The 288,358-nt window shown below is 41.7% G+C and overlaps 5 protein-coding genes and 2 long non-coding RNA genes across 21 annotated transcripts in view; 3 read left to right on the top strand and 4 right to left on the bottom strand.

Moving 5' to 3' along the window:
- LOC137468955 (uncharacterized) overlaps positions 1-262 on the top strand; it is a 5,679-nt gene extending 5,417 nt beyond the window's left edge. Inside the window, exon 2 of the long non-coding RNA XR_010996277.1 lies at positions 1-262. This exon is cut by the window's left edge and continues 2,523 nt beyond it. This is a non-coding gene — a long non-coding RNA (uncharacterized lncRNA).
- A 12,740-nt stretch (positions 263-13,002) lies between these two features.
- Positions 13,003-16,828, top strand: PDX1 (pancreatic and duodenal homeobox 1). Its single transcript, XM_068178231.1, has 2 exons — positions 13,003-13,485; positions 16,263-16,828. The coding sequence occupies exons 1-2, from the start codon at positions 13,089-13,091 to the stop codon at positions 16,649-16,651; spliced, it is 786 nt and encodes a 261-aa protein (XP_068034332.1). The 5' UTR covers positions 13,003-13,088; the 3' UTR covers positions 16,652-16,828.
- Positions 16,829-34,583: 17,755 nt separating this feature from the next.
- On the bottom strand, positions 34,584-38,709 carry CDX2 (caudal type homeobox 2). Its single transcript, XM_068181210.1, has 3 exons — positions 37,840-38,709; positions 35,517-35,662; positions 34,584-35,339 (listed from the first exon to the last, which is right to left on the bottom strand). The coding sequence occupies exons 1-3, from the start codon at positions 38,339-38,341 to the stop codon at positions 35,172-35,174; spliced, it is 816 nt and encodes a 271-aa protein (XP_068037311.1). The 5' UTR covers positions 38,342-38,709; the 3' UTR covers positions 34,584-35,171.
- Positions 38,710-48,316: 9,607 nt separating this feature from the next.
- Positions 48,317-90,581, bottom strand: FLT3 (fms related receptor tyrosine kinase 3). 3 transcript variants are annotated; one of them, XM_068181207.1, is made up of 24 exons: positions 89,678-90,581; positions 77,005-77,129; positions 75,287-75,489; positions 74,394-74,509; positions 72,049-72,166; positions 70,508-70,644; positions 69,771-69,910; positions 69,536-69,689; positions 65,893-66,058; positions 62,827-62,933; positions 61,491-61,602; positions 59,760-59,938; positions 57,379-57,491; positions 57,144-57,276; positions 56,950-57,054; positions 55,223-55,333; positions 53,212-53,365; positions 52,736-52,866; positions 52,237-52,361; positions 51,781-51,903; positions 51,007-51,118; positions 50,824-50,923; positions 49,384-49,489; positions 48,317-48,708 (listed from the first exon to the last, which is right to left on the bottom strand). In XM_068181207.1, exons 1-24 carry the CDS (start codon positions 89,802-89,804, stop codon positions 48,574-48,576), a joined length of 3,132 nt encoding a protein of 1,043 aa, XP_068037308.1. In that variant the 5' UTR covers positions 89,805-90,581; the 3' UTR covers positions 48,317-48,573. The 3 variants fall into 3 exon arrangements, with proteins under 3 accessions (XP_068037308.1, XP_068037310.1, XP_068037309.1); XM_068181209.1 differs by lacking the exon at positions 89,678-90,581 and adding an exon at positions 88,569-88,687; XM_068181208.1 differs by lacking the exon at positions 89,678-90,581 and adding an exon at positions 81,896-82,031.
- A 3,085-nt stretch (positions 90,582-93,666) lies between these two features.
- On the bottom strand, positions 93,667-97,312 carry LOC137468951 (uncharacterized). The gene is made up of 2 exons (XR_010996276.1): positions 96,356-97,312; positions 93,667-94,584 (listed from the first exon to the last, which is right to left on the bottom strand). It is a non-coding gene; the product is annotated as an uncharacterized lncRNA (long non-coding RNA).
- Positions 97,313-97,361: 49 nt separating this feature from the next.
- Positions 97,362-211,369, top strand: PAN3 (poly(A) specific ribonuclease subunit PAN3). 13 transcript variants are annotated; one of them, XR_010996273.1, is made up of 21 exons: positions 97,363-98,019; positions 110,629-110,750; positions 119,671-119,737; positions 121,803-121,873; positions 123,941-124,003; positions 132,274-132,435; positions 140,551-140,701; positions 148,572-148,819; positions 149,396-149,500; positions 150,139-150,196; positions 151,276-151,437; positions 151,599-151,715; positions 151,826-151,927; positions 159,670-159,835; positions 160,250-160,337; positions 166,269-166,408; positions 167,165-167,294; positions 170,150-170,214; positions 170,922-171,060; positions 172,185-172,322; positions 174,069-174,268. XR_010996273.1 is itself a non-coding variant. In XM_068181196.1 (20 exons), exons 1-20 carry the CDS (start codon positions 97,605-97,607, stop codon positions 211,221-211,223), a joined length of 2,658 nt encoding a protein of 885 aa, XP_068037297.1. In that variant the 5' UTR covers positions 97,363-97,604; the 3' UTR covers positions 211,224-211,369. The 13 variants fall into 13 exon arrangements, 11 of the variants coding, with proteins under 11 accessions (XP_068037297.1, XP_068037300.1, XP_068037299.1 ...); XM_068181196.1 differs by lacking the exons at positions 172,185-172,322; positions 174,069-174,268 and adding an exon at positions 211,137-211,369; XM_068181199.1 differs by lacking the exons at positions 172,185-172,322; positions 174,069-174,268 and adding an exon at positions 205,244-205,300.
- FLT1 (fms related receptor tyrosine kinase 1) lies at positions 178,384-285,006 on the bottom strand. The gene is made up of 30 exons (XM_068181193.1): positions 284,653-285,006; positions 269,423-269,519; positions 268,904-269,124; positions 259,941-260,065; positions 254,186-254,348; positions 253,962-254,098; positions 252,243-252,417; positions 250,346-250,463; positions 248,271-248,440; positions 247,706-247,865; positions 233,678-233,792; positions 224,854-224,962; positions 217,385-217,675; positions 212,426-212,572; positions 210,431-210,562; positions 205,346-205,452; positions 201,961-202,099; positions 197,651-197,755; positions 195,055-195,168; positions 194,171-194,259; positions 192,223-192,382; positions 191,708-191,805; positions 191,039-191,161; positions 189,861-189,972; positions 188,174-188,273; positions 186,738-186,843; positions 186,514-186,644; positions 186,030-186,114; positions 185,095-185,186; positions 178,384-180,358 (listed from the first exon to the last, which is right to left on the bottom strand). Exons 1-30 carry the CDS (start codon positions 284,708-284,710, stop codon positions 180,154-180,156), a joined length of 3,984 nt encoding a protein of 1,327 aa, XP_068037294.1. The 5' UTR covers positions 284,711-285,006; the 3' UTR covers positions 178,384-180,153.
- Positions 285,007-288,358: the final 3,352 nt, after the last annotated feature.

The raw sequence follows: 288,358 nt of genomic DNA, 5'->3' as shown, positions 1-288,358 counted from the left end.
ATTCACAGTACCCAAGGACAGGATCAATCACTATGACCAGCCCACAAGGTCTTGCAATTGTTTTTCAATTAAAAATGGGGTTCTGATTAAATCAATTTTTGAGAAGCTGTTTGCCTCTATTTCAGAGAATGCAATTCCTCTTCCAGTATGTGGTTTCATTTTTTTTTTCTGTAAAAATCAGAATCTTGATCCAAATGCTTCTTGATTGAAGTTCTGGCAGGTTAAAGGTTATATTTTGATTAGATTGAATAATTTTTTTTTTAATAATAACCATCTTCAAATTTTGTGTTTAGGGCTACTGACTGATTTTATCACCTTGCCAGGCAGTTGTGAATTCAAAATCCTGATTTATACCTTGTTTTTCAAGCATGTGGTATCTGCAGAAATGTACCTGGAAAGACTCTCACACCTGAAATGAAGCGATCCAGGACTTCAACTTTTTTGGAGATGTTTCCATTGTAACAACTTGTGTACCTCCACCTGTTGAAATGGCTCTCCTTGAATGTCTTTAACTGAAAAATTGCAGACAGTACATAATTTTCTTGTCAGCATCTGGCAATATAAGCAGTGTTAATAAGCCAATAAGCATTTTTGTTCTTCACAGCTGTTTTGGTTAATATTAAGCCATTCTGGATCATGATTGCATAGAGAAAGCCTCAAGGCTCCAGCTCCCTAAACTGAAATTATGGTTAGAATTTTCCAGACTGACAGATGGGAAAGAAAGGGTTAAAGGAGTGTGAGGAAATAACAAGGAAATATTTTGTTTCTTCTTGGAATATTCATATTTGTCATTCACCTATTTTCAAGTAGGTGTCCTAATTCATGTCTCTTCCAGGTTTATCCCCTAAGCCCCCTCCCATCCTGTGTCACTTAACCATAAAGCTGAGTTTCTCTATGTGGAGAAGAGGTGATGCCCATCTCTGAGAAAGGGTTACCAAGTGCACTTCTCAGGCCTTTGTGTGGGAAAGTGTTTGCACAACCTACTGCCTTCATGACTTCCTGGAGAGAACCTGCATCCTGTACAAGGACATGGAACTGTCTCCACCTCCAGTGTGGACCAGCCCCAAGCACTTAAATGATGCATTCTGCTTAGACTGGCAGTGGGTGGGTGGGACACAGCTATTTTATGTCCCTACTTTCATTGAATGCTTTACAGACTGTTTTCCTCTAACACCTCTGTAATGACCTTCCTGTCACCTTCAAACAGATTCTCACTTGGTCACAACTTCTGTCCCCACCAGTGATAGCTGGTCAGGCTGTCATGGAGTGCTTGTCCTAACTCCCTGAACTGAGATTTCCAATCTACTCACAAGCTGCACCCCTAACTTTCTAATATTATAAACTTCTTTTAAAAATGCCCTAGAATTTGTGCATCCAGGTGCAGTCTGCTCTTCTGTACTCAAAAACACTTTGCAAAACACTCCTGTTATTGTTGATTAGAGTTGTAGGAAACTTGCAAAACTTGTATTTCTATGTGGGGAATGAAAAACCCTTGGGAGTCTGCAAAATTAATCCTGCCAAGCCTTGTGACAAAAGCAATCAGTGTCTGAGATGGCCACAGTCTTACACAGAACACTTGCCCTCCAAGGGGGCTGCAATAACAGGTCTTCTTCCCAGCGCACAGCACCAAACCTTCAGTAGGAAAGCAGGTGGGAAAAAGGAAGTTTTGCTGGTTCTGGGAGAAGCTTGGAGATGTCAACCAGCTCTGACAGCCCAAGCTGAGGCAGCTCCTACCCTCAGCAGAGCTGTGGCTGGGGACTGCACACCAGTATGAGAGGCAGAAGGCTAGCAGCAGTGGCTCCTGCCATGCACTGGATGGCACTGGAAATCAGACCTGAGAGCACGAGAGCCTTCTGCTCACCACCTCCTGTGTGGTCACAAGGAAACCTCTGTCAGTGAGAAATAATGCTCAGACCACTCTTCAGTCCAAGTCTGTGAGCCAATAGTGCATCCCAGGGGCAACAGGAACAGGACCTAAACTGGCTGATCACAGGACACTCCTGGCTCAGGTTTTTTACTGCTTGTGAAAAAATGAAAAATCAATAAATCAGAAACAAAACCCTCTTCAGGGAAGTCCAGGAGCAAAGGCTGATGTATTAACTTCGTCCAAGAACATCTTTCCACTGGAGAATGGACTTGTCCCTGATCCTTGTGCATGCCAGACAGTGTTTTTCATATTCATGCAGAGAAACTGTAAGGGCTTCTATGGAAGGAGACTTCCTTCTCTGTGCCTACCCAGAAAGACACTGCAGGTGTCAGAGATGGGGTAAAGATGTCTGGGATGGGTGAATGTTCTTTGGGAGGAGCTCAGGTTCCTTGGTGACCTGACTGACTTTAGAAAACCAGTGAACTTCTGTGTTGTTTTCTGAGGCAAGAGGCTGCTCTGTCATTCCCAGCCCTGTCGACATCAGTTCTTCCCTCTTACCCTGAGACACTCGTAAGGTGCATGTTTCTCACACCCAGCAAAGTCACCCCCACTGCTGAAGGCATGAAAGTGATACCCTGACCACAGAGCAGCTGATAAATGCATACATGCCACTGGCAATTTGGTAGGACACGTGGCCAGTGGATACCATGAGCATGCTGTCTCCCAGTGGCAAAGAGTCACTGTCTCCCAGCCTTTGCTCCTGCTGGCTGGTTGAGCATGGTGTGACCTCTGAAAGGATCAGGCAGGAGTTTTGCTTGGTTTTCCTGAGGCTGTACTAAGTAGCTGGCATGGCTCAGGCTTCAGGCACAGTTCTGAATGTCTCTGGATGGAAAACAGGTAAGCGAGGGACATGAGAGCAGCCTGATACCCCCAAATTCACACCTCACCCAGGTGTGCAGGGCAAGAAACTGGAGAATATGCATCTTGCACTTGGTATCATGTTTGTATCAGGCTATTGATAATGGTAATGTTTAGGAATGAATTAAGGTCTTTAGGCAACTTCCCACCTCTTCCTTCTCTCCAAGCCCCAAAGTACAAGTGTCTTCACGAGCAGATAATGCCAAATGAAAACAACAAGACATGTAGGTGGGATTTCTCACACATAACTACAGAAGTCCAAGCCCAAGTTAGCTGTTACTCTTGCAGCAGTTGAAGACTCATGAGCTAAATAAATTGCATCCATCTGCCAGGTGCTCATGTTGAGTCAGTGATTAGCAGGTGCCATTTGCCTTTCCTGAGTACAGCTCAGGGGTTGTGTCTGAGGGCTTGGCTGGCTGCCTGGACCCCAAAGGGAAAAACCTTGTGGAAAAAACATGCAGCTTTGTGGTCTGCAGATAGCAGCCCCCTGAGCTCAGCCCTGCTGATCCCTGTTTTAATCCCAGGGGATTAAAACATTTGCAGCTGTACACAGGGAACAAGTCCAGCCCTTAGCAAGAAAAGAGGTGCTGGCAAGGCAGGGTCATGAAAGGAGAGGGACCTGTGCCAGGGTCTGGTTTGGGGGTGTGGCTGACTTGGGAAGCAGCACATGGACCAAATACAAGCCACTGGATGGCAGGAGGGAGAATTAGACTTTTGCTATGGTGAATTCTAATTTGGAAGCCTTTTCCCCTTTGGTTCATGGAGTGTCTAAGTCTAACACTATAAAAAAAGAAATGAGGAGGTTGGGTGAAACCCAGGGAAGGGCACAGAGAGTGTTTGTGGTGTGGCCTCACCTCCACAAGAGTGTGTTTCCTTCAGCATCCCTTCCACAGCTCCTGTTTGGCTCCTGCAAGAGCACCAGGGCTCCAGAGGATGTTGGCCCTATGTATCATGGCTCCAGATGGGAAGGAAATCATAGCATGCTTTGAGTTGGAAGAGGCCTTAAAAATCCTGTTTCCAACCCTCCTGCCATGGTCAGGTATACCTTTCACTAGAACAAATCCTTGGAGCTAATTCCACATGCCCCCAGAGCTAATGCTTCCTCTTAGAAAAAGTGTTAAATCTATCTAGGCTTTGAAAACACACTGATATAAAATCTGAATTTAAAACAATTTATACATAGACCATAATAACATTTTAATGGGGAAAAAATACACAGTCATTTCAAGCTTGAGAAGTCTAAGTACTATGGGTTTGTATAAATAGCTGATATGTTATTTGTTTATTGGGCAATCTGCTTTTTTACATTGTTTGTCAGGCTATATAATTTTAGGTGAAAGCTTTTTAGCATGCTGCACCTGCCAGAAGAACTTTCTTAATACACATGTTTCTGCTCCGGTGTGCATAGAAAATAGACCACTAATTGCCTTCTTACCTGCTCTAGCACTGGTAACCAGAAACTGGCTGCTCCGTAAATTAGGCAACCATATTAATGGTGCTGCTGCACAAATCAGCTGAGCCCTACGTAGTTGATTTCATTTGAGGTTCACAAGAAGATCATTCAGTTTAAGAGGCTGGTTTTGGCAACAATAGCACTCTTATTGAATTGTAGGTTTCCTAACCACAATGGGGAAGAGAAAGTGATCACTTCATAGGACACCAGCCAAGAATGGGAGACGTGGAGTCTTTCACTGGGCTTATTTCTTGGGATAGGTTCCTTCCTTCCCTTACGCCTTTGCCTGTGTTGGTCTGCTCTGGATCTTTGGACTGCATATTACTCCAAGAGGAGATCATCTTCTAGTTTGAGCTAGTGGTGGGACCATATGGCCCAGATGGTTGTGGGGTTTCTGAAAGCTTCTTTGCTACAAGGTGATGTCTCACTTCCTTCAGTTGCTATGATGAAATTGCTCTCACGAAGGTTTCTGCAATGCCACGTGGATTTTATTGACTGTGAAATACTGTCGTAGATGCAATATTGGAGAACTGCCTCAAATCAAAAGATCTAATGGTCATGCCTGGCTAGAAACCCAGTGGCTGGGTGTTGCTGTGTTGTAGCTCACAGAGCAGCGTTTTAAGTCTCAAACGCTCATTTGCTTCTTGGCAGTGCAGACACCAACTTTGTCAGGGGTCAGTGCAAGCCACCCAGAGCTTTTACTGAAACTGAAATGAGCTGAGAGTACCGAGCGTCTCACAATCCCTCTGCAAGCACTCAGTGCTTGCTAAGAGCCAAGTCCAGAGGTGCCCTCCCAAGGATCAAATGCCCAATGTATTTCTTACCAATAGGGAGAGACTCTGACTGTTTGACTCTCCCTTAATGTACTACAAGACCAAACAGTCTCCTAAGTCACGCTGCGTATTTTCTGACTGCTGCTTTTTAAAGCCTCCTGTTATTCCCAAAGCTTGGACCAAATACTGAGTTAATGATTATTGGGTGAAGTTTCAGTGGTTATTTTGAGGGGACAACCTTTTCCAGCCTCCTGGACACCTGAGGCAGGACATTTAATCAATGTCTTTGTCCTTGTCAGCTGATGCATTAAATCAGGTGATGTTCAAGTACATAAAATCATTTCAGGCATTGACAATGTGCTTTCCAGTGTGCAGGTAAGGAGCAATAAAACCTACATGCATCATTCAGAGAATAAAAATCAGGTCAAGTTTTCAATTAAATGTGCCAACACGTACCCACTTCATGTGTGCAGTTCATCATCCCTTCATAAAGAGATTGGGTTTTTTTCTAGTCTTCTAAGTAATTGTGGATTTAAATCACAGCTTTATGAACTTGAGCTGGACTTGAATTCTGAATCTTATACATAAAAAAATATATAAATACTGAACAGAAGTAGTATACAAAATAAGGAAACTGATATATAATTAATGGATTTGGAAATACTAGATTGAAATATAATTCAGAAGATTAGAACAGAGAAAGTGAAAGAGAAAACAAATGAAAGAAATTGGTGGAAGACATGGCGAGGGGCAAGAAAAGCAAGCAGAGGAGTTTTGCCGATCAGTGGAAATATTTGTAGCTACATGGAGCCTTAATATATCTAAATTGCACTTAAAACAGCATATTATAAATAAATAAGCAAAGCTAAGAGATATTACACTGTACAGAAAATGTTTAGATTATTTTGTATACAATGGAAAACAGTGGTCATTGCCACTGAGCAAGTGAGAAATCCATATTATTTAATTGGCTCCACTTATTTTTGTCTTGGTGAGTTATCTGTAAGAAAATTCTAGTTACTTTTCCTTCATTTTTTAAAACATGAGGGGTCCAAAAAGTTTTCAGAGGGCAGATGTCTCAATTTAGAAAATATACAATTATTTCAATATTTAGAATTGAACCTGTGTTAATGACTGAATGAGCCTGTAAGGTGTAGATGGATACACTGATCTTCACTTGTTGGATAAACATAAGATCTAGGCCCATTGCAGTGTATTACGCAGACAAGGAAATACAAGCAATGAAGCTGACTGAACAGCTTCAGTTGATACCACATCTGTGTGCTCTGTGACATGGCATTTTGTCTGCTGCCCTCCTCCTCCTCCTCCTCCCCAGGGCTCTTCTCTTATCTGCAACATGTTATAGACAAACTCAGTTAAAAGAATGGTGTGTTTGTTCTACTTTGCCTCTGCAGGTCCTCGAGTCCAAGACTTACTCACTGCTGATTTTAGAGCACCCCTGCTCAGAGGACAGAGGGATGGGTTTCTTGTGGATTTCTTCCTAGCACTTCCTACTGTACAGTTTGAAAGGTACACAGCACCTCCAGAGATTATGTAGTATCAGTTATGAAAGGAAGAATGAAATCTGATGCCATGATTTCCAAATGAATTTCAGTCATTGCATAACCATATGAAATATGAAATATGAAATATGCATAACCTTCTGAAATCCATGTTAGATCAAGCATCATAAGGCTAAAAAGTCTCCCTTAGTTCTTAGTGTCTACTTGAAGTGCTCAGAAGTGCTACTGGTGCTAAGAAAAAGCCTGTGTGGACAGCACTGGAGGGGGTCAAGACACTCCCAGAGCGCAGTACTTGTGTCATTGGGTGTTCACAGCCAGACTCCCCAAAAGCTTCTCCTTCTCTTGAAAGTACCTCAAGCTGCTGCAGAACCAGCTGCCCAGAAAAGAAAGGTGTTTGCCTTGGAAACCCATTCTGGAAAATTTTACCCAAGAGACTGGCCAAGGTTACATCATGTCCCTTTGGTCAGACCTGCTGGACCACAGCCCTGGTCCTGCTTCCCACTTGGGCAGCGGGATGGTGAGAGCACAGCCTCCCTCTCTCCTGGCCTCTAGACCCATGTTTTTCACTGTGGGCAGGGAGCAGACCTTCAAATGCTTTTCTCTGACGGGTGTTCATCTTGTGTGTCTTTTGCATAAATCACCTTCTTCCTCCATGCCCAGGGCTGGAGGATGGAGCATGAGGAATACCTCCCAACCTTTCCCTGCAGGGCTCAGTATCCCAAGTGCCACATGGTGAGCTCTCACTCAGTCCTCAGATCCAGGCCAAAGATCTGCTTACTGTTGTGAATACATAAAGAGTTTTAAGATTCTGCTGAGTTTTAAGATGTATCTGTGGAACCTGTGTGATGTGCAGCAGTTCAAAGTTTGATTAAATGTAGGCAGCTTTGCACAGAGACATTGGTCTGGAAAGACACTGATGTGGGACAACATCCCAGCAGGAATTTTGACATACTTAAATCCAGCTAAGAAACACAGCAGCTAAGAAAACAGAGCAGGAAAATTCTGTGCAGGATTGCTGTCTCCAGATGTCAGCTATTCCTCTCCTCTACTCATTTGGGATCATCCATACACCATCGCTTTTGCTTTCAGAGCCTTGCAAAGGAGGCAGTGACGCCGCACCCTCCCTAGTAGGCATGGGCAGTTACTGTGTGTCACAGTTTCCCAGCTTCACTTTCATACCAGTCCAAACAATTATAAGGAATGTTTCCCCACATGTTTGGTGAGAGGTTGAGATACAGAATGGAAAATTTCTCCTCAAATAGGTGAAGTCCAGTAAAGTTACAATAGACAAACAAGAGGGGACGACTGTGGTGAGAATTGCCAGGTGCTACTTGCCTGGCCAGGTTTGTCTGAGCCCCAAACCTCATGTGCCCCAAACAGCCTGGGGTCTAGGGGAAAAATCAAGCAGTCACGGGATGTAAGGAGTTCTTTCAGGTTGATGATTCTACCCTGGACTCCTCTAGCTGTAACTTTCTGGACAAATAAATAAATAAATAAATATGCATATTGATTTTTTTCTACTCCTATCTGGTATAATAAACATTGAGTAGAAAACAGAAAACTGTGTGGGGCACACAACACAAAACAGCTGTGTTTTCAGCAGGAGGGTTCACAGTATTCAAAAGTGATTCCTCAGCTCTTCTTACAAGACAGTGAAATTGTGCTTCCCTGGTGATAATGAAATAATTAATTTTGGGAAAGATAGAAAAAAATTAAAAGGTGTAAATTAGAAAGTGTAAAAAGAGACTACATTTATAGAAGACTCTACTATTCTCAGCTTTCCCAAGGCAAATGTCCTATATATTTCCTGGACAGGGTCTTGTTTAAAATGGTTGCGTAAACATGTCTTCCTGCAGTTCAAGCTCTCTTCTCTCACACCTGAAGTGTGAAGAAGCTGATGTGTGGTGGGAAGAGCAAACTGAACCTGCTGTGTGCCAATGCTGAATTGCTTAGAGGCCTAAAAAAGCTTCTTGCCAATAAAAAAGCTGATGAACCAGTCTTACTTTAGGGCAGGTGGAATAGTTCATGTTCTCATTTTTATCATTAGCTCTAAGAGGGAAAGACAGATTTGTTTTCACATGGTTATTGATTATTAACCAGCTTTGTGAAAGGTTACCTTTCTGCTAGATACAGCTATGGTGGGGGGTTAAAAATCAATCCCTGGGAAAGTTCTGTTTCCCAGTCACCTTCTCCCACTGAGGTCCCTTGCCATGGATAGAGTTTACACATGTTGGTTTGAGCACAGATGAGAGAGAAAAGGAGATTATTGTGAATGTGCTCCACTCACCTTCAGTACTTCTTTTCTGTCTAAATGTGGATTCCAGAAAAGGGTTTGAGCACTGAGAAATCATTAAATATTATACAGATAGAGAAAATCTAACCAGACTACTTTAGGAAGTGTGATTGAACTATACTCCTTACTATTTTACACTCTAATTGGACAGTCAGGGTGGTGGGAGGAATGACAAAACTGTCATCGTTTATAACAAGAAAGGGAGCTAATTGAGTAGGGGTTCACAAATTATTTGTGTTGAACGGCAAACAAAATGCTCCTGTCACCTTTCCTAGGGGAAAAAAAGTGATACTGCATCCAGATTTACATTTCACTGATCTAAGCAGCCTGCAGTGCTGTCTGTCAGTCTACTAGGGAAGACTTCCAAAGAACAGTGAGCCACATCAAACCCTGTATGAACCATTTGGAGGTGGGAACTTGCAAATGCCCTTGAATTTCAAGAGATATGTTGTGTATGTTGGCATACATTTTAAAACCACATAAATATGACATCAGGCAGGTGACCTTGCTTTCTGAACCTCTGGCCATTCAGAGATTTGTATTATATTGCAAAGTTTTAGGAATAACAATAATATGGAATGACTTAACTATGCAGATTGTGTATTCTCTGTCAAACACCAGGCTAGAGGAATGTGATTGGATCTTGACAAGTCCTTAAAACATACTTCAATCTAATATGCTAACTCAAGTATTGAAGTGCAGCTATTGTGTGATGGTACTGTAGGACTGCAGCAGTTGTGTACCTGAAGCATTTGTTACTCCTGCTCAAATATCTGAACTCCTCTGCTTGTGTTGAGGATAATTACAACCTGCTGTTCTACTTAACACTGCTGCTATCACCAGGATCCCTCAATTACTGGTACAGGATCATGGATTCCTTTTTGTCTAATCTTTTGGACTAGCAAGGTGACTATAAGAATTTCTGTTTATGTGTACAAATACCTTAAGGGTGAGTGTCAGAGGATGGGGTCAGACTCTTTTCAGTGGTGTCCAGCGACAAGACAAGGCACAACAGACACAAACAGAAACATGGGAAGTTACATTTGAATATGAGGAAAAACCTCCTTGCTTTGAGGTTTACAGAACACTGAATCAGGCTGCCCAGATAGGTTTTGGAGATAATAAAATCTGGAGGGTGTTCTCAGCCTGAACTACAACTGTATTGAGTTTTGGGACCGTGCATCAGACACAACACCGAGCTTTTCAGCTCCATGGACAAAGTTGGGGGATTAAGCAAACATGCCAGCCATAAATATCCCCAAGTTATGGGGGATTTCTGCAGTCCTTTAAAACTTCCTAGAGCAAGTAAAGTACAGGATCTCCAGCTGAACTGCAGCATACACCCAGATGGGGTTTAAGGTGGGAGAAATTCTACCTGATCCATTGATGATTTGTTCCTGTGTGCAACATGTCCATTACTTTTCTCTGTTTTCAATGGTTAAAACTTGACTGTACATCTATTACTGGGAATAAAGATATTTTTATCAGCCATTTTTTCTTTCCATGGTTGCCTATAGACTGAGGATGGCCAAGTTTCTTGTCAATCCAAGCCTGCCAAAACCAGACTGGGAGAGTAAAGACAGGGAAGTTCTCAGCAGAGAGAGGACAATGTATATACAGGAGAATCTGGGCTCACCATTCAAAGTCCGCAAATGAGCTAGAGTCAAGGATGCACCTTTTATTTTCTTACATTGAGCCGACATATCTCAAGGCTCTTCTAGTTGGAAGAGTAAGACTGTTTAAAGGCAGACAGCTGCAGGATCAGCAGTGTCTCACACGGCAGCACTTAAGCTGGGGAGCACTTCACTGCAAGGTGGTGGGAGGCAAAATGTTTACATAAAGTTTCAGGGGAGATTTAAAAAGTGAAAAAATCAGCTGAGGGCTACTACATTCATAGCACTCAGGAACTCCTTGGAGCAGAAAATGTTGGGAGTTTAGTAGAAGATGTTTTGGTGTCTTGTATGCACACCCTTCTGCAACTCTCTCAGGGATGCATATTGACCTCTTTTAGGAACGGGTTTGTGTCTGCAGAGCCCAGTTCTGGGGCAATGGGGCCATTGGTCATTCCCATCATTCCTATCGGCCTCCTCCATCACCCATTTTCCACATCTAGTGGATAATTTCCCGCTCTGGTGGGACCCATTCGCTGCTCAGAGGCTTCTCCTGGGAACCTTCAGCTGTGGAAGGACACAAGCCAAATATCAGTGATTGCATCCCAGGCCGAGGAGGCAGGCAGAGGTCATCCCTGGGATCTGGCTCCAGCAGGGCTCACCCACTCAAGGAACCCCGGGCTGCCGGACATCACCACCCCCAGGACGTGGCCGAGGTCCCCAGTGCCGGGATACCCAGCGGGGCCCTTTAACTGCTCTGCAGCTCACCACCTTGTTGTCAGAACGGCAAAGCGTGCCCTTATCGCCTGCTCATGCAGGCAGAATGAAAGAGAATTAGCTCTAAATTATACGAAATTCATTTGCTTTGGAGGGTGAAGTGTTTGCTCTGTTTAGAAACATTCGTTAGAGAGAGAGGACCGCATTAAGACACCGGGTAATGGTCCTCCCAGGAGATGAATCAATTTGCTCTGGGTTTTATGGCCTCGGGTTTGTTTATCCGCGCCGGTTCCCCGTGGAAAACCCGGAGCAGTAAATGCTCCAGGTAATAGATCTCTGGGGAAGGGGCTGTGGGTGCTGCACTGGGGTCGGGGGACAAGACGTCTCTGGATCAAAGGACATCCGTGACTTGCAAGAGACCTGAGTGGAGGCATCGTGGACGCGTATGGGGGAACCACCACGAAGGGAGCTACGTCCCCCCGCTCGCCTCACACCGCGAGCCCCGCCGGGCTGTGTGTCCTGCCCGGAATGCCAGGGGATGGAGGGGGCAGGTGCCGGGCACAGGGAACCTGAGCAGCAGCCATGTCTATCTGTAATTCCCGCTAATAAAATACTTTTTCACTATCCGCACTATAATTGGTTTACAGCCTTTTTTGTTTATTTATCCATAAGAGCTGCTGTTAAATGGCTTGGGAAAGCAATCGCTTAATGGCTCAATATTGAATCAAAGGCTCAGTGTGCTTTCTAAGAGATGGGGGACCCGCGTGAGTCCAGAGCGGAAACTCAGAGTGTAATGGACTGGGCAGGTTTATGATCCCATGGAACAGGGCACAGGAACGAGGGACCGGGACCCTCCTGCCTCGCCCCTCAGGGCGTGCATCACCACTGGCCGAGTCGAGCCGGGCCGGGCCAAGCCGAGCCGAGCCGGGCCTGGCCACCCGCTCCCGCCCTACACAGGGCGGAGGGAACGCACCCCGACGAAGGCGGCCGGAGCGCCGGCGTCGGGGAAGCGGAGGCGAGAGAAGGCGGGCCGGGCAGATAGGAAGCGTGCCTGCACCCGAGCAGGAGAGAGCGGCGGCTGGACCGAGCGCAGGGAGGCAGGGAAATGATCTTTGTCCCTTTCGGTAGCTCTCCGCCTCCTCATAGCCTCGTCACCAAGTCAACCGGCACCAGCTCGGAGCACATTATCTCCGAGGGTCAACACATTGCAGCCCAGGCCGCGGGGAAGGCTCCCAAATTTACCTCTTGGACAAACAATCCGCTGCCTATCGCTCGCTCTGGTGATAGCATTGTGGTCCCCCACCGGCCGGTGCTGGGCTTCGCTCAGGGCTCCGGAACACGGGTACCCCCGAGGGAGCGCCCTGCCCGCCCCTGGACACCCACATCCCTAGGGGGAGATGCCCTCACAGCCAAAAGTGCCCTGTCGCTAAACCCCACCAGGAGCCGAGTTTACCCCGGCCCTCCGAGGATTTTCATCCCCGGGGGTCACTGGGGGATGAGCAGCTTCTGGGCAAGTGCGGGGGAGAGGGAAAAGATGAGTTTAAGCACCATCCGTCCCGGAGCTCCCTGCGCATCGGCGCAATCCCCAGAGCCCCTGCCCGGCACCGCAAGCCCACCGCCGCGGGACTCCTCACCCCAAAGCAGGGAGCAGCGCCCAGCAGAAGGCTAGGGGGTCTCGGGGTCGGCCCGGCTGAGGGCAAGGAAGGGGGTTGCGGGACCAGGGCCACTCCGGGTGGCCTCCTACGGCCCGCGCCCCGCCCCGGAGGGTTGCGGGAGGGCTCACGTGGGGGAGAGGCGCCTATGGGGAGGCGGCGGGAGCCGGGCAGGGCGGTGGGGCCCGGCGGGGCCGCCAGCTGTCAAAGAGGCATCCCGGGCTCCAGCGGGAGCAGCCTTATGTATCCCTAAGCTGCGAAGCCCCCTTGGCCCCGCTCGCCATGAACACCGAGGAGCAGTATTACGCCTCGGCGCAGCTCTACAAGGAGTCGTGTGCGTTTCAGAGAGCCCAAGCGCAGGACTACAACCCCAGCCCCCCCGCCTGCCTGTACATGGGCAGGCAGCAACAGACTCCTTATTCCAGCGCCTTAGGGGCTCTCGAGCAAGGCAGCCCTCCAGACATTTCACCTTACGAGGTGCCCCCCATCACTGAGGATGCCGGGGTCTCCCACCTTCATCACCATCACCACCACCACCCTCATCTTCCTCCTCCCCACCAGGACGCGCTGCCTTTTGCAGACGGGGCGGACACGGGGGCTATAGAGGAGCCCCGAGTGCAGGTGCCTTTCGCCTGGATGAAGTCCACCAAATCGCACGCCTGGAAGGGACAGTGGACCGGTAAGCCCCGCCGCATCCCTCTGCCCACAACACCCCCCACCCCCGCCCCGCTTCTGTCCCTCGGCGCTCAGCAGCCCTCCCTTGCACCGGTCCTGCTCCCACCGCTCGGATGTGTGGAGCGGCCCTGGAGGGTCGTTTCCCCTCTGCCAGCCTCTGCAGACCCACTGCTCTAGGGCTGCTAGTGTTGGGTTGAACGCTGGGGAGAGAGCCGGCGCTCCAGTCCCCGCCGGCGGGCTCACGGCTCCCTGCGCCTCAGCAATTATTAACGAATTATTTTTCACCAATGAACTAATTATGGCCAAGCCGGGACGTCGTGACGCCTCCCGGGAGCTACTTCCTCGGGCAGCACAGTGTCCCCGCGGGCGCGGTGAGATCCGAGCAGGGGCCGGGTCGCGGAGGCACCTGCGAGGTGGAGCGGGCGGGGAAGCGGCAGGCAGGGCAGGCGGGAGGGGACAGCCGCGCTGCCCCGCGTCCCTGCGACCACCGTACGGCCGCGGAGCAGCCCTGAGCCCTCAAGGCAGCCGCCGAGACCCTCTCAGCTGCCTTTCGGCTCCCCCCGGTGCAGAGCCCATCTCCCCTCCTGGCCCCTCTATCCCGCTCCTCCTGCTCCCCGGCGGGTTTTAGCCACAAATGCACCTCTCCGAGTGAATAAAACAGGGCACGGAAAACAATGCACAAACGAAACAGAGTTGCCAGTGAGGGGAAGAAACTCTATCTAGGCAGAAAGTTCCGCTGCCCAACAATATTTCTGTCTCTGCCGGCACAATGTTATCGTGTCCTGCGCCTCCGTCACGCCTATACGGCAAATATTATATTAATGGCTTTGTTCAAATAGACAGTTGGAAAAAGGACCGGAGTATTAAAATCTCCACGAAATAGTTTGGGAATTGCATGGTGCAGGCCGAGAGGGAGGGAAGGACAGGTGGTGGTCCCTAGTCTCCCTAGAGGCGCATCCGCCCACAAAGGTAGAAGAGCGCGCTGTCCCAGCCCGCGGACACGGCGGCAGGGATGGTGTCAGGGCAGAGGTGGGGAGAGCGAGAGAGAAAATCAGATTGTTTTCCATGAGTTGAGTGAATTTCAGGAATAATAATAATAATAATAATAATAATAATAATAATCCAAACTTTTGAACAACACCTTTTTTTTTTCCTCTCTCCTGTACCCGAAGAATGACAAAACCAGCAGGAAAGTGAAACTTTCCACGTGGAAGCCTAAAATTCTTGCCTGTTGTCCCCAGCCCTCCAGGGAGGAGCAGGCAGGGGCTGTGCATGACCCGGTCAGCGTGATGTGTGTGCAGGGTTCCTGCCGGAGCACGCCGCAGGAATAGAAAGGGGCACCGCGCTGTGCCGAGTGCGACAGAGCGCTCACAGCCAAACGCCGGCATATTTTGTACCGTGTATGGGGCAAACTATATGGCCCGACGATTTATTTTTCATGGAAGCCCTTGGGATTTGGACGTCCATGGAGGCTACCGGGTTTTGTGCTGTTGCCAGCAAAAGGCGCCCAGGGAGGCCGCGGCGAGCCCGGCCCAGTGCCACACGCCGTGCCCGGCCCCGGGCTCCGCTGCTCACTCCGGGCTTATCGGCCTTGTCCCGGGGCCCGACCGACCTCGGCTCTCCGACAGACCCCGGGCGTTCCACTCCAGTTTAGTTTAAAGTAACAGAACAAGGGTTTTTTTCAGATACAAACTCATGCATGCCTAGGTTTAGATTTACCAACATTTTTATGCATATATATATTGATTTTAATATTTATTTATATAGCATATAGGTATATACACATCACTATGTAAACATAAGTGTATTTAAATATATATTTTAAATACATATGTAAGTTTTATACAGAGGTTTGCATTTACAAACACTGTATATATAAATACAAAATCATGGGAATAGGGAGATGAACTATGGGAGAATCCACGTATCTCTCTTGAAATTATTATTTCATTCTGGATGTTTAAAGCACCGTTCCCCTCAGATGATATCAACCCCAAAAAACGTTCCCAGAGGGGCGCTGGCACTGGCAAAAGCGGCCCTGAGTTTCCATGCCCACCTCTGGCACCTCTCGATGCGCCCGCCTGTGCTACCAGTGCCCCAGTGTCCACGCAGGACTGCGGCGGCCGCGCTGGGAACGGCCATCCCGCCGCTGTCACTTTTTACAGGAACAAGAAACCCAAGGTTTCATCAACGTGGTGAAATGGAGCGGCTGCGGTTCAACTCCCGGCCCGGCCCGGCCCGGCCCAGGAGGCCCACTAATTATAATAATTATTATTGCTTTCTTTTAGAGGGGCTTCTTTGGTGCGTTAGGCTTTTTTTGACGGTTTTTTGAGGGGTTAAATTTTTCCATTTTGCTTTGGTTTGTGTGTGTGGTGAAGTTTTTTTTTTTTTTTTCCTTTTCTCTCTTAAAAAAAAAAAAAAATTAATTTAATTTTAACATGAACCTTAACAATTGCGGCCCTGGATCCGGGAGCCTTTCTGAGCTTTCAGTGTCACGCCAAGAGTGGCACGTGAGTTTCTCCCTCGGCTCCAGAGACGGTGCTTCCCTGAAAACTTCATCCAAATAATTGCTAAAAAATAGTAAATTATTGTAAAATAAAATAACAGCAGCGGTGACTGCCACCAGCAGCACCACCTGACTCTGCCCAGCAGGAGAGCCCCCTGAGGCCTCCCCATCACCCCGCTTGCTTCCCCCCGCGTATCCTCCGCGCCGCGCAGGGGTCGTGGAACGCCCGAGGGGGGCGGCCGGGCTGGCCCAGGCTGACTCTCGCTTCTCTCCAGGTGGACCCTACATGGTGGAACCGGAGGAGAACAAGCGGACGAGGACGGCATACACGCGGGCGCAGCTGCTGGAACTGGAGAAGGAGTTTCTCTTCAACAAGTACATCTCCAGGCCGCGGCGGGTGGAGCTGGCTGTCATGTTGAACTTGACCGAGAGGCACATCAAGATCTGGTTCCAGAACCGGCGGATGAAGTGGAAGAAAGAAGAAGACAAAAAGCGAGGAGCGGGCAACAGCAATGACCCCGAGCAAGACTGCGTTGTGTCCTCCGGGGAGCTGCAGACCAAGGAGGATCTCCAGCCGTGCCCCGCCGGGAACCTTCCCTCGGGAGCCTCCAGGGACCTTCTCGCCCCCAGCCTGGTCCCCAGAAGGCAGCAAGACTCTCGGTGAGCCGCGAGGAGCTCCACGCCCCGGGACGAGGAAAAGGATGGGACATGGAAAAGAGCCGAGAGGCTGGCGCCAGCTTCTTTCTGCCATGCACTGCCGTGCCGTGCCGTGCCGTGCCGTGCCATGCCGACCCACTCGCACCTTCCCCCGGGTAAACGCGGTGCTTTCACTCCGAAACTCGCGTCCTCCAGAAAGTAAGTGCAAGATGCTCAGCTGTGACACGGAGAGGCTCGCTGCGGGCGCTAGTGCCGGAGGAGGTCGCCGGGAGCCGCCGGGAGCCGCCGGGAGCCGCCGGGAGCCGCCGGGATGGCGGCAAGCTGGGCCTCGCTGCCCCCGGCCGCCCGCGCCTCAGCGAACCCTACGGGATAGCTTCCCCAGGGAAAGGTGGGTGTCAGGTGGGCACCGACGGTGTGTGCCCCCCCGGGTGCACGGAGAGGTCAGGAAAAAGCGCACGTTGCGAGCACTCTGCCTTCCTTGCCGCCGGCAGCTGCTCGGCCGGAGCGCGCGTCCCGCCGCGTCCGTCGGCCCACAGGCGCGGACACGGACCCGAGTATCCCGGACCATCCACGGGCTGGCACGCCGCCGTCCCCGTCCCTTCCAATCGCCCCAGGGCATCGGCTCTACCGAGGACTCTCTCAGGACTGTTACTTACTTCTTTGGAAACTAGACCTGGTTTCTTTCGTTTTCTTTTGCTTTTGGGAAAGAAAGACGGGGGGAAAGACAAAAAAAAAAAAAAAAAAGAAAAAAAAAAAAAAGAAAAAAAAATGAATTAGAAAAGGAAAAGCCCAAGTGTCCTGCGGGCAGGATTTGTCTCCCGCGATGACCAGCTCCCTATGACCGGCATAGGTAGCCAGACCCTCCTCTGGGCTCCGCCAGCTGCTGCGGGGACCCTGCGCTACTGGCCACGGCTCCGCGCCCGTCTGGGCTCCGCGGGACTCCGCGGCTCCAGGGCTGCGCTCGCCTCTTCGAGGGGTGAATGCGAGCCCAGGGATGCAGCAGAAAAAGTCGCGGGTGTTCTCCGGGCAGCGAGCAGACAGCGCGATATATCTGGGGGGGGTAGGGCTGGTCCCAGGGACATTGTGCTTTGGGAAAAAGCTCCTGCCTCCCTTCCAACTCTTTCGCAAGCTCGGACTCTGACTTGGAGAGGAGAAACCTCTCTGCAGCCCCAGCTCCTGTCCCGGCGAGTCTCTCTGCGTGGTTTTCCTCTGCAGACTTTTCCCCCCAGCAGAGGCTGGGGGCCGGCTGCCTCCCGAGGCACTGCAGAGTATCGGGGACTTTTCCTGGGTGCTATTTTTCGAGCCGGCCCGGTGTGCGAGAGAGTTCGGCTCCTCCGGGCTGGAGCGGGGAGAGAGCCCTGCCGGGGCTTCCCTGCGGGAAGATGGGTAGCGGAGTTCGTGCCGGCCGCCCCGGGCCCAGCCTGCCTTTCCTGCTTCCAGGAACAGCCTCCCCGTCCCGACAACGGCGGGGACTCCAACTAAATGGGGAACAATTCACAGCCGAACTAGAAACAGAAAACACCGGCTGGAAGGAAGCAGGAACTGCCCGTTTTACTGTCGGTCGGGCAGATCTGCCTTCTTTCCTCGACAGGGAGGTTCCTGCCCCATACCCGGCAGCAGCAACCCCTCGAGCATCCTTCGGGGACCGCCGCAGGCTCTCCGGCGCTGCGGGCACGGAGTGCCATGGGAGGAGGAAAATGAGGACAACCTGTCGCACCCTGACCAGAGGATGTTCCCAGTCCCTCGGCTGAAAGCGACGGGGAGAGCAATTAGCTTGGCACAGCTCTTTGGGGTTTTCTAGTTTTACATGGAACTTTTAACACTAAGGTGGAAACTTGAACTCAAGGTGTATTTTGTCTATTGCTTTTCTTTCCTCTGGGGACATTTCTATCTGTGTGCAAACAGGACTATTTCTGGTAATTTTTCCTGCAAGTTGCCTGAGAAATTTATCATCTGAGCCTGCATATCCTTATTCATCAAAATGCAGTCAATGAGTGAGATCTGTTACTAATCATTATATGAGCAAAATTCAAATAAAGCTGTTCTGCTTAAGAAGCAAAACACCATATTAATTAAAGTAATATTTCTTAAACTTTTGGGGGACATGAAGCCATTTTTAAATCTCAGAACTTTTAATCGCTATTCATTAGCATTAAGCTTTCACTGGTAACATGAAGTGGAATAATTTTCATGTACCTTTTACAATATCTGCCACAGACATTACGATTCAGGAGCCACTATAGAAACAGATCCAGCTGAAGAAAGGATGTCTTTCACACAAAATACCTCGATTTTATTCTAAGATCAGTTGAGCACATTGCCCACCTGTCCTTTCTTTAGTATAGAGCATTCAGTTTTGATTTTCATTGTGCACAAAAGAAAAAAACCCATGCACAATTAATGTGAATTGCTTGACCACGGTGCCAAGGTGTTTTTATTAGTAGAAGCAGAATCAGAACTGCATGATTAACATTAACTAAATCATGACAGTTCTGGGACTTTGTAGAGCTAAAGATTCATGGCAACTTCACCTGACAGAATAGCCAGCCCTACACAGTGCTGGGGAAAGGCAAGGCTGACATGGAGAGTTATAAGGCCACTGGAGTTCTTGAGCCATGTCACCTCACCAAAAACAGTTGTCCAGATATATCCATATACCTAGGAGACACCTCCCCTTATAAAGTAGTTTATGATTTATTTGTAATCACCTTTAACCCTAGGATAGAATATCCATAAAACATTCTCAAACTGCTTTTAAAATTAGACATGAGATAATGAAGTGTGAGACATCTTTTTATTTCCTTCTTGGGCAATAGTGAAATCTTATAGGCAGGTGTGGGAGAGGTATGTCCCCAAAAATTGCATATGTTCAGTGTTAATTATTTTAAGGAAAAGCTGAGCAAGATTCAGGGCAGTTTTCCTGTCCCTGGGTGCACCTTGTCATGGCATCCACCCCATCGGGAACTATGGAGACATCAATTCTATCTATGTCTATGGAAGATAGTGAGGCTTTGAGTCTTGATTGAGCTTTGCACAGGCAACACCTTTGCTGCTCCTACTTTGCTCAGATCCATCCCCCAATGCTTCAGGGAAAGTGTTCTTGTCCTGCTTATGCACTACTGAGACTGACTGCCATCCCATGAAAGACCACGAGGCAGGACCTCTCCTTCCCCCAGGCAGGGCTGAGCACCTGAGATGAATGGCACATGGCTGGGCAAACCCTGGCAGCAGCTCGGGGCTGCTGTCACACCGGGTCAGAGTCTGCTGGCAGCCCTGCCTTACCTCCCCCCAGCAGGGCCATGTCCCACGATCCTGCAGCAATGGCCATGTGAAAAGCAGGATTGCAAGACTATACTTGTCTCCTCTAGTACAGACCTATATTTTCATCTGAAAATCTCTCCATGTATGGATAATTACACCCATAAACCAATACTGAAAGCCGTGATTTAACCTAAGGTGTGAAGGACTTTCCAGTCAGGCACTGAAGGCTGCTACCTCCTACTCTGAGATTGCTGCTGCTGCCACAAACACAGCTGAAGAGAGATGTTGCAGGCTGAGAGATGAAATATTGCTCAGAAAGGTGCTTTGAAGTGCAACCAGGAATGGGATGCCAGCCCTGCAGCCACCACCAAAGCGGGGCCTCATGGCCTGGGCAGTGCACCTCATGGTCTGTCCTCCACACAGGGCAGAGGTGGCTGAGGGATAAGTGTTTAGTTTCAACACTTGTTTTGGGAGTAGAAAGAAATGCCTTTACACATTAGCATAGGCAAGCCATGCAAACACACATGCACACACATGGCTTCCAAAAAAATGTGATTCAGAAAGGCAATACCTTTTCTGCTTTCTTTTTCCCTGGATGGGGATAAGAATGGCCAGATCTTCAAGGACATTTTTGATAGCAATCAAGAAGAAATCTAGGGAGGACCATGAAATGAAATGAAATGAAATGGAGATGAAATGAAATGAAATGAAATGAAATGAAATGAAATGATGAAATGAAATGAAATGAAATGGAGATGAAATGACAATGAAATGTGGAAACCCTGCAGTGTCTGTGTTAGTAATGAATGCTATCTACTTTCACCTACCCACTATTTACATTCATTTAACATTTATCATCACTGCTCCTGTCTCACTGGCTTCCAGCACCTTTTCCAGCAGCTTTTCCATGCACTATGCCAACACCAATGTGCCTCAGTAGTGCTTTTACTGCAAGTGCAAAAAACGGTGGAGTAAAGGGGAAAGTGTTTGGAGGCAAGGCTTCTCCTAATCTTTGCCTTTCTACATCTCCTCTCATCCCACCATTTACTGTCCTGGTATGCAGCTCCTCTGTTCCCCAGCGCTTTTGGGATCACAGTATATGCAGGAACAAATAAAATGCAGAGGAAATGAGCTGAGTGCCTCTCTCCCCAGCGTGCCTCGGTGATGAATCAGGCCTGGCCAGCCTCATTCATGGAGTAGGAAACTCAAACACGTGGTTCCCCTACTATAAGGTCTGACGCACTTGCTGCCTCATATCAGGGCTTGTTCCAGAAATCATTTGCTTCCAGCAGCAGCACCACTCCTAGGGCTAGACTTGGTAGTGGATACTGGAAGAGTTGCCTTCAGGAGCGATTGGTAGCACTCTGGTGTTTTGTTTGAGCATGGGCAATGTGTGCCATTATATATTCAGCTGTGCCTGCTTTGGACATTCCCTGCAGACCTCAAAGCACTAAGCAGAGGCAGGCAGGGATTAGTGACTGCCCTGCTGTAAGAAGAAATGAGAAACAGGGCATGGAGCTCCCCTTGGAGAGAACAGAGGGTACCCATAGCCTTTGCTGGCAGACCAAGTGTTTCAGGACCAAGGTGGAGCCAGGGGAGGTATACCAAGTCCTGGACTGTGCAGAGACTTGTGTTTGAACACCACTTCCCTGGGCCCAAACCCTTCTCCAGAGAAAAGCAAACAGTTACCTGTTGGGAGCCTCAGCTGGGTGCGGCATCGTAGGGCTCCAAGTCATGTTTTGAACCAAGCCCTCCAGGAGAGGAGGCTGCACCTCCCTGCCGCAAGCAGTAGCAAAACAGCCCCCTTGCATTCTGGCTTTTAACAACATTTCTGTGCAGCAGCTCAAGTCCCCCTGATTCAAACACACGCCTCTCACTCCCTGCCAGGATTCCAGCCAGGAGAGCTGCTCTCTCATCTGGTATGCCCTCTCTCCTTTTCCGCTGCTAAGCCCTTGGTGGTGAGTCAGTATTTGGCTAAGGGTGAGACTGCATGAGGTGACATTGCTCAAGATAAGGTGGGCAGAATAGCAAGTCCTGTTTTGGCATTATTTTTATTTTTAATCCATTCTGTAAGCTGAATTTTTATCCAAAAAATTAAAACTGCCATAAAAGGGGGATGAGGGGGAAATCCCTTTTACTTCGAAAGCATCAAATTGTTTACCCTGGAATGGATGTGATAGAACTTGTTGTTAAAGTCAGGCTGGTTCCTGGAGCTGTGATTGAAAACCTGCTCACAACTTCACCCTCTGCTGCCACATCACTGCTGGTTTGTTATATTTATCCCACATACTTTAGTGAGACAGTTTCACTTCAAACAGAGGTACATATGATGGCAGGTGTGCAAGAGAGCATTTTGAGCTGTGCATGAAATTAGGTAGAGGTAAAGGCAGAGGAAAGGGCCATAAAATGTAGAGATGCATGACCTTTTCATGACAAAGAAAGGATTCCTTAGGAGCACCCCTGAAGAAGCAAAAATAGAGCTGAAACTGGAACCACTGAGAATTCTACTCTGTTCTTCTGCCCAAAGTAAGATCACTTCAGACATGTTATTCTTTTCTGTAGACTAAGGGCTACATAACTGCAGATTTCACAATCTTCTCTGTGCCAGTGCATTATTGCTCCCACCATGAGTGCATTTTCCTAGCATCCAACCAATCTTACATATTTCAGTTATAGCCTATGGTTTCTTGCCCTAATAGCAAGGAGAGGACAGTATACTTCTCTTCAAAAGAGCCTCCCAAGAAGCCAAAGGAAACATTTTGGTGAAGAGAATTAATTTTCCAGGAAAATTCCGCCTTATTAGAGACTTTTTACAGAAATTACCAAGAGCAGATTCCCAGAACTCAAACGCAGAATCTGGGCAGGATGGGCCTACAAGGCAAGTAGAGGAATGGTACTCCAGAGAGTGATGGAAGGCAACACTGTCAGTGGGTGGACAGCCAGAAGGATGAGCTGGCACAGAAAACAGGAGAGGTCAGAAGAGAGGCAAATGAAGGCTGAAGCAGTTGGTTTGTTATGGGGAGAAGCCAGAGGGAGGCATTAATGGAGAAGGGTGAAGAAAACAGTAACTGATGTAATGCCAAGGCCTCAGCAGCTACAGGATTATGACACCAATGAAGTCATTATCTGGGAATGCCATTTGGCTTCCAGGCAAAAGTCATGATACAGAAACCAGGTGTTTTGTGTGTTTTACCTAGCTGTTAATTGCAGCTTGCACCTTCCTTGTAGAAGCTTAATTCCCCCTTGTAATGTGATGGAGTTTTCTCACTTGTCTCCACATTCCTCCTGGCCCATACACTAAAGGAGGTTGTGATTCTGGCAGAGATTTCCATTTAGTGCAGTTGCTCTGCAGAAGTGTTTATTCACTGTTACATGTAGGGTTTGTTCCAGCTGGCCCTGCTTATGACAGATCAGGTACTTAAGAGTCCTGCTTATTCAGGGCTCTAAGTCAAGATCTGTCTTGGCAAAAAATCTTACAGACCTGCTTCACAGTTCCTGTGAAAAATAATCCAAATTCATTTAGATACAGGCTCTGGAAATTGTCTGAAAATCTGCAGAGATGTGGGAGATAAAAATCCATTTAGGGAGGCAGATTTATGTCCTGCTCCAGCAAAGTTCCATTTACCCCTATGTCTCCTCTTATCCCGTCCTCTCAGCTTGGCTCTGAAGAGTGAGGTCGGCCACACAGCAGCACTGCTCATGGAAGGTCTGGAAAATCCCACCCTCACTGTGTTGTCCCAGCCTTTGGATTACAGAGAGCTAGGAGTAGTGATAGCTTGTTGGACAATCTCAGTGTCCATGCTTCTCCTCCAGATGTGGTCCCTAGATAGGTCAGGCTTCATTCTTCACTGGTTATAGCTCTAGAAACACTTGGGAGAGTGTGGGGAGGGAGGCTCAGGGGAGATAGGGATTTTACAGGTTGACATCAGGACCTTGGAAGAGACAAGCTGACCCCTGCAGGCCGTGTCCACATGGAGGTGGGGAAGGCAGATCCAGGGAGATGCAGTGCTACCTCTGCACACCTCTGCAGTGCCAGCCTGGCACCCTGCCTGCCGATGGGGCATGGAGTGGATGATGGAGATGCAGCAGAAACTAAAAAGCATACAGGGAGGGGGTAACTAAAGAGACAGTGCTTCTCCCCATGCCATAGGGAAGGAATTGTAGCTGGGAGCCAGAAGACTGGCAGAGAGGAGGAGAATAGGAACAATTTGCTTTCAAGCCTTCTCCCTACTTCAGGTATACATGGAATAAAACATGGGGCAGAAAGCCATGATAGAAATGGAGGAACCATCAGGCAAGGGCAGAACTGGAGAGCAGCAATGGATGGGCAAGAGCCAGGAAGCTGTCACACTCCAATCTGAGGGTGCACTGGCATTTAATTTCACATTAATCCGAAATACTAGCACTCCCTCTCTGCCTCCTGTTTCTGCAGCAAACAGAAGCAGCTGGATGAAACAGCTCAACTCATCAATCCAACAAAATACTCATTATTCTGCAAAAATAGAAATGAAATATCTTCCATTTTGGAAACAGCTTGCTGCATACCTGCACCTGCACTACTTTTGACATGAAGCAGGAGCTTCTGCAGCATCTGAAGGCCAAAAAGAAGCAGGCAGGGAAGCAGAGGAGAGTTATCCTTGGGGCCATGGATGCAGCATAGCTACTAGAAGAGTTTCCTTGCCTTGCTTGAGCTTCCTTTTGCAGCCTGACACATCTTGGCTGTTGGCCACCTTAATTTCCCTGCTGCCATTCCAGAAGATATCCCCCTTTACCAGGAATCTCTCCATCTTCTGCCATCTCTTAGATGGACTCTGCTGCATCCCAATATGCTTTCTGAAGCCTTCACTTACTCAGTGTAGAGAGACATCCTGAAAGAAGGGGGACTAAGGGAAATTTGATGAAAGGGAGCCTTCAAAGAGGCAGAGATTTTTCCATCTGAGGGCTTGGAAGAGGCATAAAGCCAAGAGCCAGTAAAGGAGATCTAGGCCATGGTCCAAAGCTAACTGGAGCCAATGGGACTGATTTGAATGGGCTTTGGACTAGATTCTTGAACAGCAGCTGTAAAAGAGGATATCAGGGGTGTGATGAGTGTGGAGAACTGAGGACAGAAAAGTGAGGGGGAGAAGGAAGAGGGATTTGTTCAGCCATTCAAACACAGTTTATGTAGGACATGTAAAGGCTTTCTTTAGTGCCACCAGGGCTCTCCAGATGGTGCCACAGCCATTGGCAGGTTCTGCTCCGTGAGGTCGTGTTTTACATGGCTGATGTCTTGTATTGCAGTAGCAACAACTATCAGAAGAAAGGAAAAACACTGCAGAGGGAAGAAGACGAATGGAACTGTGCTCGATGCTGCTGTGATGCCTGCTGGGAAATGGATGCTGAGCCATTTCAAAACCTTTATATCGATCCCTCACGGCACAAGGCCAGGGAGGGGAGGAAGGATGTGCCAGACTCCTCTTGTGAGGTCAGATGAAGACAGTAACACAGTTTGGAAGCGGAAGGGCATTTCGCATCGCCGGAATCCCCGCGGAGCCCGGCGGGGCCGGAGGGCGCAGAGCCATCGCTACACCTCCACCTGCTGGCCACGCCGCGACACTGCAGCCTTCCTTCCTTCCTTCCTTCCTTCCTTCCTTCCTTCCTTCCTTCCTTCCTTCCTTCCTTCCTTCCTTCCTTCCTTCCTTCCTTCCTTCCTTCCTTCCTTCCTTCCTTCCTTCCTTCCTTCCTTCCTTCCTTCCTTCCTTCCTTCCCTTCCCTTCCCTTCCCTTCCCTTCCCTTCCCTTCCCTTCCCTTCCCTTCCCTTCCCTTCCCTTCCCTTCCCTTCCCTTCCCTTCCCTTCCCTTCCCTTCCCTTCCCTTCCCTTCCCTTCCCTTCCCTTCCCTTCCCTTCCCTTCCCTTCCCTTCCCTTCCCTTCCCTTCCCTTCCCTTCCCTTCCCTTCCCTTCCCTTCCCTTCCCTTCCCTTCCCTTCCCTTCCCTTCCCTTCCCTTCCCTTCCCTTCCCTTCCCTTCCCTTCCCTTCCCTTCCCTTCCCTTCCCTTCCCTTCCCTTCCCTTCCCTTCCCTTCCCTTCCCTTCCCTTCCCTTCCCTTCCCTTCCCTTCCCTTCCCTTCCCTTCCCTTCCCTTCCCTTCCCTTCCCTTCCCTTCCCTTCCCTTCCCTTCCCTTCCCTTCCCTTCCCTTCCCTTCCCTTCCCTTCCCTTCCCTTCCCTTCCCTTCCCTTCCCTTCCCTTCCCTTCCCTTCCCTTCCCTTCCCTTCCCTTCCCTTCCCTTCCCTTCCCTTCCCTTCCCTTCCCTTCCCTTCCCTTCCCTCCTTCCCTTCTTCCCTTTTCCTTTCCTTTTCCTTTCCTGCCTCCCCACCCCCCGGGCTGGTCTCTGCTGTAGGTTGGAAGTCAGTAGCTATGGTGCTGCTTCCTGATGCAATGAGCCCGCTCCTGGGAGCGTGTCTCGACCCCATTCCAGCCCCACAACACAGAGATGCTGCAATGAGAACGATTCTGGCTGTGAGGAAGCAGGTGGCAGTTCCCTTCTGAAAGCCAAAGGCTTGGGTTGCTTTGGGTCAGCGTGCCAGCAGGTTGGCAGATGGGTGCTGGCAGATGTCATCATGCTGATGGTCAGCTCTTCTAACTGCACAGGCACAATTCTTGGCAAGAACTTCAAGAATCAGTCCTGTGAGTCCAGCACAGGTGGAGCATCTACCCCAATCCTGGTGCTTTTGCCTTCCTGCTGAAGAAGCAAACGGAAAGGAGAAGATCTCCAGGGACATTTCACTAGGAGTGTTCAAGTGTCCAGGTATCCATGTCTTCTTACTAAAAACACAAGAAGGAATGCCTTTCTGGAACTGGCTCACACGATTCAATGCCACTTAGGAATCTGAGTACACCCATAATTTGAGCATGCCTCAAGATCACTCCTCAGCGCTAAACCCAGTTCTCACCAAATAGTCACCAAATGCAGATGACTTCTGTGTTACCCTCTAGAACAGATTGGCTGTACCTAAACCACATCCAGAAAACAGTCTATTGCTTGTCCTAACTCTAAAGCTGCACCCAGAGAGAGCATCCTGCTTACATCCTGAGCAAGAAAAAGCTGGCCCAAGCCAACTGCTGGCTGTGAACCATGCCAGCCATTTAGTAACCCATGACTGAGCTGCAGTGCCCAGGAATATTTCCTGGCACTCTTCAGTTTGTTAGGACAGATGTAGGAATTCAGCCCTACCTTCACTTATCAAATGGGCAACTTGACTACAGCAAGGAAGATTTCTGTCACCCAAGCTGGTTCTGGATGACTTCAGAGAATTTCCAGGAGAGTTGATCTTGACTTTATGAGACAAGTACTCTTCTCAAGGGGTTTGATACTGCAGGACGCCAGAGCAGTGAGGATCTTGGAGCCAGGCTGAGAACCTCTGAGCCAGGACTGAATGGTTGGACTTGAAGAGAACTGCTGAGGGCATCTGAGCACATGCTGATTTGGGAGAAAGCAGTCTTGTGTCTTTCATAGAACAGCATATATAGAACATGATGTTCACATAGGAAAAGCATATTGAGTGAGGTTAAACATTTAAGTCAGATAAAAACACACTGCTGATTCCTTGAGCATGAATCATCATTTTGTGCTGACTATGCTTCTAACACTTCATACTGGCCCTTGCTTTTTCCTGGACTGTCAGGAAGGGACCAGTGAGCTGAGCAGGTTAGGTGGAGAGGGAAGGGAGTGGCACAGTGAGACATGGTGGAAAGGAAGAGACATGCCTGGAAAGGAGCAGTGGCTGCTGGGCTCTCACTCCTTCCTTCCACATTTTTTGTGCGCTCTGCCAGCTGCCATGTGCATTTACCTGTGTCCCTCTCAGCAGGCTCTCCCTTTGCTCTGGACCTCAGAGCTCATCCCAGACCACAGGAACCTCACAGGGACCTCACGGGCAGCTGCCAGGTCAGGGTGAGGGGCACTGCTGCCTGCAGTAGCTGTGCCTGGGCTCCCTCTCAGCAGGGAGGCAGCAGGTACCACTGAGGGCATCCCCTGCCTCCAGGAGCACTTGGCACTGCAGCCCCAACTCTTACCCTTACCATGGCAGAAGTAATCTCCTTATGTCTGAGACAGGAAGATTCCTTACTTTCTTTCTCATGCTACACTTCAGTTTTGCTGTCTCTTGCATAAGGTGTCAGCACCAGGGTATCTGTGTGACAGCAGCTCCCAGCCCACATAGGAGCACTTTCCTACACCAAGAGGGAAGGAGGCAGGTTTCCAAGTGTCCATGGCAGTATGCCTGAGTAGGGATGTGCATTGGAGGAGGCTGAATCCCCCCAGGCTCTGGACCACCACAGACTCTGGTGGGCTGCTGGCCCCTCACCATGCCAGCCCCATCTGCCCCTGCTTGAGCAGCTGCTTTCTGTGGGCCAGTGTTGATGTTTTCCTGCTCCAATTCAGGAACGTGTGCCCACAGGCAAAGAGATAACAAAGGGCACGTTTTACCGGCAGGAGCCGTCAGCAGAGACCAAGCCTCTGAGGATGGAAAACACCTTTGGAGCTACGACAGGAGATTGGTGAGGGAGTGACTGAGAATGAAAGAGTAGGTCCAAAGTGTTGCTCTGGCCTTGGAAGAGCAGGATGTCGTTACTGGGAACAGAAAAAGGATCATGTTTCTGGATTGAAGTCCTCGAGGAAGAAACACACTCCTGATAAGAGAAAGTCTCTTTTTCTTCTGAGTCACTACATTCCTAGAAACAGTTGCGCAAGATGTTTTCAGAGACCCCTTTTCAGATCTCCATGGTTAGCTCTATCTCCACCTCTATAGATACATAAAAGCTTCTTGATGGGGAGGAAAGAAGATCTAACAAATGAACATAATTGCCAAAAAAACAGCATAAACTTACACACTTAATATATATGAAAAACGAGTAGTTTGATTATTCTTCAAATAGCACATTTGTATTTTAAACTGGAAAAAAATTCTCTGGTATTATGGATAGGAAGGGATTCTCATTGATGTAAATTTCATCTCACCTGAAATTTTACAAATAACAAATAACAAAAAAAAAAAAAAAAACAACCTCAAGATTAGATGAGGACTGGAATTTCCCTAAAATGTAATTATCTTTAAAGATACCTCAGAAGTTAACAGTTGTACAGCTCTTTATATGACTTCCAACAATCTCCATGACAAAATTGGCTCATTTTCAAACTGTGGAAAAAGGAAGAAAAATCTTGGGTTCTTATTCCTCTTGTCTCTTGCTTGATTTAGGAGTTTCAATGCCTTTGGAGGCTCAGAAGGCCTCTTGGTGTTCATGTCTCGCCCATACTGCACTTGAGGTGCCGAAAAGCAGAATTGTGATCTTAAAAATCCTGAGACCCACCTGATAGTGGATTGCCCTGAATCACGCACCTCGTTTCTTTTTGAGTTCTCTATTAAGATGTTCTGCAAAGACTTAATTTCAAGCAAGCCTTTGTTGAAAGCCCTAACTGGTGACACTCAGGGAGGGAAGAGACCAAGCAAGTCTTGTAGCCCTAACTGATCTTCCTGTTTGCATGGTCACACCATGGCATGGAAAAAATAGACCACAAGCAATCTCAGTTTCCAGGGCTGAAAGTTTGTCTTGAATGCCAGCAGAGGAAGGGACAGAGCAGTGAGGAGCATCCCTTTCCAAAGAATGCAGGAGATAAGGCAGCTTTTCTCTCACAAAGGTCTTTGGGTCTATGCAAGTTATCTGCAGGACAGGCTGTAACTCTGTGGAAGGCAGCAAGACGTGTCAGGGGAACAGGATCTGACTCAAAAGCACAACTGCATGAGCTTGCGACAGCTGCCCAAAAATACCTGGGTGACTAAGGGAAGAAAAATGCTGAAAGCAGGGAAGTTTCATGTGTTCTGTTTGGCTTGTTCTCTCCTTTTGGAATAGCACTAAAAGCAGTGGTTTTTCCCCCAGTCCTGCCTGTTGCAGCTGGGTGCAGGGACGCTGAGGGGCAGAGGTTGCATTTGGCATCTTTCTAATTTTCTTCAGTACAGCTGAAGGGCTAGGGATCAGCATGTTGGAAATGAGCTGTCAGAAATTTAAACTAAAGGTGCCTGGATTTAGACTAGATATACAGAAGAAATGTTTACAATGAGAGTGGCGGAACACTGGAACATGTTTCCCAGAGAGGGCATGAAGAGCATGGATTGCCCAGACAGGTGGGAGATCTCCCATCCCTGGAAACATTCAAGGGCAGGTTGGACGGGGCTCTGAGCAACCTGATCCATTTGAAGATGTTCATTGCAGGGCAGAAGGACCTAGGTGAGTGTAAAAGGTCCCTTCCAGCCCACACTGTTACATGATTCTATGAAGCACACTTAAGAAAGGTAATGATGAACTTCCCTCAGTTTGAAAAATTGAATCAAAACACCTACCTGGACCAATAGGTTAGATAATACATGAAATAGATTATCTATAATACAGATTGCATTGGATATTAGCTTAGTGTTTTATTTGGAGGAAATTAGGAGCAATGAGAAAATTATTCATGTTATTTACCAGTGGTTAACTGGTCTGGAGTCCAATGAATGCCATAGATTTGTATCTAGACATCTGTGTGAGTGTGTAATGAGAATCATCCATGAGTTTTCATCCTGCATTTTTCTGTACCTACTTTGAAGCAGGCGGATGCAGTGGGTGTTATCCCAAAATAGGTGATACCTCAATTTAGAAATACAGGGCTTGAAAGGGATTCCTAAGTCTCTAATTCCAATCTCCTGGCAACAAACTGTTTGTTTTTGCGAATAGCTCAAATTTTTCCTGTTTCTTTGCAAGTGACTCTCTGTTGCCCTCTTTGAATGAGGGCAAGTTTGACTTCCGAAAGTGTCAAAAACTGCAAATGGAACTGGGGGCATTGCAGGAGCTGAGACTTTAATTAGGAGAAACTGTCTGTGTTCACCTGAGTCACAGCGTGTCAGAACATGCAGGTGAGAAGGAAGCAGCCTTCCTCATCAGCGAGGAGAACAGGAACATCCTGCTCCGTCAAAGAGCTATTCTGGAGCAAAGCCCAGAAGGCTGCTAAGGCTTCTGGGAGAGTTTGTTCCCATCTGTCCCCAGACGTTTCTGACTCTTCCCTGCCATGGCTTTCTGACAGTTACCAGAGCTGTTTTGCTAGGGAGATTCCAAGCATGCACCTCCTTGGCACTGTACTCTGCTGCATCAGGCCACCCATCCCATGGCCTCTCACTCCAAGGTGGCCTGGTTCTGTTGCTGATCTACCCCTGCAGCTGGACTGCCCTCAACAGACTTGTGTCCTGCTGGCTTTTGTTAACATTTACAAGCTGTTTGCTTCCTGGAAGGCCTCCAGTGCTGCTTCTCTGGCATCAATTCAAGGTTTGCTTTCAGCTCTAGCTGCTCTAAACTTCAGCACACAGTTCCATTACTTGTGTGGAACCGAAGGAAAGTATTTGGTCATGAATTTTGGCTATGACACAGCAGAGCTGTGTCAACAGAATTGTAAGCTCCATGATTGCCTTTTCCATGCCAGCTGCTAATGGAATAGCAAGGAGAAACCTATGGCCTCACACAGTCCTCTGCAGCCATGATTTCTGTTAGCTATAGCACCCCCCTCAGTTTCTGAAGGATGGGCTCTGCCCTCTGTTAGATAGCTGGGATATGTGCTTCTAACCCCTGCTTCATCCACAGATGGAAACAGCGTGGGCAGAGATCACCTGTGTGGGAAAAATGCTGGATGGACAATATGTCTCAAGTTGTTGCTTACTCCTAGTGTAAGATCTTTATTCTTTTTCTTTTTATAAAATGTTCCTGTCTTCATTCTGCAGATCCAGAGTGCTCAGCCATCAGACTGAGAACACATAAAGTGCCCCTAAAAGATACTTCAGATCAGAGCAAGAGACATTTGCTCTAGATACCATCTAAGGCCTCTAAGGACCTTACTCTTCTTCCTAGGATGGGCTATGATACATGTTGTTGTTCCTTGCCCCAGACTCAAAGAGCTTTCTTGAGAAACTGGTATTTGCATAAGAGTTAATCCAAGAGAAGGAATACCAATTGGTTTGTTATTGTACAGTGATAGGAGCAGGAAAATCTGACAAGAGAGGGAGAGCAGGGGACTTCCATCTTGTAACTTCGGGGTCAAACCTTCTGATTTCCTGGATTTTTCTTTTCATGGACTCCTGCTCCAGCCCCTGTCAGGCAAGCAAGGTGCAGCAGCTCTGACCTGTTGAGCCCCACCAGTGTGGGTTGGCTTGCTGCTGCAGAACTGCATGGAGCTCTGTGAGAATTGAAAACACTCATGGGTTTCTCGGGGGGTCACCACAATCAGCTCACCTCTGACAAACAGAGCTTCTCATTCAATGTCATAGTTTAGCTGTGGACTGATCCGGGTGCCTGTAAATATCCACTCAAACAAACCAGATACCCAGTTTATTCCTTTTTGCACTCCTTTATGGTGCATAAGGAATATAAAGAATGGAAGCTTGATGGTTTGCTTTCTTGGGGATGGGAGAGGGAACATATTTGAAATTGGAGTGGATAAGATTTGCTTGGTTACTTGCTTCTTAGACATCTGAGTTCTGTGTTGCCAAAGTAAAGAATTTGAAGAGAGCTCAGAAAATGAATGCTTGCTAATAGAGATCAAGAGATCTGGAATGGGGATGTTTAAAATGTGTCAGGTTTGTTGATGTATCTCTAATGAGATTTTTGGAGAAAAAAACTTCTGTGGACTTCCTCAATGAGGGCAACTGTCTTTCTCAAAATTCCTACAGGCAAGAAAGGAATTTTCACACTTTCAGCATTAAAAAACCTCAACCCACAAAGCACATGACTGAGAGATTACAGGGCAACATTACAAATGTTGCCATGCCTGGGCTGGTCTAGAGGCAACTGTGTGCCACCACTGCAGTAAGGAGTCCTGGATTCTGCCCGTCCTGTCTCACCTCAGCTCCATGGGCATGGGTAAATGCCAGCAAAACAACAACAAGCAGCATCTCTTAAACCCTCAGACCCTTTGTGATTAATTTACTTATTGATGGTCCTTCATAACTCTGTGGTCATCTTTTTTCCCCCTGCCATTAATTATTCCTGGAAGCAAATAAAAGGGCCCACCGATATCTCTCCGCCCCACTCAGCCCAACCAGCTTTTCCTTAGGGAGAAAAAACTTGTGCTCATTTGCAGTGGGACAATGCCGACTTTTGAACCTCTAACCACTAAACAAACAAACCTTGTGCTCTGCTCCACAATCCAAACAGGGTTTATTGACAGGCGTATCGCAGCAACGCGCAGCAGCTCCGGCAGCAGTGGGCTGGGATCAATGCTGCGGGGGTGGCCCTGGGCGCCAGAGGACATCCTCGAAGGGGCGGCCCCGCCCGGAGCTGCTGCCACCCGAGAGCCCTCGTGCCCGGGGACAGCACAGAGGGAGGAGTGGGACATGGTGCCTGCAAAGCCCTTCTAGCTCAGAGAGCCCTGGTGCAACTGCTCTGCACTGGTTTAGGTCTGGTGCTGCAGAGCCAAGACCCTCAGTTTGGATGCTGCTCAGCTTTGGTTGTCCCCAACAGCTCCTCCAGAATGATCCAAGGACCCTTTAGAGTCACAGAAGGATGAATCTGGCTCCTGCCTCCCTCTGATCAGGAGCAAACCATGGACATTGGACCCAGCAGGACGTGCTCTGTGTCAAGCCCGTGTGCAATGAGCTTTACTGCTTTGGGACTGCACCCATGTTTCCTGGCCAGGCCCACTTCAGAGACGACGTATGCAGCAGAAAATCAAGCAGGTTCCCTGCACTGGAGCTGCTGCCTCCCACCATGGTCTTCTCCCAGGCACAGGAGCCCTGGATCATGTTTTCATGTCCACATGTCCGCTCTTGGACTGCCAGCCCCTGGCCCTGCAAGGCACGGAGCTACATGCAGACAAAATGCAGTGCAGAGGCTCTGGGGCTGGTGCTTTCTATTTCCCCAAGTTCCCTTAGGGAGAGAGAGCTGCCTTGTCAGTAGGGTCAGTCCCTGACCTGACCATTCTCCCCAGGCAGTTCTGTAGATGCTGCTAGCATTTGGCTTTGGCTTTTAGCAAAAAGGTAAGAAGAGCTTCAACAAGGAAGAAACCAAAAGAAGGCAAATGGCATAACTTAAATAAATTTGATGACCTAAACTGAACGGCATGGAGCTAAATCCTAGAGAAGTCAATAGTCCACATAGCGCGTTTGGGGCTGGACAGTGCTCCCATCATCCCTGCTGGGCCCAGGCCCACATGAGCTGGCTCCACACCCAGCCAAGGGCACTGACTGCAGCGTGGCTGCTCCAGCCTGGCCTCACTTTGTAGTTGGACTTCTCCCATCCCTGAATAAGAAGCACGTATGGCAAACAGCCAGGGTGATTTGGCCAAATCAGCTGGACTTTTCTAATTTTCATCTCTGCCTAATTGAGTCTTTTGGCCTCTCTACTCTGATCCCCTCCTTCTAGCCAGCATGTGGAAATGGGCCACAGCCTTTGCAAATTAGGCTCTGATAGAGCACAGGGCTCTTCCTAGGATTTCTGCTTCTGATGGAGCTGTGATGAAGCCCATATAAAGTTGATAAAATCAAGGGAACGGTGGAAAATCAACTGAGACAGCCCCTCCCACCTGCCCCCAGACAGAAATTGTAAGGATGTGAGAAACAGCACACAGTTTAACCAAAGGGACATTGCACATGCAAACAAGGCTCCTCACTTCAGCATGACAGGACACCTTTTTCCGAAGAGACTAAATTCTTTCAATTTCTCTGCACTGCAGCTAATAAATCTGGATGGATGATTATCTGCACTGGATTTATGGGCTCTTTTACAAGTGCCTAACATTAAGCAATTCACTTCTGAACGTTTAAACAGTGCCTTATCTTGTCTGCTCTGACCCTCAGGGCAGAATGAACATTTTGCATATTCATGATTGCAAGAAGAAAATAAAATAAAATATAAAATAAAAAAAATGTGCTTTAATTTTTTTTTCCTGCTAAAATTTATCATTAGCCCAACAACATTGCAAAGGTCTTTTGGACCGATCCCTGAGATATACCGGGGGTTGACTGGCAGGCAGCGCCCCCACTTTATCTAACAAATTCCAGGGTAAAAAAAAGCACCCAAACATAATAATAATATTAATAAAGCGATGGACACGCTTCCCCCGGACGACGAGACACATACACTGTACACCTGTACACACGGCCGGCCCCGCGGGGCGGTGTAGTGCATCGGGGGGGCGGCCGCTCCCGCCGTGCCCCCGGCCCGGCCCGATCCGCTGCGTCCTCCAGCAGTCCCTGCGCCGCTGTCCCCGGCCGCTGTCACTGCGGGGCGGCGGGGCCCAGCCCGGCGGCGGCCGCCCCCGCCGCGGGACCCTGCAAGGAGGCGCTGGGGCTGAGGGGCTCCGCGCCGCCGGGCTGCGCCTGCTGCAGCTTCTTCTTGTTGATCTTCCTCTCCTTCGCCCGCCTATTCTGGAACCAGATTTTCACCTGCCAGGAGGTGGACAGTGGAGTGAGGGGGGACAGTCCGCCGGGGATCTATCCCCCTCCCAGGGGCTCTCACCGAGAGCGCTTCCCAACCCCACGCATTCCGCCCCCGCGCAGCCCTGCCCCCGCGCAGCCCGCCCACACGTGGGGTGCATAGGGAGCGTCACTTTCGGGACAGACCTGCCTCTCCGATAGCCCCAGGTTGGACGCCAGCTCCGCTTTTCTCCTGATGGTGATGTAGCGGCTGTAGTGAAACTCCTTCTCCAGCTCCAGCCGCTGGTGGTCGGTGTACACGACGCGGTACTTGTCTTTCGTCCTGGTTTTAACTGCGGAGCACAAAGCCAGGGTTGAGAAAGTCAAAGCCAAAGGACAGAGCTGAGCGCAGCCATTCTCTCTGCGGTGCAGAGCGATCAGGAGCAGTCCATCCCCCCATCCCGGGCTTGCTGCTCGCCTCCCCCTGCCCTGGGTTCTGCTGAGCACAGCAGAGGAGAGGAGACGTTCCACAGTTTCTTGGGGACATGAGACATCAATGCCAGTCATGCCAGCGGGCGCAGAGGCTCCCAGCCCCGGTTGCCAGCCCTGGCACGGGGACACCTTCACTGTGCACTTGTTGGCTTTTGGTTTTGTTTTGCCTTCCCTAGCGACAAGAAACTTTTTTATAGAGAAAGAGGGATAGGGAAAGAAAGAAAAGGCCCGTTCAGGGCACGGTGATTTCGTTTCTAAATGAGAAACAGCCATCTAAGGGCGGAGAATAGGAAGCGGCCGCGGGGAGCCACTCGTGAAGTGGGCAGCTCCCCCTTTTCTGTTACGGCGTAGGGGCTGAAGGGATTTCTTGGGAAACCTGGAAGTGTGACGTGCAACTTCAGAGCTAAAAAAACCCCAACGACAACAACCAACAAACAAGCAAACAAAAAACCCCAAATCAAACACGGAAAACCCAACGGAATCCGAAGGCGAAAAGCCAGCTAGCAGCCGGTGAGTGTGCATCGCCGCAGCCGCTGACCTCCTTTTTCCCGAGGGTTTCTTGTTTAACTGGTTGTGTCCCCGGCTCTCCCGTTCCCCAGGGAGCCGAGGAGGGGAGTCTCTGCCCCCAAGGTGCTTAATGGCTAGCAGGCTGACTTTGTTCAGGTAAACTCTCTGCAAACCACAACAAAAGCACCCTGTAAAGATACAAGCCTGATCAGAGAAAACTCCCCAGAGTCAGTGAATAGGGAACACAATCCCAAACAATGCAGGACAAGGAGATCTTATCAAAGAAAAACCCTTCTCAAAGCCTTAATGACAGCCACATTCTGTTTGAATTACCACTACTGAACAAATGGCGGCAGGCGCTTTCATCCCCCCAGCTCTGCACATTAACATAAACACTGGCTCCAAAGGCAGAATTTGAATGGAGACAAGGGACCGGCCACCACCGCACAAGCCCAAACTGTGGGAACACCACGGGCTGCTGTGGGAAGAGCGCTGGGCCTGTAAGAGTTCCACCGCCACCGGCGCCCGGGACGTGGCTGTGCCAGCGCTCGGCACCGGGGCTCGTAGGCTTTTTCCCCGGGGCGCGGCGGCCGCAGGCGTAGCCGGGACTCCCGCTCCGCTCCGACCGGGGTACCCCCGCCGGCCCTGCCGTCGGTCACGCAGGGCAGGGGATGAGAGGGGAATGCCATTTAAGTTATTATTCATTGCGAAAGTCGTAATCCTTTTTTTTTTTTTCCGGCCACTAAATAGAAATATTTTTAAAATTTGAAAAAAAAAAAAAAAAAAAAAAGAAAAAAAAAAGGAAAAGAGGAGATAGTAGCCGTGGAAGGCGTATATCAAAGCGCGGAACACGCCTGTCCACTGGCAGATGCACGGTGGGAATGAAAAAGAGGGTCTGCGAGGGTATTAACATCACAAGGGAGCGCGGCGCCGGCTACGGCCTGACCCGGGAGGGCACGCCCTCGCACGGCCCGGCCCGGTCCGGCTGGGGGCACGGCCCGGCTCGCAGGGATCGGGCTGGCAAGTGGCCGCCGCTGTCGCTCGGGAGGCCTGGCCGCACGGAGACCTTAATAAAGGCCAGGCGCCCAGTGACTCAGAAACAAATGCGGAGCGACACCGGCCGATGATTTATATGACTATAATTGGTTATAAAAATCTTCTAAGTGGCTATAAGCAGGAGAGCGGAGCAGGAAGAGCGAGCGTTTCCTCGGGATCCACACCATTCCATTCTCCTCCGCCGGAGCGCAGCCCCGGTCACTGAGCCCCCGGGGCCGGCAGCGGTTGCTCACCGGTCGAGCGCCGTTCCTGCCGCTGCCGTCCCGGCACTCAGCAGTGAGTGCTGACGGGCTGTCGGTAGAGCCTGGCAGCCCTGTTCACCCGAGCATCGATCCTCGGAGGGGTTTGTTTCGGGGAGCTTTCCCCGAAAAAAGGCTTTGTCGGGCTGCTGCCCGGCTTAACGGGGAGCCTGTGGCGCCCCGGGGGAGTCGTCGGCGGGGCAGCCCCCGCCCGCCTGGCCCCGGCCCGCACTTACCCTGGCTGCTGAGCGGGGGCTGCGCCGGCTTCCTCATCCACTCGCAGAGGCCGCGGCGCTGCCCACCGGGGGAGAGCGGCTCGGGGGCGGCGCTGGCGGCGGCGCTGGCGGCGTTGAGGGGCTGCATGACCCCGGCGGAGCAGTGGGGCGCGGGGCCGGCGTGGTGGTGGGCGTGCGGGTGGTGGTGGTGGTGGTGGTAGTCGGCGGGGCTGTAGGCCATGGGGGCGGCGGGGGAGCCCCCGTTGAGGCCGTGGACGGCGCCGGCGGCCGGCGGTGCCCCTTGGCCATAGGTGCCCCAGTCGTCGCGGAGCGGGGCGGCGTAGGGCGCGGGCCAGGCCGGCCCCGGGGACTGGGCGCCGTCGAGGTTCACATGGTACCCGCCGTAGTCCGCGTACTGCGGGGCACCTACGAAGTTCTGCGCCGCCAGGTTAAGCCCCCCCGAGTGCCGCACCGGGCCGGGGTACATGGGCCCGTCCTTCTCCAGGAGGTAGCTCACGTACATGCTGGCGGGGCCCCGGCGGCGGCTCTCCACATGCTGCTCGGGGCTCTCGCCGCGGCGCGCCTGCTGCTGCCTGGGGCCGGGCTGCCCGGGGCGGGGAGGGGGCAGGCGGAGGGGCCGCGGCCCCGCGCTGCGCTCCGCGCTCCTCCGCGCTCCCGGTCCGAATCCAATGGCCGGCAGTCCTTACATGATTAACGATTGTTTACAAGGCTCTATTAGTAATGGCCCAGACACACCAAAGGCAGGTGACGTGGAGAGGCGCTGGGTATATAGCTACTACCCCTAAAAGACGATTTGCATTTAAAAAGATAAGGCGAGGGCAGCGACCTGATCACAGCTAAATATTCAAGCCTTTATTGTTTAAGAGCTTCCTCCTTCCATTGCAACCTGGTGCACTTTAACCTCCAATCACAGGTTCAAAGGATGAAATCAAGAGACTTGCAAAAGACAGCGAGGGAGATCTAAGGGCGAGGGTGGGAATATGGGAGCTGTGTATCACGGCCGATCTGATCTGTAGGCAGCACTTTAGCCTGCTCTTCTCTGTGCTTTGGGATTGGGGGGGTGGGCGGGGGGGGGGGGGGAGAAGGGGCGGAAGAGGAGGGAGTTTTGATTAAAAATCCACAAAGCTATTTTGTCGTGGTTGTTTTGAGCAACAAACCCCATCGCGACGGCCTACTGCTTTTTGTAAAATGCTTCCCACCCGCTCCCGCTCCCGCTCGGTCATGGGCGATGAAGGCGAGGTAAGAGGAGAAATTCCCCCCTCCAAGGGCGCTGTCTCCTTCCTCTGCGTGTGCCCGCAGAACGTGGAGATCGGGCGCACCCAGCAGGTCCCGGAAAGGACGAGGATTGGGGGTGCCTTCGTCTAAAACACCCTCTGCCCTCAGACCCTCCGCTGGAGCGAAGCCGGGTAATCCTGCCGCCCGGGAAGGCCTTGGGACTGAGGCAGGGGATGGCTCTCCTCAAGGAGGGAACCATCAACCTCCTCCCGGAGTCTGTCACCTCATTGGGCGATTCCCTCCCTCTAGCGCGGACGAGCCCGCGGGGAAGCCGACGGCTTCTCCCTCCAGGCACACTCACTTCTTCCCTCCCCAGCTCCTTGGAAATTCTCTGGAAATGCTGGCTCTGGAAGGGCGGCTCCCAGGCAAGCGGCAGCCGGCTCCCCCAGCCCAGCCAGTCCCCTTTGAAGAGGCGACCCCCTCTCAGCTTCCCCCCGCCGCTTTTATGCTTTAACTTTTCACCCTGAATGGGGACAATGCGAGACGACGTTTGCATATTCGCATCTTTTCCCATGACACAGCGAGGAAACCTTTCACCCGCCGAGAAAAAATGGATGGGGACGGGAATGTCCCCCCATTTTCCCAGCACTTTTCGCCGGAGCAGCGCAGCACTCAGCCATTCTCACCGGCTTTCCCGGTCCCTTGGGACGGCTGAGGCTCGGTCCTACCCGGGCTCCCCAGACGGACCCCGCGCTGTCCCGGACCCTCATGTCCCGGGTATTACATATGAAGATCCACGTGGTCGTGTCCCAAGGGTGCTTTTCCTTCCACGTGGGTGGCTTGTTCTGCACACCGAGGAGTGTCACTGAGACGGGTGTCTTGCAGCTGAGGGCAGATTTCAGCTCTGCAAAGGCAGATATCCCGAACCCACTCTCTGAAAACCTCCTTCTCCTTCCCCCCATTCTATCGTTCCTTTGGTGCTGAGCGTGGGGCTGACGCGGAGCCATGCTTCAACGCCAGTGCGGGTAATTCAATGACCTCTCTCAAAATGTCCCAAGGGATCCAGAGTCAGTGGCCCTGGGAGAATGGGACGCTCAGGTAGGAAAGGATGGAGCATCTCTCCTTGGGAAGAGGCCACAGACGGCCCCCTCGGAGTCGCTGCGGATGTCTTGGATGCGAGAAATGGGGTATCCCCACCCTGCACATAGCCGGGAATGCTTGTGCCCACACCGTCACTTGTTCGCAGGCTGTCGCAGGCGGCCGCAGTTGCGACCCTACGATAACAGCAGCACAACAGCAGGGATTCAGAGATGCCTGTCGGACGCTTTCTCGGGAGGGAATTTCTCTCTCTCTTGCCTATTCCGATCGTAATACTTTCCCCCCCCTCCCCCGCCCCGACGGTGGGGTAACAAGGAGAAGGGAGCGGGGCTTGGAGCTCCCAACGCTATCTGAGCAGGAGACTGAAATATCACTCTGGAAATGAAATGCTGTGTCCCTTCAATGTAATCGCCTCCCCCGATAAGGCCGACAGAGCCGATCTATGCAGATGTGAATTTGATGATGCCATAAACGGAGAAAGGGGCCATTAAAATGACAAAACTCTGGACATATTGTAATAAAACGCACTACAACCCTGATCAACCCCGAAGCAGCCCGACTCCATCAGTGTCTGACTGGCAGCCAGGTGGCAGCTTTTTGAGGGGGTGAGACCCGACGTCAGTCCGAGCTGACAGGGCTGGGGGCCGTTGGCTGCGGGATCATGTGAGAGTCTCGGGGCTCCGGTGAAGGAACAGGCTAAGGCTCCGAGACAGCTCCGTGACCACCTAGAATGGCAGCCAGGAGCTGCTCCGCTACTTTGCCATTCTGACAGTGATCCCAGCTGTCACCCAGTACGGGGAGGACTTAGGAAGACCGGGCCCCACCAGCCGTACCCTAACTGGGGTCGGCGGCGAGGTGGGGACGAGTCCCGCTTCCCCCGCGGATAAATGCTTCAAAGCACCCTCCGCCGCGCAGCTGCTCCCCGGGCGCGACCCATGGCAGCTGCTGGGGATGGGGACACGCTGCCCCGGGCCACTCTTGTCTTAAAATAAGAGAGATCCCCATCCACTCCTAGATGCCTTTGCGGCTCTCCGGGCTTCTTTCCGTTGTGACTGGAACAGGATTTGTCCCCTCTCCGGCCCTACACAGCTATCGGGGCTTCTCAAGGAGGTTGGGGAGAGAGGATATCTCTACCGGCCGGTTTTCACCCCTTTTCTCCTCTCCGTTCTACCTGCTCCCTCTCCTCTTTCGTCTCGGGTTTTCCCGCCAGCTCCGGCCCAGAGCTGCAGATGAGGGAGAGGAGTAGGGACCCTGGGACCAGACCCCCACACGGGAGCCTGGGCGAAGGCCTGATCTCTCCCTCCTCGCTTCCTCCGTTTTTTCCCTTTTTTTCGTTAGATTCTGAGCGAGGAATTGCGACCCAAAGCCTCTCAAGCTGACAAGTGTCTGATGGGGGACACCGTTCGCAGGGAAATATCTTCCCCCTCCCCTTCACGTTGACTTCGATATTCTCCCCGTAGGGCTTTGTCACGCAGGGCTGCCTCCTGGGCAGACACTGGGCCCCCAGTCCTCCTCCTTCAGCCTCAACCTTACTTCTTGATCTGAAAAAAAATATTTCCGACTTTTTCCCGGAGGTAGCCAGGGCATCGGCATGGCTGCGGGGAGGTGCCGGGGGCAGGGCGCTGCTGCCCGCTGCCGGCTGCCGGGCCCTCGGACCCCGGGCAGGCGGTGCTCGGAACCGGGGGGGCACCGCGCTTCGGGGCACACGCTCATCGTCGCCTCGGGCTACGGGGCTGGCGCGGGCTGGGGGATTATGGGTCGAGCCGCACAGCCCGAGGACTCTCATCCCAGGTCAGAGACGTCCCCTAAGTCCCGGGAAAGGCCGAGCTCTGAGCAGCACTCGCGATCCCTCCTCCACAGACTGCTCCCACTCGACGGGACCCCTGTGGGGATGCGGGTTCACCGTCTTTATTTCTGCTTGCTTTGTGGTATAACTCCTTTTTCTGTGATTTAGGAGAATCTCAGGGTGGGGTGGGGGGAATCTTTATGTCTCCCTCCACCTTAACGACACGGAACCGGGAGCGTTGTTTACAAGGTAAAGAAAAAAAAAAAAAAAAAAAGCCCGCTTGAAAGCCCTTTGGCGGCCATGGAGAGAGAAGGGAAGGAGGAATCGTGTGTTAGTCAGTCCGACCTGTGGAATTTATGACTCCCCCTAAGCACAGACATGATAAGGACTTAGAAAACATCTTGGATCTTTTCAAGCCGGCAGCCCCCGAGGCTTTGATGTAGATTACATTGCAGAATAACCCAATACTTTTATCGTGGGTTGATACTCGTCTTGTTTAAGCACATGCCTCTAGGACGGGGTTAGATGCTGAACGCTCGCTCCCCAGCGGATTCGCGTTGCTGGGAAGAAAGCAGACGGGGAGGGAAGGTGGCACCTGGTGCCTGGCCGGGGCACAGCCGCCCCGTACCAGCACCGCCACGGGCCGGCCCTGCCTCTTTGCACAGGTGCTGCCAGGCCTGAGTTCTCATGGCTCTGCTCTCCTTCAGGAAACAGGAACGTAAACAGAGAAGAAGGAAAAAAAGTGGTATGATACACCAGAGGCCTCTGCAGCCAGAGGCTGGTGAGGGTGTTCCCAGCCTCTCAGATCCAGTGGCTGGCATACCTCTGCTAACCAAGGAAATAGTCTTGGTTGGATTTTATTCTATTAATTTGCTTTACTTGACTTTACCTTACCTTGTTATCTTTTTTAAATGCCACAGATGAAGAAGGCCGCACCAGGGCGCCCCGGCTGCCCGCAGAGCGCTTGTGCCCGGCCCCTGCTGGCATGTCCCTCCTGGGACGGCCGGGCCCGATCCGGTCACGGGAGCCGTGAGTCACCGGCAGCGCGCACCCGCAGCACGGCCCCGACGGCGCGGCCGGGCGGGGGCGGGGGCGCTCCCTCTCACGGGAGGGGAAGCCCAGGGCTCGGCTGTTGTCGCCCCTGCTCCCCGCCCACCCGCGGAGGCTTCCCGCAGCACGCAGGGCCTCTGTTATCTTCCCCGGGCCCGGCAGCGCCCGGCACGGGATGCAGCGGGAGCGCGGTGCTCCCCAGCCTCACGCTCTCGGCTTTGCGGCGAGGCACGGCCGGCACCGGAGACCCAGGCAGAGGTTGCCCCCGGTCTCCAAGACCTCGCCCAGAGCCACATCGCTCCCCGGGAAACCGTAAGTCCCAGCCCAGCTGGTGGGATGGAGCCACTAATACGAGTGTAGTCTCCCGTGCCAAGCAAAACACCGAATTTGAGCTGTAAAATGGTTTGCACACATTTGCCAGCAGTGTGCCTGCCCCTGTGCTATCTCCCTCTCCCAAGGGCAATCTGAAGGCTGACGCCCTCACTGCTTTCCTCACTGATTAATCTTCTACATTTCCCAGCTCTGAAACCTTAGCAGGGAGGTGATGCATGCCCCTTGGGTGTGTGGTCCCCATCTCCACAACACATGCTAGTCTTGCTGATTTATCTCCACCATTCCCTCTGCTCCAAGCTCTTCCATGGCAAAACACTATGGGCTGGTTGCCCCATACCACTGTCTCACTCAGCCTTGTGTCCCACGGCAAGCCCAATCCTACCAAGCCTAAACTCATTCAGTGAGCAGAGGCACAGGGTGCTGCTGACCCATGTAGACAGTTTGCTGTTTGCAAGATCATAATTGTACACATCCCTTCAGGGCCATGATGCTTTGTGGATAATATTTAGTGCTAGCAAATGTAGAAGCCCAAAGCAGAGATGTGCCAAGTACTTCTTTGGCCTGGCAGGGAGCAGGCCAAGGCTCCCACATGTGACCTTTCCTTACGATGGGCCTGTAGGAAGGCAGAAGACTCAACTTTCTCCCTCAACAAACATTTACCCTCCAACCCAAACTTTAGTCCTTCTGGCTCCAAGGAGAAATTGGTACCTCACTGTTCTCCACCATCTCACATTTGTTCCCAGCTACTTTATTCCAGTTCCTGAGAGGGAAAAGGAGTCACACTACATTTTGTTTCTGGTCTGAAAAGAAGCCCCAAAAGGATCTGAAGGTAGGGCCAGGTAGACTCAGAGCCAGCTTCCCAGCTGAGGCCCACACTCCCCTGCCCCAGGCTCTCCTCCATGACTCAGCTCCCAGGGACCAGCCCAGCCCTGCCTCAGTTTAGCTTCACAGCCCCTCACCCAGGGCAACCCTACACACCGGAGGCTTTTCCAAAGGAGAACCCAGTATGCATCACGTAGTTTCTTCTCCAAGAGAAGTATTTTGGAAACTTGAGCTATGCATCTCTTTCTTTTTATGATCTGAAGCCTCCAAGCCTCCTCTGAAGATGGGACAGTCACGACACTGGTGGGACTGGAGGGCTGTCATTAGAAGTAACTTCTGGGTTTTCTTCAGCCGGTGGATGCATAGAGCAAGGAGGGAGAGGAACCCTAGTGTACTTGGAAAGAGGCAGCCAAAATTAAGTGTCAAAGCTTAGCTGTGGTGCAAAGGATTGTGAGTAGGTGTAGGCAATACGTGGCAGCAGGAGTAGGTCACTGTCAGGCTCTCCTGTCTGTTTTCATCCCAGCTAAGCAGTATTTAAATGAACTGGATCCCACACCAGTTTTCTGTGCCTCTGTGGAGGCAACCACAGGAGCACCACCACTTTGCCACCTCTCTCCACAAACAGGTCTTCAGAATTCCTTCTCAGCTGAGATCTGAACCAGATTGTGCCCCAGGGCACCCACACATCTTCAAGGAGTGTTACTCTATAAGTTTTCTGGCACAGCCTTAAACACATAAATTTTAATCTGTCAGTGACCTATGAGGCAGGATCCCTGCCCTAAGCAGCTGCACTATTTATCTCATTACAAAGCATTTCAGGAAGCATGAATCTAGCCCAGGTCTCAGACAACGTGCCTGGAAGGACTCCTGCTGGGCCATTCCATAGTGCTAGGATGCACACCAAAAGTGAGAAGGAGCTGGGCTCAGGTTCCATTTCTTTCTGAAGCCATTTGAGGCATTCTCAACCACAGATCTGGGTGGGTCTTTTCGTGCCTTTTTTTTTTTTTTTTTTTTTTTAAGGTGTTTTTCTTGCATGGTCTAATTAATTAGCCATTGATGCAGGAGGGAAGCCTGAGCCCTGAACCACTGAGCACTTGATCTGATTCTGTGTCTGGCAGAAGGGTGCTGAGATTTGATGTATCCAGCTTTATGAGATTCACTTATCTCCAGTATACTTTGATTTTTTACCCCTGAAATAATTTCAAGCAGAAGTTCTGACTCTTAAAATAGAACCTGTCTGCAAATAGCTCTGGAGCAGCTATGACCCTGGATTTCTTAATCGCCTTTCACAGTGCCTTCCATGAATATGTGGACTGAAAGTCACTGCTAGCATGCATGACAGGGTCACTTCTGCTCTTCTCTTCTGGTTTAAGACATGGTTAGTTCCAGTTTCTCTGATAAGAACCCCACAGAGCCCATCCCAGGTATCCCAAACCCAAAAGCATGACGTGTTGGAGAAGCACCTCCGGTTTCGATCGAGACAGAGAAGAGTCTCTTAACTTTTTGGTCCCTGCTGCCTGTGGCACAGGGACATGGTTGTTTGGGAAAACGCTCTGAGGGGGGTGGGGAGCGGAGTGGTTTGTGCTGGTACTGTGTTTGTCCCATCGGTGCTACGAGGTTTTGGCTGTGGAGTCCTTTTGACCGACATCCCCATCCCTACTTTCCAGATCTCCTGTAGCCCTGGTCCAGACGCCGCGGCTGGCCCGAGTCCCTGCGCTGAGCGCCAGCCCGGCTCCCTGTGCCCCGTCCGGCGTCCCTCGGCACTGTCCGCCCCGCAGCCGCGGTCGCGGAGCTCCACCTAGTGCCGGCTGCGGCGCAGGAACGGGGCTGCGTGTGCCCGGCATCCCGCCGGGAGAGCTCCTCGGGACAGGCCTGCCGGCTCCGAGGCGCGCTCTTGCGAGTAGAGGGGAAAGAAAATTCGGGCAGAGTCCCCAGCGCCATCCTGTCTTTCAGCTTGGGCTGTCAAATTATCTTTCTTCTTATTTCCGTTACTGTTGCGAGGGAGAGCTCCAATGTCTTTTGCCCTTCAGTGCTTTTAATTGACCTCAACCCTCCTATTGCTCTTCTTCCCGGATTAATGATTACCGAATCTTTGTCAGTCTGTGCCTAATTTAAGGCATCCACCTTAGGCTAAAGGCATCTGTGCTGGAGGTCTTCAAACAAGCTTAACTCTCTCCATTCACTACAGGGGGCAATTCATCACTTTCTCTTGACAACGTGCTTCTGGAGGCACAGATTAGGGGTCTGGATCCTAATGAGAGAAATGTGGGCATTTCCCTTCAAAAATCATGAAACTGATCCCTAACCAGCACTGTCTGTGGCTCTGCACAAGCCTCAGGAATGGACCACCACTTTGCTAAGTTGTGTTGGAAGCATCCTGGAAAGAAAATATCCTAAAAGAAATTATTTTTCACTCAGTACCTCCTGTAGCTTTGTTCCATCCATCTCTCCTGTGTGGAGAAGCAGATGCACAACTTCCCACACATTCAGCCCTTACAGGAGGGTTTTTTCTCTTGATTGCTCTTCCTCATGGAGTGCTGTGTTGCCTGAGCTGCTTTTCATGCATGAATCATGAGAAGTTGTACTTGCTCCAAGGTTCTCTTTTTGCCTTTATATTCCCAAGTCTCAGCTCAGTAGTGATGCTGGGGCCAGATGAGCTATGTCCAGTTCTTTTCAAGTCTTGTGGATAAACATGTGACACAACTCCCTGGCTTGTTTTTAAGTACATGGAATTCCCATCTGCTCCTGTTTGAGCCAAGTTCACATCTGCTTAGTTTCTAGGGCCAGCCGGGCTTGGAAGCGACCAGTGCAGCAATACGTTTCTCTAAATTTGAAGGCTGAAAACTCCTGTCTTCACAAGATGCTCAGCTCCTACTGTCCAGACACTGCAGTGGCTATCAGTGTGCTATCAGTGCTGAACAGTGACATCTTGCAGAGGAACATTTTCAAACCATTATGGGGATGTTAAAAATAATATACGTTTTCCAGAGAATGTGACGTTAAAATTTATTTTTGTCTAAATGTCTCCAAATTGCTCTTCAGCGGTTTGCATCTGATTAAAAAATTGATGATTAATTGAAAATTGTTAATAACATTAACAAAAATATACAAATAATAATCACTGTATTACAACATTGTTTTCAGTGTTAGTAAAGAGCAGCTCAATTTCTGTAATAGCATATTATATGCAAGTTATTATTTTATAAGACCTGCCTCTGAAAAATCCTAACTGAACTTAGCACCTTGTAAAATGTAAAAGAGAAAAAAGCTATTAAACAATATATTCTCATCTTGATCCACTGTGATGTAGACAAATGTGTCCTATTAGCCATGATGAAAGTTGCATTTAGAAATTCCTAGACCACACAGTGAAAATAGCTGTCTTTTTAAGTATAGTGGGAATGCATCAAGCTTCTGGGTATTTTCCTGGGAGTCTGTGAGAAAAAAGAGGCATACCTTCATTTTAGTGCAGCAGTGTTCATACACCCAGGCTGAATTCTGTGGATTTGGAGTGATGATAGTAAATTCCTAAATTACAGAATGCAATTTCTTCAAAATTAAACATTTTTTTATTTGCTATTAAAACACACAAAGCCCCATGAATGGAATTAGCTGTAACTCAGCTGAAGTGAGACTTCCAACTGGAGACTGCCACCCGGATTTTCCAAACCAGGGAGGTAGAAGGTTATCTCCGAATATCACTCCTCCTGGTTACTTTTGATGCTTATTTTAGGTAGAAAGAAATCCCTCATGTGGGTGCCTATCTCTGATCAGCAGTTGCAGAATGTAGCCTGGCTGAGTAGAGGCCACATGAGTAACTAAATTGTGATAAAATGAACTCAGCTGAACTGAACATCCACCACCCATACTTCACAAGCACAGAGATGTCCAGGGTAAGACAGTTACACTCAATCAAATTAAGAGCTCCTTGTAAAACAAGACTGATGGAACTGTAAAATTTGGACATCTAAAATTGGTGATTACTGTGGCTTTTTTCCCCCAACACTCCCTGACAGCTGGAGATGAAGGTGTGAATAGCACTTCTGGAAATCATACCAGCCCTCTTTAGCTGCATAGTTGATGCTTGTAAACATTGACTAAAACAAATGTGGATTCTCTCGTGTTTGCTTGCAATGTGGCAAGAACAATATGAATTCAATACGTTGATGGTCACTATTTACATAACACCAGGAAAAGAGGTACTCAGTTGGAGAGAGGCAGCAAAAAACCCTGTCTTGCTATAGATGTCTTTCCTGAACTCAAAGAAATGAATTACACCTTCTTCTCAAAAAGTCACATAAATACTGACTGGCCTACAAGAAATACAAACAGTGCAGCAGCTGGTAACAATTTCTTTTCTTAGAGCTGATATAAAACACTTATCTTACACAGAGTGTATGATAATACTGAGACCAAATCCACAACCCAGATTATTTTTCAACTTGAGGGTCTTCATGCTGGGGCACAACTGAGGGCAGCAAAGATTCCTCATCCTTGCTTACACAAGGTTTAGCCTTGATGCTGGAATGGTGTGTAGCAAGGCTTTTCTTTGTATTATGGTAAACCTAGAATTGGGAAGAGGAAATAAAAGATATCTTCTGTTATTATTTACTGTATTTGGAAAACTGCTTTTCTCCCCATGAAGCAGGCACTGAGAAATAGTGTGTTTAGTCCAGAGTGGATACCCAAGTAGCAATTGGTAATTTGGAAATGAATTGTTTATCCTCCCTGAAGAGGAGATAATCATCTGGTATGGATAGAACAGGACTTCCTCAGATCATCTTTATTATTTTGACCTTTGAGAACAAAATACAAAATTCTGTCTGTGAGGACATGGTATGGTGATCCCTCATGAGACCCTGGCCCCTGGCACAGTCTCAGCTCCCCTCCCATGGGAGATCAGCATCACCAAAGCTGACTGCACTGGCTGCTGCATAGGGGAAGCCTATTCCCTCAGCACTGGCTGAGAGACTTCAGCTTTCCAGAGTCCCAGGGCAAGGAGTGGGAGGAACAAAATCCTCATCAGGAAGGTCAGGATTCTTTCTGATGGCAGAAAAATATGCCCCAAGCTCTTAAATGGATCCATGGGCAATGTATCCATAATAGAGTTGTGCACTTCAATAGAAAGCAGGAGGCTATCCCTCAGTTCATCGTGATCTGTGGAGCTACATATAAACCCCACAAAACCCAAACCTAAACCCAGATATTGTTCACATGTTCATCTCACTGTATTTACTTACTGCTCCTTCTGCCTCAGCCAGCTGACAGGCCAGAGAGGAAACCAGGTAAGAAAAAGAGGGTCTTTTCCTGGAGTCAAGAGCCCAACAGGACTGCATCATGCAGTAGCTGCAGAAGAAAAGACACAACACAGAAAACATGTTAGCTCTTGGACTCTCTGCAAGTGACTACATAGAATTGCAGGACTTGAATGGGGAATCATGTGAATCAGAATATTTTTATAGAAAAAGGCCAGAATTACAGTGACACATGAGAGGAAAAGAAGCAGAAAGATAATGGTAAAGGGTGAAATGATCTTCCAGTGACTTAATCAGAGTCCTTAGTAAAATCTTCATTGTTGTATGACACATAATAGCATAATATTTGTTTTCCAGCTTCCACAGAGAAAATATTAGGAAGACAATGCCTGTCTGTCATAGGGACTAAACCTGCTCCTTGTGGACAATGTAATCTTAAGTAAACTTTTCACACAGCAAGTCTTTTAATGTAATTTGACATCACAAAAATATTTCTGAAATTTAAACATCACGTTAGAAATATTGCAGATTCAGCAGGCATCAGTGCAGTGCCTGTCTGCTAAAGTCCCTTGCAAAGTTACTGGGACAATAGGCTCTCTGATATTTAACCCACCACCCCCCCCCCCCGCCCACCCCAGCAATCTTTCATGGATTAATCTGTCAGATTCCCCAGTACTTTTAATGCCATTACAGCCTTTATGTGGTGAGGATAAGAACAGTGCAGTGTCATAGCAAAGCACTAGAGTCCCTAGAGTATCTATGAAATGTCTGTCAGAAGAGCTCAGCCAACCCTTCCCTTTCCTCCATGTTCCAGACCTCATAATTCTCTGTCACCTTCTCTTCTCTTGTTCCCTGGGGCCCACCTCTAGGCAGAGTCCACCCTAGGAGGCACAGACTGAAAATTATGTGTTGAGAGCACAGAATTAGCTTCCCCCCAACTCCTCCTTAGCAGGGTGTTTATCTAAGAGGATCCCTAGCCACTTGGAATTGAAACAAACCTGGTAAAGCTCGATTAAATAATAAAGCTTAGGAAAGAACCCACCAAAAATTTAGTCAATATGGAAAACATAGCTTTTGGGGGGAAAAATAAAATGAAAGAAAAGCAAAAAGAGAAAACTAAAAGAAATAGAAAAAGGGGAAAAAAATCTGTGGTCAGAGAATAAGAAGTTCCCCGTAGAAAGAACACACAACTAAATAAATATAATAAATTAGTAATGTTAAATACACCTAATCTATAATGTTGATCACTTTTGCTTTAGAACAAAACCTGCAGGATCAGGCAGCCTTTGTTAGATTTAGAGGCATATCTCATGTTTTGCTACTAATTTTGTGTAAGATGTAGTGTATAATAAATAAAAGGTCATTCAAACAGTGACCTAGTAAGTATAAATTTTCATACTGTGCATCACTTGGAAATACACTTACACATCTTTTGTAGCATAATACGGTTGGTCCATTTTAAATCCACTTTGTATTAATTTGTAGAAATTTGTGTCTACCTGAATACCAGGGTAAGGATTTACACCTGTGGAAATTATCAGAGAATATGTGTTAATTCAGAAACTGCCAAAACCAAACACTGCTTTTTTGCCCCACTGCAAAACATACCCAAGGAGAATATTTCCCACAGCAGTATTCCATACGACCAGACATCGCTCTTCATGGTGTACGTCCTCTCGAACAAGCTTTCGGGAGCCATCCATTTGACTGGCAGTCGAGCCTGTGCAGACAGAGGGATGGAGGCCAGGTCATGCTGTGACACAGGCTGTGACACAGGCTGTGACACAGGCTTTCTAGGTGACTCACTGTGCTCCTCACTGCCAGCATGATCAATTCATGTTTACTGTGTGCAAAGCTGTGTCTCTGTCAGCAGTCCCTGAACATTCCAATTGCAGAGAGAAATAGACACTCCTAAAGAGCCAGAGAGTTCATCTCATCCATTTTAGATGACTATTTACGGAAGAGATGAGCTCAGTCCTGGAAGAGCCACCTTCCTTCCTCTGACTTCAAGCATAGAGTGGCCCAGATGGAGATGTCCACATTGTACTTCTTCATAAAGCCAGAGGATCTGGCCCATCCCCACACACATGCTGTTGTCCTACACTGTTACTGACCACAACAGTAAACAATTCCCAGTGCTTCCATCAATGGGTACTTTAAAAAGAGCATGGGTACCATCTCATTTACAGAACCAACTTGATTATTTTAATTATAATCTAAGAATTTGCTTTTGCCAAGGGCAGGAGAAACTGAGATTTCTGCACTGTCCATACAGATATGCACAAAGCTAACAAGTAATTAAAAAAAAATTTAAACTTTTCTTTTTTAGTTCCTTGTAATTCTTACAATACTGTTAAAACCAGAGAGCCCTCATGAACTTACATTGCCCCTGACGATGTAGTTGGAGTCATTCATTACATCTCTGGCAAGGCCAAAGTCACATATTTTCACCACTTTCCCATGGGTCACCAGTATGTTCCGGGCAGCGAGGTCTCTGTGGATGCACTTAGAAGGAAAGGAAGGATTAACACTCCACAGCATTTGCTAGCAGTGGTGGACAATTCCCTGTCCTCTGAGTTGGCACCTCCTTCCACTTCAGCAGTTTGGTGAATGGCCAAGCTGGACACTCCCTGGCTGCTGGTGCCGAGCAGGCAGGGCCAGAGCAGGCACAAATGTGCTGTGCTATTGCTTCTTAGGATGATGCCTAAAACTCAACCCAGTCTTCGCTGTTAAACCAGGGAAGGAGGTGTAGTTCAAGCTTGTCACTGAGTGGGTCTGCTCCTTAACCTGCCTTTTATAAACTGACCTATCTGAAAAATTTACTACTTTTCACCATACCGATTTGGACTCAAGAAATTCCATTCCTTTGGCAACTTGATAAGAGAAGCAAAGAAGGTCTTCAAAAGTGAGCACATTAAAATCCTCTTCTTCATCCATAGGTGTGCTTGCATCCTTAATTTTATCTGTAAAGAATAATCAAAACTATGAGTTTTCCATGGACTTCCTCACTCGGATTAATTCCACTGACTGTTGTTAAGGATTTTCAAGAGCAACATCACAAAGAGTATCCTTCTTTTTTTTATCCTTTACTCAGATACAAAATAAAGGTGAGTATTTTTGTATTAAAATACTATGCTTTTAGCATGAGCAGAAACGTAAGCCCTCTGATCTCAACTGTTGTTGAATCCTCCTCCACCAAAATTCCTGCCAGGACTGAAGAGAAACATATGGTAGAAAGAGGCCTCTTTTGTCATGGAGTCTAGCCAGGTCAAATCAATAATACAAAAAAATACAATAATAACAGCATTCCTGAAGATATAATCAATTAATCTCTTACCTTCCTCAGAAAACAGCACAATCCCATTTGATCCCGGTGTCACATTTATGTTTTGGCTTCTTTGCATGGTTTCAAATTCATCCTCTCTGCACAGAGCTGTGTTCACACCACACTTCAGGTGAGTCCCTGTCCTGGAGTGCACAACACATTTTCAAAGGTTTCACACAATATATCACATAATCTTCTAAACATAAACCCTTTTGCAGTGAAAAACATGAACAGTTACTACTACTAAAAATCTGGACACAGACATTACTCTTCTCAAAACCAGGAAGAGAAACAAGAGGTTGTTTGTCTTTTGCAGTCTCCATAAGGAGAACCAAATCTCAGTTCCTCCCAAGGCACTGCTAATTAAAGTATGTGAAGGCACATTCTCAAGAGTTCAATAATTTCACCAGTGTACAGCATAGGTGAGAATGCAGCTTAAAAAGCAATAGCAATTTTTAAAAGTATCAAGCTGGTACTAAATTCTTTACCTAGAGTTTTGGTCCTGATGGATATTGTGGTAAAAGCTGAAGTTTTGCTGTTTAAAAATATCTGTCAGTGTCCAGTGAAACTTTTCTCTCTTGCTCCTTAAGTAGTTCAAAAGGTCACCATAGCAACAGTATTCAAATATCAAGTAGATTGGTCCTGAAATAGTTGGAAATGTAAATGCCTGCTGCTATTTATAGCACCCTCCCCATTAAAGCCCTAATGCTGCTTAATTTTCTCCCAGGATTAATCTGTATTAAAACATCCCAAGCATCTTCCATTCCCAGGTAGATAAGCTGTACTGATAGGCACATAATGAGAATTTGTTTACTGACTATAATGTCCCTTATAGTCTGTGTGACTTTGTCCTCGTGGTGCATCTCTCAAACTGTATTGAAAACCCCTTGTAGAAACAAAAATCCCGGCCCATCCCAATGGCAATGGGGAGGACAGTACAGGCTATAAGGATGCAGCATATTTTCTAGATCGTGCAGGGTTCAAGCAAAAGATGACTCCTGCTAATTATCTGGATAGTGTGCATTTGTATCCTTTGACGTACATCCTTCCATCTATCTCTGCAACCTTCATGCCCTGGAAAGATCCTTTATATTTTTCCCCAAGAAGACCACATGAAACCCAAGAGTACTTGCTGAGAGGACCTTAATGAGGGATACCCCTTGCAAGGGGAGGTGTCTAAGTAGAGCACTGGTCAGGACACTTTCTCAAGAAAGGAAAAATACATCCAATTCCTGACCCAGGCAGGCTTGGATAAAAACCATGACCAGCCAGCAGGAGCTCAGAGTGGTCACACATCACCCTGCAAAGCCTCACACTGCCACCACCACTTCTGGCCCAGAAAGACTGACTGTGAATCTGTGGGTATTTCTGTCAGAAGGCCACTGTCAAGCAAGGTAAGGCACACTGGAAAAAGCTGTAAAGTCTCTCAGGGGATGGTTGGGAAAGTCTTGAGAACCATTCTCTGAAAATGGCACTTGGATAAGGCTGGAAGTGCTCCTGCCCTACCCTACCAGACTAAGCAGGTCTTTCTGCAGCTCTCCTGCCTACACCACCACATCCTGCCCACTGTTCCAGAAGGCAGTGGCAGTATTTTTAAATCAGCTAAAGCTACTAAGAACAACCTATTTCTCCGCTTTCCTCTTACTCCTCACGACTGTGCCTGACAGTATTGCTGCTGATGTTAACTGAGGAAACAAAAGTTAACTGTTCTGCTTGGTCTTTCTGACTAAATAAATAACCATGATGGAAAATCTGTCAAGCTTTTCAGTGTCAGGTGTTACAGTTCATGATACAGACCTACACTGGGTGAAACCCTGGCATTTCCCCAAACTGATCTGTTCTTTACCCTCTCTTCTCCCACTGGTGTTCACCATTGAACTGGCCAGATAAGCAGTTCTTTGGATAAGAATAGCTATGTAAATTACCTCAATGATGACATGAGCCATACAATAATTAATCAGTGATAATATTTCACTACTTTCATCTTAGCCCACCTTTGCTTATTTTTTCATTCTTCAGTTTTGTTTTTACATGTGGTCCTTTAAAAGGCTGCCCCTCTTTCCACTATTTACTTCTCCCATTTCTGTTTTTTATGTCCCTCCTACCCCTGTTATTTTTCAATTTCTTTTGTTTCCTATCTTTTAGATATTTTTATCCATTCATTGGTGAGCCACATGAATTTAAAAAAATAAATTCCTATGTGAACATAATCATGTGTATACAAAAGTCCCTTGCAACAGTTAAGTTTTAACTTTTCACTTAATAAACTGGCTCATACCAGTACCATCACCACCATAACAGGAAATTTTATTCTGCAGAAGGACTGTTGTATCACTTCCTGCAAGTATAGTCAGAAATGACCCTTTTCTGTACACGTGCATGGCCTTAAATTTGCTTTCAGTTCATCTTCATCTTATTTTGGGCCAGCACAAAACAGCAAAAATTAGCCCTCATTATTCTGGTGGTTTTAATTGGTACTTTTCCACAATTTCAATTTACCTGACAGAGTACAAGCTCCTAGTAGGTTCACAATATTTTCATGGCTTCCAATATGAGTCATCATTTTCAGCTCAGACATTAGAGCATCTTTTTCTGCAGCATCAGGTTTTTCTGTGAAAGTAATAACACAGATTTGGAAATCTCCGTCAAAGAAATGAAAGTTTAAATGGTTGTGATGCTTTGTCATGTGCAAGTCTTCATTTCAAATTCATTGGACCAACAGTACATTTGGGAACATCCTAAAAAAAAACCTGTCCAAAGTATAAAAAGATTCAGTCAAAGGTGGAAACTAAATTTGAGTGTGAGTGCAGATCACTTGAAAACTTGGGAAAGCAGTCATTAAATGTCAACATTTGTCATTCTTGGGCTGGCAAGGAATGACAGCAATATATTAAAATGTTCCCAAGCACAGAAAAAATGGCAGACAAGCCTTTTGCAGAGAAATGTTAAAAGAGGAGAATGGCAGCCATATGGCCCACAACCAGCTTCAATCTAGCAGCTGAGAAGGCTGCCCTGTGTTTCAGTAACAGCTTTAGTCTTGTTTTTCAGTGAGCATTTGGTGCTCACGATTTCAGTGAATTGGGTATGTGAACCAAAATGATCAAGTCAAGCTTCCACAAAGACAACCACAAAGGAGTGGACCAAGGAAGCATAAAACTGATGCTTATGTGGAAATGGGGGATGAAAACCTGAATGGCAGTGCTGGCAGGAAGGGGCTGTGTGGGCACACTGGTGGGTAGGGTGCTGGTATCAGTGTGAAGCTCATTCCAATATATATTAAAAGGTGGGTGAGATGGATACCGGTCTCTTTTCCTAGGTAACAAGTCAAAGAAGAAGCATTTCCTCTCCTTCAGTTTGTGCCAGGGGAGGATTAGATTGGATATTCAGAAAAAATGTCTTCACCAAAATGGTTGTCAAGCACTGGAGCAGGCTGCCCAGGGAAGTGGTTGAGTCACCATCCCTGAATATATGTAAAAGATGTGTCACTGAGGGACATGGTGTAGTGGTGGACTTGACAGTGATGGTTAACAGTTGGACTCCGTGGTCCTAGAGATCTTTTCAAGTGTAAAGTACTCCAACATTCTGTGAACAGGGCTGTGGTCAGCTGGGACACAGTGAGGCAGCCCTTCTCTGCTTGCTGTCAGGGAGGCTTGCTCCTGGACACTGCTTTTGTGAAGTGTCAAGACAGCTTGGAGAGAGGCCAGATCATTAGCAGGAAGGAGTATTCGAGGTTTAGTATCCTTATTCATAAGGAGGGATGGAAAGAAACTGTTTTGTGTTATCATCAAGAAAAAAGACTACAGGAAATTGTGCTGGGAGTTTTGGAAACAAGCTAGCTCAGACATAGAAGGCAAAGGGCTTGGCACAGCTAGGCAGCATTTCAAGAAAAAGAGGCCTTACACCAAAGGTCATATCATCAATATTACCAGTAGGATAATCTGCACTGGGGGTTTGCATTTATCCTCTTTAGAAGCTCCATACTTCTCCCCAAAACAGAGACCTTCTGTAGTGTGTGGGCCAAAATGCAATGGGCTGCAGGCACTTCAGCAATACCTTTCCAAACTGAAACAGGGTTTTGAAAGCACTTTGAAAGGATTTTGAAGCTAAGCATTTGTGAGGTATAACTGCTGAAAGTTTTCTGTATAAGGGGGATTTCTAATGCCTCTTCTACTTTGGAGATACTAGAATATATCACTGCTTGTGGAAGGCACCAGAGTTTATCATACCTTTTAGCATTTTGACTGCGACCTGGACTGAATCTCCTGCATTGTTAATTCCATAAGCTGTTGCAGTCACTACTTTCCCAAAGGCCCCAGAACCAAGAACCTGTCCTACGAGACACAAAATGCCAGTATTATTTGCTGCTGGTACAGCACAGACTACTGCTCCAGTATTGAGATTTACCTTATGGATTGCTCACCAAATTCGAGATTTTCCCTGGGAAATTCCCATTTGATATCATATTCAAATTCTCTGAAGTCGATGTAGATATATTCATTATCTGATGGCCCTATCATCTGTATCATTTGCCACTGGCTTTCATATTTGAATTGCTTTGGAAGAAAAACAAAAACACAGAATAAAATAAGTTTTACAGAAGAAACAGCCTGGTAGGAACAAAAGAAGGATGGTCAGGTATTTATGTTTGCTTTTACCTTTTTGTATTTAAGAAAAATGAATACAAGCACAAAAGCAATCAAGAGGAGAAAAAATCCAACGGAGACATAGAATGCAGCATTGTCCAGGGGGGAAGAAACAGCTCCTGCAACTTTAAAAGGCACATATTACTACCCACTGAAACAGAGTGTGTATGTACAGGTGAAAAAGCAAGAAGAGCCCACGGTCAGTTCTGGCAGTCTGCAGCCCTCTCATACCTGAGCCTCCTCTGCATGGAGAGTGAGATGCAGCCGTATGCAAAGCAAGATGGGCAGTAGGTATTGAGTTCTAGGTAATTCTGACATCTGTTTTCATTTAAAAAAATTAAAAGAGAAAAAAAAGGAGCTAAATCCATTAATAAACTGGAATGCATGGAGGTGTTGCTGTGGTCCTTGGGGTGAACTTAGTGAGCATAAACAGGAATAAGGTGTTGATTGGTAGATGAGCATCCAAACATGAGACCTACCTTCATATTTTGGTTGTTTCTAAAAGCATAAGTATTATGATTACTTTCTATTCTAATTTCAACATGCATGCTCAAATTCTGACAGTGGTCACAACTTCTGTCCACTGTAGTCAACACCAAACTGCTTGTTCATCACGACAAAGGAAATCCCTGTACTGCAAATACCTGGGTGTTTCAAAACAATTCCCGGTGCCACAGCATGTTTCCTCTAACTGAAATATTTTTCTTTGTGGAATACATGTGGTATTACAAGTACAAGGTGCAAATAACCATACTGAGTTTCTGGTTCAATGAGGAAACAATCTGTGATTCCCTCGACACGAAGAGAGACTACTTAACCAGGACGTAACCTTCTGTCACCTGCCTACAGCAGTCTAAGGTCTCTTTCACAGTACTCCTGCTTTCCAGACAGGGATTGACCCTTCAGTGGGTCTGTTGGCTCAGCCATGGTCTTGCTTGGGTGTGCAATGACCTCCATGGGATGAGGAGAGATCCCATGGGCATTCCTGGCGACATCACAGGGACCTACAGGAAAGCAGCAAGGGATAGCACATGCCACCAGCTACTAAAGTGCCTTTAGCTCTTGTCAAAGGTGGTTCTTCCAGATTTCATGTAGGGATGACAAAAGTAAAATAAGAAATCAGCCTCAAACATTGCCATGACTCCATCCTGCACTTCTTTTTGGTTTTTTTTTTTTTTTTTCTGTTTATTTTAATGAGGAAAGCCTCTTCTTTGGGCCTAGAGGAAAGAGAATTTTGTTTCCCATTCACCCACCATGTCTGATACTATGTACATACAGAGCTTGTGTTTTATCTGCAATGCCATCACACAGTCAGCCATTGTAGTGGTTTTGATTTGTTAATTTCAGATTTTTTAATTTTGAGATTTTTTTAACTATTGCGTTAATGAGTGTGATGGGTTTTAGTGTTGGTTAATTACTAATGTACTTATTTTTTGTTGTGAGATAGGATTAGGAGAAAGGTAAAATAGGTTTAAGACTTTAAAAGGGTATAAAGAAAATTTTATTAAAGGTAAATAAAAGAAAAAGAGGGGGGAAAACCCAAAACAAACTCTTTAGAATACTCTTTTTTCTTACATTTTTTTTTATTTTTTACTGACAATGTAAAGAAATAAAGTTTAAAATTTTTAGGCAGTTTTCTACTTCTAAATATTTTTTTTAGTTTATTTAGGGAGAGAAGTTTTGGTTTTTTTTGTTATGGTAAGGGAGACTTTTCTACAAGAGGAAAAAACAGTTTTTTTGTGGTTTTAAACTTTGTTACAAATAATAGCTGTTTGGGGAATTTTGCTATTGTGAATTTTTTGTAATTTTTATAAGCTTTTTTACAGCTTGTTGATGTGATGGGCTATGTTGACTTATGTGGTATTGTTTTAAAGATGAGTTGTTTAAAGGCAAAAGTTCTCATTATTTATTTTTAAAATTATCTTAATCTCTGGCAACAGAGAATTTTTTTTTTAATTATAGGATTACTCTTTTTTCTTCTTCTGTTTAAACTTTTTATAGGATCATAGCTATTTTAACATATGCTTACTTTAATATGGAGGTTTTTACTCGATATTGATTTGAGTACTTTTATTTTTTAATAGTTTTATGGGTTATAAGGAAAAAGAGACTTTTTTTATAGCTTATAAGAGGATTTCAGCTCTAAAAACAAGGTATCTCCTCCTTCCTCTTATCTGGGACTCAACTTTTTCTTTACTGACTTGGATGCTTTTATGTTGTTTTTTCACATGTTTGTGTTTTGTTCTTTTCTTTTACTTGAGGGAGGATTGAGGCTCTGAAAGGGTTAACATGTTAAAACTATGACAGCCATTTAGCCAAATAAAAAGTATTGTAGGTTCTACCATGGCAGCTTTAGTTGAGAAAACCCGTGCTAAAACACTGGCTTGTGGTACCTGACAGGTTAATGAAACTCCTTTCACAGGCTGAACCAGCTGAATTGTTTGCACAGCACTCCACTGAGAAGGTTGTTGCTGTCTCCTTTAAGTGTAAAGTACTGCTTGAAATCCACGACCCCAGGGATCTCCTCTCTGGCAAGAAGTTCTGAATCCCCTCTGTGATTTCCTCTGTGCAGCTGAAAAGGGAAGCAGACGAGTTTTGATTTTTAGCTCACAGTGACATTTGCCAGGGGAGAAGGTGGGAAGTTTCAAAACATGTCTTATGTCTGTGTTGGAAGAGAAGGGAAGGGGCTTGGGTTTTGTCAGCAATAGAGTGGGACTTCTGGTCACTTACCAGTCTCATTTTTGGTGATGGACATGGCAGGGTTAGCAGGGACTGAGCTACCTCCTACACTGGGCTCACTGCCACTCTCCACTGCTGCCTTGGCAGAGTATTTGCACCCCCTGAACTCTGGAACCTCCATCGATTTCACAGCTGACACAACCACCCTGCACCTCATCTCTTCCCACTGGTTTCATATTTGCCTCAAAACATTCAAACCCCTGAGCAGCTGCAAATGAGCCACTGCTAAAACTATAAATGTAATATGAACCCAGAGTAGAAGTTCTAGCACCTTTCCTTGAAGGCATGTCGCTTCACCCATGAAGTTTCTCTCACTCATATCGGAGAGCCTCCATCCATGCAGATGGAGAGCATTAATGACTTATTTAAGGCCTGATACGTAGAAAGAGGGAACTTGACACTTGAGGGAAAGGTGGTCCACATAGATAATTTTGACTTCTAGCTTTTATGTCATTCATCAACTTACTGTCTAATTTACTCTCCACATAAATAAATTAGGAGATAAGAAATAAATTTATTCAGCTCTACTCATAGCACTAGCTTCTACATTTGAAAGTTCCTCAGAAAAGATATGTCATAGCATTTTCTTCCCAGAAAGATGATTTAAGGAGTATTTTAAACCCACTCTCTGCATGGTTTATTTCCTCTTCCATTTCTGCACAGATTGATATAAGGAAGCCTTTTAAGAGGTATGGATAAGAAAATTGTCTAGGTATTTTTTTATGACTAGCTAAAATAAATACTTTAGAGCTTATTCACAATCTTACAAAGGAAAATTTGACTTAGTATTCTTCTGCACCATGGGATTATTAGTTTCTTGGCATATCTAAAATAAAAATTGCAGAGTTCACAAATCAGGTCAAAGTTGTTTCAGTATTTTTTGAATTTTTAGAGCCTGACTAATTCCCCTAAATAAATAGAGGAAATGGAGACACTCTTACTAACTTTACTGGAAATACGCTCACTGACTTCACTGGGAACACTCTTACTGACTTTAGTGGTTTTGGTAACAGGTCACCATAGCAGGTCTTTTAACCAAAACTTAATCAACTAATCAAGCCTGTATTAACCAATGCATTCCCTGAATCCCTATAACTTTGATAGGCTAAGAGAAAAACTTAGATTGGACTTTGTTACCACTTAACTGTTGATATAAACCCAGTCGGGTTTATTTTGGTGTTAAGAGCCCAAGATACACATCTTTATAGACTTCCCCTAATTTTGGTGATCTGGTTCCTCTGGAGTAGGAGGCAGTTAAACCAGTTAAATGCAAACAGTTAAGTGGGCATTTTACATTTAATTTGTTATGGGCTGGTCTTCATTTAAACAAAGATAGCTCAGCTAGTCTTTGCAATGAATAAAAAGAAAGAAAGAAAGTTGTTTACTTGGATGAGTTCAGTTCAAGACAGTTCCTCCAAACCCAGGATGAGGCAGGGTAACCTTCAGCAACACAGGAGATCTGCTTGAACAACAGCTGCATCCTTATTTCAGGCTTTCCTGCAGTAAGACAACACAAGGCTTAAGGACATGGCTTCGTGGTATATTTGGGAGTGCTGGGTTAATGGTTGGATTCTATGTTCTCAAAGATCTTTTTCAATCTAAACAATTCCGTGATTCTGTAAGACGATTTCTGTCAGCCCTTCAAGTGACAAAACCCTGTACGCTTATGTGGCAATGTTATATCTGCTGAGACCAAGGTCTGCTTCTGTTTTCAAAATAAAAAACTGCATGTCACAGTGAGAGCTGGGTGTAACTCACAGTCCTTCTCCTTCCTTGGTTTTGTGGATGGCAGTGTGGCAAGGCAAGGGGAGCAGCCACTTCTCTGTATGGGCACAGCCAGACCAAAACAATGGCAGAGCCAAAATTAGAAGTCTTGACTTCTGCTTTTCTGACTCGGACTAAGCAGCTGGCCCTAGGACTGCCCTGGCACTGAGGTTCTGGGTGGCCAGCTCGTACAAAATGTGCACAGAAGACCCTTGTATAAATTATATATCACAAATACAGGTCCCAGACCTGGAGCAAGGGAGAGATGCTGCAGTCATGTGTCAGAACTGAGATAACTGAGAGCATTGGTAAAGACTGTGCATGTGTGTGAATTGTGGGCAGGGGTGTATGAGGCACCGCAGCACAAACATTCAAGTTACACACCAGAGGGTGTCCACACCAACTACATTAACTCATAAATGCCATTAGGGAAAATATATCATAGACATGGCATAGAAAGCTAATTCCTAATGGGGATAAGGGTTTCCTCCCAACTCTGTATCTCCTGTGGTTTCTGCAGCAGTCACATATGTTCCAGCTTTTTAGAGATAGAATAGAGTTACTGTCTTTTACTGAGTTCCTAGGCTTGTAATTTTCTTAAGAAGCATTAATTTTTCTCAGTATGCAACTGATTACTCATATTCTGTTTATGGTAGACTAAAGGGAAGAAAAAAACTAATAACTTTCTCCTCCTTTTTCCGTTCTCCATCCCTAACTGACACAAGAAATACAACCCACAAGCATCCAGCGTCTTTCTCTGACCCAGTGCCTGGATTTCAGCAGTGTGATGCAGTGTGAAGAGAATCACGTTTTTGCCTTTTGATCTTCAATTTTAAACAATAAATCTATGTAAATGAAATAGGGAATACCAATGAAGAAAATCCATAATAGTTCAATTTATACCAGTGACAAAATCCCAGACTTTGCCAAATCATCAGCAATAGTTTTGTTACTTACTTCTCACATACAGAGTGAATTTTTTTGTTACAACTGTATCATCATTTTCAGCATAAAATACATATATCCCAGACTGGTGCTGATGGTTGCAGAACTTCGATGAAATGCTGCGGAACAAAGTCAAAAACGGTAAAGGACAAAATATTGACTTTAAAAATATTTCAAATGCAGTCAAGACTCACATGTAGGTTTGAAACAATTCTGCATCTTCTAATGAAGAATACAAAGAAAATTATTTTTGCTTAGAGAATATAAATCCCAGAATCAAATTCTAAACCGGGAAAACTACCCTTGAAGCCCCTGGCAATTTTGTCTTTTAACTAAGGCCACACTTTCATATAGTTATTGACTTTTGAATGTCTTCATCTGAAATGGCCTTAATAATGTCTCCGAACTCATGGATTTTTTAAAGTCAGAACCCTTTTAAGCTGCCTCAAAAAAGATACCAAAGACAGGAAAAAAAAAAAAAAAAAAAAGAACCAAACCAAATATAATTAGTTGCTTTTGAAATCGCAGGTTGGAAGCATTATATCCTAATAAAATAATCAGAAAAAAAATAACACAATATCTTCAATACCTGAAAATATAAGAGGATGTGAGCTAAGTATTATAAATTTAACAGAGGACATTGTGTGTATGAAAAGTCATTAGCTCTTAGGGGGGAAGTGAAAATCAGCAGTGTGCTGAAACAGAGAGCTCACAAAAGCAAATAGAAAATGGAAATTCTGAAGGAATGTCTGAAAATATGTTGTAAGCATAGTGGCAGGAGAGATGGATCACTGGGTTTTGAAATGAAAAGATGAAGAAAAATACAGAGTTAATTATTAAAATTTAATATGATCTTTAATCTGAAGGAATAATTTTACAAGAGACTGGCAGAAATTAAAAGAATAAAAACAGGAAATGAAAAAGGATATGAAAGGAACAAAGTAGAAGTGCTGGGATACAGGATTACACAGAAATCAACTAGAACAGGCAAAGCGAGACTCACAACGTGTTTAGATATGTGATGACCTTTTTTGTGTTGCTTTGAGACATTTTATGCCTTAAAATCACTTTGAAATTTGCAAGGCTACAGCTTGCAGAATCTCCTGATCTCCCTACCCCTTGCTGCTTCTGAGTGCTTCAAACGGAATGAAATATGTACCCCTACTCTTTGTCCTCAGGTGAGACTTGTCTATCCAATACTTGTATTCAGACAAAATTGGATCGTTGTGAGGGATGTCTGTACAAAAGAATGTACTTGTCAGATGAAATAATCAGCAAATTCAAGTGTTTTCCCTTCTATTTTATTTTTCCATGGAATAAATAGGATGCAAATAAATGCAAAGAATAACAACCCAAAATAAACATAAAAATCCTATTTGTCCAACAATACTGTCAGACAAGTGGCCGTTTTATCTGTTTGAAGAAGATAAAACGGCCATGCCCCAGCAATGCTTGGTGGCTGTGGCTTGTGCCTGTGGCTGAGCCAGCCCGGACACACGGCTCCAGGGACACAAGCTGGCCTTTCCCCCATCCGGCAGGGGGTGATCAGCACTCAGCAATTGCTGCTTTTTGCTGCGATGCCTCTGAAGTGACTCATAAATCCCAAGCCAGCAGTTGCACCTTACTGACTAATGACAGCTGCCTAAACTATTTCAAAAGTTCTCGATATAATTATTGTTGGCACAGCCTGTAGCACCTAATTCTTATCTGGATTGAATTTACACCCACTGTCAATCATCCAAGCAAAACTGAGTCCTGCTGGTACAAGCAGTGAGGAGGAGTGTGTATCAGCTGCAAGGCAAATCAACTCCGTGTTATCAGCTGGAGGGAGGTACCTTTTGGACAAGGATGAGCAAATGCTCGTGGCTGTCCCCTGAGACCTCATTTCCAAAATCAGTCTTGTCACAAGGCACAGTTCTGCCAAGCCCATGTCAGGCATTGCAGATTAGTCACCAACACCCACCCAGTGCTATCAAAGTTTGTTGACAGCCCTCACTTTATCAGCAGGGACAGAGTTCCTGTGGCCATTGCCAGGAGATGACAATTTGCTAACCTGAACTGAGCTGTCTCGGAACTTCATTGAGGTCTGACTCCAATACACAATCTGATGCAGATGAAAAGGCTACTCTGTTGCAAAGATCACGTGGCAAGCTAGTGGATAAAATCAAAGGTACCAAAATACTATGGAAAGAAATCATAAAAAGTGTAATCAAGGCTTTGACACAGCCTTATGCAGACGATGACAGAGGTTTTAAGAATATCAGAAGGAATCAGCATTAGCTCCTGCCTACAGCCTGCTCAGTTTTAATGTAAAAACTTGAAAAGAGCAGCTTGGCTTTACTTTCATTGAGGTGAGTAGAAGCTGTTACCTGCAAAGTCATGGGACTACTCTGAAAGAAACCCTGAAGGAAATTAGATAATGTTATCAAGAAATTAGAGAGCCTAGGGAATGGAGAAAACATTAGCCTTAAACAGGATTCATGCCAGAAGTCCATTGTAGGAAATAACAGAAAAGGTAGATAACCAACAGGTTTATTCAAAACATGTTTTGCTGCAGCAGCGGAAGAATCCATGACCTTGGTAACGAGCAGAACGGCATGTTTCTGTGACACAGGCACAGGCCAGCAGACCTAGCAGAGGCCTGGGAACTACAGCACCCTGGACTTGGTCAGAGCTCTTTGAAAGACACTGGGAACATCATCAACAACAGGATGAGAAAATGGGAACATGCAGAACTTGTGATCCAGAATGAAAAGTGCAACAGATCGGTAACTCGGAACTTATGTTAGAGAGAAGGGGAATGGCAAAATGCATATAAACTAAAGGGTTTCTGGGTGCCTAACTTAGCAAAGGGTTTATTATAAGAAGATAATAAAGTGATTCTACAAGTTGTCTGTGTGAACTGTTGTTCAAAGCCAAAATAACTTATGTTTGAGTGCCTTTTGTTAACAGTCTCACCATGTGGCCCATTCATTTTTTAAAAACCAAAGAGACTAAAAAACATCGACAGTAAATGGTCCAAATGAGATATAAAGAAGAAACATTATTGTATTAAATTATTATAAAATATTCAAATACCTGTGTCCATCCATACTGTAACTTTGTATACATGGAAATGTTTTATTGGAATATAGCCACATGCATCTAACTGGAGGATATGCTGTAAAGTTGACTTCAAAGCAAAACTCTTCCTCACCAACTTCAAAATCTTCTTTAGAGTCAGTTATATTTATAAATCCCTTTTCTGGAGAAAAAACAGTGAAAGAAAAGATGTCTTAAAAAGGCTGGACTTTAATGAAGACATCTTAACATCTGTATGTTTTTCATTTTGGTTATCATAAGCAAAAACCTTGTTACATCACAAAAGGTATCCTGTTAATCAAAATAAGATAATGCTTCAAAATAGTACTGAAATATTGTCACCGTGTTCAGTTGCAGAGAAATTATTTGAGCCTGATGAAGTAGCATATTTGGTCAGATCAGAGCACTTTCAAAATGGTCTGACATTTCTCTTCAGTCTAACCTACAGAGTCACCGGGCCAATAATATATTTATTTAGTTTGGTTTGGGTGTGTATTCGAGGTGTTAAGAGCTGCAATTCCTGGCTTTATTTCTACAGGAAGAAAACCAGGTGGCACCACCACCATAATCAGTAGTTCTTTCTCCTTCTTTGAAATAAGCTGAAGATTTTGTCAATGAGTCCTGTAGCCGCTCTTTTATTTCTCCATTTAAATTAAACATATTCAATGCAAGATGACAGCAACATGGGAAAATGTTTTGAAGAGGTCCATGAACCATGTGCTTGCTGATATTTGCCCTGCTTGGGTGGGATTTGTTTCACCTAGTAGAGATGTCAAAAGCTCTGTGATCCACCTAAGCTACGTGTTTGGATGTCTGATAAACTCAGTGGAATGAAAAAGGCATATTTAGATGTATCCCATCCTGAAGCAGAAGATGACAATGATATACAGCACCGCTTCTGGAAATACTGTTTCTTGGCACTGACTGATGAAGGAACCAAAGTTGTTGCTGGGGCTGCATGTCTCATGGCTTGGAATGAATCCTGCCCAAAGAGACTGAACAGCAGACATGGAGGGGGGGGAGGCTGTCCTCAAGACACCAGTGGTGCTAGGATCAACTCTGTAAAGATCACAGAACTATACACACTGGAAGAGATATGTAGTTAAACTCCTGCCCAGGGCAGCTAGATGAAGTTACTCAGAGCTGTGTCCTGTTTGGTTTGAGTATCTCCAAGGACTGTACAACCTCTGGAAAACTTGTGGTGATGTTTAATCAGCAACATGGTGAAAAACTACACCATGAAAATATTGCTGGACCTGTTTTTTTCCTTTTGAGTGTTTTCCTTCTGATTGTAACCCTATATTCTGCTTGGCATGTTTTATCTGTCTTAGCCTACTTACTGCCTAGAAACTCCCATAAAACCACAAACATTTCAGTATTTCAAAACAAGAAACTATTGTTTTCATGACTACTCTCCTATTTTTTGATATTAAAGGCTTATTGATTTTATACAGAGAGTCTTCATCTTTTGGTCCTCATCCTTCCAGGCAGAATATAATCTCTGAGTGTACTGTTAACAACACAACCAAACAAGAGTAAAGGCTTTCTCCAGAGAGCATATAAAGACCTTGGAGCAGTGTATGCCACTTCTCTGGAAAACAACTGAGAAAAAAAGTAATTTCTTTATTGGAGGAGAAAGAAAATGGCACATTACTGCTTGGTTTATTATTTTTGGCAGGCTTAAGTGTATTTTTGACTATTTACACTTAGCAATGACAAAGAGGTGAGATGAGATTCTTGAGACTGAATAAAAGTCTGTGTTCCTCATATTTCTTTACTTTTCAATTTAATATAATGTGCTGCAAATAACTTACATATTACTGAACTAAGATTGTGTAGTGCTATAAATTCTTTATGTAATACTGGTGGAAACTGAACATAAGACCTGCAGTAACAAAGAGCCTTGCAGTTGCAGCTGTTGGCATGATCTCTGTTGTACTTTGAAGTGGCTTAACCACCTTGCCTGACCTGACAGACACACAAAATGGGATAAATTGGTGAGGTATCAATTACCAAAGAGCAAATCAAAGCAGTCTGGCTGCAAGGCATTATTAGAGATTTGAAGAACACCCATCCATACAGATATGATAGCCAGGCTCCTCAGGCAATGGAGTGTGTGCCAACCAATTCAATTTTCTCTTGGATAAGTTTCACCATGGTGATTCCCAGTGAAGCTACAGGTGTTGAATCATGCACAGTAATGGTTTAAAGGTGGGATGCTGATTGTTTCAGAAACTGCTACCCTAACACATGGGCAACTGAGTGAAATCTGTATCTGTATCACTGCTGAAATGGAATCTGCATTGTTAGCATAAATTCACACCCACAGTGATTCTCATTAACACATTAGGCTAAATGATGGGATGGATCAGAAGCACAGGATATTCCTGTAGAAACTTGGAGAGAGAAGCAGAGCTGTTAGCATGGTATGACAACATCACCCACTTTAATCCACCATGTAAGTAAACAAATAGAGTTTTTCACCAGCAAAGACAATGAACCCTCAGAAGTTTTGTTGGGATAAAGGGGTATTAAGGAGGGCAGAGACAATCAATATAGGTTGGTGCATTGCAGTGAAAAAAATACCCTGCTCAGAAATACAGCCTTGCAGGGACAGCAACTCAAGTATTCTCTCTGACTGTCACCCATGCTCACACCTGATACTTCACAGATCCCAGAAGCCACTATTTCTGACCTATGCACAGCTACTGATGAAAAAGAGGATCTTGCCCGACCTCTACAGTACACCCTCACCCCTATGTTCCTGTTTACCAAGGAGACGTGCGTAGAAAAAATGCACAGGTATCATACTCAGTTATTGTAAATGATGAGAGAACTTCCCGCTCAGTGGTAGACAGAAGCTGAAAAGAGGATATTGCACCGGGAAAGTCATTTCTGAAGAGACTGGGGTAAGTATTCTCACTTCCTACCATACCTAGCCTAGGTATTGTAAATCCTGAGAGCAAATACATCTGAGGTCAAACATATGGTGACTACTTCAGAGAGCCTTGTTTTCAGGACTAGAGGTTCCAACTCCTAGCACACCAGCCATTAAATTATACCCCCATACCTACTCCAGCAGTGTGGTCCTACCTACAGCTTTCCTTTTTATGCCTTAATTCCAGACCTAGGCCTATTTGTATATTATTTCCATCTGAGGAATAAAGTTTTTAGTTGAGACTGCTCTCAACTAAATTCAACACCACCGGCTTTCAAATCAGCATGTTGCTTAAGTAGAATGAAATTTGCTTTTTAAAATTACAGCTCTGTGGCACACTGGCTGAGAGTCACCAACATGTGAGATGAATTCCAGCCTGTGTTTCTAGAAGATCCCATTGAAACAGTCATACAGACTGCATCTCTAAACAGTGCCATTTCATTTCACCTCTAAAAGCACTGTCTTTTAAAGGGAATTATTTCAAAAGCAATATAAAGAAAAGGTTAATTGTATTCAGGTACCAGAATGACTCAGTTCAGATTAATCTCTTGGCTCTCCTGGATTGTTTGTAAGTGCAAACAGCCTTTTTCCTTAGCAAGGGAACTACAAACATACACTGCATATCTGCAAGTAAAGAACAGACACATGGAAAACAAAGCAAAACAGATGAGATACAAAATTAACACCAGGGATTGGAATTACCTAGAACTGTGATCAAAGCAGTTTGACTCGGATGAGCAGTAGAAGAACATGTGTAATGTCCACTGTAATTTCTTTCTGCTGCAGAAACAAACACATACTGGATCCGAATTGCTGAGAAGTTTTCTTGATATTCTAATCCTTCAAAGTAGCAACCCTGGTTTTCAACAGAGATTCACATTTAATCAGCTGATAGTGCCTGATACAACCTTTTTTAAAATATGCCCTGTCTTTTTACCTGCTCAACTTCTCTGTTTTCAAAAGACAGTTGTATTCTGAATTTATAATTATGGTGAACAGCTCTGCATCTGATCAGCATGGGTTCACCGACCTTAAGTAGTAGTTCAGGTAAAGGTGCTGCTTGTCTTTCATTTAAATCTACAAAACCAAAACATAGACACTGAAACAACCATCACTTTGCCTGGAAAATGCTCAGTTAGATCAACATTTTTTATGCTAATGCTGTATAGATATTAATTTTTACATTGTAATGATAATTACCATAATAATGAAATTAGTAACCTTCATGGATTTAGATGTCTCAAAACAAATTTTGTCATGATTCACAAGACACCTCTAGGGCACAATGCAGCATAGAGCTTAGCTCAGGTTGGCTTTATTTAAAAAAACAGGCAAGCAAATCTGAGTGCATATATTAATTATAAATTATATATAAATATATATGTTTGAGAACACTTTGGAGAGCTTTTCCATGCACACAGTCCTAAAAGCATGAACAAAAAGTCAATACAAGTATAGCAAATATAGAAAGGCAAGAGGCTTTTTACAGACACCAGAAAGAGCTATTGGAATTAGGTTTTAAACATGTGATAGAGCAATCATATTCATTGTTAGTTTTATTCCAGTGGCTACAAACAAGTAGCTTAGACCAGAAATCATGCTTAGATGGGTAGTGCAACTAACTTCAGCAGCAGGATTGAGCTCACAAGCAAGTAAACCTTAGAGAGAAGTTACCTATTGTAAAGAGGCTGGTGCATTCTCTGCCCAGGACATTAACTGCACAGCACCATATGTAAGTTTGAAATAATTCATGTTGCACCACCTGTTTGCCATGTATTTCTCCAGTTTCTTCATGCCTTTTATAAGGGCAACTGCAATTACAAGCATAATTATTCATTGACTCATTTGGTTAACCGCAAGCAAATAAATCTGATAAATCTCTAAGCCATGAGATTATGCAAACAATAGTGGGAAAACTGGATTTCATATATTGAATAAAAAGGAACTAGGAAAGGTGAAGATAAGAAGGTAAAAATGTCACCGCCTGGCCAGAAATGTGAGCTGAAATGACCTGAATATGCTCAAACTGGCTCTTAGACAGGTAATGATGTGATTAAAATCCAGACTAGAGTAAAATCATAGAGGCTGAGCTTTCACACCACATCTCTGATTTCCTGGTGGTGGGAGGTGCTGCAAATCCAGTGACATTATGAGATCCAGACCCTGAACTGCCATGCTGCAGAGAAAAGTATTATTGCCCCTATTAATAGAATGAACTTTATATATTAATAGAATGAACTTTATATATTAATAGAATGGGAAAGATTATTTAGCTCACAAAATCATGACCCCTTGTCTTCTCAGCTCTGATACTCCTGGTGAAGCCTCCAGTGACTGAAAAAAGGGCAACATTGCATCATTTTAAAAACGGTTAGAAAGGAAGACCATGGGAATTGCCAAGCTGTCACCCTCACCACTGTGCCTGGGAAGGTCACAGAACAGAGATTCCTAGAAGCTCTGCTAAGGCACGAGATGATTTGAAACCATCAAATCATCTTGTGGAAGATGTACCTGCATATTACAGTGCACTTAGATGAGCTTTTAAGGTCCTTTCTGATCTAAAGTGTTCTATGATTGTAAGATTAAAATTTAAAAACGATGTGAAAAACTAGGGGGAAACAAGACGCCTTTGATTTGCCCTTGTGACATCAAAATATTAATCTGGAATAACATTTCTAAAGCCAAGAGCTGTCAGTTTCTAAAAGAGCACAGTAATCAAAATTTTTAGGAAAAATGTGTTGCAGCACTCCAAAAGTGGATCACATGAACACAGGTTTTCCACCAGCCCATGAGTGTGCCAAACAGCAGAGCCCATCTCCAAAACTTCTGAATCAAAGGCTCTTCTTCAGTCATCCCCCCAGCTGAGTAGGCACACTAAGCAGTGTAGAATCATAGAATCATTAAGATTGGAGAAGACCTCTAGGATTATTGAGTCCAACCATCAAATTAACTCTGCCATATTCACCACTAAACCAGGTCTCCAAGTGCCACATTACGTGTTTTTTGAACACTTCTAGGGACGGTGATTAATTGCTTATTAGGCAGCCTGTTCCAGTGCTCAGCAACCCTGTAATTGAAGAAATTTGTCCTAATATACAATCTGATACCACCCTCAGCACATCTTGAGGTCATTTCTTCTCACCCGGTCACTTTTTCTTCAGAAGATGGCAAACTTTCAGTCTAGAGATTCAACATGCATATAAACATACACATACCTCTTTTCTGGTGTTTTGCAGAATATCCATTCCACAGAGGGCTGGGGGTAGCTCTCTGATATGCACTCGATAAAATCCGATTTTTCCCTTTTCCTGAAATAGGGTTTGGCTGGTTTTTCTGATAAAAATCATGCAAATATTTAAGAAAGCTGAAATAATTTTGAAACAGTGTTTTGCTTATTTTGTAGTACATAAAGTTACAGAGCTGTGATTTGTTTCAGGATTTTTAACACTGAGGGAACAGAAAACAATTTAGCCTTAGATGGGTGGGTTGGTCTCATGAGCTTTTCAGCCTTGATTGCTAAATACACAGCTTCCCTGTACCAAAGGCCTGCCTCTATATGCCAGGGGATAATCCTGAAGCTGATGCTGAAAGGTGTTAATTTGCTGTGGTTGCTATACATTTCACTGGGCAGGAGCAACTGTGATTTTGAAATCATATCCTAAGTCCATCCTTTGGTGGAGTATCTGTTGAGACTATAAAATCTGTACACAAAATGGGGTTTGCTCAGTCAGATCAGATACATGATGGAGACAGAAGGGGTGATAATGACTTCTGATAACCAACAAACTTCTCTACCCTGCATCTGTAACCCAGAGGGAAATGATTCCTAGACAATTCCCAGTACCCTGAACCTCTCAGGCACAGACCTGGACTAGGAACAAAAAATTTAATGTATTGAAACGGCTAAAGGTTTGACTCAAAATGAAAAGCACTGTGTCCAGTTTTAAGTCATCTTTCAACGAAATTGCAGCTGCCACATGTAAAAGTGACATTTTCCTCAGTCATACTTTCATTGTGGGCAAGGTGACGCACTAAGGTGAAAGTAATACTCATGGCTTTGTAATTTCTTTCCTCATTTGTGTCTTACAGGATAAGCCTAAGAGGTTTTTTTTTTTTTTTACCTACAGAGATTCATGTCCAAGTTGAAGGATTCACATCTAGCCTGAAGGGTTTTATAAGAGATGTAATTATGACATTAAATTCACAGAAGCAAAGAGAAAGCAATCCAAGCAATTGATAGGGAAAGGACCTTTACCGACATTGTTTCAAACTATTCTTGCTTGCACATGTAATAACACTTTTTTATCTCTAAAGCCTAATTAATATAGAGATGGCAAGTCTTAATGGAAGGCTTAATACTTTGTCCCCTCAATGAAGCTGTTAAAATTATAATTGAGGCATGAAGTAAGCTTTCAAATTAAGGAGAGATTAGAGGTGACTTTTCTGAACCAGAGAGAGAAAAAAAAGTTAAATAGAAGAAGTACTTTAAAAACAACTAAAGAGAGAAAAACAAATGCTGATTAGTTACAGTTTATTAATATCAAGGCAAATAATAGCACTTGTTAAACCTGGTAGTGTTCAGTAGTCTTTTAGCTGTTTGGATTGAGGTTTTGCCTTTGAAATTTCTGTTTTAAATTTTATCTTTAAATTTGTCGCTTTCCAGACAAAATAATATAATCTTTCTATTCTGTTAAAAAAATCATGTGACTATGTGTCGTTATGGGTTTTTTGAGATGTTTTTGGACACCCCTAGTTAGAAACAGAAGCTTGCATTTTGTTGCAGCTGTTGCCTTTGCATCAGAGATGTCTCTTGTGTGAGCCTTGAGAAAACTCAATCAAATCCACTCCCACTGGGAGCCTTTCAAAAGGTTGCACCTCACAGGTGCTCTGTCATGAGCATTTAACAGCAGCTAAAACCTCAGCTTCTCAGGCACACTTGTGTTGAGCAGCTGCAGAACTGATGAGTTTTGGTTTAAAAGACAATGAACAAGTCAAAGCTGCTGCTGAGAAGAGGGACTGTTTCTTCCCCCTTTCCTCAGTGTACCTCTTGCCACCCACAGAATTGTAAAAGGAAAAGCAGTGAGAGAAATGAGAGACCCAGCAGCAGGCACAAGTGGAAAAGTGGCAGCAGGTTAAAGTGTGACCAGAATATAAAAGGGAAATCCTGATCTGGTCCAGATTACAACCCAGTTAGCAACACCAACAATTAACAGGTTAAAAAGAGAGCAAACAAATCTAGCTTACAAGCCTTAAAAGCACAAAAAAAGGCACAGTCAGTTTGTCCCTTTTGACACAGAGAGGAATTTTTCACAGGGGAGAAGAAAGCTTCTGCACATTTACATCTTTATTTGTTCATTTGCATGGTTTATTGACTAAAGAAAGCTGACTCTCACATAGTTTGTGGTTCTGACTTCAGCCTCCGAAGACAGCTCCAAGTGCTATGCTAATCTAGGAAGATGCTTGAAGTGCAGCACATGAAAGCTTCATTGCTTTGACTGAACTTGAGCCTTTGCCCTTGAACCTATTGATGGAATGACCCCTTTCATGTAGACATACTTACTTCGGATGAGAACAGGCACAACTACTGTGTAATTGCCAGATTTACTTGTGACCAAGAGGGTGTGTTTTCCAGCTTGTCCTTCTTTTATTTGGGAGAAAGCCAAAGATGTTATATATCTATAAAACAGGAAGTAAAGTTGTATTTGTCACTCTAATATGAAGAAGGTAATATGCAGCACACACAATTAAATGTTAGCTCTTTAGCGTTTGCAAGAACCCTTCAAAGGTTGTAAATAATGGTATTCATTATTTACATAGTGCCCTTCAACCTGAAATACTTCCTTCATGTGTCTTCCTACACAAGCAGCACATAGGAACTTAGAGCCACAGTACCACATGCTGAGTGCTGAGCATTGGCAAGGATGGCCTTCCTGAGCTTGAGGCAGTTCAGGAGCTCCACAGCCAAACGCTTTACCTACAGTCTCATTCTACAAGTTTTGCATGAGGAGGCAATTATGGAGTCTCAGGTTCCAGTCCAGGTTTGGCTGTGAGAGAATGCTGTTGCTGTTGTTCTTGATGTGCTCTGTGATCCTAAAAGTCACATAGCTCTCCATGCCTCTGTTTCTTTGACTATAAAATCACAATTTTTCCTCACGAGCACGGCAAAGCTCAAATCCATCAATGTCAGAGAGTGCCTGGAGACCCCCATGCAGGATGCTATACAAATTAAAATAACAAGCTTATTTTAAAATGTTCTTGGTTTTAAGATTTATATGTGTACATTGATCTAAATGACAATCAGTAATGTGTGACAGCAGTTAAGGATTAAGAGATTGAAAAAGATAATGCACACATGAAATCAAACACAGGCACAGTCAGAGAAAACATTCAATTTGCATTCTAAAAGAAAAGATCTCTTAAAGGATCTTTGATCCAGTACATCCCTTGACTTACCTATTCTCTGAGTCAAAAGAAAGTTTACAGGCTTTGCTCTTTTTAAAGAACCAGAAACATGAAATGATATTTGAAATGCTCATTGTTATTCTTAATTCAATATTTTCAAATACATTGACTTCCACATTTTTAATTGTTTGGTAGATGTTGTCTGTTCCTTTAGAATTCAAGTAACACCCAAGGTCTTCCAAAATATTAGGAACCTGCAATGCAGGAGGACAGAATGTTAGGTATTTATTAGCAGTTAGCTTGATTTGCTCTTTTTTTATTTTTAATTCAGATATTTTTAAAGGATGCTCTTTTTTGATTTCTACAATCCAACCTATTAATAAATATGTTGAATTCTACTGCATGAGGAAACTCTATAGGGTTCCTGTTGAATTAGTAAATTCTGTTCTCTAGACAAACACCACAGAACAATCTTAGCCAGAGCCATGATAATTTCTGTTAATGATATGGGTTATTCCTTACACTTGACTTTGTTTCCTTTTATTTAGAACCATAGGGAGACACAGAACTATAATAAAACCTTTCTGTTTGCAACTTGGATGCAAAGGCAGGGTCAGAATGTTGGGTTTATTTTAGCATCTCACTGCTTGTCACTACATCATCAGGCTAGACTGCTCCTCAGCTCCTTGGGGGCTTTACTGGGTAAGGAACACTTGGGCTGGATGCTGTCATATTTTTCATTTCCTCACCCCTGTGTACAACTAAAGGAGAATTGCAAACAGAAATAGAATCTTCCACAGTCATTCTGAAAGCCACTAACGGATTAATGAGTTTCTAAGATTAGCTGCAGCAAAAGGTGGCAAGTAAGTAACTCCATCAGAAGAGGAGCCCTAAATATCTCCATTGCTTTGTTGGATGAATTTTACCCAGTGTAAGTTTATGAAAGGACAGTGTTCATTGCATCCCCATTTTGCTTGTTTGGTTGGTTCTTCTCATGACTCTCTCCTTTCTCCTTTCTCTTGACCTGAGAAGTACCCAGAAGTAACAGCCGTGTTCTGCCTTGTCAGATACCGGGACAGCACAGCTTTGGCTGCTATTCCTTCATTTATTATTTGAATTACTGATTCAGTTTTTCAGGAATGAAAAAGATTTCATAAGACTTCCTTGAAACAAGAATCCTCAGGAAATGTTTTAACTGCAGGTCTCGGAGGATTTATAATTCAGTTACACATCACCTCTACCTGGTTTTATACCATTTTGAGTCAGAAGAGAAAAAAATAAAATTGTATTTGATTCATTGTCCACCTTTGGTGTCGAAGTCAAAGTTTGGACCTGGCAGGGATTTATGGGCTTTGGTGGTGGGAATAGAGGGCGGTACAGCTTTCTGTCAGTCCCAGTAACTATGGCACACACGGACCACGGCCTTGGCAGTCTCCCCTTAAGGGCATATATTTTCATATACATTTTTACACTGATACGTTGCCAACAACATCCAGCAATATTCAGGCATGCTGATATAAGATAACATCAAGATGTTAATAAAAAAGCCCGTTTTAGAGAAAACTGGTACTTAACTATTCACAGTTTCAGAGTCTGAATATTCAGATATCTATCCCTCTAACCTTCTGGAGCCATATTTGGCATAACCCTAGCGATTTTGTCTGTGATGTCCTCACATTCTAAAGGTTTAGGGTGTTGTAAGTTCTTGGGAAGGTATTCCTGGAAGAGACAGGAACATTTTATAAGCAACTTGTTCTCTGTTATATCACCTTTGGAGCTACTGATGACTGTGGTGCTTCTGAACCTTCATCCTTCTGGCTGATAAACCCACACATTATTTCAGATGTATTTTGAGTCATTGTAGAAGTGAAAGCAACTGCTGTCATAACAAAAACTGCAAAACAGAAATAGAAAACACATGCAATAAAGTCTAGATCTCTGCTATGGGATAGTAATTTTAGTTAAAATACAACAAAACTGTAGCAAGATTACATTAAAAAAAAAAAGCCAAACTGAATATGCAGACATACTGTATGAATCTGCTAACTCTGCATTTGTGTATTGAAGCTGAGTGGAAGCTCTGTTTGGAGAACCTTTCAAAAGCACAGCCACGTCATGCTTTACAAGTATCTCCCATAATACTGCAGAGAAAGTCCAAAGACAAAAGACAATATGTGTTATAGAGGCTCCTTTAGAAACAGGATTACCAAACACAGATGCTCTCTTGCACGTCCCTTTTGCATCATTGTGCTGGAAAGCACCAAAACCTGCAGCACCAAACTCTGCAGCACAGGTCAGTGTTTGTCCACTGTGAGATGGAGGATGATCATGCACCTTCCTTCCCTGAGAAGGCAAAGGCAAGAACTGGGAAAATGAAGAATCACCTGCTGTAAGAGATCAGGTTTGAAAACATCTAAGGAACCTGAAGGTGAACAAATCCATGGGACCTGATGAGATGCATCTGAGTATCCTGAGGGAACTGACAGTGGAAGTGGGTAAGCTCCTATCCATCATATTTGAGAATCTGTGTCAGTCCTGTGAAATCCCCACTGATAGGAATAGGGAAAACATAAATCCCCTTTTCAAAGGAAAGAAAAAAAAGACCTGGGGAACTACAGGACAGGAAGTCTCAATGTCTGTTGAAATTATGGAGCAGATTCCCCTAGGAACTATAAGAAGGCACATGGAAAATAAGGAGGTGACTGGTGACAGCCAACATGACTTCACTAAGGGCAAATGGCACCTGGCAAATCTGATGGCCTTCTATGATGGGGTTATAGCTTTGGTGCGTGAGGGAAGAGCGACTGACATCATTTACCTGGACTTGTGCAAAGAATTGGCCACTGTTCTATGTGAAACTTTGTGTCTAAACTGGACAGACATGAATTTGACAGAGGGATCAATCAGTGGATAAGGAATTGGCTGGATCATCAATGGCTTGATATCCAAGCAGAGAGCAGTGACAAGTGGTATTCCTGAGGGGTCAGAACTGGGACCAATATGTTTTAACATCTTTATCAGTGAGATGGACAGTGGGATCAAGTGCATCCTCAGCAAGTTTGCTGATGACAACAAGCTGTGTGCTGCAGTCAACACACTGGATAGAAGGGATGCCATCCAGAGGGACCTGGGTTGGTTTGAGGGGTGAACCTGTGAGAACCTCATGATGTTCAATAAGGCCAAGTGGATGGTGCTGCGCCTGGGTCAGGGCAATCCCAAGCACAAACACAGGCTGAATGGAACAGTATTGAGAGCAGTCCTGGGCAGAAGGGCTCAGGAATGTTGGTGGATGAGAAGCTCAACATGAGCTGGCAGTGTACACTTGCAGCACAGAGAGCCATCTTAATCCTGGGGTGCGTCAAAAGCAGCATGGGCAGCAGGTCAAGGGAGGGGATTCTGCCCCTCTGCTTTGCTCTTGTGAGACCCACCTGCAGTGCTGTGTTCAGCTCTGGGGTACAGAAGGACATGGAGTCATTGGAACATGCCCAGAGGAGGGCCACAAAGATTATCAGAGGATTATCAAAGATTATCTCCTATGGAAACAGGTTGAGAGATTTGGGGCTGTTTAGCCTGAAGAAGAGAAGGCTGCCTTTCAGCACCTTGCAGACACCTGAAGGGGGCTAGAAGAGAGCTGGAGGGGGATGTTTTACGAGGGCAAAGGGGAATGTTTCAACTCAAAGAGGACAGGTTTAGATCAAATATTAGGAAGAAATTCCTCATTAGGAAGGTGTTGAGACACTGGATGAGGTTGCCCAGAGGAACTGTGGATGCCCCAAGTAGCAAAAGTCCTTTATATGTAAAGAGCAGTTTGGGAAAGCTTCTGATGCCTCAAAGGCATTGTCTCCCCAGAATGCTTCCTATAAGCCTTTCTGCGGGACCGCAGCTTGAAAGGTCACCTTTTAGCCTTAAAGGAGCTACAGTAACCACGTACCCACCAATACACCAAACAGAAGTAAGGCTGTACAACTGGCTGGCTGAAATGTGGCTGATTTCCATTAATTCCCTAAAGCCAGCATCAACAGTACAAATAAGCAGTGAATAATAAAATAACATCTTTTTTTCTGGCAACCTAAAATATTTCTGCCCTCAGGCCTTGGTGTTTTGCTTTGTTTTCTTTTTTTTTTCTTTTCCCTCAGTTCCTGAGATGATTGCACATAAAGCTTGGTGCAGAGTTGAAAGAAGGAAAGAAGGTAAGTATATCACAAAGTACTTGAAGGATTAATATAAGTCTCTTTCTACAGGCAATGAAGGACCAAAACTGGAAGTAGGAAGAAACGAGTAAGCGTTGTTGCCATCTCTTCCTTGCCATTTGTACCTTCTGAAACTGCCTGAGCTCCGAGCTGGCAACATTTTGACAACCTCTTCTCCTTGCCAAGGTGTATTAAGGCTGAGTCTTTCTCATTCAAGCACCCTATATACACTTCATTTTGGTTGCTACCTTTCCGCAGCATGCACAGGCAATGGTCTGCTTTCACAGATGTCTGAGTGAAACCCTGCATGTTACCCCTAAGAAAGATTAACGTGATTTCTTTGCGGAGACATGTATCTCCATCCATTGACTATAAAAATAATAATGGCACTTCTTGAGAAAGGGAGTGCCAGTGGGCAGCTGAAAGGCAGGTGTGCATTAGGTATCTACACCAAGCATGGTGAATTCCTTCCATCAGTGCATCAGGTTTCTAGCTCCCTCCCTAGCCTTTCACCAAGTCCTTCTCTGCTCAGCATTCTCCACTTCTATTGGTTTGTTGGCTGATTCTTTCACCCTTTTCAAAGCAGAGACCATTCGCCTGGCTCATGGCCAGGGATTTAGCTGATGGAAACCCACCTAAGTCCTCTGATTTCTAAAACACACCAGCAGAAACCATTTGAAAATATGACCTCAAAACTCATTTGGCTTGTTGAGCATTCCCTTGCTTTATGTTTCTGATTTGTGAATAATTTTAACTTCTGATTGTACAAACTAAGCCAGTGTATCCAAACATGGCATTACTCCACTTTGCTCATGCTGCCTTGTCAGAGGGAGTCCTAAGGCCACAGCAGAAAAGGGAAGGGTGTGTTTAAACACCAACAGGGAGCAGATTTGCAGCCAAAAGTTAGACAGCTGTAGCAAACAGACTGTGAGTGAGACATGCAAACAAAAGTGTCTGATGAGCTGGAACTGCATCTGTAAAGGACAGTATATGGGACTATGCTGGAAGCAGTGAGCACCCCGATACCCGCATGTGTAAGTAAAAATGGGACCCCTTTTCATGTAAACTGCAACAGCTTGCCATTGCTGTGGTGTACCTTTATTCCTGTGAAGGTTTTTAGGGTAAGGAAGGATACTTTGAACCTGACATGATTCCAGATGCTTTACAGTGAGAAACAAATGAGTAATAAGATAGTAAGAAGTATTTACATGATATTGAATGGCTTAAATTTGTGTAGGTCTTGAAGACTTGTGTAGGACAAAATAGAAAATCAGAGCATGAATAAGCCTTTCAGAAAAAGTAAAATCAAGAAAAGAAACATTGGGGAAATGGTAATGTTCTGATTTGCCATCTTGATCTTTCAGCTTCTACGTGGCCTGTTCAAGGACTGCTGTTATGGTCGGCACATCAGTCATCCTCCTGAAAACACAAATTAAGAACTGCAGAGACTGAAAGTACTGGGTAAAGAATATCAAATATGTAGCAAGCATAATCATATTGTTTATTGCTGAACTAGAGTGAAGCTGAAATGAAAATAAATTGCTGCCTCTGAACAATGTTTGTTTATGCCTGCTTTCCATCTTCATTATCTTTTCATAGGTTATACAAAAATAGAGGCAGTAGGAGAAATCTTGTTCTCACTGCAGTCAGACAAACATCTAGCTGCTATAGACAGAGCCAAGACTTCAATCAAGATGTGTTGGCACATACTTGGGGAAATGCCTGTAAAAGGCAGAAAGGGAGCTTACAATAAAGGTCTGAATCTACTGGAGAGATACCAAACCAAGAAGCTCTGTTTAAGCTACTTCAGCTATCAGATGAATGCAACCACTTCCAAAATTTTATTTTCAAATGGGGGGGTGACAAAAGTAGCCTTTGAAAGACTGGGAAAACCACTCCAAAGCATGCTGAAAGTCTGAGTTAACTAGAAAGACAGTAGCTTGGGAACTGGAGAATTGTGGAAGATGAAAACCTTTCTCTTCATACCAAGGGATGCATCTTGTATTTGTGTTCATCAGGGTGCTTAATATTTTACATAGCAGTCAGGACTTTCTTACACATAGAACAATCTTCTACTCTGCTTTACAGCTCAGAAGATTTACATAAAGCAAACTATGATTTGGGTCTTATTTGGTTTCTGACTATGTCCTCTGGGTGTGAGTCTCTGGATTAACTTTCCAAAATTTTCTTTGTGATCATGGGAGGTAGATGGACCATTTCTTCCATGAAAACTGTTGTTATGTCTGTCATGACTTGCCAGGAAAAAAAAATCTTCAAAGTAGTGGCATGGATGAGCTTAATATTAATTAATTTACTCTTTAAAACTCCCACTTTTGCATGTGGTAGCTTTTTTCTCAAATCACCCCCAGAGTGGTGGATCCTGAAGTGAGAATTGTACTCAAAATAAATAAGCTAAAAATCAGAGGGAGGCGGGACGGGTAAAAAGGACTGATCTTAAACTAGTTCCTACCTTTAAATAATATCTCATTTCTTTCCCATCAAACTTAACTTTTGTCCCTCCTCATCTTTTTGCACAGCTTCCTTCCTCAGCATCTTCACCCTCTCAGCTTAAATAACTTCCAGTTCAGAAAAATAAGCACTTTGTGAGTTCATTCCCATGGGATGATAGGGCCAGAGGTGGTGCTCTATGTTTTGGAATAACAATGATGTTAGAACAGGGTTTAATTAGCAAGGTGGGTGACAGGATGCCTCTGCTGCAGCTCAGGCTAATTGTGACCAGCTGTTGTAACACTGCCTGGGGTATGTCTGGGTCAGGGGCAGACATTTATCTGGTCTTACCAGTTAGTTACAATAAATGTCACGTGAATTGATTTAATTATTCACAGTCGTGTTCAAGCATGATTGAGATTTGAGGTGGAAAGAAGCCTATAGAGTGTGATGGCTCTGTGCGGAGGGTTTAGAGAGAGAGGGGACACGAATCTTAGATTTCAATCACTGAGCAAGACAGCAGAGACAAAAATGGAGAAGGGGAGGTCATGTGGTTTCCAAAAATGCTCAATTTGGGTCTGTGTACGGAGTCAAAAACTAATAGTGGGGTCCAACACTGACACTATACAACTGCCTGGAATGTTACCGTCACCTACCAGTCTTGTTTGCCATGGCCTGCAGCCCTTCGCGCGGATTATTTTCCCACCTGCATCTGCCACCGCCACCACCTCCCCCTCGCCCCGAACTCCTCTCCGACTCCTGCCACCCGCGCAGGCGCTGGCACCCCGCGCTGTTTGTCCCGGGACAGCGCCCGTGCGGGGACCGCGGCCGCGGCAGCGGCGGGGCGTGCGGGCGGCAGGGGGCGCTGCGGCCCCGCGCGGCCCCGCGCATCCCGGCGCTCCTGCGGGACTGCCGCCGGGACACAGGCGCGGCGCCCACCCCTAACTCGCCCAGTTCTGGCTCCTGCGTGCGTGCAGAGGACATACCCTGCTTCTTTATATTCTTAGGGAAGGAAACGTGACACAGAAGTTCCTTGTAAATTCTTTCGCGCATTAGTTTAATCGCTGAGGACTGGTTTTATTATTTTTTTCCCATGGAAGCTCCAGCAAACATTTTCTCTTTTTTTTTTTTATTGAAAGACAGAAAGCTTAAAAATACTTCAATAAGTTAGGGAAGAGTCTGGAACACAGGTCTGATGAGCAGCGGCTGAGGGAGTTTAGCTTGGAGGAAAAAAGAAGGCTAATGGGGGACCTTATTGCTCGCTACAACTACCTCAAAGAAGGTGTGGTGAGCTAAGGATCAGCCTCTTTTCCCAAGTAAAAATTCAGAGGATGAAAGGAAACGGACTCAAATTACATCAAGGGAAGTTATATTGGATATCAGGAACAATTTCTTCGGGAAAAGTTGGTCATGCATTGGAACAGGCTGCCCAGGGAAGTGGTTGAGTCACTGTCCTTGGAGGTATTTAAAAGATGTGCAGATGTAGCACTTCGGGACATGATTTAGTAGTGGACTTGGCAGTGCTGGGTTAATGATTGGACTTGATGATCTTAGAGGGCTTTCCCAACTTGGACTTGATGATCTTAGAGGGCTTTCCCAACCTAAGTGATTCAATGATTCTCTGATTTTGAAAAAAAAAAAAAAAAAAAAGTAGAAAAAATTTTGGGTTTTCTTTGCATAAGAACTACTCATACATTAAAATCTTGATCAGAAGAACACCTTCATGTAGGTTGTGCCCCTTTTTATTAAAGTGGTCTCATAATTGTTTCTTCAGAAGAGATGTTAAACTAGAACTTGTTGTCACAGTGAGTAAACCATTTCTATGCATTCAGTGCAAGTCTCAGCAAAGGGTTCTGCTGGTTGATAACATCCATTTTATGTCAGTTTCTGTAGTGAAACCACACTGCCTCTCCTAAGAAGTTTGCTTCCCTAATTCTCCCAAATTTAATCTATGCCTTAATCAAAAAGATCTTCTTCAACATAAAAGAAATGGAGAAGTTTCCTCAGTCTGCCTCAGAAAATTACTGCCAAGACCCACCTACTCTAACAGAGCCTGACACAAGCAACAGGGAAAACTCTGTCCACAAATTCATTTTCTGTATTTCAGATTTTCATCATCTTTTCATCAACCCTCCATTTTAAGGTCACAGATGAAAACAGCTGCAAGAAATTTGCTCTTTCGTGTTTTTTTTTTTAATAAATACCTAATAACTTGGTCACCATTTTCTATTTTTCCTCTGCCTTGTTATGTCCTAAGAAATTTTGGTACAGATTTCAGCAAGCTTCATCTTTTGGATAAAATTATGCTTTTCAGTGCTAATACCTGTCTTAGAGGAGGACAGTCAGCAGCCCAGCCTATGGCTCATTGCAGACAACTTGTAAATTACATAGAGATTTTATCAAAGAATAATTGAGATGGCTGAAGTTTTCAAATAAGGTATCACACAGGGCATATATTTTACACTCCTCTGTCGGAAAACCAGACAAAAACTTACCCCAAAGAACAGGTAGCTGTGAGTTAGCAAATACTCCTGTTTTTACTGGTTACTTACAGGTATGTCAAATTCAGTGCCTTATGTAGCAAAAATAAGCCAACAATGAGAGGAAGTGCAGGAGTATTTTTCTCATTATACTATTACATATCCAGTGTTATTGATTAATTTTGCCATTGACTTTATTGCAGACTGATATCCAAACCATGCCTTGTGATAAAAATTGTGATTTCATCATTCATTAGGTCAGGAACAATAACAACCTAGTTTGACTGCTCAGGCTGGTGCTCACAGGGAGCTCACTGAAATCCCTGCTGCTTTAGCCACATTTTGGGCAATTCCAGCCACTTGTGATCCAGTTTGCAAAGAACAGCTGGGACTGCTGAGGACACCCTTTTTTAGGAAGTGGCTGAAAAGTGGCTGAAAATATAGTGAACCTCAGCTACCATGGCAACCTCTCTGAGGAAGAGCCTATGCTGCGGCTGGTTCTTCTTCTGCTTCTCGTCCACATCTTCTGTCCTCTCAAAGGAGCTTCTTCTTGGCTCTCACATTACCTTTCCACTCCCCTAAGTGTGGTGGACAATGAGCCACATTAGGAGGTGCTCTGCCAGCAGATAGAGGTCCTTTGCCTCTACCCAGCACTGTCAAGAACACACCTGGAGTTCTGGGCCAAGCTGTGGGATCCTCAGTGTAAGAGAGACATGGGCATACTGGAGAAAGTGCAGTGGAGTGCCACAAAGATGATTATGGGACAGGAACATCTTTCCTGTGAGGAAAGGCTGAGAGAACTGGGACTGTTCAGCACAGGGAAGAGAAGACTCAGATGTACAAACCCCTGAAGGGACTGTGCAAAGAAGATGGAGCCAGGTTCTTCTTGGTTGTGTCCAGTGACACAGAGGCAAAGAGCACAGACTTTTCCACCATATGGGTGACCAAACATGGACACACATTGCCCAGAGAGGTGGTGGTCTCTACCCTCAGAGGTACTGAAATGCTACCTGGACAGGATCTTAAGCAGCTGGCTCTAGATGGCTCTGCTTGAGCAGTCGGGTTGGACCAAATGACCTCCAGAGGTCCCTTCCTCAACCCTGCTGTGATTGTGTGAACAACTGCACAATTTTGTGGGCAAAGAAGCACTGGCGTGATGTCACCACAGAGGCCTCCCACAAATCAGAAAGTGGCATTGGGCTGTCCTTATCCTTGTCTCTAGAGGATGTTTGCTCATGGGAATGGTGTTTGTGCTATTAAGAAGCTGGATAGACAACCCTGAAGTAAGGTAAACAGATCCATCCCACCTAATGGCATTAGTAAGTTTGCTTTAACTATTTTCTTTTTTTTTTTTTTTTAACTGCTCTGTGTTTAAGTACTCCAGTCTCATTACCCAACACGCTGTAGCATTTCTACTGACAGTAGTGGAATTATTAACTTCTTGCAAGCAAAGGCTACTTTAACTTAAGTATCTAAGGGTAAAGATATGAGTCCTCACACATATTCAAGGAGAAAAAGTTCTGCCTGAAACAGAAATGAAAACGGAAGATGGCAGATAAAGAACTGATACTCCTTGTCATCCTAGATTGGTAAAACTTTCCTTTTAAATGAAAACAGGCTTCTATAACTGACTAGATGATATTGTCCTTACTTTCCTGCAAGAGGGAATGAGGAGGGAACACAGAGGGCCTGAGATGTATATGGAGGAAGAATGGACAGAAAGAGGGAGAGTGGGAGAGAACAATTTAGCTGCAAAATAAGAAAAGACAAAAATAAATCTAAGATATTTGAAAAAAAAAATCACTGTTGCCATTTGGAACTAAATATGGTAAAAATTAACAAAATAAATACTAGTTGTTCTTATTTGTCTCATTAGGAGGTTAGGGTTAAAAATAATTTCAACTCCAAAGCAGTTGTACAAATGTAAAATCCAACATATTCCTTATAGAGCATGTTGTAACAATAAATCACTTTTCAAACTAGCCCTTGTATCGCACACATTAGAAATCTTATCTACCACCAAAGGAACAGGGCTTACAGCAGCAACAGAGCTAAATATCCAGGCAATAAGCTAACTTTTCTGTCTGTCTGCCCTGCTCATTTTTTCAGCAGTTTTAAAGGAAGATTTTCAGAAAACTGAAATCAACCCAGTGATCTAAAGAGGCTTCTCAGCTGAAATGGGAGTTTCACGAAGTTTCAGGTATTTTGAGAGATACATTTTCAGAAGCCTGTGAACAAGAGGTGCTCCGTGCTATATGATTTTGGGGGTCATTATAGGAGGGGCTCCTGCAGCAGGACAGGATGCCCACAGCTCTGCTCTGCTGACAAACCTGCCTCTGCTGAGCAGCCACAGCAGCAGCATCCACCCAACACTGGGCAGGGATGTGGGGGCAGCCCTGGAAGTTGGGCTGCACTCTGGGCATCTTCCTGCTTCTCAGTACCTTGAAATATGGGTAACTGTGGGAATCCAGATCCCGACAGGTACCTAGTGGAATTTTCTCAAGAAAGGAAAGGGAAAAGCAAATGGCTCCAAACCTCTAAAAACACAAAACAGACATAGTTTTAAGTTGCATTTACTTCCATTGGAAAGCAACTACTTTCCTGCACAGTCCTTTCACCTTCAGGAATCTTCAGAAGTGATACATTATCTTCTGATACATTAGATATATGGTGATGGATGACCATGAATATGTGGTCTGCTGGGCACAACAGTTTCCCTGAGTGAGCAGACCATGTACTGGCCTTATCCAACATTCACAAACAGCTTGCACCCAAGTTTTTGCATGTTTTGGGAAAGAGACAAGATCAAACTTGATTCCCCCTGGGGTGCTCATTGATTTCACCTTCCTGCCAGTGGCAGGGCTCAGTGCCTGAACTTGCTCTGGAATGTTTGTCAGCTGTTTTGTTGGAGAGAAATCCAATTTGCCGTGAGTTGAACAGATCATGCAGGTGACTGGGTCCCACACATTTCTGGGTTCTCCTCCAAAAGAAACATGCTGGCCCATCTCATATTTTCCAGGATCTCTGTCATAGGAATTTAATGGATATTTATATGTTCTGTGAGGGAATTTTCAACAGTACTGGCCTATAATTTTTGTGCAGTCAGACACACCATAATCTAATCTGGACCTTGTTGGGATCTGAGTTTGTAGTCCTTGCTCATACACAATTTCCTCTCATTTGCCAGCCACAGGGAGATCTTAGGCAGCTTCTCATATCTTCATTTCTTTCAGGTCCCCTGAAACAGGGTTTCATAAACATCTCTCAGTAAGAAAGGGGTGCAATTAAAAAAAAGGGAGCAGGAGTGGTTGTCAGTGGAAAACTTTCTCTGATAAGAAAGATCACTAAAAGTTTCTTTTTACAAAATTCTCCAATTTGTAAAACACAAAATTGCGACTGTCTCAGTTCCCAGGTCCCATCTGTGCTCCTACCTTATCCACTAATGCAAGGCTAATTGTATGCTAGATAACATTCCCTTTAGCCACACACTCTTGTTTGGGATGACCAGAAGAATGTAAGATGAGAAACTGGAATAGTATTTTTAATGTATATAGCTGTATTTACACATATATTGTATTGTGTATATTGTTTTCTGAAGTTCTTTGGATTAAATTTCTTGCTGCTGGGGAGCATTTATTCACAGCAAATAACAAAGGCAAGATGATTGTTGTTTCTTGAAACTTTTGCAGTTCTGAGCCTGTAATTTTAAGACTGACCTGCTGCCTTAAGTCTAAAGATACTGTGGAGATTTTCCTCCAGGTGTTATTATTCTCTAGTTTTCCTTTGCTGGTTAAGTGCTGCCATTTCTCATGACACTGGTTCATCATACGGATGCCATCTGTTGTCTGCACAATTTATTACTCGATCTTATCTCCAGACAACAGATTCTTAAAGGGAACACAGGTATTTTTAAGAAAGTGTATATAATTCATTGAATGCCTCACATTATTTACATCAAAATTGTTTTTAAGAGTGACCTGTTAGAGACATGTGTGGAACTAGCTGTTCTCAGGATTTTTGCTGTCAAGTCTGTCTCTGATGCTTCAGATCCTAACTGTTTTGTATGTCCAATAGCATTTGCATTTTCCCCCTATAATAGCCAGCCTTATGAGAAGAAACACTGCCTCCCTGTGCACCTTGCCTTGACTAAATAATATCTCAGCAGAAAGAACAGCAGTCCTCCTAGAGGATAATCATATCTGGGGCCTCTCACACCTTTTGCCCTCTCTGCAGAACTGTCTCTTAGCCATGCTGACAGGAGCCTTTGGGCACCATCACATCACAGATGCTAGTAATTTTTATTTATTTTGTTAGGCAGCCTGCAAAATAGCAAAGATCAGTCAAAGAAGAAAACACAGAAATCCCTCTTTGACAGGGTTTGCTTAGTAGTATCAGCAGTCATGCAAAGCACGAGATCATGAAATAATAATTTTCATTTTTACTCCACCTTCTCTTCAAATAGCTCATTTAGACTTTCAGCCATAAATGAATACTATCTAACAATTTGTCTTTGAAGTAAATATTATTATCTCTGTATATGGAGCTGAAAATGGACCACAGGTTGTTAAAAAACTTTCTCAGGTATGCACTAGAACTATATCAGGAGAAAAACATGCACTCAGTACTGGATTTTGAATCAGCAAGATAATTGTAGACAGGAACAAGACATTAATTTTAGACAAAAACAATTTCAGGCATTTGAGATGGAAGCAAATGCTATTTCCTTTTTTCTTAACAGATGCTGGGCTGATTTTCAGTAGAGGAAATCAAGTTTTAAATTCCAAAACTCTTCACTCTAACAGTAAACAAAGGGTACTTTCTATATATTTATATCATGCCTTCTTCTATTTAGATCATTAAACAAAAACAACAAAACCTGATAAGGTAATGATACATCATTATATTTCACTCTACTAAGGTATCTGATTCATAGATTATTTATGTGGGAAATTGCAGGTATATTATTTAAAGTGTTCAGGTCAAACTAGCATTAAAAGCAGGAAATAAATTTACATCAGCAGGAAATAAATTTACATCATAAGAAAGAGAACAAAAAAAAAAAAAAAAAACCCAGCAATTTAAATACTTTCTGCCTTGAGAATTAAATGTGTCATATGCACTAAGAGCAAAAGCCAGGCTGGGCTGGGAGAGATTAGGGTGATGGGAGGAAGAGCATCTCCAGAGGAGAGAAGAAAGGTGAGACAGAAAATAATTCAAGAGAAGAAGAAATCAAAGGAGAAAGAAAGGAAAGATGTGAAGGGATGCAGAGTGAGAGTGGGAAATAGAGATGAAAGGGCTTGAGGAGTGTGATGAGAAGACCTCACCTGTGAGCTGAAATGGAGTGCCAGTGGAGCAGCTGTGGGGCCAACTCGCTGTCATGGCTGGTGGTGCCCTGCAGTGCCCTGGCCCCACAAGTGAAACTGAGCCTGCAGGTGGTTGCCTTAAGTGCATGTCACTGCCCAGAGTGAAACCACTTCTTCAAATGAGAGGGCTCGAGACCTGAGCCACAAGGAAACGGCTGTGGGACGTGAAGAGGGGCCTCCCTGGGGGTCGGGGAGCATCTTCCTTCTGTCAAAGGATGCCTCCACCAAGCTGAGCAGCTGCCTCCACTTCAGCTGCTCAGTCTCGAGTCCTTTGCTCACACTTACTAAGACATATTTTCTCCTGTAAATTTGTGCTGTCTCACTTCAACTCTTATTTTTGAAGCAGTTACAATTTCTGCTTTCACAAGCTGGCAGTAAGCATAATTTCTACAAGTCTTGATGAGGGGAAGAGCAAGTGTTTTGCCAAGCTGAAGAGCTCAAAAAAAAATCCAAATGAAGTTTGTGCAACACCATGGGAATACCCCACCACATCTGTTGTGGTGGGATGAGGGAGGTTTCCCATGCTTGGTGAGCACTTGCTCTGCTGGTGACAGAGGACCTGCTGCGGTCACCTCCGAGATCCTGGGGGCTGCCACCTGGGCAGGGAGTGGGCTTGTGGCATGGGGCTGTGCTTATACCAGGGGGAACAGGGAACTAGCACTGTTTGCAGGAAGGTTCAAAGGGAGCCACAGCTGTTCTGAAGCTGTTACACAGATTACTTGTCTAGGGGATGAAAACAAAGGCCTCCAGGCTGAGACGCAAGCCTGTAGAGGCAGAATCCCTCTGCCCTCAGCCTGTCCCTGCTTGCCACCTTCCTTGGAGCATAGTGCTTCAGGAGCTGCCTCCTCATCGGCTCCAGGTTGCTGGTGTGGAACCGGTCCAGGTGTAGATGAACTTGCTGGGGCCAGCAAGCCCCACTGATTTGTACCAGATCAGGACATTGCAGAGGAGCAGACAGATCTCCATGCCTTGCACAGCTGTGCATCACAGTCACCAAGCACAAATCAGACCCAGTTCTAAGGATTAAGCTTGAGCTTCCCCTCTATGATCCCCTAGGACAGACTGGGGGATTTTTATTATTTGCTTGGCTGTTGTATTTTATACATAAAGTTGTATTTTTTATTCATTCAGTTGTTATTTTTACTTGCCAAGGGTTGAGCAATGATTCTGCAATTGTTCAGAGCCTGGATAAAAAGAATTCCTAAGCAAATAAAATCAGTGTTGGTAAATTGTTCTCAGAAACATCTCAGAGATTATATTTAGATTTTTTATTGATACCTGCCTGGTATCAGTAATAAAATACCTTCTGCATTAGGGAAGTAAAAAAAAAAAAAAAAAAAAAAAAAAAAAAAAAAAAAAAAGTAGATTAATCAGAACTAGACAGACATACCATAGCTAAAAGAAGACACATAAAACATCCCAAAGGTAACTGCAGGGGCAATGGGGCACAGAGGCCAGCATTGTTCATGGATATGAATGCATGATCTCTCACAAGACTGCCTTAGACACACTGAATGAGTCAGTAGCATTGTACTGTGGTGCTCAACACAAGTTTGTGTGTTTTACAGTGCAAAGGAGGGAGCTGAAATTATATGAAAATTAGGGAGGTACATATTTGCAAGGATGCAAAAATGAGAAAAGGAGGCATAGGATTCCATAGGCTTTAAAGAAATTGATGCAAACAGGAAAATACCATGCTGGCAACAAGCCTTCTTGGCTGGCAGGTTGCCCCTTTTTTTTCCACTGCTCACACTGGTACAGACCCTGAGCATGAATGAGGTTTTAAGACACCTCTGAAGATTGCCTAGTCCAGTGCTATATTCAAAACATAATCAGCTAGCACAGGCTGCCCCAGAGCACATCCAGTACAGTTTTAAATACCAACAGGGATGGAGAGTCCACAACTTTTCCTAGCAATCTATTCAGTACTTAAACCACCTCACAGTATAAAAACGTTTCTTGATACTCAGAGTGAACTTCCCCTGTTACAGTTTGTGCACATTGCATCTGGTTCTGTCACTGAAATGAGTCTGGCTCCCCCATCAGATATTTATACACATTGATAAGGTTCCCCCCAAGCCTTCTCTTCCACAGGCTAAACAGTCCCAGACATTTCACTCCCTTACCAGATACCCCAATCCCTTATCATCTTCAGGAAAAAAAAAGACCTAAGGAACTACAGACCAGTTTAGTCAAGTTTCGGTGTCTGTCAAGATCTTGGAGCAGATTCCCCTAGAAACTATTAGAAGGCACATGGAAAAGAAGGAGGTGACTGGTGACAGCCAACATGACTTCATTAAGGGCAAATGGCACCTGGCAAATCTGGTGGCCTTCTATGATGGGGTTATAGCTTTGGTGCGTGAGGGAAGAGCGACTGACATCATTTACCTGGACTTGTGCAAAGAATTGGCCACTGTTCTATGTGAAACTTTGTGTCTAAACTGGACAGACATGAATTCGACAGAGGCACCAATTGGTGGACAAGGAATTGGATGGATGGTTACACTCAAGGAATTGTGGTCAATGGCTTCATGTCCAAGTGGAGAGCAATGACAAGTGGTGTTCCTGAGGGATTGGTTTTGGGACCAAATCAGTTCAACATCTTTACCAGTTATGTGTTTTGTACTTTCCTGTACCCCTTTCAACCCTACACATATATACAGGTTTTGCCCTCCGAAAACAGGGGTAGACAGTTTGTACTTCTGTTCTGAAAAGAACAGACATCTATCCCAGCCACTGAGTGCTCACTGTTGGTAGAGTAGCCTGACAAAGACCTGTCTAAACACTTACATATCTACCAGGCAAGTGGATTCTTGTCCTCTGATTTAAAATTGGCAAGTGACCCAAGTGCTTTGTTTTCTCTTCCACCTGATGCACTCAGCACTGGTAGCTGCTAAGATTCCATTGAAGATATTTTGCATTTTTGTGATTCTGACAAGGAGAAACTACCATTTAATAATGAAAATCTGTTGCTGGTGATTCAGCTGATCTGGTATCAGAAATCTTAATGTATATGTCAGGTTTTCAGTGTAAATGCTTCTGTGAAAGATCCAGCTGGGACAGTTCACATCTACTGGATTAAGCCAAAGTATATTTATAAGTTCTGCCATATTAACTTATTCCTAAAGATGCTGGACTGGGGTCCAAAAGGGTGAATGTATCATACACATGCATATAACACTAAAACATTCTTTGAGTAAGCAGGGCTTTTTTCCACCATGACAAAATGGTTTCTGTTACCAAGTATTTTATCCATCTTGTGTCACATCCTGGTTGGCCTTCACTGCAACGGGTAAATAAAGCCTATTGCCAGTAGGAGTAGCCATATGGTAAGAAATTCTCTAGCTGAACCGTACGATCGGATTACCAGCACAGTGAAACTAGACTTATATTTTAGTGGTCGTACTAATTTTAATTCTAGCTTAGGGCTAAGACCTCCCCTCCATACATTATTAATATAAGTGTTAGCATACATTATTAATGTAGGTGTTAGGAAGAGCACTTCAGGGTCAGCTCCTGATTTGTGACTTGATTTGAATTCAAAACTTCACCGAGTTGAAATGAATTTCTTTTTGCACATGAATAGGAGTCTGGTTGGGAGCCACACCTGGTTTCTTCCAGATACTATTAGTAGAGACAACTGCCCAGTTAGGGACCCATGGGTATTGCCACAGCAGGTCAGTGCATGCAGTCCAATATCCTGACTGCCATGTTAGTAATTCTCAAATATTTCAAAGGCAGATAATTTTGTGGAAAAATCTCCTCAAGAGTGGCAATCTCCCTCTGACTTCAGACAGTAGCTGGTGCATAAGTATTAGGCTTTGTTTGAAAAAATATGAACTATTAGCAATTATGAAAAATTCATAAATGATAAATTCTTGCCTAATATTACTGTGGACCCTGATCACATCTGTTTTTTCCTTAATAATATAACGATAAGACTTTAAAAGTTAAATCCAGATTATGTGAAACCTTTGTTTAGAAGTATTTCCTTTGATCTCTTTCAGTAATACTAAGGCCAGTTTTCCAAGTAGAGATAGTATCTTCTAATAGACCCAGCTGGTACCGTTGGAAAAAACCCAGTGTTCACACATTACTTTTTTCAACTACTTGATTAATTAAACAAGATTCCTACCTACAAAACTTGCTTATACCTTAAAAAAAAGTCAGCTACAGTAACTCTTTCCCTTAAAAAGTATTGTTATTCATTTGCATTATCTGATGCCAGCCTGCACTTAAGGATCTGTTTCCACATGATTTAATAAACATGTTAATTCTGGGTTGACACAAAGAGAAACTGTCACTCTTAATAGCAAACATGGCTTTCTCAAGAATGGTTCAAATGTTAGGGGGAGCTGCTTGGTACTTGCAAGCTGATTTGGCTGGAAAAAAAGAGCGCTTGGCAGATGTTTCCTTCCCAAGGATTCCCTCCCCCACCTCGATTTTTCATCTCATAATGTTTGGTTCTGCCTTTCTGGCACAGCTCATAACAGAGTGACACTTAGCCATGGCTGCAGGCATGCATACAGTGGTATTTCCCCCTTTCTGGGTCAAAAAGCACACCACGGTTATCACTTAACTACAAAGTGGGACAAGACCCAGGGGTATCAATCTCTTTCTCCTTCCTCTTGCTTCCTGAATTTCATGCAAAGTACAGCAACACTCTCCATACAGGTGCCAGCTGCGATGATCAGGGGAGCTAGTTTTGTGAAAGAGATAACATCATCAATCACTCCTTTGCAGGAATGCATAGTACATCTCCATGCACTACACGAAGCAGGGGAGCAAGCTGAAGCACAGAGAGAATAGTCTGTGGTCCTCCTCAGCACTCTGGCTGACCAGCAGGAACAGGCAATAAAAATTACAATCTGGAGGGGAACACATGGTTAACGAGAAGATGTCAGGCTCCCACATGGACACTCACTTCCTGCTGGTCAGTCTTCAGGCCATGTCCTTTTATAGAGTGAACAGAAATGAAGAGACAGGAGAGGTGAAAGCTTGCCAGAGTCCAAAAAGAGGCTCATGCCACCTTGAGCATCTTCCCATTGGTTCTGCTCTGCTGGCCAAGACAATGTAGAAAAAGTGAGGGACATTTCCAAGTTGGTTTGCTGTTTAGTGGCTCAGGTATAGTACTTGGTCTGACTTCAGTGGGGGAGAACCCCAACATTCTTGGCACCATACTGCACATGCCATTGCTAGCTGGGCACTCAGGCTGGCAGGATCATGCACTGGTGCCCAGTCCACTACCTCAGCTCTTTCCACATCCAGTGGGAACGTTTTGAACCTGAGCTACAGTATGTGGATAGAATAAATGTGGGTCGTGCGTACACAAGCCCGTTTGTGTCCTTGTTCCTAACCTCACCGTGTACATGTAATATTAGACATATGCAGAGATCAGCAAAAGAGCTGTGGGAAAAGCAGATTCACAGGGCTGAAAACACAGGTTAGAATACACTTCAGCGATGGGAGTGGCTATGCATCTCAAGTCTTTCCTTGGAAGGATAAACTTCATGTTCAACCAGTTTACCCAGAAAAGGTATTACCCTATGTGTATCATCAAATCTCTTGTAAGATAATTTGATACCATTAAATCCACAATACTAAACCTCCAGACAAAAGGCCCACAGATCTTGGGAAAACTCTGGGTGAAAGCTGAGATTTTTCTTCTCCCTTACTAACATTTTTGTGCCTCCCTTTCAAACCATCTCACATGTACATAGAACTTTTGTACCCAGTCTGACCTCTGGGGAGGGAAGGGATTTTTCCAAGGGACATAATTCCTGGAATAAGAGGCGATAAATAGACCACTGATAATAAGGCTTAAGCAGAGAATGATACTGTGTTCCTGTCTCCCCCTCACACGTGGCATTACCTCAACACAACACCTTCTACCTCCCATTTCCCTCTATGAACCCAAGCATCCTAAAATGCCCATCTGCCCGAGACCTCCATCTTCTGCTGGCATTCTCCCTGGGCACCAACCAGCAGGACAAAAGGAGAGAAAGCAATGCACTCCCAGACTCTCTCCTCACTGCAGCAGCTGAGGGAAGTGTCACCTGCAGGCACCTGTGTGTAGCTGCAGCAGCGCAGGGAAGCCCTTGTTTTCACTCCTCAGAGGCATAGCACTAATGCCAGGGGGCTGAGTGATACACAACCAAACAGCACGGAGGGCACCTCACCTAAAGCAGCTGGGACCGACTAAAGCAAAACCGATTTTGGTTATCTCAGAAGGTGCAAGCTGGGAGGGAAAGAAATGTTTCCCGTGGTTGAGGCATTTATGAGATTTTTCTCCCTTGTGGAATCTGCTGTGGTCTGTCTGAGCTCTGACTCCGAGATTTAAATGGAGAAACCAACAGGGTCTTTTCCACTCTGTGGCCTACTTTTCAAGCTTGGAGGAAGACAGAAGCTGTGAGCTCTCTGCTGTACTGTTGAAAGAAAGTAAAAGTTCTTCCCTATGTGAAAGAAAATGGTTAGGGGATTCAGACTTGGAGAGAGGATGCATAATTTAGTTTGCAGCTAAAAGCTCCCATATGAAGAATGCTCGTCTAAGAAAGTTAAAATAAAAATTGACCAAGTTCTGAATCTAAGGCAAACACCTTCAGAAAAATTGTTGGGGAATGAGAGAGATTATATCCTCACCCTGTCTTCTTGGTATACAGTCTAAAACTGAAGCCTGGATGGTTGTAGTCTCGTCCTTTCTCTAGTTTTCTGTCCAAAATTTTTGATCTTGAGATTTCAGCTTAAGGCACATTTATTTCTGAAGGTCTTTGAACACTCTATCTGAGGAATATTTTGATTTGTTCCACTGAGCCAAGCTCACTCATTATTTTAAAATTTCTTTTCACACAAACTGTCAAAGCATCTTCTAGGCAGGCCATGATTTTCCTTTCATTTTTAATGAGAAGGCTATGATAGACAACAAGTAATCTTAATTCTACAGTAAATGTTTCTCTTACCAAAATAATGTCAAGTGCACTTCAGCTTATATTTTCTCAACTACATATATACACACTATTTCAGCTATTTCCTCAACACAAGCTATGCCAACAACTTGACTGAGTAAAAATTGAAAAAAAATTTAAATCTTGAGTAGCATTGCAAGAGAGTCAGTCCAAATTCATGTAACGAAGTTCTCCAAGCTCCGGGGAAAAGACTTGAAGCATTTTCTTAAGAACTGCATCTCGTCACCTGGAGAGGGAGAATCCCTCGGGCCGCGTTCCCGTCGTGCCAGCAGACAAGGCACTGCCAGCAGGCTGCCGTGAGGTTTTACGGCAGGAAAGAGGCACGAAACTTTTGTGGAGGGAAAACGGTTGAGATCCTGCTGGGACAGCCGGTGCTTTGACCTCGACCCCGCGAAGCGGGAGAAGGCTCGATCTCCAGCCTGGCACAGCGCTCGAGAGCCGAGCGGCCCCGGGCCGGGGCTGGGCCGTGTGCCGGGGGTCACCTGCCGCCTGACACCTCCCGCCGGGGGCGGCTAACGCCCCTCGCCGCCCCGGCCCCGCCGGACACGGCGCTCTGCCGCCCGCGCCTCCGCGGGCCCCGCGCTCCGTCCCGCCACCCCTCCCTCCCCCGCCCGCAGCACCGGCTCCCCTCCGCCTCCGCGGCCCGACCGCCGGCGCTACCCAGGATGCTCCGCGCCGGCGCAGGCGCGGCCGCTCAGGAAGAGGAAAATGGCATAAACAACCCCGAGCGCCGGGACCGCTGAGGAGGAGGAGGCGCCGCCGCCCCGGGCCGCGCGGCCCCTTTAAGAGGCGCGGAGTCGCCCCCTCCTCCTCCTCCTCCTCCTGCCCCTTCCGGAGCCGGACCCGGGGTGACGGCGGTCCCCGCGCCCCTTCCCCCTGCCCGCCCCCTTCCCCATGGTGCCGACCCCGGCGGCGGGGCGGTTGCCATGAACAGCAGCGGCCTGCCCTGCTCGTCGCCGTCGCCGGTGGTGGGGCCGCCGCCGGGGGCGGGGGTCGGCGTGGCGGGTCCGGCGGCCGGCGGGGCGGGGGCCGGCGGCGGCGGGGCCGTGAAGCTGAAGTTCTGCCGCTACTACGCCAAGGACAAGACCTGCTTCTACGGCGAGGAGTGCCAGTTCCTGCATGAGGAGCCGGGCGCCGCCCCCGCCGGTCCGGGGCCCACCGCACCCCCCCTCGGCGGGCTCCCGCTCGGCATCCCCCCACCCGCCGCCGCCGCCGGGCCGGGCTACTCGGCTCACGGAGCCAGCTCGGGCCCGGCGGCGGCGGTGGTGGGGCCTAAGAAAGCCGAGCTGGGGGCGGGAGGAGGCGGCGGCGGCGGGGGGCTGGATGGCCCACGGCTGGCGAGTGAGTGCGGCGGGGCGGCCCGGGGTTGGGGTGGGGTGGGGTGGGGGGGTGCTGCCGGGAGGGGGCGGCGGGCGGCGCGTTGTTCCTCGTCCCCGACACGCCGCGGTGCTGCCGGAAACAAATAACAACAGCCATGGTGGTGGCCTGGGACCCCGGGCCTGGGACGGGGCTGGGCTGGGCTGGCTGCCCAGAGGAGACCCGGCCCGTACCGATGGGAAGGAGTGGGCAGGTGTTTTTGGGAGGGGGCTCCTCCTGTGTGTCTTTAAAGGGACTCCCGGGCAGCTGTCCATCCATCCCTCTAGCGCTAGGCTTGGTGCAGGTTCGCCGGTATTCCCTGCCCGAAGTCAGGGCGGGAGCAGGGTGGCAGCGCTTTCCCGAGCGGTACCCTTGGATAGGCTCTTCCGATCAGCGTATATTGACTGTCGGCTCTTGGAAGTTTGAAATGCTTCAGCTAAAATAACGTTGAAATTACGAAAAGAATTTGTAGATTGCGATTCACTTCATCATGAGAAAGAATTGCCTTATGTTGAGGGTGGCAGAGCATTGGAACAGACTGCCCAGGGGGATTATGGAGTCTCCCTGTCTAGAAACATTCAAACCCCACCTGGACGGATTTCTTTGTAACCTGCTGTAGGTGATCCTGCCTTGGCAGGGGGATTGAGCTAGACGATCCCCACATCCCTTCCAACTGTAATGTTACTATGATTCTGTGGTAGATGTCTACGTTATTTACTATTGTGAGCAGAAATTGTCTCAGAATCTTTTTTTGAGGTTTTCCAGCTCTCAGCCACCTTTTTTTTTTTTTTTTTTGCAGCCCCTTTTCAAATGGTGAGAGCTCAGATAGCTTGTATGTCATGCAGAGCTGCACTGCTGTTGTTGATCAGTGTTGCATCCCCCTGATGTGCAGGCCGGTAGTTAGATGGAGCTTGCAGTAAACTGATTTTAGTAACCATTTGTTTTGTAGGTGAAGCAGCATTTGGCAGGCTAGGAACACATGCTCCTTGAGAAAAGCCGTGCCTCTTTACATGAGTACGTTAAGCTTGGCTGCATTATTGATTTTTGACACAAACGTGGCATTTATTTACATTAAATGCTTTAGCTAATAAATGGTCAAAACCATATTTTTTTCTGAAATTAAGATGCAACCATGCTGAACATCCTGTATGTAGGTTTTTAGTGCTTGATAAATCTTTCAGGGTCCTGCAATTGTTGTTTTGCCAGGTGTGGTGAGCTTGTGCCGCTGAGTATTATCTCTGTAGCTGGTAGCTTCTCAGTGTCTTGCATTAACACAACACTGTCACGTCTTCCCTTTCAGGAGGAGCCTTTACTATACTACTGCATAAAGCTTTCTATTAAAGTCTTTCAGGTTTTTGCTGAGCTTAAGTTATTCAAGCTGAAGGCTCTCTTGCCTTCTTCTTTTTTATTTTTTTTAATTAAATAGAAATATGTTGGAGGGATTCAGCAGCAATAAGTCAATCTTTGTTAATTTTTCATTTGGACAGAGTTTGGTGTGCAACACACTTTTTCCATGTGGGAAAGAAAATGGTTAGGGGGTTCAGACTTGGGTAGAGGACGTATAACTTAGTTTGCAGGTAAAAGCTCCTATATGAAGGATACTCTTCCAAGAAACAGTTAAAAAAATTGTCTAAGCCCTGAATCTAAGGCAAAAACCTTCAGAATTTGTGTGTGCTTGGGGGTTGATACTGCTGAGCAGTTAAATTATTTGAAACACTTGCTTCTGTTGAATATGCTTGCTGCAGTTGTAGCCAGTTGAGGAGTGAGGGCACTAAGGATGGAGAAATCCACTCTGATGCTGTCAGTGGTTGCCTGAGAAGGCCACATCGCTTGTTCTAGGGGCAGAAGCTTCCACTGGTGGATATTGCGGGACACTAGCTAGGAAAAGGAGCCCAGAAACAAAGGATAGGGAAATTTAAGTTGAAAAGCCAGGAAATGGGTCTAATCTCACTTCTAAACTTTGCTTTGGGATGCATTTGTGAAAAAAACAAGGAAAATAATTCCTCAGAATCTGAAGTTGATATGTATAAGTACTGACAAGCTAATGTCTAAATTCCTTACCTTGCTGATGGCCTGTGGTGTTAACAGTATGATTTTGAAGTAGATGGAATGAAAGTTTTATTTCTGTGGATGTAGGCAGTAAGACACAAGGTCATATTAAAACAGTTTTAAGGTTAAGAATATGAAAGTGGGAGTTGCCTGTACAGTCACTGACTGTCTAATTCAGAAGTATTTGGTAGTCTTAAATGTGACTCTGGATGCCAGCTTCTCTTGCTCCTTCCTCACTGGACACCAGTGCACAGAGCAGATAATGCTCATTGACTAATTAACTGGGTAGTCCTATTTATTGTTAAAAGTGGGTCACTGCCTCATTCTAACATGCGTGTTACTCTAATCCTGCTTTGAGTACAGGATTGTTAATTTACTTACAGGTTTTCCTGTGGTAATCACAAGGGCTCCCCAAATACCAACTTATTTTCTCCACATGGGTGGTAGGAATGTTGAGTGATGAGGAGATGGTGAACAGTGAAAAGGCAAGAAATATTCCAGTGTGGAAGTATTTCACTATTAGAGCATGAAGAGGAATGAGCAGCTGACATCCTCAGAGCTAACCAGGAGGAGTTTCTCAGGTGATGTGTGATTAAGCTATTCTGTGCCCATAGGTGTTTTGAGTGCAAACATCTGACAGAATTCCAGAAGTGATGAGATACTCATGGAAGAAAACTCTGCTTGAGATTATTAAATACAAAAAACTTCCCATCTCTGGATCAGACTCATCTTCCCTTGCATATATATGGCTGAAAGCCTGCTGGGAAATCCTGCTTTATCCTTGTCTCATACTTATGCTTTTGTCCACATAGCTACTGCTCTCCAGTGCCAGAGGTGAGGTAGTGGGCTTAATATGGCTTTGGCTTGATGATGTGGATTTTTGTGTTCCTGGGGGGCAAAACTGGCCATGCCCATGAGCTCCACCCACTCTCAGAAGGCAGTACTGCTGCTTGCTGTCCCCAAGCTATTTCACATGGGGCACGTGTTCAAAGCACCATTTCTGCTTCTTCCACCAGAATTGGGTGCTCAGCCTTCTGCGTGGTTCACCTTCCAAGAGTAAGGTGGCCAGCTGACTGCATACAGAATAGAGAATGTAGTTGATATTGCCTATCTAGAATTCTATTTTAAAAAATTAATCATTTTTATATAGAACTTCTATGACAAAATAAGGGGGAAAGGAAAATAACTTTCTCCAAATTTGGTAGCTGCTTAAATTTGTGCATGGTGCTTTTCTAATAGGAGTATGTCCCACATGTCTAAAGGCTATAGAAGGAGCGCAGAGGTGGGGAAATAACTGGTACTTGCTATTTAGGGGAAAATATATGATTGATTAACAGGATTTAAATGAGTAGCCTATGGAATGAGAGCACAGTAGCATGAAGAGTTTCTCTTCTTGTATGTGCCCTCTGTTCTCTGTGGTATTTTGCAGCTTCTGTAAACAGCAGACCAGCAGCCTGCTTTGCTGTGGGCTTGTTCCTAGGCCACCATCACTTCTCAGTGCTGCCTGAGGGAAGGTCTAGAGGGAAGTGTTGTGGTATTAAAATGTATCATGCCGATACCTAGGTCAGATAATTTAAAGTTGCATGGACAACTGCCATTGTATTTGTTAGCTTTCAGGTAGTTGAACAGGTGTAATATTCTTTTGCATATAGTTCTCATATTATATATTGATAGATACAGGCTGAAGTATGGCTCCAAACATTTGCTAATTTCTGCCCCACTTTTTGCTGTGAAGTTCATAATACAAAGTACTCACCCTTTCTTCTGGCTTCTGATTCCTATAAAACACTGGGGTGCTGGGCTGAGGAGTGCCAGGTGTGCTCTGGGCCCAGTGGCAGCCAGGGAGCTGCCTGTGAGGAGCTGGCCGCAGCAGCAGTGCTGCTACTGTGTGAGTTTCCAGTGCCAGAGCCTAGCCCACCGTCTCACTGTGACATGTTTGCATGTAGTTCTCTGCTAGAAAGCCTTTTTCAAAGCCCTCCTAGGAAACCTGTAGTTGGAAAACAGGTCTGTGTTTCTGCAAGGTGGCATTTTTCTATGGCTGCTGAGACAGCCCATCTGTGAATAGACTTCATTGCCAGCCTGCGAGAAGGTGGAAAGGGACATCAAGACTTGGCATGTGTTGTGTTGGCCTAATAAAAGCATTATGTTTGTTTTCACAGCCCTAATAAAAGCATTATTTCTGTTTTCACAGCCAACCATCTGCATGTTGTGTCCAGTCAGGGCAATAGTAGCCACTGCTGTAGCAATTCCATATGCAATTGCTCTATGGTTAGTTTAGTGAGCATTACAGATTAGGTTTTGTGAAATCCCTAAATCACTAGGCTTGGAGTGGAAAGACATAGACATTTGTGAATGCTCTGGTTTTCAAAGGGTGCTTGATTCTTTACCAGTATGGTCCTTTTTAAGCAAGATGAAGCAGCTGATATAGAAAGAATGGAAAGATAGCTATTCATCAAAACTGATACTAAAGGTAATCTGTTGGATTATATTTCTTAATGCAGTGAAACTGGTCAGGGTTATTAAATTTGATTTTTTCTTATCTTTGGTAGCATTTCAGTATTTACAGGTTGAAGTGTTTAGAAACAGTTACATGAAACTTCTAAGTACAAGTATAGCTGCAGTATGTCACATACTCATCACTTTTCCTGGGGTTTGTTTCTTTTCCACTTCTGTAGAGAAAGTACCTGCTGTAGTAAAGGTGTACGGTTGAGAATTCTTTTACCAAACATGTTTGTGCTTTCTGTGAGTGATGCTGTATTAGTTGTGTACCTCACTTGGGCTCTTTTTCCTTTAGAGGTACCTCCCCCTCTAATTTTCATTCTGCCTTTTCCAGGAGTTGATGGCTCATACAATTTTTATCTTGTTTTGCTCTGAATATTTTTAAGAAATGGGAAAAAAATTCTTAGCATTTGGAGACTGATACAATGGAGAATTGAAGAGTAAAACCAATAACCTCTTAGAGACGCACAAGAGGAAATGAAAGTTACTGAGTTCACTTAATCACTTTTTGTCTCATATGTCAGCTCCAGAAATCAGGCAATTAGACATGGGTTTTCTTTTTGCTTTTATGTGTTTCACGTGGGAATAACAGAATCGCAGAATATTCTGGGTTGGAAGGGACCCACAAGGATCTGTTAAGTGAATGGCCCATAGGAGGAAAATTATTTGGGAGAGCTAAGGAAAAAGAAAATAGAAGGATGAATTTCTCAATCTACAAAGTTACTTGGGATTTTGAGGGCAGTGAAACTTAAAAAAATTACACTATTAATTTGCTTTCATTTTATGTGTTTATATACCTCATGGTTTTTTCTTATTGTATAGGAAGTCATTCAGAGTCCAGATATTTCACAAGAATTGTGGATATCTGAGGAGTATTGGTAGTTGCTTGTTTCTGGTAGAACCCACCTTGTGTTGGGTACTGAGGAATACTGTAGTACTGTTACTTTTATCATTGTTTTCTGGCTTCAAAGGCAAACATGGAAAGGAGTGTGAGTGTGGGGATAGTTACGTTATAGGAGCAAACTCTGGTATAGCTTAGTAATGGGAAGCTTGTTTTTCAAAACTGACGGCATCCCTATTTAATTTCCATCTAGCAGGTATTAGAAACTGATTTTTTTTTTTTTTTAGGTATTGCAGTAGGAGTGGGCCTTCAGGAATGATTTGAATGTCCAGAAAATAGTGACTCTGAGGATTAGCTCAGAAAGGTTTCCATATGTAAGGAACCAGCTAGAAGCAAATTTAGACTGCTGTGGGAAAAGTGGGCAAATGGTAAGTGAGGCGAGGGTGATAGACACAAGCATTTCTATAGAATCTCCATAGCAGAAAAAATAGTCTTGGTTGTGAGGCAGCTGATGAAAAGGGGTCAGTGCAAGGTTTGAGACAGTAAGCTGATGTGGCTGATGTTTTCCTGATTTGTTGCTTTCTAGTAAAGATGTAATGCTTTACGCCATCAGAAAAATGGTGTGGTGGATCACTGTGTATGTATGTACATGAGTATTGGACACGAGTTGAAATTGATCACACTCTTTTTTGTGTGTGTACGCTTCATGAGTCTTTCAGTAGTTGAAAAAGTTCCAATTGTGTGGTTGCCTTTTTTGATTCTCAAAGATATTTTGTGCTTAGAACTTACTTGTATTTTTTAATTTGCTTTTTAACAGTCTTTTACTCCTGACCTTTTTAAAATTTGAGAATAAAGCTATAGAAACAAAGCACAGATACATAAAAGTGAGAAGAGCAGAGACCTGCATTATACAAGTTGTTGTCAAATTGGTCATACAATGTGTGATTCCTGTAGTTTATGTCTAGAGTCTCTGAACTTCAGCTGGTCTACTGCTGAGACAAATGGCAGGAAGATTTTTCCTTTCTTTTGTACATTTTCCCCAGCTGCTGTGAAAAATATCCTTATGTTCTCTTCAGGTTATCTGCACATGCGTCATGCAATAATTTTTATAAAAAGTTGAGTTTTTGTTGGAGGCTATTAAAACAAAAGCTTAAATGTTTGAAAAAATTGATGCAGTTTATTGAATAGTTCAGTGCAATTTTTTAGTAATTGTAAAAGATCTTGGAGAGGGTTAGCCCTGAAAGCTATGGTATTAAGTAATTGTATCACTTTAAATTGCTATTTCTGATAACAGAATAGTTCTGATTACTCTTTTGAGAAAGTATCAACTCTAATTTGTATTATCACTGTGCTTTTGGACTTGGTCCATGAGGGGGAGTCCAGCTGCTCTCGACTCTGTAACAAGACTTTTACAGAGCAGAAGGATGGCACCTATGCTGTTTTTTTGTCTTCATCAGATGCTTCATCTTCATCAGATGCTTCTGTGCTATGTGAGGTATATAAAAAAAGACAGCCCAGCCATTTACTGTTATGCTGAAGATTGCTGTTTTCCTTTGCTTGCCCATGAATATCTCCTCGCATAGTGGGAGTGTTTGTAAATAAGACAGCATTTCTCAAACTGTTTTGCTTCCTGTCTGCCTTTCAGCCAACTTGGTTCATTTGTGCTGTCTGCCCTCCAACTGCACTCTGTCACAATATCCTAACCCAGGCGTGTGCTTTTATTTTTGCCCCTCATGCCTGGAAGCATTGTTCATTTTCTTTGTCTGGTGCCTCTATTTCAGAGATTCCTAGTCTGTCTTTCAAAAACATAGCATTAAATGAGAGAGGCATAAAAACAGCAGAGAATCCAATTTCCCTAACAAGTTCCAAGTAGGAGCACTGTAGAGAAAATAACACTGAGGTGTACAAGTGAGGTTAGCACCACTAGCACAGGACTTCCTGGTGTACAGAAATGTACATGTCAGTGCAAAAAGGAAAACGAGTGTAAGCTCCTCTGACACCTTGGTGCTTCTGGGTGACTAAAAGGATACAAATCTTAAATTACTTACTTAGATAAGTTTTATATAAATGTTTTATTGTTTTTGTCTCAATATTAGGATGGCTATCTCTGTAAATTCCTCTGGACATGGCACTGTAGTTTTTACTGCTTTATATCTAGCTGAGATAACACCTTGTCCTTAGGATGCATGTGTATGCAGCGAACCTATGATTCAGTTTACCAGCATGTGAAAAGGGTGCTGTTGCTGTGCTGAGAGTTTAAATCAAGATACTATATAAACTTTTTACCCAGCCTGAAAATAATTGTACATGTAGAAAAAAAGTACTAATAGCAAAATGAGTTATTTCAATCGACATTTTATTACCTTGCCAGAAGTCTTTAAAATATTGTTTTGAAAATTGTCAGCTAAATCTTGTTGTGGCCTTGCTTTAGCCCATTCACTTTGGGAGTAATATATCACATCATTGGAAAGGATCCTTTATTGTGGTACAAGCAGCGTCTGAGATCATCAGTACTGATACTGGGTTCATAAAAGAAGTAGTCTAGGATAATACAGTATTTTTTTACTGGTTAGTGAAATCATAGAATGAAAAATATCAGAAAGTCTTTTCATATAGTATAAGTGTTCTGATAGTGTTAGTATTAGACAAGACAAGCATTAAACTAAAATTCACTGAAACTGACCCCTTCAGTTGAAGCACGTGTGCTGTGTTCATTTTGGTACTACTCAAGCACTTAAACGGTGATAAGATACTTTGTTTCTGAAAAATGTAATTGTAATGAGTAAGGCAAAAGTAACTATCTTTTTCTTTGTTGTTTTTTCCCCTCTCTGGTGTCTGCATCTGGCAGGAAGCCTACTTTCTGCTAAAATTCTGTGGGAGAGGAATTATATAATAAGATAGTTATTTTCAATTGCAGTTGTCACATTAAGCTGCAGTGTTACTCACCAACCAAGAAAAGTATTAGATAATGTGTATAAGAAGTAGAAAATTTTGTCTTAATTTCTCAAGATGTTCTATTTTTTTTTCCAGAATTGCCCAGATGTACCTTCTGTCTTGCATATTGATGGAATTTAGAAATTTGTTCTGTTTTCACACAGCTGCTTACATAACATGTTAGCATTTTTTCCCCCCTCTGGATTCTTTGTTGTTCGCTTGCACATCTGTCTTTACTTAGACCTGCCTGGTCAGCCTTTCTGCTTTTATAAGGAAGATTTTGCTTCTGTCCAAGAAGAACCTGTTGAAAATATGTACTGCTTCAATGCATGGATAGTGATGCTGCATGGCAGAAAGGCTTATTCCTTTAACAAAAAATAGCTAATTCAGGGTTTTCCTAAAATTGCATAAACTTAATAAAGTTGTAATCAATGTCTTGAAAAAGAAAAGACAGACATCAGAAGTTCATTGGTATTTTAATAGCATGGTGTATAGAATATTTTAAAGTGTTTGCTTGCAGTTGTTCTATAGGAAAGATTTGGATGGATAAATCAAATGCAGGAACTGATGTGAATTAGTAAACACATATGAACAAAAACTTTGAGGACTAGAGGTTTTCTTTTCCAGCCTAGGCTTCTACTTCCTTAATACTACGCTGCTCGTGTGGTAAAGTGTGCCCACTTCTGCAGACCTTTTATAGATTGCTTATGATAAATAATTTTTCCCAATTACTCTGGTCTTCAAGAAGCAAGTGCGAATTTCTGATTTCCTAAATGTTTGGCAGAAGGAGGAGAAAGTTGTCTACTTCTCATAGAGAAGGCCAGGTGGCAAATACAGTAAAAATACTTTGGCTGCTCAGGTATTCGCTGGGCTATCAGCAGTGTAAAAGCTGAATGACCCTTTGAACACAAATGGAGTATGTATTAAACATGTTTTTTCACTCTATAAGTAATGCAAGAATTACTTTTTTCTTCTTTTCTTCAGGCTTAATTTTCTTGCTAATTGCTACAGGGAAGTCAGTTTAAGGAAGGTGATATTGAATATTCTTTTGAAGGCAATAGTTATACTTGCCATGTCTAGACCATTCTGTTCTAAACCTGAGCTACTACCAAGAAAACTGTCCTCTGCTCCAATGAATGTACTTTTGATGGTTTTCTTTTGATTTTGATCCTGTGGAATATGCTTTCTTGTGCTCTGGATCCCTCTGCTAGCAGTATGTTTCTAGACTGTTTGGGAGAGGACAATAAAAATCCTTGGTATTGAAAGCCATTTTGAAATTGCTCTGGTGCCAGTGGAACTTAGTGCTGTGTAGGTGGGTCAACACTGGAGTACAGCAATTTGTTGGAGTGGCACAAGGAGGCTGATTGGTATGGCCAAACCATAGTACTTCAGTACAGAGATGATCTTCCTGCAGCTGGATAAAAGGAAATGTTCTCGAGTAGCTTTTGCTGTTTGAAGTGCCCAGTTAGATATCACTGTGCCAGTAGCCTAAATTGTAGCTTTGAGCAGCTTTAAGTGTCTTGGATAGGCTTGCATAGCAAATACCAGGAGTAGAAAGGCTGCAGTGTCAAAGATAGCAGCCTCAGCCTTGCTCAGCTCTGGGGTTGCTGCCCAAAGCCTGCTCCTGCCTGTAGCTTGACCTGCCTGGCACTGAGGGTGTTTCAGCCAGAGCTGTAGCAGAGCACCTGGTGCTATATCTGTGCCCTGGCAAGGGTACTGTCACAGATTCAAGTGCTTTGTTTGGATATTGGGTGACTGAGCTGTACCACCTGTCTGGAGTTAACGCAGGAAAGCTCTGGGGTTTCTCAGTGTGGAAAAACTTGCAAGTTTTCATTTGCTTCTTCCCAGTTTGAAGGATTTTGTTCATTTAATTGTATTTGTTTAAGGGAGAACTGGAGGTACCTGGATTCTCATGATGACACTAGCATAGTGAGGAGCAGTGTGAGAAGCAGGAATAATAGTCTTTTTCTTAATTCTTTAACAGAGCTTTAAGGATTTGGAAAGCTGATGGTGTCATCTGAGGGAGTATCTTGCTAGTTTGTTAAAAATTGGATAGACTCTATAATTTCAGGCAAAAGCGTAAGATGAAGTAGCAGATATACTGCTGAAATTTAATGGAGTACCTTGAAATAACAGTTGTTCCTGGAAATAAAACAGTTTTTCTTGGTCGGTTAAGGTGTAGCATAAAAACTGGAGGAGTTTTTGATAACAGCTGCAGTATAGGCAGAGAAAGCTATATTGGAAATGTATTTTTAGAATAAATAAAAACCACAGTTATAACCAGTTACAGTCAAACTGGACTGAAATTGCATACAATTCAACATGGATTTACTATATTTTTTGTTTTCTAGTATGAATGAGTCCTAGTATTTTTCATGATGCCAGAAAATCCTGTGTAAGATGCTAACCTTCACAGTGTAAGTTAGGGACTGACTGAGGCAAGAAGGATGAGACAGTAATTGGCATTACTGCAGACATTACTGTTTTCCATAGTACAGTAATTGAACTATAAAATACTTTTCCTAGACTTCTGAATGTGACTTTGCCAAATGAAGGCAAAAGAGGAACAGTCATTTAAAAGACAAATCCAAAAAGTTTTATGTTTTTTAGGGCTGTAGCAAGAGGGCTTCTGAAGTTTTTTTGTGACTATTTACTTAAAATTATGAAGGTGGAGCTGGAGCATGGCTAGTGGAGAGTTTTATTTTCCTATTCTCTTAGGTAACTCCTAAAATATTTGTAAAAAGAAGTAGCAATTCATTAATAATTAGCATATTTAAAGTTTCTTAGGTGTTTCCTTCAAACCTATAGAATATACAAATAATGTACTAGATTTGGCAGCAAAAGTTCAAGAATCTTTTTCCCTTGCAAAACTGATGTTTATTGCCACTGAGATATTCCATTTATTTGGTCTCTCACATACAGTTCTCCATTTGAACTGGTGTTGGTGTTTCCCCCCGTGGTCTGATTCATGCAGCTCCAGTCTCAGGGGAGTGCAGCTGGACAATGTTTCCTTCTGTCTGTGGTGTGCGTGCTACTCATCATTCTCTTCCAGCCCTCCTGTGGTTATGTATGACTGTACTTTTGCTGTTTCCTGTGCCTAGCACATGGAAATGGCTCACCAGGTTATGCAGTCTGTTTTGGAGGGAAAATTCCTGTTCTGTTGAAAATTGAGGGCTTATAGTGTGCATTCCTTTAGCTGTGCCACTAAGTTGCATTTTATTTCCTTTGAGGATTAGGATCAGGAAGTTGTTTCCGGGTGTCACCACCTGGCTGCGAGTCCTCCCAGAAGTTCAAGTTGGATAGCTTGGTACAGGATGTTCCTCTGAGTTGGATGTGTGCCTTCCTACCTTAAAGCTGCCCATTACTCATGCCTGTTGGCTTGCAGTGGCCTGGCCATACTGATGAGTGTCTTTAAAATTTACTGTGGGTGCTTTTACAGAAGGTTCATTTGAACTGCAGCTTGCATACCATTGTAAATGCCGTTTTTTTTTTTGTTTTTTTTTCCCTGTCGAAGTAATAGTTGCTTGAGAGTTTTGTGTTCAATTATGACAGCTTGTTGTTCTTTGTAGTTTGTTTAGTATTGAATTAATTTATTTGTGGTTAAAGTCTTCTATGTCGGGCCCTTGTTTCTAGGCGGGATGAATTTCTTCTTGCATCCTTCACACTTGCTTTCAATCCAAAGGATTTTTTTGGCTGCATTTCAAGAAATTGTTGTCACTTTACAAAGAATGAGATGATGAAAATTGTCTTAAGCTCTTAAGGAAGCATTTGTGTTTGTGCTTTCTGTGAAAAGGTTTGAGATATTTTTAAGTGTACATTTTCTATATGTTACCCTTTAAAAGAACCAGTGCATCCCATTCAAAACTCTACTTAACACATTTATTTCCAAGAAGGGCATGCAAGAATACAGGTCTTCATAAAATAAGCTTGCCTTCTAGCTTTTTTAATTGATGTATTTTCTCTTTGATATCATAATTGTCCTTGTTATTCTTTTTTCTAAAGTTCAGACTCCTCATTGCTTCTTTCTGCATTTGTGCTGTAACTTCATGCTACAAATGCTCTCATTTAGTAACTTCTTTCATTTAACTTCCTTTTTCATGGTATGCACTATTTTGTTTTTGGTTGTTTTGCTGAGAACACAGTAGTACCATATTCTATTCCCTTGCCAAAAAAAAAAAAAAAACTGTATATGTAATAGATACTACTGAATAAACCCGTGGCTAAGGAAGCTTTTTCTGAGGCATTATTTTTTTTTCCTCTTTTCCTTTTAGTTCCCGGAATGGATGGTGGTGGGTTAGCTGATGCTAATCTAACGGATTCATACTTTAGCACCAGCTTCATTGGCGTTAATGGATTTGGAAGTCCTGCTGAAACGAAGTATCCCATGATGCAGGTAATAGCAGTGATTTGTATAATGCTTCATTAGTTCCGGCTGGTGTTACACCAAAAAGGGAAAACTGCTCAAGAGGCAGGACAAATGGAGCCTTCTGGAATGTGTCATCTTGTATGATATACAGATTATATTCTAACTTTAATTTTGCAAATGGAAATGAAACAGTATTACGGCTTTAAAATTAATCTATTTTTATTTGCACTTACCTGAGCTGTTGTGTTGAGCTTTGCTGCATACCTTAGTTCTGTATTAGGTTTTTTTTCTGAACGTGACTTTCTAGATTTCTTTTTATGCTCATACCTTTTGATAACCTTTTGCTAAATTTATAAAATTCAGGTTTTGAAACTTTTCCAAGATCCAAAGTCATTGAAGGAAAATGTTAACTGTCAAACCTGAGATTACTAGGCAAAAATTTCAGAATTTGGCAACTCAGACTCTGGTGGTGGTATGTTGAATTCATATTTAAATCTTCTGAAATGTTTGCTTGTATTTATAGTGTTCAGTAGAGTTTGGCATAGGAACTCGCATGAGGTGGAATTTATTGTATAGGTAGTATCACAGAAAATTTGCAACAAAAGTCTGTTGTACTTAAAACCTAAATGAGTATTTACTGAATTAACACATGAAGTATTATAATAACTCCCTCAAAGTGTTATGTATTTTAAAAGAAGTACAGTCCCTGAAAGAAGATGGTCTGTCTTGTAGTAAACAAAGCAACTTCTGGTAAATGAGAGAGTACAAGTCAAACAGTTCACACTGAGTCCTGACAACAACTCTCTTCTTTTATATCGAGGAAACTCTCCTTGTGAGGTTACTTTGATCTCAATTGTGGCTGTATAATGGATTGAAAAATAACTCAGCAAAAGGTGGGAATTAATTAGGTGTGTTCCTTTTTTTCTTTTGTTTGGTTGTTTGTTTTTTTACTGCATGTTTTCAAGAAGGCTGGATTTTCTTATTCGACAGAATTGCAGAAGTATGGAAATGTATTCTTGGCAGTTATGCATGATTTAAAAAGAATAATTTTAACCTCTGATTCCAAAGTGTACTATTGAAGCTGGCAGTTACAAATTTTTGTATAGCTGAGGTCCTATAATTTTAACACAAAGTCATTATGTTTTGTATCCTTAAACTGTATTCTACAGAAACACTAGTGTCTTTCTAAACACCAATTTTTAATTATAACTGTTTCTTCTAGAAAGACAGACAATGAGGCATGCATCTAACATAAGTGCTCATGGGATTTTTAAATACTTTACTAATGCCTGAGATTACAGATAAGGCATTATTGTTTCTCTTTGAGAAGAAATCAGCGTGCCTGTTGCCCATTGGAGGACAAGGAAAATTACTTTGGAAGTAGGATTTTGTTAGTGTTGAGAATGTGCTTACAGGCATCAAACTACAGTTTGAAAAGCATTCCTGTATTGATTTTTTTCCTTTGAATCCTGTAATTTAAGTTCTTGTTTACATAGGTAATGCTGTCTGTTTTGATTGTGTGTCAGCTTCTAGGTTAAGTACACACTGATAAAGTTTAGCCACTTGGAATGAGATTTTCTGTATCTTTCAGCCCTGTGGAGAACAAGGCAAAGAAGAAATTTTAGTGGGTTTGACTTTAAATAATACTAGTCCTTTATGATTTGGAATAGAGACTTTGAGTCTGGTAGATTGTTATATCTATTTGTTATTACATCTGGTTATTGTGTCAAGGATATACCTCTTGCTTGCTTTCTCTGAAAATTTGCACAGATTTTGTCAATTGATTAAACCTTTGCAGAACTGGTTTATATGGACTCACTGGAGACTTCCTAGATGCTAAATAATTTCCCAAAGATGTAATCTGCATTGGCATGTTCTAGCTTGAGTACATTTTTGCAGTTGCAGCTCTGGCATAATCTAGGCCTTGACTGAACTCAGAGCAGGAACACTGATCAGCTTCATTTCCCTCTTTCCTTTTCTTCCACTTCTGACTGAAGCAGCATGGAAGTGGATCTATGTTTAATGAAAGAGAGCTGTATCTGTGTTAATTAGAGCAGAGGGGCTGGTAAGGGGAAAAAAAAACTTATGCTGTAAGCTTAGAGAAGGTGAGCTGAAGATAAATAAAGAAGAAACCAGGAAAGATTGAGCAAAGCGACTGAAGCAGAGAGGACATTTTGGTGGGACACTCACAGAATGGGGACTGGAATGGTACAAATGCAATACACAGAAACTGTAAGCAAGTTTTCATGATGTAAAGGTGGGACAAAGTAGGGTGGAAAGAACAAATCCATGTTCCTATTTCTTTCCAGGTTCTTGAATCAAACTAAAGATACTAAAACTTTAGTGTTCTGCCATCAATGAAACATCAGATGTCTTCTGTAAAATATTTCATTAACTCCCAGTTTTACTTCTGCAGATGGAAGCATCGGTTCCATCTGAGTTACTTTGTCATCTCTGGTGAACCTGTGTAGTTCGCAAATAGATGCATCAGTGATGCAATGAGGCAAGCTCTTCTGCTCGTTTTTTAAAACTGGGAAATTGCACAAACACGCAAACAAACACTGATAGGAAAACAGTAGTAAGATGCAGCAAGATGTTAGGAAATGGTAAGTTTAAGTTGCCAGTGCAGCCTTGAGGTTATATTTAGAGTTGTAGTTCTCATAATGTTGTGTACTTTTTTTTTCAGTGGGAAAATTATTAGTGGGAGTTACTCAGAACACAAGATGTGTGGCATATTCATGTGTATCGAGCATCTGTTTGATATTTGATTAAATGTTCATCATGTGGTTCTGTGCTTTATTCCTGCATGCTGTTTGCATCCTTGTGAAGACTCTTAGTTGGCAGTGCTCTTTTGGGTGCCATTACAATTATTTCATCAAACTTCATGCAGTGCTTTCTGTATGAAACAGGAAAGTAGTCTACATTTTATGGATGCATGAGATAGAAAAGGATGGCAATTAAACAAACAATACCGCAGCAGTGCTGGCAAACAAGAGACCTGAGTTTTTGAAACTAATCTTTACAGTTGCAGAGTCGTGAATGGAATTAATGACCACCAGTAAAATACTTGGTTCAAGTTGCTTAACTGGTCTCACTCTAGCAAGGATAATTAAAGTCAGTCTCTTCAGGGTATTGCTTATTTCTGTTACCATGAAATAATCTTTCCGCTGTCCTCGTTCTATTCACTACATACCTCTCAACATAATTGTCAGGTACTCAATTGATGAGTTGTCTTGACTGTTCCTATCTAATCTCCAGAATATGTTTGTCATGTGCAGCGCATAAAACAGAGGTTTGTTGAAAAGAGTATATGGTTGTATATGCTTGGGTTATTGTAATGCATATATAATGGAACCAGACTGCATCAAGCAAAACTATATTAAAGTTTGCAATTGCCACATTTTTGTGTGCAGTGTCTGATCTCTAAAACTCAGTGTTAAGTAAGCAGCAAAAGGGAGGAAAGTGGATTATATCATGATGAATTGGGAGTAGATGTGCTGCTTTGTGCATAAATAATCTGGATGAATAGTAGTCAATATTTATGTAGAATGGGTATTTCTCAATTTCAGATTTCATTTATATCTGTGGAAGACTATTTTACAAGACCGTGAGCATATCTTTGGGCTTAGATTAGTTATGAAGATGCAGTTAATGGCAATACTCACTTTGCAGAGGGGATAACCGAGTAAAAGTACTTGGTACGGCTCAGAAGAGGCAGGATTTTTGAAGTGGCTGTGGCTGTAATTCTTTCTTTTTCTTCCTTTCTGAAAAATACCTCTTTGCCTCATCCTTCCACTCCTGTTACTTCAAAGGTCTTTGCTGTTGGCCAGCCTTTCATTGCCTCCCATCATCTTCTTTTGTTATTAACTTAGTTTCCTATTAGCTAATAATCTTCTGTCCTCATTGGTTTATGTTTTTCCATAAGACTGTTTCGTTTCACATGTCTCTTCTTCCCAGAATCTGCATATGCTTTCATATACTATATTGACAGTTTTGTTTTCCATCTTATCAAAGCACTTTTTTTCTATTTTCCCCTTCTCTAAGTAATCATAACTGACTGCAGAGCAGGCCTGTGCCACACATGGCCCACAGGCTGCATGCTGTCCTCAAGGCTGTTTTTTTTCTTTTTGGCATAGCAGCAGCTGCCAAGAGACAATCAGAGGTGTGGTTTGAAAAGCAGCTCACTGCTTTTGGCTTTCCCAGCAGTGAAGAGGCAGGAGCTGGCTGGCTGGGATGCCTCTAATGCTTGGCTGTTTGCTCAGTGTGTGCCACTTGGTTGGCTGGTGTCACTGTTCCTCTGGCATTAGTGCTGCCCTTTGACTAACTTGACCCAAGATGCAGGTGGTGTGGAAAGAAGCTTTAATAATGTTATGTTGGGCTGTTCAAAGGGTATTATAGCAGGAGGAGGCAGAGAAGTATCTTGATGTTAAAACTTTTAACATTGTATTAGAACTGAGCAGCTTGGTTGTAAGAGCATAAAACAGTAGAAGGTGCCTTCATCCATGTTGCTTCACAGGAATCTGGTTTTCTTTATTTTGATGGGATGAGATTTATAACATGGATTCCATTGGACTTCAGGTTACATAGAAAGGAAGAATCTTAAGTTCTCAGTAAATCATCCTAATTGAAATAGGAAGGGAGTAACAGTCTTCAGCAGTAAAATTGGCAAGGCCAAGCAATAGAGAAGAATTGGTTTTGCTTGCTTTCACCATGCAAATGTTGGTGTACTATGCATTCTTGAATAGCCTGAGAAGTAGCAACCATGCTCACTTCAAAGCCTTGCAGCTGAATAAACACAAAGACCTTTGTTGCCATTGCTGCATCTGCCAACAGTCGAGTAATAAAACTCTCCTTAAAGCACAGAAGCTTGTAAATGTCTTCTGTTTTTAACTGTTGAGAACTGAGTGGAACTACAGATGTGCTATTTTAAATGTAAAAGTATGCTGTTTTTTCATAATGCTTTCTGAAGAAATCCAGTTGCTTTAGTTTCAGCAGTTGAGTGGGTCATTCTGTAGATGGTGCCACATGTGCTAACTGTTAAAGACAGGTTTTGGATTGTTTCAAAAGAAAAGCAAAAGATATCACCCTGTGTAGGTCACAGAATCTGACAACTAAACAATGTCACAGCCAAACAAATCAATCTTAATCTTTTGCAGTATGACTGTTTTCAGTCCAGTCAACATTATTCTGTAAATTATAAAGAAACATTCTGAAGTATAGTTCCAGTAAAACAGTAGCAAGATGAAGAGGCTAGATTGTGACATAGTGCAAAATGTTTTGAGATAGTACACTTAGCACTGTGGTATGACCATTAGGAAAATCCTTACTTGTTAGGATTAGGGCATGGAATATAGAGAAAAGGAGGAATAAATATAATCTCTTAGGTATTTTGGAGAAAATAAATGGTGGAGGAAATAAAGGAAAAACAGTCACTTCAAGATAAATCTTATAAGCTGTGTAAAACTAGATCTAGTTGTCTGCATCAAAGTTTTATTCGTGCTTTATCTTGATGAGAACTTTCTAATATACAGTCGAGGGAGATAAAAGTAAAGCAAACTTGCCTTAAGTGCAGCTATAATTTTGGGGTTTGTTACTGAGTATTGAAGGGTGGAGGCATGGATGTGTGTTCCTTTTTAGAAGGTGGGAATATTTGTTGTAACACTTCTCTTCTTAGTATACTGCACGGAGGAAGTGGACTGCCTGAAGTAGAACATTGCTAAAAGGTCAAGGGTGGTGATCCTTTCTTTCTGTCCACCAGTGTTGAAGTCACACCTGGAGTGCTGGGCTTCTCAGTACATGAGAGACAGGGATACACTGAAAGGATTCCTGTAAAGGGTCACAAAGAGGTTGCGGGTACTGGAGCATCCCTCCTGTGAGGAAAAGCTAAAACAGAAACAACTTTTAAATTCCTTTTTAAGGGAGTGGGGCAGGATGTATGCCAGCCATCCTAGTTGAATTTTGAGTACTGTTTATAGAACCTCAGAAAATCATAGCAATAGGCAGGCAGAGAAGAGAAGTGTGTGGAATGGAGTGTTTTACTTGGTTATCACAAAGTTGTCTTTCTATATTAACTTCCATATGATAAAAATCCTGATGTAGTAAAACAGTCTGAAGCTCTCATATGTGTGTGCTTACCTTTCCTGTCAGGCTTAATATTTAATTTTCTTCTTCATTAATGGTTGCTTTTGCCTTTCTGGAGCTTTCATCCCTTGGGCTTGAGGTGCTTATGATGTTCATGAAATTGAGTTTGTATGAAAAATAGTTCAACATCATTCGAAGAGCTTGAGAAGTGTTATTTAAAATCAGAGCTAGAAAACACAAATAACAAACAGCACTTGTGTGGTTTGTTTTTTTTTTTCTTTCAAGACCATTTTGGTAAAAATCAGATACAGGAGTAGCCTTCATTAAGACTAAGTGCATTTGGGTGGTGGCAGAAATCTTAATATTAAAATGGTTTTAAAAGCCTTTACTGATTACATGCAGGTCTTCTATGAATAATGTTTAAGGTAAGAAGCTTATGCATGTGTAGTAAAAGCGAGCAAAATGAAAAATGCATGAATATGGTGGAGGTTTCTAACTATTCAAGGTACAGGTTACAAGTAGTTGTTAAGGCAAGAGCTGCCCAAGCTTTGGTTTTTCAGCATCCTGTGTAAGATATGTTAGCACCTTGAATGGGAGCTTGACTTAGTAAAAAGCACAGTTGATGCTCACAGATTTGGGTTGCACTGTGCTTTCAGAATCCAGAGCAATATGCTCTGTCACAGTCTGCCTTGTGTGCACTGTATGTTCTCAGTGATTGTGTCAGCACTGGTTTTCATCATCTCAGGCTCCTGTTCACATTGAAAGTCTGCTGGTTGAATGTTTAACTCCTGTACCTGAGGATGGTGAATATTGATGGAATAAAAGTACTTTGTTCCATGTTTAACCTATGTGTTTAACCAGTTTTGATACCAACACAGTTCTCAATATTGTATTTATTCCTGTTTCAACAAATCATTACCTCTTGCATTAAAATTATTATTAAATCTGGTATTATAAGTGGGAAGTAATACTATTTTTATCTAACTTTGTGCAAATCTGAAAGGTTCTCTTTAGGACATTTCTTCTTAGACCCCTTTGTTTTTTGAGTATTGGTGTGGACATCTCAAATGCTAAAAAAACCATGCATAACAGGGATGCTTTTAAAACATTTGTGACAAACTATTCAACTTCTTTCCATTGCTTAGGAAGGGAGAATGGCATATGATTACTTGAGCTACTATAATCCAGGAATTATTTTGGTGTATTTTTATTCTTATTTTGATGATTGTGAGCAATTGGATGAGCATCCTTGAATTTGGACAAAGTTTATCAATGTAGTGTCTTTCAAAGGGGTACCTTGTTTTGTGATAATAAGTCAGCTTTGTTTCACTAGACCCATGCCTTTTGTGTATAGAATTGTTTATCACTTAAGTTAGTGATATTTATGTTGTGTTAGGTCAGTATATTTAAGAGAAAAAGACAGGTGACATCAAAATCAGGAAAGAGAACATAGCAAAAAGCTTGCTTGAAGTCTTGAAAAAGTTGAAGGTTTATGTGCTATTTACATGTTGTAAGCATTCCACATAAAAGCTACTTTACACGATCTATTCTTTTAGATATTTAAAAGTAGCAGCTCCTGGTGATGTGGTGCTCTGAAAACTGCAAGTGATGTGAGTCTTGAATTGCAGTAGGTTTACAGTTCTACCATATTGGATAGCACTCCCACTGCTATTGGTTGTCTTCTGTTCTTAACAAAATTACTCCAGAATATTGATCTTTGTGGTCAACAATTAGATGAAATGGCATTGATGTATAACATAGTTAGCTTCCTGCCCTTTGCCACCAACATTGAGACTGGCTATGGAGAAAAATAACTCTAAAGATCAGCTCCAGTGACCAGTTCTGAGTCAGTCTGTGTCTAGACTACTAAATGAAACATGCCTGGAAACTTTCCTTGATGCTTAGGGCCAGCTGGCACAAAAGGGCCTGTTTGTGCTGGTGTGTGCTCACCCACTAAAGCAGAGTCTGCATGCAAACTGTCAATTTGAAGGGTTCTCAAACCTTTTCACTGCTGAATAGTGCCTGGAAATTGGCTGGGAGACTCTGGGTTGATGTGGGCCAAAAGCATGCCAGGGAGTATTTTAACAAATTAGTAGTTGTCTCTCTCAGTGATGAAGAACACTTCCTGACTTTGCCTTCCTTTTCTTCTCACACTTTTTCTTCCTTTTGGGAAGCTGGTGAAAGAAAATAATAAGCGGGAGTAAGAAGACACACTTTAAAACTTCTTTATGAAAGAACCAGTAGCTCTTAGAGCAGCCTGCTTCACTTTAGTCTAGTTTCCTGCTAGCTGTTATCTCTAGAGGAATGTAGGAGAAGCCAGTGGAGCCTAGGAGGAATGCCAAAAGGGTTTCAGATGTCCTGCTGACTGGGAGGAATTGGATGTTTTGCTGAAAAGTCTCAAAGGTTCTTTTGTTTTTAAAAAGAATCTATCAGATACTTAAGTATTTTTCATTGGAGAAGTTTCATGTTATGATGATAGTATATTAAAGGGAGTAGTTTTTGCAGGAGTGCAGTGTGAAAGACTGTTTTAAGGAGATAAGTAATTGTCTTATCTAATGTTTTCACAACATGCAGGAAGAGAACCATAGGCTTGGTAGATCCTCCTCATTTAGAAGAAATTAATTAAGATAGTATTTCATTTGAATATAGAGTAATTTTTTGCTTGCATTTCTGTTGTGCAAAATCCTTTATTTTACTAAACGTTTTTGTCAATTACAAGTCGGTTTGTTTACTGTATTTACTAAATGGGGAATGAGCACAAGTTTCATAGTCTGTCCTTAAAACTTTTTAAAGGTCATTCCCAATGCCCTCACTAAATTTTTAAAGCTTTATTTTACATGTACACTTTCATCTTTTATTTTTACAGAGGATGACAAATAGCAGCAGCTCCCCTAGCCTTCTCAATGACAGTGCCAAGCAGTATGCAGGCCATGGTAAGTTTGTTTAAAGTAATACATATAAAAGTATGTGAAAATTTGAGAGATTCACTTTCACAAAACTGAGGCTTAAGGGAGTGTTACTTGTTCTCTGATTTTATTTAAGATACAGTAGTACTTTATTTTTTAATGGTAATGTAATGAACTCATAAATGTTTAGCCTTCTCTTTGCTGTGGGGAAAAAACTTAGTCATTATCAGTCTTGTCACTTCAAGTGAAATGTTAGTCTAGATATCCACTGTAAAGCACTGATAGCTTAAGAATTTATGTTGCTTCACTGTAGTATCCCTTTTTATGATGCTTCTTGGGTAAGTTATTGTGTGGGATTAGTGTACAGGTGTTTTCTGTTAAATTTAGGGTGTGTGGATTTTGTGAAATGTCACATACCTGATGATTTTTAATAGCTATTCAGTTTTGTCTTGCAGGTAGTACTTTGCCTCTTACAATTTTTTCCTTGCTACAGGAACATGTTTTATATACATGGTTTTCAGTTGAAGAAAATGTATTGATAGTGGAGGCCTGTGTACTCACTAAATTATTGTGGAGGCTGTATTGAGCTTTGTGATGTGCTCTTCACAATCATTATAGATTATTTCAGCTGTAGCTGTTAAATTAACTTCTTTAAAGAAGAGGGTACTGCTCCATTATGGCAAGGACATACATTTAAAATAAATTTCTGCTTTGAAAATTGCTGTGTAAATTATGCTAGAACTCTATTTGCATGTCTGACCCTGCAGCTAGTCTACTTACTAGTATTATAATTTTTAAGCATGGCAGTAACCACTATAAAATGAACTTGCTTGAAAGTCAAAATTTGCAGATATTTTCTTGTTTTTTCTTCCTTGTTTATTTCCAGTAGGTTTTGAGATTAACTCTGCTTCTTTTGTCCTGCTGAGCAATTAGCTATTCAAGGCAGTGGAGGTCTCCAGTTCTAAATGCAGTCAGAGTTTGACTGTGACAGGCCAAATAGTAATGGTGATGCATGTCAAGGAGAGAAACCACACCAACTTTTAGAAACCATTTTAAATTTTGTCATGTCTCAGATCCTTCCCTCTCTCTCTCACTGGCTCTGCCAAGCAGTGCTTCATTTGCAGCATTGCCCTTTTAGAGAATATTTATTATTGAACAAATACAAGATAAAGTCTGTTAAGAATTTAATGTTGAAGAAAGTGTTTCATTAAAACAACAATGTTTACAGCTGGCAGTCTTCTGATAATTTGACAGTTTTAGCTATGTAGTTTGGAGTTTTAAGTTGCATCTGTGACTGTTACGCAGTTTTTAATGCTTAACTCTGGAAAAGATGAATGCGAACAAAGAAATAGCAATAAAAGGTTATTAATTGGAATGTGGACTTCTGCTGTCCTTGATTCTGATATAAATTTGTTGCACAGAACAGTGACAGGACAAGCAAAATCCACATCATTATTTTTAAAACCTGTTACACAGAAGATTGCTAGTTTCAGGTAACTGGAGATCAGAGAATCATAGGGTCTTTCATACTGGAAAAGATTTTTTAAGATCCAGTCCAACTGTTATCCCAGCGCTGCCAAGTGCACTGCTAAAGATTTCCTTCAGCACTACATCTACACAATGCCCCTAGGGATGGTGACTCATGCACTTGCCCTGGGCAACCTGTTCCAATGCTTGTCAAGCCTTTCAGAGGATCTTCTGGTGAATTGGAAACATTGTAATGTATAGTCTACAGGGTTAAAAATGGCATGCAAATGTAAGGAGTACTTACAACAGGTTTTCTCATCAGATGAAGGCTGTGAAATGTTAGGTGGTCTTTAAATAGTGTCAACAGCAATTAAACTTACTGAACTCTGTTAATGAGCACCATTTCAATTGCACAGTTGCACAGAATCTAATAAATGCTGGGAGTTTTAGCAGTGTGATTGCTAAACAGGTTTGTCAAAAGGATTTTTTCCATACAGAAATAAGTTAAAAATATAAAATTTCCTTTAGTAGTGTGTGTGTGTGTATATATATATATATATATATATATATATATATGTATATATATATTTATATTTAACACCTTGGTTTTACATTGGTTTTGTAGATCCACTAACTTCACCAAATTCATCCTTGTTTAATGACTTTGCTGCCCTCAGCGTGTCTCAAAGGAGGAAGGTAGGCAACAACTAAAGCATAAGTAGCATATTTATATATGAGTCGACAGGGAAGAAGATCTGGAATAACTTGAAATGCTGCATGAAATAAGGATAATTCTTATGTTACTAGATTTATTTTAATGTGTTGCTGCTGATATAAATAAGATCTTACTTCACTTTTGCTACATCAGATCAGACTGCTGCTACTATTAAGAAATACTCCAGGCACTTGTAAATTGAAGTTTATAGAATATGAAACTTAGTGCATAGCCCATTGAATTTGGAAACAAATTTTTATTCTACTAAGGGACATGTGACCTGCATGCCTTTATGGGAGCAAATTCAGAATACGTTAAGAATCAATTTTCCCATTTATTTGCATGTTATGCAGTAATAATTATAACAGCTTGAAATGCATTTATGTTAAAAGACACTTTTATCATTGGGAAGTGAGGGTTTGGGTTTTTTTCCCGTCCCTTTAATTTGTATTGAGAAATCTCTTTCGCTGAGGGCTAGACAGCATTTTCAAACACCTTTGACCTGCAGCTGTGCAAGTTGTGGTGTTTTCCAGTTACACACTCAGAGGCTGGAATAAGAGACAAAAGTTTGATTACATGAGAGTTCCTTCTCATTTTCATGAACTGTCACTTACCAAAACCAGACATTATCTTGTCCCAGCCAATTATTAAGTTTTGCTTTCACTGATGACTTTCATGTTCTACTACTTATTAGCCACATTATTCTGAGCTTTCCTGTACTAAATAATGAAAGCAAGCTACATCAGCATGTTCTGTATTATTCCTGCAGGTCAAGATTGAGCTTAAAGATAATTGCTCTAGATGGCCCATTACACTGTTTTTTAAATATAAATGCTGTTGTTGAACATTAATTTTCTAATATTATGCTGTATCCCAACTACATGGAATATCTGCATTGCTCTTTTCCTTAATGCCAGTACAGTGTGCTGAAACTTGAATGTAAAGAACTATAAATGTGTTACTTATCTACTTGCCAGGGCTGGTAAAAATGAAAAATAATTGTACATTCCTCCTTAACACAGGCTTTGAGAGCCAATATATACACATATGTATGTATATACTTGGGTGTAAACTTGTGCTTGTGTATGAACCACACACACCAAAGGAAATAAGCTGTCAAACAGAAGTGTTGTAAGAATGACCACTGTCTCTAAAAATACTTCAAAGTTAAGCAGTACAAAGTGAAAACAAACCAATTAATGTTTGCTTGTAAAGCACAAATACCTCAAAGCTCAAATAGTATTTCAGAGTGCTTTCAGACTTAATGTATTTTTTTCTCAAGAAAAAGAAGCAAATTAAGGCACCGGCTGCTAAAATAGTATTAAGAGTAAGTTTTAGCTGTGAAATTGATTAACTTTTTTTTCTGGTTAGCATTTCAGCTATAACTGGCATTATTTGAAAGAGGTTTGTGTTTTTCTTTGCATATTAATTTATTTTTGCTGTGACTTCTATTTTTTAACATATGCTTGTATTAAAGGTTGTTAAATACTAGTAATGGGGAAGTTTTGATAATACTACTTGAGCTGTGTAAATCTAGGCATCTAGGCTCCCTCTATAGTCAGCACAGGGGGATGAGTAGTTTAAAGAATCATTTAGCTCTCCCTGAGAAAAATACTTTGGAAATGACCAGATGTTGGTGACTGCTTTAAGTGGACAAAAATTGATGGCTAAAGTTATGAGAAATTAATAAGTTTTGTGACTGACTTTTGCTGCCAGTCAATACATGGCAAGTAGTTATGATGTAGTTTTTTAATATTTTTAGTACTTTTATTACAATATCCAAATTGTCTGAAGTGATTTCTTTAAAAGCACTAAATGCTTGAGTGCCAGGTATTTAAAACCTTGTGTGATTCCTCTCTACCCCATTAACTGGAGTTTGTTTATAGCTTGAACAATGGGGTTTATTAGGCCAGTGCTTGGTGCCTGCTGTGTAAAGGGAGCCTTGGTGACCAGTTCAAATGTACATGTTTACAACATCTACTGTTTGAAAAAGTCTTCATTATCTTACTTAAGAGCCCAAGTCTAAGGTTTTGTTTGTTCTGAACTAGCTGGCAAAACCAGCATTTCCTTCGTTTATCACTGACTTGGAGGACAGATATAATACAGTCGTGGTAAGTGAATAAAGAACAATTGCTTTCCTTTAAAAATATTACTATTCTAATTTGTAATATTTTGAAGTATTAAGTTATTTGGAACTGTGTAAAAAACTATGCATGTTCGTGTTGTGTAAAACTGAATAGTTTCTGTAAAAGCATGTACTATGTAGTTCTGTTAAGCAAGTTTATTGATTCTCTGGATGTTGCTGATCATGTTATGGTGACAGCCCTTTAACAGTGGGCAAGCCATATGGAGAAATATTCGAGATCAATAAAATACTGAACGTAAGTTGATGATTGTAATTTGGAATATCCTTGCTTTTTAATTAGACAGTATTTTTGAAACTTGTTAGTATGACTGAGCTGTTTAATTTGCTTTTGATTATTTGACGTTTAGAGCCATTCTACTTTCTGTTCAAAAAGTAAACATAGTCCTTGAATTTCTATGAACATGCTCAAGATAATTATCTCTGTTTAAAAATTATTAAACTGCATTTCAATTTTAGATTTCAGGAAAGCTAAGATTACTGTTTAAAGACATTTTTATAGGATACTTAAAATGAAATCAAAGGAGCTAAGTATTTCTGTAGATGGAGCCTTGGTGGAGGTTCTGTCAACTGTAAAACCTTCTGGATTTACTGTCTGGTTGTTGTAACTCCACATGCAGTAAGACAAGCAACCTTAAAGTGAATTTCCTATAAGAGATTTTTAGGTAAGTATTAATCTACAATGCACAAGTAGGATTTGTGAAGCATGGAACAAAAGCTAGTGTTAGTAATAGACTAACACCCTTTCCCAAGAATAATGATGTCATACTTATTTTTTTTCTTCAAATACATGTTGTGCTTGTTAAAAATAGAGTGGCATTCTGCACTTGAACTTCCTAGATGTATTTCCCAAGTTGACTTTAGCCATTATCTAGAAAAGTGCTCCTCTCTAAACCTGAAATGATCTGTTTGGAAAAGTTCTTGCTTTCATTTTGGTGCTTCTGGTGAAGAGTTTATAAAAACTTGTGTGACATAACTGATCAGAATCTGCTGTGAAGGACATGACAGCTTAATGCACTAAGATGAAAATATATTACGAAACTTCTGTTTAAATTTGTTCTGAGACTGTTGCCACCAATCCAGGCTAAAAGGTTCCTGTATTTGTCACTGGTCAGCCTTACAGAATAGTGAAAAGCATTTACTTTTACATTTTACTTTGTTTTTTTATACCTTCAATCCTCATGAAAACTGAACTCTTACGAAAAGTTTCTAACACTGACTTATTTCCATTTCATTTTTTAATTGTTCAGTCACACCTAGAGGAAGTCCATTAAGGTGAGAATAACTTCAGTTCACAGGCTGCAAGGGGTGAGCTAATTGCTGCACTGAACAACTCTAAACATGATTTTAATGATGCTTTTTATTTTCAAGCATTTTTTTTCTAGAATGCCTTCCACTGGTTTTAGGTGAGTAAAGGCATGGACTAAACATCTAGATTAGAAAGGAAAGTTTAAGGGAGATTATCTGAATTGAAGTTCACCCCAAACAGGGTGCAGCTGTTGAGTGCCATCTGTGGAGATTTACAGTGAGACTGGACAGCAGACTTAACTCATTTACTTTGATTAGCAGACATAAATGTGCATAGAAAATTATTTGAAGCAGAGACTGCCTGTAAGCCTAGTCTGCATAAACACAAGCTTTTTAATGAGTATGAGAAGAGTTTGACCTCTCAAGTTAAAAGAAAACAATAAGGATAACTTCAGGTCCTGTGGATACTAAATTCTTAAGACTTAAATGGTTGCTATTTCATTTTTGAGTGTCCTGCCTCCCATCTAGTTCTGTTACCTTTTGGGAAGCTGTATTTCTCTCCAGCTTCCTGTTTCCGTCTAGCCCTATCTTGACACCTCTGATACCTGATCATTATCTACTTCAGTGGTGTTCATTGAAAAGCTATGTGCCATCTTTGGTCTTGCTGAAATTACTTTGAAAATGTGTCGAGACAGTTTTCACCTTTCAGAGCCTCCTGCATATATGATCTCAGAAGCACGAATCATGTTCTGATGAGTTGAGGGTTGATGATCAAGCATCATGTCACTGTGTTCTAAGAGACGGAACTATGGCTGCACAGACTCTATGGTGTACCTGGGCGAAATTTATATTTCAAACATAAATTTTTCCTTCTGGGATTTATACACCCATACTGCAATGATAAAACATATTAGTTGATGCTAAAATAAGTTGTTGCAGCAATGCAGAAGGACTGTGCTTTATAAGAAGACTAATAAATGTTTGTAGGTAGTACAGGGGTCTAAAATCTGTTACAAGGATATAATATAATCTGCTTTACATCTTTTTTTTTGAATATTTAGTTATTGGAATTGTTCCTTGGTTGTGTGCCCTAGCTGTCTTGGTTATTACTATTTAGATAAATACGTATTTTTCACTTCTAAATGTGTCATGAGAGAATATATTATTCACTTTTATTTTTGTGTGTGAATTAGTGATCAGTATGATACATAAGTCAAATTTAAAATAAAAATAAATAAAAGCATTCCCCTTTAAAAATATGTAACACTTTTACATTTTGCTGCCTCATCCTTTTGTGTATTCGAAGTCAAATAACTTCAAATGTAACTGACATGCTAGATGCATTTCTTTATATTTAGAAGCTTTGATTCCTGCTGTCCCAAGGTGTATGTAGTCTTCAAGAATGATTTGCAGTAAAATAATTAAATTTTTTTTTAGATTTGTGCACACATTAGTTGAAGGCACTATACAAATGTTTAAAACATCTAGAAAATATACCAATTTTGAGAAATCATGCCTATTAAAGATCAGAGTAAAAGCTACATCAGTCTAACCCTCTTACCTATATATTTGGTAACGTCACATGATTATCCCACATTTCTGTAAGTAACACAAAAATTTCTTTTCTATTAAAAGAAACCTTTAAACTTGAAGAAAATCTGTGGTTTGCCCATAGTGTTAATTTAGCAGTGGAGTTTTTGAAAGTACATCTTGGGGTGGTGGTACTCTGACAAGTCTTCACTATAGTTAAAACTGTCTACTTTAATGGTGGTAGAAAAAAAGTCTGCTTTTCCATCAGTCTACATCGATTCAATAGGTGATAGGAATTTCTTAGTAAAGAAGTTTGTCAATATAATTAAATCCATGCCAGGGTTTAAAGTTGTGGTAATTCATACCTCATCCCAACATAGCTAGGCTGCAAAATTGATGAGAAAACATTTGACTTAATTATGTAAGTTTTGCTGCTTCTGAAGTCTTCAAGATTTTCATGCCTTCAGCATATATACTCATGAAATAAACTTTTTTAATATATTCACCTGAAAAGTTTCCCTTAGCTATGGTTTAAAATGTCCGATACAGTGCCTGAATCTATTGGATCTCTAAAATTTGTTTAAACCAGTATTTTTTTTTCAGTGATCAGATGTGTTGCTCTAGAATAAGACACATTTCCATGTCAAATATTGCATTTAAGTTTCCTTGGGGTAGAAGAATACATTTTGTTTGTCTCTGTATGATACTTTTCAACTAGTGAAATTCTGACCTCGGCCAAACCCAGGTTTTCATGAGCAATCTGAATGGAAGGGTGTCTAGTCTGTTAAATGCATGTAATGTCAATGTATAGTGTTGTAAACTTCAAAATTATAAGTGTTAGCATAGTCTTCCTTTTCATAAAGGAAAAAGACTCCACCCAATGACAAAAACCAGCCAACTACACAGTTACTTTTAACCTCCAATTCCATTTTTTGTGGATATCAAAAATTTAAAAATTGGTTCCAGCCTTCAGAAGCTGAGATACAAAAAACCACAAGTGTAGTCTGCCTGTCTAGCAGTGGGAGATTGTAATAAAAAAGGAAGAGTGGAGGTATTTTGTTTAACAATTAACCTAATCCATGTAAAGGGGTTTTGCAGCTTTATTGGCTACAAAACCTAAACAGTTTAACTTCTCTTAAAAGACAGCTTTTCTTTTTCATATTTTCATCTTACAAATATGTCAGGATATTCCTGTGGACCCTAACTCATGTTCAGGTGTAACACTTAATTGGGTTCAGTAATACACAGTAACAGAGTTGTATTCACAATTAAAGTACTGCTTAGCTGATTGTGCCTGTAAAGAGGCTCAATAACATATTGAAGTTCATATCTGTGATTTGGTGTTTTAAGTACAGGCTTATTCCAGCTAATTAGTTATGGTTGTTGGGTGAAAGTAGCAATGACACCAAGAACTTCTATTTTGGTTTTTGCTTTAAAAGCATAATAAAACAGAAATTGCTCCTTTTTAGGTAGACTAGCGGACTAGCTGAGTCTAATGTCTCAAGTCTCTTTTTTTAATGGTCTCTTTGCAATTAATTAAAAAAAAAGTCTTTCAAAAGTCAGCATTGAAATTTAAAATTGTGTGTCTCACATAATTTTGGTAATCCAGCAAGTGGTTCAAAGGAAAGTGTGAGTTTGTATCGCTTTTTAAAATTTTTTGTCTGATAATATAATATTTTGTTTGTATGTGCAGATACAGTCAACTCACTGTACAGCAGATGAGCCCTAGCTAAGGCTACTGTGATACATTTTAGCTACAGTAATTTAAGGTAATGCTACTCCGCCTGCAGTGGAGGAGGTTTAAGATGACTTCTATTTGGTTTGATAGTAGAAGCACTTAGATGGCATTACCATAGCTCAGACTCTTCACAATACTTTGAAACACAACAGCCTACTTGGGTGTTTGTGTGCTGGACTTAATTGGGTATATTTTGGTACTAAAAGGGGCTTGTAAAACTAAAATTCAAAACCTGCTAGAGGTAAATGCATTTTAAGGAACAAAAATGGAATTTGGGACCTGAGTGATCCTGAAAAAAAACAAATTGCAGATCTTCAGTAGAAGAAAACTTTGCAGTTGTGTAGTTTGATTTGTCAGCTTATCTAGACTTAAATACTACATTAAAGTCTTTACAGTTTGAATGTTTGTAGATATTTTCTTGCTTAAATTTCTTCCTCTAGGGTAGCCATGGAGGATCTTACACTAGAGGTCAGTTTAGTCCTGAATTAAAAAAGGGAAGTGTGATATTGCCCACTGACCTTGAAACAGGAGGAACGAGGGACAAAGACACTGTTACAGCAAATAGTAGGAAGAAAATAGAATTGCTGAACACATTCCCAAAGTTCTTGTTGAATGAATGAGAACCAAGTAATTAAACTGACTTGAGGAATACTTTCTATTATTCCTCAAGTGGAGAATATAGCGGGCTGGTGTGCTATTGAAGTTAATAATCATTAATAGTGTTCTCATGTGAAGATGCTACTTGGGAAGGACTTGTTTTTGGAAGGACTCTCTTTTTGTTTCAAATGTAATGTTTTTCAACATTCGGGGGTTTATCTTTCCTAGTAATTGTGCCAACCAGTAGGCTCCTATCATTACTTGCTGGCATCAGCTTGGTTCTGCAGGGCAAGGGTTATAATTATTAGCTATGGTTGAAGATGCTTACCCTTCTCACCTGGGGAAGCTAAGCTGTTGCTAGCAGTTAAAGGTAGTTAGCTCTTCCTTGCCTCATGTGAACATTTGCAGCCAGTAATTACTACATATGAACAGCTTTTTTATCTCACAGACTGTAGGGAAGGCAAAAAAACCAATAGTTTTTGTAAATATCCAAGAGAAATTGTCCCCAAGCATAAAAGTTTGGTTTATTAGTCCAGATTGTCATGCTCTCTATGTTTCTCGTAGATATAGTTACATATTTATATATATATGTTCAGAAATGATTAGTGGTTGATGAGTTCTCGCTCATTTTAAAGTGAACTGTTTATGTTGTTTTATTTCCTGCTCTTTGTAGAGGTCAGGGATATAGCAATGTTGATACACTTATTCAAACTTCTCAATCTATTTGCTTTTCCTTCTGTTGAAGCTCTCCTCTTGGCAGATACTCTGTTTTCTGCTTGCCTTTAAATTCAGATTGCGTTTCTAAATCAGATCCAAGTTTGCTCTTTGAGAACAAGTGTTATTTAGAATGACTTTGGTGCACATAGACTAAAATTTATTTTCAAATGTTAATATTGTCTATTCCATCTTCTAATGTCTGTCTAAATAATGAAATCTTGACTGAGTAATCCCCTCATGTTTTATGATAAGTAATGAAAGGAAAAATGTTTCTTTAGACTTATCCAGTGCTTAATTTCATTTTTAATACAAGTAAGTTAAGAACGACTGGAGCATGAATTCATATTGTCTCGATATGATCTTTCATAAAGCCTAGAATACCTGTTGTTTCATCCTGTTGTCTGGAATCTGAATCCTGTTGTGACCAAAATTGCCTTCTTCCAGATTGGCTTAATTCTCTTATGCTTTGGTTCTCCTTTTCAAAATATTTGTAGACAACCAGTTATTATAGAAGATTAGAAGAACCCTTTGTGAATGGAAGTATGTTTGGGCACTGGCTTGTACTCCAATAGACTGAGGCAGACTGTGCCCCTGTGCTTGGTAGAGCATGGGGGGAGAGAGAGAGAGGCGAAAGCTTCCAGGGAAACTGTTACTCTTCATTATATTGTTTATACTAGTTGCCTAAGAAAAATACATCCTGTGTTCAAACCCTGCCCTAAAGTCCCATCTTGCTTGAATGTCCAGTTTGTCAGCTATAATGGCTTTGGAGGTTAGCATTTTAGTAGTCTTCCTGATTTACTGAGACAAGTTGCCCAATAGTTGAGTGTCTCTCCTAATAAACAACCAATATTTAGATTTACCATGATCAGGTGTGTGTTTGAACTGCAGGAGGACTTTGTGCTACTCATCACAGATTTCTAATTAGTATGCTAAAATTCAGCCTTGTTTATTGTTACTAAGTTTGCTTAACTCTTCCATGGAGTTTATTGCCTTTGGTAGTTCATAGTCCATGTTGGTATCCTTGGGGATTTTTTCTTGTTTTGTTTGTGGGTTTTACAGGTTTTTGGAGGGATTGGTTTTGGTTTTTTTGGCAAATGGGGTACTGTTGACTCCACTAAGTTTTAATTCTTTCCAAAGTTTTCAGCCTAAAAGGTTCCAGGGAATTAGAGAAGAGGGTCAATTCAGGTTTTGTTTTTGCAGCCATTTTATGGTAGTTTTGTCCTGTGTTTTACAAACTGTTTCTGTGTGAGTGGGAAGTCTTCTCCAGTTAGATTCTTGCCTTGTTTCCTGAAGTATAATTTCTAAAGTGTGTATGAAGGTACATACTGCTAAGATTTCTAAGGTGCTAGGTGAAATAGATCTCTGAATAAAGGTAAGTTAAGCTTTGATTACTTAGAGTGATCTATGTCCAGGTGATAGTTATGCTGTCGCATAAAAATGCCCAAACAAAACCCCACAGCAAAAGAAAACCAGCCAACCCCTGCAGTTTCATCCAGTTATTGATATAATTGGCATAAAAGCCCTGGTCTAAATATGCATAGATGCTAAAATATTTCTTTTGATGATATTTACTATCTACGTAGATACACATAGGTTTGAAAGCACAGAGAAATCTAGAAAACTTCTGTACTTTACCTGTTTGAAAGTATTTAACAGATTTTCTTTTTTACAGTGTGCCTTTTGAATTTAATGTTCATGTAATCCTTTATAAATAGTTCCATTTGTAGAGATCATTGCCAGTGTAATAGAAATGTCACTGTTAATGAGGTGCACGTAATTCCTGCATGTTAACTTCCTCAAATGTGTTTTATTTTCTCAATTTTATGACAGTTCTCAATGCATTTGTCATAGTAATTTTTGTCTGTTTTCACTTAAGACAGTAACTGAAGTTATTTTTTTAAACATCAACCCGAGCAGAAATGTTTTTCTCAGAGTTCTGCTGCAATTGGCTACTCAGTTCTACCTGATTTTTAAAAGCAACTTTTCAGGAGATGAGTCATAGCAAATTTGAATTTAAAATTTGTTTGATAGAAATTTCAAGGGAGGTGTTCATTATTATGATGTGATTGAAGGTATTTATTTTGAACATATGGATATTTATTTTTAAACAATTTCTCATTAGGACAATTTCCAAATTTATGTGCATCTTTCAGTGGCTGACTTGTGATGGATGGCTTTGCTTACAAATAATTAGTAGTCCCTGAAGTTTATTTTCTTTATTTTTTTAAGCATTGTTTATTATAACCAAATAGTCACGATTGAAAGGAAACAGTCTCAGTTAAATTTTACTTGCAAATTGTTTCCTATTCCACCAATCCAGAATCATATCACAGTGTAATACCTATCTTAGTGTAGCTTTAGATGAGGGTTGTTAGGAGTGGCCTGGTTTCTCTCCTTCTTTTTCATAGCCCAGGAAGTATCGACTGGGAATGCTGGATGAGAGGATAGTTCCGGTGGGATCAAAAGCAAGAAAATCAAAGAACCCTATTGGCTGTCTGGCTGACAGGTGTAAAACAGGAGTACCCATCAATATGGTTTGGTGGAACAGAGTCACAGAAAACAATTTACAGGTAAAATTATTTTTTACTGGTCATTTTTTCAGTATTTTGGATGTTTTATTTTCAGTTCTGGAAAATGTTAGAGTTACTCCAAGTATGAGTTAAATAAAATATTTATTTCACATAATAGGCATACTGGTCCTCTAAGAAAGTGATTTGGAGATATTTTAATTATCTTCAGCCATTGCTGAACTATATACTTTACTTGATTTTGGTATTATCTGAGAAGGAGCAAAAGTAATAATTTAATGTATTCCAAAAGCAAACAATCACAACCTTTAATTCTCCTCTGAGGAAGATATTTACTGGTAAAATTAGTGATTGTTGTTAAAGTGACTGACACAATGAAAATAGATGCCCTCAGTACAGAATTTGAGACATTGCCATCATGATCAGGAAGTATAAATTCTTAATTTTTATGTTGGGGTAGTTTATACTTCTCAACTTGTTTGAGTAATGTATGCAACTCTTACCATTATTTTACTTTATTCCTTGATCTTTTTCAGCTCTTGATCAGTAAGAGGGGGGTGGTACAGCTAGATTTGAATATTGCTTTGCCAAAGTAGCAGGTAATCCTTGGCATGAAAATGAAGAATAATTCTAGCCTAGGATGAATCTGTTTCATATCCCTTTAAGTGGAGTTTAGATGGAAATTATTACAGTAGTGGGAACTGCACCACTGCTACTAATACTGTTTTCACTTGTGTAATGCTTTTGATTTGTCAGAGGTTATTTCAGTCTTCCTAGGAGGGTTATGTTATTTTTGGTGTTTTCAAAGTGAATGAAGCGGGTAAATTGATAACAGACTTATAATTATAACTTATGGCACTTCAGGATTTTCTTTCAGTTCACTGAATCTCTGCCATGTAAGGGCCAACATGATGCTCGTATGAGCTCCTTTCCACACTGATACTAGTTTTGTGTTATTTGCTGTTTGGACATCTGTGTTACTGAAATGAGCAGTCGTGGGCAGGGTGATGTAAGCAGCATGATGCTACATTGTTTAGGGACATTTGGACCTTCAGTGTGTCTTGCCCTTTTGCTGCTGGGGAAGCAGCATAGCCACTGATGGAGAAAAGATGAAGCTTAAAGGAAACATTGGTAGAAGGACTGGGTAAGCTTGAAGGACAGTGGTGAGAGCCTGTGAAGCAGTACTGTTTTGAAGGGAGAGGAAATTAACAAGCTGAATTTTTTGTGTGTATCTAACAATGAATGTAAGCCATAATTAAAGATAGTTTTGAGAAGAGATAAGCAGAAAATTGATCTTTAGTTTTCAGGTGAACACAAATGGGCAAAAAAGTCCTGTTTACACTCCTGTCCTCTCTTGTTTTCTTGCTATACAGTGATACAAGCTTTGTTGTTAATCTACTCCATTTAGATTAGAAGCAAAAGAACTTAGTGCTTTTGGAGGTTGGAGAGGCAGTAGCCTGAAACTTGAAGCTTCTTGCCAGGAGCAGTTGTCTTCTCAGTACCTGTGCACTCTGGAGTAGTGTTCAAAGTGTGGCACAGGGAAGGAAGCTCAAGGTCCCCATGCTTTGAGGTTGGCAGTGTTTGGGACTGGCTGCAGAGTATGTAGCTTTTGAAGGGTGCAGTTCCAGGCTCCTTTATTGCACCAGAATCCTGGCTACGTAATTGATTTAAAGTATGTGTGGCTTAAGATTTTATATTGCATATTACAGTTGCATAGCTTCCCATGGAGATACATGCTTAACAAAGCATGTATATGCACGTGTGGCAGAAATACGAACAGATGGATGTGCCAGCCATAATAAATAGAATTGGAGGAGAAACAGGAGGGATTGAAGAGCAACTGGGGAGTCTGGCAAGACTGAAGAAGCAAAGGTGTTAAAACTTGCATTGTAAAATAATTTAACTGTTACTCCTGCATGGCTATGAATTTATAAACCCAATCTGTTTTGTTTAAATATGGTGTTACACTTACATGTTAAAAGTGAAGTCTGCAGAGTGACTTGTACTCCGGGTTGTGCATTAAAAAAGCAAAAAAAAAACCCAAATCAGAGTTTGTTTTATAGTGATGTATCCTACCTTATATTAGAAAATGTCCTGAGTTACTATACTACCACATGATATATATTATAATAGCAAAGGTAATCCTCCTTAGAATAGTAGGAATTGATACATTTTAGTTATACAGATTAGTTCTTATTCAGCATCAATAAATGATTTTTTATTGATCAAAAAATAATCATAGAAATTAATTTTTTCAAGTATGTTGCATTAGGAGCATAGACCTCTAAAATTTTAGATGTTTTTACAGTACTTTAAAGGATTTTCGTTAAAGAAATATGAAAATATTCCAAATCTAATTTCAAAGTTTACTTTTTAGTGAGATCTACTTGCCAGTTGTAACAAGACTTCACTAATAGTTTTATATGAGTCTGTGGTGTGGTTTATAAACCAATAAATATTTAGCCAACAAATTTTACCCAGTTTTAATGAAATTGACTCTTAATTCTTCTGCAAGAGCAGTAGAGTAGCATAAATAATAATGTTGGCAAATTGAAATTTATTAGAGCCTATTGTTAGAGTGATGTGATGACTTGTCACAGTAATTATAATAATACAGCATGTTACACAAATTCAGTGGTGGGATAGAAAGATTTGCTTTGAAATCCTTGGTGACCGCCCATGTTTTCTGGGTTGCTCTGACATCACAAAATTACTCCTTTCCTGATGTCATGGCTCGCAAGGAATCCTTGGAGGAATTGCAACAATGCTCTGTAAAGTGGCTCTCCTCATATAGAACCTCTGCCCATTAAAAAAACAACGAAGAAACCCCAGAACCCAACAACAACAAAATAACATGTTAAGCTTAAGAAAGACTTCTGCATGTTTCTGTATTCCTAACAGATACTATGAAAACTGTACCAAAAATAGACTGGTAATGGAGTGCCCTGCTTTATAGCATGGTTGTGGGTTAGTGGTGGTTTTCTGTAACCATTATACGATTATGTAATTTGGGATGTCAGAACAGATCAGAATAAATTTGGAAGTGAAGGAGAACATAAAAAGAGAACAAAGAAGTTTGTATCCAGTTTCTAGCATGTTAAGTACATTAGCACATCCTTCTGAAATCAAATGAGATTGGCCTACTTTTTGAGTTAGGTAGCAGGCTTTGGTTGAATGAGGAACCAGAACCAAGCTAATGAAGTACTACTGCAGCCTCTGAAGCTGATGTGGTGTCTTTGCTGCTGCTGTACAGCTGTGTTGAGAGGTGCTGATTGAGAAATGTGAGAGAAGAGTGGTTTCCAGTGTTCCTGTTGGATCCCTGCATGGCTTTCCAAAGGCTTCATAACTTGTACATCCCTGTATTCTAGCTCACTTCTGTACTTAAAGGCACTTTGAGGATTCCTTTATTAATTAGTGCAGCATTGGGGCCTTACAAGTTTATCACTGAGGAGCATAAAGACAAATCATGTATATCAAAGTTTATAGCTGATCAAACAGGAATTTTGATTTTTATTTCTGGATGACATAAATCTGTTATGTGCAACTCTTTAACATACAGTAAGGCCACATGCTGCTGTGTAGTCCTTCCAGTGATGATCCTCAGCTTAGATCCTTGACTTGTTCTTTGCTTTCATCTGTGCATTCTTTTAAGGACCCTTGAATTGTTCTGGAGAGATTTTTTTTGTGATACTCACAGAATATTTTGTTTCTTCCCCTCCATGCTATATTTTATTTTCTTTTAATACCTGTAAAAACGAAAAAGCCACCAGACAATTTCTGAGCTGACTGGTGACACAAATGAGTCATTGCATAGTCCTGGCCTCCTTTTGTACTTTTTTAGTTCCATCCTTAGTAATTGCATCATGGCTAAAATCAGCCTTCATTTGGACTGTATTTATAAAGTTTTTTTTCACTCTGATGTACAGAAATGTAGGAATTGTTTCTGTAAGTGGAGCTGGATGGACTCAGTTTTGTGGTCTATCTTTGGAAGTTTCTTTGCAAAGCTGTCTGAAAAGAGACGTGGACATAAAGAATCTGAGAACAGGGTATGTAGATGAAATTTCTTCATGGAATCATTTTGAGAATGCATGATATAGGAATTCAGGTAATAATTAGGGAAATTGCTTCGCTGCTTTAGTTTGACACATCTTTATTAATATACTCAAAAAAGGGGAATGAGATTTCAGTTGGCAAGGTTGAGAGGAAAAGGGAATGATGGCAATTTTAGCAAAGGTATCAGAAGTCACCATAGGTGGTTTGCTAGAAATACATAATGTAGCTGACACAGCTGTATTTCCTTCTCTTTTATGCTGTTTGTTGAAAACATGTTTATTAGCATTTTGAAATTTTGTGTGTGACTTTTTATGGAACATTTACATTTGAAACTGAAATTAGACTTATCTAACACAGTGCAGACAGTGCTAGTAGGCTTATTTTTATTGTTTTGGGTTTAGAAGTACATTTGCTACTTTTTGACATCACAGTATTGCATAATTGTTACATGATTCTTGCATGTCCATTCTTTTGGTTACTCTTGAAAATTAATAACCATTTTCAATATCCATTTTCTCTACATATTTTACCAATCCTGATTTATTCTGACTTCAAATTTTAAGCCTCATCTAGCGTGAAAAAATTACTTTATTCTGAGATGAATAATTAATTAGTAATTAAATGAAATTTGTTTAAAAGCTGTACTTGTGCAAAATTTAAACATAATACAGAATGAAATAATGTTTTCACTAAGATGATCTAGATCATTTTCATTCTTATAAAAGTTCAAATTTTATGTCATCTTGGGAAGTCTGGTAGGACTCTCATGGAACAACTGTAAGAATACTCAGTTGGGTTCTAAAGCATGGTTACCATTTAAACAGATTTTCAAGCTTACCATTGATCCAAATGTAAAGCTAAACCTGGAATTTATACTTTGTATTATGAGTTGACAGAGTGAAAGTAGGATATTTTTCAGGCCAAGAATATAATACTTTGAATAATTGGCCTCTAAGAATGTGGCTTTCTAATTTTGGCATATTTGCGTGGTCATTGCTGTAAAATAGTTAACTACAAAGATTCAAAATTAAGTAAGATATTAAATATTAAAGAACTAATAGTAATACTACATTCCCTCACTTATTTTAGTCACTTAATCTAGCCTCATTATTTTAATTATTTTCATGGAAGAAAACTGTTTTCAGAAAAATGAATATTTTACTTCAGATAAAATGTTTTCAAAAGCACAGAAGTTTTTAAGAACTGCAGCTTCACGTAGACGTAATGAATTTAAATGTGGATTGGGGCTTAAGCTTCAAATTGTCTGACAGTATTTGCTAGTTTTGACCACCTATCTCTAGAACTTGCTGTATTACTTTGATTAGTTTATTCTGGCTAGTGACTGTGGAACTTGAGTATTTTTCTTTATTTAGAAAACAACTTGAAGATGGAAGGGTCTTTTAAAATTATAACCAAAAGTTAAATCACTTTTTTTACCGGTGGGAAAAGTCTTGGATTGCAGCTTCATGCTGGTAGCATCACAGAGAAGTAAAACAGGCTTTCAGAGTATAGGGGCTATCTTCATAAATCAAAGCTGTTTACTCATATACAACATTTTCATCAAAGTTATGTAAAAACAACTTAATTTTACTAGGCTTTGATGCTCAAACTGAATTGTGGCATCAAAAAATGGGTGGAATGAAATGGATTTTGTGATATCAGAAAATGGAATGAAACTGAATTTCCATCAGACTTGACCCATTGCTGTTTGTAATTCTACAGCATAAGCCAGATCAGTCCTAGCAGATTCCTGGGTTTGACTCTTTCACTTGGATAAATTAAAACACCATTTAATGTGGAGCTCTTTCTTAAAGTGAAGCTGCATTTAAAATTTTGGATGGTTATAGGTAACTTCTAGTAAGAAAGTACCTTTTTGTAAATAAGTAACATTGTAGTAAGTAAGTAACTTTTAGACATGAAAACTGGTCTATGAAAATTTGCAGAATGCATTTAGAAATAAGAACCATCTCTGTGCTGTAGGAGTTTGAATCAGTAGGTGAAAATTATAAGAGTTTAGCCAGAATACCATGGATGGGATTTTGGGAACACTCACAGTTGCTCTAGAAAGTCTGAGTTACCTTCCAGAAGGTGTCTTTTTCTGTGCTTGTGTGCTTCTAATGCCACGTCCCACCCTTATTGCCTGGTTGACACAGTATTTAGATGTGATAGAGCTGTGGATGTGTCATTGCTACTTTTAGCAGTGGAAAAATGTAGATCTTGTGGTTCCTTGGAATTAAGTTCTTTTAGCAAGATGATACAAACTCTCTCCCTCGCTCTCCCAGTTGTTCTGTTTGATGACTATTTAGCTCTGTCACTGTTTGGAAAAGTTGTACTTTACCACCTTTGTAATTTTCTCCAGTTTCAGTGCAGATTTTGCTGAATGGTTGCATGCCAGTTTTTATCTAGAGCAACACTATTCTCATAGTTATTCCTGTACCTAAGTTCAGATAAGTCCAGAATATTACCTTTTGAGTATAAATGTGTCAGTTACGTGTTTTCAGTCTGTATAATTCAACTTATCATTTGTTTTGCTGTATTAGTGCACATTTTAACATGTTTTCCTTAACTGTGATTAAAGAGTTTAAAAATTCATGCAAACTCTTTATCCTTTTAATATGTTTTACTTCACGATCTGCATATTTTCTTATAGCTGTTCCTTGAATATTCAGAAACATGCACATGTAAGGTGACAAATAAGGTGGTAGTTGATATCATAAAGTGGATGGTGGTTAAAATTCACCATGTGATTAAAGGTAGAATATTTTTGCTATTTGCTTTTAAACCTGGGCATCATCTTTAATTTTACTTTAATAATAATTAATAATTTAATTTTGAGAACCTTCTTTTTCAGTGCATTGAAATACATTTATGCTATGATATTTGGCAGAAATAGTCAAACAAAGGTATTAAAACCCAGTTAACAGAAACTCTTCTCATATACTTTCTTCGCTGTCTAAATTGATATTCACACTTCACTTTTAATTTGGCACTTATTTCTCTGATGCCACTTTATATTGGTAAAATCAGTATTGGTAATTTAACTAACAGTTGATATATTTGGTTATTTTAAAACTGCCTGAAACCAAAGTAGTCCAATATAATTTTTTGTAAAAAAACCACTAAGAATTATCTTAACACTATCCCTTGTCTATTGGGAGCTGTTGCTGTCTTCTTATTTTACCTAACTGGTTTAGACACTTTGGAGAGGTATTGTATAGATTACTTAATAAACTAAATCCTGTAATTTAATAATCTTCAAGATTTTCAGTGTGTTCATGTAATAATTGATTTTATTTCTTGGCTCAATGTAGTTTTGGTTCCACTCCTGTCATTTGTAACCGGCTGTTCAATGATAAGCTTTTAGGCTTTTGAGCTCTAACTGGGATTTTCTTTTTCTAACCCTCCCTGCCCCAAATCAAACAAAAAACTCACCTCAAAGCATACACCATGATCCCAAACTACAAAACTGTCTGCACTGATTTTAATAGAAATGAAAAACTGCTCATGTGTTTATTTTATGTTCTAACAAATACTGTATGTTTCACCATCATTCTGCTTCTATTTTTTCCATGGCACCAAATTAGACTTTATTATTAAGGGTGCTGGATAAATGAAACAGGTAATTAAAGCAGTAGTTACCTTCACAAAAAAACTGAACCTACAGATCTATTTTAAATGGAGGCAGGGGTGACTTTTCTAGTAGGAATAATTTTTACGCCTTTAATTTGAAATTGCTGGTTAGTTTGAGACGAAATTGCTGAAGTCATGGGGGAACAATCTGCAGCTGTGGCAAAGGATTCTCATTGTCAACTCTGTTCTCCAACTTGTAATGTAATGCTTATGGAAAGCCTTTTGCAAAATGTTGAATGAATTTGTAGACTAGTTGCTCATATGGAAAGTTTGCTTATAACACTTCAGACATAAGCTAAAAACATGTCTAATTTGTTCATGCAGGCCAGCTTCTTGTATTTTTTGTTCTCCTCAGCAAGCTGTATGTACCTTAAAAGTACCCCCTGTACTAGTAGGCGTGTCTAGAAAGTATTTTCTACCAAATAAATCCCTTCTCATTTGAAATAAACATTTAATTTATTGCTTTTTAAACAGACACCAAATCCTTCTGCAAGTGAGTTTATTCCTAAAGGAGGATCAACTTCCAGGCTGAGTAATGTATCCCAGTCAAGTATGTCTGCCTTCTCTCAAGCCTTGTTCTCTCACCCCTCCATGGGAAGTCCTGCTACTGCTGGGTTAGCACCAGGTAAGTTGAGAGTAATGATTTATAGTACAGTGGCTTTTTTTGTCAAATGTAACCCTATATATATATATATAGTTATCAGATTTATTGGGTATAAATGTAGCTACCTCCTACTTCAGCTCTTAATTTTAAGGCAATCATTAAAAAGCAGAGGAACTTTGGATTTATATTCCAGTAGTATGTAAATCACACTGCAGGCTGTGAAATCTGCTCAGCCACAGCAGCATTGAAATTAACAACTTACTCTGCTCTTTTTGGGGAAAAGGGTTGCTGAGTTATCACATACTGTGTCCTAAGTGGTTCTTGCCAGAGCAGTACCTGAAAAAGATTTAAACTACCCATAGTCTAGAAATGCATTGTAGTCTACAATGCATATGATCTTGGTTTACTACACACCAATGTGCTCTTTTTATTTGTTTCTAGACTGTGTGATTTAGAAGTAATTTTTTCAGTATTAATGATGCATATGAGGACTTAAAAATTTGGATTAAAAACACAAAGTAGAAGACAAGATAATTCTATAATACTGTGCCTCGCAAAATAGTGTTAATTTTACTGTATCTGTCACGTGTAATCTCATTTTTAAGACCAATTTATAGTTATTTCCCAGGTTTAAAACTCTAACTGAAATATATTCCATGCACTTATGTAATTGAGTGACAGATTTTTTTACACATTTAAAAAGTTCAAGCCCTTCATGCATCTTTTAGTCTTCTGATCTTAAGATGTTAACTTAATTCTAATAATTTTGTTTAAATAAAATAAGTATTTTTAATATATAGCCATCAGCAAATCTGGATATTCACACAGCAGATTCTTTAATGGTTTCTGTATGTACTTAAACCTCCAACAGTCTCTTGTGGCTACCAAGAAGCATTAGGTAATTGCCAAAAGGTGGATGGACATATGCTATAAATGATTTTTGGAAATATCTGTTGGCAATTACTATCTATTAAAATGACCTTCACTCTTTCTTCATGCCAGTGTCAATGGGAAAGAAGCCAGCATTTAACTTGCATGTATAAACATAGCACAGCAGGCTAAGAAAGTGATTGATACTTCTGCTGACCAAATGAACATGTTGTGGAACTGTGTCTGCTTGATCCTATATTGTGCTGTACTATCTTATTGGAAAACTGTTGTGTTTATATGCCTCTCAGCCTTGTCACCTGGATTGAAAAGTGTGTAAAGGATTAAATAGAATACAGTAAAATGATCTACTTTTGGAAAGTGCCCAGTGGGGTCTCAGAGGGATCCTTCACAGTCCAATTTCTTTACTATCTGTAAGTAATACTTGAAAGGATAAGTAACACTGATGAAAGAAGTTCACACAACAATTTCAGCTCCTAGAAATAAATATAGATACCAATGCTGCATACTTTCTAGTCTCAAATACTATTGTTTGTTTATGGACAAGAGGGGTGGGGGAGTATTCATAAGAGGTAACTTCAGGCAGAGTTGGCTTGTTTCCCTTTCTCTTCCTGTATAACTAAAATGAAAATATAGTTCAAAGTAGGGATCTTGATTGGATTTTCTGAATTTTTCTAGAAGCTTTTCTTCTCTGAGTGCAGAATTCTCTTAACCTAAGTGTCCTATGTAAATACTGCTCACTGACATTTATTTTTATTTAAATGTCAACATTAAAGCTGTCAACAGGATCCATCCACAGAAATTCCTGTTACCTCAAGGTCAGCTAGGAGGTTGTCTTTCTAAAAAATTAGGCTCTTATTTAAGAAAGCAGTATCTTTGTGTGGGGAAACTTCACCACTTAGATAATACTGGATAACAGAATAAAAAAATCTGAAGTTGTCTTGAAAAAATGGTTGAGATATGTTAGGTTTTAGTTAGTGAAAACAGTTTCAAATAAAAGCCATATAAAGAGTTCATAAGAATTTTCCTTTGAATAAAGATAAGTCTCCTTCTAGTTAAAGGGTGCATACTCTCCAGTAGAATAACTTTGTGGATTTATGTGAGATTAAGATTGCTTATTGTAATTTACAGGGTACTGGAGGCAATAAAAATTTCATGAGAATTAAGGAAATGTTGTAGGAGCATTTAAGACTTCCATAGTTTTATTCACCCATAACAAAGTAGGTAAATTATGGAAACAGTCCTTTGATTTCCTTCTTGATGATGAAAAAATGTAAGTTCTTTCACTTACCCAGTTTCTGAGATTTTCCTAAAAGTAGGTGCAAATCAAAACCACTTTTGACATCTAATATTTCTTGTCCTTGGAAAATATTTGTTCTGCCTGTCTTGTCAACGGTACTGCAGAAATAGTGAAAAACATGACAGGGGAAACCTCAAGTGCTTTAGTGGGTAACTTGTTGGATCCATGCTTGACATATCAATTAGGATGTAGCATGGAAGAAGGTTACTCCTACATTCACATGTTTACTTATGTAAGTGCTTTCTAGGGTAATCTCAACACAGAGTCATGTTCATCTTGTTGGCCTTTAATAGAGTGATATAAAATGCGATTTACACAAGTGGTGGGAGAAAATTGTTTCACTGAAGAGTTGTAAATAGATCTCATTTATGGTTTCCAAACTCTTTTTCCATAAACTCATCTGAATACTACCTTATTGCTCCTCCCTTTCCTTGCTAGCAAACACACCCTGTTTGTTGTTTGTGTGGGAAATCTAGTAAGAAGTTGACAATCTTCAAATAGCACTTTTGCTTACAAGCTTATCTTACCCAGTCCTGCGTAGCTGTATTAGAGTATTAATGTGATTAAAATATGCAACACAATGTATGAAAGAAATTCATGAATGTCATCAAAGTGATAAGACATCATTGCTGTGTTGAACTTGAGAGAGAGCAGATGTATAGCCCCCACTCTAGTAGTGAAAAATGTCTAGGTTATACTTAAAGAATGATGCCATTGTCACTGATAGAAGTGACGGCAAATTGCTGTTGCTTTCATATTTAGTCCAAGTCAGGTTCTGAGCTATGCAGAATGTAGGAGATCCCATTTCTGCCATTGTGAACCTGCAGGCTTAGGAGCCACAAGTGCGAAGGTGTTGTGCTTGTGTCCAGTTGACACATCTCCATTGTGATGAGCTGCAGAATTGTAGTTCTCAGAGCCCACAGCCCCAGCTGGAGATGGAGCACTTTCAGCTGAGGTGGTTTGTGTGGCTGAAGGCCCTAAGAGCTTGTTCCAGCCTCCTGGATCAAATATGGTTCAGAGGAAGTTCTGCAGCCATTCCAGAATAATGTAAGAACAGAAGAAGGCAAAGAGACTCTAAAATTACGTTTTTTTTCCAACTGAAACTGAAGAGGAAGAATTGATTATCCAAATTGTTTAGGGAATGAAGCAGATTTCATTAACTTGAAAATAAACAGCTACAATGTTAATGACCTGATAGAAAGCTTACAATAAAAAGAAATAGTTAATGAATTTAAGGATGCTGCTTTAAGTTCTTGAAATAATCTGATATTAAAATTTACTTTGCTTTGTCATTCTTCAAAATTTACCTAGTAGTCTGGGATATCTCTAAAACACAGAACATTAAAGTGATAAAGTGTTAAATGTGGTAAGTGTTAATTTTTCACCTCTGAATGTCTTACAAGCATTAGAGGCATAGGGGTATGGTTGTAAACTAGTAAATTTGCAGGCAAAACTTGAAGGTTTTTTTTAACCTGTAATGCTGTAGGCCAGCTGATTTGCATACATATGAGCTTAATGAAAACCTGCCTCACTAAGTTGTGAATTCTCATCAAATCAAAAAGTTGTTGATACTGAGTCATTAAGAAATCATGCTTAATGCCCTTTGATCCTGATTATCTGTGTGAATTATCAGATTCAAAATACAACCTAGCTTTTAATTCAAATACATTGTGTGCTACAAAGCTTTATTAGAAACATTAATCTCATAAAATGTCTTTGGGCATTCTCTCAAATGCGTTTCAAAGTCTGCCATTTCCCTTTCCTTAGTCACAATGAAACTTCAAAAATAAAAATCAAGGCAATAAATGAAAATATGAGAATAAAGAGGGATATGTAAGTATGATCTCTCTCTTTACAGAATAAGAAGGCATAAGGAGCTGCCGGTGTGTGTAGGTAGCCTGCACATTCACTGTGAATGGTGGGAAAAGGTCTTCAAATCCCACAACCATTTCCATCTGACACCTTGACATCTGCATACTGTGACACCTCTTTTTAGACAGAAAAGTGAAAGAAGCCCTTTCCCCTTGCAGTTCATCTTTTAAGATTGTATTTGACTTTAAGTGTATTAAGATTCCCCAAGACAAGGAATGGAGAGGGACAATTTGAAACAGGCTTTTTGATGTCTGTCATAATATTCCTGTTGGCATTTGAATTTTAATACAGGGGAATCTTGAACCCACTTGTAGAGAAAGCTTAATATTATTTGTAGAGATCACTGATATGAGTGAGAAATACATACATGTGTGTATATGTGTGTATACACAGATGTGTATATATGTATGTAAATCATAAGTAGATTTTTAAAAGCTCATTTTTTCTTAGGCCCTTAAGTGAATGGGCATTTATATAAACTGCTGTTAAAACCAGCCTAATTCTGTGAGGTCTGATTCCGTTGTTACTACTGTATGTTTAGTAACATCTATTTTCTTGAGTATGAGTCAGTAGGAATATGTAATCACTTGTTTTGGAAGCTATTTCTTTTATTTTCCTCTAATTCCATTTGTTATGATTAAATATTATTATTAGTGTGCTTTTAACTGATTGAAATACTAATGAAGGGGGTGATATCTGCTATCTATTAGCTATCTATTAGCTGCCTGAAGTACTTAAATATGCATAGTTTCACTGTATTAAGAATTTTTCTTTTTTTTGTTGTTGTTGTTATGCTGGGCTTTCAGTAGTTATTCAGATTGTGCAGAATGTAATGCAAGTCTCTCAGAAGAATATGTCACCTTCAATATTTGTTGTCTCAAACTGTCTGTACCCACCACGGCATTAGGGGCAAAATTCTTGTAGCATGTGTAGTATATTGTTCTAGTAGAATAATACCAAACTCTAGTCAAGCTTCTTTTGTCTCTTGAACTCACTATGCTTATTAGCAAATGAGGAGGCCATATATTCTGCCTGCCAGATGATTTTCACTGAACTCTCAATGTCCCTTTAAAATGAGATCTAACTAGACTGGAAGGCCATCTGAAAGGATTTTTGTAATGCTGTGATCTTTTTCTTTCGATTTTGCATTAATACCTCTGCAAAGACGTTAAGGATTTATGTGTGTAACTATTCTTTGGCAGGAATCAATTTTTTTAAGAAGTAAATCTTGAAGTGGAAATTGTTTGAAATTGTATCTGTAAAAGTCACTAGAGGTCTTTTTTCTTCTGGGAAACTTGTAGTAGAAGGTCACAGTATAATTTTAGCCAGTTGCAAGTCTTCACATTTCTGTAAGGTATTACTTACTGTCTTGTACCTATAGTGTTTATTTGAAAGCAGAGAGGTCTTCAGTTAATTTTCCATCAGTATATATGAAGGCTGCTGAGTTCTTATTTCATGATCCCTACAGTTGGCTGTTTTATTGAGTTACTCTTGAAGCCATTTAGTTTGAGTTGAGATTATGTGCTTGCGAGGACTTCAGTTAATACTGCTTTATTTGAAAAGAGTGAAAAAGACATGTCAGTAACTTTCCATAGATGAAGAGAACTCTTAGTTATCATAAACTGTAGATTTGCTTCAGTTTAATGGCCACTTTAGTCATCCTTCAGCTTTTAATACTAATACATGGTTTCCTTTGAAATTGATCTTTTCCCCCAGTAGATTAAGAATAGATTAAGAAATAAGTATTTTAGTCTTTTGTTAAAAATGTAACAATATCTACAGAGCTGTTGAAATATTGAAGTGTTACTCAGTCACTTAAGGTAACTTCTACCGTAATGAAAACTTACTTTTCTTCTGTGAGATAAATTGGTGCTATCAAAATATGTAACATTTTGCAGTCGTACAGTTAATTTCTAAACAGATTTTAGGAGACTATTTATGTTACCATTTAGCAGTGCCTATTAGTATTCATTTTTTAAGTTAGTGTGCTGATCAGCAATGTTCTACAATACTGCTTATCTACAAGGTGTGTGTACACACATGTATACATATTAACACAAAGAAAAGTTCTAGCCTACAAAAGTGCAGACTTTTTTCCTTTCATATTCTTGTATTTTACAGTTTTATAAAAAGAGTAAATGACTTACAAGACACAATTAAGAAGAAAGGCATATGATTTTACCACAGTTACATTTTAAAAATCTTGTTCATTTTGTTGGAACTATTCACTTTTGAGGAACAAAAGAGAATTTTGCTGAATTAATAAACATGGTTTTTGAGATATCAAAGGAGAATTGAGAGGAGCTAAATGAAAGGTTACAAATATTCTTTTAATATCATTGGGATAATACAGCTTCAGAGTAATTTTTCCCAAGGTACTGCTTACGTGTTAATACTGAAACTTATTTGCTTTTGTTTTAGAAAAGAAAAAAATGAAATGTGGGAGGGCTGAGATTACTTTAGGGACACGATACAAGTGTGAAATCACTCCTACACATTACTGATGATGCATTTTGAGAACTCTGCATGCAGTAACTCATGACTGAAGTTAATAAACTGGTTTATGTAACTAACAAGTGTGCATGCAAAAAAGGTTCCTCTTGCTTTCATTAGTTGGATATTTGCTTAAATTACTCTGGTTACTAGAGTTTATGTAATTAATTTAATCAGGTATCTGAGTAATAACTACCAATTCTTAATGAGAGAAGAATTCTCAGCTGTCAGTAGAATGTTAAATATGAAAGCTGTGTATCTTCTATCCTTTCAAGGAAAAGATTTACTATGACTAATACAATTCTGACTATATAGAAGAGAAAGTCCATTCCAGTCTGAACTGAGCAATAATACCTTTCAAAGATGTTTTCCTTGGTGTTAATCTGAACACCTGAATGTGTCAGGTCTGCAAGGAGGTTTTTTAAGGGTTCTCTTCCTCAGCAGCACCCTGGAATGTCTATTTTACACCTAATTTTTATAAGTAAGCAAATCTGAGAATTCTGCATGCAATAACTCTTAAAGTAATTAGACTGTTTGGTAACTAAAAAGTATGTATGCAAAAAAGTTGCCCTTGTATTTCTCATTGATGCACTTTGTTTAGAAGCAGAGTTTCTTAGGCATCAGTGGAGTTGCCCCTGTAATGTTGAAGGTGAACACCAGCCAATAAAATAATTTCAAATAAATTAGAAAATTCCAACAGGAATGTTTAATAGACTTCTTATCATGAGATGTCACCTATTTTTACGTATCACATAGATCTTTTGGAGAATGACTTGAATATAATAATTGCAGGAAAATAGCTAATTACTCCCCTGAAGTTATTAATAGTAGCATTTTGTGTATTATTAACACACTTATTTGTGCGCTATATTACTGGAGACATTTATAGCTGTGGAGTTCTAATAAAAGGTACATACATAATTAGGTGAAGTGAATTACAGCTAAGCAAACTTCATTGACTGCTCATGTAACTGTTAAGTAAACACTCACATAGTCATTAATATTTTATCTTTTTGCAGTTTAATGAACTATCTTTTAGACGCAGTATTATTTTGACTTGTCTTCCCTTTTCAGCTACTTATGTTTTTCATTTCAGTTCTTCACGTATATATTGCAAGTTCCCAAGCCCTATTTCTCTACAATAAGCAAAGATTTTGGGGAAAAGATATCTGTTCAGTCATGCTCTTACTGTTTTATCTCTCAAGGATTTCTATATCTATATGAAGAGTTAAGTGTCTCACCTGCTCAGAATGTTGTTGATAGTGAAGGCTGCTTTTCTCAAATTGCTAAATTTTTTTGATGACAGATTTGATCAAGAATGTCTTGTGTTTCTTTAAGGAATGTCACTGTCAGCAGGATCTTCTCCTCTTCATTCTCCCAAAATAACTCCTCATACATCTCCTGCTCCTCGAAGAAGAAGTCATACTCCTAACCCAGCAAACTATATGGTGCCTACTAGTGCCTCTGCGTCTGTCGCTAACGCTGTCTCTCAGCCTCCATCTACTGGCCAGGTGATCCAGAAGGAAACAGTGGGTGGAACAACATACTTCTACACTGATACAACTCCAGCACCTCTAACTGGAATGGTATGTTGGCTTTCAATACACAACTGTCTGGAGTTTGTAAGTGCTGAGTTGGTTGATACTACAGATGTTATTTTTAATACTACAAACCGCTTATTCTGTATGAAGATGAGGCCTTTTAGTTATTTCTGTTGTTCTCCAAAAATCACTGAAATATGAGGACCAGAGAAGTTTTTATATATTTCTACAGCTGTGTAGAGCTTTCTGGGGTTTTAATACAGCAATAGCAAGAAAGAATTCTATATGTCTCAATGGATACATACATAATGAGAAAACATCAAAAAGTCAGATTTTTTTTTTGATAGGTTAAATAACTCTTATATTTACAGTGATGGGGAAAAGGCAGTTACAAAACTGTGGAAATAACTGTGTACATACATATATACGCATACACCTCCCTCTCCCTTGAAATCTTTAGAAGTGAATACCACATAAAAAAATTGTAATGTATCTGACAATATATTTGTAACTCGTACTGTATGTGAGGATTTCATAGTTTCAATTGAAAGAGTGAGAAAACTCTTCATTTACTTTATCCTTAAGCACTTTAAAAAGCTTCTTGAAATATTTTATTTTTAGGTTTTTCCAAATTACCACATCTACCATCCAGCTGCACCTCATGTTGCTTACATGCAGCCAAAAGCAAATGCACCTTCCTTCTTCATGGCAGATGAGCTCAGACAGGTAAGATGTTAGAGAGTTTAAAGGAAAATTTAATATCTTGGCAAAAAATAGAAAATTGTTAATGGTAGAACAGAAGTAGACACTTGCAATCTGTGCAGTCAGTTTTCCCTGTGGAGAATTTGAAAAATCAAATCTTGTAATAGGTGAAATACAACAGAGGGTGGGGTGAGTTACAACATATATAACTGCAATCTAATCTGCATGCCGTGATTTACTATTCAGCTCAGTACTATTACTGATGTGGTTTTTTGGTGTGCATGGGTTTATTTTCGTAGCATTATTTTAGCTGCAAAACTATTCAGTTTTTGTCTCCCACTGAAATGGAAGTGTATGCAGGTGTTAGTTGAAGAGCTCTTCTCAGGGTTCATCATCTCAAGGCTGGCTGTGAGTGTTATTAATTTCAGATTTACTGTAGTAGTGCCAGCTATAGTAAATGTCTTCTGAAGCTCCTTCAAGAATTTAAGTATTTTATCATTCAAAATTTGAAGCTATTGATCTTCTGACCCTCTCTGCCCATGACACATCAATTCTTTATTTTAGTACAGGTAGCTAGTACTTCAAAGACAGTGTTTTCTTAAATTATAAAAAATAATGAGCTGAATTACAATGTTCAAAACTTAACTTAATTTTTCCTTCAGGAACTTATCAACAGACACTTAATAACTATGGCCCAGATTGATCAGGCTGATATTCCTGGTAAGTAAATGTTTCTCAAAACTCTAAACAGTGATCATGTTTTTCTGCAACCATGTACACTCATCTATATTAACAAGCTCTTGCAAAAACTGCCACCTGTTTTTATTTTTTCATGGAGCTTTAATCATCAGCCTGGACCATGGTTAACCAAATGCAGTGTTTCAGAAATATGAATTATTTTTTCTGTCTTGTATTGTAATTTTCTTCTGTTTTGAAACTCCATAATGGTTAGGAATAGTTCAAATTGCTGAGAAAGGAAAAATCATTAAGACAGTTAAGCCTTGTGAAGAACAGTTTTTTGTATTACTTTGTAGATATTAGGTACTTCTTTAAATTATGCATATATTTTTCAAATGTTGGATGTAAACATTTTTTTTTGTTTTGAAGTGACTTGGCTGGTATATCAGAGAAGGTGGTGTACTAGCTGTCAGGCAGAAGAACCATATACTATTTACTGTGACTTGGCTTTTGGGGAATTTACATTATTTGGCTTGATTTAAACAATTTTTGCTTGCAGTATTTTCTCAAATATGTGCATAATATGATAGTGATGCACTTAAAATAGTGCAGTTTAGTATGAGGGTAATCTCTTAATCTGATTTCCAAACCTTTAGCACTTCTCTCTCCCTGTTTTATAAACCACTGTAATAAAACACATAAGACTTACACTTGCTTTTTTTTTTCTGATGAAAATGCGATTCTTACTGTGGTATGAAGTCTGCATGGAAATTGGTGCTTATGATTGAATCAGTAAAGGAAAAACACCAAAGAAATATAATTTGTAAGGGTGAATTTCTAAGGTAAATGAGAAAATGGCAGATGGAATGGAAATGGCATCTATTCTGTTGATCTTACTTGGTGTAACACTTTTTCTGAAGACAATTTTAGGTCAGTGGGTTCACTTCTGGGAGCCTACCAATATGTTGTTGTTAAAGCAAAAGTAGTGAATTTTAACTTCACATGCATCTAAAAGTTGGTGGAGATAATTTGTATATTAGTGAAAGTCATTTTCATTTTCTCTGCTACTCAGCAATTTTCTCAAAGTCAGCTGAGGCCTAATGTGTTTCTGTGTATTTTAGCAGTTCCTGCGGAAGTGGACAGCTACCACAGTCTCTTTCCTTTGGAACCACTGCCACCACCCAATCGGATACAGAAAACGAGCAACTTTGGGTACATCACATCATGCTATAAAGCTGTAAATAGTAAAGATGACCTGCCATATTGCCTTCGGAGGATACATGGTGAGAAGAATTGGGTTGTCTCAGTAGGACAAGCATTCCTAAGCATACAAGTCATATTTTAGTGTCTGGTTGCTTCTCAGCAGTTGCAGACAAAATGCTAAAGTAAAAACTTCTCATTCTGAACATTATACTTTAAACCACGGGTTTCATTTTTTCTCTAGGTTTTCGTCTCGTTAACACAAAGTGCATGGTATTGGTTGACATGTGGAAAAAGATTCAGCACTCAAATATCGTAACTCTGCGTGAAGTGTTTACCACTAAAGCTTTTGGAGAACATTGTAAGTTTTTCTTTCCCACTGCCCCTCCCCCCCGCTCCCCCCAGCTGATGTGTTGATACTTTTTCCAAATATGCTTGAGTCAGTAAACATCACCTGTTTCTATTTTTAAGCTCTAGTATTTGCATATGATTTTCATGCTGGAGGAGAGACCATGATGAGCAGACACTTCAATGACCCTAGTGCTGATTCCTATTTCACAAAACGGAAATGGGGTAAGGAAACCACACTATGATATAATACTTCTATACACTGTTTCCAGTACTTCAGCAGTAAACATCTGGTCACAAATAGTTGTTCAGCATAATTTTTTGGCTAATAAATTCTGTCATACCATAAGCTGATTGATATGAGAGAGTTCTTCTTCACCTCCTATTTGTAAAATTTTTTTAAATTATCAAATAAGTATAAAATTGATGTCAGCGTGTAAGGGAATTACGGCTCTTTGAAAGAAAAATAAGTTGGAACAAAATTGGGAGCCATGAGCTCTGGTGTCCTTATTGCAGGTCTGTCACCAGGTAACACATAGCATTTAATGGTGATGATTCCAAAATTCAAAAGATATGCTATGCCAATTTGATGCTTACTGTTTAGGTGTCCTACCCTTCTGTTTTTTTCCTCACTGTGTATTATGAGGAATAATTAGACAGTATTTTATTTGATGATTTGAATTTTGAAGTACTAGTTAAGACAAGAAATTAATTGAAAAATCCCTGTACCATATTCTTTTCAGACACCAACTTCACATCTTAAGTCTGAATTGGTTTTTTATGATGTTTATACATAGCTTCAATGGAGTCGCTAAAACTACATCAATGTTCTTAAATGAGATCTGTCACAGAATGGTCTGTGGCTCAGCGAGTAGCCCAGTAGAGCTCATATGCTTGTGGCTATAGCCTTTTCCTCTCCAAAACAGTGTGCTGTCAATCATTCTTCCTGTTAGGACAAGTTTGTGACCCCTGCAGTCTTACAAACTGCAGTCAGGTGTTTGCAACTCAAACAGTGCCATGCTGAGAAAGAGAGGTGGTCACTGCTGAACGGAATCACAGAAAGACTTAAGGTAGAAAAATACCCTGCAGAGTTTTTTGGACCAACTTCTGACTTGATGCAGGACCAGCCCTGAAATTACATCCAGCACTAGGAATAACCAGATGACTGTGACTTGGCCTGTTTTTTTTTTAATTAGAGAAGATCTTCCCTAAATGTCTGTAGGCTGCTAGCATATGAAGAGAAACAGAAGCTAAGTTTTTTTTTTTTTCTTTCTTGTACCTTTTGAAATTAGAGCTTTTAGCTGTGAATTCAAACTCTTTCAAAAGTCGAGATCTAGAATTCACTTGACTATCTTTTACATCAGGGTATAGTGGTTTGGTAGTGTGTGAATATGTTCAAAGGCTTGAAGAAAACCTTATATACACTCAAAGACTTGTGGATACCTTATATACTGCGTAATTCCCACTGACTTTGCACTGAGCTGACCAATATAAGTGGAGATGGAGCTTGATTTCCACCGCTGATTTTGGTGGTAGTATCTCAGGCGGAGGAAACCCTAGTTTGATGTGTCATATCCTGTGGCAAATCAGAGTGCAATTACAGATTCAATGAGCCTGATGTAAAACTAATTTGGTGAGATAAAACTGGAAGATCTACGGCTAGGTTAATGACTGTTACGTGCAGGACTAGACTTCTGAGCGTTTCCCAGTCAAGGTTTTCAATTTCCATGTGAATCAGTCCTTGTTATGTTTTTGTATCTCAGTAGAGAATCATAGTAGAATGATGTCTGTTCTAGGTAAAATAATAGAAGTTACAATAAAATTCTTGGGAACACATTCTTTAGTCACGCTGGAAAACAATTAAGTTATGGTCCTATAAAGGGCAATCATGTCTCATTAGTCTATCAAAGTTCTTTAAAGGAAGATCCAGCGGATAAGTCCTTGGAATTTTCAGTGAAGTCCAACAGAGTCTTTAAAAGAGCCTAAGTAGTTCGTGGCAGAGAAGGTTCTCAGGTTAATGCCTGGTTAGAATATTGGAAACAGAAAGAGTGAACAGTGAAGATCACTGACGGGTCTCACAACTCCCAGGACATCTTCTTGTATTTCTTAACATATTCACTTGTTTGCTCTGAAGATAAATGGTCTGTCAACGTTTGCTGGTAATACCAAATTATTTGGATTGTTAAAAATAAAGGCCAATTGTGATTGATTGCAGAAGGATCTTACAAGACTAGAACTCCTACTGATAATATAGCAGGTGATGTAATGTAAACCAATGTGATCAAAAGAAAAATGTAATTAGCTTTAAACATGAAGTGATGGCCTCTGTTGTGACTGTTGCTGCTCAGTAGTAGGTCTGGGACCACAGTTAAGTAGATTGAAGAAAATACTGTCCTCTTGCCGAATAGCTGGAAAAAGGTTGATGTAGCTTATTAAGAAAAGGGCAGTGAAATGGTAGACATTGTATTCAAGATGTGTGTGCCTGATAGACTCCTATCTGTAGCTGTGTTCCTCCTCATGCATTTTGAAGGGTGTAGAAGAGCAGCAAAGTTGAGATGAGGTGACAGGGACTATCAAAACTCTGGAACAACTGGATGAAGAACAGCAGAGTGGAATAATGCTTTTCATGCTTTTAAAGACAGAAAGGAATATAATGGGGTTAAAAATGACTGGAATATGGTCTGAAAAATCATCAGGAATAATGAAGAAATTACTAAAAAAACTTTTATTTCTTCCAGCCTAAAACCAAGGACTTACCAATGAAACTAGACAGGTAGCAGATTCAAAACCTATGTAATGATAATTATGCCATTGAACTTTCACAGATTATTGTGGACATTTGCCTAGGTTCAAGGGGGAAGTGGGCTTACTCATGGATGAGAAATATTTGGGGACTGCATAGGCATGATATTTATCTTTGGGCTGCAAATCACTAGAGGCTAATAGAATATTCTACTTGTTTATGTTTATACACTTCAATATTCATGGCAAGCTGATTTTTGTGTATGTGTCTTTGAAACAGGCTCATGGGTTATCTGGGCCCTTTGTTTCACCTACTTCAGCTTCCTTTTTTAGGCAGGAGTAGTATGGGAAGTTGGAAATAAGACATCAATGTCTGTTCAAACCAAAGTATTACTTAATTGAGTTGTTGGAACAGAGCTTACAGGGATATGTAGGGAAGATAACTGTCTCCTGACTGTGGCACTTACTGCCTGCTCTTTCAATATTTTCAGTAGATAAATTAGGGGAAAAGTCACCTGAATTCCCAAATTTTGCCAGATCTTTCTGCATATCTTTGCCTTGGCCTTTTTTTTTTTTTTTTTTTTTTTTTGATAACTGCTGCTTTCTAGTCTGGTCCTCAGTAGAAGGAGCAATTTGAGAGAAAAATAAGATTGCATACCTATAACTTGACTTCTCAGAATTGCCTGCCTTCACGGATCCTTTCTCCATCCCCTCACAGAGTTTCTTGGCCGTCTGCCTGCCTAGAGGAGACTCCCAAGAGAAGCAGGGGAATGGATGGAAGTTGGGTACTCTGCAGCATGAGGCCCAGATTAGTACAATTGCTTATAAAGGTTTTAGGAGGCACAACACTATGAACCTGATCAGTGAACTCAGAGAATTTGATTTCAGGTATGCAACCTTATTTATGTTCAACACTTCAGTTGGCAACATGAGACCTTGATAGTTAAAAGATGAGGATTATGGTTTACATGGCTGTCTTGCATGTCACTGGTGTCAATGTGGTCAGTCCTGGGTGTTTTCTTCTTGCCATGTTATTTACAGACCCTGTTACAGCACTATTTTGCTAGAGATTTGGTGTGGAGGAGAAAAATAACAGCTTACATTTATTTTTATACTGTAAACTAATGTCTCTAACTTCTGAATGCTTCTGAATGTCTCTAACTTCTGAATGCAGTAGAATTTGTTGCTTCTGTTCTTTATTCAATGATACCTAGTCATCCTTCAGATGGTACACTGTGATAAACTAACATTGTTCTGTCATATTTTACTAAATTTGCACATGTTTTAAAATCGGGAATCTTAATTTTCAGTTAATTTCTACTCAAAGTACATTTATTTGAAAATTTTCTTCTTATGTTATTCTCACTTCTTATATTTCCTCAAAACACTTCTTCATACTCTAAACATTAAATCTGTTGTTCTGGAACTTTTTGGTTTTCTTCCACTTTTCTTATATTTCTTAGCTTCAGATTATAGCACGTATTAGTGCATTTATGTCTGCCAAAATTATGTTCTCTTTGCATTAGCAAGTTAACCCAAAGTACTGAAATGTTGCTCTTAACAGTCTAGTAATTGAATGGTAAACCAAATTCTGAATGTATGTACTTTAAAACTTAACAGCCAGAAAATCATGGCAAATTAACAGTAACTATTGACAGCTGCCAGAAAGGTTTGTCCTGATGAGTTTTTGTGGTTGGCAGAGATAAGCATGCCTTTGTTATGTCCTTTGGTCTACTTTTAAACACTGAGCAATTAAATATTGGTGTACATGCAGTTAGAAGGAGTTCTCAGCAGCACAGTCTCTGTTTTTCAGAAAACAAGTACTTTCTGTTAAAGATAAGCATGGTCTGGGAAACTTGCTTTGCTTTTGACACATTAGTAGTAGTATGTCATGCACAAAAATGGACTTCACTGCTGACTTCACAGTTTTTGCATCCCCATGTGCTGAATGTTTTTTCATAAAATACCCCTTCCATTGAAAAAGAAATAAGTTGTGTGATGACTAGATGAATAGTGTGTGATGAGGAGTAAGAATATATGAATATTGAAAGTCAGCTTGATGTTTTGAAGACAAAGTATGTGACTAATAATTATCCTAAAATACCTTTGCCAAAAGCTGCAACTTTTTCAAAGTTTGAATTTTCAGTAGCTTTGGAATTTTCACAAAAATACTGCTGCATTCTAGTAGTTCAGAACCTTCCTGTGTATCGAAAACCGGGAAATGTAAAACCAAACCCCAAGTTTCCCTGAAGGAGAGATGAAGGCTACTGCATTTGTCTTGTTTTCAGTACTTTAACTTAGGAACACCAAGTAAACACTGAACAATTCACAGTCTAAATGTAAAAGACTGGTTTACAAGCCTGAGAGGTTCAATTTAGTAAACAGCTGAATCTTGCATTGGGTTTTTTTTTTCCTTCATAACTGTGTGAGAATTGCTGTTTCTTGGCACACTTCCAGTGTTCCTGATGATGTCAAACATGTCCTGCTGCTGGTGTTCCCAGGTCTTACTTCCCACCCCAGGACTATTCCTGGATTCATACTTGCTCTGGAGAATAGAATTTCATTTGAATGCTTTTTTTAACTAGCAAAAACTTAATATACACATGCACACCGGTATAGAGGGTAATTTTTTTGTTCTGTTGTCAACAGCATACCACAGAACTAAAAATAAGTGTCAGCATTTTTATTTATTTATGTTTATCCCAATGTGGTAAGGAAAAATAATGCATAACCTGTGTTTTTGAAATGGCCGGTTTTAAATTTTTAATATTTTCCATTAGCGACTGTGTTCTACATCACAGAGATGAAATTATTGGGAGAGGTGAATCTGCCATGCAGTAGGTGGGAAGAACACAGTCTGAAATTTTGCTTGTGGCCATGGATTCAACCTGTGGTGGGAAGCCTTTGCAAATCAACCATGGAATCTCTTTAAAAAACACTTTTTCAAGTAATACTCTGATCATTTGGGTAATGTTTACTTATATTCTTGTGATGTTTTTTCCTTGTGTTCAGCACTGTTTGGAAAGCTTTCCAACTGTGTGTTTCGCCTGAAGAGCAAGCTTTTGGGTCTCATCTCCTTGGGTCCTTACTCAAGTGCTGTCTGCAGCAGGTCTGATGGGCCTCTTGGGACATACATTGTAGCCAGCATTGAGCCAACTGAACTGCTTTTAATCATGCTTATTTTGAACAGATAGATATGTAAGAGGGCATTTCAAGGCTGATTCTTCCCATGTTTTAGTTTGTATGTTTAGCATAGGTGAATGTGGGGTGCAGCCAACTGGTGTGAAAGCAGCAGCCTAGATTTGGTTGTAACCTCAAGTAAGTTTTTCCAGTAGTAAAATAATGTTGCTTGAGATTTTCTGATAGATGAGGAGAAGCTGTGTTGAACTGTGGTCTTTCAGTGTATATTGGATATTTTCTTGGTTACATTGCCTTAATTTGAAAATCAAAGGGCAGGTGCTGTTATACATGTGCAAAAATAACTGCCAAGTTTCAGCTTCTCTCTCTCTGGGTTATGATAGCAACATTTCTATTTTAGACTTACTTTGTACAGATGTAACTTTCTTACAGTATCCATACACATCCCTGTTAAACTTACTACTCATGTTGCTGTTCATCAGATATAAAGTGCATTCTACAACAAGTAGTAAAGAGATTCTCAACTAGTACAGGATATTGTATCTTCTCAGCCATTTTATATTATAATTTTTGTCATTCTGAAGAAGCGAGAGTTATGAGGGAAAAAGTTTGCTACATAAGACTTGGAATGATGGTTTTTGTGGGAAGCAATTTGCATAATGATTCATCAGGGGGCCAGAAAAAACAAACACTATCTCATTATATTCAGCTTTCAGTAGACATGCCAAGCTTATTGCTTTTTAAAGGAGTCAGCATTTTAAACCTGAAAAGCAAACTAAAATTTCAAAAATGGACAAAACAAAGCACAAATGAACGCTTGTAACATTCCCAGCCCATCACCTCAAAGTCAATAAAATTTCCAAGTAAAAAGTTATCAGGAATGTGTTCCACTTTTTTTCACTGTGCATGTATTTTGTGTGTGCATATGCATGCAAGTATACACTTTGATAAAATGCACAGATGTGTTGATATGGTCGTGTAGGAAAGAGGGAAAAAAACACCCCAACCTCAAAAAACAACAAGAACAAGAAACAAAACAACCCCAAAAAACCCAAACAAACAAACAAAAAAAATAAAGCTAAAAAGAAATAAATGCTCAGAGAAGAGCACAGTCAGTTCACAGCAAAACCAATCAGATGCTTATGTGATTTTGCTTAATACTGATATTAATGGTCTCAAAATAAGCAAGATCAGTACTTAGGCAACCTCTTGAAATATCTCTTGTGGTTTGTTAAATTGAGATGTACTGTCTTACTCTGGATGTATTTTCTTCTGCTTCAACTTTGTGCAAGGCAAACAATACCAGCTTACTTGAATTACACACATCATACTGAAAATAACATTTGTTATCTATATCTTCATTTTTTCATGTGTGACTCAGTGTTACTCAAACTGTTTGCAATGTAGGATTTAAGTGTGTGTTTGCAAAGATTGAGTCTTACTTTTGAAAGGAGAACTACAAATCCATTTGGAAGGGGAGTAATGCATTTCTTTCATATGACCCATGGAATAGGGGTCATGCAGTGATGACTTGTCAGGGAGCTGTGTCACAGCAGAACATAAGTGAAGTTGTGTTCAGTGATGTTTAGCTTCCAAATCTTTGTCTGATTTGCTCATGTAAGTTGAAATTAGCTTGTTATTTTTTTCTTATTAGATGAGAAAATGTTTAATTGAGAAGCCTACCTGCAATAAAGGAGGTAAAAGGTTGCAGCTATTGCGGTACACGCTTTTTGTGTCAGGATATTGGTGTTTTTACTTCTGAAGTAGCTGCATATTTTGATGTACCATCTACTTTGAGCAATTTCCAATCAGTGCTCATTGTCAACTTCAAAACATCATTTCCCTGAATATCAGAATAAAAATAATGCCTAATGGATTGTCAGCATTTTCAAAAAAACCCATGTGAAACCAACCAATGAAGAAAAATCTATTCCCAAACTCACCTTTAAAGCAACATAAATGTGTCTTTCAAGGACTCTTGAGAGTTAAATGAAATGAGTATGTGAGTTAATTGTATAATTCAAGATGTTGTACTTTGCTTTTTGCACAGCAGCCTTCTATTGATGCTCACAATGTTTTGGTTCTAGGACAGCATGATGGACCTCTGCCACGGCAGCATGCGGGGTTGCTTCCAGAGTCTTTGATATGGGCATATATTGTGCAGCTCAGCTCTGCCTTACGGACCATTCACACAGCAGGACTGGCGTGCAGGGTTATGGATCCAACGAAGATTCTGGTAACAGGCAAAACAAGGTAATGAAAGCATTTGGTCTCACTGTGCTCTGTGTTCCTGGCAGCTGCTGACTGTGCACCTGATACATAAAGAGCTACTAAGTTCTCTCAACTGGCCTGAGGTAGTGTGCTAATGCTTGTAACTTTGGTTTTTTAAAGGTATTCTTAAACATATTTTGGGAAGACTTATACATTATCCTCAAACTACAGATCAGACCCACTACTGTCAGTTTAGGAATTTGTTGATTTATTTATAAACTGAATGCTGTCTGTGCATTTTATCAAATAGTAAAATCGGTCTTTTATGATGCATAGTAATTTGCTAAGTACTGATGTCTTTTATCATATCAAACAATTCAATGAATGCTGGAGGGAAAATTGAGTAACCAATAAAGTTTAATGGCAATTTTTCCTTTTCTCTTCTTGTTCCTAAAGGTTACGAGTTAATTGTGTTGGCATCTTTGACGTTTTGACATTTGACAACAGTCAAAATAATCCACTGGCATTAATGGCTCAGTTTCAGGTATGACAACACTGCCAGTTAGGTTGGTGGCTTGGCAAAGGGGATTACTGCAAACCAGTGTGATTCCTTTTGGAAGACAAGTACTTTAATTAAACTGTAGTCCAGTGTATCCATCTGTAAATGACTGTATTTTTTCATTTCTGATTTGGTCTTGGTTCTCCCATACACTATTCAAATTTGCTTGTAATTTATAAATGTAAATGCTCACTTTGATATCTTCTGCCTCTTAAATTCCAACAAGCTCACCGAACAGGTTGAACTGTAGTATTTAACAAACTTAAGTCAGAAAAGACTGGAAATAAAAGTTTCTAAAGGAAGGAGAAGAAAAATCCTACATTTAGTGTTAGAGATAAAAAATAATGATTCAGTAATAGTTTTTGCTCTGTCTTTTGTGATTTTAACATAAATAACTAAGTGTTGAGAGGAGTAAGATCTTTCAATTAACTGCATTTAGACCCTCTCCTCGTGCCAAAAAGATTCTAGTGTATCTTTATTTTGGGCTCCTAGTTTTTCCGTGCTCTCCTGGTGTTCTCTGAAGCGTGGACTCTGCATAATTCCTGAATTAAGAAGAACCCCTTTAGACTTAACAAAAACTGTTCCACAGTCATCTGGAGCATCACTGTGTACAGGAGTGCCTCTTTCCCTAACTTCCCCTCAGGGTAAAGTACGTTACTTCAGCAGTCATCACATACCCTGTCTGTACTGGGAGTGAAAGACTAAGTAGGGAGTTGGATTTATTTTCATTAATTGACTTTATTCACTGTGAGAACTGCTTATTCAGAGTCTTTAAGTAATAACTGAAATGTTTGAACTTTGGCCAGCAGAAACTAACTTGTTGGAGTTCTAGAACATAACTTTTTTTTTAATGATACAGTAAAGCAGTTTTCAGTGCGCTTTGAGGAGTACACCAAAGGATTTCATGCTCCCACACACACACACACACACTCAGCTATGTATCAGTGGGCTTTTGGTAATAATTTAGTGGAAAACAGTTGAGAGAAGATGAAAATACATGTAAGTAAGGGATTCCATGCCTAAAAATGTAATGAGAGGTTTTTTTTTTAAATCTAAGTACTTCTCTATTTTAATTTCAGCTTGGAAAGGGATCCTTCTGAGATATTATGGCATTCAAGTAAAGAAAAACATTTAAAATACTTGAAGATACAAATCTAAAAATACTTGCAGGTACACAAGTCTGTCAAAAACACCACCATAGCAGCTCAACACATGGCAGCTGACTTGCTTGATAATGCCTATTTTTTTTAGGGGGAATGGCTTCTCATGTTTTACATGTTGTTAATATTCAAACTGTTTAGGTTGTTCTGCTAAACCATAAAACAAATACTCCTAAATACTTAGTTTGGAAGGTCTAAACTGCAATTAGTAAATACAGTATGGCATTTTCTTTTGTTGCTTTTTCTAGAAGGGCTAGGCTTTCACTTCCCATTTTCTTACTTCAGTGGTGCCAGACTGGGTCCATTCCTTGAAATTTAGGAGTCATTTCTCATGCTCTACCTTTGTTTGCCCTAGCCAGATAAAATTACAAAATAGCATCAGCTGCTCATACTTTTTCCTTTTGATCCATGACCCAGTTCCTGAATTCCTCTGGGACTCCTGTGGCTGTTGAAAATGTAGGTTATCTCTTGGTTTACTGCCCAGCTAATATGCATTTCCTTGTTGTTGTCTTCAATGGAGAAAGCTATATTTGTTAGGGTTTGCCATTTTCTGACTATTTCCCTTGGTTAATATAAAGAGAGATTTTTGGCCAAAACAGTGAGGGGCTATGTAAAAGGAATGCAATTGTTCTTTACAATCTGTGTTAAACAAATTAATCTCTATGATTATTTAAGACTTGCATAAAGGCAGCAATAAAGGAAGCTAAAAAGAAGTAAATGAACTACGAATGGTGCATTGAAAACCAGGGGTTAAACCTGGATATACTGCAGCATGTGACTTCCTGCCCTGCCACAGTCCATAAGGCTTGTGTCAGTCAATTGCAAGGTACAGATGGGAAACGTAAATGGTGATACAGGAAACTGTAAAAAGGTTTAATAAATACTTATGTATTTGAAATAAAATGTAAGTCCTCCCCTTTACAAATATAAGAGAACATAAGTTTTACTGTTTTAAGAAGGGCTATAAAGTTACTTTTGCTTAAAGCAAATATTTTCAATTTAGCAAACCAAAATAATTTTCACATGCACCTCCCCAAATTTAAAGAAACTAGTTTGAAGAGATGTCTCAAGTACTAATATTGACTCTAAAAAAACCCACCAAAATGTAGGAACTTGGAGGTACTTCTAAGGACAATTCCAGAACTTATCCTTTTATGTGAATCCACAGAACTGGAGTATGGATGAGCTGATACTGATCCAAGCATGGCAGTGGATCAGGATAAACAAAACAAAATCAAAAGTAGTGTTGGTTTCAAAGTGTTTCTGGAAAATGGATCCTGTCAAAAAAAAAAAAGTTTTATTTTAATAGCTTACATGTCTGGCTGGTAAAATCAAGTGTATAAAAAAAGGTTGAGGTATCTCTAGGGCATTTGGCATAGTGGCACATAACCTATTTAATACAAAAAAAAAAAAGAAAGAGTACCTATGCAATTAACATTTAAATTACTCACTTGATATGCTTAAAATTGACTTGGTAACAGGGATACATTAATGAAGGGGTCTGTTTCTGAGTTTATCCCCTAGTGCTGGTTTTTAGTGAATGCTATTTAATAGCTCTATCAATGAACTAAGTGCTGATAAAATCCTTACTTACAAAGCATTCAAGAGATAAAAATTAAGTTGGTACAGGTTACAGTTATGAATTGAATTACTAATTAAATAGTTATTAATTGGCATGCAAGGTGCATTTTTGAACAAAAGGCTGCCTGTGCTTAGAAGGTGTAAAGATTTTCCTTGAAGTTAAGAATCAACTTAGTATGACTTCATAGTCCCTGTTGATAGTTACCATAGCAGAAGTTTTCTGTCAGATCTGTGGCAGAAGGAACTTATGTGATCCAGAGGAGCATGCAAACACAACAGAGAGTATAAACAAGGAAATGATTGTACCTAATATAGATCTGTACCTTGCACTAGCAAGGCTATTACAGGAATGCAGAAAAATATATTTCTGCTGTTCCTGTTGCAAGGAAGTCTGTTAGTTCTTGTGTGCTGTCTTTAACCTTTCTTTGCCTAGGAACAGTAAGAGCTGAATCTGCTGATACTTTCAGAAGATAGGTTAGGACTTAATAGGCATATGTGGATTGCTTCCTTACAGAAAGAATGGTGTAACCCAGCTCCTGGGAAGTCATGTACCCTGTCTGAATGGATAGAGTGAGTCAGCAGATGGTAGTTTAGTTGCCTCTAAAACAGTAATCTGACTCTCAGAAGTCCTGAACTTTATGGGATTTTTCCAGTTTGTGATATTCTGATTCTTCAGTCACACAGGAAGAATATTACATTTGTGCTCTTGTAAAACTTAAAACATTGGGTATTGTGATAACATTTTCTTTCAGGGTTTCAGCTAACAGTGAATAGTGAAGTGCCTCCAGAGAGCAGTTCAGCTGGCTCAAAATTTGAATTGTCTTACAGAATTGCAGCTGTGTCTTAAATTGATCAGTCTCTTGACTGAATGCTTGAAGTTCCTAACATAAGTGGATGAATCTAAGCCACTTTTGTGTCTAAAACAAGCTAATCATTAGCTGTAAATTGAAAGCTGAGTGTTTGGGGGTGCATTGGGGTGTCGTATCCTCTCTGCCAGTTCTTCTGGTAGTGTTAATTTGTGAAACAAGAAAAATTTTAAGGTTGCAAGTCAAATGCTCAAAACTCCACAAATCTTGAATTTAAAATTTCCTGTCCGATGTTAAATGTAAGACTTTCTCAGTCATTTCTAAAATCTAATGCAATCTGTATTATGAAAGCACCTATGCAAAGGAAGACAGAATTTGCATAGGATCTTGCCTGTATGTTTTCAGTGTCTCAGGATTGTGTGATGATACAGAATTTATATAGGCTATATGCTTATGAATGACTAAAAGTTGAAAGATACTAAGTATAAAGTAGAGGACTGCAGAAAGAAGTACCACTGTGGTTAATAGAAATGCATATTTCTTCTAGGACTTTTTGGAGAAAAAAAAATCATAATGAGAATGCCATTGTCTCAGGTGACACACGTTTCTAGATACTGCACCGGCAGAAGTCCTCTGTTTAGAACCATAGCAGTGTTCCTTGCTGCTGAAATTCACTACTTATTAGTGGAAGCAAGTTCACACTGAAAAGGGGGTTTATTGCTCTGATTAATGTCTCTTTACTAAAGGAAAAAGGAATGCTAATATCAGAAATTCTGTGTTGCTTAGGAAATAGTCTAGCAAATGCCAGTCCCACCTCCTTTTCAAACACTTTGTCCTTATTTGTCTCATTTTCCACATCCTGTTTCTGTCTTCATTAGCTACAAGAATGATATGCTTTTTAACTTCTGGCGTATTGTGAATCCATGTTCAAATTGTGCTGCTTAATCATACTGGATATAGGAACAGCAGGGGCATTGAGAGACCTGGAAAGGTTTGGTATTTTTTCCCTTCCCTCAGCACCTGGGAGACGTGGCTTCAGGGAAGGCTCTGCTCAGCTACTGCAGCCAGAGGCAGCAGGTGTGGTTATGCCTCTGGGTGGAAGACCTGTGAGGGGCTGTGGAATGTTCACCATCACAACAGTTTTCTAAAGCTGCCAAATTCTAACCAGAACTTTTAATGCCGCCGGATTTTTTAGCCTTTCTTACTGAAATGACGGAAGGTAGATTCCTGGTTTGACTGCATTCTCTGCTAAATGGCTTGGCCTTGCTCTAGGCTATGGAACTGACATTGTCAATTACTAGTAGCTTTTATGTTTTTAGTTTTGTAAAAATATCTTATTTTCTCAAAAAAAAAAAAAACAAAAAAAAAACCAACCCAAAACAATTCCAATTTTATATCTATAGCTGACTGTTAAATTCACTCGGAGACATGTCCAGCATGGAAGGCTGCAGGTGTTTTTAAGTTTAGCCAAGTTGTGTGCAGCTGAAAGCTTTTCCATGGAAAGAATCACTTCGACTTTTCCTATGAATGTCATTGTTTGCTACTAAATTAAGTTCTTGCTTTTAGCAGTGGGCTTTAAAATCTTCTGCAGCTTTTCAAAATAATTTCTCATGGCTGGCTATTAATACTGGCAGAATTTTCTGTTACAGCAAAGCAGGCTATATCCAGCATTTGTCTTGTAAGAGCAGTTCTGCTTTTAACAAAAGTGCTTAGTAATGCAAAGGTTTCTTCATAGCACACGATGCTGTTTGGTTTGGCAGCCATACAGGCCTGTCTAGTTATTTTACACAGTTCAGATCTTTTCACACTGTCCATCAGAGATAAAAATATTTGAGCAATTTGTTAAAATGGTGATATCATGTAGATGAATGTGGTGTGGATCCCAGTATGAAATTCACACTGGATGGCTAGATTAAAAAGATATGAATGCAGAAAATGCTGGTTTCAGTTTAACAAATAATCCTTTTATTTCTACATCTCATATTGAGAAGACTTGTTCTGTTTGCCACCAACTCCTTGACTTGTCAGCATTGAGCAGGTGGGTGGCTCAGCGAACCTCATTACAGAGCTTCTGCTCAGTACACAGTTCTCTCTGGTACTGTCCTTAAACTAAAAATAGGAAAATTTTAATAATTCAAAGATAAATATAGTACTTAAAAATTGCTAGGTGTCAGGACAGATTTTCTTCTGTACATTTTAACTACTGCAACTTGAGCAATCATATTGAACTATGATTTGAATAGTACTTACTTTAGTTGCTCAAATTCTTCTAAGGTTATTGAAGAACTGTCTGTCTTTAACACCATCTAGTACCATAGGTAGTATTTATCTATACTAAGAATCTTACCTGTGTGTGTTTTTCCTACTAGCAAGCAGATCTGATCTCCCTGGGGAAAGTTGTGTTGGCTTTGGCTTGCAATTCTTTATCAGGAATTCAGAGAGAGAATTTGCAGAAAGCAATGGAACTGGTGACAATCAACTATTCCTCTGACCTGAAGAATCTGATTTTGTAAGTTTGTTTAATAAATCTTTTAAAGGAAAATGCAGTGCTTTTTATTTATGCAAAAGTCAAATGGTATTTTTAAATGCAAGAAAGATTACAAATAAATCTGCGGTTGTTGAGTTTTCTTTATGGTCAGTGCACTGTTAAACATTGATATAATTTTTTTTGTATAATGCTGGTAAAGCTCTTGGTAAGATTTAGGAGTGTAAACAAAACAAGCATTTTAGGTTGTCTTCAATACTGGGCTTCATTGCATGTTCTCTGCAATAGCAATATGCTAGTCTTATCTTACAGATTCAGAAGGTACTGAGAAATAGGCACACTGACTTTTTGGCTGAAAGGTTAAGTGCTAGCTTTTTCTGGCTGCATATTCTTTTTGTGTCATTTCAATGTAGTCAGCCTTTTTCCCTCTTGCAGCCTGAGTGGGAAAAGTAGAAGTCTTTTCCCCTTTCCTTATTTGAAAAACAATTGCATTGCCCTCTGAATCTGCATCCTTCTCTCTTTTTGTAAATGTTCGTGCTGTTTGAATGGCGTGAACTGCACAGTTTTGTGAAAGCATACTCCTGTCTTGTATAAATGACTGACTTAATGTATACATGCAAATTAATTGTGTTTTCTTGATGGTATCTTCTTCTGAGAAACATAAAAATTGTCAACTTTGTGTATTGAATACAAAAATATAAATAGTTATAATATCATAATGGAATATAATGTTTGGCATTTGCAGAAAGTAATCTTTTGGTGGTTGGGTTATTTTGGCAGGTATTTGCTGACTGACCAAAACAGACTTCGCAGTGTAAATGATATCATGCCTATGATTGGCGCACGATTTTATACTCAGTTGGATGCTGCTCAGATGCGAAATGATGTTATAGAAGAAGACCTAGCAAAGGTAAACCATGTAGTAATTCCTGCAGAAAGATCTGTAGTCAGTATTCCTGGAGCTGTACCTTAAAACTGAATGTTTTCTACTGATTTCTGTTTCTGGGTTTTTTTTCCTCCTGTTTGTTTATTAACCTAAGTAATCTGCCTGAAGGCTTGACAACTCTAAGCTCAGGCTTTTGAAAGCTCCAAAGCTGCAAGAATTCCTAGTTCTAAGATGTCCTCAGTTGTGTGAAGTAGCATCTTCATTTCAACCAGTCGTTTTGGGGAAATTATGTTCTTTATAGCATGGTTTAAATTACCATTCTCAGTAAAGAGGGCCATGTATGTCATGTAGATCATGTAATGTGTGCTAAAACCCCATAAATTTTTAGGTTTGGATTTTGGTGTCCCTGGTCACATATGTTTTCCTTTCTGAATGAATTCTAATTCATGGAGATACCATGTTCAGCTTTCCTAAATGTGCGCTCTTGCTGTGTGGGGGTCTGTGGTGTTCAGTCAAGGTATCAAGTACCTAGCTATAAAAGAAATATGTACTATGTATCAAGTCAGGGTCTATTTGTACACCAGGAAAGAGGGTCTGTTAGTCAGAAGCAACTGACAGCAGGATTTCTACCAGGACTGAGATACATTGTGCTTTTATGGCCCTGAAAATGTGTGGGATAGGGTATTACACAAGGATTTAATCAAGTCCTCTGATTCTACTCCGTTATAACCCGTCCCTGAGAACTTTTTAAGAGATAGTAGGCCAGTGTTTGGGATTCTGATGGACTCAGTTCTCTTGATTTCTCCAGTATTGTCCTGTTGGAGAACAGTTTTCTCCTCCTTGATGAAAGATGCTGAAATCTATCAGAAGCAAGGAGCTGTAGAAAGCGGTATCTGTTGTACCTCTAGATGCTGGTTGCCCACTTTGTCAGAATCAACTACTAATTCTTCTCCAGAGATGTTTGAGATCATTTGTTGTTAGGGTGGCCTACATGCCTGCACAAAGCTGGGCAGATGGGCTCTTTCCCATAGCAAAGATGGAGATTGCCCTGTGATCAGCATTAAAATTTCTTTATTTTTAGTCACATTGTTTGAGCAGTTACTTATCACTGGCAGGTGGGCAGAGGTACTACAAATTCAAGTTGTTGCTTAGCCCCCAGTTTGGCAATAGCTGTTTAACTGACAGTGATAAATACCACTTCTTAATTAGCTGTCACACTGTAACTTGTTCATACTATGAGACTCCTTCCATTAACATCAGAGATACATATCTCTTAAGTCTAGTCTGATACCTTCTGTTCATTTTTGTCCCAAAGCAAATGCTTTAGAGGGAGTATTAGACTACCATGTGTGGGGGTTTTTTTGGTTTTTTTCTCATTCTCCAAGCATGGAGTCATCTGTAGCTTGGGGACTTCTGATGCAGGAAGTGGTTTATATGTAGTTAACATCTTTGTAACACTCACTTTTCACACTGCAGTAACCCTGTTATACTATTAATTTCCTTCCTCACTTTTACATTCATCATATTGATGTAATAGCAGTCCATGCCTCAGTTTATAAGCCCTGTGGAGAGTGTCTCCCTCCTTACAGGCTGCTAGGCCTGCTGGGAGGCCTCTTGGAGACTTCGTGCCTGTGTTGTTGCTCAGCTGTGTCACCATTCACTAGGAATCTGCAAGGCAGTGAACTTAACACAGATGTAGTTTTGGCTTTTGAGTATTTGACCACATGCCAAAAATAAATTTGGTAGTTATACCAAATAGGAGACCTTGGCCAGCTGGACAGGGTTGGTTTTCCATGTCAGTCTCTTTAAGTGTAGCTACTGTTGTGGTACAAGCTGTTCTCCAGTGTGGTTTTAGACTATTAATAGTACTCTGCAACCTATAGGTTGTCCAAGGTCAGGCTGTTATCACATTGACCCACTTTATTTACCTAGCTGTGCACAGTAATCTACTCCAGACTGAATTCAGTTGAAATCAATATGATCATGCATGGAATTAGATTCATCTTAGCATGAATAATGTTGTAGACCTGGGCCATTGCAGAAGGTCAATAATATTAGAGAGGATCTTTTCCTGACAGCTTTGATTTACACTGTGAATTAATTTTTTGTTTAATGTAAGTTAGGATGTTACTGTTCTTACTGCATCCTGAGTGGTGTGGAAAAACACGCTAAATCAACTTTCAGTTGCATGCGTGCTAAGCAACTATAATTTTGATGTTCTGCCTCTGTGTGACCTCATTGTCATTGCTTTATTTTTGTCATTTATGGACTCAGCATTTATACTCAATTTTAAGACTTTGAACTGCTTTGAAAAAACTTGTTTCAAAATTATTTTTGCAATCAATTATCATTTGAGTTTGATGATATTGCTGCTAAATATTTACTAATAATGGCCTAGAAAGCATTTCTGGAAAACAGATCTGGTAGATTTTCTTCTCATCTTTACCTGAAATAAGGTGGTGTACTGCATACTTCTGCATTTCTTGGTAACTCTGTATGCGTCTGTGTGTATATAAAAAAACCCATATTCTTCTTTGTCTAACTTGCTGTATTTTAGCATACCTGTGTAGGCTGGCAGAAGATTAGACTTACATTTCCACAAAGAAATAGATTGCCTGGTCCAGTTCCTGCTGGGACAGAGAGGTATCACTAGTTGCTGAATCTTCACATTTTAATTTGAAGTGCTAAAATGAGCACTGGACTACTGATACATAATACAATGAATTTGATATCTGTCTGAAAAATAATACCCTCTTCTTTGAATTAATAAGCCTTTGTAAATAATAGTGGTTCACTGGCATTATTACCATGTATCTTTTGCAAGTAAATGTCTAAATTTTGTTTCAGACACTCTTAATAACCTTTTTCTTGTTTTCTAGGAGGTGCAAAATGGAAGGTTGTTTAGGCTCCTAGCAAAATTGGGAACAATCAATGAGAGGCCAGAGTAAGAAATACTTATTTTTGTGGTTTAGAATATGTAAAACATAGTTTGCAATGCACTTTCTTCCTTCATAAATTTAAGCTGTTTTCCCCCCATGTTTGCCCATAGAGAAATGAGTATTTAAGAAGACTTGAGAAAAATCAGATAAGCAGCTTGGACCAAAACTTTAAGCAGACAGGAGAAGGCTACAAGTAGATATACTGAAGTTGTTTCATTGTATTTAGTATGGTTTCTCTTGTGAGTGGCAGTAGTTTTGGAGGAAATCCATAGCTTGCTTTAACTGCAGCAAAGGGTGTAGATACTGGTTTTAAGCTAGTGAGTTTTCACCTTGTTTTTTATTCACTAACTACATCAAAATGAAGTATTCATTGTCTGTTTTCCATCCTTTTGCATAAATTTAGTTATGTTTATAATGCAGGCTTCTACATGTGTTTTACATGGAAAACTTGTTGCAGATAATTTTTGCTTTCTTCCATTATTTTTGGTGGCTCTTGGAAGGCATTAGCTTTAGGTGCTCAAGCAGCTGAGAAAGTTTTTGAGTATGCTATCTTCTGTTTATGATGGGGGGGACTAATTTAATTGCAATTTATAGCAGGTAGATTAGCTGTGTGATAAGATTACTCATCTGAGGTTGAAGTGTCATTTGTATCTGTGGGGTTTGATTTTACTTAACTTACTGAGCTTTAATATGAGAATTTGTTTTTCACTAGGTTTCAGAAGGACCCAACGTGGTCAGAAACTGGAGACAGGTATTTACTAAAGCTCTTTCGAGATCACCTTTTCCATCAGGTGACAGAAGCGGGTACTCCTTGGATTGACCTCAGTCACATTATCTCATGTCTTAACAAGGTACACTGTACTTCGGTTAGCTTTTACACATTTGATTGGGTTAGCTTTCTTTAAAAGAGTATTCCACTGCAAAGCAAGTTGGCACTAAGTGCCATTAATTAATGCCATTGGCTTAGCTGGTGGTTATTTTCCCCATTTTGGATTAAAACCATGTATTCACTAAGCTAATATTCCAACATCTATGGATATCTTAAATAAAACTAGTACATGAATATTAAAAATTTGTTAATATAGTGTGAGATACAATATTAACTTTTCATCCTAGAATGCATTGATTACTGTGGATAAGCAATGCTGGTCCCTTTATGCTACTCTGGTCTTTCAACACAGCATAAAGGATCCATAATACTCCTTTAAGTGGGGGAGGTTTCTCCTGGTAGTTATCACAAAGGATGGTCATAAGGCAAGATCCATTCCTAAACTGTGCTGACTCGAGTAGGAGACAGGAGGGAAACTGCAACATAAATTTGTGCAAAATCATTGCCATGGACAGTGCTGGAAAATTTCTGTGACTTAAAATGTTAAGTCCACTTCTATAATAACTTCCCTAGCCTCTCCAGCCCTTTGTTTTCCAAGGTTGACTTAACAAAGCTATTTGCAGTTTTCTAAGGGCTGCACCACTAGCAGAATTTTATCTGAGCACTCTCATGATTAATAGCAGGAGATGTGTGAGAGACCACAAGATCTTCAGTAGAGGAAGAACTTGTCTTGCTCCATAAATTAAAAAGTATGTGAGCTGATTATTTTTTTCATTGGTGGATCGGCTTACAACTTATTTTACATCGTTTTGCCAAACTTCAATAATCCATGGGAGACTTAAGATGCTGCAACTTTTTTGTTATTGCTTTTGTAGCTGCTTGGTAATTTCACTTGCTCGGTACAGAATGGTGATGCAGACACTGACAATACACAGTTGTAGTTCCCAATATTTTCTAGAACTAGGATAGTCAACTTTCTTGTCCAAGAAAAGTAGAATATGTTCAGATCCTTTGATGTGTAATAACTGTGCAGTTAAATATTTTTCTAAAATTGTCAGGGTTTCTAACCTCCTATTAGACCACTGCTGTGCATTTTTTAACCTCCTTTTTATCTTTCTGGTTGGTGTCTGTAATCACTTTAAAAAGGACATTAAAGGGATTGAGGCTAAATCAAAAAGAAAGCATGTTGACATTCAAGTAGGCATTGAAATGCCATCATGATTTGAAAGCAGTGACTCATACAGTACTGTAGCAAGAGGGGACAGTCCTGAATTCATAGGTCAGGTAAGAGACAATGTCAAAGAATGCCTTGTTCTATAAATGTTCATGGCTTACCTTTTTAAACAGAGGCTCTTCTCTTCTGTGGTTGTGGGCTAAGCACACAAAAAATGTAAGACATACAGAACTCTGCTTTGGAAATACACTCTAAAAAGCACTTCAGAAACTGTAGAAGTACTAGTAGGAGTTATATGGACTTCACTGGTACTTGCCAAACACATGCCTTTTGAATGAAAGCTATTATGTTGTTTTAAAAAAACCAAACCAACAAAATTTCCTTTTCAATGTGGTGTTTTGAGCATCTTTTCAGCTGAGAATATTGATTTATGCATCCACAGGAGGAAAGAAAGCCATAAATATTGATGTTTGTAATTAGCAGTGTGGCTTTCTTAATATAGAGCTTCCATTAGGAAGACCTTCTATTAAGGTAATTCATTGATTTGTTGTATGATGCTAATAGGAATGAACAGTGGACAATATTTCACAAACACCTTAATTGTATTAATATTTTGTAATGGATGTTGGAAGACACTGGTGGTTTTATCCTACTCTACAAAAATTAGAAGCTAATTGGCTTGCTTTCGTCCTTCTGAAACCATTCACAAAGCAGCAGCTTTAAATTGTGGCAGTTCCAGCTTTTAAGGTTACACTCAAAACATTACTTTGGAAGAGAAATGCAATTGCTAGCTTGCTGTGTTGCTCCAGACAGCAGCTAGTGGAACATCTCTGTGACAAATTTCATTGTTTTTCTATTCAGTACAATATTATAATACAATAGTAGTACGCTATTATAACAGTACAATATTATACATAATTATAAACCTGCTGGGGTTGTATTTCCAAAGAATGGATTGATAGTGTCATATCTCACTTGTCTCTGCCCCACCTTTTGTATTGGAATAAGAAAGACTGTGGTGGAACTATCAACGTATTGACTAAAAAATACAAAAATTCTGCATAATAAAGAGAGTCTGACAGCTCTCTATTGATGAACATTTCTTGCACAGTGAGAAGAACATAAGGAACAGTGATGTAATAGGCTTCAGTATGTAAAGCAGGATATTCCTCTGTTAGAAATTAGGATCTAATGATATATAAAAAAAGTGCATATTGAATCTGAGAAGTCAGAACAAGCCATGAGAAGAAATGTGGAACAAACATTGATCTTCAACCCCAAATTATCCATTTGGTTATGGATTATACCAAAGTAATTTTTTATTTCTAAGGGATTATGTGTACCATACAGTTTAGTTTGTTTCCAGTACTGTCAAAAATGTGAGGTTTGGGTTTCTACCAGTTTTCAGGCTACTTGGGGCTGATCTAGCCATTATCTCATTTCAGAGTGGACAAGAAGTAAATTGCCTACCTGACGTTTAGGCTTGTGGATCATGTGCGCAAATGTAATGTCAAATTCAGTTTTGTTCGTCAGGAAGTACATGAAAATTTTGCCAGGTTTTCTACACAGGGAAGTATAGCATTACAGGATTACTAGCTTTGTGGAAAGGGAAGGAAACATTGATAATCTAGTCCTAAGGCCTGGAGTGTCCGTCAGGTTAAGATCAAAATGTCTCCATTTTTTGGCAAGCATGTTGTTGTGGTGCAATTCAGATTCTTCCTTTGTGTCCTGATAGTGGATTTGAACTGCACTATAACAATGTACTTGCTAAGAAATTGATTGCTTTTGTTGTTGGGGAAATGTTTTGCCATTTCTTTCACACTTCTTTTATTTTATCTTTTGCATTCTTGTTACAGTTAGATGCTGGTGTGCCAGAAAAAATAAGCCTCATTTCCAGAGATGAGAAGAGTGTACTTGTGGTAACTTACAGCGATTTAAAACGCTGCTTTGAAAATACTTTTCAAGAACTGATTGCAGCCGCAAATGGTCAGTTGTAGTATTTGCTGAAAGCATGCAGGACATTGCTGAGGAACTTAACCTATAGCAAATTGCACTACAGCTGAATTGTTGTTGTCATCTCATTTCACATTTGGGAAACAAACAGGAGATGAGCAAAGCTGCTTGCACTTCAGTCAGGTACACTGTTACTTGAAGGGAAGAATGTTTCACTTATCCTAGAGCTAAGGCTGCCATTGGAGGCTTTATCTGTGAAGAATTTATTTTAGATTAAGGAACACATCAGGTGCATGATGTTCCTACTTTTATTTTTTCCACTTGTATATGCACTAATTTTAATTTTTTTAAGACTTTTCTGATCTCTGAAGTTTTGCCACATTGTATACTTAAGGGAAACTCTTTGCAAGGACATTTCTGGGATACATTTTTGTCACTGAGGATATAGCAAAATTTATTCATTTTTGATATTATTTGCACCCAGAATAGCATAAAGGACCAGGTAAATAATTTAATAGAAATTGTGTTCTATTAATGACCGTTTAGTTCGTAACCTCTGTAAAAGTGTGTTGTATGCAAGCTCTGTATGCCACCCACTGTTAGCTCAAAGAAATGTGAGAAAAAACAACTTTTTAAAACCAGTCAAGTGAAGTATTGGTGAATTGACTAAAAAGGAAAGAAAAAGTCCCCTGTCATTTGATTTAAACTTTGTCTAAGCAAAGTGACGAAAACAGCATAATGGGAAACATCTTTAATTTAAGGAGCATATCAAACTTGCTCTAAACACAACCAGCGCCTTTTAAAAATTGTTTGTACATTTTCCTGGTAGTCAGAAGCATTTACATTTATGCAATTTTTTTAATAGATTTTTTTTAAAGAAATTGTTTAAATGCCTGAAGTTTCAGGAGTGTATTACTTTAGGTTATTTACAGTATAATTTTTGTATAAAGTTCTGTTCTTTGAACCACAGCTTTATTATGGTACGCTACACTGGATACAGATACAAAGACACTGTTAAAAGAAGATTAACTAAACACAGCAGTTGTCTGGCATCAAGAGCTTTTCAAGTTTTACGGCCTGAATCTGGAGGGATAATGATCTGCTGTGCCTTTGCAGTCACTGCTTAGCCCAAAGTAATATTACTTTTGCTAATACTCAACACATGAATATTCCTGAAGTAATTCAGTCTCAAAAGTCTGGAATTTTGCTCCTCAATTACCTTTCTAATTTTTGGACATGCAGTTGTCTCCAAACTTGGGTATTCATGGGATTTCTAGTTAAACACCTACACTTTGATACTGAAGACTGCCAAATATGTAGGAATTTCCTTTCTTAAAGCAGTAGTGAAGACTGTATCTATCCTTTCCCAGCACTGAATGTTTTAATAGCACTGGGTGCTCACCATGAAGAAAATGTGGAAACTCAAAAGGTCAGGACAGACTCTAAGCACTTGCAACTGATGTTACTGACATCAATTTTAATGATTCTCAATATTTGTAGTTTTCAGAGAAGTTTTTAATATTTCTCTGTCCACTTTTATAAGCTTTAAAATGATTCTCCGCCTTGAGACTTGCATCAAGAAAAAAGCAACTCTCTTCACATCGAAAGCTTTGAAGACTAGGGACATGCTTTACACATTTTAGAAAATGTGGTTGAATCCACATTAAGTAGCATCAGTTGTTGAGTTTAAAAATCAATTATTGTTGCAATTTTAAAAGGAACATAATGTTTAATATTCAAATGATAACAGTTGCCAGAATGTTCTTTTTAATATAAAAGGAACAGGAACTTTGAAAAGTGAACATGCAGAACAGTCTTTTATCATTAGCTCATGTATTTGAGGAAGAGCAGCTGTCTTTTCTATGTTTTTTGACAAATCATATTGTAATTCTTTTGTACAAAAAAAGAAGTACTTGTATTCTAGAAGAAATATGGAATGCTTAATTTATAAGCGGGCTGAGGTTTTTCCAGTATTTTTTTCTTTGAAAATGAAAGGGGATCATCTGTTCAGTTGTGGGGTTTGGGAACCTTTGAAAATTTAATTTGTGGACCAATATTTTGTGGAAGTGTAAGGCAGGGGTAAAATAGGGCTTGAATTCTCATCCTTTTTAGACCAGCACACCCTCTGCAAGACATGTCTAAATTGCAAACCTGTGTGTATTTGCATAATGTCAGTTTGCTTCAGCCCCTAGTAACCTCAGGACTTGGTTTAAAAATAAAAAGGTAGACAGCTAATAAGTTTTCATACATAATGTCAGCCAGAAAATATTTGGTGTCAGGTAACACATGAAATTAAAAAGAAATTGAGCTTTGTTTTCTATTTATTTTATTTGATTTGTATTTGGGAATTATTTGAACAGTCTGAAGTTCAGCTTGGGTGTTTTTTGGGGGAGAGCCCTTCTACCCCATTTTAATTCCATTTAGAAGGTTGTCCTAAAGTTGTAGTTTGATTCATAGGAAGAACTGTGTAACTGTTTGTAAAAGAAGAGTCACCAGGATGTGCCCTCCCAGATGGGAAAATTATTTCTGACCTTCCTGTTTTTTACAGCTAAAAGCACAGAAGGGACAACCTTTGAAATCATCTGATGTTGGTAATTTTAATTTTTGTACCGGTTTTAAATTTTGTTGCTGTATTTACTATATTGTAAATATTTTGTTGAGGGTACCTATGTATTTTTGATTTGCCCTTGTTTCAGTAATTCAGGTGTCAACTGCTTCCCCTAAAAAGCACCAGTATGTTAAGTTCTAATGTCATGATCCCAGTATGTGTTACTCATCTTTAATCCTGTTTTCATTGTTCATGTGTACAGCAGTATTTTTAATAAAGAATACCAGAAGTAACGTGGCCTTATTTCGACATTGTGAAGTTCTGAATTTGGATGCAGGGCTTTTCAACTTGGTGGTGGAATTTCATTTCTTTCTGTCTCATACTTCTTTTGTATTTATTCTGTCTGCAGTTCAGAGTTTAAACAAATAGGAGTCACAAATTGTGTTTAGTGCTTGCCACTCAGAGTGTATCAGATGTCTTAAAACTGAGATATATTGTTCACTAGAATTTTATTAATGCATATTCCTGTAACTCCCAAGTCAAATCCCATCTGCATCAGTTTGATCAGGTCTGCCCTCCTCAACAAGCCCTACTTTTGAAAACTCTGCTCAAGTACCCTTACTTCTATGTTTCTTGAGCTTTTTTTTGCTCAGTAACAAAGTGTTTTAATTTCTCTGGGGGTTTGCACATGGAATCGCAATAACTTCATTTCACGGATTTTTTTTTTCTGTATTTTTAACCAGCAAAGGTTCAATGATTTTTTTGGTGGGATAAAGTCTCCTATATCCATCCAATGCTGACCATACTTATGGAAGATGTAATTTTGTGTAATATATTGTGGATTGTCAATAATCCCTGCAAGTATTTAACATGGAGTCATTATTGATGAAATTGCAGTGTTTTAGGAATGTTATTACATAAGCTGCATTGTTTGATTGATGCACATATCTAGTCTCCAGTTTCCTCCTTAGTAATGTGAAGCAACAGCTACAGAATTCCTGCAGCAATTAATGATCCCATTGTGTTCTGCTTTCCCAGAGAAAGTTTCATCTCCACTTTCTTCCAGCACTTAGAGAGCCCCTCAGATGAATGAATGCTGTTTAGCAGAGAACACTTGATTGAACATCTCTGTGGAGGCAGCATCCACAGCTTCGGATGGATGGGGTGGGGATGTGGGGATTCTCTGAAGAAAAGTCAATACCAAGGCCTAAGGTGCTGCCTGCTGTCACAGTAGCTTCAGAACAGGCTGTGGTGGGGACACCTTAGCTCTGCTGTCCTTTTCTCTGGTGTGCATCTTCTAGCTGCTGAAGAAACCAGGAATGGTGGGTGGTTGGGTGGATGTTTGTCTCCATGTGCTGTTTTGTCTTCCCCCACCATGAAACCTTGCCTCTCCCAGAAGCTGAGTTGAATTTTTGTCTCTAGACAGCAGTAAGCTCTTCCTAAATATGCTGAACCTAGGGGATGTCACCCACACAGGGAGCAGTGACAGGTGTCTCTCACTGTATGGCTGGTTTGCTGTGTGAGAAGTGTGCCTGCCTTCTGTGTGATTATTCCATGTTCTCCTTTGCTCACAAAATCAGCCTGGGGGATGGATGTGTGCCAGATGTTTGTGCTGCCCAGTGCTGACTTGTGTGCCACAGCAGTCGTTGACACTGGCAGAGCTATGACTTTTTTTTTTCAAAAGCAAACTTTATTATTTGAATTTAGTAGTCAAACACATTATATAAAGACAGAAAATGCAAGACAAAATAGGAGTTCTTCACGTCTGAAGACACTTGGGGGTTCATACAGAAGTAATCTTTGTAGTCCAGTTTTCTTAAATATTTATGCACAAAAGCATATTTATATATTTACACTGTGCAAACATGTCCTTTGAGATGCATCATCCTCTAACTATTCTTGCTCAGTTCTAGTAACAAAAGAGTACTGAAACTTTTGTCTTGATCAAGGTCAAATGTACTTTACCAACAAGAGACAGTGCAATAGATACTTAAAACTGATGATCTCTTGTGCAGAGATACTTAGCTCAGAAGTAGTAGTACATATTTATTTTGCTTGAATATCAAAGATAGTTTTTATTTGTAAATATGCAAAAGGTCATTTGCCTTAAAGTCTGTTAGTGGGTTACATTCACAGCTCTTTAGCTGAATTCTGAGAGAGCAAGAGATCATATAACATGTAGCATTTGAGTTAATATATATTTTAGTGGACCACAAGAAGCTGACATTGGACTGTAATTCATTTGGCAGATATCAGTGCTACTGTGTTAAATGTCCAACTCTCATTTCAGTACTGCATTCAAAGGTGAAAGGGAATGGGTGCATCCTAATGCTTCTTGAGCAAAGAACACTCATGACCTTTCTGAGATGCTATACAAAAGTCTGCTGCAAATGAATGATACATTTTTATTCCTCTACGTACTGGTAGCCTAACATGAAAATATAGGTGTCTTCATAGAAAAGCTGCCCTGACTTTACAGATTGTCTTGTAATTTCTAACTAATCTCTTCAAACTCTCTAGTGATCAATTAAAGTTTGTGCAGTCTAGCTATCCTGTCTTTTCAGACAGATTCCCATAAATAAAATATAATCAGTGCAGTGTTAGAAGGTCTGTGAGATTTTGTGGACAGAGCTTGGCTTTAACCTATCTACCTTGTGGTTTGGTTCCAGTGTGTGCATGTTGGCTTACTGACAAAGTGCAAAACTTCAGTATTTACTTGATTTCAGCAGGATTGTCCAAACTGAATTGGTTCCAAACTGAATTCCTTGTTGTTACAGCCCTGGATCTGGTCATAGCTCTCCTCTATCCTTGCCAGTTGTGTTTAGCAACACATTTTAAATTCTTGCCTTGCAAGGCTTCCTACTGCGTCTGCCATCTGGAGCAGTAAGATCCATATAATGCCCCATCCCCATTTAGCTTATTCAGCTTCCCCAGAGCATCAGACCTCCCACAAGTTTCTCAAAGTAGTTTTTATAAAAAATACAGTTTGTGGTCTGTCTCTAGTTTTTATCTTCTTGAAGGCTCCTTTATTTTCCAGCATAACACATACCCTAGCCATGAGATGCAAATACCTCAGTGCCTGGTGCAGATTCCCGGTTCTCTAGGGCTCCCAGCTGCCTCTCCCAGTCAGGACAGAAGTGACTGAAGTCTGAGCAGAGGCTGTAATAATGGCCTTCCAGGTTTTCCTGGATGCAGAAGCACTTGGCATTTTTAGCGAAAGCTATTGATTTTGAGCATTTGGGAAAGTCAAGGTTTAAGCAATAATATTTTGCTTAAATATTTTGAATATGTGTGCTGCAGTCTGTAGAAAAGCAGATCACTGGGATTAAGCCAATGATAACTTTTCAAGTTTTATGATAATTAAAATAATTTGGGTCAGAGTTTTTAAACTGATAGTGTTTCATGAGAACCCGCATGTTTAGATCTTGGCCTAGAAGTACTTAAACTGGTGGCTGAGAATAGTGGACAACAGAATTGTAGTCGGGAGGAGGAGAAGGGCTGGCAATCATTTTCTCCAGCATCGCATACCCACAGGTGTGTCTTCGCTTGGAGTCACTGAGCTGGTCACAGCTGAAACTGCAGAAGCTTCTTGGCTTGGTTATTCCAGAAAGCACTGACTCCTTGCTCCTGCTGGCACTTTTAATGCTGTAATAGAGCAGTGTAATTGTGAGCTTTCTTAACATGTATAGATTTTTGTTTTAGTGACTTGAGCAAAGCTAAGTCACAAGTTAATTCTTATTACATGGTGGTAAGGGCACTGATGCAGGTGGACTCGCTCAGTGGGAGTGCAGAACAGAGGAATGAAGGAGCTGTCCTGTGTTCCCCGTGAGTCCCCTTTAAACAGAGGTGCTGGGAGTGAGCATTGCTGTTAGAAGTGTTCATGCATTGTATCAGTCTTGCTGCTTGAGGGGAGTACTGGGCTGTTCAGCCTAAGGTCTAATTGCTCATTTGTGGCATGTGCTGGGGAGTGAAACTTTATTGCAGGGTGGAATAGTGGGGAGTGTCTCGCAGCTCTGCTGGTATTGAGGCAGTGTATCCCCACATCTAAATGTTTCTTCCTAAGGGAACAGGTTTTTGAGCAGGAGTGAAGTGATGGAAGGTCTCAAACCTTGAGGCAAAAGTAGAAAACTACTAGTGTACATGTTCCCAAAGCCTCATGCTGGGATGAATTTCTAATACAAAGGGCTGATGTTTGTGAGGAAGGGCATGAAGTCTGGCTATCTGCTCTTTTTTGGCTTCTTTTGTCAGCTGCCATGAACTGCTGGTTTGAATTAGAATTTTCCTGTCCCTTAAAAGGGCCAGTTATCCTGTAGGCTGCCTTTTATAAGATATGCTTTACTAAGAGGGGTTTAATGTCTTCTGGGCAAAACCACTTTTAAAGGCATTGTTTGCCTTACAGCACTTTCTCACCCACATTCAGAGATCACAGTGCTTAAAAGGGCTCTTTCATTAATGAAGAAGATTAGGGCAAAGAGAATTTTTACACCATGGAACTTGGATACCAAAGATTTATCTGTAGACAAAGGACAAGCCAGAGCATTTTTCCATCACTGTTTACATCTGAAATCCTAAAGTAAACATACTGGACCACAGTGTCTAAAATTAGATTTCCTCCTCTGTATTTTTAAAAGTTCATGGACAATCCACTCCTCTCCATTTATAAGGTCAGAAACGTTGGCAGCCCTAGTCTTGTATTCTAGAGAAAACATTCAGAGCATCTGTTGAGGCTTGCAGAGCCCAGGGTTTTGCTTTTCATTTAATTTTACACACTTAGGGCTTTTAGTCAAGCTACAGAACTAGTGGCACAGGACCATTTGTGATTACAAGTTCCTCTTAGATGTCAAAGTTTCTCAAATTCTTAATTCAAAAGCCTCTGTGGTTTTTTTTAAGGAGTGTGGTCTCTGTCTTCTGTCCTACTGTAGGAAATTGGAAGGTCTCCCTAAGAAGACCACCCCATTACATTTATTAGTAGATGAATGGAGTTCCTGAGGAGGAGCCCTTGTGATGAGGATTGCAGATGCATCCCATATTTTTATATTGCATCTGTTGGCAGATGGAGAAGTACTTGCCTTGGGATAAATTCTCTAACTATGACAAGGTTAGTCACAGATGCAGAGGACTTCTTGTGATGGGTTTAAAGAGAAATGCCTCTGTGATTTACATTGTAATTGTGAGTCTTCGGGAGTTGGCAAAAGTGGAATGTGCATGACAGTTTCTAAGTCTAAAAACTGTCATGCTTTGATCCTTTCATCATCATCAGGCTTTAGCATCCTGAGATTTTTCTTGTGAGCTAGACTTGGCTTCTGCTTTAATAAACCTTTATACCGGTAGAGCTTCATCTATTAATTTTACCTGGAGTGCATGCATTCCCGCAAAAAACTTTGAGGGAGCTCAAGGAGTTTTGGAATCTGTAGTCAGGTTTAATTTTTAGTCTGAGTTTACAGTCAGTAAAGGCTTCTGTAGCTGTGGACTATCTTCTTGCCAGTCTAGGAATGTAAATTGGAAACTGTGTTTAGTTGGTCTTTAATTGGGATTGTTTGTTGGAGGAAATGGCTGCTGGTTTCTTGCCATGTCCTGGACCAGAGTGAGGTTAGAGGCTGGCTGCAGCTCTTGAGATGCTTGTTCCAGCTCACAGGAGGTGGAATTCTTGCTGGTTTTTTGGCTTTGTAATTTACACTGACTCAAGGGTTTGCCTCAGCCCAAGGATTTTGACTTACTTGGGTTGGGCATTTTCACCACTACTGAAAAGCTAGAAGAGGGTTGAACTTGGGATTCTTTCTACCTGTGAAGGAGCACAGCTCAGAAAACTGCCCCCAAACCTTTCTACTGGGGTCTTTAACCTGAGGCCTTATATTAGGAAAAACTTACTTCTCTTCCTGCTGTTCAGAATATAATTTTTCATCTCAGTGGCATTAGCAAGTCCAAGACACATTGCAACCATTTCTGTTTCATGCTCCTGGCCACCATCTGGGCCTAAGGAGCTCACCAGGGTTTGGGCTGATGCTCTTTCCTATAGTGAAACCAAGGGTGAGCTTTGGCATTAGTGCCCTTCCCTAGGCAGGAGAAGTGGAAGCCCAAGAGGAGGTGCCTCGCCAGGGTCAGTGGGGTACCCCTGCACTCTCAGATTGGCTCCCTGCTCTGCTCTGGGCCTGGCTCTCAGCTTGGTCACACTGAGCAAGCACTATTGCACATGCTGGCTCTCTCCTGCAGTCAAGTGATCAGTTTCCTCTGACACAAACCCTGGGAGTGCTCTTCTGGAGACAGGGTGCTCTGGGTTTGGCTCCTTCCACACTGAAGTTCTTCAGCTCTGCCCAGTATGAATCTTCCAGTGCTTTGTTACAACAAAGGGATCTAACTGTAGGTAAGCTACTGCCAAAGGGAGGTGAAATCCTTCCTCAGCCTGGTGCTGGCACCAGCAGCCCTGACCGTGAGCTGCTACTGCTCACTCAGAAACTGTTCTGACAATCTGGCAACCTGAATCAGCTCCCTGCAAGAAAAGCCAAGCTGAAATGTCAGCACAAAAGTGAAGCACAGGAGCACAGAGCAAGATGCCTGTGATGCAAGGGAAGAAGCAAGACTGTACATCTGCTTAAATCAGTCCCATGTCTCAAACCCCTCCAGGCTCCACCTTGCTCAGTACAAATTTTAGGGGTATTTATTTACTGCTCCATTTAATTTTAAGTAAAGGATTCCTAGCTAAGATGCTACCACTTTTAGGAATGTGTGCAGACTGAAGGGTCACTGCCTGCATTCACATCCATGAGTGCATTTTGGCACAGAGCTACAGTACCACTTGTTCAGCTTGCAGGCCAGATGATCTTGTATGATCTCAGTCAACCACTCTGTTTTCCCAAGGATTAACAGCCACTGTTCAGTTCAATTCTTATCCAAGCATTCCTTTTCCTTCTGCATTTGATAATGCCCCTTAAAGCACTTCCGGAGGGATGCTCGGGACACACTCCATGCATTCCGTGCCATGCAAAGAAAAAGGCATTTCATAAGTTTTGTCTGGGGAGGTTGCCTAGTTGTCTATGTGGCTGACAGCAGCCTTCAGAAATACACAGAGAAAAAATGAGTTAAGCCACTTCTAGGGAACATTACATCCTTTGGAACCCTGTAATATTCACACACACTCTAAGCTCCCTAGTCTCTGGCTCCTCCAAAGACAGCATGCCACAACAGAGCTGAAGCACCATAAAACTGCTCAGGAGCCTATTTTCTGAAAGGTCAAGGCAGGAGAAAGGGTTTCTCAGCATTTGTCTGGAGTGGCTTGTGTTGCCCTGGCTTTGCCACGCATGAGCAGCTTTGCCACTGTAGGCTGCTGCCAGCAGCACGTTTACCCAGCTGTGCTTTCCAGCCCTGTGAGCACGCGCGCTCTCCTACATGTATTTCTGTGCGTTCAACCAACGCCCTCTAAGTCGCTGGAATTTTTCGTGAAGCGAGGCCTCTCTGCCTTGACTGCACGTTTCAGCCAGCTCTGATTGTTGTTTGAGACAATGCTACACCTCCCAGCCTGCCCAACTGCAAGGCACTGACAAGTTTGGCGCTGGCAGGATGGCAGGCTGGCCTTGACCTCCTGCCAGCATGAGATGAACGATGGGTTGGGTCTGGGCAGTCTCCGGGCTGGCTGAGAGCAGTGAGCTGAAAGCAGGACACTGCCAGCTTTGCAGCGGCTGGGAACTGATACAGCGCTGGCGCTGAGAAAATAAACACTTCCCATTTACAGAGAGTTCATGTCAGTGCAACTCATTTCTTAGAGCAGCCCTAGTTCCCTGCTTGGGCAGCTGTCAGGAATTAGGTGGAGGAAGATGGCCAATATATTCAAGTGCTTAAAGGCAGGAAGAGAAGTGAGGCCCTCACATCCATCTATTGTAAAGTTGCCACTTTAGCATCCTGAGCCCATGGGTGTTAAATAGGCCGTGCTTAGCTGAGTCATGGAAAAGAAGGGCAAAAACAAGTACAGGGGGCCTTGTCCCAGCTGGGGTGCCCTTGGGACTTGCAGAAACAACTGCAAATCCTTCACAGCCACACGTTCCTCCTCCCCTGTTATTAAGGGCTTGTTTCCTACGGTTACCTGCCTCCTACCTCAGTTCAGTTCTCTCTGACACTCTGGCATTAAATTGAGCGTTAGTTGGATCAATAAGTGCTAATAAATCATATTGCTCATGTGCATCGAAGGGGTTGAGGGTTATTTGCTTCCTCAAACACATAGGTGTGGAAGATGATTGACTGCTGATTAAACCAAGCAGGACACACCTCAGCAAGAGTGTTTGCAGGGACTGGGGCCACCTCAGCTACTTTCGTAAGGCATGATTTAGCACAAGGACCTTGAATTCTTTTTTTGCCATCTAAAACCTGAGAAGGGAATGTAAAATACAGACCCAAAGAGTGTCCGTTTCTGCTTGCTGCCTGTCCATGTGAAGCGTTTCAGTTCTTCTGGAGCCAGCACCATCCCACTGTCTGCTTGATAATCCTTGAAGAAAAAAGAAAGATGCAGTCCTGTTAGGTGTTAACTGTATTTCACAAAGGACTCAGTTCCTCTTTGGTCTGATTTCCAGCATCCTTCTGGTCATTGATACTGAGACAGCTCTAAGAGACAGCAGCTCTGTGCACAGCAGTGCACAGGTATTTAATGGTGCCTTTCCAAACCACCCATGCCTTGGGGTGCAGCAGACACGTAATGTTAAATGCAGATCTAGGGTGCTAGAAGAAAAGTGTCTACATGCAGTCTGAAGCTCTGGCCAGCCACCAGTTCAACCCTGTGAGGACCACTGTGCCTTTCCCACCTCCTGCTGCTTAATGTCTTCTACTGAGTCGCTAAAAGCCTGCCCCAGCCTCTTAGCCATGCCTGTCCCTACCAGGATTGGGTGTGTGTCCCATTGTTTGGCATGGCTCCAGCTTGTCCATCTGCTAACAGGTCTTGTTCTTACCAAGAACCTCTGATGGAAAAGGGACTCACAGTCCTCCTTTGTGCACTACTATTCAGATGAAAATGCAGATCCAAGGGATTTTAAGTGTGTCTCCCACACTGGTGAGATTCAGGTGGGACTCTGGTAGCTATACCTTGCAGACCTACTGGAACTGACCACTTCTTATCAGGGAAGAAGTGTTTGCAGCCCAAGACATGGCCAGCAAGGATCTCTTACCCTAATCTGTAGGGCAGTGGGATAACCTCTTGTTGCAAGTACAGCTAATCCTGCACCTTGTATCAGTTAGAGCTGACAAAGCAGTAACCCCCCCATCCTGATTATCCCTGTATAAATCTGACACATAAAAAGAAATAAATGGCATATCATTTGGCCCAGGAGTCACTTACATTAAATACAAGCGTTTCCTTCATGGGAAGCTCTTCAAATGTCTTTATACGCTGGGGGGGAGTTATTTTGAAAGTGTTTATGTATCTGTTCAACAAGAGAAGGAGGACAATTTTTGGTGAGAGTGTGACATGTACAAGCAGGAAGTTTTGGATATTTCTCTGTTTCTTTAGGCAGTTCCCAGCTATCTCTGAGGTAGGTCATACAAAAGGGACTTGTTAATCAGACCCCACCCAAATCTCACTCCCCAGTCCTGGGGTACGCACAACTGTGACTCTCACAGTGCCTGTGCCCTGTGACCTGCAGGTCCCCCTGGGCAGGGGCACTCCAAAAAGCCACAGCAATGGGTGACTCAGCAACTGGTGGTACACTCAGGCCACCTGTGGGCTGTCTCTGAGTGTTTTCTCCCACCCAGGTCCAAACTGGGCTATGCAGCAAGCTACCACCCCCAACAAACAAACACGATTTTAATCTTGCTGATCTCACCTGACATTTTCGGTGCTTCCACAACTTGAGCTTGTACCAGGAAAATTTTCATTGCACAAAGGATCAGATGGAGGGGGAGGCCCACTTTCTGTTGTAAATATTGTGCTGAGGGGTATGTAGTCTTTACCTTCCTAAATGTAAACAAGAAATAAAAGCCTTATTCCTGGGTCCACGTGGCCAGTTGCCCCTGCCTCGGTGACAGCATGCACTTGTGACATTAATACCTGCTGGACATTTGCTTGCAGCAGGTCACCCAGCTTTTTCACCAGCTCAGAGAACCGTGGCCTGTCGTTGGGATTGGTCTGCCAGCAGTCCAGCATGATTTGGTAACTGTGAGGACAACAGCAAAGTGAGCACATGGTGGGGTTACAGCTCTTTTTGATCCATGGCAGCGCAGTCTTTGACATCTTGTCATTGATAGACAGAAGACATAGGTAGGTGACTCCTCAACCTGCTTGGTTTTACAAAGATTCTCTCTAACACCATTGAGCCCTCTTCCTAAAAGTAAAGCAGTAAACTTTCAACAAAAAAAAAAAAAAAAGAAAACCTTCCTGCAACATCCTAGAAGACCACATCAAAAGGATAATTGAGCCAACCAGTCATACTTCCTTTTTTCATTCCTAATTAAGCATTAAACCTTTGTATTAAACATCTATTAACTGGCAATGTTTAGGTTAAAGTATCCTAAAGGCATCCTAAGATGACTTATATGGATGTGTCACTTCCTAGTATTGGTTGAGCCGAGCTTTCCTTCCTGCAATAAAATATGTGGAAGAGACAAAAAAAAAAAGGTCTTATCTACTGTCACTAGGATAATAAAATTAGTTAATGGGCAATACTCCCAGATAGGCATGGCTGGCTTGCATCCTTTTCTTCTGGTAGAACTACTTTTTTGTAAGTGTTGCTATTTAGAGTAGTGACACAGCACTCGGGAGGGCACCAAGACACCCACATGTACTTGATTTTGCCTCCAGAGTTAAAATACCCTGGACATGTTCATGGTCCTCAATGATTTGTATCACAGGGTGAATGTTCAGTGTGCTGCATGTGCCTCCCCAGGCAAGGTGCTCTGTCCTGACCCACCTTGGTCTCCAGAAAGGTGTAGGCCATGCAGTAGCACCTTGAGACTGCACCTGAAGGCAGGGGAGCAGGGAGTGACAGCTGACGTGGCAGTAAGGACTCAGACAACCCGGGCGGGGTGGCTCACGTCCCCGTCACCTTCCTCTGCCATCAGACACGGTGTACAGGAAAGGGTGGACCCTCATTACCCGAGTGATTGCGAGGAAGCCTCCACTGTCACTTCCTAAGTCAAGATGATGTTAATAATGTCACATTCCTCCAGCACTTATCTCTGTGCATGACAGTGAATATTAAACCTAGCAAGGAATGAATGACCTTCCTCCTCCTCTTCCTCCTTGCTCAGCTTCCCTCAGAACACAGCCCTGGTGATGCACTGGGCTCAGGTCCTTGTTGCCCCCTACCCTCTCCTACCTCTGGGAGGGCCAGGGGCCAGGATGGGGCGTGCACAAGAAGATACCGATGGAGGATTGGGTTGTTTTTCCTTAGGCTGGCACAGGGTACTTTTAGAGGTTGGAACATCCTCTGCAGGGCAGCCCAGGAGGGTGGGCAGTGGTACACAAGGCAAGTAAAGGCATCTTACATCTCCGCGGTCGCTTGCTCTGGGGCTCGCATTCTTGTGCCTTCCTTCAGCCTGCTGCAGAAATCCTCGTCTATTTGGACTCCGGGGTAAGGAGAGGCTCCTGGAAGTGACATTGGGAGAATGGATACATGCCTTGGGTACCTGTGACCTCGCTGTGGCCCTATGCATCTCCCTCAATCGCTTGGGATGTGCGTCATCCGGCTGCAGAGCTGGGGGTCAGGGGGTGCCCCCCTGCAGGGTCTGGCCCTGCTGGCTGCCACAGGCAGGGAATTACTGCTGGTTGTGCTCCAAGCCCTAGTCTTTGGAGGGGGGGGTAAGATCAAGACCACAGCTATTAGTGGTGCTTTCCTGGCCTGAATAGAAAAAAGTGCACATGAATTTGATTTGAACATTATCCCTTGAAAAGCCAATTTGGACTACTCTAAATTGTAGTGAGCACAATATTAACAAACCTCAAATGCCCAAAATCACCTTGAAGAAAATTGCAATAATTGTTTTAAATGAGGTTACAGTACATTTGCATTGTTTTTCTGTTTTCTGTGTTTTTAGATGCAGCCTGGTTGTATTGTTGGTCTTTTTTTTTTTTCTATAGACAAAAAAATGTCAGGAAAAGGGAAAACGAAAGGGGGAAAAATGACCTTTCATAGAGTCAGAAAGTCACCAGGTTCGAGGAGCTGGAGCTTTAAGAAAAAAATAGCAGGTATTATGAGGCTGACCATAAAATCACAAGAGTTGGCAGGCTGACCAACAACATGTATTTAAACTAATAAATGATTGATTGTCCTGAGAATTGTATAGTATTGTTTCCTCTGCTGTTTGCCTCTTTTGTCAGCCTCTGTGTTGAACTCAATTAAGATTCTTCTATTCTGACAGTCATTGTTGTTCCCACTCAGTGTACATTTTGTATCCTGCCTTTTTCACATGAAAGAAAAGGGAAAAAAAAAGGCTTCACCAGGTTTTAATTTCAGATTGCATGCTCTAGTTCATCCTGCGGCATCAGTGCCATGCTTTTTGCCTGTTGTGTCCAGTAGCCCGGGTGAGGGGGGTGCTGGATCCCTCCTGGGCTGGGGAGACCTCCTGGACTCAGGTTGGAAAGGGGATTGATAGGATCTGAGACATACAAACTGTGGGTTTGGCTTCCTTGCTCCCACAAGAGGAATAAGAAGCTTTTGAGAGAGCACTCAGCTTATGGCACTCGGTGTCTTAAATGCTGTCTGTGGCACAGAGGTGGTGCCTTGGTCTTGGGCAGCTGGTGACCCAGAATCACAGCTCTGTGTTATTCCACAGGGTTCCACATTCAATTAAAATGCTTAAAAAATTGCATGATTTTCTTGGCTAGTGCCATCAGTCAGACAAACACTGTGACTGCTCTGGCTATGCTGCCCTGCTTCTTCTGCCAAGGCTTTCTGCAGGGAAAAGTGGGAAGCTTAGGTATTGCCCATGGCAGAAGTAGCTGGTAAAGTTCTCAGACAGCTGTGCTATCCTTTGAGGCTTTCAGCTTGGCAAATGAGCTTTCAGCGCTATTAAAATCACCAAAATTTCTAGCTCACAGGGGCATGATAATCCCTCTGCTTCTGATTTAGGTCTTTCTGAAACACCTGCCAAAAGATCGTTGAAGGTAATGGATGTTTTCCCCAAGCTGCAGTCCCCACTCCTGTCAAGCTTCTGGGATGCAGAGTTAACATACCCAAGGAAAATATCTCCCACAGCAAGACCCCGAAGGACCACACGTCGCTTTTTGTATTGTAGATTTTATCAAATATGGATTCAGGAGCCATCCACTTGAGAGGAAGTCGAGCCTGGAGTAAAAGGGACAAATCTGACTATTATTTTCAAAGCCTGAAAGATTTTAATCATAGATGAATCAACTATATATTGTTATGTAAATAATTACCATTCAGGCAGGAACCTGTGGGATTTCCTTACAGGCAGTCAAGATAAACCCACCCTCATTCATACGCTTAATAAATTGTTGGAGTAAAAGACTGTTTTTAAAAAACATGTGGCACAAAACACCAGACATTGGAAACCTGTGACCAGGCCTTTTCTTTACAGGGATGTGGGAGTGTGTAGGAGCAGAGGTCTCTTGCCAGCATCAAGCACCAACCATTCGGTAATGATATTGGAGATATTCTGGGGGAAATTTTCCGAGCCAGAATTGCAGGAGCACGTCAGCAACCCTTGAAACCCCCTCAGCACAGCTTGTTAGGGTCTCCTGAGCAGAACCAAAGCTATGTGAACATTTCCCAGCTAATTTGCAATGCTGTAGACCCTGGAAGCTATTTACAGATGTGGGAATAGCTGGCAGGTAGATGAGACCTCCAGAAAGAGACTTTCTGCATGACTGCAATGTCTATACTGAATTCCCATGGCATGGCTGGGTGCAAGCGCAGTTTGCTGGCCCAGCCCTTCATGGCAGGGCTGGCAGGGCAGTCACTGCCTGCTCTCTGCAGCGGGGGCAAAAAAACAACAAATAGGTGCTGGAGGAGCAAGTCCTGCTCAGCTGCTCCACAAGGGTACCATGAGCACTGGGGGGTACACACCTTCTTTTGGAGGGGCTGTTTTCCTTGAAGGAAGTTTACGGAGTCAGGGGGCCATGGTGAGCCAGCCAAGAAATGTCTAAAAAACCAAAGTATTAACAGGGCAAAGCTGTGAAGCAGTTAGCATGTCTAAGCCTTATGGCTGAGGATTGAAATGCTTCCCAGACCCACAACACATCTGGACGGCTCATCTTCACATAAAAACCATGACACAGCTTTTGAGCTCTTAAATTCGGGAAACGTGAACGTCAACAGAACGTTTTGGTGGACAGTTTGAAATGACATGTTATAAACATTTGAGTAAATAAACAGCATCTTGACTTACATCTCCTTTTCTCACATAATCAGGATTCTTATAAATATCTCTTGCAAGGCCAAAATCACAGATCTTCACCACATTGTTCTCAGATAAAAGGATGTTTCTGGCTGCCAGGTCACGATGAATGCACTATAATAAAACAGTTTCACAATCAAATTGCATTTCCTTATTCCTGCCCACAAATTTCCTGTCTCCCATATCCTGTTAAAAATTATTATTATTATTAATAATAATAATAATAATAATAATAATAATAATAATAATAATAAATTTTAGGGAAGTTGCCTGTAGTTTACATGAAGTTACTGTGAACAGCAGTAATTATTTTTTTAAACATTACTAAGTCCAGAAAGTGACAAATTTGAAAGCCCTTTGACATTTGCAGGGAAAGAGCTGAATCATTTGGAGCTCCCTAATATATGTTGAAATTAAAGAAAAGCTACCACACCCAAAAGATCTTGCCCAAATGAATGAGCTTGACCCCCTGCCTTCAGTCATGATCCTGTGTTTATGGACTATGGACACTTGGATAAACACAGTTATATTTATAATGCCAAGAGGAAAATAGCTCTTCCTTTGGGACCTCTCCCAAGAAAGGTGTCACTACAATGTAGACATGAATTCACCTCTGAATCCTGTCCTTCTGCAGTGAAAAACCCTCAGTGCAAAACTCACCTTTCTGGAGGAGAGGAACTCCATGCCTCTGGCCACCTGAAAGCTGTAAGAGATCAGGTCCTCCATAGTGAGGGGCAACTTGTACAGGTCATCAGCATCTGCAGAGGTGGAAAGCAGGGTTTGTAACAAAGATAGCTCACAGGCAGTTGTTTTCCCCCTTTCTTACAGACCCCATTATTCCCATAAATTCAGTCTTTATGGAGGGGTATTTGAAGGTCAACCCACTGTCACTGGAAACAAAAATAGTGCTTGCTTTACACCCCATGCTTTGGACACTGCTGTGTTTTCCCCAAAGATAAGGAGCAGTCAGAACAAACAATCACACATTTTCCTGTCAGATTTAGTAACCCTGGAAATAATCTGTTTTTAAATCTTCTACCCTCTGGACATGACTCTCTGAGCATCTCCCACGGATGTTTATTAGGATGATAAATGAGGAAAAAAATTTCAGGGATTCACAGTATGTTGTAAAAATATCACAGTCTGTGTAGGGACAGGAAGGAATTAATACCTACCCTCCTCGTCCTCCTCCACATCACTCAGACTTTTATCTTCCTGGAACCCAGAGCTCGCAAAGCTCTCCCTGCTGGTGACACTGGCCAGCCTTTGTTTTTTGCGTTCCACTGGCTCAATATCCTTTTTCTCTTTCATTGGCTCTCCCTGCAGAGAGGACTCCTTCAAACACATAGAGAAGAGGTGCTACATCAGAGCAGTGGAGGGGGTGGGGAGGAACCGAGTCAGACTGCTGATGCCTTTCTGCCAAGCTGGTGGTCTCTGTCATGGGTGGTCACATCTCTCATGGGCAGGGGTGTCCAGTGCCACTGTGGTGTGCAGGGGCTGGTGGCAGAGCTGTGCTCCACCAAGGTCATCATCCCCAGAGGACAGAAATTTGGTGGCTTGGGAGCACCAGCACATGATTTTGGGGTAACCAGGGCAGTGGGCTATCTCTGCCGCAGTGAGGATTTGCAGGGTGTATGGATGGACCTGTCTCCTGGGCTGTGCCTCATCTCAGCCTGAAATGAGACATCTGGAAGGGCCCATTTCTCTCCAGCAGACAGAGAAGGAGCATGAAGAAGTGGGTTGGGAAGGTTGTGCCCACAATGGAGGCATCCCAGACCTCTCAAATATCAGCAGCTTTTGGTCCCAACCTGCTTAAGACACCTGTCTCTATGTCCCTGCACAGGGTTTGGTGTGGGCTTGTGAGCCCTTTCCATGAGGAACAAGGGCACTTGGCCTTTGAAACAGCTGCTGTTGGAAGTGATTGTCTCTCTTCAGTGCCTTAATCCAATGCTTTCTTATGGACAATCTTGTGATGGTTTGATGGAACACATGCAACACTGTTTGGAAAAAGCTCTCTCACTGCTACCTGCAGAGCAGCCTGGCTGCCTGGCCATACTCTTGCCCCCTCTTACTTTTCCTCTTGTCCTGCAACCATCTGTATTCCCTGTGCATGCTGATGCAGAGCCAAACTTCCACCTCCTTCCTGCCCAGGCAACCTTCCCAAGGGTGCTGGAGCACTGGGTGTGGGAACAGGGTTTGGGAATGACTCCACTCAGCATGGACCCAGCCCAGCCGTGCTCCCTGCTGAGCATCCCACTCCAACAGCCACATGTAGAAGGAGCCAGTTGCTGTGTCTCATGTGGAGTACAACATGGACAGCCTTGGGAACAGAGACTCAGCAAAGGCCTTTCAGAGGGGGATGTCCTCTCGAGGGGGCTCTCCCACAGATCCCTCCTGAAAAAAAATCCCTGAGATGCTGCTGAGCTTTTGGCACAGCTGAGCAGAGGTTTTGAGACCTGCTGTTCTGTATCCAGGCTCCTAAGTCTCATGTCAGAGCCCTGGATCATTTGGAGGATTTTTTTTCTGGTACAATTTGAATTTTCTGGGGCATTTGGATTTAGGTTTGTAATAAGAAACACATAATGAATTTGATTCAGAGGGCTGTGGGATGTGAGGACAAGACTCTAATCTCTTTTCCTCTTGATAGCTCTTCTCCTCACACAATAATAAGATTACTTGTAAATCTCTGAATATTAGGGTGTCTTGGGACATGAGATTTAATTGGTCTTATCTTGTTTGTGCTCCCAGCAGTACTGAAATAAGTGGGCAAAACCACTTCCTTTTTCATTGCTGACCTCAAGCTCACCAGGAATGGGTTCATCAAAAGCAGGGCAAGAGTGCGTGGGGACACTTTGGATAGGATCCACTTCCCCTCGCTGTAGATGGCTCCAGCCAAATTAGTCACAGCAGTCTCCTTGCACAGTCAGGGAGGGAGAGGTGAATCCTTTCTTGGCAGAACACATCCCACGCCAAATATTAATATAGGTCAGGTGAACTTCATCCAAAAGCCACTTCTCTCCTTTGGTAGAAGAGAGTCTGAGGAGACTAGCTCAGAGCTGACATCCACATTACCAACACTTCATCAGGCAAGATGAACCCTACCAGGACCATCTGCCTCCTCACCTTGTTAGGGCAGAAAAGATTCCTTTTGCTCTTCAGATAGTTTGATAAATTCCCGTACTTGCAGTATTCAACAATCACCATCAGAGGCCCTGGGCAATTAAATTAAAAAAAAAAAAAAAAAAAAAAAAAAAACCAAAAAAAAAAAAAAAACACCAAAACATTTTGAGCAGCATAAAGCAATAAAAGGTGGCATCAGTTCTGAGAACTGCCCATAACTACAACTTGAGTCCAGAATAACTGGCAACTTGTCCTAAGAACTAGAAGGCTGCTTGAAGGACACTGCACATAATCAAAACAATACTGCTTCTGGAAATTAGGGCAGGGCCTAATTTGGAAAGCTGGGTCTTGAGTTTGGGTCCTGAGGGACACTCTGTTTCCTCTTCAGGCAGTTCAGACTGGTGTCTCACAGCCCACACACACTTGTTGAACTAAAATAGGTGACATATCTAAAACAAACAATCTCCCATACTGGTCTTTTGATTTTCTTAGTGTGGTATCATGGAGGATTTTACAACAGCTGCATTATGATTCATAGTTCAGGGCCAGCACCTGATATCCCTTGTTCCCAGCCTCTCCAGATCATGTTTAACTTGAGCTTGAACAGCAGAGCAAATGAGATAAAGGACAGCAAGTGGCATATTCTTAAATTCACACTTCATATATTAATATAAAAAGAGAGTTTAAAGAGTGGAAATGTTTAATCACTTCATTAAATGACTGAAAATCTCTTTTTTTTTTCCTCTCTTTTTTTTCCCCACCAAGTACAGGATTAGCTTGAATATAAAAGTTCATAACTTGGCCTCTGGATGAAAAACAACATGGGTCACTGGCTGTTATTGGGAGATAATCCAAACCCATTTTCAGAGCAGTGCAGATTTTTTTACCTCCATTTTTTGTGCAAGCTCCCAACAAATTCACAATGTTGAGATGATGACCAATGTGGATTAGGATTTTCAGCTCTGTCATCAGTGCTTTGTACTCACTTGCTGTGGCCCCTTCTGTAAATACAAAATAAAAAGTCAATGTGAAAAGGCAAAGTACTGGTCCTGCTGAGCTTTACCACTTCTCGTTACTTTCCATTGAAATAATCTCCATTACTGGATGTACTTCTTGTATTGATGCTCTCTCTCTATTCCTCCCTGCTCAGCATCCTCTTGGTTGCAATTAAATCCATAAAAAGAGTCAGGCACTCAACTTGTCCCAGTATTCTCTATCCTATTCAGAACTGAGAGAAATTTTTTTTTACATGAATAGTTCTGACGTTTCAGCCAAAAAATTGAAAGAACAAATAAAAAGGGATTTCAAGATGGTAATTAATTCTATCTAGAATTGGTTTCATCTGACCTGACTTCAGCTATCTAGGGGTTATATACTACGCTGAACTAATCAACATTTTAAGGGGTCAGTGGGAAGAGCAAAGTATTTCCAGAAGGTGATGCAGCCATCAAGTTTAGCTATCTGTATAAGGGAAAGATGAACTACCCCTGGGTGATGTCTGCCTGGTTCTGTTCATTATGTAGGAAGCCTGGAGACAGACCAGGAAAGTAAATATTAACTGGTTAAAGTGAAGTGACTGCATCTCACCCTTACCAGTCATGGTCAATAATAACAGGAATTACATAAGAAGTCCCTCAAATAGATCCAAAACATTCTATTTAGAGTTGAATGAAACTTCTCATTCCCCCTGGGCAAATTTTTTTCCTGCAGGATTTGATTTTGTTAAGAAAACAAGAAAAAAGCATATTGCTTGGTGTAGGCCCAAAAGGAATTCTTCAGTTTAGTGACACCAAGAGCAAGAACAGTCCTATGGAAAAAACCCTCGAGCTGGATCTTAAAGGGCTTGGTTTCAACATCTGAATAGAAACAGTTTTTCTTGGTGTCCCAGACAAAACTTGTCTTCTACTTGGTGATCCGCTATTTGCTTGTGTGGGTGGTGACACCTCTCCTCCACCACATGGGAATTCTGTGAGGATAAGGCCTAATGAATGACTGCTGAGTTCCTGGATAATCTAGTGAGGACACAAGGAACGCAGCAGATTTCCCTGGCAGATTTCCCAGGTCACCACTGACTCTCTTCATTGTCAGCAGAGCTGAACAGGACTCAGCTCCCCGTATACAGGAGTCTACCTTGGGATGGGATGAACTGTTTTCTCTCACCACTGCCAATGAAGGGCATGTGAGTGACTAACTCAGATACAAGCATCTACTCTTCACATGCACATGTGAATCCCACCAGGAAGACTTCTGGTAGCTGCCTTCTGCTCCCATCCATTCCAGGAGCACCCACTGCTCGTTGGTGGTGCTGGCTGGCACAAGAAGCCTGCTGATTTACATAAAGAAACCCTGAACCCAACAGTCCACTCCAAGGACCAGAATTTACATGTAGACATCTCCTGATAAATGATATGTAAGCATATGTGAAGCTGGGAGCCACTGGCTAAGATGGATTCATTAAAACTACTCCCGAACAGAGCCAACGGAGAGCATTGGAGTTCCAAGCCATACTGGCAGAACAGGGGATGTGTCCTGGCAGAGAAGCAACACCAGAAAGGATTCAGGGATTAAGCAGTGCAGCATAAACTCTTGGGGCAATTAAAAAAAAAAAAAAAAAAAGAAAAGAAAAAAAAAGCAAAAAAGCCTGCTCTGATCCTTACACATATAAAGAAGAGAAAGCTTCTTAGCTTTCACAGGAGGGATGACATGGGAAGGATGCCACTGGGACTCTGGGTTAGGGAATTCAATTACAGCTGCTGCAGGCTATGACTGAATAACATCCTGCTTGCTAACATCCCAAGCACCCTCTTCAAATTAATGAGGGGGTTTTGTCCTTTCTGCTCCAATGAGAAAGGTGGCAGTGAATGGCTGGGGAATAATTTTACTTTCGGATGAGCACTGGTGTATGAACAGTGCTGGCAAATCCATTGCACAACCTGGGTGTCAGCATCCTAAGCACCGTGTGATGAGCCTGTAGCTGGTTCAGAGGGGACACAGCTGCACAAGATTTAAACTGCTCAATGTATTTAGCTTAATAAAAGGGCCTTCAAGAAGAAAAATCATTATAAAATCTAATGGAGAAGGTTAGAATGAGATGTAAAAGTCAGGCATATGTGAATGAGATATAAGGCATCTGGTTTTAACAGTAAGATAATAATTCCTTGGAATGAATGACCAAGGAATATATGAAAGCTTCTATCCAAGTGTCTTTACATCAAGGTAGATACTTTATACTTCAGCTAAATTTCAATTACAGCATTTGGTATAGAGTCAGTTGAGCATAATGGTATGACCTTTTACTGAGAATGCAGTTCTTATTTCATAATTCCGCCATTTCATTTGTGGTGGTCCTGCAACTTGATTTGTACACATTTTGGAGGCTTCAAAAAGTTATTGGGGAAAGCTTTTGCTTTAGGCAGAATTGTATAAAAAATGCCCCACTATATAAGGCATCATTTTTTCCAATGCAGCTTTGCAGCAAGATACCTTTCAACATTTTCACAGCAACTATTCTGCACGTTGGTGATTTCCTAATTCCAAAGGCAGATGCTTGTACCACTTTTCCGAAAGCTCCATGTCCAAGTGACTTTCCTGTAAAGAAAATAAAGTGGAGAGATACATCTTGGTAAAAAAAAGGAATCCTGTCAGCAAATGGCTTCATAGATGATGAAGTGAAAAATGTACTTTCCAATGAATCCCATAGGTATATTTCCAACATATAGCTGGTTTGGGTTTTTTGGTTTATTGGGTTTTTTTAAAAAAAGTAAGCAGTCAAACAAGAAGACAGAGTCATCAGAGGGAGCAAGTGATAGCAGTGAAAATGTCACTAAATAAATGCAACCATTCTGGGGAGGTACACTAGCTTCAAACTTGATTTTTTCAGTCTAGCTCTGCCAGAGAAAGATTTAACTCCTCTTTTCCCTGAGCACACTGCACCGTGCAGCAGCCTGTGGTGCTGCCAGTTATGTCCTTAATAACACAGACCCCCTTCCCCTTTTACAATGTGTTCACATGGACAGCTCTGGCTGCCTCTGCCCTGCTACAGAGGCTGTCAAGGCTTGGTCAGGGAGATCTTGTCAACATATCAGCTCTAACAATAAGTTTTATTCCCAAGTAACTTTTCAGATTGCTTTTGTGCTTCACTTTCCGCAGAACCCAGATACCAAAGTGGCTAACAAGAGTATGGCAGCAGGATCTGCCGTGTAGAGAAGAGCAGAAAATAACAGTTAGCTTTTCATATAAAAACAAAGGATAACATGTACCATATATTTGTTTCTCAGGTATGCACATGTGGCATGACCATCTCCACAGGACAATTTCCTGTTCCTATGATGAACACTTGTTTGACTAGCTCTCATGTGGACATCTATCTTGTTGGTATCTGAGTGAGAAATTAATCCCACTCAGATACTTGCAAGCAGAGAAAAAGAGCTGCTGTCTGTAATAGTTTAAGTCAATACTGCCTTTATGTTGTATCTAAACTGTAATTCTCAGTATGTCTGTCAGTAGAAGCAAATAACATATGTTATAAAAGCAATGGAAACATGAAGTGGAATATGCTAAGCCAAAAAAAAAAAACCCAGAAAATTATTTCCACCCTAGATGAGCAAAAGTCTTGTCATTTTTTTACAGCAAATAAAAACCACAAAGACTGAAAAGCATTAACAAACTGACCTTGGTTTGTGAAGGGCTTAGTGTTTGATAGAGAAATACAGTTGAATCAGTGTGCATCTAAAAACCTACTGTCACCTTTTTCAGTTACTGCATATAGATTCTTCGTTCGGCAGATGTGTAAGGGAAGTATCATTAAGACTCATGGCTCAGTTTTCTTAGTGAATTGATGGCTTTTGTCCTTAATATTTTGACCTTCCATGGTTTCTACACAAAGAACTTGCAGTTTGAGGTCCTATGAAACCCACCATACCTTTGTTTAATCCGTAGCTTTAATCTGTTTCTATCGCTGTTAACTCACTTCCCACATTGTGATAACCTACTTAGTCACCACTTGGAAAACACACCAGCTCATAAAGCTGCACAAAGCTGCTAACCTTTCAGAAAGGAGAATGAGCTCTGGAAACAGCACTTCCTTCTCTAAACAGTGGTGTGATTCAATGGGAAACTGTAACAACGCTCAGTCTTACTGGTCTGCTGCTGTTTGTACCCTGCTGAATAGTAGCACAGGACAGGGCTGCTTTAACTTTACATCATGTAGCTCAAAACTCCAAAGTTTAGTATGCAATTGTGGCTGAGGTTGTTCTTGCAAAAGTCCCTTCTGTTGACATAAAAAGTAACTACAAAATTATTAATCAGGGTAATATTAAGTTGTCCAACTGTCTGAGCAGTCAATTTGTCATAGCCTTTGAGCAGCTACACTGGATATGTTTGGGGTAATGCTCAGGTATATAATGCTGCAGCATTTAGATCCAGACCAGTGAAGCAAAGTGCTCTACTTAAGTTTTCCACACTTGACTTGGATTTACTGGACCACTCAGAATGCGTTAGAGTGAACATACGCCTCAGTCAAGGAGTTTTGCATCAGGAGATTTTCCTTTCAGTCCCATTTTAGCAGGGTCCTTCAAGCATGTCAGTTGCTGGAGCTGGAGCATTAGCAAAAAGCATTTGCAGACACCGCACCCCATGTCTGTGGGAAGGCACAGGCTCAAAAGTGTGCTCATTTCTCAGGTTCTTTGCCACTGTTTGAGTCATCTGGGTTTTCCCCACGGGTGGCTTCACGTTTTCCATTATGTTTCCCAGGACAGCTGTGCATGTGCAGGAGAGTGGGAAGTACTGTGCTTGGTGCCAGCGCCGTGGGCTTGCAGTGCACAGAAGGGAGCGGGCTCAGGAAGCCTGCTGCCACCAGAGCCTGTGACACCGCGCTGAAGCCAGCAGCCACACTCTCCCGGGCCCTGCATCCTGGCATCAGCACTGTGCCACCTCCCAGATTGGGAAGGCCAAGCCCAAGCGGAAGGGGAGAAACGCATGACAGCTTAGCTAACACAATGTGTTATCGCCGACCACACTGACAGTGATTTATGGCACCAGCGGTTTTCTGCCTAAGGAAAAGATGACATTTTATTCTCAGTGAGACTAATCTAAGCTGAATGTTAATTACCCTGACTTCAGTGATGCCCATATGAAATTTCCTGTAATGTCTGTACCTCTTACAGATGAAGGGAGAGTCCTGTTATATAAGCATTGCCATACAGATGTGGGCTATGTGTATGCAAGTTGGAGGAACACACAGCAAAAGAGATGTGAGCTGAAAGGAGAGACTTCTTTGCAAAAGTTATAATAAATAAGTGTCCTGGAGGATAAGTAGGTGGAAAGAGAAAAACAGTCACATCAGATGCTGGAAGGGTTGCATTTCTAAGTAAAAATATTTTTTAAAAACCATAGAAGCACATTTTGTGTTTGTGAGACACTAATCCTCAGAGACTGCCAAGGTTACTCAAAGAATGAGCCAACTGCCATGTAAGCAGGACTTGCACTGAGCTAATCTAGCATACTGCACATACACAACTTCTTCAAATCTGGTTCTCATTCATTGTCAGCATTCTTTATTTGTTTACACCAGTTCTTCCACTTTTAACTCATTCTCTGGTCATCGTTCATCACCTCTGGACTCCAAACACTAACCCTGAAAGGCATGGGTTTTTTCTTGGTGTTTACATTCCATTTCTATTTGTTTCTTTCCCAGTGGTCACATTGTCTGCACATCAGGCTCTTGGTCCATCGCTGTAAGAAAATTGTCTGAAGATTGAAGTCACACCAGCACAAGGTTCCAGCATTCCCAGAATTATGTATGACAATTATAAATTGAGAGCAATATATTTCAGCTGTGCTTATCCACATCTGGCCACCTTGTGTCTTCTGGCAGGCAAATTAAGTGTGGTCCTAATTTTGCACATATTAACCAAGCTCTGTCCCTGATACCCGGGAGACAGGAGGAATCTGTTACAGCTCTTAACTAAAATGAAAGGATTTTCTAGACCTTGCTGTAGGACAAATGTAATGCATGCCTGAAAGAACAAACAGCGCTATAGCAACGAGGCTGAGCTTATCACTGACATTTTAATGTTGACCTTCTTGCTAAAATCTGTGTGGCTTCTGGACAGATTAATCAATTCCAAAATAAGGTCCCTTCCCCCCTTCCCTTCTCATCAGCCCCACACTAGGCTTAATAAAGAATGGTCCCAAACTCATGCCTTTTGCTGGGACATCTACTGGGGAGCTGGCTGTAGTAAATGCCAAAGGTCAGGCTCCTGAGTCTAGAGAGAGAAATATCAAAGTTGTCAGTCTGATTTGGAATTCTTTGGTTGCTCTTTTTGTGTCATGTTTTAAGTAAATCAGTTTCCAAAATATAGAATGCATCATTCTTGTCTATATTCTCCTTCTGTGGCCAGGTGACCAACTCAATAGATGAGGGAAAGGCTGTGGATGTAGTCTACCCGGACCTTAGTAAAGCCTTTGTCATTGTCTTCCACAGCTTTTTCCTGGAGTGAACAGGTAGATTATTCATGGTTGGACTTCATCTTAAGGATCTTTTCCAATCTAAATGATCTTGTGGTTCTATTTTCTCTTTCCTACATGAAGTCCAAATATACATGTGAAAAGCCAAGTAGACGTGGTCAGTCAGTCCTAAAGGCTGTAACTCATTCACAGATCAGCGCTCTCAGTGTGGAACAGATCACACCAAACCTCGCACTACATTGTGCTGAGTGCCTAGAACACATCCAGCTCCTCTTTACCCATAGTTACAATCAATCCAAACTCTATATGAACTATTCCAATATTACCTAGTTTTAGCCTTTCTCTTGCAATTTCCCACTTGCTGGCATCATAAGGTAGACGTTCACATTGCTCATCTAAGGGGACTTCATCAGGATCCATTATGATTGACAGGTAATGGTTGGTCTTCATTTCAGAGGAACGAGGCTAGAAAACAAAGACATTGCCAAATGAAAAAGAGGATTAGAGTATCTGTCAGCATCTTCTTGTTTGGGTCAAGGGCTCCAAGTTAATTCTGTTCACAAGGCTGCATGTTTCACTGCACACTGGATGGTTTGGTTAAGTTCCCTTTGGCTTTTCTATATATTGCAAGAGTTTTTCTATAAAAGAGACTCCTTCCTCTAGCTTTCCTCCCATCTGGACATACCAGTTTCTTCAATGAAATCCATGTGGGTCTCTATTAACATATGGTGTTATGACACAGGCCCTCTGCACAGTCAGGAGAAATACTTTCAGCAAGTGACTAAACATTGCTGATAAAAATAACTTTCCTTCATGATTGTGCAAAGCAAGAAGTGGCCACATGCAACAGATGGAGTTCTATTGCCAGTGTTTATTTGTTCCATATATCCCGCAAAGATAGGTCATATGTGGTTAGAAATTGTGCAAGACAAGTCGTCAGGACACTGGAGATTGTACACTCAACAAACTGCTGACAAATTTATAGGATTTTTTATTTCTTTGATATAATTTCTGAAAAATTTACTCAAACCATATGAGTCTGGAGGAATTTATAAACAGCTGGACTCAAACACATAATTTAAAACATAAAATTTCAAATTAATTTGCTAGTTCAGTTTCTCCTGGGCAAATGGATTATCTACTTCATGTGAGAAATATAAAGAAAGATGGATCTGATCTGAAAGTTTCCTGCAGTTCATCCATTTTGAAATATATGTTCCTTCAAAGAGCATCAAGATTTTCATTCTAATCCACTGGACTTTTCTTGACACAGGAGTGTCTTTCTGTAGAAAAGGTCTAGTGTTTGCTGGCTATTAGTTGAAATTTATGTCAAGTCTGCAGAACTGAACCTGAAGGTGTTGCTTTTCCTAAACTTGTGGAAGTAGCACATGGACAAAGACATACAGATACCACAAACATACAGATATAACCACATATTCTCTTTTCTATTATTTGCTTCAACTGCCTCCTCATACTTTCAACTTCCCTCCCCTACAGATTGGAAATATGTCCCTAATACCTGCATTTCTAGGCATGTTTTTTGAGAAGGATATTCCCAGCAGTGCATGCCTTGATTACAAACACAACTAGATTAAAATTACATTAATTAACAACTACTGTTCTAGTTGCTTTTCATCTGCCCCAAACCCACAAAATTTCTCCCAAGAAGGATGCATTGATGCTTGGGAAAAAGTCAGGACGCTTAAAGCCTGGCTCCAAAGCATCCACTAAGTGTGGAAAGGACATGGATAAGTGGGATATGAGTAGAAATAGAAACTTGTGTGGTGGTCCAGAAAGGACATTTCTAGATAGACATGTGTGTACCAGAGTGCTCCTACCCATCACATTAGAAGAGCTTTTAAGTGGATCCATCCCAGAAAAAGCAATAGGGGAATGGAAAATTCAGGCAGTTTCCCACTGTTCTTTCTTCAGATGCACTCAATATCAAATTTTTGGCACAAATAGAGATTTGAAGCAACATTTTCAATGATGAAAAATTGTTAAGGATATAATCTGTCCCTGTGTGCATCACAGAGAGGTTTTAAGTAAATGTTCTTGGAGAGCATATTTTATTTCTGTTGTGGCAACATAATTTGTATATAAAATTTAATTCAGAGCTAATTCCAGACATAAATCTTTGAGAGTAAGGGTTTATAAGAGAAACACAGAGAAGACCATAAACATAGACTAACACTAGTTGGAAAGTTGCCTCAGCATATCATTTAGTTAAAGTCCCTTGTTCTACATGATATTTTTATTATCTGATTATATTCTTATTATCTTTTAACAATCTAACAAGTGTTGGTCTCATAAAAAAATAAAAAAATATCTGCAACCCTTTGCTACACTTAAAGCTTATTTTTCCCAAGATTTGCAGTCGTGTTATAACTTGCTTCATCATTACTGTTGAGCATTCAGTACTGGTCCCTCTTGCCTTGTAATTTCCTTTACAGCTATGAAGTTTCTCCACAGCTTCAGCTGACCTCTGCTTTCCTTTCCCCCCAAACTCCCACACATTTCTCCTCACCAAAGTAGGAATTCAGGCAGCGCGACTGCTGCCACACTGCCCTGATTTGCAGGTCTAGTGCTGCTTTCCCACCAGTCAATAACATTTCTTAGTACTCAGCCTATGACACTGGCAGGCCTTAATGCAGTTTGAGATGACGTGGTCTGTCAGGCTGCAGTGGATTTTCAGCAACCATCCCTCAGCCAGCTGGGACACAGCCAGCTGTGGTGGCTGCGAGCAGATCCCCGTGGTGCTCTGCTGTGATACCCCTGGTGGTGTGGGAATGAAGAGAGGGGGCACACAGCCATTTCTCAGCTCATGTCTTTCCGTGCCTCAATACCTTCCCTCAAATCCATCTGCTCCTGCAGGTGACACTGAGATCTTCCTGCATGACTGAGGAGTTGTATTTTGTGCTTGGGAAAGCTGCCATGGCTTAGCCTGCACACACTATACAATGCAGACAGGGGGCTGTCAGCAAAAAGGGGTTTTAAACCATCACAGTCAGCCTTGGACAAGAAGGAGGGTCAGCTGCAGGGGCAGTTAAATTTATCATGTTGGTACATGATCATCTGCTCTAGAAGCTGCACCATCAAAACTCCTTCAGCAAAATAGCACTTTGGAAGTGATGTAATTATACCAGACACCGTGCGAACCAGACCCCAGCATATTCTGTGAAGATCTGTCATTCCCACTCACTCAAATCTTCAAAGACATTAGGATGCCAAACTCCCACAGTTTTTGTAAGGGAATGAGGATGCCTTTGGTGTGAGTAAGGCACCCAAGTTCTTGTGAGCCTCAGAGCCTTGTCCCCACCCTTTTCTTTCTGGCTTACTCATACTCAGGCTTGCAAGTAACAGTTCTCCAGCATCCATCAGCAGCCTGGTTATTTCACTAGGAACAAGGGAGAGCAGTATCCAAACATCATAGAATCATTGGATATTCTGAGTTGGAAGGGACCCACAAGGATCATCAAAGCTCAATTCCTGGGCTTGCACAGGGCAGTCCCAAGAGTCATGCCATGTGCCTGAGAGTGTTGTCCAAACACTCCTTGAACTCTGGCAGACTTGGTGCTGTAAAAGTGAAACAGAATTTTTCTTTGGTAGACTCGGCAATCCCAGCAGCCTAGGAAAAATTTTCTGACGTGAGCAAAAGGCTGCCAAGGAGAGGCAGGCAGGTGCCACAAGGAGATCCCTGTCTGTTCTTACCCTCTTCAGCTTGCGAATGAAGAGGGTCAACAGGAGCCAGAACAGCGTCGCAGCCACACAGGTACAGGTCAGAGTTATCAGTTCCAGGTTTGACCTCTCCGATATGCCTGGGAAAATCAAGTGGGAAACATATTAGAAAATAACCTGCAAACCAAGGGCACTTCATGGGGTTTTTTTGCCATTAAAATAAAATACCAGGAAGGACCAGCTCTTTTCAATGGGGTATTAATCTCTGTTTGGACTGGCTCACAGAGCCAAAATAAAAGGTCTCCTGCAGCCTCAGGAGAGGACAGAGCTGCACGGAGGGGATGGCTCTGCTGTGCCTTTCCCACAGGTGGTACTGTGGTATGAGAGCTGCTGCTAACATGCAGGAGAAGCTCCTCGGGGGTTTTGTGCTGGTGTAGGCACCAGTGACTTCAAGTCTCACTCAGGGCACGTTGCAGTGCTGCAGCTTGGGGTTTGCTGTCCAGGACCTGATGCCTTTCCTTATCCACTTATCAGAGAGATCTTCCCTGCTGGTAGCTGAGCCCTGCAGCCTGCACTTCCATCCCAGACATGCTGGAAAATCCACTCCAGCCCTCACCAAAGCCATCCCTGGGGATGGCCTGGGGATTCCCTTGGAGACTCATGGTACTGCCAGCAGAAGTCCATGAGCTCATCTTCCCATGGCTTGGATGGATCTGATCTGTCACCTAGGGGCTTAGCTCATGCACAGCATGGTACCAGGGTCTTGACCCTTATTCCCACTGGGCAGAAATCCGGGGCATATGGCCTAGAACTCCCTCCAATCCACTGCTCCCTTGGCAGGTTCTGTGCCCTCAGGTCTCATTCCAGTCACACCAGCAGCACATGGCCAGGCTCCCTGAGGGAACATGGGATCCCCTCCTTTCCCGGCAGCACCCAACAGAACCCAGGTGGCAGAGAGCTGGGAGAGCTCTACAAACCAGGGAACTGATTAAGCACAGAAAGGGAAAAACAAAACCAGCAACAACTGAAAGTAATGCAGCATGAACATTAGAAATCTGGAAAGTATTAGAGCCCACTGACAAATCTTTAAAAATGCCAAAATAAAACTCATTTCAGACTACTATTTAGGGATTTGTAAAATATTTTCAGGGCAGTTTGTTTTGCAAATCCTGTGATCGTGTCAAAATCCTACACTTCCCACAATATGTTTTCCATCTGATTGGTAGAAAATGCAAAAAGAACCATCATATCCTGCCTCTTATTCTGATATACCCTCTAGAGAAGGTAAGTGAGAAGAGAAGGAGGAGTAGTTCTGAACATAATTTCACAGTAGTTTTGTCAACTGCACTTGCAGAGTTTCAGAGCCCGGCAGCTTGGTGTTACTCCTAACAAATGAAAAAGGTGTTATTGTGTCTCACTGGTGAGTTACTGGGTAACCCAGAGGGATTGCGCTGGTTTTAGACAAAAGGCTACAAAGCTTTGTCCAGAGGATGTGTTGCTTAATTAGCATAATGTTTTGTCTCCCTAAAAGTCAGATAATCAGATTTGTATTCATGCCCCATATCTAAGATTTCCCTGGCATGTCCATGCTGGAGCTTTGAGAATAAGGCTCATTGAGGAAAAACATGACTGCAACTATGAATGGAGATACAATAGTCTCCAGAAATACCAAGAGAGTTCTCTTTTCACAAGCATTTTTTCAAGTACTTGACCTAGATATGGAGTATAGTGATAGCATAAATAATACAGCCTAATGCAGCTTGCCTACTCTCCGGCATCAGCATTTCCTTTTACATATTGATAGTCTCCCCTTGCTTCTGGGCAGCACTCCTGCAGATGGCAGATAATAGTTCCTGATATCTATTCAGCCAAACCTGGAGGGGCTGAAGGTTCATTGGTTGCCACAGCTTCATAGGGCAGGACATGGAACACCCAGGAGATACAGCCAGGCCTGGGGTGGAAGACAGCAACCCTCTAGCCACTACAGCAGCTGCCCAGGAGTCAGCAAAGAGATGCAAAGGTGCTGTCTTTGAAATGTTGGAGCAAATGTAGGCAACCAGAAAGCATTTCTCCAGCTGGGCTGGGTTATCAAATGCCAGAGTCCTAGTCTTGCTGAAAGCCTTGAAGTCAGAGCTCTCTGAGTGTCTCTCAGCTGGGTAGAAAAAGGTTTAATTTGAGGCAGAACAGGCAGAAACACTCAGAAGAGTCCTTAGGATTAGCAGAGTTTGGTGAGGATTTAATCAGTACTAAATCCCTCTCTGCCTGGTAGCTGAAGATTTCAGGCATCCCCTTACACCTCCATCCCAGAGCTTTACTCACCCAGACACCTCATTAGACAAAGATATTTCCCTGTGTGCAGCTCTGTCCCATCTGTCTGACTGCCCCAAGCAGCTGCCCCCTTTCTCCCCTGAGCCCCACCAAAAGCCCCCCTGCACCACCCCATGTCTGCAGGACAGCAGAGGGGTGAGGAGGCTGCCTCTTTGGTTCCCTAGCCAAGAGTAAGAAGAGAGATTGCTCTGACATGCCCACAGATGTGGCCCTTCTCCACACACAGCTCAGCAACCCCTGGTTCCAAACCAAACACAGCCTGCAATTATTTAAAAACAGCCCTTTGATTCCACCATCCATTCATCCATCTTGGACACAAAAATAACGCATTGTTTTATCTGTGAGTATAAGAATGTTTTTTCAGAGGAAATAAAGAGAGCAGACAGTTTCCTTCCTGACTCATTCACAAACTACTTTTTGAATCTGCTAAACATGGCCATCGTCATGCGGCACTGCTCTGTTCCCTTTGATCTGCAGCCCCGTGTTCCGAGAGTCCCAGGACAGAGGCAAGGCTTTGGTGCTCACAGCAGCAGGCACAGGGCCTGTGTTTCTCAGAGAGACAAGAAAGTGGCAAAGCTTAGAGAAAACCACACATTCAAGCTCTGATCTTGTCCCTCCAGGCTCAGGAATGAGGTGGGAGGCTGCCATTTCCTGGGAAAGGGACACTTGCTCCAGAGCAGTGCAGGAATGAGTAAAAAAACCTCTAGTGACATCCCTTCATGTAGTAGGAAAAGAGTGGAAAGACATTTTCCTTGATTGTAGTAGATAAGACAAACTGTCTCTCTTTTCATCATCCAGTCTCAAAGCCATAAATTTTAATGTGGTAGTCTTCATCTCCTGCTCCCATAGAAGTTGTACAAGAGCACTGCTCTTGTCCCTCAGGACACGTAACCACAGAAGAAGCCTTCCTGGCTGCTCTCTTTCCTCTCCTCTGGACTAGGATAGATGACTTCCTAGAAGCCCTCTGACAGAATGCTTGTGGTTGTAATAAACAGCCAAGCTTCAATTATGCTAAAAATCAATACAATAATGAATTACATTGTCCAGGACTATGAATTAGTAGGATGATTTGGACAGCAAGCAGCTGGCACAAGTTATTCATTCAGCTGTTACAGCAGCTGTAAAAGCCTTAGTATTATCAAGGCACTTAGAGGGAGGTGATTCTGCCTCTCTACTCTACCGTTGTGAGACCCCACCTGGAGTGCTGCATCCACCTCTGGGGCCTCCAACATAAGAATGATGTGGATCTTCTGGAGCGAGTCCAGAGGAGGGCCACAAAGAAGAGCAGAGGGCTGAAGCACCTCTCCTATGAAGACAGGTTGAGACAGCTGGAATTGTTCAGCCTGGAGAGGAGAAGGCGCCAGGGAGATCTTCTGGCAGCCTTCCATTACTTAAAGGGGGTCTAATAGAGAGCTGGAGAGTCACTTCTTCCAAGGGCATGGAGAGATAGGACAAGGGAGAATGCTTTCACACTGAAAGAAGACAGGTTTAGATTAGATATTAGGAAGCAATTTTTTACTCTGAGCATGATGAGGCCCTGGCACAGGTTTCCCTGGGAAGTCCTGGGTGCCACATCCCTGGAAGTGTTCATGGCTGAGTTGGAGGGGGCTTTGAGAAACCTGGTTTGATGGAGGTGTTCCTGCCTTCCACTAGACCAGGCTGGAGCTAGAGGATATTTAATGATCCTTCCACCCCAGATCATTCTACAATTCTAGAATTATTCATAAGGGGATAGGTGTTTTACCTGCTCAGTTTCACCAGTTAGTCAAGCTCACACGTGCATATACTTATCCCTGACCTTTTAAAGCAAAAACATCATTGTATCACCACTATTAACTCAGACTGCTAGCACACTCATGGCAAAAGATCAGTACTGGTTGTAATTGTCTTGTGCTGCAGGATGCTACAAATACTGAGAAGTATTCAGACACATTTAACAATTATATGAGAACATCCACAAACATATAATCTCTGCCTAAGAGGCCTGGTTATAGTCAAATTGTGTTCTATAAGAAGCAACTAAATGCATCTAGGACTACTTACTTAACACCAGGTCAGTAAAATAGATTATGTCAAATTTAATACATGCACAACACTGACCTATATGGAGAATGTCAACCTATTTCTCTAATCTCATAATTTGTGAGCCAAAAGGGTACTCAATGAAATTGAAAGGTCACTTAATAAACTTTATTTTTATTCAATGTAAAATTAATTAATTTCACTACCACAGGCATGAGTCAAGATTGTCAGAAGGCAGAACAATGCTGGACATTTAAATTATTAGCACAATAACTCAAGTAATGGTTACAGAAATAACTAAATCAAACTACTTCCTTGTAGTAGTACCTTTGCATACGTAGCTATTGCTAGACTTAAATCTTCTAGTCTGATTTGGCAGTTCACTTTACACTGAAAAATAAACAAATGAGAATATCCCAGGCCTCTAATTTCTATGGAATTAACCTGAAATGGGAAAATGTGTGGGTAGGAGAGTGCTACTTACTCTGTTTTCTATTTGTTTTGCTGATACTAAATTTACATTTGTCTTCCACCCTGACCTGATCTTTATTGAGTTGAAGCAATTCTTCTTTTTAGGTCAGTATAAACACACTCTGAGTTAGCATTTCCTGCTGGGCTTCCTTTCCAACCTGGTATGCTTCCCTTGCTAGGACTTCCTTCAAATTGCTTCAGAGATCACCAGAGGAGTCCCAGGTCATACCCTTGCCATTCCAGCCTAAGAACACCACTCTGGAAGGCTTGCTCTTCCCATTTAGTGTGGTGCTTTACCTTGTACCGTGACATACGCCGCACTCTCCACGGACCCTTTCAAGTTGGTGGCTATACACTGGTAAAGTCCTTCATCCTCCTCTTTTACTCTTTCAATAAACAGCATTCGGCTTCCAGGCCCTAAAATTATTCCTGTGAAATGAAATATTTTGCAATGAGAGGGAGCCAGGATATAAACAAAACCTGGCCCTTGTGTAATAGTATCTGCTTCAAGTCCTTCTGAAAAGAAATCTGAGACACAGACTGCATGGCCCAATGCTGTCTTGCAGGAAAGCCAAATACACTTGAACGCCTTGTGAGTCTCTTGAAAATCAGTGTTTAAAAAGCACTTGTGTAAGTCAAAAAGCTCAGCCTAAGGGAATAATCTTGGAAGTACTCGGTACTGTTTATGTTGATAACACAGTGCCTATGCTTTCATCCAGGTGAGCATTTTAGCATGTCTGCAGATTTTGGAAAAAGGATAATTTGATTACCGCACTTACAGGCCCATGTCTGTCACAGAAGCAGCTCAAGCTTAAAGCCCTTCCAAAAACCATTCAGACTGTCCCTATGGGCAGCAGACTTGCTCCAAATCTCACCTGCCCATGTGGCATGGAACAATGGGCTCCTCTGCAAAGGGGCTCCAGATAGTGCAAAGAGAATGCCCATGAGGTGTATCCTAAAGCATAGGAGTTACCTGGAGTTTTAAACATCTTGCTTATTCCAGATAGGTCAATCCAGAAGACAGCCTCGACAATATTCCAAGAAGCAAGGAAGAGGCAGGGAGCAGATTTGGCCTCAGGACTGCTGCTGAGGCACCTTCTAGCCAGGAAATGTGCAGTCAAGTACACACTTGTGTTTGGCTCCATCAGAACCACAGTCCCATCAAAATGTATTCCCATCATCTATTTCAGGCACCTAACTGAAGTGCTCTGACCTACCCTCTGGAGACATCTCCCTGGCTCCCAATTGTATCTGTTGCATTACACCCAAGTTAGACACATAACATTCATTTTGGAAGATTGTGTTATTAATGCACACTACAGCAATGTGATCACGGTAAAGCTTTATGGAATCTGTCTCTAGATTAATCTTAGTGCCTGGGCTGCAAGTTTGCACAGGCTTATAACTCAGTTGGAGAAATCCTCAGAATTTTTCCAGTTGTTTTTATTCATGCTATAGTAATTCCCAATATTCAGGACAAAACCATAGCTACAAACTTTCTAAAATGTTCTGTAGAAGACTACATCTTAAATTCAAGTTCCTTTGGACCAGACCTCCTTGAACATCTTTGCTGAGTGTTTTAACACTATCTCAGTGTGTGCTTCTGAACCAAATGTGCATGAATTCCCATGAGGAAGGTTTTGCCCTTTTCCTCCATCATTCATTTCCATTTGAAATATCCAAGGAACACTTCCATGACGATGGTGCCAGCAGCTGGACACTTAGCCTTAGCTGATCTTTGAAGCCATATTCCAGAAACATCAGTAAACAGCTCCCAGAGTTTTCCTGTTGTTGCAACATGCCACCTGAGAAGCTGTTCCTTTCTGTTGCATGAGACCTGGATTCCTCTGCCGCTGGTAGATGCAGTTGGATTTTGGACACCCCAGACATGGATTTAGTCTCCTGGATAGTTTTTTATTCATGAACAGACTTTGAGTGCCTGACCACAGACTCCTGCTGGTACTTCCATACCTGCTGGCACTTCCATACCTGCTGGCCAAGACACCTGATCCTTGGGCTCCCTCTATAACGAATGGAGGGAAATATGTTTCTCTGGAGATGACTCTTTTAAAGTGAAAAATGTTTCACCGATTCCATAAAGACCTGTTGTGTCTGGATCTCCAGCCTGGCTCATGTTTTGGAGTGAGACAGAATTACCTGGAGCACCTGGGTTGCTGCCTGCCTTCCTTACATCTAGGTGCTGGGACCAATGACTCTGCAAATGGCTGCCTAAGGCAGATGGGTAAATAAAAAGCCTGCTGTAGGAAGTAGGTGAGTACACAAAGCTCTCACCTGGTTCTTGCTGTATTTCCTCATGGTTTTTAAACCAGGATATCTGGGGCTCAGGAATACCACGAGCCTGGCACTCCAACATGGCAGAGTTACTGGCGTTCACTGTCTGATCCGTAAGCTGCCGCAGCAGGGCTGGTGCCTCTTGAGCTATAAGACAAAACAACACCTTTGTTTTACATTCTTGTAATGGTGGGGATTTAATTATCTCCCCTACACTCATTTTACCAGTGTTAGAGATTGCTACGGCTCTTCTACCAAGCTCATTTTTCACTGATTTTATTTACTGTTCTACTTAGCTCAGGAGTGTTTGGTGTGTACAGAAAACTCCCATTACTCAGCAATAGCATGCTATGGTGACCAATGAGCACCCAGTGATGACAGTGTTCAAAAGATTTTCTCAATTCCATGACCAACCACACTTGTTTATATCGAAAGCAATGACTTTCTATGAAAGCTCAGTGTTTCATCCTCAAAAGAAACAAACTGTGACACCAAAGATTCGAAGAATCATCAGAACACCCTTGTAGCAGAGAATCTCTGTGCTGCTGATAGCACTTTGCAGCTCCGGACACCGTGATAGCCATGCATATGACTTTGATAATTTACTTCCTTTAAAGAGTACAGTTACGAATCATATTCAGTAATCTCACATAATCAAAAACCAGTAACCATGAGCACGGAAGCATTGTACCAAAGTCTTCATAAATTATTCCACTTCTGCATTTCAGATATTTGGCTGAACATAACAGGCCTGGCCAAACCACACCACAGCATTTCAAAAACACACTACAAACATCATGTTAAAGTCATCTCTGAAAGAAACAAAACAATCTCATGATCATTTCAACCCTTTGCCACTCCTTCCCTCATTTCATACAGTTTGGAAGGCTGGTCTAACAAAGGTCAAGGTATTTACAACGTTTACACACATTATATGGCAACATCTTTCATTCTCATTTGTAACTCTCAGATAATTATTTTTGGTATTTTGGTCCATGTAAAGTAGTCACAGAGAATTCCGGGAGCTCCTGAACAGTGTCACAGGTGGAAATACTCTGCAGACTCCCTCAAATACTCTCAGACTCCCTCTCCAATTATTTGCAATCTTTCCCTTCAAGAACACTGCCAGAATCAGCAATTACTAACATGGTAATACATAGATTCCAAATATGAAGCAAAACAAACAAAAAAAAAAAGCAGAAACCAACTATTTGCAAATATTTTCTTTCAAGCTGCAACAGATGCCAATACACCAAGTTCAGTATCAGCTGAATTTCTGATGTTCTGTTTGGAAGATTATTCTTTATCCTTACAGAAAAACTGGCCATCAGACATTTCCATCTTCATAATTATTCTGTTACCAGCCATAAATAAAAACGCTCAAGAAATATTAAACCCCTATGTACCACCAACTTTTTCAGTGTTCAGGAGCCCCACAGCACTAAAAACACCTTTAAAGTGGGATATCTTTGCAATGCCCTTACCCCTTGAAATTAATTCCAACATAGTCATGACTGTGCAATGACTATGGCTTTTGGGCTTTTCTGAGCTGCAAGCCAGTAATTTTCACAGGCAATGATATTTGTTGTTTACAGCCTGGTAGACAATTTGTTCTCTCTTGCCAAACAGCATTGCTTATGAGAGTCACTGTAAATTCTTCATCACATACCTACACAATGGCATAGTCAACTATATTTGCCTTGCAGCCAAGAACACTGCCCTCTTCTCCTTGATAGCTCGCCTCGATTTTTGTTCAGTTCTCATTTTTCACAACACTATGAACAGGCACAGTCTGAGGTGTGTCTACATACATGTGCTGAGCAGAACTCGACATTTCTCAGCAGTCCCTGACAGACACCCCAGCCCAGACATCCAAAATGAAGGCAGACAAGATGACACAACAAAGGCAAATCACACGTTCTGTGAGTTGTGATTAATTTTAATTTGTTTATAGCCATACACTAAAGATGGGACTTCATATTACGAAAAACTTTTTTGCTTAAAACTGGTCAACATTCACACACTTTCAATAATTTCTCTGCTACAATCAGCTGATTTTTCAAGGACTTGGTCAACCTGAGGATTATTCTCTTTTGCAAACCACCTGTTTTCTCCCATCCATTTTTGCAGGGAAGCCAAGGGGGATAGTTTCCAATGTCCTACTCTGCTCACTCCAAAGCCGAGAGGCTAGGCTGGCCACCAGCACAGTGTGGGGCTCAGCTCCCAGGGCAGCTCCCCATATGTGACCCCAGCCTTCATGCTTGCCCACAAATGATGCCTTGCTGGCCAAGCTCTGCTCTCAGTTACTCTGAGGAACTTCATTGTAGGCAGAATTTGGTCCAGGGGAGTGACAGGGGGGTTGCAGAGGGGAGAAGAGGACACTGTTATCAGAGTACTTTTCTGACCTGGGGTGGTAGGGAGGGGAAATTTGCATTTTTAAAAGCAAACAAAGGGAAAAATTACAATTTGTTAATTTTCAGGTTTACATTTGCATTCCATCCATTTTTGCCCTTTGTTAGGATTATGTTGTCTGTTCACTTATTTTTTATTAATCAGTACAAAAATATAAATACAAGCTTTATTTTAAACACTTAAAAAAAAAGAAGAAATATAATTCACACCTTTCTCCCTAAATAATATATTACACAACAGAAGGCAGAGAAACTCCCAAACCCATGAGATTCTCCAGTCATCCAAGGACAACAAAAGTGACATCAGCAGTTTTTATCCTGCCACCAAGAACTGCTTTCCTCAAAGGTTTCCAGTGAGCTTTCTCTGTGCCCTCCAACACGGACATCCACATTGGGATGTTAGGACATCCTTGCACAGCGTGGCCCTCTGAGTGCTGGTCGAGCCCAGGCTGGTGGGACCTCCACTCAGCAGTGACATACATCATTGCAATGCACAACAACTTCACAGAAGAACAGTCTCATTGCCACATCTCTTTTTTTTCTTTTTCTTTTTTTTTTTTTTTTGACCCAAACTCATATTGCCTGGCAACTGGCTGCTACAAATCATCGTGCTTCGGCTCCCAAGGCCATGGAAAATTCATAATGTCCTGTCATCACCGCCCACCTCACCATCAAATGTCTTCCCACAAAATACCCTAGGAAAAAAGGGGATTCTGTATTGTGGTTCTTCTGATGAATTGCAAATGCTAAAGAGTGAGCTTGCTCCATTTTTAAGCAATCGCCAACTACTTCACTTGCATTTTAGGCATGTTTTAGGAAAAAAGAGAGCCTGATCCCTTTGCAAGAACACATTGTTTCTGGAAGCCATCATGCTAATAATGAACAAAAGAGTTACTGTATACAAGCAGGTTATAGGTGACATTTCAAGATATAAATGATTGTTCTTTTCTTTACTCTGACAACTTCCAGGTTATCAATTGTTTTCTAAGCATTTTAGGCTCCATGAAACTGGCATTATGGGGAAATGCTATTGTTTACCCTTTCACACTTGACAAAAGCAATTCCCACGTGAAAGGCAAGTTTAGCCGTGGGACAGGGTCTCGATACCTAAAGGAGGAAATAGTCTGGTGAGTTCCCAAGCGCAAGAAACTGTCAGGTTGTCACCCTCTATTTTAAAAGCACAGCCACTTTGTTCCTTTGCTGTAGCTATTTTGGTCATTGTGGTCTGTTTTGTTATGGCTTATGTAAATGCTATATAAATGATCAATCATAAATGTAACCAAAAATAATAAAAGCTATGTAATTGTAAAAAAATAAAGTTATCAGATCTATTAAAAATAGTAACTTTTTCCTTACACAGAATTTTATAGCACACAGAAACACCTCATAGCAAAATCATGACAAAGGAAAAGAAAAGGGGAAATACTCACAAGGAATTCTTAGGTTGCCCTTAATTGTCCTTCAGCAGATTTGCTGCTTCTTAATCCCCATAATAAATCCAATTGTCGTTTGCATACCAAAAGCAATGAATATTTTTAATGGCTTCAATTTTGAATTTGTATTTTAAAAATGTATTAACTAACCGTGCTGGCTAAAACTTTGTCAGTCATGTTAGTGTAACATTCCTCATTTAATAAAATAATTACATTACAAACTCCTGAATCTTCAAGCCAGAAGCAACACTCACACTTTTATCAGTAGTTTTTACATTAGTGCAGAACTGACTTTAAAAATTGACCAACACAGCAACTGGAAGTCTACCTGGATTTATTTGGAGAAACATGGTTCATGTCTGTCAGTTGTAAAATCATCATTATTATAAATGATATGATAGGTCTGTGCATTATATCAACATTTTTATTTCTTCCCTGCATACTTCTTTTAGAAGATACTTTTTTAAGATTAATGTACTTTAGTGTAGAAAATAATTTCAAATAAATAAGTATTAGAACTTGCTCAGCAGGTAATATTTATAAGTCCATCAAGATCAGATTAAAATAAAAAATATGTAGTCCAGTCAATCTCAAACTGAATTGTGCGCATTCTGCACATTCAAGTTAGCTTATTAAATGTCCATTGTTGACTGAAAACAGCAGTTTTTAAAGTTAATCAGTTTATTCAGCTTTGACACTTTTGATGAGGCTGATATCAAAGCAGAAGAAAAGATTGATCCAAAGTTTTCCTTTTTGCTCAGTAGGAGACAGCAAGAGAAAAAATAACGGCATGTAAAATGTAGCACGGGGGATCTTCCAAACCCCAGCTTCCATGTGCCTTTCCAAAGCAGAAAACACCCGTCTGAACTCAACTGGAAGCTCACGCGTTAGGATTTTGTTTGCTATTCCTCCTATTTCCAACCCATGGGGAAATGAGCACCACCTCAGGGCTTGAAAGGTAGCAACAGTAATACAAAAATCAAGATGATATGAGACATCTCTTACTGTTTAATGAGTCCTTTAATGTTTTACATTGCTTTGTGTTGTACAATCATTCCTTGTGCTTTTATATTTGAGGATCCGAGAGTAAACAGCCTTTTTGTTGCAGTGCTCACCTCTGATTGTAACGTCTTTCTTTTGAAGCACTTCTTTCCCCGTGTATATGTTCCTTGCTCGGCAGGCATAGGTGCCTGAGTGTGCCAGGGAAACGTTTTTGATGGTCAGAGTGAGGGTGATGGAGTACTCCCTGTTGTGAGACTTCTTTGCTTTTGTTTGATTGTTGACTGTCCTAGGTAAAATCCAAGCAATGTCTTTGTACAGGAATTTGTTGGCTGAACAGGACAATACCAAATTCTCTCCTTCAATGGGCATTTTTTCCAAACTAATATGGAATCCACTTGGTACATCTGTCAAAAATCAAGAGCACTTTTTAGTTTATATGAAACTAATGAGCCAAAATTAACACAGCATATATTTCCCCCTTTATCAGGAAGCCTTTGAACTAATCAATGTCATTGTCTTCCTGCTCAGGCGTGTAATCTTTCCTTTCATACACTCAGCTCCAGGTATTCTTATAATTTTTCTTGGAGCTATGATACACTTAGCCTCAGATGTCAGTTGGTGTAAACTGAAGTTGCTCTTGGAAGTAATGAGTTTGTATAAATGTTATGCCAAGTTATGACAGACTGGGGCAAGGTACCAAAAGCAGAATTATTTAAAGACAACACAGTGGGGCTATGAAAAAGGAGAAATATTCTGATCACAGCTTCAGCTTGTGAACTGCATAAGAGAAAAGGAATCTCAAGAGGGCAGTATAAAAATACTGCATTTCATCACTTGCTTGCTTGTACTGTTTTCTTATGATTCACAAGTATTCAGATAAATTATCTCTATTTCTTAAAAATGCTTCAAGTCCTGAGAAATTGCAACATCTATGGTCACATGCCTGAGATTTCCCTTGGAGCAGAGGTGTTTACCCTCCCTGCATTTAAAACCTACCAGCCACCCAGAGGTAAGCAGAAGCAGTACCCTCTGTCCTGGGTGACCAGCTGTGTGTGGGCAGCACTAGGATGAAGATATTTTGTTTAGGTGGCTTGGCATTATCACAGGTGAAAAATTATTTTCACCTGAGAGAAACCAAGGATCATTGCACTAACAATTTACTAAGTGTAGACATGGGTTAAGTTTGCACTTCATAGCAGATGGTTCAGGCAGGAGTATTTTAGCCACCAATGTAGAAAGCCCTACTTGAATAGGTCCTGATTGCAGTTTTTTGTAATGTTACTTGCAACTTCCTCCACCTGGGGAGTGGTGCAAAGTTGTGGTGGTGTCAGCTGCCTCCCAGCTGCCTCCACCTGGGGGTCATCCCTCCAGCAAGGTGCTTACACCACTGACCTCAGTGAAAGTAGAAGTTCCTGAGAGAAAGCACTTCCACTCATAGAATGCAACCTCTATTGGTTTATTTGTAGCCAATATTCTGATAATTTCCTTCTTCTTGGTCAAGTGACATCGACTGTGGCCACTTTCAATTGTTCTTTCGCTACTAATTGCTACGGCACTTGGCCGTAAACTTGACTTGAAATCCTAAGAATGGCTTCTTCTTTCATAAAGGAGAATTATACCTTCTTTTCTTGTTTCTCAGATCATGAACAGCTCAACACTGACTTCCATTCAGTTCATTCTTACTGGTGTTGCTTCAGGTTTAATGTCACTTCAGCAGGAATGTGTAAAAAGTACCTCTCAAGTGAATAATATCCCAAATAATATCCCACATATATTTTCATTAACTTCTCTCATTGATTGACCAATCCATCAGAAAGCTTCTCCCTAAATCGTCACATTGCAAACTGACCTGCTTTATCTTCCAGGGGACCATGAGCATAACCTGCTCACTGCTCTCTGCCTATTGGAAGCCTGGCATCAGTTGTTCCCCTTAACATCCTCTTTTCCACATCTAGCCCTGAGTTAAACAGAGGGTAAATGAGCTCCTGCTAGTCCTGGATTGAAATTTCTCCTGACAGTAGATGCCTCCCAGGGAGAGGCCTGATTTCTGCTGGTTGAACTCATCGTGCCCCTGCAGTGGGAGCAAAGTGTGTGCCTGTCATCAGCTGTAGCTCAGGTGTGCAGTACAAAGATCAACCTAGTGGAGGCAGTGACACTTGAATATTAGACTGGGTATTAAAGCCTAGGGGTTAAATTGTTCCACTTACATTCCACTGAGATACCACTTTTCTCTCTCTGGCAAACAAAGCTATAAGAAAAACTTCAAATTCCATGAAATCATGTATGAGTGATAACCATCAGGATCCATCAGGATTGATACGTAAGAGTGTGTGGTGTCAGATTCTAATCTTAATTAAGAACATATTGACTGGAAGTGCTATTAAGATGAAACACTTCCATACGTGGAATACATAATATTTAGCCTCAGCTGCCAAAATGTAGACATCTACTTCAATATAGATGTTTTGTGTTCTGTATGTGGGCAAAAGTTTACAGTCCACGGGGTGACACAGGCTTTTTCAGAGGGCAGTGCAAACCATGCCTTTAAGATGGGTCAAATTCCAGAGATCCTGGTCCGTCATGCTTAATTATTAAGAGATCCTACATGATCAGCTTTGGCTTAGGTGCCTAACTGTAAGATTAAAGTTAGATGACATGAATCCTATACTTGATTTTGTTAAAAATCATTAAATTCAGACACACTTAAAAACAATCAGATGGCAAACATTTTGAATATGGATAAGTACTTGGAAGAAAGAAGATGCTGCATCTTACAGTACATTTCAAATTGTTCTGATGTGTGTTGGGAAAGCCAGGTATTGGCTAGGAATAGTGGTAAGTTTTCCTTTTGAAGATGGCAGTACTCAGTAAAAGCTATGAAGAGCCAAGCAAAACTCTTAAGATGAAACTTAAGATCCCGGGGGACTGAGACAAATGAACTATTTTTAGCTTAAAAGGATAGCATGCCAACAGAATAATACAGTTACAACTACTTTTATGTTGTCAGGTCTGGAGCTCTTCCTCAATGTGCCTTCAGTGAAGACTATTTTCTGAATAAATCTAGGAACAGAGGCAAAATACACAGGATTCCAAAAGAATCATTTGTTTAAAGGCTACAAGCCTCCTAATATATGACACCTACCTCACCAATTGTTACAGGCTCAGGCTAGCTAAATAACATGGCTGGGAATAATGTAAAAGGGTTTTATTTACTTTAGTGATTTGAAGCTTCCTGTGGAAATAGCTCCCAGGTTTCCTGATGGAAGATTTTGTTTATCTTTGCCAAGCACCATCAGGAATCTCAAAATAAAATGCGCTTAGTGACATTGGGAAACCAGGGAGATAAGGCAGAGCTGTTCCTGTTTCACCCTCTGTAATTGCAAACACACCCATAGGCCTGCTGTGTGCCAGCAAAACAGCCCAAAATATAGGGAAAGGGGCAGGCTGGAGGAAAGGGTGCTAATACAATTAAATTTGGCATAAAGGTATTGTTACAGAGACTGCTTCCATACCAGTGAGCAGGAGAGCTTTCAGCAATCACCTTTCTTCATTGCTTTTATGTAAGTTTCTCAGCTGCTTTTGGGTCTTGAACAATGATTTGCTTTTAGAGTTAAGTCAGTGACAATACACCAAAAATGCCCTTTATTTGACAGAAGCCATTGGAATACTACTCCAAAACCCATGGTCTTTGTGTCATACACCCTCAGGCACAGTGTATAAAATCATGTATACCACTCTCAGACTTCCTAGGAAAAGATAGGCAGATTTCACTTTAGGCCCAGAAATAATGATCTTTACAGTAACTAAAGAAAGTTCTTCCTAGGTTCTCTCTGTTGACACTAATTTCCTTATGTTCACCTTTCCCTAAAGGAGTGGAACTTGTCAACTCCAAACTAGGCCTGCTGGGTCATGTTCTGCCTTCCACCACCTTCCTAATGGCTTCTGTCTACAACAAAAGAGACCTTTCACAGCACTGCCACCACTTCAATGGAGCATGTACATTTTCTCTTCCCCAGGACAAGGGCTGAGGGAGATTGCCTTCAAGGAAAGGGATCTCCCTGTTCAGAACAGTCTTTGTCTGCATCTGCTCTTTGGAGTAATTTTTGGCATGTCCCTTTTACAGAGGGCAGCAGCTCCTTTTCCTGCAAGGAATCATCCCCTCCTGCTTAGATACTTCTCTTACTTTTAGATACTTTTATGTGCTCAGGCTGACTTCAAATGGCGCCAGCAGACTCAACAACATAAGATAAACTAGCCCTAAGCTGTCACACAAACCCTGAAGTATTGGTTTTGGACTCATCAGAAGGAAATACTTTTCAGTGTCCTGTTCACATCCATCAGCATGTAAAGCTCTCAGGTTTTTACTCCCTCAGTGCATTTTTCAGCACATTCTGGAAATGTTTGTTTCTTGATGTGAAACACAGGCTCTACCCAGCCACAGCAGTTTGGTCTCAGCCTGATGGAGGAGAATTATGGTGAGCATAACTGATTTTTGTAGGGACCAAACAACAGTATTGCTTATACTGCTTTCAATCAATGCAAGTGAGTGTCACAGGATGATCAGGACTTTCCATGTCACACAACCGAAGTACTCAGCTCCAGGAACTCATAGGACAAATGCATTTCAAGACATAATAAAGCTGACACTCCTCTTTCTGAACACCAGCAAATGTAAGATTCTTCAAAGGGAAGTCATAACATTCTTCATGTTCTCGTGCCAGCTTTAGTATCAAGGAGAACGATTTCCTTCCATCCTTGTTTAAGATCTGAGAATGCTAGGTCTAAATAGGAAAACTACATCCTTAATGTCACTGCATTAAAATACTTGAAACCATCTTCAAAACTTTGAAAGGGAGATTGGATACAGTGAATGGGTACTGTATGTACAGCTGAAGTACAGCTTCATTTGGTTTTAGGATCTTCCATGTCATAATGTGAAAACTGAGGAGTTAAAGAAGGCCAAATTCAGCATCTTGCACATTGAAAGAGCAGCATTCGCAGTGAATGATTCTCAGTGACTTCTCGAAGTTTCATGTGAAATACCCACACAAAGATGAAACTATCATTGGCATGTTAATTTATGGAGAACTATGTGGTGTTCAGCTTTCTGTCCAAACAGACACGATGTGAAGATAGAGATGAAAGCAAAACTGAGAGTGGGGACAAAAGTCATCTTCAAGGTGGCAAATGTTCTTGTCCCTTCCATTAATAGAACATGGAGACATCTTTCTTGTTTCTGTACTTTAACAAACAACCTGCCTATGTGTCACTTATCTGTTTATACTTCTCATGCTTCTTACCAATTTTCTGTATTTATAGATAAGTGGAACTTTCTAAATGTGAAAGTGTGTTATGACATGGAGCTTTAACAGCTGTAGACACCCACAAATGAAGTCTGCCAGGTGAAACTGTACGAGAAGCACAACAGTGGATACCTAAAAAAGAAATGACAAGTGCTTGCAGTAGTGCCCATCTGCTGGTGTGACAGGGAGTTATGCTGCCTTCTGGTAGCTAAGGCCTGAAATGTTTGTGAGACAGTGCCACAACTTGTCAAGAGCACTGACTACTGCTCATTGCTACTCTTCTGTGTGGGCAGGAGTGATACCGAAAGCTGGATGGAAGCCAGATGGAATCTGGGCAGATTCAAGGAAGACTACAAAATCCTGGAGGTGCCAGTAAAAGGTATTAGTGCCCAAGCTATCTTTTCTTCTCTTTTACCAGTTACAGGAAAGGGCATTCTCCTGGAAGCACAAAACCAGTTCATCTGGGTCAACAGATCTACTCAGCTGGGGACCAGCTCTGTGGAAAGGGACCTGTGGTGGGCAACAAGTTCAGCATGAATGGAAAGGGTGTTGCTGCAGTAAATAAAAGTCAACAGGCTGCTGGGTTGCAACAGCAAGGGCATCACCAGCAGAGATAAAGAAGTCATTACACTCTACTCAGAACTTGCCAGGCCATTTCCAGAATACTGCATTCAGTTTGGGTCCCCTCTATACAAAACAGATGTGGAAAGTCTGGAAAGAGTCCAGAGGTGCCACAAAGATGATCAAAGGACTGGAAAGTCTGCTGTATGAGGAGAGGCTGAGAGAATTTGGTTTGTTTAGCCTTGAGGAAAGGCTATGGGGAGACTTTATCAACGTGTTCCAGTATTTAGAGGGTGGCTACAAAGAAGATGGAGACTTCTATTTTACAGGGAGACACATGGAAAATGTGAGGGGTAATGGGTACAAGTTACTCCTGGGGAAATTTTGATTGGGCACCAGTAGAAATTTTTCACTATGTGGACAATCAGTCATTGGAATGATCTCCCCAGGGAAGTGGTGGATTCCCCAACACTGGACTCTTTTAAGATCCATCTGGACAAGATGCTATGCTTTTCCCAGGACAAGGTTGGACCAGTTGTTCCTTGAGGCCCCTTCCAACTTGGTATTCTATGAATCAGCTAGTCAGAATATTTTAAAAATACAGAGTTTGGGTGAGGGAACATTTTTTAAGTAAATTTTCCTTTTTTTTTTTTTTTTACCAGATCTAGTGAGTGTGTGTCTGTTCTCTTTTGATATCTCTCAGAATAGAAATAGAATGAGTTTCTCTAAAATTACTCATCAGAATTATAAGCAAGAGAATGACAACATAAAAACCCCAGAGATTATGACTTGGGGATTAAAGCATCTAAATATTTTAGCTTTTTTGCTTTTTCTCATATTTTTGAATTAATTATGTTTCTTTAATAATCTACCCTGAAAATTAGCCTAAGTTTATAAAATTACTGCTTTATAAACAAAACAAAACTTTTGACAAGAAAGAAATCCTTTGTAATTGCACGTGCAGACTTTATGTTGCTGAATAATGCAGTAGTTATTCCCAAAGCCACACTTTTTTCAGTAATTCCTGAAGTAAAACATTAAGTAATTTGTTTGTGAAAACTCCAAACACATCTCATAATGCAAAAATAACAGAAAGCATACTCATACATGAAGATAACAAGATAGGAATTCTCAGTGCCATGGCACAAATGACATTCCAGGCTGTCTTTCTCAGAAGAGAAAACAAAACTCTGCAGTCTGTATCCTGACACTTTTCCACCCATAAGTTGCCATTGTCCCTGAGATCTGTGAGAGGTACTCCAGACATCTCTAGCACCATGCTGCCTGCAGACACTGGCACTGTTCTAGGCTCTGTGTTGTGAGATATCCTGTTGGGCAACAGAATGAGGCTGTAGACACTGTCAATGTCACACATGAAACTGGCTTACTGGTGGGTGACAATACACTAAAATTTCATGCATGAAATGACTGCAGAGATGAACCAAAATGGGGAATTACTCATTGCTGTATTTGTGAGTAATTTCTGTCATGCTTGATGCTTGAGACAGGAATGAATCATTCAACAATTTGGCATCCCTAGAAATCCAGACCAGCTGCTGTGAAACCTACTAGCATCACCCAAAAGTATTGTATAAGCTTACAAGTGCATACACTACAGCAATTCTGAAACAGTGGTATATTAAAAAGCCACAACAACCTAACAGTTATAATTCCAGGATCGGGAAACATGTTTGACTCTATAGAGGAGTAGATCTTACCTGTTACAATAAAACTGACATTTCTTTCAGATTTTCCCACTTTATTGGATGCCACACAGCTGTAGATTCCTGAGGATTTGGCTTCAGCTACAACAAGAGTGCTAGCAGTCTGCAAAAGAAAGAAGGGGTTTAGTTCTCATTGGCACAAGAACTCAGTTAAACTTGCCTTCTCTTTTTCCTAAGTCACCATTGGCCATCCCATGATTCACTCTTTCCAATTGTTCAGTGATGGGCACCTCTGGGGTTATTTAAAGGAGATGTCACTATAAACAGTTTTGCAAAGGATAGAAGAATAACAGGAAACAAGCTCCTTGGGTGACCCTTATATCATCAAAGCCATCATGACCAAAAATCTTTGAACATCACTTTCAGATTGATTTGTCTCTCACTGGTGATTTAATGGTAAGCTACAAGACATGAAGCACGACACAATGTGCTTCACACAAGGAGATAAACAGCCTGTAGGAGAGCCAGACTGCAAAGGGAATAGGTGAGGCATGCCTCAGGCATTTGGATAATCCTGGGGGAAAAAAGTAGCTCAATTTAGCACTAAACTCATTTGATTTCTTTCGTTTTCCCACATATGTGTCAGATGAGATGAAACAGTGACAAAAGAGTGGTTTACTCATCTTCTTTTGTACTATTTTCTGTTCTTGGACTTAATAATTCTATATAATAATAATAATAATAATAATTTCATTTTTATTTATGTTATATTCTATCACCATCTTAAGAGATCCAGCACACTAAATATTTTCTCAGAGTTATATGACTTGAAAGATAAGACCTTGAAAGGCCAGGGACCAAAAACACCTAATGTGCCCTTAGAAACAGAAAAACCACTGTAATAAGAAGAGTTATACTTTTAGGGTGATGGAAAGCCATGGTCTAATGGCTTGTGCACTAGGCAGAAGAGGAAAGTTATGCAGAAACAAATGACGTGTCATTCTGTTATGGAGCTGAGACATGAGGCATGGACATGGACTTCATCAGTGTAATGTGCTCCCAGTTACAATTTGGTAGCTTAATTTTCTGTCTTTCTGTTGCCATTTTACTTGTTCTATAAAACATGGTTTGCCTGTAGTTCGGGCAGAGCTGGGACAGTGATGAACGGAAATTGTGGGGCTTCAGAATTCCACTGTTTGGAATTATTTGGATTCTCTAAAACCCCTAAAAATAAGTTCTGTGCAATTAATACATTCTTTTAAGTCTGCCTGATTGCTGGAGTTCAGAGACAAGCACAAGAGGGTGAGGCAGTAATAAATAAGGGCCAGTTATCTACATTTTTACATAAACACTGACTGAACATTTGCACTGCTTTTGTCTCTTGCTGGGAGAAAGCATAGCTATCCCCAAACTCCCGTTGAGCCCCTAAATGACGTAGATCTTCTGGTTTCCCAAAATCATTCTTTAGTAGAAAAAGCCTATTACTTTTCCTACTACTTAAGTAAACACCGTTGAGACAAATAATTTGGTTTTGACTTATTTGTTTTAGAAGACTTCTCTATGGTAAATTCCCTACAAGTAATGCTAACAGCACCTCTACTCTGTTAAATTGTCTCAGTGGTCAACTACCTGTTTGCTAACACACTACATAATCTAGCTATAATTTTTATAAATTACCTTTTTGGATCTTCTGTGAGATTAAAGAGGATACCAGATAGATAATTACAGCCCTTAGGAAAAAATCATCCTGTTTTTCTAAATTCAGTAGGCTGACCTCTACAAATTTCTAATTATAAAGGGTGGGCACAGCCCTGTACATATTTTGTCATTCTCCTTGAATTTCTTCCAGGTTCTAAACACAATTTTTTTAAGTGTGGACACAGAGCACAGCACCAGGATTCCTGCATTCCTGAATAGTGTTTTTTCAACACTAACTCAGACCAGAAGGAAGTCCCACAATGTCTACCACAGACGGTTGATATGGGTGGCTAAAAACTGCTTCTGCTATGCCAGACTTCCTACCAAAAAATAGCCTTTTTTTCTGCTAGTTGGTATTACCTCACAGCAACTTTGTCCAGGAAGCAACTGTGACCTAACACAAACAGTGAAGGAGAATCTCTTGCTCTGTGACTCTGACACCTGTCTTTACTACACACAGAGGCAGAGCATTTCTGAGCCTGAAAAACATGTGCAGAGCATTTCTGAGCCTGAAAAACATGTGACTATTTCTCCCACAACTACCCCAAAGGTTTGAAAGGTTTTTGGAAGTATCAGACTGCATTTTGTCCTTGTATCATTAGGTATTACTTTTTAATGGAAAATTGTGCATACTATCTTGAGGTTTACTGCCTCAGCCCACTGTGACATTATTACTGTTGTCACACTGAGGATGGTGCATACAGTTAAGTTAAAGGCGTATGACTGCAGTGAATTACAGATGATGCCTTTTCTTGTGTATTAAATTGCCTGAGAGAGCATTCATTGGCACTGGAAGCCAGTGATTTAAATTGCCAGCTTTTCCCTCCAGCAATGTTTTGGTTTTGACCCTTACACTGTCCCAAATACTTTAGCATGGGCCAAGGATCCCTTCCAACAGGCAACTCCCATGCAAGCAATGGCTCTTTGGAAGGCAAGAGAATTAAATGCTGTGAACACAGGAGGCCTTAGTGCTGGAGAGCACATGCTGGTTTGTTTACTCTACTAAGGCAGAGAAAGCCACAGTGTCTAGGAGGAAGCAAGACTGACTTTGCAACAGAACAGACTATTTTAGAGACAACATGTCTCTGTATAAATCTTTTAGCTTATAAATTAGTCACAAGGATAAGATAACATCTCTTTAAATAGTTTGTGAGCCCTCCAGTGGTGCAGTCTGTGTTTTTCATTGTGGATGCCAGCCAAAACCCACCAGAGAAGCAGTGTGTACAAAATGATGCCTGGCATATTGTTTACAGAGAAACTATGGCTGTTTGAGATCAGTTTGTGCAGCATAGTCCCTCTGTACAGCTATCACTGCAAAAGAAGCAAAAGTTTTCACAATCTTGTATCATCTGGCATCACAACAGGGAGTTTCAGTCCCTGGATTTGCAACTATGTTATAGACAGAAAGTCTAAAGTGAATTGGCAGGATCAGACAGAACATGCAAATCCCTCTGGCATGCTCAATATCTTCAGCATCATCTCTCCATAAACCCCATTTACCACCAAAGTTTTGGCCCTTTATGCCTTTTTTTTTTACTCCCATCATCTCTGCTGAAGCACCATGTTACAGGCTCATCTCAAAGCCAGGGGCTAGGGAAGTAAGCCCCATATTGCAATTGCTTTGCTGGGCAAATAAAAGATGCATAAGGCATAAATCCTAAGAGATGGAAGAGGAATTCACAGATTTGTTTGTGGTGGAAACTGATGAGGAAAAGACTGGGGAGGCAAAGAGAATGCAAAGCAGCTGACAAGATCATTGCTGTTGGAGCCACAGTGGGCTGGTCTTTCCCCTGGAGGGTCCCCTCAAATTTCTCTCTTCTCAAAGTTGCTGAGATAGAGGATTCCCAATGCGCCAGCTGATGGCAGAGAAGGAAAATAAGTTTTCAGAAAATGTTTGGCAACCTGGCTCTTACGTGACTCCCAGAAGGCCTCTTAAGACACTGACAAAAACTTGCTCTGTTCAGAGATTGCTGCCTTGAATTCTTGAATTCTTGAAACAGATACATTTAAGAAGCAAAATACTGCCCTTTCAACATAGAGCAGGTTAGTGCAAGTCTGTCAATTATTGCTGATTCTCTTCTAGTTATGCTTTTAAGAAGAACTATTGGTTAAAAAAAAAAAGGAAATAAATGAAAATATGCTCTCTTTATGCTCTTGGATTTATCTTTGTCTAATGATATGTCATTTAGCAAGATCCATCTCTAAATTTTGGTAGCGCACTGCTGGTTTAGTCTGCTTGTGCCAAAGACATACAATCTGCATGCCTCACATGTTGGCAAGGAGCATCAGTGCAAAACATCTGGTCAACACATTTCACCTTCAGGACCACCACGGGAGAAACACTAAAGTACCATCAATGGAAGGACATGAGTACACACAGGAGAGCACCCACTTTCCCCCTGGGGTCAGACAGAAAAATCTCTATGAGCTGCTGCTGTATATCAAGCAGAGCTGTGCTTTCCCTCTGCATCCTGTGCTGTCCCTCAGCTCCGCAGCAGCAAGCCCCAGGTGCTGCTGGTTTTAAGCTCACCAAGGGCTTGGCTCTGCTGGTACATCCCAAAGATTCACTTAAAAGTGTTGACAGCAATTCTAGTAGCACTCAGGAAGGCTCCAGGAGAAGTTACAATGTGCTGAAGAGAGGCAAGTGGGGCTCCCACAGCTATCTTTAGCCTGGGTATTGAGGAAGATCTTACTGTTCTTATGTTCATCTGTCTGCTAGCCTGACCATCTGTCTGCCAGTATCCTCTCTTCCTCCCTGTGCTCAGTAATTTTTGAATCCATTGTCCAGTTTCAACCAAGACTTACTGACAACTCAAAGCTCATGAGATCTCACGCATTTAATGAAAACCAGCTGTTGGGTAGAGGAGAAAGATCAAGATGCTGCTGTAGTGTGCTAAACAGCTTTCTCTTCCTCTTTGGGTTCCAGATGGCCAATCTGCACAGATGTACTGGCCAGACAGCTGGCATGTGTCAGGACTGAGAACAGACACAGCACATGCTTCTCCATCTCATCAGTAATGTGGGAACTCGGAAGAGAGGTAAATGTTTAGGGCTTAGTATAGAAGATGCAGGAGAGATGTTGCGTGATTACACTTATCAGTCATGTCCAGGAAGGATTTACTCTTCTGACTATTTAGCACTCCACTTTGGAGGGTTGCACTTTTTAATACTACCACCAGTCAGTCTGACCCATCTTTGCCAGCCAATCCAGAGATGAGTCTAAATGAGTCTAAAGGGTGAGTCTAAATTTTGTCTTCTAGAATCATGTTACAGGGCCATTACTTTCCATTTTCCATGAAGTCAGGTGTCTTTGTCATTCACTAGCACTGGAACCACTAAAAACCTGTGTCAGTTAGGTAATTATGCAGTGGAAAACAAAGCCATACATATATATGTATATGTGTATATACATACATATATAGATGTACTTTTTACACACACACACAGAGACACACACACATATGCATGGTAAGCTCCAATTTCATGCATTACTGCCCTTTATAAACCATACCTGGAGGCATACCCTGTGACACAGACCCTGCGACACAGACCCTGCTTTCCTGGTACCTGCTATTGGTCAGTGGTACTCCAACATATGCTAGCAGCAGAGGCATGAGGCTTTCAGGGACACTCTGTTCCGTTTCAGGTTCTCAGTAGGTTGGTTCCCGAAAACAAGAGGGTTTTGCCTCACTCTCTCCCAACTTTTCCTTGTACTCAACTGCCCTCCTGTCTACTGTCTCCTTCCCTTGGATTTATAATCCTTTCTTCTTGGCCCACACTTTCTGCTTTCCCTCATCTGAACTTGCCTTCTTAGTGTCTTCTAAGCACAATGCTGCATGCTCAGGATCCTTGTTGACTTCTCCTACAGAGCCCTGTCCCTTGTACCCCTGTAGCAGGAGTACCAAGTGCCTTCAAAGCTGTTGATAAGCCAGTGTGTGCCTGCACACTCGGGACAGAATGCACTGAATGCATGCACCGCTACCAACTGTATGTAAAGGCACAATGAACGCACCAGCTCTTTGTACCTTATTATTGCAGGTCATTCACTGACTGACATTCCAATGAACACCGACCATGCAAAGAATAATAATCAGTGTTGGCCCTCAGTTAGACCCAGCAGTCAGCTTTAACGGGGAACACTGAGAAGTGTTGGGCGTTAGTTAGCTGAATGACAGGAGAGTGTCTGTGACCTGTTTACATGATAGGCCTAAGAATAGCGCAACTTTGTAGGAAGTCGCTGAGATGTCCAACAAAATGAGAATCAAAACATTGGGTGGGGGAATCAAATCACTTCAAGAGCTGTCTTATGATTAAGTATTATGGCTTATGTTGCAAAGTTCTTCCATTGTACCACTCGAGTTTCTCAATGTCTGCTTAGAGAGGCTTTAGCGGAAATGTTACTAAAACACTGTTGTCACGGTTTCTCTGTCACCAAAGAATAACGTAGTGCAGGCTTCCTGCACTACTTTAACTGCACAGGCACAGGGCTTGAGTTTTTTCTAACTTTAAAATATACTTGTAGCTACCTTGATAACCACAGACAAACAAACAACCTACCACAGCAAAGAGCCAAACTAGAAGCACTTAGATGTTGCACATACAGGAAACATGTGGAACTGGCACAATGTTTTGAGGAAGGTGAAAACAGCTACCCTCATTGCTAAAGAAACCTGTTGATCATTCCTTGTTCATCTCTTTCCTTGCTTACAATAATCTCATCCTGTGACCACACGCATTTCTCCTTTCATGCTAACCCAAATGTGAAACTTTCTGAGTTTCTTCATTCATTTCCTACCTCTTTGTCTCCTACATCTTTGTTGTTTCCATTGAGCTCTGAGATTGTTTTTACCACTCTTGCTGTGTTGGGATGTGGAAGTGGGGTAGACACTCTGTTTATTTAGCAGGGCACCACCGATGTGGAAGTGCCTCGGTGAGCTGCTCACAGCTGCTTGCAGGAATAGAACTGCTCACAGTAGCAGTCCATCAGAGACAGACACTTGCGATGACGTGCTGCATTCAGTGAGCTCAGTGCTATTAACGCTCTGACAATATCGCTGCAGATGGACAAGGGTTCTGTCTGAGCTGTCTCTTTGAGTTTGCTCAGGGACACTGAGAGTGAGTCTTGGGCTGCGGAGAGTGAAAAGCCATAGACTCCCATGGATTTAAAAGAACAATCCTGGATGCCTTAGAGCAGCTGTGTGTGCACTAATCATGCAACTCTCAGCTTGGCCAGGAGCCTGGGCTTAGAGAGCATTTTTTTTACTTACAATAGCAGTCCAGCTGTGCTTGAAAAGCTATGGAAGAGCAGCAGAAATAGAGAAACATTAGAAAAGCTGTGAAAAATGTGAGTACAGAGATTGTTTCACTAACCTCCCCCTCCCCATAAGGACCAGGAGGAGTAAAGCAAAGCATAGACCTTTCTTAGTTGAACTAAAGAGCAAAAAGACAAGGAATACCAGGGAGGACCAGTAAGTTTCACTGCAAATCCTTCCACGCAAGGACCATTCCTTGGCTCATTTCTGGGCACATTTTTAAAAAGGGCTGCTTGCCAAAGACTTGCAGTTCTGCTGCAAGGACCCATTATTAGCATCTTCCTCCAGGGAGGAATTTATTTGCTGTTGACTGGAAGTTGCTTTGATATTTCAGCCACTCCTCTTCTGCTGTCTCCAAAATGCATGGTACACAACAAGAATGAGATCTGGTCATTAGACAGCTCTTTCTGCACCCTGTGAACAGGTAGGACTGCAGTCATAACATGGCTATATGACTGCTGGAAAATAATTGATTCTTATCATCTTGTTCATCATTCCCCCTCTGGAATAGACTATGTCTTCCTGTGCTTGAAATTATTTCCCTTTCCTCCTTCAAGTCCCTCCTTATGTTTCATTTTTCATGTGCTTTCCTATGATAGTGTACCCTAGGAAACTGTTAGCTCCCATCTTTGCCTTGATCTTTAAGCACGTAGAGCTGGACAGCTAAATAGAGCAAATGCCTCCCTGGGATCCAGCCTGTTCCCACGCACTGGAATGGTGCCATGGACACCTGTGATACTTTCTAAATAGTAAAACAGCCAGAGAAAATGCAGTCCCAGATCTGATTCTTGGCTGCATGTAAAACCCTATTTATTCTGTGTGTGTGAAAGGGCCTTGACATGAGAATAACTATAGTTTATACCCATTTTCATATGCAGGAAACTGAAGGCAGCCATCAAGGAAAAGAGACCTTTAACCCCAGTGCCCTTAGAATTACAAAAAGCATTTTGGTGTCATTAAAAATGAAAGGCCTAGAGTAAGATAGACTTTAAAATTTATAATCTCTTTAGCTATTACTGCCACAAACAAAACTAGCCTGTGAAAACAGACTGTGACAGTGTTATGACACCTGAGCTGCTCTGTAGGACAGGCCACCCAACCACACCACATCAGTCTCATGTCTATCCTAGGAAAGTGGAGTTGACCTAGAGATCCTTGATTTGAGGCTTTAACTGATGGGCAAGCCTCCTTAGCCCTTGGCAAGTTAATCTCATGGGCTTTCTCTCCCACATTAGACACCAATAGATAACAGGCCCACATGCCCTTCAGAATTATCTGCATGTCCCCATGACCCACAAAGGGGTGCTTGGCTTGGGCTAACACCTAATTTTAGATGGTTAACACTGCTGGAATAAATCCTGTCTTGCTGTCTCTGACTGAGACTTCTCTTAAACTTTGCTTCCATAATCTGGGTTCTTTTGGCTCTTTAGAATTTTTTCCAAAAAAGACATGGCCATCTAATCAACTAGGACCACATCTGTGAATAAAGTGACTAATGAGTGTAAATAATTTAATTCTCATAGGAAAAACAACATGACATTGTGCAATTGCACAAAATGAGGCAAAGATGGCCTGGAACCCTGCCCCGTGCTCCTGAGGTACCCCAAGATATTCAGACCATGAATAAGAGAGCAGATATAGTGAGTCCCACTGATACACTCTCTTGGCATGTCACTTGCCTTTATATGACTGTCACCAGAAAAAAAATACTCTCAGCAGATAAATACCAAGTATGAAACTTATCTACAGGCATGCAGGTCCTGGAATCTACACAATATAAAAATGCTGGCTTCTTCTCTGTTACCTTGATGACATCTTACAGTGCCTTTTCAACACATGAAAAGGTTATCTGCTCCTAGGAATCGTACCTTATTTTTGCCCTCTATTACAGCTGTTCTCTCAGTGATGCTCTGGATCCTGTTTCCTACATTGCTGCCAGCTTTCAGGATGAAAGATCCTTCAGTATAAAAGCAAAATCCGTGCCTAAAGACAGCAAAAAATGAAATGTTATTGATTTGGTGATAGAAATTGGATACAAATTCAACACATAAGACAAAACAATTGTTTTGAAATCAGTGATCAGTCAGGAAAACTACAGGTGCTGTGATGACCAGGAAAGCGTAATTGCTTTTCATTAAATCTTGAGGTTTGGAGCCTGATAATTGGATTCACTTCCACATCCGCTCCTTGAATATTAGCTCTCTGGAGTAAATGTTGACATTTAAGCCACTGCAAACTGTGTGGCCAGAATTTACAGTCACAGCCTAAATATAGAGCTATACAAGACCAACATACCATTTCCAATGCTCCTGTTTTCAGACATGGCCAAGACATGAGTTCACTCTATTTTTCGCCTTTAATTCAAGACAAATTATATTTGTTTCAAGATGCATTCCATAGTGCATTGGATGCTCTTTTACTCTGTACAGGTTCTTTTTGCTTTAACATGAGATTATGCTGGTTTTAATTTCTGAATATTTTTTTAGTTCAGTTTACAAAACAGTAAGATATTAATACTGAGGTTCTATGATTACAAGACACACAGTAAAAATAAGCATAATTCTGCAAATGGACAAAATGAAGTTAAACAGAATTATACTCAAATGACAAAGGGATTTAAATGATAATTTTACTGGAAGAAAATCAAATGCGTCTTAATGAATGGAAGTCCCAGAGAAAAAAATGTTTTTGCCTTATGCAACAAATTGGCTTGTAATCAGAACATTCAGGTGTGGTCATGGTAGAGATAATTTGTTTCTTAAAGTCTGATTTGGTACACATGGATATAAACACATTGGAATGCTTCTTAAGTGCTGCCTGACCCTGTTCTTTGAGAATATCTAGTTCAGTTTTTCATCCAGAATTTAGTTGTTGCTTGTTCAATTCCAGCATCATTGGCAGAGATTAACCCTTCAGCTTGATGATGTTCTTTCAAATACACTATGTTCCTTGGATTTGAAAGATAATGGTTGTCATATCTGTAATCAAATAGTTCTGACTTGTATAACAGTTGTTTGGAGAAATGAACTTTAAAGCCCAGTGACTGAAAAACAGAATATGATGCAATCCTGACCAAAGAATGAGGTTCATTTCCCTTCAGCCAACTGTGCAGTTTGCTTTGCACAATAAACTTAGTGTTGTCTAGAATACCAATGGTACACCGACTTAACATGCCTGTTTTTAATTGTGCAGCTTTGCATAAAACTGGCCAATGTCTTAGCAGATATTATAGCTTAAAGAAATAATGACATGGAAACTAACTTGGGCTGCGCAAATTTCACTATGTGCACTGAAAGGATCAATGTGTTGAAAAGACAAAAAAAACCAGGAGAAGGCAATGGAGATTCATGCATGGAGAGAGGACAGGGAGCAAGAGCATGGCAGGAAAGCCCTATCTGCACAACCACATCTTTCAGATGTTGGTTTGAAGGCCAACTTCTAATAAATTTTTTTGAGACCAGAGTGAATGAAAGATAGATGCATTAATAAGGGCACCTGTTGCACTCAGATGGGGAAAAATGGTTAAAATTATTCAGAAAGGTAGATGCCATTTACTTTGCAAATTTAAAACTTTAAGAAGTCTGGTTCTGTAACAAGAATAAAACACAGAAAGCATGATAATTTGGCTAAGCTGGTAACATTTTCATGCCATAGAAGATATCAAAACTCATTTTGTGATGCCAGGCATACAAACAGGCAGTATCAAAAGCACATTTGTGACTGGATGCAATCTGTACAGGAAAACAGAGACACCAAAATCCCACTTCATGTATATTAAAAGGTGCCTCCTAATTTATTTTTTTCCTATCCCCACAGAATGCATTTATGTTTCTTTGTTACAGTGCTGAAATTTTTACCATAGAAGTCCTTACACATATTTTGGTAAAGGACAGAAAGAAGGCATAAGGCATATTCAGAAGCTGCTTGTGCATCTCTGAAAAACCTCTCCAATTTCCTTTCTTACAGCTCTGGAGCCTCTGGACTCAGTTGCTGTTATTATACTTTTCCTCACAATTCCTTAAAAAGACTGTATATATTTAGTTTGCCATGTCTTAGGCATGAGGACAGCGTTATGTCTTTGTTGATGCTTAGCACAATGGGATGCTGATTACTTATTAATATCAGAATGCAAACCACCATCATAACTATAATAACATCATAAAAACAAGGAAAACACATGGAAAGTGCTAGATTAGCCCTGGAGGCACATATGTGAACTCTACTGACATCACATTCCATTCTATATCCAAACTGGCAATTACAACGTTAATGCAATTAGAGTAGAAAACCGAATACACTTCATAGCTGTTGTCCGTGGTTTTAATAAAAAAGGAGTCACAATCAAGCTGAGAATGCTACATCCAACAGCACACAGCTGGAGGTGTGAGTACTGTTGTACACACAACATCAGCTGCACTGACTGCTGGATCAGCAAACGTTTACGGATCAGTTGTAGCATGACTGCCAGGCAGAGTCTAGGACAAGACTCAGACTCATCCCTTTGGATGCAGAACCAGATGCTTCCTCTCATCAGCTGCCAAATCCCTTCACTTTAACCTCAAATACACTAAAATAGCTCAGGGACAATGCACAAGCTTGTCCACTATCCTGAGCTGGCTTCTCAGGTTAATACTCCAAGTCATTCCAACTCTTACTGCTGCCAGGGGTGCCACATGAAAGATGCTGCCTAGGTCAGCAGCATCAGGTAGAGATGGGAAAAAATAGTCAAAAGTCCTGCCTCTTAACCCGACCTCAGCTTCTGACAACTGGCATTTTGTAACAGAAAGAGAAAAGGTTCTGCTGAACTTAGATGTAATCATCAAACTAAATGTTTGTGTTAAGCACAGATGCTTGGAGAGAAAGGGAGAAAAATGAAAACACAAAAATTCATGCTGGCTGGAACCAAAATAGGCAATCATCTTCCTGTTAACTCGACTGATGTTTCATAGAGTGTGTCCTCATATAACGTCAGCTGCATATTTTTTGTATTTCAAGTAAATTACCAATTTGTTCAAACTACCCACTCAGTAAAATAACAAGGGTATTGCATTTTTAGCAAGAACTGTCTGTGTTTGCAGGGAAATCCCACTGCATTTTAGGTATTTGAATCTTACTCCAGATATCTCCAGAGTACATGAATTCCTTAAATGTTTTGTTGTGGGATGAGCCTCGGTGCTTTGCATCTTCAGGAAATCTTAGAGCAGGGTTAATGAATGAGCACACAGCGTGCGCAGGGATTGATAAACAAGCTGATCTCTGCCAGCACATTTCTACGCATTTCTTTCACCTGTGTCCCTGCAGACCCTTTCACGTTTCTACTTTGTGGGTGCAACTCTGCATGTGTAGAGATCCCACATAACAAATGCTAACGGGGGTGTGCACAAACCTAAGTTTATAGAAGTTACACAACCTCAGAGTGAGGTAATCAGACTCTGCTGCCTTAGTGGTGTTCTGGTAGAAGCAGAGCACTCAGGTTAATCACAGCCTAAGTAGTTTTTCCCATGTGCCTGCATGCGTGCTGGCATGCACAGTTGCAGGTGTGCACCCACACAGGCATGCATCGGCCTTTGTGTCAAGAGCCTGAGAAAAAGGCTATTCTTTTGTAAAAACAGGAGCCACTAATTCTCTGAAAGGTTTTCAAAGAAGCCCAGCACAGGGGGAAAGAGGGTGATAGTGGCTCTGCCTGTGGCAGGGTGAGTTCTGCTGTCAGACCTGCTCCTCACCCAGAGCTTCAGGAATTTACACAAATTTGGAGAGGCTGGGGGAGGTTTATGCAACCAGAAGTAAGTCCAGCTTTATAAAAGGTCTGTGATGTGAGGAGTTGGCACCCGTGGGGGCCCTGGAGAAATGGCCAGGGGGAGGGGAGGCAGCCTGCTACTCAAGAATACATCAAGCCCTTGAGGAAGCAGAGTGTGCCATGTTTGAAGATGCAAAGATAATCACAGTGCTGGGAACCGTCTTGTGTAGCGGAGGAAGCCAAACAACAAGAGGAAAGCAGCATATGCTCGTGATTTCGCACAGGAAGCTAGCAGCACCTCCTGCCAAAGCAAGATAAGAAAACTCCCATGGCCTATTCTGGACAAGGCTGTGGTGATCAGCCTTCGCTTCACACTGTCCTCGCTCCGCTCCATGGCCCGTTCCCTTTCCTAATGAGTTTCAGAGCCCTCACTTCTATTAGCATGCAGCATGCCAAGCACAATAGCATGGTGTATTTATAACTATCAACAGGGAAAAGTTTCCAGGGTAAGAGTGTACTTCATGTCATCTTGATGTATTTCACTGAAATCACACTGCAGACCAGCTCCAAGCTAAAGTCCTGACGATGAAACTACTGGTCTCAGAAGAAAAGCTGCTTGATAATTTATAGCAGAGCATGGGAGCTGAGGTAAGCAATTTGTCCAATTATTCATAGGATGGTTTGACCTCATGTATGACAGTCAGTTCTGATTGAAAGCCCCACATCTAGCCCATCCAGACACATCTTTCCCATGACAAAGACAGTACTGCAGTTTTCAGTTCAAGCAGTGCAACAAAAAATACCGGTGAAAGAGGCATAATCCACAGATCAGCTGGAAAAATACCCATCTTCTGTCTCCTTGTCTTCCCAGCTTCTCCCTCCCAAGCCCTCCTGTGTGATTCCAGAGGCCATTGCAATCATTACCTCGTGTAGCATTTCATTCAACTCTCTAAGTAAGCATTCCTCTTGGCAAAGCCCCTGGCAGCCTCACTCACACTCTCATTCATTGGGGTAGTATTTGTTGGGAGGGAGAGGAAACCATCCTGTCACCAACAGGGCCCATTTTTTAGAGTGATTATTGGCAGTCACCATACTTTTCTCAACAGCTATCCTTTTTTTAGGGCAGCAATTCCTAGCAGAGTGAGGGCAATGTTACTACAAATTCCAAGTCGGGCTGACTCATATCTTTTAAGAGGCAATGGCAATGACACTAACATTAAGACAGGAACTCTGGAAATTCCTGGAATTGTAAAGAATACATAGGAACTGTTTTTTACTTGCAAGTTACCAAAAAAAATCTGAATGGCATGGGCCATGGCTGCTCTGTGCCTCAGCATCTAGTGCCGTGTGATTGATAGCACAGGGCTGGTGTAGCCACGTGTCCTTGGGAATATTGAATCAATTTGAAGCAGGAAACTGAGAGGAAAAATAGTAGCAGGGAGCATGTACAGTTTGTAAAACGTGCTTAATGGGGGTGGGGGAAGGAGAACATGTGCTGGCCCCCTGCCAGCTTTGTGTATGCATGTGATTCTATGATTCTAAGAAGCTATAGTCTAGGTGCTCCTGCTCTAGGTCAAAACCAATCAGTTAGAGCTCGAAATACTGGCAAAACTGCAGCTGGGAGCTCATCCCAAACACCAATATGTGCATTGGTGGAGCTAGGAGGAAAACTACAGGTGAGAGGAACTGAATATATTTTACATTGTTTATAGTTTATTTGTTTATTTCTATTTATTTATTTAGGATCAGGTCCCTGATGTTCCAAAAGCCTCATTCTCCTGGGGGGTATCTTTGAAGAGTAGGGTAGATGGCATTTAGAGCTTTGTTGTGTACTTTCATGGCTCTATCAAAAAAGGAAGCCTTTGATAGCTGCACATTGCCTTTCTTGTTATTACTGATATGCAACCAGATAACTGGATGGTGTTTCCCTTTCATACTCCTCCTTTTCAAACATTATGACTTGCCCTTAACTATTCCAGTTTGCTGCCTGGAAAGCTGATTGATCTGAGCTATCTCAAAAGAAGCAGCAAGATCAACAGCAATATTACCTACCCCAACTTCCAGTTTTTCATCAGCCCACACTCAGGTTTCCACAGGAAAAAAGTCACTTCTGTAACTGCCCACCTGAGCACCCGGCAACATCGGTTACTCGCAACAAAAAATGCAGATGACTGAGGCTGAGGGTCACCAAAAAAACACATTTTGCTTCCAATTTCTTTGTCATTACTTGAAACCTCTGGCCACTAGGGAACTCTCAACTCCCATGAAGCCACTGTGATTCAGCCTCCACTTTCTCTGTGCAAAAGCAAACACCATGTCCTGCATGGAGAAGCAGGATGTTGGCTGGAACTATAGAATTATCACATGAGATTTTCACAAGCACCTAGAATTTCTTTTAGGGGAAAAAAGTGTTTGATTTTGAGCGTCTGTAGTACTGCAAGGAAGAGGGTCTTGCAATTTGGTTGAACAGTTAGAATCCTAAAGAGAAAGTCCACAAAACCTCTATATACAATGTCCACTCTTGCACTCAGTTTCTTTTTATTTCCAATTTATGTTCCCTAAAGTCCAATATATTGTTCTGACTCTTCTAGTGTAAGTTATTTTCCTTGCACAACTCACTTCTAATAGCTCACTCAACTTCTAGACATAACCTTATGTCTATAATATTCCAAGATCCATGTATCCACAACTACTTCCTTCCCGGAATGCCAAAATTCCCCTTTTTTCCTTTTCTGTCCTATCTGGATCCTCTTGGTTCGAGAAAGGAGTAACTCTTCAGTAGCCAATTTACACAGTTCTTCACACTGCCCATTTTGCTGACAAGTTGGAAGCACAACTCTCACCCTTTCCATTTTCCAGTGATTAGCAAAGGAGACAGAGGAGCAGTTGATCCACTGAGGTTGTATTTTTTAAGGTGATTTGTTTTCAACTTCTCTTCAAGTAGAGGTCTGGGAGCAACTCTGGGTGGGCTGACTGGAGTGAAGGACTCCAGGCAGAAAACAAGGAAAGGATGAGAAAGAATGGAGGGAAACATTTTTAAGGAGAGAGGGGAGCTGATTAGAGGGAAAACAGGAAGAGAAAATACTGACAGGCATGGATGTAAGACCAAGGATCCATCTACCCCATATCCTGTCCCAACAATGACCATATGCAGATGGCTGGGGATGAGTAAGAGCAGGACTAACTTCAGATATTTCCTTCTAATACTCCCTCAGTCACCAATTATTATCAGGTCAGGAACTTTCCACAATATAGACTGTTTCTACACTTCTCTCCCAAGACTGTAGAAAGTCTTCAAAACCCTAAAATCTTCTGGCAAGGAGATTCACAGATATGCTATCCACTACATGAGGAGCTATATCCTTTTACAGTTCCAAATTCTGCCCCTCCTGTCTTCATCTAATGGCCCCTACCTCTTGAATTGGAAAAGATATACACAACTGATCCTCTGACGTGTGCCTTTCACAAGTCTGTAAGCCTCCATCCTGTAGTTCCCAAGTCATATGTTTTTCAGTCTGCAACAGAGTTGATCTCCTTCCTCACTGATCCTTCACACATTCCTCTCATTCTCTGAAATTCCTTTGATCCTTTTAGATGCTATTCCTGGTGTACCTCCCAGTTTAGCTGCATCCTTTGAAATGAAAGGATCAGAAATGCTCATAGCATAAAGGATGTTGATAATTTATGGACTTGTGGAGTTATCATGGTGTTCTGTACTGTGGTCTTTGTTTCTTTCCTGGTAATTCCTAACATTTGATTTTCTTTTTGAGTTGCTCATGGTGCTGTTCACTTTCACAAACTCATCTATCACAGTACTCAGATCCCTCTTTGTAGTAGTAATGATCAGCCAACAGCTTTTTAACATGTATTTTACATACAAAAGCAATATTTTTTTTCCTGTGTATATCATGTGCATTTATCTCCAGTGAATTTCACCTGACACTTTTTCACTCAGATACCCGGATTCATAGAGTTCTGCATTTCATTGCAATCAGCCCCTCATCCTTACAAATCTGAATAACTTGTCATCATCAACAAACACTGTCACCTCCTTACCACCTTTTCCAGGTTATTTCTGAATGTGTTGACAAGTACAGACCCCAGCACAAGCTCCTGAAAAACTTCACTGATCACCTCCCTAAGCTGCAAGAACTGGTTGTTCCCTCTTAACCTCTGTTTTCTATTTTTTCATGGAATATTTTTTTCTGAGCACAATCCTACCACACATGCCTGTTCAAAGCCTTCAGCAAAGGCTTTTTGAAAGGCATACACATAAAAGGAAAGAGGATGCTAACTAAAGTTTGTATATTTTTGTAAAAGGTGTACTCGATCCAGTAATAGTAATCCATTCATAATCACTCCTAAGCACACACAGAGTTTGACCTGGTGCCTTCCTTTGGCCAGGAGCCCCTGCTAGTGCAAGAGCAGGCTTCTGGCTACGGGCTGGGACTCCCCACTGGCTCAGACACTGCCAGCGTGCGGGGCCTCGCTCACGTCGTGCAGTCCCCACGTACAGCCTGTCACACACTTTGTTTCCTATGGGCTGGGCCACATGGAGCAAAAGATCAAGCAGAAACATCCCACCATCTACGTGACCCTTAAGTGTTTTTCCTTAAGGCTGAGTGTCAGACTGCACATAGTAAAGCCAAGATACCACCTTGTGATGGCAGCAAGAAGAAAAAAAAGAAACTGGGAAAAAATAAAAGGAAGAGCAACATAGGCAAGGAAACCCAACATAGGCAAGTGAGAATAAAAGCATAATACTAAGCAGAGTATCCCTGACCATTTGGATCCTGCTGTAGCTCTTATGTTTGAAGATTGGTCAATGACAAAATAAATAATACAATGCTTCTTGTTTTAATTTTTTAAAAAATTGATTTAAAGTGATTTGAAAAAAAGCAATATTGAAACTTGAAAGCTTAAATTTCTGATTCAACTAAGATGCATAATGAAGTAATTTATACTTTCAGAATAAATTCATCAATGTGTAACCCTCTGGACAGACTGGGGCAAACTGTACTCAGTATAACGCGTGTATTTGTCAAGCTTATGTAAACATATGGATGTGCCAGATATGATTCAAAAGGCATTTTGCAAGCAAAATATTAAACAAACACAATATTAAAAATATTATAAATTCCATAATAGTGGCTGAAAACAAGGACTTAGCTCGACTCAGAGGAAAGAATGTGCTCACAAGTAAGCATTGGCTTTTGGTTCCCAGTGAAAGTGCAGAATGGGATACTTGAGCATATTCCTTATTCAGGCTGAAGCAGATTAGATGCTGTTTCACTCCTCTTTTTCCTTTGGCTTCAAGTTCCCTGGAAGTCCATGCTGCTGCAATGCACACCCGGGACAGTTCTTCTGCATTTTTTTAAGGTTATGTAAAAAACCACAGGGTTTGACTTTTATTTACACTAATCTATTTCCTCAACCAAACCAAAATAAGGGAATAGCTAGTATGATTTTTGGTGTACCTATAAGTACCTTTACATTACTAGATTGCTGTAAGATTATTTTCTTGTAGCACAGGGTGGAAGACACAAAGGCCACCAGCCAAATCCTCAGCCAGTGTGAAGGTAGAGCTGAGGATTCAGCCACATGTCAAATTAAACAAAGGCATTTTAGAACTACCTGTTTGTTCGTGGCATCTGACCTACTTATACCAGCTCCAAAGACTCAGCCTTTCCCTTCCTGAAAATAGAAGGTGGCACAGGAAACAAAATCAGTTGCTGTGGACAAGCTAATGGGCATCAATGTTTGCACACATCCAACAATTAAATTTGGGTGGTTCAGTACATTCCTAATTAAGTTCAATTAACATTTGTTTTTTACTTGTTCATTTTACACACCTCACTGATGTCCCAAATCTGGTTTCCCCTGATCATCTATCCAAGCACATCCTAATGATTCTGCCTTTCAATCCCTCATTAATACCCTGACACAAGCAATGCAGAAATGCAATTAGACTGCTATGCACACATGGCCTGCCTCCTCTTTCACTGAAGCTGCTGAGAGTCTGGCCATGCACTGTCATTATGATAATTTCAGTCTTTCTGTATCTCTGCAGAAGTTTCAAGGAACACTTCATTTTTTTTTTCCTCTCAGATACTTCATGTATCAGCCCTCCATCTCCAATCCCACCATGAGGTGGTTTTACCACCAAATAGAGTTCATATCTTGACACTGTAGTCAGGAGAGCAGAGAATCATGTACCAGTGTCCCCAGCTACTTTGTTTTTGTAAGCAGCTCCATAGTACTGTTACATTTCTCTCTCCCTCAAGCAAACAAATGCAGAGGGGGAAGAAAACCTAAAAAAACAACAGAAGCCAAAAAACCATAGGTTGATGTGATGGCAAGGCTGTAAAATAATAACACAGCATTCAGTCTAAGGCTAAACAAAACTCATAGCTCAAGAAGAGGGAGGCAGCAAGGTGATGGGAGAGTTGAAACACCGTGATAAAATTTCAGTGTTGCAACTGTCTGCCATTTCTGAAGGGCCAATCAGTCAAACCTTGGGCAGAGGTTGAAGATCTCTCTTGAACTACCCACGTAGAAATGTCCAGAGAGAGAAACTGGCCCCAAAAAACATTGCACAGCTGCTGAGCAAGCCAATGCTTCCAGTGAGCAATACCAGTATCCCACATGCCTTTCTTGGCAATTTCTGCCAGGTCAGTTTAAGATAAACAAAATCTACTGAAGAGATTCAGGTCAAGAACCATTAACATCAAGCACATTCCCAGCATGCAGATGCTTATTCTGCAGCCTCAGAACTGATCTGTTTTAGGTGGATCCCAGCCTGCCTGGCTCTGGAGACTCTCAGCAAGCCGTGCTGCTGTCTGCCCCCATACAACTCTGCTGACAACCCAGCCTGAGACAAATTCAGGATGGATAGGATGGCTCCAGAGTGGTAGAAAAGAGGCTGAGGAGGCTGCTGGGCACTTCAGGATAAGTGTCCCACAGGGCTGTGCTCTTCTATATCCACTGAACACCTTGGGGCTGCCCAGCCTGGGAAAATGTCTGCTACAGAGCAGCATCATACACTGCAGTAAGATAGCCCTGGAAAAACAGTTTCTCAATCATTTAAGAAAGACTAATTTTGGGGGGGTTTTAATGACTTTTATATTGCATTGTGTCTTCTATTGTCTTTTGGCTGTCATCTCTAAATTTAATAGCCCTGCATTAGCTTAAAAAAAAAGCCCAGAATATTGCTTTTTTGCCCCAGACAGATTTCCTTGACTCTTCTCTGTTTCCTTGTTTGGGTGAACATCAGAAGAGAATCTTTTCACCTACTATCTAGCTAGTTAGCTAGCTAGCTAAAAATATTGCTTAATGGCAAGTGTTGGTTTAAGCAAAGCAATTGTAACAGAAAACAAAGAATAAGGAATTTTAAATTATGTTGGTCTTTCCATATTTCAAAAATTCACATTTGTTGAGCAATTTTACTACTTTTTCATTATTATTTGCTAAAAGGAAACTATGGAAATTATTTAATTTGGCCAGTCTCTTGTTACTAGCCTGAGAGAAGTAGAGTGAAGAGTTATGCAAATTCATTGTATCAATCAGAAAGCTTTAAACTATATCTGTATTTAAAAGCAATGGAATTCATCGAGATATTTTTAGATTTTTGTAACTGAAATACTGCTTGGAAAATAAAGTGAAAGAAGTATCCACAAAACTTAATGGTGGCTATTAAAGGAGGCCACAGGCAACAGTCCTTCAAAAATAAAAGCATCTAACTTAAGCAGTCAGTCCCCAGCTTACAGTGACAGTGCTCAAGTGGTGTGAAGTTAAGCATACATATAAAGAAATATTGGAGCAAGCAGATCTTGGAGCCAATAGTGCACTGCAAGGTCATTGCAGCAACATCATCTTTTTGTTCAGAGTGCACACTCTGTCCTATGACATGGGACTCAGAAATTTCCTGAGAATCTCGCACTGAAGGGCAACCTGTGGGGGTTCATTGAATTAAAGTACAAGGTTTATCTGTGTACAGAAACAAGCATTACTTGAGCACAAATACAGCAACATTTTAGTATTGGAAACCTAATATTGGGTAGCTAAATATAAAAAAAATGGTGTAATGGCAGAATAAGATATGTTTCTTATCTCCTGCTCAACGTACATGCACATTAAATCTGTTGTTTAGGCAAACTTCCCATCACACAAAGAGGGAAGTATAGTGAAATAGGTGAGATTAAAGGGTTTTCCAGTTCTTCAGGGAGAAAAACCTGAATCTGCACAGATGTCAGCCTGAGCAAGTTGTGCCAGCTGCTGAAATACTCCACTCTGCTCCCTTCCTGAAGCAGGAGTCAAAATGTAACTACTCATGTATTTCTGCCTTTCTGCAAGAGTTAATTGTCATATTATTCAGAGGGAATCATCCCACTCCTTTTAGGCAAAGCCTTAGAAATGGTGCTCTCCAGGCTTCTTCTTCAATGAGTACTTAAAGGAGAAGGAAGGGAAGAGGGTTAAAGGGAATCATCACAGAGCAATTATGAAGGCAATTTGGAAGCCAGTCTGGAAACAACATTGTAACAGAGCCAATAGCTGACTCAAATTGTTACATTTCTCCTTTGATCACCTGCTCAAACACACTCCTAATTAGCATTTAATGGAGTCTACAGTTCAGCACATTACTGAACACCTGCATGCAAATGTTCATTCCTCTTTCTGAAGACTAGCTGTCCTGTGCTGGAGTGCAGACCTTGCTTGCTAACAGAAGGAAATACCTGACAACAGATGAGCACCACCTCGACTCCCCAGGAAGAACCAACAGTTTCTTCAGTGCTGTACTGGATTTCAATCCAGATTATTCATAGCTGTATAAACTCTTGAAGGAAACTAAACAACTGAAAATTTTCATATATACCTTTCTCAAGTTTTCTCTAGTTACAAGATGATGTGATTTCTCTTCTCTTACATCTATTAGCAAAAATAAGTTTTGCAACTTGTCCTTGTAAGGTAACATACCAGACAGAGGAAATGCAGCTCTCACCTGTCCTTGAAAAGGAGAATTTCAGGTAATACCTATTCCAGCAAGAGGAGAGATTGCTAGTGCCACCTCTTGGTGAGAAGGGCACAGAAAGACAGTCATTAGCATAATCCCAAGGACATAGCAGGAAAAATAATTTCTGCTTCTAGGAAGTGCTGACCACTCTCTCACTGATATCAAAGCACTTACAAGTATCCTTAGTTTGAGATGTTTAGTACTGAGATGTCATATTTAGTTGAAGGACGTGTCTTGTACGCTTGCAATTAAGCACGTACTAAATATTTGCCTGGTGCTAAATCCCAATTCTATTGAAAGTGTTAAAATAGTGAAATCCTGTGGAATGTGATTATTCTTCAGTTGGAACTGAGAAAATGTTGTGTCTTAAACTTGTCAGGTTTTTAAATATCTTCACTGGGCTGTGATCCAAGTACCTTGCCTGTTTGAACCCTCCAATAGCAACTTAATGATAATGCTGTTGTGGAGGTTGAGTGTTAATCATTAAGTTTGTGTCAGACTTCATTATGCAGGAAGAGCTGTGGATAAGTGAGTCAACACAAACTCCTAATCATAAGAAACAGAGTTCAAAAGAAAACAAAATGTAAAAACAGGATTAGTTGAGCACCACATCAGCGTCAAGTGAGCTTGCATAGTGGCATTTATTCTTTACCCTGTTTAAATATCATCTGAGGAATGGTGGGCACATTTAGCTTGCCTAACTGCATTTGTGACTAAACATATCATTTCTTCATAATGGAAGAAGTTTCTATGATGTTTTCTGTTGATTTCAAAAGAAACCACACATAGGAGTCACTGTGCGTGGAGAAAAGCATGGAGGAAAACTCCATGTGAAAGCGTGTGAACTTTGCAAAACATTTTCTTCTCTCATGAAACTGCAGAAGCAATTATCACTTCTGGACTAATATTGCATGCATGAATAGTAGTGAACTGTAAATAAACGCAAATAGTAATACTAAATAACCAGTCTGCCCTCCATTTTCAAATAACGATGGAGAAAAAGTTGCATGTCCACTGAAAAATATATTGATAAAAAGTAGACAATTTTTATTAACTAAGCAATATTTACAGCAAGCTTTACTCTTACAGAAACTATTTAAGTGTAGTAGTAAAAGAAGATTTATAATAAAAGTAAAGACATTGTCCTACCTTGTTTTAGAATGGTTTTGTTTACAGGGATACCACATCCATGTAATTTTAGGTGGAGGAATACCATACACAGTGCATGTCAGCACTTGTTTGCTGCCTAGCAAATGCAGATTGGGATCAGGGAATGATGACACGGCCTTTTCGTATATCTGCGGTTTCACTGGAAAAGGTAAAAATTGGAAAGCTATTAAAACCAGCTTATTTCCAACATATTACACGATTATAAAATTACTACATTCTTGCAGTGTGAGTAACAAGAAAAATCCCCAGGAGAACAAAGGAAAAACAGCAGTCCTAAATCAGATTAGTGGTTAGTAACACATTTAAGTCATCAGGAGCAAATATGTGGCTGCACAGGACAGAAGCACTTCTAATGAAAACCAGCATCCATCTTCTGGTTCAAAGATGAGTCTTTCACCCTACATTTGAGGCTTGGGTTTGGGTCCATGAAGTCAGTAAGAAAATGGGGTCCATGAAGTCAGTGCAAGATTGGTGACAATCCAGCTTAAAGAAAATTGAGCACTCATATGTTCACGGGAAGCATGAGAACATATTGCGAACTTACCATTTACAGTAAGAGTGACTGTAAGATTCTTCGACAAGTTCCACTGTCGAATGCTCAGTATTATGGTGTAGTTTCCAGCATCCTCCTCAGCAACATCCTTGATGACTAACGAATAGTCTTTAACCACGTACCGGGCACATTTTTCAGCAGCAGGTAGCCCATCTTTTAACCTGTTTCATGGAATTCCAGAAATCAAAATTCTGAAAAATATTTCTGCTTAAACCACCCATGTTACATCATATCCCTCAATTTTTGGGAATAGATTTCCAGTCTGAGATTCTGTTTACCAGAGGCTTATCCTTTCCTTTCAAATAAGATTGCTGATATTTGTAAACCACTTTAGAAAATACTATTCTATATCTTAAAATTGATAAGAATCTGATGGGCCTCTATGGTATTTGAGAGTTGCTGAAAATTGCCACTCTATCTCTGAAGATCCCAGTTGTCCGTGGCTGTGACCGCCATTTAGTCTAAAAGACAACCATTTTGGCTAAGGGCTGGTCACAGAAATAAAGGTTGCATCATCTTGCACTGGCCATTTCTCAATGACCTCAGAATACATCCTGGGACAAAGTATTACAGTACCCTAAGCACAGCTGTGATTTTAGGAAGAGGAAGAGTAAGTAGATTAGATAAGAACTTAAGAATCAGATATCAAGTGAATGTTTTTAAAGATAACAGAAAATCAACATAGAAAGTACTAACTGTTGCTCACATACAGATTCCTGAAGCAAAAGATTTTTCTTCGAAGTCTAAAATACAGCGTAAAGTGCATTTTAACAAGCTGCGAGAAGGTTAACATGATGTTAGTAGAAGGGTGCAACACATATTCATTAGGATGATGGATTTGATCTAAATTATTCACAGCTTTTAGTAAGTTTTTAGAAACAACTCTTACTGTTATTAGAGGAGCACTAAAATTTGGTCAAAGGGCTTACGGATTTAGGCACTTCACTGTATGTGTATTTTACAGAACCACAAAATAGCTGCAGCTGAAAGAGCCTTTGGAAGTCATTTAGTCTGATGTCCTATACAAAGCAAGGTCAGAAGGTTTCCCAAGACCACTTTCAGTACGGATTTGTGTATCTTCAAGAATGGAGACTTCACCACCACTCTAGACTATTTATTCCAATGTTTGACCAACTTAAATTTTAAATTTAAAAGAATTAAAAAATTGTCACAGTGTTTGGAGATTTTTTTAGTTCAGAAGTTTTGGATCTATATGTGTAATCAATAAACCCAAACAATGGAAAAACAGAAAATTATGTATAAATAGCTGGCGTCAGCATCACATTCACCCCTCAGTTTTCTACATGAAGCCATAACTCTAAAAGTTTGTAAAATAAAACAATGCTTTTGGTGCAAAATTAATTTCTGGCTATAACCTGAACTCCCATTGTTCATGCATGTGTGTTCTTAATGTGTTCTTAATTAGTCTTGTCATAGACCCTTTGTTAAAGTGCAATTACTCGAGCCAGAGCTACTGGTGTTTTAAATTGTTTAAAAAATAAAACCCTTGAGATAATTAATAGATAACATTGTTGCATATGAAAGTGGTTTGGATTAATAAATAAAACTGCTCCAAAAAATTCTTAACACAACTCACATGAGACAAAATTAATGACACAGTGAATGCTGTGCTGAAGTAGGTCTACAACCTGCAGATCACTGCATAATAATAACCAACTTCCAATTTTTGCAATAGTACACGTCTGTATGACTCAAGTCATTATTTTATTTTAATGAAAGCCTTCTTTTCTTTCTCTTACTGTCTGAAAAGCAAGTTCAGGTTTCCTATCTAGGTCTGACTAAAGCTGGATGCAACACTTCAGTCCAAGCTCGTAGAGATATTTAGCTGTAGAGCATCCATTGATTTCAAGAGGAGAAATATATGACCTGTTTGAGGATCTCAGCTTTAAACTTTCCATATCTCCTTTCTCACACTTGCAAAATGGAAGTAATGGTCTCATAACTTCTTAGAACCCCAGGCAGCTCTGAAACTTCAAAGAAACCCTCCCCTACTCTATTATAAAAAGAGGTCCAGGATGCATATGAGGAAGTAACTGTTGTCCTACCATATAACCTCTGGAGAGGGAAATGCCTTCACTTTCATTGACAAACGATAGGATTTTCTTCCAGCTACAGCCTCCAGCGCAGTTTTTCTTCGGCGTTTCAAATTAATGAACATTTTATCTTAAACAAAATAAAAAAGTTCTTTGTATTACTGATTTTCACCCTGAAAAATTAGTATCTCTACTAAAGAATATGTAAAAAATAAAAATTATCTTTAGTAATTTTGATGCTCCCACATGTTAACAGCAAGAATAGAGCCTAATCTCCTAGAGATCTATAAAATAGAAAGGAATACCACAAATATACAAGAAATTGAGAGGCAGTTCCCAGGGTATGAATCTGCTTGGAGAAGATACACTCTAGCCAAATTCACATTGTGTCCAGCTAGAAAAAAGGGCACAAGAAATAAAGTGGTCGGCAGTATGTGGGAGGCTGAACAGAGGGTGATCAGATGACCTTTCTGCTCTTATAGGCCAAGAATCAATGAATGTTCCAAAAGAAAATATTTTTTCCAGAGAGGATTTAAGAGACCTTCAGAGAAATAGCAAAAGAAAAGGCAGAAACTTTCTGTATCACTGGTAAACAGCTGTTTCATCAAACAAACAAATCTTTGTCACTTCACTGGAATAATAACAACCTGCTGGAATTCATTCTTTACCATTTGCTCTGCCCCCTATCTCCAATTCTCTGCCAAGTTGATGGCTTTTACCAGAGGCAATAAAACATAAAAATCAAACAATACATTGGAAAATATCTTTTTATCCCCTGAAAAATAAAATAAAAGTGTGCAAAATAAAATATTCAAAGTATAAAAAATTTTTGAGTGTCCTTTTGTTGGTACCTATGGTGCAGTATTTACTCACATGAACTGCATAAGGATGATGGACATCCATTAAACAAGTTCAACATTTAATCACATTTACCAAGTACATTGAAAATAATATGCACAACACAAATAAGTAGTTTAATTACACAAGTCATGTTATGAAGATACAGACCTGATTCTGCAAACCTTTATTTATACAGGCTCTTTCTAATATGGGTATCCTATAGATGGGGCTGCTTATGTGAATGCAGGATGACTTCAACAGGCCCAGCTTCTCTGACTCTAATTTTAGTCTCCAACTTCTCTGACTTTAATTTTCATCTAAACCTCAGTTTCTGAAAGATGAGGTTTATCTGTTTAAGATACAGTTACCGGTTATCGTGATTCATCCTATGTTCCCAGTGCCTTATTCCAGAGCTTAAACAGAGAAAATAAGCTGAAATTCTCTCTAAGAATACCAACACAGAGTGCTTAGTCCACACTTCCAGATAGGAGAGAAAAGATACACCACTGAAAATATGTAATAAATGTATATTCTGACCATGAATCATCTGTTGTGGAGGACACCCACCAGCCACTTGGTCTTTAACACCAATGGTGCTCCAAAGATCCTGGATAGTTCTAATTGTAACAGGGTGTCCCAAAGAAGGTCTCTTCCCAAAGAGTCCCAAAGCAAAAAAAGTCCTTATTTATATACATTTGAAATAATATCAGAAATTTCAGATTTCACAAGAAGAGGGAGTGGGTTTCCTCTATTTAAATTATGCTTGCACCTTCTTTTTCCCCTCAAACTAGAGTTTGACTGATTGTATCTGCTAAAACTGACTGAGGACAGCACCATCACAATATTTAGCAGACAAAAGTGATGAAATTGAACATTAACATGTCTACTGCCAACAGTAGAAAACAGTCATGGAAGAAATGGCATGTTTTCCCTCCTGGAGTGCCTCCCTCCTTCATTTGTCTTTTTCTGCCCATGATGGCTTCCATTTTGTGTCACAATGTAAAATTATCACACAATTGACTTTGGTACATGACCACTGAATATTCCACAAATGTGCACCACTTCTTACCATAAACAATGACTGTTGTGTTGACAGCTTTGATGGATGGCCCGCTCTTCACGTGGCAGGTGTACTGGCCTTTATCAATATCCCGCACTCTGTCGACAACGAGGATGCTGTAAAAAATGTTGGCCTCTGAATTCTTCTGATCAATACGCTGCATTACAGAACCTCTTTTCCTTGTCTATAAGAGCCAAAGAAATGAACAACAAAGAGCTTAATCAGACCAAATTTCATTATTATTAGGATTTTAATTGTCCTGTACTGCCACTATAACTTAATAAAAAAAAAATCCCAGATGCCTTTGTAGAGCACAGATATGCAAAAGATGCTTAATATTTCCAGAGGGTCAACAATAAAAAATATAAGCAACCTTATAGGGCAATTCATCCCTGTATTCACCCAAGATGTCATGGCATCCAGACTAGTACTTTCCACAGGAAGATGCTCCCTTTTATACAGCCTGACATATCAACATGCCTAGCTCCCCATTGCCATTGTCTAGCACTGCTCCTAAAAATCCTGAAACCATGATATGAAGAGCAGCACATAGTTTGGTGCCTGAATTCAGTGCCATAGGGAACAGACACACAGAAGAAAAGGACATTAACACAAGGAGGAGAGAATTCTGGAAACGCTACAGACAGAAAAGGGACTAGATTTGGCAAGGGAATAGCAGGGTGGAACCGAAGATAATGTGACTCTGAGGAGTTATTTCCTGCAACTCCCCCTCAGTATTTGGCCTCAAAGTTTATTTAACCCAGGACATTGTTGATGTCTTACAAACACTGAGCACCCTTCAGTTACCATCTAAATAAAAACAAAGCACAATTTCACAAGTGTGATGCCCAGATAGGGCTTGGTAGGGCAGCAACAAGCAATATAATATATTTGGAGCATTTCTTGTTGCTAAGTTGTTTATTTCTGAGGTGAAAAAATGCCAGGGAAAATGGCTACAGTAAGCAATAAACAATTGCATTAATCTTCCCTATATAATGCCATCATAATTTCAGCCTGTGATTAGGTACAATGAGTGACATAATAAATGATCTTGACTTGAATCACCAGCATAAATCAAACTGACATGAAAGGAATGGGAGTTGTAAACCTTAAGCTAATGTCAAATTTCTTATCAGTTTTACACGGACTCCCTGGCAGTTATTCTGTAAGTGACAAATATTTATGAGGATGCTCCCAATGTGGGGGGTGGAGAAGCACATTCAAGATCATTCCTGTAGTTGTCAAAACAAGAGGATTGTTCGTGTGACACTTAACAAATGAGATTTTGGCTAGCTAAATCAAAATATCTTTTCTAAACATGCTCGAATCGGGTGCCTGACTGTCTGCCATTCTTTGAAACGAATGTGTTGAGAAGATGACCTCACTGAAAACTTTTTTGTCACAAGAGAGAGCCCCTGGCTGAGTTAGGGTGATAAATTTCTCGTTTCATCAGGTCAAAAAGAAGCTCCCAGAGATGAAACAATTCTAGCATTTTCTTGTGATTATGCAATATAACCAGAGCACATTGTGTAAACATGTTTACTTATGAAATTAGGCATCAGAAGGAAAAAAAAAAAAAAAGAAACCTTAAGAGACATGTCAGCAAGGGTCAAAATGATGGAATGCAAACAATGGCAAGCATTCCAAAGCAGAATTCCTCCTGGGATGCTAGATGCAGCATGATCTGTGGGAAACCTCTGGTTTCTTCTTTCCAGCTACAGCACTCACCTCTCCAGGGTAAGTCCATGTCATCTGCACTCTGGTGTTCCAGGCTGCAGTGACAGTGCAGTTAATTGCCAAGCTGTCTCCCTTCAGCAGCTTGACAAGACGTGGGGTGCTTAACTGAACATCAAATATGGTGTTGGCTGCGTGTGACAAAGAGGGAGAACAATTAGTAATGCCAGCAGGGCAGGGTGCTTTCTGAGAGACAGGGAGTGGAGAATGCCACCTACTTTCTCTGTGCGTTAGGTACTTGGTGCTGTATGTGTGCCCACCAACAGTTGTCTCACAGCTCAGGAGCCCGATGAATTTGTAAGTTGCCTTAGGTATTCTGAAGCCTTGCATGCTGTCCCAGATTATTGTCTTCCCATCAGGAATTAGGGTTTCTCGTGGAATCTGGAAGTGCCAAACACACATCAGGAAAACAGCTCATCCTTATGTCTACTCTCTAATCAAAGTAGCCTAGTAAAAAAGGGATGGGGGAAAAAGCACCCAAAAGAATGCCAATCAACATGAAAAGGATGACATTTAACGATGTGGGTTTTTTAAGTCACATTTTCATCACAAAATAGATGAAAAACCTGGGTGAAGAATGCAAATCTGGCGTTTGTTTCCAGGATTTCATTATTTATAACAGGATGTAATTTATGACACAATAGATTGACACTACCATTAGCTTCAGCATTTCGGCTGCTATTCTGTTGGCTCCTGGTTGGCAGCTACAGTGCTCATCTCCAGGAACCTTTGCAATTAAGTATTCTGGTTTCAACACAGAGAAACAAATACACACTTTTCAATGGAGATGACAAATGGGCTTAATTTGCTGTCATTTTGTGGCTTTAAGAAATTCCTGCCAGGATTAAATTCCATGCATGTCATGTTTATTTTGCCTAAAAGACTTAAAAAACAAACAAAAAAATTATTGTCGTGTGGGATCAAACATTCACTTTGTCAGCAGTACGAGTTATCTTTTACATTATGATCCTTTGCACTTTAAGCCCCATTTTAATAAGGTATCAAGAAAACCCTGAAAAAGTAAAGCCTAACATAGCCATTGAAGCTCAGACAAAACCTCTCATTTTCAGATCATGCTATTTTGATACACCTTATTGATGGAAAAAATACCACCATTTGGATAGCACAGAGATCAGCCATGAGTACAAAGCCTGGATATGACTCTACTTTGACAAGATCCTGTTTTAATGGTAAAAATAAGATATTTTTAAAGAAGGGACAGAGTACAGTTTAAATGAATTATGGTCATAAGGAAAGATCCCTGGATCAACAGAGCACCTTGCGGCCCATCACTTCCCACTGTGCACCAGTCTCACTTTGTCCCTTCATCTCTTTCTTCCCCTTTATTTGAGCAGAGGACTTATGTGCTGGACAGCCCTTTCCTTCCTACAAGCAAAGCCAGCATATGTATCTGTCAGAGGCTGGGGGAAGCATGAATGTCTGTCTCCTTTCTTTGTGGTACAGCTTCTCCCTACAGCGGGGCACCCTCGATGCTGCCTGCTCAGCCTATACAGACAGACACCCTCGAGATCACATTCACTCACCTCATGCCATTTCCTCCAAAACAACAAAGTTCATGATGAATCAAATGAGCAATAAATGCAGAGCACAAAATGACGTGGTAGAACTCCTTATCTTTGCAACAGCTGATAAGATGCTATAATAAGCATGCAAATCACAGGGAAGTGTGTGCAGCACACACAAAAGTAAAGCCCATTACATTACAGCCTGCTGACTGCCATTCACCAATATCTTGGTCCCTACGAGCTCTGTTGTCATTCCTGTACTTAAGAAAACACATTTTCAACTTTGGCGCAACTGGTTCATAGTTATGTTTTCATGAGCTTCGATTGGATTTATCCTCTTCCTGCTTTGGTAAAAATCAAACTATTTCTGAGCATATTTCTGTACAAGTTTTCATGAAGAAAGTGAAGCCAGAGGGTGAGACCCTTCCTAGACTGGTATTTCCCATGGAATGCATTCACTGCACATTCATTACTTAATTGATGTATTACTGACTTTGTATTAGCCTTACTCCAGGAATACAAAAGTAACCAAAACACCCAAAAGAGTCCTATTTTGCAACTTGTAATTTTGTGAGGTGTCTGGATATCCACTAGGCTTATTTATCCAGGAGGCAAATCTTTGCCCGTACAGTTTACTCATCTGACACTCCTCAAAACCACTAGAGACACATTTTTTTTGGTATAATTTTTTTGCATCTCTGAGACTAAGAAGTTACACCCAGTCACCTGTGAAAGCATAACACAACACTAAGTTACGTGAAGGAAAAAATCAGAAAACTGAAGTCTCTGACTAGCAAAAGACCACTGTGACATAGCTGGTCTTTGACCAAATCTGTTGAAGGGGGAAAACCCAAGATGTTGCAACAAGTTCCTTTTGGAGGATGGAAATACCAGGACTTTGTCTCAGATGAGAAGATGGATGGAGGCTGGGTGCTCAGCCTACAGCCCTTCACAGCTCTGCCCTCTCTACCTGCTTCCTTCAGCTTCTTACCTAGCTATTCTCCATGCTGTTCTCTGCCAACCTCACTGGCTCAGATTACCTGTTTCCCACCCTCAGAGAACCACAGCTGTTTTGCTCTGCCCTAAACCAGCCTTCAGACCACCAACTAGAAACATGGTATTGTCATCACCATGCTGATCACTGCATGGAGAGTACAAGACAGAGGATCCAAGAATAACACAGTAATTTAGCTTGGAAGGGATGTCCAGAGGTCATCTGGTCCTGCCCCTATGCAGAGCACGGCCAGTGTAGTTCAAGGCCTTGTCAAAAATCTTGGCCATTTCGTGATCACAGAGAGAAGTAGAAAACCTATGAAGAAACACCGTGCTGTAGCAGTGAGACTTCCACTGAAGTAGCAGAAGATAAATTCAGCCACAATAATAGTTTTCAGATGAGAACCAACAGTGAGTCAGAGGCATTCAAAGAATCAGCTTGTTGCGCCGGCAGCAGTAAACATGGAATTTATTGTCTAAATACTAATCTTTGTGAACCCTATCACTGTGTCTCCCAGTACATTCTTGGCCTTTTACCTTCTTTGTACTTTGTTTCAAATGCAACTATTTTTGGTTTAGCCTGTGCCTCCTTCTTTGCTCAATCTTTGCTGAGTGTTTTTGGTACCTGGTGGCATTAGCACAGTACAGCCACATACTGTGTATGTACATATGGTCAAGAGTTATAGTCAAGCTGTGATTCCCCACACCTCCAAAGGCAGATTGTATTGGAAAGAGACAATTAAAAGTTTAATAAAAATGTACATTAGCTTCTTGAATGTTTGGCTTTTCTTTCATGTTTCCCCTTCCACCAGTTCAGGAAGGATGAGGTGGCATTATTAAGAATTCAGATTGTCTGCGTATGTGATTCACAACATCCCTTGGGTTTTTTACACTTTTTATTCCTTGTACTGAAGCTTATTTACTTCTATTCCTATGAATGTCATTGTTTTTATGATAGAGAGTCCAAAAGAATTCTCATTAAGCAAATGGATTAAATCATTGCATCAAAAGGTGATACTTTTTCCATTTATCAAGATACGAGCAAATGAAGAGGTAAGAGAAGTGCACAGCTTACTTGCAATAAGGTTTATCTTATTTTATGGATCCTGAATGAGGCTGTCAGAATCATGTTGATAGGAATGATGTTTTCAGAGGCTCTGAATATCTAACTATTAAGCATTAGATCAAAACTATTAATTGATTTCACAATTCTTCATATGATAAGGAAAAGGCCATCAGCTGCTGCAGGTAAAATTTATATTGGGACTTGAAGGCTGAATTTGAAATAGAAATTAAAAGCGTCATCCCCATTTCCCAGTCCACGTTTTATTAGCTTCTTGATTTTTGAAGACCCCCCCCATCCTATGTGATTGCTATGCTATAAAATATAATCTGCACAGATATTCAGTCTGAAAATGAAAGCAAGGCAGTATCTAAAAAGGGTTGACTAAGGCAAAGATGAAGTTTGAGTAAAAAAATAGTTTGTAGTGTTGAAGTTGGATAATAAACATTTCCCACATTGGTCCACTAAAACTAAGAAGTAGCACTGCAAAGAAACAAGTGTTGGAGGCAGTGCAACTGTAGGGAGTCCTTCTAGAAGAGAGAGATAAAAAAAAAAAAAAGTTGTATTTTTACTTCCAGGCAATATAAAAGGCAAATGACACTAAAGCTGGTATATTCTTTCCAAATCCAGAGGACTGCATTATGGGGACACCAAATCATTCCTTTATCACTGATGGAAAACACAAAACAGCTCTTGCCATTTCTACAGAAGTAGTATGCCTACAGCTGTGGAATGCATTTAAGACATCTCTTAATTGCTCTGTGAGTAAAACTGTGCTGGATTCTTCATATAAGGGTGTCATAGAAGATAAATAAAGTAAGATATGATGTAATGCATTGTAGCTTACATGCTTCAGGAAATTCTAGGATTAATTAGGGAACACATTTATTTTTCCTGGAATGCAAAACATGTAAGCAACCAATCCTTTCTTTCAAGACTTGGCTCTGCCTCCTCTTTCTCCTTCTGAGAGTATTACATCTGTTTTTGATGGTATAAAGCTGTGCCTTACACTACAAGCCCAAGTAAAAGACAAGTTGATATGAAAAATAGACAGTAGCTATGTTTCAATCTTCTATAAATAAGGATAAATTTTTTTTGTTTTGTTTTGTTTAATGAGAGAAACTTGACAGGAATTTTCTCAGCTAGAAATCTAATATGCTGAGATTTCAGATGCAACACTAAAGTGCCCAAATAAATTTCCACTTTACAACACCCCTTCTATGGAAAGCTAAGTCTCACTTGCTTTTGATTCTATTGCCTCACAACCTTGTGCATCTTCTTGCAGGAGAACTGTGTGTGTGTTTGTGTGTGTGTGTACCTACACACATAGGGTAACATCCTGGGTCAGATCACTTTCTTGTCTCTGCATTTTGTTCTCTTTCATGGGATTTAACAGGTGAAAACCGAATAGCAAAATCAGTATCTATATTAGCAAAGCGACACTTGAAAGAATTGATAAAATTTGTGGTTGGTGTAAAGCTCTGCAGTCAAAGAATAATCAAAGACTTGTGTTGCGCTAGATAAGCATCTTACGGTGGTATTGTTTGGCAATTGCATGCTATTCTATAAAGAGACAAACCTCTTTTCCTTTTAACAGTGATGAACTTTCATTGCCACTATGTACATAACTCCCTTTATTTAGAAACAAAACTTCTTTGCCACTTCCACCTAATTTTTCAGCAAAAAAAAAGGTCATTTTGAAAAAAATGCCCCATTCTCTGTCTTGATACTAGGTACTTTACTATGTACATATGTTTCAGTTAGCTGTTCATGTAACTCTTAAGGCATCTAAGAGATATGTTTTCCCAAAACATGGAAATATCTTTTTTCCCCCCTAAAACTAGTCCCATCACATCAAACTTTGCAGTTTCTCTGCAAAGTTTTCTCACAAAGAAAAGCCATCCCTTGTCTAAGTGCACTCATATGTAAAAGGAAGCAGCAAAGTCTCTAGTGGGAGTGCGGTAGGGCAAAGGCTTGCAAAGATCCTTGTACAGCCACAGCAAGTCCCCAGGGACTCACCAGCTGTTCCAGGGGACAGAAGAGGGAAAGGGAGGAAGGGCAGGGGAAGAGGTGGGAGGAAATCTCTTCTCCTAACAAGAAATTCCTTCCTGGGCTTAAGAAACCTTTGCCAGTGAGGATTTAATAAAATAGTATGAAAAGTTTAAGTTTCTTCAGAAAATCCCCACCCTTTGTAGGAGATTTGATGAAGCCTTTCTGTGCAACTCAAAATGAAGCCTCCAGGGTTGAAATATTTCTGAACACACTGACACCCAGAAACATTGCATAAGAAATATTAAATTGTTAAAATATTTTAAAAGCATGAAAATAGCTGAAAACAAACAAAAATATCATCCACAGTAACAGTTTCAGAACATGTTTGGATAGAGGTACCTTTTTTAAAGTAACAGCAATGTTTGGATCTGTGACTCTGCATGGAATGATCATTTCTCTTCCTACAGCCATGTTTATTATTTTAGGGATATCACTGTGCATCTGTACAAATGGATTGCTTGTATCTGCAAAAGAAGAAAAATAAAGGTTAATACGTGAAATCTTAAGGCAGTGTACAGGAATTGTAACACTGCATACAGACTTAAAAAACCAGACTAGCCCTGTTTGTAATGAAAGCTAAACAAAGTCCTGAAATCAATCTTCCATTTACTTTTGTCTAAACATGTTCATCAAACTATTACTAAGTATTTGAAGATATATGTATCATTCAATAACAGTATCAGTACTTTGAAATATTCTTTAAATTTCAGGACAGTTGAGGTCCATTTTTTTCCATTATAGCAACATCTCTACTGCTGAGATATGTGCTTCCTATTTCATGGCATTTGTATCCTTTTATCACCAGGAAAAGTAAATATATGGGAAGTGAGCTGAAATTCACTTATCAGGAACACTGTAAAAAGCACATCTTCCTGCTGTCTGCAAAATAATTGATAGGAAAAATTCACACTGACTCCATCAGGGGAAAGAATCTACCATGATTATCCAGCTATTTTTTCACCTCTGAGAATATGGACTAGAGAGAGTTAATTCTTCTCCTCCTTCCTGCTATCACAATACCTACGTGTCTCTTTTTTATGTGACAAGGTAAATGAAAATGCCAGGAAAACATTAATTCCTCTTGACTCAAAACTAAAGCTTGGCAGAGTAATTTACCATCCCTTGAACAATCCCTTTAACAAAGGGCATTGTCATAAATAGCTTGCGCTGGGAACAGGGAACATTGTTGCGGCTATTGTTTGGACCACTTAACAAAGAGGGGCTTAAGCCACAGGCTCTGGCTCCAAATCTTCTTTGCAGGTGTTCAGATCTGAAGTTTCAGTTTGACTCATATTGCAGATAGACTACTTCCAAATTCACATAAGGTTTGGTTTTTAACTCCTAAAAAAAGCAGAACATTAAGATCTTAATTCTGTGCTTATCTACAGCTCTAATGTTTTTTCAGGCAAATCCCATTATTTTCACTCAGTCAAAAATCTTAGAAATAACAATGGAAATCTTTCTTGGATAAGAATTTAGTAAAGTTAGCAAGAACCAATCCCTTATAAAACCTCAAACTGCAACACTTGATTTAAGTGTTCTGGCCCCAAACTTCTGCATGTTGACCTATGTTCACTCAAGTAGTCCTTCAAGTAAGTTACTATTGCTTGTCTTTCAAAAGTATGACATGCACTTCCCAAGGTCATCAAAATGTTCTGCCCTTAGGATCCTCTTTTCTTACTACATGCAATAATATTTTTGTTTGAGACATCAAACAGGAAGAGAAATGGGTTCTGCTCTAATTTATACCAGTGAGAATCCTAAGGCAGAGGATCTCAAATGTACTCCAGGATACAGAAAAAGTTTTGCTAAAGTGGTTTAATGAAACTGTTACACAAAGTTTCTGAAATGAAACGTGCAAAGTATTATTTAATAGTAGGTATTAAAGGTTCACTGAGATAGCAAAAGGAACTTATGACTAATAGAGGATGCATATGTAATAAAAAATGCCCTGAGGACTTGTTAGGCTGACGTTTCCTCTGCAGGACGATTCAAGGAAAGACCAAGAATTAACCTGTTTGTAGCACAGGGAAAAGAACCTTTTTTGTTTCAGGGACTGCAGCCACAGAAGAGGTCACCTGCCCTTTAATGTGACCAGACAAACCGATTTACTACTCCCAGAAGACTCATTTATCTTTGTCACAAAATTAAGAGTTTCTGCCCAAAACCAGCAAGCTTTGCAAAGTGGTTTCCTGTACCATAATCTCCAGATCATTGTAAGTGTGAGGAAGAGCCGTTCTGGGGACTGCCGGTGCTGTCTGCAGACAGTATCACCACTGACTGATGCCAATATCGAGGCAGTGGGGGTTGTGCAGCTCAGACCTCGCAGGATTCTTGCCCATCCAAAGGCAGGGACAGGAAACCAGCATAAAACACCATGTTTGGCTTTTCTTTCTTGTTCAGTGGAAATGCAGGTCCACATGTGAAGAAGCCAGCAAAGTGCTGTATGAAAGTGGCCAAAGCACTCTGGTTGCCCTTGGTGGGCTCCAAGGCTTGATCACAGCCTCCTGTGGTACACTCCCTGCCGTGTGCACCAAGGCGTCGCCATGCCCCCGCTATTCGCGTGCAGAGCTCCCATTGACATCACCGGGGACTTCTGCCATGGGCCAGAGGGCAATTGATGGCCCCAAGTGCTCCAAATGTCTTCCTGCTTTTGATTAAAAGAAATATGCATCATGTTTCCTAGCACAGTTTTGTTTTCATAATGAGCGTGGAGGCTTTTCCTGATTCCCTTTGATTTTATTCTCCTTCCATCGTAAAGGCCCTAACGGGATATTCTTGGTGCCTCAAGATCAGAATCTGATGCAGGCTTTACCAGTCTGGATCAGGCAAAGCTGAACATACAGCAGCACCAGGGCAGGTTATACCACCTTGGCAGAGTTTGCCAACAACATGGAATTCTTCTGTCCCCCAAGCAATAGCTCTCCTTGCCTTTTCTTTTCCTCTTTTCTTCCCATCACAACACCAGCTACTGCCATTAGTTCCCACTACATTTCCTCTCAATTTCTTCCTGAGGGGAGGTAAATGAACCTTCCCCACATAGCTGGTTGGCAGCACATCTGGCATGACTTAATTTCCCACCAGCAGTCTATTGGGCCAGCTCCACTCAATTCTATGTTCAGAAAGCACTAGATGTGAAAGGAACATCACAGACTGACCTATCTCAAAGACCACATTCAGCTTCATTGGGATTTGGAATGGAAGATCTAAGAGGTTGGCCTTGTTTTTATGAATTATTGATCTGGGTTGTTGGTTTATTTTGTTGGGGTTTGTTTTCTTCAAAGCTGCCTGTGAGGTTAGAAAAATGAAAGCTGGATAGCCAGAATATTTATGTATGTTAAAGGTTACTTTAAAAATCAGTTTAGTGTATTTTTAAATTATGCCTAGAATGAATGACTGTGTGCTGGGTTGGCTGTGTTCCTTACAATATCTCTCAGTTGCAATCAACATGAAACCACAAAGAGCACTCATGAAATCACAAAATCCATGAAGGTCATTTGCTATATTGTTAAAGAACATAAATAGCAGCTTTTTTGCTAAGCTGGTTGGCAGCCAGATAAAAACTTGATAAGAGACTTAGCACAAGCAATATTATGTCTGGTATCAGTAACCTGTCTAGGCTATTTATGGGGTTTGCACAAACAACTAAATTAGCCAACACTGAAATGCCAAATTCAGAAATGGTGGAGAGGGTTTTTCTTTCCACAAGCTTCAGCTACTGTTCTTGGGTTTGTTTTGTTTTTAATAATCTGAGCTATGTAAGTCAGAGGACTTACACATACATTTGCAAGAAGAAAAGTCTCTGCAGAAAAATCTAAGCTCTAAAAGCTTATCCTCTGAAGTTCTTCCAAAATACCTGCTTACACTTGGCTCATCCTTAAGATTCTTTTCAGGCTAAAAGAGGTGAAATATTTTCATCACATTCACATAACAGCCTTTTCCCTCATGTGAAAAGGACCACAGTCTTTAGTAAAGAACAGACATGCAGACTTCATTGAAGTTCATGGGCCAAATGCCACATTCCCTTTCCATTGAAGGGATTAACTTTATTTATCCCAGATAAATTACTGGGGCCGTTCAGAAGTAATTCCAAAAGAATCTTGCACACCGAGAGTCATTCCAGCCTCACTTGCACATATACAAAGCAGACATTTCTCACTGATCTAGGATCCAAACCTTTAGTGTTGTCCCTGGTGAGAAAAGGGGAATTTTGCAATGGGACTCATCTGACCTGTTTTAGACATCTGCTTTACCATGAGATGAATCATGCCCTAGGAAATATGTCTGTTGAACCGGGTCATATGCCTAATTTCCTTAAAGAAAAATAATCCCATTTTGTAGGTCTTATTCTAGAAAAAAGGTTGTTCCACGCTTGCCTCTTGTAAGCCTGCTAAATAATGCTCTTCAAATACAAAGTATGTCTAAACCTTGAAAGAAAACCTGAGACATAAAGTATTCCCCTCCTTTTTTATTTTTCTTTCTTTTACCTGGACTTATATGATTATTAATTTATATCTAGAGCACATTCCGACACAAAAAATTTCTAATACAATTGTACAACAATTTTTAGGCAAGGTTTGTTTTACTTTGAGACTAGTTACACTACGTTATCGTCAACATTGGACCATGACAGAAATAAAACACAGTTAAAAATCTTCAGGAAAAATAGTCATATTAGCCAGGAAATCCACAACAGAGCTATTACTATGTCCAGCAAGCAATCCCTAGAAAGGCTAACGGATATTAGGAACGCTCTTTCAGATGTACCCCTCCATTGTGGTGGATCACACTGGAAAAGTGTTTGTTTCAGTAGGAGCCATGAGCCTTTGTGAGGGAGCAGGACCATGGAGGGGTCAGTGCAGAGTGTTGGATGCTGCCAAAGTGTCTGCACATGCTCCGCTCCTCACGGTGTCCTGTGATACAGAGTCCATGCACATGCAATGACAAAAGCGCAGCAATTATAGGCCATTGACGTCAGCAAGTCCTAGAGGTCTCTGTTTTGTAACAGGAACCTCATTAGAAATTAAAAATGTGTCTGCATACTTGATACAGCTGCAACATAGTTTAATTCCAATGAGTTTCCTCTTCATAACAGAAGCGCTATCATAGTATTGACTCCGACGGTGTAAGCCAAAACAGTACTGCTCATATGTTAAAACTGTGCCAAAAGCAAAGACAAAAAAAGGCATGGAGAGGAAGAGTTTCCCAGGCCTGAGCAGGTTCTTTTATCAGTGTGTTATTTATAAATAAGAAGAAAAAGGAAAAAGAAGAAAAATCTCCCTTTCTGTTAGCTCTCAGGGTGTTTTGTCTTACTGCTTTTTTTACACTTTGAATTATTTTGACTGTGATGCTTCTGATTTAAAGAGACCCTTTTGCAGAACTCTTTGGATAACCTCCATGTTCTGCAACAATAGTATCTTTAGGATTACAGAAGTCAATCCATTCAAGCTAAATCTTAAATGCATGTCAGTTCTGGGTCTGGATCCAGCTATCTGTCAGCAGGAGGACCTCCCAGGGAGGTGTCCAGGAAGTTCTAATACACTCAAAATCTCTAGCAAACAACTTTAGTGTTTGAAAATGAGCTCAGAATCCCAGATGTTTTGGGATTTCGAAGGCTTAAATTTCGAACAATTCACTAATGATAAAGTCCTTCATTTTGGACTGCTGAGCTCAAGACACACATCAAACCAAATACATGCAACCAGTAGGCATGTTTGACATTCTAGGCATTGGTGAGCACAAGCACTCTCAGGACCTGTACCTTTAATTATACAGCTCTGATTTGCCTCACCTTGCTTAAATCCTCTCAAAGCAAGAAATTTATTCGAAGCTTGTTCTCCAGATTTCTTCAGAAGTAGGTGATGAACAGTAAATACCAGAAGCTTCTTTTGTTCTCTGTTAAGTATTGAAAGAGAACAGACAACTAACCCAGCCTACAGGTCTGATTTTAAAACATGTCTCATTCTGCAAGGAAAAGTAACCAGAAGGCATACACTACAGGATTATGAGAAAAGACAAGGAGAGGGAGAACACTGACTAGGAAATGGGCTACTGCCCTAGAGCCAAATAGTTTTACTTTGAGAAGAATTCTGTTCCCTGTTGCAGAAGAATAAAGATTTCACTCTTGTATATTACTAGCCAAAAGCGGTCTTCATCACAGAAAATAGCAACACTTCAACTTGAATCACAGTTTGCCTAAATTCATGCAAAAATCTAACTTTGATATAGCAATGTAATTGAACTTAGAAGATTTCCTCTGTCACACAATGGGAGCAATTGTTCAATGACAAGAAATTATGACAGTAGAGAATTAAGAGTACTACACATTTTTGAAGACAGTGAATGAGCAATTGAAAAGTGCCTTGGAGATACTGGGACAAAGCAGACAGAAAGAAAACCCTTAGTATTGTCCCCAGGGAAATTTACATAGGATTCAGAACAGCCTGCTGATAATTTGGTGTTTCTTAAATGTCTTTATTCCATCATTATCTCTTTTCAAGCAGAAAATTCCCCATGCCTCACTGCAATGTATGCAGTGAGCGTTCATTGCAAATCTTTCGTTTTTACTGTTAGGCTGTATTTTCCCTTACAAAACAAAGCTCTGAGCAGTTTTGGGTCCGAGATAGTGGAGAAATTGGCAAAGAGGCTTTGCTTCATTTCAGATTTTTCCCATGGCTTGTGGGGGAAGTCAGGCCATCAGTTTTCTTGAAGCAAAGATGAAGACTCTTAAGAGAATTAATTTCCCTTGCTTAATGTCTCAATTCCTGAGCTGTGTGGGGTCAAGAGTTGCTGAGACACTGTGCACTCACTCCCCTCTGCAACTCAGTAGTGACCTCTCCAGCTGAAAGAAGGGTGGTGTCAGGACTAGCTCCTCCAAGGCAAGTCACCAGCCTGCTTCTCCTTGACCCCCAAAAGCAGGACTTCAGAAATACTTCTAGTCATCCTGGGGCCTATGGGACTTGCAGTCTCCTTCTCATTGCCTCGTGTCTTGTTTTTATCTATTCCAGATCATTTTCTGCTGTAGCATACAGTCATCATCGAACCAAAGGACTTACTGGGTTTATTGTGGTCTGGTCTTTGGGCTTATTGTTTTTTTTTAATCCAGTTCATATTCAGTATCACTCCAATTACGGAAACGAAGAACATTTTTAAAACAATAAGTGATGACTTCCTGTACAAACAATATCAACTTTCCTGATTCAGATTCTGTGTTTGTAAATAGCAACTATTTGTTCTCATCTGCAGCATGCTAAGACATGGGAAACAGGCACCTTGGTCATCCACATGGAGCTAATATGGGAAATGGATTGACACAACGTCCTGTCACAGGAAACAATACAAAACTAGGAGGGACCCAAATTTCACAAATGTTTATTTCCTAAACACCCACAAATTAATGCGAAGTAAAACTGAACTCAGGAAAGAGAGTCTTCACAGAGGATTTTGTTACCCTGGGACACAATTAACACTTCAATGTTAAGAAATTTGTTTTCAATAAAAATGATTGTCAAATTCAGAAAATTAACATGCCAGAGTGGACTAAGGTTGCTATAGGTTTGTTCCTTAAACATTTTACTACTTTTTTAGTGATTAAGGTAGGAGGAGTTATAAAATCTAGCCTTCTCTTCAACAGTAACATCAAGATTTTTGTCTGAATGTCCTTGAAAAACCAACAAAACCAAGACACTGAGGCAGCCTTCTTTAAATGATTAGAGGGGATGGAAGGACAGGGGTTGGCGTGGGATTGTCCTAAAACAATTTCCGCAATGATACATTTCTCTTCCATCGCCATGTGAATTCTGCAGATAACCTTGGTTTACAATCATCTGATTGAAGGTGCCTTTTAGATGCAGGGAAGCCATATACAAGTTGGGAAGCAGTGAAGAGGTAGAAGACTGGTTGTGTCTCTCATTTGTAAAAATTAAGGATCCAGAAAAATTAACTCTTCAAACAGTTATGAGACAAAGAGAATGAAAAGGCATCCCTTGTATGGTAAAGTCAGTTTAGCAGAGAGGTCCTTCTCATGTGGTGAGTGGAGAGGATTGTGGATAGGTCTCAGACAGGGATGATATCCAAGGTGGGAAGTTCAAGAAGATCCTGTGATGGGAAACTTGCAAAAGGCATCCAAGGAAATTGTACATTTCCCTAGCCTGCAGGCTGTTGGTCACTAAATTAATATCCTATTTTGGCTATTCTTCCATGGATGCATCTGTTGTTGGATTTACAGAGAATTATATAAAAAGAGCTGGGTGATGAAAACACTCTGCAGCATATTTCAGATGAAGGAAAGTAGGATGAACACCATGAACAGCCAATAGTGCTCAATAAAGCAAAACACAGTACTGTGGAGAGCTATCTTATTTTCTATCAGTGTAGTGAGAGGTCCACTTCATTCTGCTTTTTCACAGCACCATTCTCACTCTTCATATCACAAAATGAAAACAAAGGCTAATTCACCCACTAATGATGTGAACTCATTAGATGCAGCAGACCCAGAATTTGGAAAACTTCCAGTTGCGCACACTCTGTAATATGGGCTTTCAAAATCTGTGAGTCCTGAAATACTACAGTAATCTATTAATTTTACTCTGTAAAAATAAGAAAAAACTAAAGTATTAATTAAATCCCCAAAGTGTCAATAATTTGTTCTTTTATTGTTGTGTCTATTGAATTCAACTCTTCTGAGAAGTGTCTGATTTAATACCCTGGAAGGAAACAGGATCAGAAGGAAGTTTCTTTTATAGTCTAACTGACCTAATTCCAGCACTTCCCATACATTACACAATACTTGTTTGCTGAACACAACTCTACATTTAATTTGATTCAATTTATTCTAGATTTTTTCAATCTGTGTGACATGGATTACAGAGGACATTTTAAAATATGACTTCACATGCAAATAGTAATTTTCTTCAGCATGAGGCAAGTTTGTGATCTGACAGACAGCTTTAGCATCCTTCAGCTGCCTAGAAATCACATCACATCCCATCACGTAGGATATGGCTTCTGATACCTATTTCACATATTTGCTTGTAGCCCACTTCCATCTGGGCTCGTGTTTTCTCTAGGCAGATGGATGGATTGGGTCTGGTTTTTTCTTCATTTCTTGTCTAACAGATAGAAGACTACCATTTGTATTTGCAAGTTCTGAGAAAGCAGATTTTATACATTAATTGGAAAATTAACATTATGCAAGGCTGAAAATGTCATTCAATACTCAGCTGCAGCTGATCTGCCTTCCTTTTCCACTTTGCTGTATTGTAGAGTAAGTACCATGAAGTGTTAAAAAAACTTAATCTTACCATTAATAAATACATAGACTGTAGATTCCTTCTTCTTTTTTGCTGGACTTGTTGGGTATTTGCATCTATAATTTCCAGTGTCACTTGCTTGAGTTCTGCTCAAGGTCAGACTGCTGCAGGACTGCTTCCCATTCCTTCCACAGGCATATTTAATTACTTTCAGCCTTTTGCTATCCTTGCTAAGAGTTTCAGGCAAAGACCATGAATGAACCATTTCCCCCCTGCAAACACAGATAAGGAAGCAGAAACAATTATGTTGGGCTGCAATTATATAGCTCCAGTTCCCAAGCTTTCTTTTTTATTATATCAGGCTATTTATGGGGTTCTCTTTTATCTTGTTTTCCAAAAACAACAACAGAAACAACAAAGAACTATTAAACAATTGCCATTGAAGTTCACTCCCCACCTTTCCCCACAACATAAGGTTTAATTTTTTTTCTAATTTCTGTTACAAAAAAAGGAAAGTGTCAGGTGTATGAAGTCCCTGCCAAATTGTCATAATCCAACTCAGCTGGTTACCTGCAGGTGAGATTTAATGTCTGGCCGGCTTGAACAACGTGCTGTATGCCATTTATACTCAGCTCAGGAACTTTTAGTTTTGATCCTGAACTAGATCCTAGAAAAACAAAGAAAAAAACCAAAACATTAACAAAGTCAAATAATTCTGCTTCCAGTCCACTCACATTTATGCTGTTATGCTGGGAAGGAAAAGAAAATAAAACTGTGCCTCTCTCATCACACATACTCTCTTCCTTTGAGCAAAGTCCTGTTGCCCTGACTCAGGACTCAACCTTCCAGCAGCATTACTCAGGAAAGAAAACAGAATTGAAAGCTATCAGTCAACTACTTTGCTCTCAAATTTTTCGCTGAACACGTCATGAAGTAACTTGAGGACCTCATGGATCCACATCTAACCGAGGAAGTGTGCCCCAGCACCACTTGGCTGCATTTCCTCAGGAAACACAGCCATGGCAGCCCCTTCAATGGGAAGGGTAAAATCAGCCACTCCCATGGCAAGAGCCATGTACTGACTCCTAATATACCGAAATCCCACTCAAACAACTTGCTGCAAAGCTGAAACTGATGTGGAAGGAGTGAAATGCATTAAGGATCTTCCCTTTCTGACTGAAGGTGACAGCACACTTACTTATGGTCCCTCACCAGCTGTGTGCTCCCTGTCAACAAAGTAGTGCCAAAAGGTAGAGCTTTAAAGTAAAATTTGAGAACAAGATCAAGACACCTTCCAGACCAGATTTGTTGCTTATTTGAGAAAGCAAGCAAGTTGTTGTGGCCAGACCATTCTGGCATAGGTGAAACCTTTGGTGCCAGCATAACATGAGCTGGCTTAGGACAGTTGAAAACATCCAGGTGGGCTTTGCAAAGTCTACATGAAGGCATTTTTTAAGAAGACTATGAAAAAGCCCCATGGTCAGAAAACCAGAAAAATATGAGATCTTCCCACTCATCAGGTCAAGAAGTGCTGGCTGGAAAGACATAATGACTTATATTTGCCCTATAATTGGCTATGGCCACGAAAGCTTTCATGGCAAGCTGACAGAAGAACATGCCTTAGAAAAGAAGCACTGCTTGATCCATCCCACTGCCCTTGCATTGACAGCAAAATGTTCCAGAAGCTGGGAACACAATGTAAAAATATTTCAAAACAGTTAAAACTTGAAAACCAGTTGTAGTCTAATCGGGACTCAAGTGTAATTTGTAAAGATTTCAGTGTTGAGAGAGAGTAACAGCAACTACCCCAAACTACTTTACTCCAAGAGAAAGTATAACCTTGTCAACATATGAGAGAAACCCCATCTCATAGTAAAGGGTAATGCAGATTTTTCTTCTAGAACTCAGTCAAGAACAGTTTTAGCTTAGCTATTTTAAGTCCTACCAAGAGGCCCCTGCCACAGCCACGTATGAAGAGCTGTATGCACCAAACATAGTAGAAATACGTGAATCTTTCTTGGGGCTACGTATCACCCATCAGGAACGCCTCCCTCTTTTGTTGACTAGAGAAGGAACTTTCAGACATCGGTTCCTGCTGAGAGTGGTGATTAAAATTTGTATGTATAAACACATCAAAGTCAATGGCTGCTCCAAATTCAGGAGCTTTCTTTTTAGCCATGGGTATCTTACTTAAGACATGGGTCCAGTAGATTTTGATATATTCTATCATCTGCACCAATTCAAAACAAGATTTTAAAGGGTACACTTGAATACAGATGTAAACAAAATTATAGCTCACTTTCACAAGCTGCAAGCAAGGGCATAACAAGTTTTCAGAATAAAGAGGTCTTCTGGACTGCACCTCAAATAACACCATAGATTTGAATGGTGAGACTATATGTATACACAGACTTCCTCTACGATTTGTCCAGACAATCATATTTCTAACTAGAAATTAATATATTCTGGCAGCTGGTAAAAGAGGGGAGAAAAATGGTGTAGCAAATCATTGAAGAAGTAATTGTTATGTGATATGCATTGCAAACATACATTTCTCACGCCTGCCCTTTAGGAATCTCAGCTCTCAAGGGCTGGTTCCCCCAAAGAGTGCTCTGTGCTTTTATGGGATAGTCTCCCATAGATGCTTACAGTCTATGAGTCTTCTCATTCACCATTCTGAAACAATGCCTCTGAGGCTAATCACTGAGAAATTGAGATAAGATGTTACAACAGCCTAGGCAGCTTCTTGGAGAGCAATCCGGGCACTCTGATTGAGAGGGTTTGTCAACATCCTCCAGCTAAACAATCTGATGGTTTTGTGAAACTCCCACATTTCCTAATTTCATTTGCATTCCTCTTGTCATCCCAGAATTGAAGGGTCAGATACTCTCCCAAGAAGGCAGAGTTTATATCCAGCTTTATGAATCTTGGTTTTTATTTCGGGGAAAAGTTGACCTCAAGCTTCTGTGAACTGCTCCTTATTTGAGGCCCTGGAAAAGCTGAAAGCATGCAACAGTGTTTACAAGCAGTTCAATATGCATGAAAAAAACATCAGTGATGGTCTGCCAGAGGAAACCATTGGGATCAAAGCCCTGCTGCTAGAGCTGCAACACTCAACCTAGTTGCTAGAGAGCAACATGTAGGTTGCTTCCTATATAAAACTGGTGGGAAAGTGGAAAAATCCATGTGAGTGACAGGTGTTGACAGCAAGACAGGAGAGTGAGTCTTCAGTGCCTGGTCATGCCTGCAGTTCTGAGGGCTTGTCTTTGCTCGGCACTGGCACTGCACCGTGCCCAGGAGCAAAGCCAGTCCTGCAGCACCATGCCCACGCCTGACCCATGCTGAGACCAGCCCTGGGAATGTGGGCTGCTGCTGTTTTCAAGGTCTGCCAAAGGTGACAAGCAAGAAACCATCATAAATGTTACAAGGTTTTTCTCTTCATAACTTTACAGTGATATAAACGAAGATGTGAAAACCTTAAGATCTAGCTTAAACGAAGCATATGAAACAAGTGAGCCTGGAAGCCTGTATGTCAGATCTGCCTCAGAGTTACTAAAATCAAAGAAAAAAATATAAGAAAACCATCTACCTTTTCACCCCATCTTGTAGGCAAAAAAGAAACCCACATATACTGGACACATATTCAAGCTTTTGCCCTTTTACACATTTTACATATATCCAAAAGACAGCACAGTATTAATAAATATTGTGTGTGGGATCTTAAGGAGTGCTTAGTGTTCATATAACTCTGCTCCCATTGACACAAGCCAGCATTTCTTCATTGATTTCAAGTAGATTTTAGACACTTAACTCCAGTAGTTAATCGTATTCACATTCAAGACTTAATGTCAGTGTATTTGGCAAGAGATACAAGACTGGTTATATATTAATTAATTTAGTTTTTCACTAACAAAAAGCTGAAGTCCTATTTCAAGCCAATATTTTTGCTTTTACAAGTATGGGACACAATGCTTTTACCAGCAAGATGCTATGCCTCGAAGAAAAATAGCTTTATTTGACATCCTATCTATTCATGGGTCATTAGCTTCCTTACGTTTTTAAATGCTTCAAAACTGATGCAGAGTACAAATGCAATAGAGTTTGACGTGTTTACCAGGAAAGAAAAAGGAAGGAGAATAGCAGGGAAATTCCTACTGTCAATATTTAGAAGCAGATTATGCCTTCTATGTACCTTCTGTGGGCATTTTACTTGACACTGTCTTTTCTGAAGGGTCATGGCTCAACAGGACACAATCACTTATCATTGTGCCTGTCACTAAGCGACCATCAGCAGCCTACCCTCACACTGACCTACATTGAAGGGTGCAGCTTCTTTTCATGTGACAACAAGAGAACTAATTAATCCTGATAACTGAGGAATCTCCTCACATGGGGAAAGGGGTGATTTTTTCGGACGCATTTTATTTGTTATGGAAGGCTTATTAGATGCATGTGAAAGTCAGTCGATGGGGTTGCTTAATCAATGAGCAAATGTTAATTTAGATTGCAAAAGTTAGCCATTCTATGTAAAGTAAGGGGAGGACAAATATTTTTTTTATGAAAGCAGAGAGTAGTCTGTGATTTTCAAGGGAAAAAAAAAAAAAAGCTTTCTTCCATTAACTTCTGCCCTGCAGAAAAAGCTGATCCTCTTCCAAATTAAGTAAAGAAAAGTATGAATTATCTGATAACCAAAAACCCCTCTGATCACAAGTCATGATAAAAAGATAAAATAAATGAACATGCATGTATTTTTCCAATATGATATGTGTCCACTTTCATAGACAAATGAGACACCATGCACACATGATGAACCTTCCACTGATTTCTGCTAAATCTTGGATTCTCTTAAAAATGATAGATTGGCTGAACTCAAAATTGGGACTATCATCTGGGTTATTATTCCCATACCAATTTTCCCAGTTTCTACTTTTAAATTTCTTTTCATACACAGAGAATTTCTGCTACCTTTGACTAAAGAAAGGAAATCCAAAAGCTAGCTTTAAGATTAAAATTTTAAAATTACAATATTAGAAGTTATTATAAATTTCCTTGGAGTTAACAGGTTTGATGACTTCCTAACATCTTTTCCATAATTTGGGGCTGTGACTGTCTTCCAGTCTTCCTGTTATCCTCAACATATTGACTAATATTTTTTTCACCTGTACAATGAGAGGTTGAGGAGAATGATCAGTTTATATTTGCAACTTCAGTATGTACAAAGAATCTGACCTTCTGGGTTTAAAGTGCCATCTGTGGGCAATAAAATTATCCATCATGAAGTAATTGTTTCAGTCACTGTTGGATTTGCACATATTTTACCCCTTGTGAAACATAACTGAGTCTTTGAGGGTTTTACCATCAAATATAATTTCCTGCTGATTCAAACGTTCAGCAAAAATGTACTTTGCAGAGGACACTCCTGCTCTAGAAGGAGAGGGCAGGTTATTTCTTAACAGGGTCTCCACCTCTCTGTGCTGCTTAAAACATCCGTCATTCAGTTCAGGTGCATCCCAGGACTTTACTCTTGCTTCTGAGCACTTCCCTATGAGTCATTCCGCTGAAGGGAATGGGAATGCCCACATGTGTACAACTAATAAGAAATTGCAGAATCCAGACAAAATGTAAAGGAGTGCAACAGTACCCACTGGGTTGACCTTCAGTGCATTTCCAGTGAAAATGAGCTGACTCTGCCTTGCAGCAGCACCTTAACCAGAGCATGGCCTCTAGCTAACCTCAAATGGAGTATATGGCTTTACTCCATTTTGTAAGGAAACCTGGGATATCAGTAGTTTTCTTTTTTCCAGAGCTATTCCTGACAAGCTATTATATTACAATTTCTTTACAAGGTTCATCAATCCATTCTGTAAGTAAATACAACTATTTTTTTGGTCAAACAGTTGTACCTACCCACAATAATTGCAATTACATCATTCCACCAATTTACTCTATAAAAAAGAAAAAGGTATATATAAAGAAGAAAAACTCATGGTCAACTCTTAAGAGCCACTTAATGTTTCAATTTACATCTGACCATATGAAGAAGTCTAGACCAAGAGGTCCTTCTAGCTTAATCAACACTGAGTCTCTTTAGCATTAATACTTATATTTATAAAGACAGAAGAACGTTTAGGAAGAGTTGTCTCAAAACTTGTATGGTGAATGGAAAAGAAAATTTTGTTTTCCTGTTCGATGTGTAACTGTCTGGCCTGGTCCTGCTACAGGACTAGAGGGAGAAGGGACCACCCTGGATAATGAAGCTTTCTGCTTCTTTGAGTGCTGGTGGCTAGGAAGAACTGCTGCTGGAAGGAGACATTCTTCTATCCCCATAGCATCAATAGCTCCCACCTCATCTGTCACCTGGGTTTCTGATGCTCAGGTACAGGCAAAGAAGTCAGCACAGCCTGGTTCCTGCTCCTAGGGTTAAAAGCACCCTCTCCATTGCCTGTACTTAGAAACAGGCTCCAGAAAAGACCTACAGTGCCAAACCATGAGCCACCCTGAGAATCAAAGTGGTATCTCCAGGTCTTTCAGATGCTATGTAAGTCCCCATTCTAAAGGAAATCTCACAGTCATCTAATTTCACAGCATTTCTCTGAAGTAAATCCAAACTTCACACCTGAAGCCTGCAGAAGAGAAACTAGGGCAGCCTAACTGTGAGAGAGCAAGGAGGTGTGACTTTGTCCCAGGCTGACATTGACAATGGTCCAGATGAGCAAACTCATGATCTGAAGCAGCAAAATGTAACCACTATTTCTACTGAAGCAGAAATCTGCATTCCAATTAAGTGCCATGGGAATTTACAAGTGTTAATAGATACAGGTCCCTGGACTCAGAGGTAGTTTTGTATTTGTTTCCTCTTGGTTCCTGTGCAAAGAGAGGCACCATGTGTGCTGGTACACAGCTAGCAGATAGAAACCCACTCTAGAAGCAACAGCTCAAGCTGTATCACTCCTTAACAGAGCCATCACTTGCACATATCCCTGTGGTGACTAAAACCTTCCTTCTTTTGCATTCAAGACCAAGAAAATTATTGGATGTTATTTACTTACTACATATACAGAGAGACACTAAAATTACCAGTTCATTGGTTCATCCCTTTCAGGTCCAAAGGAGACATTCCATTAATCTAATGTGATGTTTTGCAACACATGCCAAGTGATTTCTGGATCAAAGGCTAATGTTTCATCAATCTCAATTATAATGTAAGAATTTAAAGTACAATTAGGACATAAGAGTCAGCCAAAAAAATAAAATAGGTTAGTGGACTGCAAAGCTGGGATGCTTTATAATACACACCACAGTAGAGTCTGAATAGCATAAGGTTGGTAACAGTAGACTAAATGATCTCCGGGCAGACTAAAATCCTTGTCCATGACTCTGTGCTGTGGAATTAAAATCAGTCAGTAGGGAAAATGAATGTGCAACTGTCCAAAACAGGCCTTCATAGGCATAGAAAGGTATTTGAACAAGTGTGTCCCTTCCTTTTTAGTTCTAGATCTCAGAGCAAGTTATAATTTATTTATTCTCTATGCATTTGCTGTTCCTAGCTGACTATACAAACTGATGTAAGACTAAATGTTATAGAGCCAAAGCAAAACATCCAGTTGCTAAAAATAATGCAATAGTTCTGTTCTTCATTAACACTTGTGAGCAGTAGACACTGTCATGCCAATATAGCAAATAGCTGCAAATGTAAACAAATATATATTTCCCCAATAACCGCCAAATGTTTTGTCAACATTTGCCCTAGTTAGGTCAGGTTGGTTTTATAGACATTTGTGGTGAATTCTTTCTAACAAAGAGTGGGGAAGGGTTGTTCATTTAAAAATTTAGATGTAGCAATTAAACAAACTGAAACCTCAGCCATTTATTTGTCATAAATCTCATTCCAGTTACTACCAATTGAAATTATTGACATTTCCATCATACCTGGGCAACCAAGGCTATGCAGTTCCATGTTTTGTGCCCCATAAGACCCACTTGAAGGCCCTTGCTTCACCAGCTCATCATAAGTTTGTGCCTTGTTTGCCCTAAACTCACCAGGTAACTTCCATGCACGAGCATAGGAACTTTATATAATACCAATGAAATATAAATTTCAATATTTAATGAACAAAGATCTGAGAGAAAAATAATTTTGGTTTCCTGTTGTATCCATCAAATTTAACTATCTCTAGAAATACAGGATCTGAAATGAGCATCTTGGCCAATATCTAGCCTAACGAAAGTGCTCATTTCATCAATATATAAGGAGGACATATTTACAGAGAAGAAGTAAAACCAGCCATAAGTGCAAACCTTTTCTTTCCCACTGAGGACATGGAATTGAAAATGGATATCCAAATGCACAGTCTGACACCTCCATTATGAATTCTTGTGGGACCACTTTGGTAAACCACACCCAGAAGGCAAAAGACACACATACATGCGATGTGCATTGAGACAAGAAGAGAAATACCACAGTTGTGTCCACCTTAGTCTGGTCTTCACTCCAACGGAGTAAATGCCCAGCTTAAAAACAAAACAGGTCAGCTGAGGCTGGTAACACCAGAGCTAGCCTATAGCAATGCTTTCACTACCACATTTGGCACAAATCCACATGGCTCTCATACCCCTCCCCACCTTGGTGTGCATGGCGTCCTGGCCCCTGCATGGAGATCCTGCTCAGGCCATTCAGATGAGAAGTGGTTGTGACTCCATCATCTGCCCAGCCAAAGGGATGCCATGTCATCAGCCAGCAGCACTCACCCAGGAGTGCTGTTTCGTGCCTCCACTCACGATCCAGCCTGTGCTGCTCACACAGCGTAGAGAGCCCCATCCAGACTATGCCTGTGAGTCATTAGATCTACCTACTGACATGTGTCAGCAACCATGGTGCCTCTGCTTTAATTCCACCGTGACAGATCCTAGCACATAATGAGCAGTTCAATACTCTTCAGAAAAGTTTTTCCCATGTTATAAAGAGAAAGCAATTACGCTAACATTGACACAAACACAATTTAGAATTCCTAGGCATTTAGAGTAAAGGTGTAGATTTTCTTGGCCAAACTAAATTTCTTCACCAGTGTGACACTTAAAATTTGTAACAGACTACCTGGCAGGACAAGTGAAAACAATATAATAAGACTGAATTGGAAGACTTTCATAAAGACAGGCAAACTGCCTACCTGCCAGTAATCTACATGCTCAGCCAGCAACACAGGCTTGTCAAATTCATCTGAGGCTGTAGTAATCACTAAGCTGTAAGCACAGAAACAAATTAGGAACTATTAAAAGAAAATGTAAAGCAAAGTTGAAGGAGTTACACTTTGCTGAAGGCTGCTGGTTATTATTTCCATTGTTACAGCTGAACTGTCCTGTAATGCTCCAGGACAAAAAGAAAAGTCAGGAACCAACTTTCCATCCACCCCACTTAAACCTATAAAGCAGAGCGATAAGTAAAGCCCCTGGGTTTAAAACAAGAGCAAGTAAATAATGCAGCACAACAATTTAAAATAGAGAGGTGAGAAGAACTGGAATGGTCTGCACAGAGGAGTCCCTTGCAGTGGCTTAGGAGCAAAATCCACTTTGCTGTTAAATGACATCTAAAGCACCCAGTCTAAGGAGGTAGATGCACATGCAGAAATCTTCTGGCAAGATTGCTTATGGCTCAATTAAACTGGGAAATGACAATTATTCATGCTTACAAAATAGATTAGGATGATTGTCAATTGCAGCACTGCGTGAGACAAAGAAAGGTGCCCCAAACACTTGCAGCACAACAGAACAAAAAAGTTCTGTCTTATATAGTTTAATGTGATTTATTTCCACTATGTAATATCCACTTGCATAAACATAGACAACAACTAAATTTTACTTTCCTTGACACTCAATCCCATGGTTTCTTATGAAATACTATTTAATTTTAGATCATACTACCAAAGAAAAAAAAATCCCCTCTTAAGAATTTTATCAGATAACTGCTTCCTGCAAGGCTTCATGAACCTTTCCTGAAGATGAGATGCGGGACACCACTAAAGACATGACATGAAGCTAAAAAAGCTCTTGTCTGATCCAGGATGGCAACTCTCATGCTTCTATTAACATTAGTCTATGGTGATCCTGATGAGAGGTTTTTCCATAGAGGAATGACAATGGGAACAAAAGGGGTGAATTCCTTCACTCTGTGTCAAGGAAGAATCCCACAGGAAGGACGCTTAAGTGAGCTATGTGAAATTGTGAAATTCCTCTCATGAAATACCCTCACACTCATCCCTTTTTGCGCCCCACGCACTAAGCAGGGGGTCTGTTCCCAGAGCATAGGCTTCCTGAGAGAACATCTGAGGACCAGAGACATCTGCTCAAAGCTCCCTGGCTCTCAAGGACCACTGTGCCCAGCCTGCTTCACCCACTTCCAGCCATGGAGTGGGAATAATGGCACCACATAGCCACAGCATCTTCAACCCACTGAAATCCTAGAAGCAACTACCCTCTAACCCCTTGCCCATCCTTCAGCTGCTCCAACAGCAAAGACAACCTTGTCTCAAGGCCATAACTCCAAAAGAAGGAATACAACTTAAAAATAAGTTGTATTGCTCAAATGCTTAGTGCCACATACCAGTGACTGCTGGAAAAGCAGCCCCACCACCCAGAAAAGTCATGCCAGGAGAAATCGGTGTCAACAACATCTCACTGAATTATGCTCTAGATATGTTACAGGGGTGACTTAACATTGTGGACATGGATTTCTGTAATGAAAAATCAACTGTGATTTGAGGGAAAAACAACAGAGAGTGTAAAACCAGCTCACCATGAACATGAATCTTTTGCTTCAGCATTAACACAAGACAAACCAAAGTCTGAGAAAGATGATTAATGAATCTATTAACTATTGTGCAAACATCTGTAATGGTCTTGAATACACTGATGCACCACAAGATAAATCATCCTCCTCTTCATCTTTAGTCTGGTACATCTCCATTCACTGTGCCACACAAAAAACACCCCAAATGCAAACATGTCTTAATGCAGAAGAAACAGTCCACATTCCCTGTCCAAATTTCTCCATGCATCTCAATGGCTCAAGACTTAAGTTTCAGACAAAAGTACCTCTGAAATCTATAGTTTCAAATATCTTTGCCCTCATTGTTGGTTTCTCAATCTGTTAGCATTTTGCTTAGTTCCATCATGAGCTCATTCTGCTGGTCACAAAGGCATGATATTATGCCATGCCTGGCTCTTTAGAGAGCACTAATGACTGCATTTTCACTTTCCAACTCCTGCTTGCAGCACAGTTCTTTCTTTTAAGCATCAGGATTTATGCAGTACTGATCTCCAACCATAGGAGAATGAAACTGAAATTCTGCATCTCAGTAAGAGAAAACTGTGTGGGCGCCTCCCTGACAATCACGGGATCAATTTTAGGATAAGCAATTCCCCTTGATGCATCAAGAAATCAGACCATTTCCAGCTGAGGATGCTTGGGAAAGGTTGCTTCCCAGTTGCAGGAATATATGCAGTGAGGATGCATCACAAGGGCTAAGAGAGAAGAGCCTGGTTCTGTCTGTGGGTAGAATTCATGCACAAAAATGTAGAGAAATTTTCTCTACATTCTCACAAATATTGATAGAGGGGGAAAAAAAGAGACTACTGGGGACAGGGATGAGATCTAAAGATGAAGCATGTCATTGGAGGGAGCAGTTTGCTCCTTGAAGGTCTCACACCAACAGGAGAGACTTGTCTCCAAGAGTAGAGGTGACTGTGATTGGGCATTTCATGCAAAACCTACTCTTGCAGCAGTCTTGCTTTCCATTCCCTCTGGGCCTACAGCAGGAAGTCTCAAACCCTGACTCTGGAGGATTCAAAGGAACAGTTTTGCTGCTGAAGTCCCACCACAGCCCCTCTGGACACAGATTTCTGAAACACCGAACCTTAACCCTCATCTGTTTTTGCCGAGATTCTTCCTTTCCCAATCTCAGTCGGACATGAAAACTAGCAAGCTGATAAACAGTGTGCTGGGAGTTTCCAAACCACATTAAAGTGTAAGGACTTATCAACTGTCCTGCAAATCTGGACAATTTCCTTTTGTCCTATACACCCACACAATGTAGGTGTGGGAAGGCTACTGGTTTCAGTCTTTGAAACATCTGACAAAAAATAGACAGCTTGTTTGTTATTGTTTGGATGTAAAAACTAAACCCAAACACCACCAAAAAGCCTCTCAAATCTCCTCAAAGGCAAAGTTTTAGGGTTCTAAATATATTGGGTGCTTCTGGATATGAAGATCTTTACTACAGCACATCCCAAGTCCTGATTTCATCCAACACAAAGTGTAATCCAGAAGATGCTACCCAGCCCAAAGGAGTTGCACCAGATTTAAAGCATCTGTAAGATAATGAAATCTACCTTTGTGTGGAGCACATGGGCAAAACATCTGTCTGGTAAAACATCAGTTAGCTGTGTAAGTGATTTTCTTTAACTACATTAGAAAGTTTGATGCTTTAACCCCATATACACCATACATTTTTTTTTAATCTCTGTTATATTACAGATCCTAACTCTTCTCCTTTATGTGAATACAGTTCAGATTTTTTTAGGGAGCCCTGTTTCTATGAAGAAGTGGGAAAGCCAGTTTTTCTCAACTTTGTTAATATCTCCAGCCCTTGTCCCAAATCAGACCATTCCATCTGTGTCATTGCTTCAGCAAGTACTCAAATCAAATTGAAACCTTAATATATGAACTTCCATCTGAACAGCACTTTCAGAGAAGTCAGGTTAGTCATTGCAAGAAATTAACCTCAGCACTGATTAGATTTGACCTGGAATTTCTTCCTTCACTTTTTCCATCTGGCCGTGAAGTTGAAAAGTCCATTGGGGATTCTGATGTTCTAGTTGCAACTGAAATAACTGAGATCATATAGTGCTGTTCACAGATAAGACTGTAGTAGAGTATACCACCTTCTAACTGCAAATTGTGAGACTCCACTTCTGTGTGGAAAGCTGGAAATAAAGCTAAGCCACCAGTTTATGTTTCTGGAAACATGGTGCATATGCCCTGATCCAGGCTGCAGAGTCTGATATTTCCAGGGTTCAAACATAGTCCTTCACAATCCCAAATGCTAGTGATTAAAATGATAACAATACTATAGTAATAATTATAATTATGGTAATAAAGTTGAGGACTGGGAGATTGAACTGAATGTAGAAACCACATATTCATGTTGACTGTTATGTGTATAATCATTAGCAAGCATATGCAATACAATTTGTGGAATAAATAATTATAAGATATAAAGAAAACATATGTGAATTCTATGCAAAACCCAGGAAAAAAGTATTGTTTTTTCCCAAGTTAACAAAATATGTGTGTGCACAAGAGACCTGAAGTGCCTAACACTCACATGACAAATGAATTTAATTTTCTTCATCTCATTTTTCAAATGGGTACTCTCAAAGCCTGTAGGCTGCATGGTGCTTTGGGTAATTTTAAATTATTAAGTAGACTTATATGGGCTGAAAGACCTCCTTCTGTCTCCTCCTTGTGGAGGTCTCTTTAGGTTCTTTCTGAACCACTGAATGTTTCTGAAACTCTCCCCTAGAACCTGTCAGTAAATGGAAGCTCAGCAGGCACCTGCAGAGATTGAATTACAAGAGGGGACCAGTGATTAATTGAATTTCATCAAGAGCACTGGTAATGGAAAGTGCTGGGCAGCCTGAGTAAGAAATGTAGGTAAATAAGCAATGAAGGAGGATGAAATGGGAGGAAAAGCACAAAGAGATGTATGGTACAAAACATCCCACCACTTTAAGAATAACTTTCAAACTTTCCATGCAAATGCAACTATGGAGAGTTCTGCCAGTGGTCCAGAAGAAGCATGATCAACCTATTTGAGATGTCCAAACAAAGCTGAGCAAGAATGCTTTTCTAGAAAACAAACAAAAAACCCAAGAAAGCCAATGAGTCTGAAAACATCTAAATTCTGATTTGAGCACAATCTCTTGTACACAGGGAAGATATGAACTTCCAGAAAAATGGTTGTAAGGGCACCCAGCCAAACTAGAGAAGAAACCTACAGCACCTGAGCCAGCCATTGGGATGTTTGTCCCCAGTACCCAGAGCCCCTGGTTGTCCCCTAAGCAAGCCACTGGGATTTTCCCACTGGGATTGGTCTAGGGTGCACATGAACAGGAAGGTGAACCAGGGTCTTTCTCACCGCCCCTGGCTCAGAGAGTCCACCCTCTCCCTGGGCAGTGGGCTTGCCATGATCTGCACAATGGAAAACCTTTCCGACAGGAAGGAGGAAGCCAGTCCCCTAGCGGAGCTGGTCACTGCAGGAGCCCATGCAGGAGCAGGACGCCGAAGTTCAGACTCAAGCTGTGAAGGAAGCCTGGCAAGAATCTGAATCCACATTTCCTGTATCCAGGGTGGGTGTCGAATGCCTGTGCCTATTTCATCTTGGGCATAAGAACCTCCTAGGCAGAGACAAATAATGTGGGGAAATTACCACTTTCCTGGGGAAAAGAAAAAGGGAAAAAAGTAGAATACCTATATATCTGTATCAAAGTTGATGAATCAGCGCTTCCCGAGCAGGAAAACGTCTCGTAGGAGCGGCCCCGCCAGCACTCCTCCCGGGCAGCCTCAGGCAGCGGGACGGCTCCCGTGGGCTCAGCGGCGCGGAGCACACCAAGCCCCCGGCCACTCGCGAGGGGCAGCGTGGCCGGGTGGGCGCGCCGCTGACCGCAGGAACGCTGGCCTCGACGGCTGTCCCGCGGGGAGCTCGGCTTTTCGCTTCCCCAGCCGGGGTTTGTTCTCGCTCCCTGCCGGCCGCCGGCCCCTTTCTGCCGAGCGCCGTCCCCGCGGGAGCGACCCGCGGCCGTGCGCGCTGCCCCGGGGCGGGACATGCGGAGCCCGTGCGCGGACAGGCTGCGGGAGCGCCGATCCGCCCCTCTCCGCGGGGCATCCCCGCAGGTCACCGGCCCTGCCGAGCGACGAGCCCACACGGGACCGGCCTTTGCCCGGCCACGACACACCCCTGCTCTCAGGTGACCAGCCACACAACGCTGGGACGCACTGACCACCGCGGCGCTCCGGCCCACGGGGACTGGCTCTTGGCTCAAAGCACAATAAAATTCATTTAAGAACATCAAATCTGCAATGATCCATCCCCATCAATGCGGGATGCAGGCACCGGAGAGCAGCTCCATCCCACTCTCGTGTAAGACCCGGCAGGCAGCCCCGCAGGGAGCGCCACGGGTGTTCCGCCGAACTGCTCGGGCGGGAGGCAGCAGGACCTCGATTTTTGCGAAGAAAAGGTACAACTTTGCCGCTTCACGGGCAGAGCTGGGACACTTGAAAACAAAGTGCGGAGGAAAGAAGCGTGCCCTGCAGCCAAGACATGCTCTCGTTCCGTGATGCACCGGTTCGGACAACTCCCGATGATGTACGGCGGTGCCCTGTGCCCGGGAGAGGCTGTCAGGCTGGCCTCCACGCCACCACTGCCTTGCTGGAGGAGGAGAGGCACCACGCACCGCCGGGCCGTCCGGGGAGCTGCTCCCCGGGCACGCCGATGGGGATCCGGAGCATAACGACAGCTCGGGGATGCGGCGTTTCTCCGCTCCCTGGAAACAGGGATCACTTCCCCGGCCCTGCTCAGAGGAGTAGGGCGAAGGAGAGGCAGGTGCCTGCCGGCTCCAGCCGACAAGCGGGGTGTGGCGGGACCGGTCAGGGGCGCGGGAGGCGCAGCCGACGAAGCACATCACTAGGGGCCCGTCGCGGAGAGCTCGGGGTCTGACTGGGGCAGCGCGTACCAGCGGTCCCTTACCTGCGAGCAGGAGGGCGGCTCCAAGCAGCACGGTCCCTGAGAGCAGCTGGCGGGGCATGGTCCAGCCTGCGGGAACGCAGGGCTTTTTCCCTGCCGACAGCAGCGAGGCAGGGGTAGAGGCGCCGGCTGGGCTCCGACGGGCTCTCCTCGGTGCCGGGCGCTTCCCGCGGTGGAGGAGATAACGGCAAAGCGAGGCGCGGAATCCGCATCCAGCAGCCCCCGAGTCCTACCCGCCCGCCCCGGCCCGACCTGCGGAAACGGAGTATCCGCTGCGGGCCGCCCTGCCAGCTTCACCTCCCGCGGGCATCAGATACCCGCCAGCCCCAGCCTCGCTGATTTATAACTTCTCCACCCCTCGCCGCGCACCCCTCCGCCCCCCCGCCCACATCCTCCGCCGGGAGCACGCCCTCCCCGGGACGCGTACCCCGCCCGCTCGCCCGCCCGCCCGCCCGCCCGTCGGTGTCGCTGCCCCGCGAGTCTCCCAGTCCCGGACAGCCCCGGCCCCCAGGGAGCCCGGCCGTGCCGTCCTGCCGGAGCCCGGCTCTGGACTGCTTCCAGCCGCCGCGGCCGCAGCGCTGCCGGGGCGGGCAGCGGGACTCGTCGCTCGCATGTCGCCGGGCTCCTCTAGGCAGGGGATGAAGCGGATTTGCGATTCCTGGATGAAATGCTGAGCGGTGGGGTCCCGATGTTGCGGAGACCCTCTCCTGCTCCGCAGGAAAACTTCGACAGCGCCACGTCCCGCCACCGGCTGCCGAGCCGGGTGCCAGATCGGGCGGGGGCCATTTACAGCTGTTTCCCGTCTGCCCGGCGCGATGCTCGGAGTGCCCAAAGCGCTGCCCGTGCCCCAGGAGCCCGAGACTCTTCTTCACACCTTCCTTGGGGAGAGGGAGCCGCGGGGCAGACCGCTCTGTGCGGGGCCTGACCCAGACCACCACGGGTCCCCAGCCAGCAGCACTGAGAACGCTCAGAGCAGGGAAGCCAGGAAGGGGCAGCACTGGCTAAGGATGCTTAGGGAGTCTGCCCTGCCAGCTCCCCTGCTGGCCTTCACTGAGTCTGTAACATCCAGGGCAGCGCTGGAAATATATTTCTTCCCCCACCCATGCACATACCACGTTTCCCATACATGTTTTATTTCGTGAAAGATCAGCAGAGAGCCCATGACAGCAAAACTCAAGGCCTATGTTTCCACTTTTTCCCTGTGTAGCCAGAAGAAAGGCTGTTGCATGAGTCATGTCTTCAGTTTGACCCACTGTAGCCCTTTCTATATTTTCATACTATGAAATAAGTCACAAGAATGTCTGCATGGGGCAGGTAAATGTGATCATCCCCCTTTTACAGAGAAGGAAATGGAGGCGCATAGAGAGGTTAGGCAGCTAGTCCAAGGTCATAGGAAGCTGGTGACAGAAGACACAAATAGAACTCAGACCTCCCATGTCCCACCAGACCATCCTGTGCAAGAAAAAAAATAAGAAGTTGATGTTGTTTTTAACTTGAGAACTGTTTAAAGTTTAAAGTCTGTAAGAATATTTCCTGCACGTGTCTGTTTGACTCCTGTTCATAAATTACACCCTAAGCTACAAATTTAAGTCTGTATTTTCCAATCTTCCTGCCCCCAGCTGAGACCTTGAAAATAAAATAGCTAAGGATACCTTTCCCTCAGCTGCTCACACCATGGGGGGAAGAACCCAGAGGTTTCTTTCCCGAAGAGGATGACTCACACAAAGTCACCTCCTCCACTGGAGAGGATAGCAGCTGGGAAAACAGTCAGCCAGGGAGGACAGGCCAACAAGAACTAGGACACTGAGCATCCTGACAGCTTAGACCCCCTAGGAACAAGGGCTCCCCTGTGGAAGGACCTCAGGGAACAGTTTGTGCCTGCCTTTGGCCAACCCAGTGCTGAGTACGTGCTGAGTCTTACATGATGTGAACCCAATCGCAAGCTCAGCAGCCATGCCACACCAGTTCCTCCCCATCTTCTTCACACCTCCTACATCACAGCTGCATTCAGTCATGGCCCTCCAAAGACCACATTTCTTTGGCAAGCCATAGCTTCTTCCTTCTCCAACAGATGTCATCAGCTCATGATCCACTAAAGTAATCAGGGAGGCCAAACCTGAAGATCTGCTCCCAATCTCTTTTCACTCTTTTATATGTTAAGGTCAGGGAGAGATGGGATGTGGAATGGAAAGACCCTAGCAGAGAGATATGGGGAAGAAAGAAGAAGCAGATATTCCCATAAAGCAGAAGGAAGGTATAGTAGGAAGCTTGTGCCTGGAACTGGACAGTCTAAACACATACATTGGAACATCTGGACAGAAGGAAAATGCATATGTGAAGGGGAGGGCTGCATGGAATGTACTCGACTTTTTTTTTTGTTTTGTTTTTTTTTTGTTTTGTATGTGTGTGTGTGTGTGTGTGTGTGTACTACTACCACGCAATTTGCAACACCCAGTAGGATGTAAACTACCATTGAAGAGTAGTTTAGATGCTGTGGCTGGACAAACAGTAAGGAAACAGCCATAGGTCTGTCCAAGGCAAAAGTCTGTCCTGCAGGCAATATGATCTCTTCATACCAGAATCTTAGACCTTGGTTAGATCCTAAGTAGTGGGTGGCATATGTGAGGCCAAATTTATCATTGGCATTCAACCATTACTCACTGAGGCAAACAGCTCTGGTACAAGCTCATCTCACAGCAGAGCAGGGGATCATGGAGAATAGGGCGAGTTTCTAGAACCAGGGGAAACCCAAGAGAGGCTCACATGGAACCGGCAGCTTGCACAAGAGGCTGACTCAACATGAGACAGAGCCAGGAGCCCCCTGGGGAGCACAAGCATGAATCTGGAGACATCCCACTCAGCTGGAAGCTGGCTAATGTCCTAGGCTTCAAGGAGGGCAAGAAGGATGACCCTGATAACTGCAGGTCTGTCAGGTTCTGCTGGAGAGCAGCGCCACAGAAAATGTTAGTGGCAAGCTGAATGTAAGTCTGCAGTGTGACTCATATTAGTGACTCTACCAGTGAGTCCTGGTGGCCAGGAGGTCAAACACATCCTGGGAGGGTGTCAGGCACAGCATCACCAGCTGACCTAGTGGGATTGTCCCACTCTGCTCTGCACTGTCATGCCTCACCTCAAGTGCTGTGGGCAGTTTTGGGTGACAATATAAGAAGGACATCAAACTATTACAATATGTCCAGAGGAATGGGACCAAGATTGTGAATGGCCTCAAGAGCAAGACTTAGGGAGAGGAGCTCAAGTGACTTGTTTGTTCAGCCTAGAGTAGGGGAGAGTGGGGGGAGACTTCATAGTGGTCTACAGCTTCCTTATAAGGTGAAGAGGAGGGCAGGAGCTTTTATCTTCTTGCTGGTAACCAATAATAGGCCCCATGGGAACACCACAAAGCTGTGTCAGGGGAGGTTTAGGTTGCACATTAGGAAAAGATTTTTCACCCAGAGTGTGACAGGGCACTGAAACAGCTTCCCCACCACACCAAGCCTGCCAGAGTTCAAGTGTTTGGACAATGTTCTCAGGCATATGGTGTGATTCTTGGGACGTCCTGTGCAGGGCCAGGAGATGGACTTGATGATTCTTGTGGGTCCCTTCCAACTCAGAATATTCTATGACTTTATGTTTCTATGAATAATGGATACGTAACAGTTGTTATGTTGCCTTCAACTCTGAAATGTGGGAATTTTCATTTTTCTAGCAT

Source organism: Anomalospiza imberbis, chromosome 2, assembly GCF_031753505.1.
Source record: "Anomalospiza imberbis isolate Cuckoo-Finch-1a 21T00152 chromosome 2, ASM3175350v1, whole genome shotgun sequence".
NCBI lineage: Eukaryota > Metazoa > Chordata > Aves > Passeriformes > Viduidae > Anomalospiza > Anomalospiza imberbis.
The sequence above is the reverse complement of the archived record's forward strand: the minus strand, read 5'-3'. Positions and strand labels throughout refer to the sequence as shown.

Coding starts and splice junctions, on each gene's coding strand:
- PAN3 (XM_068181194.1), top strand. CDS start 97,605: ATGAACAGCAGCGGCCTGCCCTGCTCGTCGCCGTCGCCGGTGGTGGGG. Junction 140,702..148,571: donor TACTGCTGGGTTAGCACCAG/GTAAGTTGAGAG, acceptor TGTTTCTTTAAG/GAATGTCACTGTCAGCAGGA. Junction 159,836..160,249: donor CTGGTAACAGGCAAAACAAG/GTAATGAAAGCA, acceptor TTGTTCCTAAAG/GTTACGAGTTAATTGTGTTG.
- PDX1 (XM_068178231.1), top strand. CDS start 13,089: ATGAACACCGAGGAGCAGTATTACGCCTCGGCGCAGCTCTACAAGGAG. Junction 13,486..16,262: donor CTGGAAGGGACAGTGGACCG/GTAAGCCCCGCC, acceptor GCTTCTCTCCAG/GTGGACCCTACATGGTGGAA.
- FLT1 (XM_068181193.1), bottom strand. CDS start 284,710: ATGCCCCGCCAGCTGCTCTCAGGGACCGTGCTGCTTGGAGCCGCCCTC. Junction 248,441..250,345: donor CCCTCTCCAGAGGTTATATG/GTAGGACAACAG, acceptor TCCATGAAACAG/GTTAAAAGATGGGCTACCTG. Junction 191,806..192,222: donor TGTGGAGGAGGACGAGGAGG/GTAGGTATTAAT, acceptor CCACCTCTGCAG/ATGCTGATGACCTGTACAAG.
- FLT3 (XM_068181207.1), bottom strand. CDS start 89,804: ATGCACTTAAGGCAACCACCTGCAGGCTCAGTTTCACTTGTGGGGCCA. Junction 51,904..52,236: donor AATTTCTTGAGTCCAAATCG/GTATGGTGAAAA, acceptor TTTCCTTCTAAG/TGCATCCACAGAGACCTCGC. Junction 50,924..51,006: donor GTGGGAAATATTCTCCTTGG/GTATGTTTTGCA, acceptor TAATTTCCACAG/GTGTAAATCCTTACCCTGGT.
- CDX2 (XM_068181210.1), bottom strand. CDS start 38,341: ATGTACGTGAGCTACCTCCTGGAGAAGGACGGGCCCATGTACCCCGGC. Junction 35,663..37,839: donor GCCCCCGCTCAGCAGCCAGG/GTAAGTGCGGGC, acceptor TGTGCTCCGCAG/TTAAAACCAGGACGAAAGAC. Junction 35,340..35,516: donor TGGGGCTATCGGAGAGGCAG/GTCTGTCCCGAA, acceptor ACCTCCTGGCAG/GTGAAAATCTGGTTCCAGAA.